This window comes from Cryptomeria japonica, chromosome 9 (assembly GCF_030272615.1).
Source record: "Cryptomeria japonica chromosome 9, Sugi_1.0, whole genome shotgun sequence".
In the NCBI taxonomy this organism is placed as follows: Eukaryota; Viridiplantae; Streptophyta; class Pinopsida; order Cupressales; family Cupressaceae; genus Cryptomeria; species Cryptomeria japonica.
The window spans coordinates 722,650,500-722,938,857 of NC_081413.1; the positions used below are offsets into that span (position 1 = coordinate 722,650,500).

Below are 288,358 nucleotides of genomic sequence, written 5' to 3' on the forward strand. Positions count from 1 at the left end.
AATAATCCCCTCCTACTAATGTTGCACTCCCCACTTGCCACTTTTATTCTAACATAAATTCCAAGAGTGTACCTTTCTACTACCCACCTTTTTTTCCAAATTATGTATCATTATCTTATTACCAATAAAAAATAATATATGTCGTGTTCATAAAAAAAAATGTATTCCTCATTTGGCATCCAAAAGAAAACGAAGTTTAAGGAAAATACAATATGTGCAAGGCTGTCTTCTGTGTCATTGAGAGGACATTTTGTCAAACAAGTAGCCGACACTGAACACATTCCCCCAAAAAAGGAAAATCTTGATGGTCGCCTGTTCGAATCCCAGGTAGGCCCATCGATCCAAACTTGGTGTTACAACGATGAAAACAAACTTTCCAGATCGAAAAATACAAGACAATGACAAAGAAAAAGCGAAGATTCAGATAGTACCTGTATCAGCTACTGAAACCATCTAAATCTAAATTCCAAACTTATATTCTAAGTCAGCCTCAATTTTTCATCTCGAAACAATAATCTCCGTCTTACACATCAAATCTTTAGCTTTGGCATATAAGATTTCATTTAATATCAAAACATCTGTCTGTAACTTCTGAGATTAGCGTTTTCAGTTCTCCTGGAAATATGCATACTCTGCTTGTCCTGTTTCTAGGCATTCTATATTTTGCAGAGAGTTTAGGTTTTAGCAGGAGATCAGAGACTGTGAATGTAGGTGCTCTGTTTGCAGTGAATTCTGCATTTGGAAAGATGGCAAAGAAAGCAGTGGAGTTAGCAGTGGAGGATGTGAATGGAAACTTCAGTGTGCTTAATGGAACAAAGCTTGTGATGACCTTCATGGATTCAAACTGCTCTACCTTTCTAGGCACATTTGCAGGTACACATTATTCCTCTTTTGTAGCCTCAAATTGGAACTTTTTGGTTTGTTTTCTCAGTTTGAATGAAAATTTCCATTATTGAAAGCTTTGTTGCTGCAATTCCTTCATGATGTAGTTTAATTTTCCTTCCTTCTTGCTTTCCTGCACTCCTCATTATGTGTTCTTCTGCTGTGTCCTGCTTATATGATCTCTCATTGAGTTTTGGCAAGAGATTTCCATCTTCTGTAAGGAAATCGTCCCTAATTTTCTGTAATCACATTGCACGGAAAATAGATTTTATGGTTTAAATGGAGATGATAAATTATTCAATGCAATTAGATTCTAAATTAGTACAAATTGAGGTTGATTAATGAATGTAGGTAGAGTAATGAGTAATATGAGATGAAAATAATTGGAAGATTAAGGTAGGTTAAGGTTTGTTAGAAAATTAGTATCTTGTTGGTTTTGATTGTTGAGATGTTGTGGTAGATGAAAATTGAATTTGGGTTCTGAAACTTGTGGTGTTGGGAACTGGATCACATCCACAATTGAGTGTATATGTTATGAGTACATATAAATTATGCAATTCTATCCAAAGTCCAGATTATTTGAGAAAGGGTAGTGCTAAGAAGTACTATTGTGAGCGTTTTATGTACAAATGGAAGATCAATCTATTTTCTTGGTGGTTGTGGGACATCTAGAATTTGATTTAACAATATCAAAACAAATAGTCACACACACACACACACACACACACACACATATATATATTCTACTATTTTAATATCATATCTTATGAACCCTCTGTAATTTGTTAGGTCTACTTATTCTTTATATAAAGTTGAATAATGTTATGTAGACCTTTGTTTTTACCTATTTTTTAGGGACCTTCCCCAAATAAACCACACATCTTAACATTTTAGGCATTGTTCAAATGTGTTTTGTTTATGTAATTGACACAATTTATTTGTAAGGGGATAAGAAATTTTTTTATAAAAAAATATTAGGTTATTTAAATAAATATAAATAATAAGATGTAATTGATATATATTTGATTAATGTAGTTGGGAATAATGATAAAAAGTTAATGCTATTTCACACATATTTCAATCATTAAATACAAAAACATTGTGTTCATAATTGATTAATGTTTTGTGTACCTTATAGTTTGACTACCTTGGGATCAAATTTAAGCATCATAAGAATGACATGTTGGATAAGAATAATCTAGACCCTCAAGAACGAATTGATAAATAGTTGGTGTAGTGATCCCTTTGCTTTCACTTTCTTGGTGTCTATTTGTCAAGGTAGTGTTTATAAACACCTTAGAGGAAATTGTTGAATCACTAAGCTCAAGTTCTCCTAATTCAATTCCCTATCAAAATAGATTTATAAAATTGAAAAAATGACTAAGTACATCATGTATGGACTTGTAGATGGCCATTTATGATTTTGATGTAGACCAAGATGCTTTGTCCCTAAAATGTCAACGATAAGAGTATTGGTGACAACATATATGGCCCTCCAATTTGTTGCATCACCATATGCAAGGAACTTAGCAAAGGAAAAGTAATGCACATGATAAAGTAATCAAACAATCAAATCATGGAAACATGTACATCATTAAAAATGTAGTAATTTGGTCATGATACATATCATGCAAAAATTAAATAAATGCATGGAAATATATGCAGATGAATATAAAAATGATAAAGAAAGATAGTGGGTTATGAACCAACATAAACACAAGAGTGTCCCACTTGTCAATTTGAAATTGTATTAAGACATTTCATCAAATAGGTTAAACAATTAAAGAGGATTGTCACGTGTATAAAAGTTTCACCATCACATTTTTGCCCCCATTTAAGGTGTATATGAATCTAACGTGAGAATCATTCCAAGGTATATGAATATTCTCATAAATGCATGAAAAGTAAATATTTGAACTTTTCAAAATGATATTTAGTCTATGTAATGCAATTCGACATTCTCATTTAATTCCTCTCTTTAACACGCGTGATCAATAGGAACTTGTAATATGTATGTATGTATGTGTGCATATATTTGTATATATAAATATACATGTACACATACATATATATGTGTCTATGTATGTGTGTGTGTACATATACATATATACACATACATATGCATATACATATACATATACATATGCACACACACACACACACACACACACACACACACACACACACACACACACACACACACACACACACACACACACACACACACATTAAAAAGTAGAGAGGGACATGTTCAAAAGGTTTTTTATATAAAAAAAATGAAAAATACTCCACTTGATTGTAGCAATGTGATATGACACGTTCAATAAACCATGTGACTCACTCAATTGTGGAAAAAATGATCTGCTTAGTTCTAGTACAATGATGAAATTTCACTCAATTGGGGGCATGTAAAGTAATTGGTACCTATCCAAAGGTATGTTAATGAGTCACCATGTAGCATAAGTCATAACCTAAAATATCAATACTAGAATTGTTTGCAATAATACATCCTTCAATTTGTTGCATTCATTTGAGAAATGGTGATATAACCATATTACAACTAGAAATTCACCATTAATAGAATCATAAGAAAAGAGATAGAAAGAGATAAAAGATCATATTAATTGTTCTTCATTATTCACCAACTACTATGCTTCTACAATGACAGAAAAACACTACTTTAACTACAATCTGAAAATTACATTTTTTGGCAGATTTTCACAAAAATCATTTTTTGTCAATTTTGGTAATTTCTATATCTATCCGGATGACTATGAAAATTTCCAGTTATTGAGAGTTAACTTGAGTGACACTACTCGTCAACTCGCTAAGAGATTGCATGCATAAATTGAAACATACTTCAAAAACAAAAACAAAAACTAGAAAATCTCGAAAAAAAAAAACACTAAAATCCAAAAGGCCTTATATGAAGGAATTAGGCCCTAAAAGATGCATCGATATGAGGTCCAACCAAACTAGGTTAGGTTGTCAATCCAAAAAAATCCTGACGATACACCTCCACGTCAAATTTTAGCCCAAATAGACAACCAAGTCAAAAGTTATGACCGTCAGAAGTCCCTACATCATGATTTAGAGGAGAGGGAAAATGATGCATGATTAAATTATCCAACCATAGAAAAGAATGTAAAATATGTAACAATGATCATGATAAACATTGTAAAACAATTAGATAATCTCAATGTCACAAAATAATTTCATAAGCACCAGATAATGTAATAAATCTCATACATAATATTGTGTGACAAGAAACTAATATTTCTTTTTTCATACGTAAACTGCAACCGAAGTTGCAAAGATCGAAACTTTTAGTGTGGTCTGAGCCCAGGAGAGTTCACAAGGGGGACCTCCTCCCTATTTAGCATAATCAACTAATAAGCCACTTAATCAACTTGTTAGTCACATAAAGTCACAAAGGCGCATAGATGTCACTTTGGGGGATTTGAAAATGGGTCTCCAATATGGGAACCCAATGACCTTTCCATTTGAGCACAACCCCATTAGAAAGTATCAAATATTTAATGATAGTAATATTTTTTTATTAAATACTAAATATGTTTTATAGGGCTCCTAACACCTTGTAGTGTTAAGAACATTGGATGACAATGATAATCAAGGTGAAGCTGCTCCTAGCATATGTTGGAATCAATGAACACTTAGAGGGGGGTGAATCAGTGTTATGCAATTTTTAACATTCTTAATTTGTCCTTTAAACCACTTAATGCAGATGAATGAAAGCAAAGTGCAGAAACACAAAGTAAACAACCACAACACCATAACACCAAGATTTTTACATGGAAACCCGGTTAAGGGAAAAACCACAGTGGGATTCAAACCCACAATATTAATATACTTTGTTAGAAGTATAAAAATATTACATGAGGGGAATGCACATGCATTCAAGCACACTACCTAGAGCTCAATGCTCAATGTATACAATAAGGGCTACAACCCAGAAGTCTCGTTGTCTTACGAAGGTAACATACATGAAGATGAACTATGAAATAACATTTGCAAATGCCTGGAATAGTTCTATTTAAGCACAAATTACTATATCTTACTCAACTATGCAATATTGCTCTATTATTTTGATATTCTGCAACATACCGGAGTAGAAATTCTTCACCTTATGCATGTGAAACTGCACACAATCGTTCATACATGCACCACACACAACCATTGATCACCAATATGATCAAATAATCATGTCTTATATATCTGCATAACCAATTTAGGTCAATTCCATGTGGGCCCAAAAATCGCATGACACGCAACATGAAACGTCTTACCCAAGTTGGCTCAAACTAATCCAAAACAACTAAGCGGACCAAAACAAACTATCCACATGCTTCCCACATGTCATCTTATCGACCTCAAACACACAAACAACTGCAAAAATCACTTTGCATGATCCACACATAGAATCTTCACACGCTACTACTAATGAACATTGTTCTACCATAAGATTGTCTACCAGATCTTCCAACATACTCAAAACTTAACACCGGTGGCCACAAACCTAGAATAAGGTAAATTGCATATCCGCAATACATCTCCCAAATCCTCTAAGCAAAATACTCAACCAAAATAATCTGCTGACCACCAAACTGTACACTCTGTCGGATACACTGTTCTCACCGAACCACGCAGATACTTAATCAACTTTGAATCAATCTTCCAGAATGATGAAAACATGAACTATGGATGCCAAATCTGATATGAGTTGCCATCAATGACAACATATCAATATGCATGTAGTGTCTCTTTCCAACAATCTCCCCCTTTTGCATTTATGGCAACATAGTGAAAAATGACTGTGTCAAATCAAAACCAAAATACCGTACACTCTGCAACCAAAAATCTGACTTCCGAATTCCAAAAGAAACATGACTCCCCCTGAGATCAACATTTTTCACTACTCTACTCTCCCCCTTTGACATCAATGGAAAAGGTAGGCATTTGCATGTCAAAATTTCCACAAATCTCTATATACAAAGGTACAACTTACAAAAATTTGAAGATATCAGCAAAAATAGTCTTCAATGACTACAAGTAGTCATCCCATCCCTTCTTCAAAATCTCCAAAATAGATATGAGGGCGCTGAATAGATATGCTTGCATCTTTGTTGTCCTAAGATCTACAGGTGTACTCTTATTTAATGCCTTTTGGGCATCTTGCATATTACTAAGTAGGGTGTCTAATCAGGGAGTAACTAGATTCCTTATCTCTCCCACTCTTCCAATAATTCTATCCTTTTCTTGACGTAGACTCTTGATTCTATCAAGGAGAGATAGCACTTAATTTTCTTGACTGCTTGCAAAAATGGTTTGAGGATCATAAGACTGAGATAAAATGGCTAATTGACCTTTATACTCTTTAATCTTCTTGTAAACCTCAATAGTGAACTTAGGCAACATGAGGCATGATTTGTAGATTTTTCCTCCTTTGGCCTACACTTCTTGAATGCCTTTGACATCGGTTAACAAACTAGCTCTATCTCCTTCAATCATTCTCAAAACTATCTTCAATCTCTTAGCATTAAAATGACTTTGAAATTTTACTTCAACAACTTTCTCCAAGGATTCAAAATGAGAATCAATTGATTCAGGCAAACTCTTTAGCTTTCTGGAAAGAGTGTCGGATGAGTCCTGTTTAAAGGATGGCAAAATTTTCTCAAGGACACTTATTGCCAATGCTATCACCTCACTGTCCTTTGTGTGAGATTTCAACAAATCTTCACTTGCTTTGCCTTGAGCAAGTGTAGCTAGTTTAAGTGTCTGGAAAGGGGATAAAGAGTCAAGATTGATGGGACCTTTGGGTGAAATCTATGTTGCTCATGATTTTCTTCCCCTTCATTGATTTCTCAGTGTCTATTGCCACTGGAATATTTTCAACCTTGCTTTCTATTTTCTCTGCTTCCTTCTCTAATTTAGCAGTCACCACTGAAGGATTTTGAGTTCCCTCACCTACATCGAATTCTTGAAATGGAGGGTTCTCTGTATCAATCAGAGGGTTGTCACTTATGTCGTTACCCTCATCATCTCTTCCTGCATTGTCTCCACCTTTGTCAGTTGGATCTTCAGTTCCAAATCCTTCCTACACAACAATTTGAACATCTAGAACATAAGTGTCATCCCTTTTTTGCTCAGCTTCCGGATTAGGATCACTTGGATGATTGACTTCATACTGACTATCTAAAAAACATTTGTCAAAATCTTTTCAGTTAAACTTCATCAAATTTTCCAAACATAATTTTGTTAACTCTATGTTTACTTCTAAACTCACTCTTCACTAACTGTAGTAATATGTCTATCTCCTCTTTAGAGATAACTGAACATAAGTTGACCAATATATATTCTTTTAAAATTTCATCTTCCTTACTTGTTGTCTGCCTTCTAGCATCCAAAATGTCATACAAGCTCTTGGGTATGACAAACATTAATTCAATTAAAGCCTTACTATATACATTTAAGTATTCTACAATTGCTTCCTCAAGAGTCCTTTTACCATTCTCATCAAAGTTATCATACCACTCAGATAGTGGTTTCAGATTACCATTCTTAGCAACTTCATTAAAAACCTCATTTAAAGACATTGGGGGCTTGACTTCAATTTTACCACTCTTTAGCACCTCATCAAGTTCAAATTTCTTGCCAGATTTGGGTCCACCAGATGGTTTCTCCTTTGAGATCTTGGTGCCTTTTATTCCTTTTGCTTAAACCTTCTCTGCAGCTTCATATGATTTTATTTCCTCTTCATCAACAGGCATGCATTTTATACCTTGTTCTATCTTCCTCTTTCCCTCATTGGATGGTTTGGCCTAAGGCTTAGGGGAGCTTGTAGGTTTCTTAGCACCGGAGGAGAGTGCAGGGCTCTTGGGCTGCATCAACTTAGGGACAGGAGCTTCCGGTTTGGCCTTCTTTGATTTGACCATATCTTATTTCTTCAAGATGTTAGTTTCTCGGGCTCTCTGGACCACTTCTTTGGTGATCCCCATCCTCTCCGCCAGCTGCTCCACCTCCTTCCTGACTTTCTTTGTATCTCAGGTTTCTTGAACTGACTATGTAGGCTCAAGCTCTTTTCCTTGAATGTCCCAAATCTCTCCTCAGTCTTATCCATCGGTTTGCTTAATAAGTGATGAGCATATGCCTCAAGAACATTTCCCACGAATTCATACCCCATGGGCATGATCCATGATGTCCTCGACTCCACAGCTTCCATAAGGCACTAATCATTATCAACCATAAAGTAAATAGTATCTTCATATTTCTCAACTATCTCCTTAGGAATTATTTCTCTATTGTGCATCATACCTTGGAAAGTTTTGAGGTATCCCCATATAATGGATTTCTATGTTCGAGCATCCCCTAGACCTTGAAGTGTTTCCTTTATCTGCACAGCCACCAGCCTGTCATAGGCCCACTGAACTTTTCCTACTCCCAGAATCTCATTCATAAAATAGAAGTAGAGACAGATAATCAATTTGCCAAATTTGAATACATGCTTTTTATCTTGCTTAATTTTCTTTAAATTTCTCATAAGCTCACTCTGGAGCACCTCACATAGATCATACAACTCATTCTCCTTCAAAGTTTGGTAGAAAACATAGATGGTCGTACCATATATTGAATTGTCCCTATTGGACTGATAAATCCTGTATCATGTCATCATCGATGCAAATCTGACATCATATTCAATTATATTGTTGATTGTCATTGATCTCTTATCAAATTGTGAATCGGTTGCTTCCATCATTGTCTGGTTCTTCACATTTATTAGGCTAGGTATCTCATCGGTTGCATTCAAAACTATCATCACCTTGATTGCTATCTTGGTAATCTTATGCGTCTTATCAAGCCACATGAACTCATCATGCACCCTGCTCAAAACATGTCTAACCCATTTGGGTTCGTCAAAATCAGGAAAATTAAAAAACTGCAAGAGACCCTTCTCCTCAAGCGGTTTGAATTCAAGTTTCAATATTCTCATGTTACCAATCATGTGCTCTGAGTAAAGTTTCATCATTTGTGTCTTCCTGAGCTCCTCAATATTGCAATGTATGTATGCCCTAATATCTTCCACATGTAAAACTCCATAAGGGACCGATGAAAATGCCCCTTTCAGATCATCTTCCATCGACTTGTAAGGATGTTTCTTGAATTTTGGCCTTGCCCTCTCACTTACATATACAACTAATGGATTCGCAACACCAGATGATGCCATAATAGAAATTTTAGGATTCAAATTGAAAAAGGGTTTTAACTCGGGGAAATACCTTTTAATATTCACTTGAATGCAAGATCTCTCATTTGCTTTGAAATCTTTGCAAAATATTCTTCTCCACGCTCTTTAGCTCTCTTTCTTCGAATGCAAAATGAAAAATGAGAGTTTAAGTTGCTTTTTATCCACCACATACCTAAATGTTTAGGTATAATAAATGATCTTAACCCTAACTCTTCTAGATACCTTGCATTCATAAAGTTCTCTTCCGCGGACCATCAATTCAGCTCAAGTCTTCCGAAAATGCATCATGAATATCTGCATTATCAAATTGTATCTTCCAACATACTTCCAATCATCTGGCACCAAGATCTGGCAGGGAGAATTGGATTGGCATGAAAAACTTCCCTTAAGCCAGAGGCTATAATATAGTTTCTGAAGGAATTTGCAGTGCCTGAACCTAGTACAAATCCATTTCCTTCATTTGAGTCACTCTTCCTCACCCATGTCTTCTACATTTGATCTCTGATCTCTTCAAATTTTTCTTTTCGCTTCTCATCTGATTTTGCATTCTTGTTCTTGTCTTTTGGATCTCTCTTATTCACATTCTTGCTTCTACAAAACTTAGCAATGTGACCAGATTTGTTGCATGTACAGAATTTCACATTGTTCCTCTGATTAGGCCTGAAATTGCCTTGATTTGTCCTTGATTTGCATTGATTAGCAATATGCCCAAATCTTCCACAAGCATAGCATCTAACATTTCTCCTATTTTGAAAGTTGTTCATCATACTTCTGCATTCATTAGACTTATGACCATACTTCTTGCAATTGAAACATTGATCGAAAAATGATGGAGTATTTTGATTTGCTCTATTTCTGCATTGATTTGCCATATGACCAAATTTATTGCAAACAAAGCAGTTATCATTGAATTTATGAGCATGAGATTATCTTACTGGAGGCCTTTGTTGGTCCTCACAACTGGAATGGCAACTAGGTAATAAAACACAATTCAGAGATTGAATATCCTTGAATAGCTAACTTTTCTGTGGCAAAGGCTCATTTATTTATCAACCAGGGACGTAAACTTGAAATGGGCAAGCACTGTATGTGCACCAAGTTCATATCACAACCATTCTATATTACTGCAGGAAAGGAAATTCTTCTAAAGTAAACACAGAATATTAATGAACTAATACTTAATCTTACAACTGGAAATTACTTTAAACAACTATTGTTAAATGATAAGAAATTACTTTAAACAACTATTGTTAAATGATAAAGTTTTGGCGAGCAGCAGGAACTACTCTGCTGCTATGGCTACATGAACAAACACAAGAACTATTTCCAATGGCTACAGGAACAAACAATTGTAGAAACAACTACTACAGAAGTACGAAAACTAACTGGAACATACAAAGGACTACTCACCAAGTGAGCCCCCTTGAGTGAGTATCTCCAGAACTTCAGATTACAATTGTTTAAGCATTCAAAATTATATCGATCTCTTTATTTCATCTTGATTGTGAAAAATACATAAAATACCAGAAGACTGCGTATTACAAAATATTATGGTCGTTTTCCACTATCCCCGAGAGGAGAGAGATCCCTTTATTTATAGGAAAACTTATAACAAACTTCTAACTGATCGACCACATTCTGAACAGGATTTATTAACAAGAGAAGAAGAAGAAGTTAGTGTAGGAAAACAGAACAACATCTATCCTACAGCTAAGAAAATATAGCATGACTCGCTTCCTAGATCTAAGCTCCACTAAGAACAGTTATAAATGTTTTCATAAATCAGTCCGCTGAAGAACCGGTCAAGTGGTTTTGATCATTACTGCACTTCTCTGATTGGGTCTGCATTGCGGTTATATACTTGATGCTCCTTTAAACTGCCATTTAGTCATTACTTCACCTTTGCTGACCCTGCATCATGATATTAATGTGCACAACAAACATGTGTATATATTAATGCTAACATGATATAATGTAAACTATATTTATAATTGATTTTAGATATTTGCATAGATAGATCATTTAAAACCATTATATGAAATCCTTAGGTATAAGTTAAACCAGTTTTAGAAACACTTGAAAGGTATCAACTTAGGAGAGTATTATAATCCAAATGTCAACTAATCATAAGACCTAGACAGGAGTATCATATCAAAAATCTATCAAAATAGAGCTATTATTTAGGCTCATCATCTCTCCCTGACCTAACTTCTTGCCGATCCTCCAGCAACAAGAAAAATTTAGATTCTGGCATTGATTCAGAAATTGCCTGGAGTAACCTGTCCAGAACCACCTGTAGATAAGCTCCAGTATAATCCTTTCATTTTCTCCAATCTCTTCCACCTAGTACGTTCTGCTGCTTCACTGTATGGTGGGTCAGTGTCCATGCATCCCATTAGTGGCCATAGGAGGATTGGAGGCTGAAAACTGAGAGGCAGCCAATGTCATCCCTTTTTTCTTCCCAAGTGCATATACTTGGGTACTTTTTTTAAGGTTGCATGGTACTTTTGCGCAAAGTGTGGCTCGGATTGCCTTAACTCATCTGTTAGGTTATTCCAATGCTGGACTATATGTCCTATTGCTACTTGTCCTTCCCTTGGAGCCATTTGTTCGTATTCTTTATACACTTCTTCCCTTAAGGGTAGGATATCCTTTGCATAATCTGGCTCATACACAATCTTTTGTCAATCAAAATAAAGTCGCCTAGGTTCCCTTGATTCAGCCCTTAAGGGCAGTGAAAGCTCAAGTTCTTCCTTGTGATGCAACTGAAACTGTTCTCCCCTTGATATTTCATTTTGCATCCATGACATAAGAGCTCCCAATTGGATATCTCTAATATAGAGGAGAGGGTTCCAATCGACATCATTAGGAACAACATAGTTATGTACATAAAGTTCACAAAGTAGATTTTTAATTGTTGTAGGAGATCTCTGATAAGCACTGTAGAATTCTTCTGGTGTTTGCAATGAGGGACTTAAATCCCTGACAATTCTCATCATCTAGAAACTAATGTGTTTCTCTCTTAAATACAGAGAGTAAACATGAGGAGGAGCTAGATATTGCATTAGTTGTGGTACCATGGTGGCTACTGTTTCCACCTTAGCTTTAAGTTGAGCTATTTCCTCATCCTTTCGTTCAATAATTTTCTTCTGCCAGTTGATTATCATCTACATTTTTACCTTTTCCAATTCCCAGTCCTCATAGAGAGCAAGTCCCACCACATGACTAGTAAGGGAAGTAGGTGGCCTATGAATAGGTGCCCTAGGTTTCTTTTTTTCAACTTTGCTCCTTGCTTCAATAACCTGTTTTACAATAGATGCTAAGTTGTCCATTCTTTCAAAACCTACTTCTTTTTTAGGCTACTCAATATTTTGGAGTTCCCCTCCTTCCCGAAGTTGCAGTTCCTGTTCTTCCATATTTTGCAGTTCTTCCTCTTTTTCTTGTTCCCTTTGGGGTTCATTAGGTGGAGAAGGAGGGATATCATTATGAAGTGGACTATGTTGTTCTTGTTCTGGGGAGTCAATCAGGATGGTAATATTTGGGTCTGTTGATTGGTCTTGGTTTTTAAGCTTTTTACGGAGCCTACCACTACTTCTCTGAGATTTTCCTTTTTCGGCTACAAAACTACTTCTTTTAGCCAACTCTTCAACCACTTCAATGGTTACTGGAGAAACTAGTTTTACAACTTTTCTTTTCTTGGCCGCAAGAGGGGGTAAATTCTCACTTTTACTTTTCTCTTCCTTATGTTCCATGTCAACCTGTTTTTCTTTGCCCTTTTCTTTTCATGTGGCAACCCTAGTTTTTCTTAGACTTTGAGAAGGAACCCCTGTTGTAGCTTCTTCTTGTAAGGGTTCCTCTGCTGCAAGAATATTTTGTTCTAATGATATCATGGAGGATGAGGGTTCAAGAGGGGAACCAGGTTTTTCAAGGTTTTCCAAATTTTCTTGTTCCTAAGATGGAAGTGGCTCCTCTATAACCATGTTCTCTACCCTAAACATTCTAATTTCAACAAATTCATTCCAAAGCATTGGAGTGACATCTCTCAAAGATATTTCAACTAATAGCTTAATTAGGCAATGATGTGAAACAGAGTGAGGCCTACCTTTCTGGATCTTTGTTGCAATTATGGAAAGAAGGTTGTACAATAGGCTCGGAATATTCATCCTTCTTCTGTGGCATAGATGACTTAGGAGCTTGAAGTGATGGAAATGCAGACATGAGAACCTTTCTTCATAGGTTAAATACTTTAAAACAGACAATGCTACTGCTTTCCATTCAGGCGGAAGAGATTCTTGCCTAGTTCCTTGTCTATCTACTACTAATGGGGGGTCTCTCGGACGTGTAAATTTTGCTCTTGCACTACGCGCGTCCTTGGATTCTGAGTACTTCTCCCCGTCTGTTGGTAACCCAGTTACCTCTATTATATGTTCTTTTGTAACCACAACTCTCAAACCTTTTATCTGAGCTTCTCCATTTGAAAGTGTGCAGGTAAATTCCCTCACAATTTATTCATTAAACTCTGTCAGCTTCAAAAAATAATCCAGCCATCCACAGTTACGAAATATTGGTTCAAAAACCTAGTCCTGAAGAATAACTTCATGGACTGTCAGCTCATGACGAACAGGTGGACCACCCATTGCAGTGATAACACTTTCAACTCTATAATGGCGTAAATCAGCCCAATTTCTGCACTAAGTTCTACACTACAATATACTCAATGTGCCTTTACTTGGTCGGAACCTAGTTGCAATCTAAAAATAGCTCTGAACAAACAAAAAAGCAGAATACAAGATATCACCTCAAACTAGAAATTTGAAAAATAAAACGCAATCCAAGAGGACATCAAAATTATTCTAGAGTCATTGTCAGTGTACTTTCCCCCCAACCTAAGGTTTGGTAGGTGTCCACACATGTGGAGGAGGACCGAAAAAGGATAGTATGCAAAATATCATAATTATAGTTAATATGGTTTAATTATATACATGCAACAAAAATAAATACACACGAGCATACCTGACATCACGCGAGAATGACTGCAGCTTGAAGACATTGAGCTCTCATGCATGGAAAATGAGGTGGAAATGGATGGAGTGAAAGGAAAGAAATGAGTGAATACGGAATGAAATATTTATTACGCAGAAAAGTACTCCCTCCAGATGTGGAAGTATTTATTATGATCATGCGGCAAAGATTTTAAGATGGAGTGGTGATGGCAAAGGCATCGACAATTGCTACAGGAATCTCGGCATGCTTGGCAGTGGAAAACTTTTGTAGAAAGTCATCTTTTCTCAGAGGTTTATGGTATAAGCGCAGCCGATGACCATTGACTAACAATTTAAACTTAACAAGATCTATTGTAGATAATCTAACAACACCATTAGAGAATGTTTCAACTATCTCATAAGGTCCTAACCACTGTGTCTATAATTTTCCCAAATTATCTTTATACCTGGAATCATAGACAAGAGCTCAATCACCTGGCTTGAATGATTTATCTTTGATATAGCGATCATGCCACTTCGTGCGCTGGTTTTGAACAGATTCAGTATGTTGCAGGGCAGACTTTCTTATCTCATCTAAGGTATTAAGTTGCAGGAGCCTTTCTTCTTGTGCTACAGAAAGAGTCATATCTAAGGAAATAGTTGTTCTCAAGGTTTTATGTTCAAACTCTACAGGCATCATTGCTTTTGTCCCATATACCATTTTAAATAATGTAAACCCTGTTGTAGTTTTCCAAGTGGTTCTATAAGCCCATACAGCTTCAAATAATCTGCTAGACCAATCTTTTCTATTGAGTGCTAGTGTTTTGGTCAATATTGATTCAAGCTCCCTATTAGTGATCTCTGCTTGTCCATTAGCCTAAGATGATAAGGAGTGGATTTCTTATGCCTAACATTGTATTCATTAACCAGGGTTGTGATCAGAGTGGAAGTGAATTGTGCCCCTTGATTTGTGACTATTTCTCTAGGAACTCCATATCGAGTGAAAATTTCTTCATATAAAAATTATGCTACCTTATTATCCCTGGCATGCTTCAAGGCTTTGACCTCTACCCATTTAGTGACATAGTCAATACAAATAAGAATGTAAGATCGACCATTTGATGATGGATCAATTGGCCCAACAAAGTTTAGGCCCCATTTGTCAAATGGTGTAACAACTACCTAAGGGTGTAGAGTCATTTCATCAGACTGAGTTAGTCTTCCCATTCTTTGACATCTGTCACATTTCCTGGTGTATTTAACTACATCCTTGTGCAAGGTTGGCCAATAGTACCCTGTAGTTAATATCTTGACAGTTGTTCTTTTGGTTGCAAAGTGACCTCCATAAGGCTCATCATGACAGGCATCAAGTATATCATATGTCTCATCTTCCCTTACACAACGCCTCATAACTTGATCTGGCCCTGTATAAAATAAGCAATCCGCTATCCAGGAGAAGTTGAAACTCTTTTCTACCAGCAGTCTTTTCTCTTTAGGTGAGAAATGTGGGGGTATCTTGTTAACTGCTAGGTAGTTGGCTATGTCAACATACCATGGACTATTCAAAATGATGGAAAACAAATGCTCATCTCGAAAAGAATCATCAATGACCTCAGCATTGTCTAGTGTTTGAATCCTTGACAGAAAATTTGCCACTACATTTACTTTCCCTGGTTTATCTATGATAGTAATATCAAATTCTTGCTTTAACAACAACCATCTTTCCAATCTACCTATAATAAAGCTTTTGTTCATGAGATACCCGATGGCTGCATGATCAGTATGCACAAAGATTTGATATCCAGTTATATAGTGTCTGAACTTATTGAGGGCATAGATGACAACTAACCTTTCCTTTTCAGTAACAGTATAATTTAGTTCTGGTCCTTGTAAATTTTTATTGATATAATAAATTGTATTTTCCAAAACTCCTTGCTTCTACCCCAAAACTACTCCTATTGCGAAATCAGATGCATCTATATGAATGTGAAAAGGAATTGACCAATCAGGTCCTTTAAGCATAGGGACCTGGGTTAAGGCTTCTTTTAGTTTAGAAAATGCTTTTTCACATGCAACTATCCATTCAAACTCAGCTTCCTTTGTCAATAAAGAATAAAATGGCCCTGCTATTTGACTAAAGTCCTTAATAAATCTCTTATAGTACCCTGCATGGCCTAGAAAACTTCTTACATCCTTTTGTTTGATAGGGGCAGGAAGAGCGAGTATTACTTCAATTTTAGCTGGATCTACTTGAATACCTGATTGAGAAATTTGATGCCCCAACACTATTCCTTCTTGCATCATCATAAAAAAAAATTCACTGTTTAGGGATAAATTGTGATCTTCACACCGCTGCAACACTTTAGTCAGATTTTGTAATGCCTCCTTAAATGTAGTCCCATAAGTACTAAAGTCATCCATGTAAATTTTCATATAATCATGGGATATGTCTGAAAATATACTGAGGATAGCCCTTTGAAAGGTTGCAGGAACATTACACAAACCAAAAGGAAGGACTGAATAGGCATATGTGCCCCAGGGGCAGGTAAAGGTGGTCTTTTCCTGGTCTTCTGAAGCTATTCTGATCTGATTATAACCACTAAACCCATCCAAAAATGAAAAGTATTGCTTACCTCCTAGAAAATCTAACACTTGATCTATGAATGGAAGTGGGAAGTGATCCTTCTTGGTAGCAGTGTTGAGCTCCCTATAGTCCACACAAACTTTCTGTTTCTCTCCTTTCTTTGGAACTATAACCAGAGGAGAAACCCATTGACTGTCTGAAATAGGGTAAATGAATCTTGCATGAAGCAACTTTTGTAGTTCCTCTTTAACTATTTCCCTTAAAGAAGGATTAATCCTTCGTTGAGGCTGTCTAATTGGTTTACAATCCTCTCTGATATAAATCCTATGGGTACACAATGTAGGATTTAATCCTTTCATGTCATGATAATCCCATGCAAAAGCTTGTTGTTGAGATTTGAGTAATTATATTAATGACAGTCTTTGATCTGCGGCTAATTGACTATTGATATTTAGATTTCTTCCTGTAGCAACCTCTATTTGAGTTACTGACTCAACATTAGAAAATTTAGACAGAGAAGAGGTTTGAATCTCCTGTGGTAGCAATGTGTGAAACATGTTTGTGGCTGCAGGAGAATCTAAAGAGCCTACAAATGCATATTACTGGTATACCCAATGATTGTCGAGTTGCTCCATAATGATTTCTTATGATGTTAGAGATTATTGTATCATCCTCTTGAAGTGCTATGAATGGTTCCCTTGCTAACATCATTAGTTTTTTAACAGAATTAATTTCCTCTGCTTCTTCTCCTATGTCTGGCCATACTACTTGCTCTTGATCAAGTTATGATTGTGCTGGAGAATAGAGTGCAAGTGTTTTGGTAGTAATACCATCTAAAATTGTCATATCTCCTAATCTGCAACCTATATATGCATCAGTTGTTTCCAGCCAAGGTCTTCCCAAAATAATTGGATATCCACCTAATGTTGCCTTAAGAGAGAGGATTATAAAATTAGCCAGATATTCACAAGAATCTAATGTGACAACAATATCTTCAACCATCCCTTCAGGCCAAACAGTAGAGCTATCAGCAAGCTGCGAGACCATTGGAGTTGATCTAAGACTAGTAATGTTGAGTTGTTCAATGAAATCCTTAGTCGTCACATTTATGGCTGCTCCTAAGTCTACCAAGGCATTTTTAATTTGAGTTCCATTAATAACTACCTTGACAATAGGGTTGCATGGGTCAGAATATTTAGGGACAACAATTTTTCCTAACATAATATCAACCAATTGTCCTACTACATGCACTGTTTTTGGGTCTTTTTTCTTTCTCCCAGGTTTCTTTAAACATGCCTCTTTAATAGCTTTTTCATATATGGGAATGTCTTTAATAGCTTGAAACAGTGGAATCTTGACACATATATATTTTAGCTGATCAATAAGATCAAAAGCTATATCATCCTATTGTCTAGACACTTCTACCTATAATCTTTGAGGAAATGGGGGAGTTCTTATAGAAGTATGTGAAATTTCAGACTACTGAACCTGCTCAGGATTTCCAAGTTTATTAGGTATAGTTTCCTGAGCATCCTCTTCTGATGGTAACTCTGTTATAACTAGAGGAGATGGAGTAGATAGTGTTGTCCCTGACTGCAAATGAATATCACTTATATTGAGAGAGTATGCATGATAGTTATTAGGATCAGTCAAAAAAACTTACTATTGTTGTTGTGGTTTATTATTTGGATTTGGCACAGGTTGAGTTGACAGTTGGGTTGGCTTGAATGGAGTGGCATTGGGAGCTGGTGGCATTAAATCTGACTATTGGGACTGTTGTTGCGGCTACAAGAAACCTGATGACTGGTTTGCCCATTGCTATCCTCCTCTCCATTGTGGTGACTGTTTCCAGTTACCTTGAGGGGGAGACCAATTCCCTTGTGGCTACTGTCATTGAGATGAGGGACTCTGATAATTAGGCCAAGGGTTTTGAGATTTATTCCAAGACTAAGGAGTATAATTTCCAAAATTTTGGGAATATGTAGGTTGCCACTGATTGTTTTGTGCATTGAAGTTCATATAAGGATTAGAAAATGACAATGGATCTTGTGGCATACCTTGTCTTGGAGGCCAAGGCCTTCGTTATGCAACATAAAAGAGTTGTTCATCATCTCCATAGGCAGGCTTGAAATCTGGGGAACTTTGCTGGCTATCAATTTTAGCTAACAGTTTGCATCTATAGTCCTTCTTTTGTCGACAGTGAGGAAAAAATTCAGTAAGCATAGCCTCTGCCTCCTCATGCTTCTTCTTTGCCTGAAGTGTATCCAATTGGGTAGCCATATTATTAATTATATCCTCTTTAAAATCCTTCAACGGATGAGTTATTTCCATTCTTGAAACTATTGAAGATGACTTTGCAATTGAAGAACTAGGCATGTAGTGTCTTCCCCTTTTGGCGACAGCTCTTGAGTACTTTTGACAAATTTTTCTGATGTCATCCCATTGAACTTGAGTAGTATCTCCGCCTCCCATTAGATCTAAGGAGTCAACACAATCATCATTTATGCCCCTTAGAAAAATCAACTTCATATAATCTTCACTTAGAGTATTATGCTTGAATTTCCTGACACTAAATAAAAACCTTTCCAAATAGTCTTCCAGGCTTTCATCTTCTTTTTGTGTCATCCTGAAGATATCATCACCATGTCAGTCCATTCCCCTGCAATAGTCTTTATATTTATCCAAGAATTTTGTCTTCATCTCCTCCCAAGTAGTGATTACATCTCTTCCTAAACTCATAAACCGTCTCAAGGCATCTTCTTTCAAAGTAGCAGGGAATAACTTAAGTTTATGAGCGTCAGTGGTATAATCATAACTTCTGCAAAGGATATCAAATTCAAACAAAAATGTGTCTAGATCTTCTGTTACCAATACATGAAATTTTGGAAGTGAAGAAGTTGGTATGTTTTTCAAATTTGCATTATCATGTTGGTCAGGAATGGGAAACTCAAATGTTGGGTTTATAGGTGGAGGTGGAGGATTTGTTGCCATTGGTCCCTGATAAATGACTAGAGGTAAAATGTTTTGTTCAGGGGGTTTGTTCAAGAAGTCTAGGTCTCCTTCTGACAAATTAAAGACACCTCTATTTAGCACATAATTTTCTGCAAAAGGGTTTACTTTAGGTGCTTGATCTAATCTTATATCTTGAGTGGAATGCGAGGGAAGAAATCTTCCTAGTGCATCTCTTCTCCTCCTATGCATGCGGATTAATGAAGAAAATTCAAAGAGCTAATTAAGAAAACTTAGAAACTAATGGTTTACAATAGGTTCTTAGCTTGGCACCATCCTCGACAACAGCGCCAAAAATGTTGGTCCTCACAACTGGAATGTCAACTAGGTAATAAAACACAATTCAGAGATTGAATATCCTTGAATAGCTAACTTTCCTGTTGCAAAGGCTCATTTATTTATCAACCAGGGTCGTAAACTTGAAATGGGCCAGCACTGTATGTGCACCAAGTTCATATCGCAACCATTCTATATTACTGCAGGAAAGGAAATTCTTCTAAAGTAAAAACAGAATCTTAATGAACTAATACTTAATCTTACAACTGGAAATTACTTTAAACAACTACTATTAAATGATAAAATTTTGGCGAGCAGCGGGAACTACTATGTTGCTATGGCTGCAGGAACAGACACAAGAACTGTTTGCAATGACTGCATGAACAAACAATTGCAGAAACAACTACTATAGAAGTACGAAAACTAACTGGAACATACAAAGGACTACTCACCAAGTGGACCCCCTTGAGTGAGTATCTCCAGAACTTCAGATTACAATTGTTTAAGCATTTATATCAATCTCTTTATCTCATCTTGACTGTGAAAAATACATAAAATACTAGAAGACTGCATATTACAAAATATTATGGTCGTTTTCCACTATCCTTGAGAGGAGAGAGATCCTTTTATTTATAGGAAAACTTATAACAAACTTCTAACTGACCGACTACATTCCTACGGAATAGGTGAATAGGATTTATCAACAAGAGAAGAAGAAGAAGTCAGCAAAGGGAAAAATAACAACATTTGTCCTACAGCTGAGAAAATATAGCATGACTCGCTTCCTAGATCTAAGCTCCACTAAGAACAGTTATAAATGTTTTTATAAATCAATCTGTTGAAGAACCGGTCAAGTGGCTTTGATCATTATTGCATTTCTCTGACTGGGTCTGCATTGCGGTTATATACTTGATGCTCATTTAAATCAAAATTTAGTCTTTACTTCACCTTTGTTGACCCTGCATCATGATATTAATGTGCACAACAAACATGTGTATATAATAATGCTAACATGATATAATGTAAACCATATATATAATTGATTTTAGATGTTTGCATAGATAGATCATTTAAAACCATTATATGACATCCTTAGGTATAAGTTAAACCAATTTTAGAAACACTTAAAAGGTATCAACTTAGGAGGATATTATAATCCAAATGTCATCTAATCATAAGACCTAGACATGAGTATCATATCACAAATCTATCAAAATAGAGCCATTATTTAGGCTCATCAGCCTTCATGAGTTGTTCTTCTGCAATTGAGTCTTAGAGTTGCTTTGACTAGATCCAGAGCTTTCTCCTTTCTCATATCCGAGACCTTGTGTGTCATTAGGGTTCTTTTGACTGGCAAACATTTCATCAAGCTTGGTTGAATTGATCTGGAACTTCTCCTAGTATTCATTTGCAACATCAAGATCATATCTAATAAGAGTTATCTCCCTTTCGAGATCTTCCTCACGTTGTCTAGCATCTTGTAAGTCAAACTTCAGTTGTCCATTCTCACTCTCAAGTCTACAACATTCTTCAGATTTCTCTTTCAATGATTGAGCAAGTTTTTCTTCATTCTTCTTCCTTTCTTCAATCTCTTTTGTCAATCTCATCACAATGGCTTCCATTTCATTTTTCTGGACTGTATTGGCTCTAGCAAGTCTATCACATTCTTCTATCTTTTCCCTCAAGTCTTCTTGATTGCTTTGACTTTCTTTCTGCTTAAGTTGATCAACAAGTTCCTTTCTCTTTTCCCTTGATTTTTTCAACCGATCTTTCAATGTTTCAATGTATTTTTCAGCATCTTTGAGATTTTCTTTCACTTGCCAGTTCTCATCTTGGGCATGATCAATATCTTCAAGAGCAACAACCAACTGTTGTCTAAGACTATTGGAATTCATTGATTCACTTTCCTGGATCTTCCTCAAGTTGTTAGGCTTCCTCCGAGGAACTAGGCTCTGATACCAATTATTGGAATCAATGAATACTTAGAGGGGGTGAATTAGTGTTTTGGAATTTTTAACAATCTTAATTTGTCCTATAAACCACTCAATGCAAATGAATGAAAGCAAAGTGTAGAAACACAAAGTAAACAACCACAACACCATAACACCAAGATTTTTATTTGGAAACCCAATTAAGGGAAAAACCATGGTGGGATTCAAACCCACAATATTAATATACTCTATTAGAAGTATAAAAATATTACATGAGGGGAATGCACATGCATTCAGGAACACTTCCTAGAGCTCACTACTCAATGTTTACAATAAGGGCTACAACCTGGAAGGCTCACTGCCTTGCAAAGGAGTTACAAAGGTAACATACATGAAGATGAACTATGAAATAACATCTTCAAATGTCTCGAATAGTTTTGGTTAAGCACAAAGTACTGTATCTTACTCAACTCTGCAATAGCTCTGTTCTAATATTCTGCAACATACCGGAGCACAAATATTCACCTTGCGCATGTGAAACTACACACAATAACTCATACATGCACCACACACAACCATTGATCACCAAAATGATCAAATAAACCTGTCTTATATATCGGCACAACCAATTTAGGTCAATTCCATATCGGCCCAAAAACGCATAACACGCAACATGAAACGTGTTACCCAAGTCGGCTCAAACCGATCCAAAACAACTAAGTGGACCAAAAAAAAATGTCCACACACTTCCCACATGTCGGCTCATTGACCTCAAACACACAAACAACCGCAAAAATCACTCTCCACGATCTGCACATAGAATCTTCAAACGCTACTGCTAATGAACATTGTTCTACCAGAAGACTGTCTACTGGATCTTCCAACATACTCAAAACTTAACACTGGAGGCCACAAACTTGGAATAAAGTAAATTGCATATCCGCAATACATCTCCCAGATCCACAAAGCAAAATACTCAACCAAAATAATTCGTTGACCACCAAATTGTACACTGTCATATACACTGTTATCACCGGACCACACATATACTTGATCCACCTTCAATCGATCTTTTGAAATGATGAAAACATGAACTACGGATGCCAAATTTGATATGAGTTGCCACCAATGACAACATCTCAATATTCATGTAGTCTCTCTTGCCAACAACATAGGCAAGTCAAAAAGGAAAAGATGGTCTAGAAGGCTAGATAAGGATAAAAGTGTATCAAGATATAGTAAAATTGAAGGACAAACACGTAAGAACAAATAGGTAAGGTATAGTAATGAAATAACATGTATTTATAATGTCCTGCAAAACATGCAATATGATAAGATAAATCTAGCAACATGACAAAAAGTGTAACCTCCTATGTTGATAATATGCAAAAATGAGATAAGGTTCATAAGTATAGTTTCATAGGCATGAAATAATCATAAGCAGATTTGAATCATAAGTTTGTAGGCATGATAGGCATAAGACAAGCAATCACGTGATATCAAGGCATATGGAAGGTATCAAAAGTATGTAACATTATGAACATGGATCTTGAAAGTATATGAAAAAATGGAATAATTAAAAACCAAAATTGGGAAAATGAAGCATGAGCGAAGGCAAAATACCCGCGGACATGTATGAGAGTAAACATTTGGCTTTGCAGAATCCAAGATTAACTTTCCCAATATAAAACCATTCCATTAAATAATACAAAAGTGTTTCAAAAACTACATAGGAGCCCTTGCAATAAAGGTAAGGATAAGGAGCTAATAGGGTAGGATGGAAAGTTTTACTACCCCTCCAAAGGTGTGATACATGTGGGCACTCTTTGGATAAGTGCGAGGATGTAGATTCCACGTGAGGTGATACCAAAAGATAAAAGTATCAAAGTGAGTTATTGATGTGGTGTGAATATGACCAACTAGGTAGGATAATAACTAGTTAGTTAAAAATACTTTTCACCATAACATACGACAAGAGATTTATTTTTGGAAGATATTTCCATCTTGTGTAAGGAAATCATCGCTAATTTGTTGAAATTATATTGTAAGGAAAATATTTTTTTGGGTTTAATTGGAGATGATGAATTATTCAATACAATTAGATTCTTAGTTTAAATGAGAATTGTCATTATTTAAAAGCTTTGTTGTTGGTTATTCCCTCATGATGTAATTTAATTTTCCTTATTTATTTCTTCCACTCTCATTATGTATTGTTATGTTGTATGTTGTTATATGATCTCATTTAGAGATTTCCATATATTGTAAGGAAAACATCGTTAATTTACTATAGTTACATTGCAGGGATTTATTTTTTGGGTTTAAATGGAGACATACAATATTCAATGCAATTAGATTATGAATTAATACAGATTGAGGTTGATAAATGAATATAAAGTAATGAGTAATATAAGACATAAATAATTGAAAGATTAAGATAGGTTAAGGTTTGTGAAGAAATTATGATGTTGGTTTTGATAGTTGAGATGTTTTGATAGAGAGTTGAAAATTGAATTTGGGATTGGGTGTCAATGATAATGGGTCATAAATTTTTGGTGTTTGGAATTAGATCACATCCATAATTGAATCTATCTGTTATGAGCGCATATAACTTAGCAATTCTATCCAAAGTTTAGATCATTGATATTTGCTTGGACTTGGGCAAGGGTGGTGCTAAGAAGCACTGTTGGCAGTCTTTTATGCACAAATGGAAGAGTCGTCTACTTTCTTGGTGGATGTGGTTCATCTAGAATTGATTTAATGATATCAAACAAATAAATAAATATGTTGTACACTGACATGCTAATTAAAATGCAATTGATGCAAAATAAGATTGAAAGTGTGATTAAATATGTGAATGTAAATTGTTAATAACTAATTTTATTTTATGCTGAAACTAAACTAGGATGGTGTCCTTAAATTCACATTCTTAAGCATGCAACTCAAGACTTTTGAAAACCTATTGTCAATTAGAATAGTCACTTGTAAAATAAATATCTTTAAAAATATATATATATGAAGAAAGCATGCATTCAATGCATTCACACAAAATAACAAAAAATATAAAAAATAAATCAAATATAAATTTTTTCGTTTCTATAAATATATCCCACTATTTGAATATCATGTCTTATGAACCATCTCTAATTTGTTAGGTTTACTTATTATTTATATAATAATATGTAGACCTTTGTCTTTACTAATTTTTTATGGACCTTCCCTAAATAAGCCACCTATTTTAACATTTTAGGCCTTATTCAAGTGTGTTTAGTTTATATAACTGACACAATTTGTTTGTAACTGGATACAATCTTTTTTACAATAAATTAGGTTATTTAAATAAATATAAATAATAAAATGTAATTGATATATTTTAATTAATGTAATTGGGACTTGATAATAAAAATAATAAATGTGATAATTAAATAAAAAGATAAGTACACTTAGTTTTAGGAATAATGATTAAAAATTAATGCTATATCACATAAAATTAAATAATTAAATACAAAAACATTGTGCTCACAATTTAATGGGTCTTTTGTGTACCTTGTAGTCTCAAAAACCTCTCTGTATTGAGTTTGACTCCCTTGGGGTCAGACTTAAACATCATACGAATGACATGTTGGATAGGAATAATCTATGACCCATAGTAATAATTTGACAAAAGGTTGGAGTAGTTATCCCTCTACTTTCACCTTCTTGGTGTCTTATTTTGTCAAGGTAGTGTTTATAAACACCTTAGAAGAGATTTTTGAATCACTAGGTTCAATTTCTTCTAGTTCAACCCCCTATCAAACTAGATTTATAGCATTGAAAAATTAACTCAATACATCATGTATGGAATTATAGATGACCATGTATGATTTTGATGCAGACTAAGATTCTTTGTCCCTTAAAAACAAAATCTAGTCTAGTGCTCTTCTCCTTGTTCAAATATTTAAATTTTTCTTTAATGAAGGTCTTTGAATACCATTATAAATAAAAATTCACAAAATGTGTGTCAAGATAGCTCATAATAGCTAATAAATGGGGGGAGAACACTAGAACCTGAATTTGAAAATTTGAATTTTGGAGTTAGTCCCAAGCCACTCGAGGTTGACCCAAGATAGAGAAGTGTTTGGTTTAAGACAAGGATCAAATGTGTGAACATGCATACAATTGTAATGTAATTTATGATGTGTGAATGGTGAGTGTGTGAATATATGTGTAAATAGGAATGAGATCAAGTCGAGTGCATAGAAATATGTGCAAATGAGTATGACCTAGAGAAAGGTATCAAGTTATGAACCAGACATAGCACAAGAGTTTCACTGGTCAACATGTAATTTTATTCATTCATTCCATTAGAATGGTCCCAAAAATAAGTGGGAATTGGCATGGGGATGCAAATTTCACCATCAAATTGTTGTCCCTACTTTCAGGTGCATACAAATCTAAAAGAACATATATATCAAAGTATGATTCAACCATTGATGAAAAGAATGTTCAAACATTTCAAAAGGATATTTGGTTGATGTAAAATAATGGAGAATTCTTTATTTCTTCTTTTTTTTCCTCCCCTTTGTGTGAGCACCCCATAGAAACCTAGAAAATAAAGAAGATCTATGCAATAAGTACCTTTTTACACACAATGAAAATAGACATAAATAACAAGTAGTTTTAGTTATCTATAAAGAGGGAGAATGGAGAAAGAGGTCATTGTTGAATGGTTCTAATGAGCCCGCCAAATATCAAGTCTTCTCGAGTATGATGCCTTGACATCACAAGGGATGAGGTTGGGATCGTGCCTTTAGAAAATTTGGTGGAATGGATATCCTTCAATCCTTTTCTCTTAGCTAAAGAAGTTTCAACATATAGGTTCAAGCTACTGTATTGGGTAGCTTGAAGTTCTTTGTGGATGATATAAAAAATTTCCATAGTAAAATAAGGAGAAAGAGAGAAGAGTTGACAATGTTTCATGTTGGCAACAATGTAGAAAACTGAGAGGGGGGGGGGGGGGGGGGGGTGAATTAGTTTTCTCAAAAACTTATCTCAACTCAAACACAAATTCAAATCTGATACTTAATAATGAAAACATAAATCAACACCACATCAATGAGACACATAACACCAAGGTTTTTGATGTGAAAAACCCGGTTAAGGGAAAAACCACACTGGGAACCTACCCACAATATGATTATACCCTATTAGGAGTAAATGAAATATTACAATGGGGAATGCACATGCATTCAAGCACACTGCCTAGAGCTCACTGCTCAAAACAAGAAGGGCTAAAACCCTGGGAAGGCTTGTTGCCTTATATGAAGACTCACTGTCTTACAAGAACATTTGGATTACATCCGGAGGATCATGAACTAATAGAATATCATCTCCTCACACCTAAGTACAGTTCCAGTTAAGCACATAATTTGATCTTCTCTACCACACTTCTTCACACTTTCGAAAGATCAAAATATTTGTTCACGCACTTATCCGATCACAAACATTCAGATACACTCATAGATATATCTCTTACATGATTATTACATATATTTATACATGACATCAACCTATCTTTCAAGGTCATCTCAACACATATCACAAATTACAAAGATATAATCATACACACTACAATATTGCATGTGGACCAAAACAATATCGGCTAAGACATGGTATGGACCCAAACAACCACCTCGAACACAAAAAACCTCCAAGAATTATGCCTCGATCATCTACAATACACTACATTAATCATATCGGCCAAGAACATGAAGAACACCGCCGAACTAAGGAAAATCATCCATAATGCGCTCATCAATCAATGCGGACCACCAACAACCATAGAACATGATCTAGAAGCATCCACACGAAACGTGAATCACACCACAACAACTGCACCAACTTGGATTTATAGAATCATCAACATCTCTCTACCAGAGCTCAAGGACATCAATAGAACCGACTGTCAAACTAAAAGATTCACTTGCGGACCTCCAAATCATGAACCACTCGAACTGAGGACACACATTCCACACATCCGCAGATAAGGATATTGCAATTCCAAATCTCTACAGACCAAAATATTGAATACTATCATTATTGAACAACTGAAAAACCAACTCCAATACCGGATCTCATAGCTCAATCAAATCATCATGCGCACCACTGAGACTTTAGCTTAATCAGCCAGAGATGCTTATCTCAAAACCCTTTAATCTGTAACAACTCATCTACAACACACTGGCCAAACCAACTCACTTAATCTAACTGCAATATTGAACCACGCAGAGGAATATGTTGACGTCAATGACAACACATTTTCCCAATCATCCAACAATCTTTCCAAGCATCCAACATTTCATATATAGGAATTGATAGAAAACATGTTCCAATTGTTTGTAGTGATGAGATATGGATCATTCAATACAACCATGCAAATCCACTCAATTAATGAAAATGGATTTAGTTGGTAGTAGTAATGTTGTAAAATTCCACTCACTTGTGGGCATGTAATGCAATCAAGATGCATATAGGTAGAATGATCAATCTTTGTGTAGCATAAGTCACTACCTAAAATGGCAACAATACGAGAACTGGTGACAATATGTTTTCCCCTTCAATGTGTTGCATCCACCATATGAAAGGAATTGTAAGAGAGGAAAATTGATTCATATGATATAGTAATAAAATAATCAAATCTTAGATAAGCATGAAAACATATATATATCATTTAAAAATGCAGTAATTTAGTCTTGATACGCATCATGCAAAAATTAGGTAAATACATGGAAGTAGATGCAAATGAGTGTAAAAATGATAGGGAAAGATAATGGTTTATGAGCCAACATAAGTACAAGAGTGTACCACTTGTCAATATAAAATTGTATTAAGACATTCCATCAAAATGGGTTAAAAAAATAAACAAAATTGACAAGGGTATAAAAATTTCACCATTACATTTGTGCCCCAACTTTCAGGTATATATGAATCTAAAATGAGCATGATTCTAAAGTATATGAATATTCTCATAAATGTATGAAAAGTAAATATTCAAACATTTTGATATGATATTTAGTCCATACAATGTAATTTGGTATTCTTTCATATTTAGTTCCTCTATTTAACATGAGTGATCACTTCCGATACAACTATGTAGCTCACGTAATTGTGGAATATCTAATCTAATTAGTTGTAGTATAGTAATGGAATTTAACTCAGTTGTGGGCACATAATACAATCATGGCCTATCTACAGGTATGGTGATGAGTCTCCATGTAGAATAGTCATTACCTATAATCTCAATACTATAAATTTTTGCAACACTATAGGCTCCCTTAATTTTTGCATTTGTTGGAGAGGAAAAATGATGCATGACTAAGTGGTAAAAAAATAAAACCATAGATAAGATGCAAGCATATATAGAAACAAAAAATATGTAACAATGGTAATGATAAACATTATGCAACAATTAGATAATAAAGGATTTGGAGGAGAGGAAAATAATGCATGATTAAGTTGTAAAAAAATCAAGCCATAGATAAGAATGTAAGCATATATAGCATCAAAAAATATGCAACAATGGTAATGATAAATATTGTGCAACAATCAGACAATTTTAGTGTCACAAAATAATTATGTAAGCACTAGATAGTGTAATAAAATTCATACATGGGTTGGGGGTTTTGCTTGATTGGTGAGAGCTTCTTGTCATAGGCATGAGGCCATGAGGTCCAATCTCTCCCCAACCCATGTTGTATCGGATAACATGTCACACTAGTGTCACCTATTATGTTAAAATGGTTTACTTAGTTCACTGTAGTTTATAGCAGGGCCATTTGATTCAAATAGTCTTAAAAAAAATTAAAAAATGTTATACATAGTGTTGTGTGATAGGAAAGTAAAAACCATTGAATGATAGTAATATTTTTTATTACATACTAAATAGGTTTTATAAGGCAACTAAAACCTTGTATGCTAATAATGTTAGGAACATTGGATGGAAATGATAATCAAGGTGAATTTACCCCTAACATAGGCAAGTCATAAAGGAAATGATGGTCTAGAAGGATAGATAAGCATAAAAGTGTATCAAGATAAATTCAAATTGCAAGATAGACATGCAAGCACAAATAGGTAAGGTGTAGGAATGAAAAAACATGTGTAATTATAATGCACACCAATACATGTAATATTAGAATATAGCTCTAGCAACATGAAAAATAAGTGTAACCTCATGTGATGATAAGATATAACAATGAGATAAGGTTCATAACTATAGTATCATAGACAAGACATAATGATAAGAACATGTTCAATCATAAGTATGTAGGCATGATAGTCATAGGACAAGAAATCAAATAATATGAAGACATATGCAAGGTATCACAAGCATGTAACATCAGGAACATGGATCTTGAAAGCATATGAAAAAATTAAATAATAGAAAATCAAATTTGGGAAAATGAAGCACAAGTAAAGACAAAAGACACATGTGGACATATATGAGACTAAATATATGATTTTAGGGTAGCCAAGATGAACTTTCAAGATAAAACCATTCCAAAAAAGAATAAGCAATTAAAAAAATAGCATACAAAAGTTTTTAAAAAGATACATAGAAGCCCTTGCAATCAAGGTAAGGATAAGGAGGTAAGAAGGTAGGATAGAAATTTTGACTACCCCTCCAAAGATGTGACACACATGGGTACACTTTGGATAGTGTGATGACACATGTAGATTTCACATTAGGTCAGACAAAAATATAAAAGTATCTAAGTGATTTATTGATGTCATGTGAATAAGACCAACTAAGTTGGATAATAATTGTTGGAGTTGATAGTTGTAGTGTTGTAATTTGTATCCTCATACAATCCACACTCATTTGTGGCTCACTTTGGTGGTTTTCCCTTCATGCCCCTAATTATAATTGATTATTCTCAAGCCAGTGCCAAATCTGGAATCTCAACACCTTTTCAAGCTCCATGACCTTGATTTTAGGACAAGAGGTCAAGACTACGACACCTAGTGCCCTATTCCCCCTGGACTATGGTGCCTAGCACCATTGTATAGCAAAAGAGGCCCAAATTTGAACCCTCATTAGTCGGTAAATTGTTGAATGGGAAAGTGCTCCTTGATGCTATCTTTTTTCAAAATTTCAACATGTTTCGTGAGGTTGAGTATACAAGCAAGTTTCACCCCTTCATTTGAAACATCATATCTCATATCATATTCAATTATCATCAACCGAGTTTCAATTGAGCAAGTAATTAGTCATCTTCAAGGCAATGAAGAAGAGATCGAGCATTCAAGTTGGCATCCATGATCAATTTTATGCATTTCCTCCATGAGTGAAGACATGCATGAATCCCAACCTATCAACATCAACCTTTTATGAGGATTCAAGGCAAGAATATCATAGCAAAGGTATAACATTTCAATTCAACATTTCTTTAAGGATTTTAGCCTCATCCTAATAAAAGGCATGCTTTCTTTTTTATCGTCGTTGTTGTGGGGGAGGTTAATTCCTACCAAGGGTTTGACTGAAGAAAGCCCCTATATAATGCAACACTTTTTCTCTTTTTTGTGTTAGGTGAAAAATCCTACAATAGAGAGCTGCAAATCCAGAAAGTGTAAACAAGGATACACAATTTCAAATTCAGAACATGTGAAAACTTGGACGTTGTTTTATTTTTAGAAGTGTTTTGTTGGTTCTTCCAACTGATTACTCAAATCCCTCTAAAGATTTGCCAACTTTTGCAAAAGAAAATTAACTTTTTTTCATTTTGAAATTGTGATTCTATTCTGATTCAAGATATTTGATCAGTTCCTATCTAGGGCTACAAAGTAAAATTTTAAGAGCATACAATATACAAATGACAAGTGGATTTTTATCATAAAGTCCCCACTATTATCAACTTGAAATAGTGCCCTCAATAGGTGATTTCCCTATAGTTATACTTTGAGATCCATAACATTCCACCCAAACCCTTATATTTTACTTAAAGCAATTTTAATCTTTTGCATTAAAAGATGCAAAAAGTAAAACATACACCACGGAGATACACTGATGTGAAAAAAATAAATTTTTTTTTATTAATTTCAAAGGCTTTTGAGTACAATGAAAATGGAGACAACTAAGATAAAACGCTCCAAAATTATGTATTCATGCTAATAAAAACTTTGTCATACAATACATCATATAACAATCAAAATATTTGCATATAACTCCTAAGAAAAGACCTATACAAGACTATGTTTGACTATCTAAGACTCAGACTTCAAACAACCCTTTCAAAATAGCTTGGAATTTACTTTTTATAACAACAAGAGAGCAACAAGCTTAAGGCAATGTACAAAAGTTATTATGGCAGGTAACCACTTGAAGGAACAACATTATATATATAGATAAGCACAATATTGTGTCACACTTTTATAAAGACACTGACCAACAAAATTAAAACTATTTAACTTCGACCACATAAAAGTGACATTTCTAAATTGAATTTTGTAATGATGTAAACTGACCAAATATAGAAATATTAATGAAATTTATGTCTCTTATTTAAAAAAAATAGGAAAAAGATTGATATTTTTTTAATAATTTCAAAGACAGATTTTTCATTGCTGAAAATGTTGAAAATCAGGGGTTCTAGTTGACGCCACACAAGAAAATGAAGATGGACTATTTTTTTTTTTGATTTTTTTTTTCAAGTAGAGAACATATATATGCAGTGTTAAATTATTTTTTTTTAAATTTTGATGTATATTTTTCTCGTTATAATATTTTGAAGTCCAACATAGCTAAATTTGACAGTTTTTGGTCGGCGCCACCTCTTGACTAGTAAATTTATCATCAACCAAAAACCAAAAATACCCTTTTCGAGAAGATTCTCTCATCTAGTGAAATTTTTTTTTAAAAAATTTATTCAATATTTATTTTTTTAATTTTGAATTAGCCTCTTTTTTCACTTTAAAAAGCTATCTGCAACGTTTAATTAATAAAATATTTAAAATTATCAAAAAAGTAAAAAAATTATATGACCGGATTTGTGACTTCGAGATTTGCAAAAGGGTGTATTTTGTTTTTTGAAAAAAAAAAATCAAATTGATGAAAAATTAGCCAGAAGTTGAATCTAACAAAAATGCACAAAAAGTGGCCTTTTTGGTTCCACATGGCAAGCCACATAGGATAGTTTGGCCAAACTACCCTTAGTTTCAACATTTTAAAAAAAATGAATTTTTTATGGTGGGTTTTCAACTAAGGGAGTTCGATCGAACTCAGTTTGGTCGAACTCCTAGTGCCATTTCGGCGCCACATAGTTGAGGAGTAGTTCGGTCGAACTGAGTTTGGCCGAACTCAATTCGGTCGGACTACCCTCCGTTGGCCCAAAGTGTGACAACTCCATGCTTTTTCCCACATATATATATAATGCATAAATGATAAAATGTCATCTTCATTCCTTGCAAGTGGTAGTTGGGACTTATTATTGTTGATGATCCTCTTATTGTGTCTGCACATTGTTCCAAAATAGATTTGATATTACATGATGAAGTAGTAACTCGTTAAATTTGTCTAATGATGTGGCGTGCAACTCTCATTTGAAGTCTGATTGAAATGCAAATCAAGTATTTGCATTAACTTTATTTCATTTCAAAAGATGAGAAGATCGGTGGTTGTATGACATAGAAAATGTGGTCAATTCAAATTTGCATTTTCTCTTTCCTAACTACAACTTGAAAATGTGCTCAGGGGAGTTAACAACATGGCCAAAAAATTACTGACAATAAAAAGAATTAATTGACACTGTACAATACTTTTGATGCCACTAGATGTACAAAATTTCATGAGGTCATTGGTAAGAGAGGATCTATTGAATATTTTCGAAATACTCCTACCACTTTTTATCCAATGTTGTTATGGTTTCTATAATGAATTTATCAGTTCAATTCTCCAAGACAATAACTCTATCCAAGGTGATGCTAAAAGTGTTCAGATCGGCCCTATCCCCTAAATCAACAAATGAAAGAATTACAAGTACCAATAAATAAAATTACGAGCTCCATTCATCATAATTCTTTATTTGTTGTTTAGCATCAAGAATGTTTGGAATTGTCCAGTGATGCAAGGTATGGAAGAAGTCAATTTTTGACTTTAATTGTAGCTTAGACTTCTAAAATTTCTAACTTCATTCACTACAAGGTTTCTCATTCTGTTAGTTGGCCTCAAAGCCTCAAGGGTATCTGCTTAATATGAGTGATTTGGAACATTATTAATAATGTTACCCTCTTATGTGATGCAATCCAGATCGGGAGGTCTTATCAAACTACTTGATCTTGCAGGCTTAATAGCCCATCCAAAACACTATATGAAAATAAAATATGAAAATTATATTTATTTTAACCTTTGTATATATATTCATACAATAAAATTCTCCAAGAACAATAACATCTATGAAGGATTTCAACAAGAGACAATTAAGAAATTTTACAATGATTCTAGGCACAAGTCTTTGACTCTTCATGTCTTCACACCTTCTTGGCTTCACTCCTCTTTTGAAATCTAATTTTTTCCTTCATCTTGTAGTTGGCATGGTTGCCTTGAATACCTACAAATTTTTCTTTCACTTCTTCTATCTTTCTTCTCTTGGCAAGCTAATTGCCTATGATCTTCTTTATGCATTTTTTTGGAGCAACCTGCAAGTTCTTTCTCCAACCTTGCTATTTTTTATTGCTTCCTATTAACACCATTTGAAGGCTGCATTTTTTAGAGATTACAACCCTTTTGAGGCATCACAAGAGGTACCCAAATCTTCCATTTCATTTATCTCCAATTGTCTTTTGAAATTCCTATGCATATGCTTGAAATTTCTCATTAAATGCTTCCAAATATGCCACCAAACTTGCTAAACTGTATTCAACAACTTTTTATTGTAAATTCCTTTGAAAAATAAATTAAAAAAAGAACCAACTCATGCTCCTTTGGAAAATGAATAGTCTTTAATTATTTAATCTCAAAAAACACAATATCTTCCCTCCATTAGGCACATTAAACACCATGGTTGCCTTTGATTTTTGAAATGGAAGCCAAGTCATGATAAAACTAATTTTTTATCCTTAAAAAATCCAAAATATAGTCTTGAAACTCCAACCTACACCAAAAATGAAAATCATGAACATGGAAATATTTTTTTTGGGTGATACAAGATTGCTTGTGAGCCTGGATGCTCCTACATCAGACACACTGGTAATAATTTTGTGAGTATGGGCTCACAAAATGGATTTGGATAGTAGAACTATCCCTTCAATTCGTGAACAACTTGTAGCAAGCTCCATCATTGCATTAGGATCATAAAAATACTTATTTCTTCACCTCTTCCAACATTTAGTTGGAACATTCATCATCCTTCTCCACCATATCTTCTCTTCGCTCTTGTTCTTGAAATAGAACCTACTCCGACATAATCTAACCTCCTTTTCCAGTTCAAATTATTACTCTTATCTTCTCTCATGGGATCCAAACCATAATATTTTGACCACATCCACCAACATGTATCTACATTATTCACCATATATGTTTCTCTCCATATGGATCAACATTAACAAAATGCATCTTCGCATTCACTTTCTTTTTCATATCTTTATTCATTACATCACGGTTCTCAACATACAAATCATCTTAAATAAATTTAAGAAAGTATGGTTTTACCTCTTCCTTTTTTTGTCACTACATTATTCTCTTGCTCAATATTTTCATCTTCTTCTCTTCTTCAACATAAAAAATGAAAAATATTATGCATTATCTTTTTCTCTTTCACTACTACTACATCTTCTTCACTTTTAGATGCACTTTCAAATATCTCCTTGTCATCCAAAGGAATCTCATTAATTGTTGTACTCTCTTCTTTCTTGTCCTCAAGCTGTACAACTTCACATTTGCTCCTTCATGCTATAATTAAGGCACAATGTTGTAATATTTCCTCTTTCATCTTCACCTATATACACAACTTCATTTACAAATGTGTCTTTATTAGAAAAATAATGGGACTCCTTCATACCCATATTATAACGCCCCACTATGAGGCCTAGAGGACAAACAAAATTAACGACAATAAAATGTGAATAATTTCTTTTTGTTATTAAAAGTTAAACCATACAATTATACTGAACAACGTGATAAGGAAAATATGTACAAATACTAACTAGCAAGAGTCCTCAAGGCCCCACAACAATGTTACCCAAGGATAACAATAACCAAACATACACAAACAAATGAAATCTCATAAAATAAGATAGCATAGTCTTACAAAGATCATGATACACATTACATTTCCATGAGAATATACATATGATCATAGGTTACATCACATGGTATCCATAAGGATATAATATCCATGAGTACAACAATGGAGAGAATACATAAATCTGGTACATAATGAAAGTCTCCAATCTTCCCACAAGCGATCACGAACATGTCGCAAGATGAACCAAAACCTAATGGGTGCGAAGAGAACTCCACCCAACCATGTGGTACCATCAAGTCCACCCCCCGTGCTAGGAGGTATCAACCAGACCCAAGAGATAGAAATAAAACAAGCAGTTACAAGTGACTCACATGAGGCTCACAAGACTACAATCACAAGAGACCCACAATACTATGATCATTGGAACTCAAAAGTAAAACAACCAATTTCCAGAGGCCTGAGCAATCCATAGAAGGATAAAAGATAAGCATAAGTTACCACTAGGTATGCAATAGAGAAGAGTGTCATCACTAGGTTGTCATGAGTTACCCTGGTAGGTCTTCACTAGGTCCCAATCCCCATCCTAGGTTACCTTGGTGAACTCTCCTGAGCCCCGACCCCCATGCAAACACTAGTGGAGCACACCAACCTTTCATAAGGACAAGATTGGCGGAAGCCATTCCAGGCCCTTCTCTTCTTACCTGAGCCCTAAACAAACACCTGAATGTAAGAGAGGCAACAAAATTTAATCTTTATTAACGTGAGCTAACTACCCATCCCACTTCATTATATTAAAATTTCACTTCATTACAAAACTCTCATTGAGTTACCCTGGCAACCACTTTGGGTCCCGACCCCCAATGAAAGCCACTCCCCCAAGATTGCACCTAGGAATCCAAGCAACACCAAGGATCAAATCAGACATCACAGGATGGTAAAGAACCAAAATACCATAGCAAGGGTTGACTCTCTTTCTATAATAAGATAACATACGTGAAGTAACCAAAGTAGGCTAAGAAACACCATCCAACTTCAAGAGCATACAAGACTTGAACAGTTGTCAACAAAAGGGAAGCGTGTCTACACAATAAAGAGACCATAAACTCCCTTCCTAAGCCTCTGGAATTCAAACACATAAAACCACACATCTAAGTATCCCCACAATGAAAGACAAGATCCAAAAGAAAAGTGAGGTCTTGTGATGCCAATTACAAGAGAGTTCATTCAAATCTACCAAAGGGACCATAATAATACTTATACATCAAATAGTTCCAAATCAACATTGATTCCATTAATCCATTAGCTCAATTTACTAACATTATATCATTTCAAAAACATTGTAATCCTTTCCTACCATTTTGCTTCATTATATTTGGTCAATTGCATATTAAAAGAAGATTATTCAAGTTCATATGTACACAACTGCATATAAATAAACCTTAAAACATTTACTTTCTTGAGAATACATCTAATTTACAGAAAAGTCTATATTTAACAAATATACATGCATATACATATTTTGCAACTAATCTCTATACTCAATTCTATTAATCTAAAATAACTAATTTAATCCTTAATAACAATCTAGCTATATTTATCCAAAATATAACTATTTTAATCCATTATACTATCTATATTATCCAATTTCTAAAATATATTTATTTATCTATCTACAAACTTTTTTAATAAACTATCATTCTGTTTAAATATATTAAAATGTACGCAAAAGGGCTACCATCGTGGACCCCCACGGTGGTGGTGGAGAACCCACCACCATGGGTAGCCCATGGTGGGTGGGGTTTCCCACCACCGTGGGTGCCCACGGTGGGTGGGGTAACTCCCCACCACAGTGGGTAAGCCACAACACCCTACAAATCACATAAAATAATAACTTCGCAGAAAAATAGAATTTGTAGAACAAGATTAACAATTATCAATATTAAAATGAAACACACACACACACACATATACATGTGTGTGTGTATATATATATTCATATATATATGTATATATATGTATACGTATGTATGTATATATATATATACATATATATATATATACATATATATACATATATATATATATATATATGTATATATATATATATATGTATATATATATATATATATACATGTGCATATGTATACATATAGATACATATATATACATACATGTGTGTGTGTGTGTGTACACACACACACATATGCATACATATATATAGAGAGAGAGAAAGATAGAGATATATATGCATGCATATATCTATATATATATATATACACATACATACATACATACACACACACACACACATGCATATATATATACACAAACATGATTTTCTTAGGAAATTTACAGAGAAAAGAATAACTAAAATCCTCTCAAATTCTTGAATCAGAAACATTATTTTGCTAGAACAAATATAGATTCAAACCCCAAATCTTTTGAAAAACGGATCAAACAAAATTCACAATTAAGATAACTCATTAAATCCCCCCCCCCCCCCAAATTTTAATGATCTAAAAATTTGTAGCCCCAAATAACAAATAAGTGGCAAGCTGATTTCATTCAATTAGGAACAAATTCTATATGCTATAAAATAACAAATCCAGAAATCCTACCTCTAAACGCTGACTGGAAAAACCAAGAGGAAGAAGCAAAATCCTTCCAACAACTCCCGGCTGTGCAAGTTCAACCAGTAGCTTCTAACCAGCAAATCAATTCAATCCTCCATTACCCATTTCTCCATTTCATTCAAATTTATGTGTTCAATTTCAAATTTTTCCCAAATCCCATGGCAATTCCCCCAAAACCCCCAATTTGTTTCATGCACAGAAAACCATTTCTTCATGGCAAGAGCCTTCCATAATTCCCAAAAGCAAATATAACAATTTCCCCAAATTGTAACTCCCCAGTGCATGCGAGGACTTTAATTAATTTTCCTCATTAATTACTTTTATAACTCCTCCTCATGCAAATATAATTAAATAGAAATTACTTTTTGAATAGATTATTTTATGAGCACAAATAAAATACCAAATAAATATTTAACTCCCATTTTACTAAATTATTTTCCAAACAATAGATTAGATTAAAACACTAGACTAAGCTAGTTAACTAAATATATTAATGCATTTTTTTCAAATTATATTAAATATTAATATTCAATTTCTATTAATATTAAATAAATATTAAACTATACATAGGGGTAACAAACTGTGACAAGCCAAACACAAGGGACCAATCTCACAACTACTGACATGATCGAACAAAAAACACAAGACTAACAACAACCACAAGGATACCTGGCAAAGATCGTGTTCCGTAGGAATGATGACACGCCAAAAGGGCATGACTGATAACTCTAAATTTTCACTTTACCATTGGGTAATAGAGCATGCTCAGACCCAAAGATTCGGGTGGAGTCGATTCTCGATACCTGTAGCTGCATCAGAGAGAAAAATGCACATATATACATCTAACATGAATAGGCACACTGGTGGAGGAGAGTCATGACATTATGTGTCCCTTTGAAGTGGATGACAAAAGATCATCCCCTCGCACCCCATACCGACTCGAACCCATACAAGAAAATGAACACAAGATATATACATAAAATTGATAAGTCAGTCCAAGGTTAGTACTCGACCATATAATCTAACATCTAATCATCCATAGAGATAAAAAGCATAACCAACAACATATCCTAGAATCATGATAAAAGTCATTAGATTAGAGAGTATCACCCAGTCACATAAACAACATGAGAAGTCAACCAAAATCAAACTAGGTTAAACAGAGTTTGATCGAGGGAGGGGCATTACACATATTTCCCTCTTCTCTTCTCTTTCACATTGCATCTCTAGTTTACCTCAAGCCCCTCATCATAAACCTATTTTTTTTCAATCTAACCATGTACATTCTCTCTCTCTCTTGAAAAGGATTGAAATTCCTAATGGATTTCCCACAACCAAACCCAAACTCTTCCTCTTTTTCATCCTCACATACAATTTCAACATGCAACGAAAATCGCATTCTATCCTCTACCCAATAAAGATTTTTGGAAGACACGCCTCTCACTTCCTCTACCCACTTTCTCTTAGTGGAGGAACTATGTGCACCTTCTACCCAACTTCAATCCATGTTGGAGGACAACCAACATGCTATCATACACATTTCATCCAACCCAAGGTCTTAGTGTAAAATGCCTCACATTCAGTTATTTATCTACACACTCAAGATCTCTGGCTACAATACCATTTGATGTAGTTGCGATTAGGGGGTCTCATCAAACTACTTAATCATACAGACTTAATATCCCATCCAAAACATTATATAAAAACAAAATTTGAAACTTATATGTATTTCAACCTTCATATATACATTCATACAGTAAAATTCTTCAAGAACAATAACATCTATGAAAGATTTCAACAAGAGACAAAATTCAGAAAATTTACAATGGTTCTAGGAACTTCATGCCTACAAGTCTTTGAATGTTCATGTATTCACACCTTCTTCTTTTGCTTCTTCTATCTTTCTTCTCTTGGAAAGCTAATTGCCTATGATCTTCTTTATCCAATTCTTTGGAGCAACTTGCAATTTCTTTCTCCACCCTTGTAATTGTTGATTGCTTCATATTAGCACCATTGAATACTATTTTTTTTAGAGATTAGAACCCTTGTGAGGGATCACAAAGAGGCACCCAAATCTATCCTTTCATTTCTCTCCAGTTGTCTTTTGAAATGCCTATGCATATGCTTGAAATTCCTCATTAAATGCCTTCAAATATGACACCCAAGCTTTCTAAACTATATCCAAAGAATTTATATTATGAATTCCTTTGAAAAAAGAATAAAAACAAGAACTAAGTCATGCTCCTTTGGAAAATGAAGTCTTTAATTGTTTTCTCATAAATCACTATCTTTTCCCTCCAGTTTAGGTGCATTAAACACCTTGTTTGCCTATGATTTTTGAAATTGAAGCCAAGTCTTGATAAAACTAATATTTTATCCTTAAAAATCCAAAGTATACTCTTGAAGTTCCAACCTACATGAAAAATGAAAAATATGAACATGAAAATAAACTATTCTTTTTTTGGTGATGCGGGATTGCTTGCGAGTCTTGGTGCTTTTGCATCATTATGTGATCACCTGTCAAAAATAGGCTTGACCAAATGAGAATTCTACTTACCCTTGTGCAAGGCTAGACATGTTGCCTTATAATTTTTTATGTGTTCTCAGGTTTATTCATTATCTTTTTTACCTTATAATTGAGAACTTCTTCCAAGATAGCTAGAGTTTGCATTTTGTTCTCCTTTCTAGCCTTATAAAATTCCTCTTCCAAGTCATCAATTATGCTTGTAAACTGATCCTTATATTATATAATATTTATAGATGGAGGAGAAGGGGGTGATGGTGTATATACTACCATGCTAGAAGAACCTATACCTACAGCCTACTTTAACTTTATATTTTCTTGATATTACTTATTATAAGCATCCTGCAAGACGACTAAGTCTTTTTGCATCTTGTTAATCTCCTTTTGTAGGTTTTCAGTTGCATCTTGACTCAACATAGCACTATGAAATCCTATTATTGTTTCCTCGGGAGTAGAGGTATTTGATAATATTTTAACCTTTAAACTCTTTCTCATTTCCTAAGTAATATTTTCTAGTTTTGGCTTTTATGTAGAGGGGCCAATCGACCATATTGCTAGGGTTTTTTTTTAGGGTTGAAGCCTAAGCCTACTATTCCTTTCTTTTCTTCTATCTCTTTAGTAAAAACTTGATCCTTTTGACTTTTGATTGCATCTAAGGCTAATGTATAGGTAAGGTCCCATTCAAGGAGGAGGATACCACTCTCTTCTACCATTTTCCCTTCCTTCTTCAGGGTTCATGTTAGTAGCATAAAAATTAACCTCCTTCATGGTTGAAGTGACTATCTTATCATGCTTTGAAGGGTCAGCTCCTATTTTATTTGTCTTCAACTTCTCAAAACTTTTTCCCCCTTTGTCTTCAACCATAGTCTTTTAAACTTGGGACTTTTCACAAACTCGTTATTAAATATGATCTGAGCATAGGCGAATACTATTATATTGTCATGTTCATCTATCTTGGCCTCTTTGTGCATGTCCATCATATTTTTTTGTGCTTAAGCAACCTTCATTTTCCTCGATGATGAGGGCATAGGCTAATTAACTTCTTCTTGTTGAGGCCTAATACTCTTTGCTACTTCTTTGGTTTCTTCTTTTTCTACAACCATAAAGTATTCAACTAAGTGTGGTTGCTTTGTTCTTTGTCTCTTTATCAACTTTTGTTGTGGTGAACTTAGAGGAGGGCCCTATACAAATTATGTGTCTACCTCAATATCTTCACACCATTTTTCCTTGGTGCTTGCACAATTGGAGTTTACTTATGAATAAGCTTTCTCTCTACCACTAGAGCCTTGCCATATATATTCTCAAAATTATTTATAATCATTTATTCTCTCAAAATGATCGGTAATATTAGAATACATCCCTAGGTAATCAAGATTATTCTCCTTTTATTGCTCCTTCCTTCTCATGATGATTTACCACTTTCTTCTTCTTGTGTATACCTCTTTCAAGGTTTGGTGATTCTGTAAGAATTTGTTGAAAATAGCCAAGATCAAGAGCACATTGAATAGCACAAAAGAGAGAGAAAATATTTGATAAGAATGAACTATATTCTAATCAAGATGCAAAAGAGATCAACTGGATCGTTAAAAAATTACACAATGTAGATGAGCCTTCTTATAAAGGCAAGGCTAAGAAACAAGAGAACACACAATGATGACATGTAGCTCAATGAGATGCAAGGGTAGGTAGGAGAAACAATAAAATGTTCTACATGAGGTGGATCACCCACTGAAGGTGGAATTATCACTCCACAATAAGTGGATATGATAAAGTAATAACAATATCAGACCATAAAAGGTGGAAATTATCCTACATACACACTCCCAATGTATGTGCATCTCCCTGAGTGTCTCATATGCAAACTGCAATGTTATGCATGTACCTAAGTAAACTTAAGTAAAGTGTAATTATATCCAAGATGAATAAATAATTACACCAACACCCCCCTTAAGTGCAACTTAGGGTAATGCACTTAAGTCTACAATGCAACTAAACAATGCAAGATGGGTCCCGATTACAAGGCCATGTTAGGTACCCATGTACAAATGCAAATTCAATCTCCCTTAAAGTGGGGAAAGAGAGAAAAACCACCCCCCTCTCCCCCCAAAAAAGAGAGAGATGAAAACTATACAAATAACTCTCAAAGAAGCATGTGAAGGAGAAAACCCCATGAGGAAAATGTTCCCCCCATATAAGAGAAGAAGAAGAAGAAGAAGAGAGACTAAGTAGCCCCCCCCTCCCCAATGTAGAATCTGCACCAATGGTAGAAGCTCAAAACTTAATGAAGAAATTGCTCCATGAACATCAAACAACGTTCCTCCCCTTGGGAGGAAACAAAACCAAAGATGTATCCATGAAGTCTCCCCAATCATGAAAGGAAGAGATAGGAAAAAAACTCAAGATGAATAGAGTCGCTAAAAACTGCTCAAGTGTCCCATGTCGATGTTGAAAGTTACCCCCTCCAAAGGTGGCATGTTGATCCACGCTGCTGAAAAAGGCACTCCAAGATCTAGTGGAGATGAATTAATAATAAGTTCCAAAGACTCACATGTCTCCTCTAAGGATAAATAGACTTTCTCCAAATGTTATACAAAATTATCCACAATCATGTCAACCTCGAAAGAATGATCATGTAGAGAATAAACAAGAGGGTCAGAGTGTTCCCTCGTAACAATCGAAGAAGGATCATCTTCATCAAAGAGAAGATGAATATAATCAATGATTTATCCCAAATATGCAATGTAGGACTCCATAAACAAACCTGTAATGTCTATCAAGTAGGCATCCCAATAAACTAAAGCTGGAAGACAAGATATATCATATTGCACTGAATCACAAGAAGGAAAAATTGTCACATCATCTGCATCATCAGGTGCAATAGGTGATGTGATATAAATAGGAGGAGATGAAATGCAAGGTGAAAGAACATGGTCACATGTGAGAATCCCCAAGTTCAAGTACCCAAAGTTCTCCTCAAAATCTGAATCATCACAAGAAGTGTGATCATCATATGTAAAATCATCCTCGTCAATAGGAATATAATCGAGATGCATTATCCACCACCCCTCTAGAAATAATAGCTCTAGTCTCCAAGTCTCTAATGATAACTGAATCAAGTGTGAACTCCACAGTTTTCCTTGATGCCCCATGAGTGATTTGATAGATGGAAATAAGATTGTTTGTCAAGTGGGTTACACATAACACATCATTGAAGGAGTTATCCCCAATGTCAATAGATCCTTTCCCAATCACATCCATGTATGTATGATTGCCCATAAAAATTTATGGCATACTACAAGGGTCAAATGAAGAGAGCATAGACTACAAAGATGCCATGTGATGAGAAGCCCCTAAATCTAGAAGCCATCTCCCTCAATCATGACTTGTAGTAGCACAAAGAGCTTGTCCCTTACCTTTTGATTGTGAGGAAGGGGAAGGATATGAATCCTTCTTTTTATAAGTGGATGGTAAATCAATGTTGTTCTTCTTGAGGATGTTGGTCAATTCATCAATTTGCTTAATGTGGCAACGATACTCATTATGACCACTTTTCTTGCAAAAGAACAAAACCTCTCCTTATATGATTTTCCCTTAGCTGAGGAAGTAGAATCCTTTTGTTGTGGAGAGGAATATTGTGCTCCATCTTGTTGTGTCTTAGGCTTGAACTGCTTCTGCTTCTTGTTGGAATTATTTCCTTGATTCTTTTGAGTTGCCACATATGCTTGTGACTTAGAAGTCTTAACAATGCCCATTCTTATCAACTTAGATTTATTCATCATCAATATATCTGTGAAAGCATCAAAAGAAGCCATAGTAAAGGAACTACCCACTATCAAGTGATGGGTTTGGAAGCTACAAACAAATGATGCATACTCTGATGGAAGCTTTCCCAAAAGGTTGTAGACCAATCGTGCATCCTTCTTATCAATGCCACAATCCTTCAGCTGCACTCTTAGAAAATCTTCCTTCGTAACATAATCTTGGATTGTATCAAATTTCTTGGGATCCAACATGGTGAGATCATTATCAAGTTGATAGCCTCTAATCTCATCAATTTTCCCATATAATTTTCCCAAGACATCCCATGCTTCCTTAATTGTTTTACACTTGTCAATGTGAAAGATGAGATCCTTTTTTATGTATTTTGTCAATGTCCCTATTGCCATAATGTTTTTAGTGAGTCATTCCATGTGTGCATTAGGATCAACTTTAGGATCAACTGGTGCAATAATAGTTCCGTCAATATAATGAGTTAATCCTTTTTCCATAATCTTACTCCATACATCAATTTTCCTTGAAACATAGTCATGTGGAGTTAAAAATGGAAATTTAGGAGAACCCATAGCAAAAAAATGAAAGAGCACTAAGAAAAGAGAGACACAAGACACCCCCACCCCACCAAAAAAATGATGATTTGGCACTTTATACTTAGTGTGTGTACAATGGGCCACTTGCAAAAAATGGTAAAGTGGACTTCTGCTTTCAATTTTACAACTATCATAAATAGGCTATAGGAGACTCCAATAAATATTGCAAGTGATCTAAACTGAGATCTAAGCAAAATACAAGTACCAAATAGGCCAAAAATGACTAAATATTGAAAGTACAATTTCTACTCACTATGGTAAAAATCCAACAGAACCACATGAAAGTAGACATAAAATTATGCACTTTCAAAAAAATGACACTTGAAAAGGAGGTCATATGACCCCGAACTAAGCCTCTGAAGTTGCAAAAACAGGAATTACTCAGCTACAATGATGAAGATCTGCATTTTCTGAAAATTTTGTGCATCAAAATGGAAAATCACCCACACCACTATAGAGAGCATGAAATTCTACCCCAAATCAAAAAAAAATTGCACCAAAAGTCGAGCTCATATGAACAAGATATGGAGGTTTGAAAATCACCTATCAAACTAAAAAGGCAAATGGAGAGGGGGGCAACAATTATGATGACTTCAACATCTCATTGGTAGAGAATATTCTCAGGCCTACAACAAAATCCTCATATTCATTTAAAAAAAAAATTGTTTGAAAAGATTTTTTTTTAAACAAAAAAAAAAAAAGATATAAGTGGAGGGGCCCACGTGGTGCCTCCCACCCCACACTCCACCTCCCACACAAGTGGGTACGTAGGGTCTGCACATAAAATAAATTTCAGCATATTTAAGAGATACACAACCTTACACACCTATGAATGAACCGCCGAAAGATGAGGCACCGAAGAACCCAAGGTGAAAGAGTGCAGGTTTGCAAAATCCACAATTCTGGCGATGCACCAAAGCTTGAGAAGAGATAAGAACACTGAAATAAAAAAATGAATGACCAAAGCACTAAGAAGTTGGATAATGTGCCAGCCAAAGAGGATAAAACACCAATGCAAAAGAAGTCAATACATGAATGTATTGACTAGTCATGAGATCCGTGAACCAAGGAGTCGATTTCCAAATATGAAAGCACTCAATGAAATATGGGCCAACGAATCAAGCCTCAGATTTGATCTGTAATGTTGGTCTGTTTGTCAAACAATACGGTGAGGAATAGTTTGCCACTAACAAAGTCACCAAGGCCAGAATAGTGATGCCACAAGCTTGCACAAATAAAATCATGCCAAGATCTATAAAGAGAAGTCGTCGACCATACCAAATGCACCAAACAATAAAAGATGCCCAACTAGATAAATTTTTTCTTAGATCTGATAAAAAGTGCAGAAATAAAATAAAGACAAACAAAATTTCGTAAGTTGCTTTTAGAAATGGGGTCTAATGGCCCTCTAACTAAAAAAATTGCTTTTGAAACAATTTTACCCAAAATATAGGTGTATTTGTAGTCAAAATTCATTGAAATGGCCTCCCAGATGCAACGATGAGGTCAAAATTGCCATAGGGTGCCCCTAGAATTTGCAGCTCTCCAGATCTGAAAATTAAATGCTCCAAAATGTCTCCAAATAGACTACTCAATGAAGCCCCAATGGCTCTGATACCATGTAAGAATTTGTTGAAAATAGCCAAGATCAAGAGCACATTGAATTGCACAGAAAAGAGACAAAATATTTGATGTATTCTAATTGTAGACACCTAAAATTGTCCAGTCTAATTAAATAAATATTTTTATTTATTTAATTATTTAAGCCTAATTCTTCTATTAATTGAATAAATCTTTATTTATTTAATTAATTCATTTATCCTCTTCTAGCCTTATTTCTCATTTAAATAAATACTTTTATTTATTTAAATTATCCTTTTCCTAAATTAAATAAATATCTTATTTATTTAATTGTGATGAATAATAAGAGGGGGGGTGAATTAGTAAACCAATATTTACTATACTTAAACACTTTAACAGTCTAGCAGTAAACCGGTAAAACAGTTTAACAAACAAATCGGTTAACACACATGCAAACCAAATAGCAAATAAGTTATTCACCCACAGAAGCACAATCACCATAACCCAAGAGATTTTGACGTGGAAACCCAAATGGGAAAAACCACGGTGAGATGAAACTCACAAGTTACTATCTGCATAATAGAAACCAGACCGGTTAAGGTCATACAATGTTCTTTATCAGAACAGATCCTGTTAGGAATCTCAGTCTCTGTTAGGAGATAAGTCCAATTAAAGACTACCTTGTGAGAGGATTTAAGATCCACGGATGTGAACCACCTTGTTAGAGGATTTACAAAGGCTTTGTCAAGCCTACCTGGTTAAGGGTCTTCAGACTTGTCGAAGATGTAAGTAATCAACAAGTGAGTGATCTAGATACTAGCACAATATGCTTGGTTAGATCCATGAAAGCTCATTGTTAATGCATTTTGGATTACTTCAGCCTTCAGACACTTCACACTCTGTTACTTCACACAGACTTCCTCTTCTCTCCTATGATCGCTCATACAAAACTTATGCAATATTAAAAACCCTAACAACTACTAAAACCCTAGACATGATGTCCTTATAAAGGAAACTGATTTCATGTCGGTCCAATAAGATTACATTGCAAGTTCCTAGGTTCAGTGTATCTAGACATATTTGGTAAACGACACAAAAGCAACGCCAGAGTGTCAGCACCGCCAAACAATCGGTGGATGGTAATTCATCACAAAGTGTCGGTTGGTAACTCATCACAGAGTATTACCGGTTCATACAAAATACTGGTTTACGCAAAATACCCGTTGTCGGTTTGACAAAAATGAAGACTGGGAAAAATGTGTTCTGCCGCTTTGATCCTTTGTACCGCTTGAGATCCTTGAACCGCTTGATCTCTCTATGCCGCTTGAGATCGGTAAACACTTTCTGCAAAACAACAGTAGTCTAAATACTAACACATGATACCAGTTTGGAACAATTACCGGTTGAGAATAATTCATACATTCAGAAAGTGATCTCACAGCAAGTGTGTGACCATCAATGATAATCACAACATAATCATCAAAAATGCCAAAAATATCCCCCTTTGGCATTGATGGCAACACTTAGGAAAAATTTTGACTTCTAAGTGTTTTACAACAAAATCATGCCATAAGCAAAATTACTCCCCCTAAGCATATACACTATCCCTTTTGCAAACAATACGATGTATACTATTTTCTTACAGAGATAGACATGAAGGTATACATAGCATGCTTCAAAATTTAAATTCAAATATACTACTCCCCCTTTGCCAACAATGACAAAGTACAGTTGAATAACCCCTGTTCCATTAGTATTAAAATAATAAATGTTTATGACAATAATGAGTAAAACTTGTCAAAAACTGATTTAAAGTCCTACAAAAATTGCTTCATGGATAAGGACCATGACTCAAGTAGGGAGGTAGCCACCTCTTTCTCTGTATGCATCTAAGAGACCTATTCTTCCATGGCATCTATCGTGCTCATCTCTTGAGTCACCGTTAAGGCATCCAGATTGAGATAGCATTTCTGAAGTATTTGCAGGCGTGGGAGTAGAACCAGTTGAAGTTCCTGCAAATCTCGTGTCCAGTTGCTAATCTCTAACTCTATTCTTGCAGACTGGATATGAAACTGGTGAACGGTTTGCCCATAAGCGGTAAAGGAATCATATGGCGGCTTGAAGGTGCTTATGTATATCTGCAAGTCAGATTGTAGTTTTTCCTTCTGTACAAGCACATCATCACAGAAGAGATGGGGTTGGCAAATCTTACTAAGTAGTAGATTCCCCTCATCCAAAGCATCCCTTATATCTTTTTGAGCTTTTTACAGATCGGACCGGAGCTCATTTAACTTCTTCACCAAGGTAGTGTTTAGAGCCTTTTGATGCTTCTTTTCTGCACTGGCTTCAGCCACTTCTTCCAAGCTTTGCACCTGGTCCTCTACAACTGTGCATAAGAGTTTCAGTTGTGCTAGAGAGGAATCGGTACTAGGAAGATTGGTACCGGGTATCCAACTAGTGAGTGTTTCTACTGCAGTTTGAATAATATCCTCCTCCTTTTTCCTCCTTAGATTTTCCAGTCGCTCTTGGGCAACCTTGATGCTTTGGAGCAACTCCATTTCACTTGCAGATTGGAGGTCAATGGGACTGGCAATGTCAGCTGGTTTAGCCTGACTACCGGTTGCCATTGGGATCTCTACCTGCATGCTCTTTGCCACTGCTTCCTTGTCCTTGGATTTTTGCTTGTCTTCTTGTGCCTTCTTTTGCTCCTCCTCTTCTTGCTTTCTTTTCTCTTCTTCTCTCTTCCTCTCTTCTTCTTTCCGCTTCTCTTCTTCTTCATCCTTTTTCTTTTTCTCCTCTTCTTTTCTCTTTTCCTCTTCATCTGCCTGTTTCTTCTTTTATGCTTCCTGTTGCTTCTTTTCCTCTTCAGCCTGCTTCTCCTTTCCTGCTTCTTCTGATGGTGTACCTTGAGTAAAATTTTCACCATCTAAGGCATCAACATCAATGGGGTCCATTTGTTTTGTGACCGGTTCTCCTTCACTGTTATACACCTCATCCGGTTTGCCAGTTTCCGGTTCTTGCTCAACTTTCCTGTTGGCTTCAGCCACTTGATGCATCTTTAGAGCTTCTTGAGCATGAGTATGTGTATCTTTTACCACTTCATGAGTAACATTTTCACCATCGAAGGCGTCAACATCAATGGGGTCCATTTGTTCTGTGACCGGTTCTCCTTCACTGTTATACACCTCATCCGGTTTGCCAGTTTCCGGTTCTTGCTCAGCTTTCATGTTGGCTTCAGCCACTTGATGCATCTTTAGAACTTCTTGAGCATGAGTATGTGTATCTTTTACCACTTCATGAACCTTTCCTTCCAGTAACAGGAGTCTTCTTCTTCTCATGAAGAAGAGGCCTTTGTATTTATTCATAACTTCAAAAAGTTCTAAATTCGATACATCAGGAAAATATTGTGCAAATATTTCCTCCCTCATTTCCTGTTCCTTTTCTATGGAAATGTGCCATTTATTATCTAAAGAATTGAATAAAGAATCAGGTGCATCAGATCCAATTTCTGATGGCGACCAGTAATAAGCACATAAATAATTAGTGATTTCCCGCTCAACTTCTTTTTTCTCACTATCGGAAAAATCATCAAAGTATTCTTTCAAATCACTAAGCAATTTTCTTCTAATATTCTTAATAGTTCTTTGACAATGTGTCAAAGGTTTGTAGGAGGAAATATCAATATTTACCAGTGCAAATGTTGCCGGTTCATTGCTTGTTGCCTTTGTCTTCTTCCTTGTTTGCCTAGTCTTCTTAGGCTATTCTTCAGACACAATTTCTTCTGAGTCTAGTGTGGTGTCTTTTGTCTTCCACTTCCTCTCAAATACCTTGGTGGGAGCAGCTTCAAGTTTCTTCTTTGTCAGTGACCGCTTAGTCACTTTGGGACTTGCTGCAGTAACCGGTGCCGATACAGATGGCACTTCCTTTGCCTTCTTTGTTGAAGGTTCTTTAACCGGTTTCACCCTTTCCAAATAGGTGTCGGTTCTCTTTTTCTTCGGATCAAGGGGTGAGGAGATTAGGGTAGAGGCATACCCATCCAGCATATCATACATTACCTCATAGCCCATAGGCTCCACTTCTTCCTGTCTGGGCTCAATGGCCTCCATTATGCATTCATCCACTTTGATGTTAAAGCAGATGTCCTCTTCATATTTCTTGACAATGTCACTGGATATCCTCACCCTTAGGCTCATCTTACTTGTGAACTCATCAAAATACTTGTTCAGGACTTCAGGGTAACTGGTTCCAACTGTTTGCAGGCTTTCTTTGATTTGTTTCGTAACCGGTTGGTCAGCAGACCACTGAATATCTCCAACTCCTGGAAAGTAACCTTGGAAGTAGAAGAACAACCCAACCAATAGTTGTCCAAACTTAAATCTCAATGCATTATCCTATTTGATCAACTTGAGGTTCAACAGAAGTTGTCTTTGCATACAAGTGCACATATCAAATGATGCATCTTCCTTGTGTAAAGTTCCGAAGCCAATAGCTAACAAGATGAGAGGGGGGGGTGAATCATACAAACTTGATCTTCAATAAAATCAATAGATTCAACCTCGATAACTTATACTTCAACAATATAACCAAAAACTGCTAAAGATGCTAACTCATAAACACATAATCATCATAACACATATAACACCATATTTAACATGGAACCCAAATAGGGAAAAACCACTGTGGGATTTTGGACCCACTAAGAAATATACTCTTCTAAAGTATGCTCGGTTAAAAGCAAATCCTGTTAAAGATTACAAACACATTGCTAGATGTGACTCGGCTAAAGGATTTCCCTCATATCTGTTAGGATATTCACTTTGCTAGAAGTGACCTTGTCAAAGGATTTCAAACACTCAATTAGAATGTTACCTTGCTAAAGGATTTACAAATAAGACTGTTAGGTCCACTCGGTTAAGAGATTTTCTGTCACTTTACAAAATAACAGTAATAAAAATATATCTGCAACTTCACATCTAAAATGCTAAAGCAGATTCTTATTTGCTCAACACTATCTAGTCATAGGACTTATCTTGTCCCTCTGTTGGGCTCCCTACTCTGTTATTCAAACAAGTCTTCAAGCTTCTGTGCTCGGTAATCACTATGTAGCATCCCTATGCTTACACTTGCCCGCATGCATTGTTCATCAATAATTTCTTATTTATAAACAATTTGCTAACTGATGAATCTCATTGATCACATTTCCCATAATCAATCATAGCCATCAGATCTTCAATCTTGACTAGGTTTAATGTATCCTTCGATCTGAAAAATGTTTTACTTCGCCTAGGAACTTGCATTCCATTCTGGGAACTTGTGCTAGGTTTAAGCGGTTCAATCTGTGCTGTAGATCTAGCTCCTAAATTTTCAAAGCCGTAGATCCTTAACAAATTTCTTGCACGTCATATCAATCATTTAATCAACTCCAACTAATCAGCTTCCTTCATTAAATAACGCTTTCATTCCTTCAATATTGTTTGTCATAACTCAGTTGCAACTCGGTAAATACTAAACTTCACTCGGTAGACATTTCGCCTTCATTAACCAATATCGATAACCTTAGGGTTTACCGACTAGGTTCCTTAGGGTTTACCGACTAGGTTCTTTGCTCGGTGACATAGTATAGTATTAACCTTACAATCAACAACATATGTAGGATATCAAAACAATCTAAACATCATGATCTCATCATTGTCTAACTCGGTAATAGTTGCCCATTGAATAACTTATTTCTCCCCTTATTCATCACATTATTTCTGTGTCTTTTACCGACATCTTAATTCTCTTCAAATCAATCTTCTTAAGATATGGCAATATTATACTGAATCAAAATATCAATTTCTTGACATCAATGACAAAATAACGTTATAAAGATAGTTATCATCCTTCTTCAGTTATATCAATAATCTCCTTCTATTGAAATGCCAACAATCTCCCCCTTTGGCATTGATGGCAATACCAACTTTTAAATGGTAATACCAACAAGATATTCAAATTGATTCGGATTCAGATTGTTGTGGAGACTTCTCCTGTTATCCTTGAGCTGTTTTCTTCTTCTGAAGTCTTGTAGGCTTACTCCCTCTTTCCCTGATCTTGTATTTAGTCTTCTCCCTTTTTTAGTAATCTTCTCCCCCTATCATTAGTCTTATGTTATCTTCTTCATTTAGGGCTTTACCATTTAGTCTTCTCCCCCTTTGACAACAATGCCAAAAAGTAAAAGAACTAAATCATGAACTCTTCTGTTGTGAAGTGCCTGCTTTTGTTGAGTTACACATACAAATGTAACATTTAAAACTCGATCAAAGCAATCTTTCCTTCAATACTATTTCCTGTATCCTGTTCCCTGTTCACGTTCCTGCACACCTTTAGAAAACTTCCTAAAGTGTGTAAATCAGCATCAATCCACACATAATATTCTGTAGATTCATCAAATTGATGGTTTCACCGAACTCTGTCAGTGAGTAGAAGATAGGGGTAGGACACCTAACTTGCTTCGGAGATACTCAAAAGTGTCTCTTGGTAGTGGCTTTTTGAAGATGTCTGCAATTTGCTCCTTTGTGCTAACATATTCCAGCACAACTTTCTTTTCTTGAACTTCTTCTCTAAGATAATGATACTTGATAGAAATATGTTTGTCTTAGAGTGCATTACCGGATTCTTTGAAATGTTAATGGCACTCATATTATCACATAATATAGTTACTGGCTCGATAACCTTTTCTTTTATACCTTCCAACAGTTGTTTTATCCATGCTATATTAGTGCAATTCAATGCTGCAACAACATATTCAACTTTTGTTGTTGACTGTGAAATACATCCTTGTTTCTTTCTAAGCCAACTCACTAGTCTTTCTCCTAAAAAGAAAGCTCCTCCACTTGTGCTTTTCCTGTCATCAATGTTGCCTGCCCAATCAGCATCAATATAAACTTTTAAATCAAAATCATTTCTCTTTTCATATACTAAGCCATAATCTTCAGTGCCTCTCAGGTATCTGAAAATTCTCTTGATTGCTGTCATATGGGTTTCTTTGGGATCTTCAGCGAATCTTGCAACAATACCTACTACATGTGCTATATCCGGTCTACTATGCAAAGCATATTGTAACTTTCCAATCATGGATCGATAAAGTGTCTCATCAACAGATGCAGATTCATCATTCTTTGATAGTTTACAGTTGGTAGTCATAGGAGTACTTACTAGTTTTGAATCCTCCATTCCAAATCTCTTCAAGATTTCCTTTATGTACTTAGATTGAGTAATGAAAATCTCATCTTTCATTTGTAGTATCTGTAAACCTATAAAATACTTTATCTCACCGATTAGTGACATCTCAAATTTTTTGCACATTTCATTACCAAAGTTTTTGCATAGAGAATCATTTCCACAAAATATAATGTCATCAACAAATATGGTTGAGATCAGTATTTCATTGTCTTCATCATTCTTCATGTACATATTGTTGTTTTCACTTGTTCCTTATAAAACCAATCTTGATTAAGTAAGAGTGCAATCTCTCATACCATGCTCTAGGTGCTTGTTTTAGACCATATAAAGCTTTGTTCAATTTAAATACTTGATCTTTATTCTTGTCTTCAACAAATCCTTCAGGTTGTTCAATATAAACTTCTTCTTCTAGTATACCATTCAAAAATGCAAATTTGACATCCATTTGATATACCTTGAAATTTTTGAAAGCAGCATATGCCAACAATGTTCTTACTCCTTCAAGTCTAGCCACAGGTGCAAAGGTCTCGCCATAATCTATTCCTTCTTCTTGAGCATATCCTTTGCAAACTAGTCTTGCTTTATTTTGAATGACCTCACCTTTTTCATTTAGCTTGTTTCTAAAAATCCACTTTGTACCGATTATATTTTTGTCCTTCGATCTTGGGACCAGTGTCCATGTGTCATTCTTGATTTGATCAATCTCTTCTGTCATAGCATTTACCCAATCTTCACTGTTAAATGCCTCTTTTACTATTCTCGGTTCAAATCCAGATATCAGACATGTGTTTAGTCTCAGTTTGTTCCTTGTCATCACTGGATCATCCTTATCTCCTATAATTTGACTTGATGCATGATTCCTTCTGACATATTTGGCTAATACAGGCTCGGTAGGCTCGGTATGATCTTCTTCATCACTCGGTAACTTGATATTCTCTTCATTTTCTTCAGTAACTCTCTCGGTAGGACTTGTCAGTTGAACATAGACAAATTCTTCATAATCTTCTGGTTCCTTGGAATTTCCTTCATCATTTATTTCTACAAATTCATCAATTTTCACATTTGCACTTTCTACTATTTTGTTAGATGATTTGATCAGACATTTAAATGCTTTGCTTCTAGAAGAATAACCTAGAAATGTTCCTTCTTCACTTTTCTGATCAAACTTTCCATTTCTGTCATCTTTGTGTACATAGCATCTACTTCCAAAGATTTTAAAGTAACTTACATTAGGTTTCTTGTCATACCAGATTTCATATGGTGTCTTCAAAGTTCCTTTCTTCAGTTGTACTCGGTTTAGGGTGTAAACAGTAGTGCTTATTGCTTCTCTCCAAAAATTTTGTGGCACTCTCTTTTCAATCATTAGGGTTCTGGCACAATCCACAATAGATCTGTTTCTTCTCTCAGCTATCCCATTTTGTTGTGGAGTTCTCGGTGCAGAGACTTGTCTTTTTATACCATGATCATTGCAGAATAAGTTAAATTCATTAGAGGTGAACTCTCCTCCTCTATCAGATCTAAGACATTTCAGTTGTCTTCCTATTTCATTTTCAACTCTTGCCTTGTACCATTTAAACATTTGAAAGGCTTCTGATTTTTCTTTTAAAAACATAACTGACATCATCCTTGAATAATCATCCACAAATAATATGAAATATTTATCACCATAATAACTCTGAACTTTTATAGGACCACAAAGATCAGTATGCACAAGATCTAAAATTCCCTTAGAAGTGTAGGACTTACTTGTAAAGCTTGATCTTGTCATCTTACCCATCTGGCATCCTCTGCATATAGCATTCTCAAGTTTATCCAAACTCAGTAGACCTCTTACTCAGTGCTTCTTACTTATTTTGATCAGATTATCAAAATTTACATGACAAAACCTTTTATGCCATAACCAGGTATCATCTATCTTTGCATAAAGACACTTGTTCTGAGTTGAGTCAAGGTGAAATGTGTTACCTTTTGTTTGAGTCCCGGTAGCTGCTAACTTTCCATGCTTGTCATGAACTTTGACAATTCCTTTCTGAAATTCTATTCGGTAACCTGTGTTGTTTAGTTGTGCTACACTCAACAAATTGTATTTCAAACCTTCAACCCAATAAACATCATCACATTTTGCATTGTCAAGAAGTGCGATAGAGCCTTTACCTTTTACTGGACATGGTGCATCATTACCAAATCTTACATAGCCTCCATCATAATCTTCTAATTTAACAAATTTGTGTTTATCACCTGTCATGTGATGTGAGCATCCACTATCTATGATCCAAGAATCATTATTATTTATGTGAGATATTAAGGCTTTTTCTTCATACCTTTCTTCATCGGATCCATCCTTAATAGCCACATAAACAACTTCCTCTATGTCTATTTCATCAGATTTATCATCATTGGATTCCTCATCTACAATTAGGCATGTCTTTCTATCTCTCCTTCTGAAATCTCGGTATCCTCTGTAGTGATTGTCTTTCTGTCTATCATCTCGGTATTCTCTCTTTTCACTAGATTCTTTGTCAGGGCAGTTAGAGGCCATATGTCCTATTTTATCACAATTGAAACATTTCAAAGGTAGCTTTCCTTTATAATTACCTTTGCCTCTTAGTAACCTCCTGGCCAACAATGCTTCAAACTCTTCTTGCTTTCTGATTTCCTCATACAGTTTGTGCATTTCTTCCATGTTCTTACAAAATCTTTCACTTGCTCCACTGTGATTCCCTTCAGAATACTTACTCATTCTATCATTGTAATCATTAGTTTCACCAAGATGAAAAGAATTGAATGTAGATTCAACTTTATTTACCGAAGACCCACTGTTATCAAAATTACTTAACTCAAATGCATGTAGCTTACCGATAGTAGCATCTAAAGAAACTGGCATGTTAGGTACAGACCTCAATTCATTGATTGTAGAGACTCGGATTGCATAAGCAGGTAGAAGGGTTCTCAATAACTTACTTGTGACATCCTTCTCTTCAATAGTTCCTCCCGCTCCTTTGATTTGATTGACAATTTCCTTTAGTCTTGTACTATACTGGGTTATGTTCTCTCCTTCATTCATCCTCATAGATTCAAGTTGTCCTCTTAAACTGTCCACTTTTGCTCTTTGTACATGTTCATCACCACCACAAATAGATATAAGCTTAGACCACATTGCCTTTGTATCAATACAGCCTTCTAGATCATTAAACTCAGAGTTGGTCAATGCTGATGATATTTCAATCATTGCTTGAGTGTGTTCTTGCTTCGCCCTTACCTCTTCCATAGTCATCGGGTAGGTGATCAGTGCAACAGAATCATTCTCTAGATAGTATGTAGCATATTCTCCAATTCCTGATAGGTGCGGCTTCATCCTTTTTTGCCATGTGGAAAAACTTGACTTGTTCAGCTTTGGGGCATCCCTCTTATACATCTTCGGATCTTAACTCAAGCACCTTCAAACTTTTCTTCCGGAGTCCAAACCTCTGATACCAATTGTAAAGTTTTGATGCCAATAACTAACAAGATGAGAGGGGGGGATGAATCATACAAACTTAATCTTCAATAAAATCAACAGATTCAACCTCGGTAACTTATACTTCAACAATATAACCGAAAACTGCTAAACATGCTAACTCATAAACACATAATCATCATAACACATATAACACCAGATTTAACGTGGAAACCCAAATAGGGAAAAACCACTGTGGGATTTCGGACCCACTAAGAAATATACTCTTCTAGAGTATGCTCGGTTAAAAGCAAATCCTATTAAAGATTACAAACACATTGCTAGATGTGACCCGGTTAAAGGATTTCCCTCAGATCTGTTAGGATCTTCACTTTGTTAGAAGTGACCTTGTCAAAGGATTTCAAACTCTCAATTAGAATGTTACCTTGCTAAAGGATTTACAAATAAGGTTGTTACGTCCAATCGGTTAAGAGATTTTTTGTCACTTTACAAAATAACAGTAATAAAAATATATTTGCAACTTCACATCTAAAATGCTAAAGCAGATTCTTATTTGCTCAACACTATCTAGTCATAGGACTTATCTTGTCCCTCTGTTGGGCTCCCTACTCTGTTATTCAAATAGGTCTTCAAGCTTCTGTGCTCGGTAATCACTATGTAGCATACCTGTGCTTACACTTGCTCGCATGCATTGTTCATCAATAATTTCTTATTTATAAACAATTTGCTAACCGTTGAATCTCCTTGATCACATTTCCCATAATCAATCATAGCCATCAGATCTTCAATCTTGACGAGGTTCAATGTATCCTTCGATCTGAAAAATGTTTTACTTCGCCTAGGAACTTGCATGCCATTCTTGGAACTTGTGCTAGGTTTAAGTTGTTCAATCTGTGTTGTAGATCTAGCTCCTGAATTTTCAAAGCCGTAGATCCTTAACAAATTTCTTGCACGTCATATCAATCATTTAATCAACTCTAGCCAATCAGCTTCCTTCATTAAATAACGCTTTCATTCCTTCAATGTTGTCTGTCATAACTCGGTTGCAACTTGGTAAATACTAAACTTCACTCGGTAGACATTCTGCCTTCATTAATCGATATCGATAACCTTAGGGTTTACCGACTAGGTTCATTAGGGTTTACCGTCTAGGTTCTTTGCTCGGTGACATAGCATAGTATTAACCTTACAATCAACAACATATGTAGGATATCAAAACAATCTAAACATCATGATCTCATCATTGTCTAACTCGGTAATAGTTGCCCATTGAATAACTTATTTCTCCCCTTATTCATCACATTCTTTCTGTGTCTTTTACCAACATCTTAATTCTCTTCAAATCAATCTTCTCAAGATATGGCAACATCATACTGAATCAAAATATCAATTTCTTGACATCAATGACAAAATAATGTTATAAAGATAGTTATCATCCTTCTTCAGTTATATCAATAATCTCTTATTGAAATGCCAACACCTTGATCATCCTGTAAGCGCCATTTACCGCTGCAACAGAGACAGAGTTAATTCTGCTAGCAGAGAAAGTACAGTAACCTATCACCATGCAGGCATACTTGACCAGATCGTCCTTGATTGAATTGATAGTCATTCCACGTGAGTCACTCACTGAACCGGTGAGCTTGGTCATTTTGGTCTTGATGATCTTCCTCAGGGCTGGCACTTCACTGACGTTGCAGAAACCAGTGATGGCATGAATAGCTTCCGGTGTGATGTCATGTGTTCTCTCAAGATACATTTTATCACCATGAACTCTGCTCAGAATGATTTGGATGTGATCATCTGTGAAATCTTCAAGGAAATAAACTGCATTGTTAAGCTTCTTCTTTTCCAAGATGCTATACTCCGATTTGATCTTTTTATCCTTCCCATTGAATAGACCTAGCTGAGAATGGATTGTGAGCGATCCCAGGTCTTCAATTTTATAGTCAATGTAATCGGAAATGCCTTCCTCGACAATGACACCAGCGGGTACTAAGGATAGGGCATTATATTTTTCTTTTTGTTGGATGAAATCTACTGAATCAATGGGTGCACTAGAACTAGAGTGTGATGCAGAAGCCATGATAAAATAGAAAACTCAAGAAATACCTTTCAGAAATCGAGAATTAGGCTTGCTAATTCCACTTCTCCATACACTACGTCGGTTGTTGAATCATCACTTTGAGTTCTTCTCTTGACCGTTTGATATTAGCTTCTGAATCTTCTTCAGGGTTTCGAAATTTCTTTGAATTGCAACACAAATCGCCTTTCGTCGCTCTGCACTTAAAAACTTCTTCACTCAAACTGATAAGTGAAAAATGACTTCAAAGTTCCTTTTAAACATATTCCTCACCTACCATAATAAATGCTCCACCATTAGGGCGTAAACCCTATTTTGCCTTTTACCATTTCTGGTCTTCTGCCAATCTGACAGGTATCACATACCGGTTAAGGCCTTTCACCGGTATAGACTAGGGGTTCGAAACATTTCACCATTTGCTCCCCCTGAGCTATTATGATGCTTAGTTTGTCGGTTCAACAACTTCCACACTAGGTGCAGAAACCGGTTCTTCTTGAATTACTTCTTCTAGCTTCTTCTTCCAGGTTTTGTTCATATCCGCTTGAACAGTTTCAAAATCAATCATTCCTTCTGGAGTGACCGGTATGTCATCCGATATGCTCTTTCTACTTCTACAGAATCTTGCTGAATGATCCAGTTTGTTGCAATGATAGCAAACCATTCCAGGTGCTCTCCAAGGTCCATTATTCATGTTTCCATTCTTCCTTCTGCATGTTGTAGTAGTGTGACCGTGACCATGACAAATCCAACAGTTTGCTCTCCATCTGGTTGTCGGTTGATGGCCACCGCTACCTGACTGATGATTATAGGTATTAAACTAGTTTGGGTTCTGGTTCCAAGAGGGTTCAGGAAAAAGTCCTTGATTCCTTTGAGGATACCTTCTGGTATTGTGCATGACAGACCTGCATTCAAATGCTCTATGCCCAAACTTGTTGCATGCATAATAGTTACCATTGAATCTATTAGGTCTAGGCTTATCGTTTAGAAAACAAGGAAAATTATTGTAAGCCTTACTTCTACATACATTAGCAGTGTGTCCTTACTTTAGACAATTAAAGCAAACAGGTTTGAACTTTTGCTTACCTTTATCCTTTGGTGTCGGTTGTTTCTTTGATGCTCTATCTTTTGCTCCAGAGGTCTCAACTTCCTCACAATCAGAGAAACCAAGTCCATTGGTATTCTTTACCGGTTTAGCTGATTCAAGCTTTTGTTCTAGCTTGACAGTGCTCTTATTGAATTTGGCAATTATTTCCTTTGACTCAGTGAGTTCTTTGGAAATAGCAACATTGGATTCCTTCAAGGTTGCATTCTCAGAAATAGCCATGTTTAGTTCACCTTGCACTTCTTCTTTTTCCATTTTGCTTTGTCTTTTACCAGATCTTCAGTTTTCCTCCGGTTCTCAAGCTCTTGACACATTCGGATAGTTAGTCCTTCCAACTCCTTTCTTAGGTTGGTATCGGATTCATTCAACTTTTCTACTTCTTGAATTAGGGCTTCCATGTCCGCTTCATCAAAAGAACTGTTTTCAGTTAGCTCCATCAGTTTTTCAGCATACTCTCTTCTTTTTGCCTGAGAGGCCTTATATTTGACCATAAGTTCATCATAGGCTTGCTCAAACTGAGTGAGCCGATGAGTAAGTTCCCTCACAGTGTATTCCCCCATATCTCTTCCCAAGTGGTTAGACTTATAGAAAGGTTGGCTCTGATACCAATTGATGAATACTAAGAGGGGGGGTGAATTAGTATACCAATATTTACTGTACTTAAACACTTTAACAGTCTAGTAGTAAACTGGTAAAACAGTTTAACAAACAAACCAATTAACGCACATGCAAACCAAATAGCAAATAAGGCATTCACCAATAGAAGCACAATCACCATAACACAAGAGATTTTGACATGGAAACCCAAATGGGAAAAACCACGGTGAGATGAAACTCACAAGTTACTATCTGCAGAATAGAAACCAGACCGGTTAAGGTTAGACCGCTTAAGGTCAAACCGGTTAAGGTCAGACCGGTTAAGGTCATACAATGTTCTTTATCAGAACAGATCCTATTAGGAATCTCAATCTCTGTTAGGAGATAAGTCCGATTAAAGACTACCTTGTGAGAGGATTTAAGATCCACAGATGTGAACCACCTTGTTAGAGGATTTACAAAGGCTTTGCCAAGCCTACCCGGTTAAGGGTCTTCAAACTTGTCGAAGATGTAAGTAATCAACAAGTGAGTGATCTAGATACTAGCACAGTATGCTTGGTTAGATCCATGAAAGCTCATTGTTAATGCATTTTGCATTACTTCGGTCTTCAGACGCTTCACACTCTGTTACTTCACACAGACTTCCTCTTCTCTCCTATGATCGCTCATACAAAACTTATGCAATATTAAAAACCCTAATAACTACTAAAACCCTAGACATGATGTCCTTATAAAGGAAATTGATTTCATGTCGGTCCAATAGGATTACATTGCAAGTTACTAGGTTCAGTGCATCTAGACATATTTGGTAACACGACACAAAAGCACTGCCAGAATGTCGGCACCACCAAATAATCGGTGGATGGTAACTCATCACAGAGTATTACCGGTTCATACAAAATACCAGTTTATGCAAAATACCGGTTACCAGTTTGACAAAAATGAAGACTGGGAAATATGTGTTCTTCCGCTTTGATCCTTCGTACCGCTTGATATCCTCGAACCGCTTGATCTCTCTATGTCGCTTGAGATCGGTAAACACTTTCTGCAAAACAACAGTAGTCTAAAGACTAACACATGATACCGGTTTGGAACAATTACCGATTGAGCATAATTCATACATTCAGAAAGTGATCTCATAGCAAGTGTGTGACCATCAATGACAATCACAACATAATCAGCAAAAATGCCAACAAATTGATCCCACTTCTTCTATTAATTAAATAAATCTTTATTTATTTAATTAATTCATTAACCTTTTCTACCCATGACACATGTCATTCATCTCTTAATTCCTACACTACCTACCCTCTCATTATTTTCTTATTTCCTCTACCTACCCTCTAATCATAGCCGACCATTTATCTTTTACACCTCTCAATCTTATCCCTCCATTTCTTATAGTGTCTTCTATATAAGGAGATGCTTCCTTCATTATCAACCCTGATCAGTTAACTTCCTGACTACTCTACGCTTTCAAACTTTCATATGTGATCAAGCCTACTTTCAACCACATTTTTGTTCTTTGTTGAGCTCTTGTGCATGTATAAAAATCTAAGAGAAAATATATCAAGCAAGATCAATGGAGATAGGAAGAATGGAGATCCAAACCCCATTGGACATGTGATGGTATCCTATAAACATCTAGTCTCCCACATCTTGGTCAATACCTATTTTATGGTTAAAACCCGTTCCCAAAAATCTAGGAGAGAAGCTAAAGAGGCTCAAGAGTCCGCAAACATGAGTGCCTATGAGTATGACAATGATGTCTTTTTCAATTCTGATCATACTACATTACCTGACATGGATGCCTATAGAAACATTCAAAATGTTGAGAACATGGATAACACAAACAACAATGATACACACAATGACAATATGGACAACTTTTCCGTACATTCAGCAGAAGTGAAAGACTCTATCATGGATCCCCATTTTCATAGATTGGTTGAAGAAATAATGAGGAGAGATAGACAATATTTCTTACAAGTGATGGCACAAAGTGGAACCAAGATCCCTCATGATTTTTACATGTCTCAAATAATGGAAAATCAACCTTTGCAACAACCTCACCCCAACATGGATCAAAGGAGGCCTAATAGTGGAGACAATATAGGACCATATCTTGTGCCTGAATCACCATCATCTCTGTTTCAAAAACCTAAGGTCCCATACACACATGGTCAAGCATATGATACTCACCTTCGTAGACCATTATGGAGGTCTTATGCAGAAAAATATACTCAATCACATACCAATGCTAAGGACCAACCACCAAAGCAATTGGATATCCATAGGCATGATGAAAATTTGGACACAAGGAAACTCCGTGTCAAATTTGGGGGCAACACATTAGAACAAACTCATGACATACCTGTAGAGTATGGTATATCTGTTCCTCATCATGACTCTATACCAAGTGGTCCTTATACGCAACATCATTATAGACCTCCTCCATATGAACATGTGTATGATCAATACCATCCATATATGCAACATGCTCCTCCTCCACCCGGTGGTTTAGGCATGGGGTATGGTCCAAGAAGTCAGTCTCCACCTAAGAACAATTTGGAACAACAAATTAAGGATTTACAAAAGAAAATGGAGGACATAAATACACCGAAGCCAACTTACACAATGAGAGACATATGTCCCTATCCATTTGACAAGAGCATTCCAATGCCTCCTTTTCCTACACATTTCGTGACACCTAAGTTTGATAAGTACAGAGGAAAAGGGGATCCTAAAGCACATATCAGGCAGTTTTCATAGCTTGCATTGAAGTGGCAATAGAAGAGACATATTTGATGAGATTATTCCCACAGAGCTTAGGTGATCAAGCTATGGAATGGTTCTCCCAACTCCCACCTGGAATTAAGTCTTGGGGTGATCTAGCAAAAGCATTTATCCAAGATTTCTCATACAACATAGAGACAGATATATCAGTCACTACTTTGTGCAACACCAAACAAAAGGATGGAGAATCTTTTTCATCATTTTTACAAAGATGGAGAAATCTAGCCAGCAGATGCTCTTGTGAAATTCCACAAAAACAAATGGTAGAGATGTTCACCCAAAATGTTAACAAAGACATTGGTTATGATCTAAGAAAAGCTTGTTTGTCCACCTTCAAGGATGCCATTGAAAAAGGCTTAGCAACATAAAAGGTCCTAATTGAGCAAGGCATCGTCAAAATATTCAAAGAAAACAAAGAGGACTTTAAAGGAAAAGACAAGCCAAGATTTTGGAATAAAAACAAGAACACAGTCAATCACGGTGTTGTTGATGCCAATACAGTATGACCCAAAATTATTTTTTCTGGATCAAGCTCTACAAACAATCAAGTGAATACTCAAACAACTTCCAAGTCACGAAGGAAGTACACCCCATTGGGAGAACCACTTGAGTTAGCTTTCAAAAAGCTAGTGGCAAACAAAATAACAACAATTCCAGATCTGCCTCCATATGAGCCAAAGGTCAAACCAAATTGGTGGAATGACGATAAATATTGTGAATATCACAAGAGCAAGGGACATAAAATAGGAAATTGTCATCAGCTGAAGAACATCATACAAGATCTTATTGATAGAGGTGACGTTGAGATTGAAGGACACTCATCCAATCAAGAACATGTAATGTTTAAAGAACCATTCCCAAAACATGACAAGGGAAAAGCCAAAGCCATAGATGAGAAGACCAACTATACCAGAGCATCCTATAACTATGATTCAACTGTCAATCACATTTCGATGGACAATTATGTCTCTACCATTATCATCAAAGACTAAACACCTGAAAATTCTACCCAAAGACCCAAGGTTGTCCTAAAAGGCATTGGATCTTCTTCCGAACCTACCTCTGAATGTAATGTTACAACCCGTCGAGGTAAATTTACTTTGCAAGGTGCTCCAGCTAAAAACATCGCTTCCTCATCAACCAAACCTGAGTACGATCTGGTAGAACAGTTAGGGAAGACACCCACACTTATCTCAATCCTTGAACTCTTACGCATATCCCCTGCACATAAGGTCATTCTTGACAAAAATTTGAGAGACACTTCTGTCCCCACTGATCTGAACATGGACCAGTTTCAAGCTATGGTGGGATACCTTTCCGTTCTACACTCCCTTACATTCACAGAAGCTGACGACGCCTTCGTGAGTCAACCACATAATGCACCTTTACACATTGAAGCCTTCCTACACAAACATCGAATAAAACAAGTCTTGATAGATGAGGAGCTAGTCTCAATATATATATTTTGAACACAATAATACAATTGGGATATTAAGACAAAGTTGTGAATGCTACAAACAAAATTACCATCAAAGCATATGATGATGAAGAGCATTCATCTAAGGGCACAATAACCTTACCTCTTAGAGTGGGGCCAATTACAAAAGATGTGGTTTGTCAAGTCCTAGACCTTGATCTCACATACAACATACTCTTGGGACGCCCATGGATTCATGATATGAGAGCTATTCCTTCTACATATCATTGATGTATCAAGTTTCCACACAATGGATTTGAAGTGACTGTCAAAGCTGATCCAAATCCATTCATATATTGCAACAATTTGTGACCTAGATCAGAAATAACAATTCCAGTTAATAGAGAAGCAATTCCTTCATCAACATATGTGGATCCAAAATCCTTGAAAGCTTCTACATCAAAACAAGCAGAGATCAAAGAAAAGTTCAAGATTAAAGACATGGGATGTGGTGAGTATATCTTTCATGTTGATCAACTCCCACTATCTCCTAAGGTATTCAGTCGACAGGAACAATCTATAAACAATTTGAAATGCCAAGAAATTGGGTGTGAATGACCTAGTGTTGTGGCTACTAAGTCTGAATGCAAATCTCCTCTAGTGGTGCAAGCATCTCTTGATATCAATAGTCCTAAGAGTGGTTTCAGTGAAGAATCTATTGAGTGTATCACCAGCCCTCTTGAGAACTCACATAGCCTTACCATTTCATCCACTCATTCCATTTCCACTTCTCTCCCAGACTTGGATCATCAAGAATCACAAAAGCCCTTACTAATCAGGGATCAAAAATCAAGCTTTGAAAAGAAAAATCTAAAAGTGAAAAATAAAGAAAAGTCCTTTAGTACAAATAAAAATCAAAAGCTACTAGACTCTGCAAAAATCAAGGTCAAGGATAAAAATCCTATGAAAGAAAAAGAGCAAGAGATGATCTCCCCTAATATCAAAATAACTAGGGGCAAAAGCTCTAAAATTTCAAGTGAAAAAGCATACTTGTTGATCCTAACTCTCCATCATGCTATCCTACTTTCACTTCTTTTCACTATCATAAGCGTTCATCACTCATCCACTTGTTCCACACATCCTTTCCCTTCTGACGATACATCATGGACCTTTAAGGGAGCTTCCTCGAGGGACTTTGTTGTCAGGGATGCCCAAACTTTTTTATGTGACACGCATATGGGCCTACGTAGTCCACACATTAGTAATTCTATCTCAGTTCCTTTATCAAGGAAGATAGTTGCTCGAGCTACATACCATTTAGTCAAGGAATGTCACAATTACAATCACAAGGTAAAGCCTCGCACATTTGAGGTGGGTGACTTAGTTCTCAAGGAAAATCCTAAAATTCAACAAGACAGAGAGAAGAAGGGCAAGTTCGAACCAAATTGGCTTGGTCCTTACATCATTACAACAGCCTATGGATCCAGTGCATATCAGCTCTCAACTCCAGATGGCGAACCTTTGGAGGATCCTATCAACAACATGCACCTTTGCAGGTTTTACACATAGCTCTTCAGAGTATCTTAATTCAAAAATGCAAAAAAATCATAAACATAAAAAATCGTTACTTGGTGAAAACCTGGCAAACAGGCGCCTTGTGACACAAAAAATAAAATAAAAAATTGAAAAACAGAAAACAATTCGTCCAATGGTGAAAACCACTTCGGTGGCGCCTTGGGAAAGTACCATGGTGAAAACCGGGTCACTGGCGCCATGTGTAGAGACATTTCTCCTCCCTCCTTCAGGATTCACTTTCATCTTTTCACTTCGCACACACTCACAACCTATCCATCCATAATAAACTTATCCACTCCCATCATGGCTTGTTATTGATCTACCCAAGATTGGTTAGCCATTCATAATAATCCCTCATTTTCACCTTTTTCCATCCATAATAAATCAGCTCCTATATGTGGCTAAGACAAATCCTACGTCTAGTGATGGGTGTGGAACTGAGAGCATCACACGTTTTGAGGAGTACATTTTCTTCCAATTTTCTTCAATCTATCCGCGCACAATCCATAATAAAGCAACATTTGCATCGTCGATCCGCAATAAAGTTCCATCTTCTCCGCAATAAAGTATCAGTTTCATGGATTCACTCAGTTTCAGATGAGACACAGTAGCAACAATGGGCTTCAACAAATCAAATCTTTCAACAGACTCAGACAACATTATGGTTCAGTGCTATCTATCCTTTTTGTGAAATTAAACATTGTGACCACAATCAAATAAGACTTATACAAGTGACAAGAGATACTAAACTTGAGGACTACAATGGATATTGGTGTCGATTCTTGGTTTTCTTTTGATTTTATCTTTCTGGTGACATGTCTTTTAGCTTTTCCAGGATGTCTCTGACTAGAGATTTTATCTCCAGGATGTCTTTGACTAGAAAGGCGAGGATAGGGTATCGTCACCTATTTTTCTTTGTTGTCTATGGATCCTCTCTTAGTAATGCTATGACTTGTCCAAGGATATTAGGACACTGTGAGTCTAGTGTGAACTGGGGCCTTCCTTGTTTGTAATTGTCTGATCTCCATGCAAACGGGTACAATGACTCTCCGGGTCGAACATATGTCTCGATTGTCATAACCTATTTTACCATAATAAAGCTCAATGATGATAACGCACAAGAAGCTCTTTCACTTTCATATCTTCTATCTTTCATCCCCCTTTCTTTATTGACTTCCATCGTCCTTCTTGAGTCCGTGTAGCTTGCTATCACACGACTGAGTATAATGACACACCAAAAATATCTGCATTTCATATAGTTGCACCTACATTACCACATATTAGTGTTTCATACATACATATAGGTATCACAATCGCATCACATCCTGCACACAACACATATTAGCACATTTTACATTTTCATCATGTAAATAGTCATTTGCATTATCATATTCATCTGCATTTCATACATTCACATTTGCATCATGCATAACATATTAAAAACATAAAAGAACAAAAATATTGCATTCCATCATGTATATATTTGCATCCATATCATAAGCATCACATAGGTACACATGCATATAGCTGCCGCAATGATGAATCATCTCATATATATATATCAAAATCATAAGTGTCATGATACAATGATGTCAAAATACATATGGCTACATAGCCAACCCTCGTGTCACCCTATCTGGATAGAGGAACCCACTGATCACTCTTTCCAACACTGTTGGTAGTGCTAATCTTGTCTATGTCATGGTATCCCAAGCCACGTGTCCAACCCTCATCTCCAGTCCTGGATCCTGAAACACTCATCTCAGTGCATCCCTGTCTCCCTCTCGATCGTAAGGAACTAACTCCCCAACGATCAGTATCCTCAGTATCCTATACACATCCTCCAAGGTGATTGTCATCTCACCCATCAACAAATCAAAACTATAAGTCTCTAAGTGCCATCTCTCAGCCAACGCAGTCAGCAACCCCATGTTCGCCCGAAACTCATGCACATACAAAATATGTCGCAGGCCCATAGCCTGAACTGCGGCTCTCTTCTTGACTATCAGCTCTGATTGCAAACTCCGAGTCGATGGGAATCTCTCTTGTGACTCTAGCATAGGTAGGTCCTCCTGCAGTCAAGCAAATCAACTGTGTCAGTCAAAGTGGCATTCCCTGTTCATCACAAAATGTTGCTTTTTTATCCTAGTGCTTATATCTATCATATGACACTCTATCCTAGTGGCACTCCCTGTTCATCACAAAGTGTTGCTTTTTATCCTAGTGGTACTCCCTGTTCATCACAAAGTACTACGTTTTTGCACTCCCTGTTCATCACAAAGTGCTGCCCTTTTTAGTACTCCCTGTTCATCACAAAGTACTGCTTTTTTATCCTAGTAGCATTCCTTGTTCATCACAAAGTGCTGCTTTGATCCTGAAAGGAAATAAAAGAGCAAGGAAAGGAAAATTGATCCAAGAAAGTTTATGATGAAGTAATTGTTACCATGAGAAAAGCAAAGACCTTAGAGCATCACCCAAATGTGAAGAAGGAGGCACAAGAACTTTTGAAAGGGGAAAAGCAAAGAAAAACCCCTTGTGATATTATGAATGAGGCAATGCCTAAAAATGAGAGAGAGAGAGAGAGAGAGAGAGAGAGAGAGAGAGAGAGAGAGAGAGCAAGAAGCTCTTTACAATATTGTCATTAAGAAGAAATGAGAGAGGAGGCATCTCTTAAATACAGATGAGGAGAGGAGTTACAAAGTAACTCCAAATCTATGAATGCCACCATTCATAAAATGTGTGTGCCATGTGTCCACATCCTCTTATGGAGGAAATCTAATATTCCTTAATAAAGGAAAATAAAAGAAATGACTTGTCCTCACACATGTACTAAAGGACAAATTACATGTAGGAATTCCAAAGGAATATCCTAAATTAAATAAAAAATAAACCTAAGCTAAGTAAAGATTAAATATTCTAACACCCCCCCTTAAGCTTTACTTGGGGAGCTTACATCAAACCCTTCAATGGGTTGTAATCCAAGATTTTTACAATGAAATTGGAACTTTTCTTTACAAAGTGGCTTGGTCAAAATATCTGCAACTTGGTCTTCCCCCTTGCAATAGAGGAGTGAAACTTGCTTGTCTTCAATTTGTTCTCTAATAAAGTGGTGTTGGAGAGCAATGTGTTTTGTCCTTGCATGGAAAACTGGATTTTTAGCCAAGGCAATGGCACTTTGGTTGTCACAATACAATGGAGTTGGTTTGTGTTGAGGTAGACCCAAATCTTCAAGTAATCTTCTAAGCCACAAGACTTCTTTGGAAGCATTAGTGCATCCTTTGTACTCAGCTTCAGTGGATCCAAGAGAGGTAGATTGTTGCTTTTTACTATTCCAAGAAATTGCTCCTGAACCAACAAAAAAACAATATCCACAAGTAGATTTCCCATCATTGGGATCTCCACCTAGATCGGAATCAGTAAAACCTTTTAAAGTAAAATCAGAATTTGCATCATAAAACAAACCTACATTAATTGTTCCTTTAATATATCTTAAAATTCTTTTAGCAACTTTAAAGTGTGTTTGTTGAGGTTTAGACATGAATCTTGAAACCAAACCAACACTATAAGCAATATCTGGCCTAGTAAGAGTTAAATAATTTAAACTTCCAACTAATTGTCTATACAAAGTAGGATCAACAAGAGGAGTTTGCATATCAAGCATTAACTTAGTGCCTAATTCAATAGGAATTGAAACATGATGAGCATCATTCATTTTAAACTTATCTATGAGATCTTGAGCATATTTACTTTGAGATAAGAAAATTCCTTTAGAGGTTTGCCAAATTTGCATTCCTAAGAAATAATGTAAAGGACCTAAATCAGTCATTTGAAATTTTTGATTAAGTTGAAACTTAATATCAGAAATCAAAGTATTGGAACTTGAAGTAAGAATCAAATCATCTACATACAAGATAATAATTATAATATCATCTTCACTATGTTTAATATACAAGTTAGGATCATTTTTACTTCTAATAAAGCCTTGAGAAAGAAAGAATTCATTAATCTTTGAATACCACTCCCTAGGAGATTGCTTTAATCCATAAATTGATTTCTTTAATTTACACACTAAGTGTGCATTACCTTCTTTAATAAAACTAGGAGGCTAAGACATATAAATTTCTTCATGTAAATCACCATTAAGAAAAGCACTTTTAACATCCATTTGGTGAATAGGCCAATTCATTCTAGAAGCTAAAGCAAGCACAAGTTTAATTGTAGACATTTTAGCAACAAGAGCAAAAGTTTCATTATAATCTAAGCCTTCAATTTGAGAAAAACCTCTAGCAACTAATCTAGCTTTAAATTTACTAACTTGATTATTAGCATTCAATTTAGTTTTATAAAGCCACTTGCAAGAAACAAGATTTTTACCATGAGGCAAGGGAACTAAATCCCAAGTTTGGTTAGAAGTTAAAGTATCATATTCTTCCTGCATTGCTTTTTGCCAATGTGGTTGATTTTTAGCTTGATCAAATGTTTTAGGATCATTAGAATTCATAATAGTAGTCATTAAAGCATAATTACAATAATTAACTCTTCTAGCTTGAAGTTTATCCATTCTAGCTAAGTATTCATCACTATCTTGAATTAAAGATTTAAACCATTTAGGTCTTCTTTTAGAAGTAATGGATTCATCACTAGAAGAAGAGTCATGAGGAGTAGAGTTATTATTATCATCATCACTATCACTAGAAGGAATAGAAAGAGATGCATTAGGAGTAGGGTTAAGAGAAGGAGGTTGGTCCTCCACAAGCACAACTTTGGTTTGACCAAGGTCATCATCCTTCACTTTAGAACAATCATGAATGCCTTTTTCTGCAATACAAACATCTCTTGCAACTTTTACCTTGTTAGTAATAGGATTGTAAACTCTATAACCTTTAGTATTTTCATCATAACCAACAAAAATAAAAGGAGAAGATTTAGCATCTAATTTTTTTCTTTTCTCCTTAGGTTTGTGAACATAAGCTATGGAACCAAAAATTCTTAAATTCTGCAAATTAGGCTTTCTACCAGACCAAGCTTCTTCAGGAGTTTTATCCTTTAAGGCTTTGGTAGGTGTTCTATTAATTAAATATGTTGCACAAGCCATAGCTTCAACCCAAAACTTGTAATCCATATTTTTAGCATGCAATAAACATCTAGCCATTTCAACAATTGTCCTATGCTTCCGTTCTGCCACACCATTTTGTTGTGGTGTATAAGGAACGGTAAGCTCATGTTTAATTCCAAAAGATTTTAAATAAGCATTAAATGCATTATTGACATATTCTCTTCCATTGTCAGTACGAAGAATCTTAATTTTAGAACCAGATTGCCTTTCTACAAACATATGAAATTCAGTAAACACATCAAGCACTTGATCCTTACTATGAAGGAAATATATCCATGTTCTCCTTGAAAAATCATCAACAAAGGTAAGTGCATACCTTGAACCTTGGATGGAGGGATTCTCCATGGGACCCAAGAGATCACTATGAACGAGGTGCAATTTAGTGTATGCCCTCCAAGATTGACCATGAGAAAAGGGTTCCCTATGCATCTTACCACTCATGCAACCATTGCAAACAATTTGAGAAGGAACAATACTAGGCAATCCATCAACCATATTTGCTTTTTGCATCAATGAAATATAATCAAAATTGAGATGGCCAAGTCTTTCATGCCATATAGTAAAATCAACAGTAGTAAGCAAAGAATACTTTGGAGGAGCAAATTCATAGAACTTGAATAAGTTATCACTATCCATTTTAGCAGTAGCAATAACATGATTAGTGTTTGGATCAATGATATAACATATGCCCCTATAAAAGTCAATCTTATAATCTTGACAAAGTTTAGGAACTGAAATCAAATTTGATTTTAATTCAGGAACATAAAGAACATCATGTAATTTCCCATTAGGAACATTCACATCACCAATAGCTTCAACTTTACAACTATGATTATTAGCTAATTGAACAGGAATATTAGAAGTATCGGGATGCAAAGATTCAAAACATTCTTTATGAGAAGTAACATGTTGAGATGCACCAGAATCAATAATCCACTCAAGTGGTTGAGAAACATTATAAGTACATGTAAATGCATGACGAGATGAATTACCATTATTATTATTACCCTTCTTATAATGAGGTTTATGTTGATTATTTTGATTATTTTGATTCATGGGCTTTTTACCATTTTGTTTCTTAAAACAATTATTAGTAATATGTCCATCTTTCCCACAATATGTGCAATGGGGTCTTGTTTGAGAATTATTCCTTTGATTATTGTGATTATTATTATGAGAATTATTATGATAGGATTTAGAATGAGATTGATAATTAGAAGATTTGTGATTGTTATGATGATTATTATTATGATTATGATTATGTTTATTATTATTGGATCTAAAAGTATTATTATGATTTTGATTTTTAGACATAAAAGCATGTTCACTACTTTTAAGAGTACCAAATTGAATTAATTTAGCTTCCTCTTGACGCAATAAATTACGAAAAATATCATATGTTAATTGAGTAGCTAAGCTAGGAATAGCAAGTTGAGCATGAATATTCGTAATAAATTGTTGAAATTGACGAGGAAGACATTTTTTAAGAATAAGATGAATTAAACGTAAATCAGCAAGAGTAACTCCTAAACCAGTTAATTGACTATTAACAGAATCAAACTTTAATAAGAATTCATCCATAGTTTTAAAATCCGTATACCTTAGATCTTCAAGTTGATCTTGAAGTTGAATTTTTCGGGATTCATTTGAGCTATCATAAGTAGTTTTTAAAATTTCCCAAGCTTCATGAGCTTTTGTACAATTTCCAATTAAAACATACAAATCAGGAACCATTGAAATACCAATTAAACCAAGTGCTTCCTCATTTTGAGCCTTCCATCTATCTAGGTCGGCTTGAGGAGCAGATGTAGCGGGTTCAAATGTTTTATCAGTCGCAACATCCAAAAGGTGTTTGAAACGAAAAATAAACGAGATATGTGTTTTCCAAGAATGATAATTGGAACTATTTAATTTAATTTCTGGAATTAATATAGACATGATAGCAAAATAATAGTTTGTAAAAAAAAATTACCTTTTTGATTAAAAAAAATAAAAATTAACCTCCTTGATTTAAAACCAAATTTGAGTAAGAATTATAACAAAATTTATGTAAAAAAAATGTTATATTTAAATCTTAAATAACAAATTTTTTTAAAAAATATTTACCAAAAAAAAATTATATTCAAACTTTAATAACAAATTGAAATTGATTTTTTTAAAATTTTATTTAAACAGATTGTAAATCTTAATAACTATTTTATATTAAAAAAAATTTTATTAGAAAAACTTTATTCAAAGACTTTTATTTGAAATTTTAAAAAAACTTTATAACTAAAATTTTTAACGTTATTAACTATTTAAACTTTGTTTTATATCAACTGGCGTTACTATATACAAAAATAAACTAAAATTTTTTTATATCAACTGGCGTATGTGTCAAATTCCCAAGGGTTAATAAACTATCTAAAATTTTTGTATATATCAACTGCCGTTACTATGCAGAGGTGCAGAGACGTTAAAACAGAAAAAACAAAGTTGCAGGGAATAAGCAACGTTACAATCATGCAGCACACAGTATCAATGAAAACAGCCTGGCAATGAAAACAGCCTCAGAATTAAGAACACCTACTTTGGATTCAGCGGTGGGTGCCCTAAAAATTGGGTGGTAAATATGACAGGGAGCTCGAGATTGCAAGGAGAGAAGATTTTCAAGACCAAACTGAGCGAGGAGGTATGCAGCATGGAGGTGTATGCAGCGCACAGTGTCAATGAAAACAGCTTGACAGCCAGCTCATGTTTATTGAACTCAACAAAAATACAGTAACAAAATCATGTCTTCAGACAGAATACTCCAATAACTGAATAAAGTAAGAACCTAAAGAAAAAAAAAATCAAAGGGAATGCAACAAGCATAAAATAATGAATTAGTTTCAACACTGCATAAACCAGCTAAGTGTTTTTCTCCAACTTTCCAAAAATATGTGATTTCTTGAATAATTTGACCATTTATGTTTCAATATGCTATATTATTAGATATTGCCTTGGTAACATAACATACTGTTGGATCCAACTAATCTAGTTTGGTCATCAATGGAAAGCAATGTAATTGATTTCTTCCACTCTTTTTTACTTGTTTGATAGCCACAGAAACTTAAGGAGAAAATACATTAACAGAAAGCAAACGGTAATATCAAATATAGCAATATTGGTATTATGCTGTGAGTTTCAGCTCATTCGCAGAAAACAGAAAGAAAATGGTTACCTCATATAGTAATCTAGAAACCGCAGATTTATAAAATTATTTAGGACGGTTTATCATATGGACTAAGGACGGTGATTTCAGCTGTATAACTATAAACTAATGCTACGGTGTTGTTTCCAAAGTAAACCTTCCTCAGATTTTAAATACAGACTAAGGGATGGGTAACAAGAATGAATACAGAATATCTAATGCTTGATAGTTCAGGTGCAACGATAACTGAAATCAGGTAAACGAGTGCTTGGAACTGGTATCTATTAAGAACAGTTGGGCTGCTATGAAAGGAAAAGATTAGAGAGTCTGATCAAAAAAAAATATATTTTTACAGAAGACTCTGTTTTATGTGCTTGTAACACCAATAGAACTGATGCTACAACATTTAACGAATTACCAGAAGCTCGAATAAATATATTTTCTTTTGTAATCTTCTTCTTCTTGTTTTAAAAGTATTGCAGATGACAAATAAATAATCCTGTGGTTTGATATTGCAGAAGACCGATGGGAGAATGGACAAGACTTCCTTTAAAGTGGTTTTTAATCTTCTTTATTGTTTGAAGAATTTGAGACTAAGAAACCCAACTGACTTAGATATATAGATATTAAATTTGAAGGAACTATGAAAAACAAAACAGATACTAACATTTATTTTGGCGGCAAGCCGACCAAATAAATTAAGAAGACTAAGTTTGGCGGTAAACCTTCCAAACTAAATGAATATGAAATCTAAAGTATGCAGGAAAAGAAGTTAGCACCAGAGTTTTGGCGGCAAGCCTTCCAAAACTTTAAAAATAATTAAATTTAAACTAGAGAGAAGGAACTTTGGCGGCAAGCCTTCCAAAGCCCCTTTTTTTAATAAAAACTAACTAGAATAGGAGATTAAACCTGCAGGCAAACTTGTTAACAAGTTTGAAAAAAAGTTAAAAATCTGAAACCAAAACCTGCACAATAGAAAATATTAGTAAAAGAACTTCTTCTCCTCTCAAGAATGCCTCCAACAAGGTGAACTCCACAGAATGGTAACCTTCATCAATGTTAACTTAAAACAAGGATTAGAAACCTGCTCTGATACCATGAAAGGAAAATAAAAGAGCAAGGAAAGGAAAATTAATCCAAGAAAGTTTATGATGAAGTAATTGTTACCATGAGAAAAGCAAAGACTTTAGAGCATCACCCAAATGTGAAGAAGGAGGCACAAGAACTTTTGAAAGGGGAAAAGCAAAGAAAAACCCCTTGTGATATTATGAATGAGGCAATGCCTAAAAATGAGAGAGAGAGAGAGAGAGAGAGAGAGAGAGAGAGAGAGAGAGAGCAAGAAGCTCTTTACAATATTGTCATTAAGAAGAAATGAGAGAGGAGGCATCTCTTAAATAGAGATGAGGAGAGGAGTTACAAAGTAACTCCAAATCTATGAATGCCACCATTCATAAAATGTGTGTGCCATGTGTCCACATCCTCTTATGGAGGAAATCTAATATTCCTTAATAAAGGAAAATAAAAGAAATGACTTGTCCTCACACATGTACTAAAGGACAAATTACATGTAGGAATTCCAAAGGAATATCCTAAATTAAATAAAAAATAAACCTAAGCTAAGTAAAGATTAAATATTCTAACAGATCCTATCCTAGGGCCTCTGCTTGAGTGTATCCTCTTGAGTAGTTTCCCGATTGGCAACGTATGTTCTATCATAGAATTGTCAATCCTAGCCCTATCTGCTATTCTGGTCTTCCCTAGAGGACCTGCTTGAGTGTATCCTCTCAGTAGCTTATCCAATCGACAACATATGTTTATCACATAACTGTCGATTCGGCCTTGAAGACATAAATGCGCATTCATGACACAAACGCACCTAGCCAACCCAAATGCGCCTGACACCAACACAGACGCGCCTTAATGTTTTTCCTCTCGCTTGACATTTTTCTAGACCTATCTAATATGCATTTATTGCAATACCTAGCATGCATTTATGACAACATTTATTGCGACAAAGTACAAGGAGGTTTGGTGGTACTTACCAGCTCTCCTGCATCTGCTGGCCTCTGCAATCGGCGAACATGATCGAATCTATGCACTAATGCCATCGCTGTTGACTATTGCTGCTCTATTCTCTCTCTGAACTTTGATCTCTTGGATGTGTGGATGATAATGAGGATGTATTCCCCTCATGGTCTATTTTATAGACTACCCTAGCCCTACCCTAGCCCTAGTCTCCTGAGTCAGTCTTCTTTATCCCGTGACTCTGTCACTCTATCTTATCCGGTCAGTCCATTCTAGCCTTTCTTTCTTATCGAGAGATTGTTTGCGATCTTTCTAGCCATTTTCATCCAATCTCTCGAGGGGGCATATCATTCCCTTCTTGGGGCAACTTTGTATCAGTTCATATTATCTTCTTTGAAACAACGTGACAAGCTACATTGTCTCAAAGAGGGGCAAAATGTAGACACCTAAAATTGTCCAGTCTAATTAAATAAATATCTTTATTTATTTAATTATTTAAGCCTAATTCTTCTATTAATTGAATAAATCTTTATTTATTAATTAATTCATTTATCCTCTTCTAGCCTTATTTCTCATTTAAATAAATACTTTTATTTATTTAAATTATCCTTTTCCTAAATTAAATAAATATCTTACTTATTTAATTGATCCCACTTCTTCTATTAATTAAATAAATCTTTATTTATTTAACTAATTCATTAACCTTTCTACCCATGACACATGTCATTCATCTCTTAATTCCTACACTACCTACCCTCTCATTATTTTCTTATTTCCTCTACCTACCCTCTAATCATAGCCGACCATTTATCTTTTACACCTCTCAATCTTATCCCTCCATTTCTTATAGTGTCTTCTATATAAGGAGATGCTTCGTTCATTATCAACCCTGATCAGTTGACTTCCCGACTACTCTACGCTTTCGAACTTTCATATGCGATCAAGCCTACTTGCAACCACATTTCCGTTCTTTGTTGAGCTCTTGTGCACATATAAAAATCTGGGAGCAAATATATCAAGCAAGATCAATGGAGATAGGAATAATGGAGATCCAAACCCTATTGGACATGTGATGGTATAATCTTTGTGATTTCATTTGATTTGCATTGTCTTAGGTAATCTTCATATGTTATGGTGGATCTTTGTTGTTGTTAGGCTAGGGTTTTGTGGTTGAATCTATTTAGTCTTTCAATATTGTTGTTTCCATTTTCACCATAAAAAAATCAAGATGGAAAATAGATCAACTGGATCATTCAAAAATTACATACAATGTAGATGAGCTTGCTTATAAAGGCAAGGCTAAGAAACAAGAGAGAACACAATGATGACATGTGCCTCAATGAGATGCAAGGGTAGGTAGGAGAAACAATAAAATATTCCACATGAGGTGGATCACCCACCAAAGGTGGAATTATCACTCCACAATAAGTTGATATGATAAAGTAATAACAATATCACACCATAAAAGGTGGAAATTCTCCTACATACACACTCCAATGTATGCACATCTCCTTAAGTGTCGCATATGCAAACTACAATGTTATGCATGTACTTAAGTAAACTTAAGTAAAGTGTATTTGTATCCAAGATGAATAAATAATTACACCAACACTAATCACATCTTCATTGTATTGCACTTGATGCTTGAGGCTTCTCTTTTGATTTGCATTCTAGATTAGTGGGTAAACCCTTCAGGATCAAAATTTATAATTGTTCCTATTTTTGGATTGTGTTCCTTCAAGCTTGATTATATTGTTCAGCATACCAGAATACTGAGAGGGGGGGGGGTGTGTTGAATCATTAAAAATTGAACTTCTGAAACTTAGCTTATTATCAATTAACCTTAGCTCAAAAGAAATGCATGAAACATAATTGAAATGCAAGCGATACACAACCATAAGAGAGACACCAAATTTTTATACGTGGAAAACCCAAATGGGAAAAACCACAGAGAGGGTTAAATCTCAAGATAATATAACTAGTTATATGAGATTACAAGGCTCATTGTCAGAGGGCTCATTCCCTAAAAATAGAGACACAAATGAACTAAGAAAATTGCATCTATATATGCATAGGCTCATTTCCTGATAAGCTCAAATATCTAACCAATTGCTTGCAACAGATCTGGCTAAGAATCTCTACAACTCTAACACAATCTGCCTACTCTAATCCACTATCACACCAAATCTGCCTTTCTCCTTCAACACACAAATACTATCACTCACATTTGCACTTTCATACATTCATACTTCCACATCATATCGATCAAATCATAACAATAACATTCAAGGTCGACTGGACCTGAAATGATCATATCCTTGAACACAAGCATGCTTCCAAAGCACAAAAAAATGATCCAACTTGACATAAAGAAATTAAGGTTATGAACAATGTATTTCCAAAAGATCATCATCAGAAACCAAAAAGTGGAGCAATCGAGAGCACTGCAAACATTGTCGAACACCATCATCACTAAATAGATTTCTAGAGCACAACTTCTGAAGCACTGAATCAATTACCACAATCAAATTAAAAACTTGATCAATAGGAAACATATCCACATATAGAAAATAGACATTTCCAGAGCAATACCCTTTTGAAAAATACATCTGCAACAACTGCAACATATCTGCAATAATTGTAACATATCAACAAGGTTCTTCATCTTCATACATACATAACTATCTTCCACTATTATGCACCACCTTCATACATGTATATCACTTCTCTACAACATAAATACATATCTTACACAAACTCACTATATCTGGACCAATCCACATCACTAGGTTTGACATCAATTACAACCAAACCTATATTTTAAACATATATGGTTTCTAATCCTTCCTTAGTTGTAGTGAAATATTCAAAGACCATGCAATTATAAAAATGTGTTCCCTTTTTCTTCCCTTTTAGGTGTATTATTTGTACCTCATTCATTTTCCACATATTCTCTAAGTATGTTATTCTCTTGGGCACAAATTTGAGCAAAATGTGAGGAGGAACAAGGCACCCATACAACCTAGAAACCATGTGGTCTATATGCAGATACCAATCACCCCAATTGTGATTGATCTTCAAATATAGTTTTATTTTCTTTGACCTCAATATCATAAAAATTTGGGGAGACAACCTATTTATGTTTGCTCCAATGAAACCCATGATTCTTATAACAAAATAATTACAAAATGCAAAATAATCAGCATTACTGCAATGCCCATCCTGATAAATGTCCAACATTGGACATGCATTTTATTTTTTTCTCTCATATGTCATTGTCACTTTTAAAGCCTTGTCCCATTACCCCTTCCCTCACACAACAAAAAAAATACATTGTAGAGAATAGAACTTGAAGTTGATAGTTTTGTCATTCACCTTTATCTTCATTTAACCCATATGTATCTTATCGAGAAAATACATGGCAAAATCAAATTCCAAATTACACTTTTGAATTATCATCGTTGATTCTAATAAATTTGAAAATAGTCAGGTGAGTCCGAAAGGGCAATGGCTACGCAGCGGACAAAACGGCCCGCCCATGCCATGCCTTCTCATCCCCATCCCCCATGCCATCACCGTCCACTCAAATGGTCCCATCAAAATGTTTTGAATTTTGTTTTCTCGGGAACGGAGATCTCCATTGTTGTGCGGACTACTCCATGCCTTGAAAAGGAAGGAGGTTTTTTTTATGTTTGTTTTATTTGTTCGTTTTTATATGAAGTTTATTACATGTTTATATTATTATTTTATTTGTTTTTTTATACGAATTTTTAAATGTGTATATAATATTTTTTATTGTTATAATATTATTTATTTAATAGATTTATTAAATTATAATGTTTAAATTTTAAGCAAATCTATAAAATAAATAATTTTAAAATTTACTTAAACTTAAAATATAATTACAAAAATTTACTTAAACTTAAAATGCTTAAATTTTAAGTAAATTTTTCTAGTAATTTTTTTTTTCATAATTGTTTATTTTTAAAACATATTTTAAATTTAATAAACAATTATGAAAAAAAATATTACTATATACAATAGATAAAGTCAACTATGGTTATATTTTAAAGTAAGAGTTCAATTAGGGTTTAATTATGATTCAAGTTGGGATTACCATTATTTGATATATCTTAGAGTTAGGGTCAATTTTAGGGTTCAAATAGAATTAGAGTTACCATAAAAATTATAATGTTTAAGTTTTAAGTAAATCTATAAAAATATAACTCAACTTTAATCTTAAATTTTTATGGTAACTCTAATCCTATTTGAACCATAAAATTGACATAACTTGAATCATAAGTAAACCCTAATTGAACTCTAATTTTAATTAAAATATCTATTGTATATAGTAATATTTTTTATAGTAAATTTTAAAATTATTTCTTTAAAAAGTTTCCTTAAAAATTTAAACATTATAATTTAATAAATCTATTTATTTAAAAATTATGCATATTTATTTACACAATAAGAAAATAACATGTGAAAAATATTCTATATCATATTTATCAAAAAAATATAACAATAAAAAATATTATATACACATTTAAAAATTCATATAAAAAAAACAAATAAAACAATAATATAAACATATAAATTTTTTCATTTTTTTCTTCAATTTTTAATTGTAGTGTGGTGTGAAACTTATCTTTAATGATTGGTTGGAAGAATATAAATACCAAAATGGATGCTAGATAGCTAATAATCCAAATAGCTTTTATGGTTTTAATCAATAATTTCACCAAAACTTTTAGTATGGAAAATAAAATTAAGTAATTTTAGCATAAGAAATAAATAAATATTTAGAAAAACTAAACTTTTATTTACTTATATAAGTATTTAAAAAAAATTATATATATTATTAAAATAAATAAAAAATTATAAAATTAAAATTTAAACATATAAATTATTATAAAAAATTAAATATATAATTCATTATTTATAATATTTATTTTTTTACTCATTATAACTTTAAAAAAATAAAAACATAATAAATGAAAAAAACAAAGGTAAAAGCCAGAGTGAGCAGACCGGATGTGACAGATTATAATGTTTAAATTACTTAACAATAAAAAATATTATATACATATTTAAAAATTCATATAAAAAAACAAATAAAATAATAATATAAACATATAAAAAACTTCAAATAAAAATGAACAAATAAAACTAGCATAAAAAAAACCTCCTTTCTTTTCAATGCATGGAGTAGTCCGCACAACAAGCGAGACATCTCCATTCCCGAGAAAACAAAATTAAAAACATTTTGATCGGACCGTTTGAGTGGACGGTGATGGCATGGGGGATGGGGATGGGAAGGCATGGCATGGGCGGGCCGTTTTGTCCGCTGCGTAGCCATTGCCGTCCGAAAGAGCCATATTGACTTTGACTTTCCACACAAGCATCCAAATGCTTAGGTTTAAGGTTGCCCGCAAGCCTGTGGCAGTTGACCATCTTGACTTGCTTTAGCCCATGGGGAGGGAGACATTAGCGATTAGGTCATAGCCCTTTCCTATAGGCTTAAAACAATTAACTAGTATTACCTACTATAGTCCGTAGTTATGTGGGGAGCATAAAATTCTCATAGTAGTTACCTTGATGATTACACTATATCCTTTGCCTATAGGACCACAATAATTCATAGAACAATTAACTAATTCTTTCGGGGCCACGAGGAACACTAACAATGATAGGTAAGGGCTAAGCTTGTAGTTAGATAGAGGGCTCCCCACCAACTTGTAGGGCTTAATGTATAAAGCCTTAGAACCCTATGGGGGCACGAGAGACCTAAATAAAAGGCAAAATAACTTAACAGTAAGACTAAAAGGGGCTTCCTGCTTGCTCACCTACGCGGGCCAGAATGCACGAGGTAAGTTGCATGCAAGGATGCAAGGAGCTAACAACTTAAGTTAATTTAATATGCATTTGCAAAATTCATGAATTAAAACATGAAGCGCTAGACCTACACATGAACTTAAAATGCTTCATCAGTTCTTAGGTAGTTTCCTAGACAAAGGGGTCAGATCAAACATGATAAAAAAAGGCTCAATATACAACTAAAGAACCAATTACTTGCAAATGACAATAAATGATGAAATATGAAGTCTTATCAAACTGAAAGGTAAACGAAGTTAGGGTTTATAAATATTAGGATAATTTTCATTCTAATGGACATGAAAACTCAAAAAAAATTAGGAGGTTAACATGCCCAACATTTTTTTGCTGAAATTTTGGGAGGATGATCTATAAAGTATTCTAATTTGAATTCTGCACACCCGAGTTGATGAAAACACCCCTTGGATAATGACACCTATCCATAGTTTTTGGTACTTTCAAGCTCAAATTATATACGCAAGTTCCTCTCTATATCATGTTTTTAGATATGATATTCTCTCCTGATTTAGAGTTTTGTATTTTCTTGTTTATGTTGTTTCATGTCAAAATCCCTAATTCTTGCATCATTTCTCATTCTATCTTATCCAATTATATCAAAATCACAAAAGAGTATAATCAACCCCAAGTGCCCAACTATGATACCAACAATAATGTCCATGACGAATGATAATGCAATATATTTTAGCTATTTATTTTTTTGGCTTAAATATTAGTTATAACCTTAGAAAAGCCTATATTAAATTAATTCTTGCACAATCGAACTTTACTAACCTAGTTTTATACATTAGACTTCCTTATTCAACCCTAAAATGATAAGAGATGATTGATTCCTACTTAACTTTTGCAAACCCCAGAAAATCATCTTAGATTTATACATAAAAAGAAAAACCCTAATATATGTGGCAACTTGAAATATATCATGTAGGAATTAGTCAAACCAAATTTAATCATGATTTTTCATTCACAAAAATACCCAAATTTATAAATTGGATTCACAAACAAGACAAAACCACAAAAAAAATATTTACATAAAATGAGATTGAAACCCTTTTACAAAATGTGGCTATAGAAACAACCACGATAGAAAGTACAATAGTAAGCCCAAATAAGAAAAAAAATGACTACACAGTCATGATGCAATAGGAAATACAATGGCTCACTCGCAAGGTATCCTACAAATCAAAGTAGGTTAATTCCATTGAAGATCCACCTCTATCAAAGATTGAATATGACCTCTCAATTTTATTTTTTCCTTCAAGTGAAGGTTATTCATCCTCCAATGTGAGATATATGGGGGTTAAATCCTTTGATCTCTATAGACCTATGGATTTTCATCCTTAGATATAAACATCTAAACAATAATTGCTCAATGAAATATTTTGTTATCATTTATTTGTGAGAGTTTTCATGATGCTCTCTCAATCCTGTCTTTACAATCTTAAGACACCTAGAAAGCAAATCAAAATTTGTACAATGGTCTATGCCATGGGCTTGGTGTGTAGAAATGATTTCCAATTGTTGTAGAGGAGAGGGCATGCTGAGAAGAAGTGCCATGTAGCTTTAGTGAATTACATAGGCTTAGAAAATATGATGTGCTTCTATACTTAGAAAATTCAATGGTTATAGATGGGCACATGGAAGATAGAGTTGAAGAATATACATACAAGGCAAAATTGGGAGCAGTGATGGAGTTAGAAATGGTTATTTAGGTCTAACCCATGAATAGATAAATAAATGGACATGATAATATATTTTAGGAACGATGCCACATATGACTAACACTATGGAAAACCTTGCAAGCAGGGTATAATTATTTTAAGTCAATCTTTGGAATCGAATAGTTAACTCCTTAAGCTAAGACTTAAGTTGTGTAGGGTGAAAAAGGAAAAAAGTTTTTAGAAAGAACATAACACAAACAAAGGCTCATATAAAAAAATACATTCACATAATTAGGTTATATATTTAGAACTTGTGATGTAATAATTAATAAGAGGATAATGCAAAAGGCACATAATGGTTGTATCAACACATTAACAATAGTGAAAATTGTAAACAAGAAATCAAAGGATGTAAAAATGATAAGGATGATAAGATGTAAACTTGATAAGAACCATAAAATTGTTAGTCGTGTGAGATTTGATACCATGTTGAAGTCATAAAAAATAGTCATAAGAGAAATACCCTTTTGCAACACCAAAAAACAACCTTCCACACAAGAGAAAAACAATTAAAACACTGTAATGCTAATACTACTACAATAGTATACAATGCAACATAAACAAATGGGTACATAGAAGACCCTTGTATATATAGGCAAGTATGAGACATAGGACATGTGATTATGACAACTATCATGCTCACATTACTTGAGACAAACAAAGTAAATTCCCTAAGTAAACTTAACTAACTAGGCATGAAAAGGACACAAAAGGGAAACTAGTTAGGAAATAGATAAGTTCACACCAATATGTAAGATAAAATCATGATAACCAATGGAACATTTATGTATCCTAGCATAAGGTGTATCGCAATAAAGGTAAAAATAATAAGCATAATGATAAAAAAAAAATAGAGATAACTCAAGAAATAAATGCCATAAAGCTATAAATATGAGACATGAGAACATCATAAATCTAGTAGCATATAAATAGTAAGAAAAAAGTAAAAATATAAGTGGTAAATATGACACATATAGGAGTCGAACAAGTTATGTTTGAAAGAAAGAAAATATAATAAGGAAATACAAGAAAGCATAGAACTAAAACATGACACATAAAGAATTGTAGGAGCTAACATAGAATAATATAAAATGGAAGAGTCTCTCAATTGGGGAGACAAATAATAAAGAATAACTTATAAGATGAAATGAGAGTAGAAGATATACAATAGACATGACATAAAAAAATCCAAAGTGTAAGAACATATAAAAAATAAATCCAAAATATAAGGATATGACAAATAAAGCATAATAATGTTCAATATCTCAAGATATCAAGGATCATAATAAGGATTACCCTAAAATAGGTCATCATCATCCCAAAAGATAGCACCAAGTTCCCTATTCCTCACTTGCATGGATTTCCTTTTCAATTGCATGACTTTCTTCTTAATGAGAATTCATATTGTTGACATAAACTCCATCAATAGGTGAAACTAGAAAAATATATTCTCTATGCAATTTTCTTGTTACTTGAAGGTGGTTCTATAGAGATAATTTGCATTCATTAAGCCACAATATTTTTCTTTGGTATGCCTTGAGAATAGGTGTTCTTAGCATGAATTATAGGTCGAATCAACACACTCTTATCCCTTGTGGGTAAAGGAGGAGGGAAAATATGCTTAGCATGATCATGTACCATCTTAGCTTTGTCTTTTTATTTCAATTGTTCCTCTAATATCCTTGATACACATTACAAATATCATCTCCACTTTCATATGGTTGTTACTTAAAGTTGTGTATGTAGTTATCCAAGGTACATTTAATCAAATCTATATTATTCTTATATGGATCTTGTGTAACCTTTACAATTATTACCTCATGAACATATTTATTACATTTATGTAAAATAGAAGGAACAAACCTCAAATTCTCAAGCCATGGTTTTCCAAGTAAAATAGTTATTTTTGAAGAAGGGATAACATGGAAAATTAAATTTACCTCTTTAGGACCTACTTCAAGAGGTGAAATAAGACAAATCAAAGTTATAACCACTATACCATTAGTAATTTATAACTTAGCTACACCTAAATTTGCAGACACTTTTAGTTTGAAGTGAGTAGCATCTAGGAATTTTTCAATACATGAATTGAATTGATTTGCAGGATTTATGGGAATACCACAATAAAATTTTCATGTATTTTACCTTTGACATATAATGAATCATAATAGTTGTTGTGTGGGATATCATGGTAAACTAAAGTATAATTAATCGAGTGATATGAGAGGAATAAAATGAGTTTGTATAATGTATCGTGCTAACAAAGGTATTCTTATGCAAATGCACATGAGATCCAACATAACTATCATCTAGAGTAGTTCTATCAATGTGTAGGATAAATAGTAAAATAACCCTATTCATGAGATACAATTATGTTATTAGCATCATGAGAAAAGGATTAATATAAATCTTTAAATTTTTATTAGGAGAAGCCATTGAATTATTACCCTCATCAATGACTCCCTTTATATATCATGTTACTATTAATTAGATCTTGGTCCTTGTGTTTTAAAAACATGTAACCTTGAGTACAATTTAAGTATTTACTCCATGAAAGTTAAAAAAAATCATTAGCATTGTAACTTTTAGGTAGCCCTCTAGTTGGATCTATTGGATATATAGGGGGAAGAATAATCAGATAAGAGTTCAATTAAATTTGAAGCACATTGTCCAAGTTTCTTGTTACTTAAATTATGAGGCTTAAAAGATGACACTGTTAAAATCTAAAAAGATGAATAACCCAAAATAAGTAGTGCAAATGAATAGAAATAAAATTGTCAATGTAAATGATACAAGATCAAAATTAAAAAAACAAACTTGGTCTCCAAGAGAGAAATGCAAATGTTGCAAAAGAAAAATAGCATTAGGAGAATGCAAGAGCAAAACGATGCTGAATGCAATTACAATGCAATAGAATAGAATACAAAGACTAGCTAGGAGTGAGCATATATAGGAAATGAGAGAGGGGAGGGGTGACAAATACCACCAATGGGAATAGACCACCACAATAGCATAAAAAGACAAGTGTAATTGCCATGGAAGAAGCCAACACTTTTCACACACAAACTAATACTCAATTAATCCTATGAAAGCTTAATTAAAAGTGTAGGAACAACCTAGGAATAGGAAAATAAATAAACAACTAGGAAATAAAAACCTACACTAACAGACACTGTAGACACTAAAAAATGGTCAACACATGTGTCTCCTACCTAATTCTCCAAATTGAGGTTTATGGATGTTGGTTTGACTAATTTAGCCTGTTAGGTTTAATTAATTAATTAAACCCCCTTTTACTAGTAGTTCTTCTATGTCCTAAATAAATAAATTAAATAATTTGTTTATTTGTCTCCTTTGATTATTAATTCATTTTATTTAATTAACAAATTCATAAATATGAGCAATAAATTAATAAATTATTTTTATTAATTTATCATATTTATCTTCCTCCAAAATAAAAATAATTAATAAATTTTATTTATTAATTCATCTTTATCTGCTTTTTGTGAGGAGATAATTAATAAATCTTGTTTATTAATTATCTCTATATATCCTCTCATGTGCGGATATTTCTTTCTTTTTTTCTAATTTTTTATTCTTCTACTTTATCCTCTTATATGAAGATATTTAATAATTTTTAATTATTAAATCTTCTCATAAAATCCTCCTATTTTTTTTGAATTTGGATACTAATATCCTTTCTTGATTTTCAAAAATCAATCTTTCTGAAAATTAATTTTAAATTCCAAACTGAGATATGCATCTTCAAAAATCTACTTTTCTGTGAGAGGATATTTTAGTTATTTTTAATTCTTCTATTTTATCTTTTTGAATGAAGATATTTAATAATTTTTAATTATTAAAATCTTTCTAATATTTTCAACTTGCTAATTTGGTATTTATGAGAATATAATTAAAGATTTTATTATTTATTCTCATAATATCTTCCAATTTGCTTTCTTTCATCTTCATCCTTTCCTGAATGTCAACTTTGTTGTGTACTCAATTAGGCCCATCCATCTAACAAAAGATCTTTTCAATCTTAGCCATCCAATGAATCCCAATTTTTTTTATAAATTGAGCTCTTTTCTCATTGTTTTTCAACCACATTTCGAGTATCCTTATGTTGTCAATTTCAATTCATCTTGCTTGCAACACACTTTCTTTTTAGGTAAGATCTACAACAATTTGAAGGAGAAAGAAGAACAATGGAATACCATGGAAGAAACACTCTTGTTTGGTTTGCATTTAATTTCAGTGCTTTGTTTCTATGCTTTCATTGAATGCGTTAGGACTTAATTTCATAGCATTTAGCTTTATGGTTGGCTTTTATGTGTTATGACAACTTATGCCTATTTCCTACATCACAAACACTATTAGCATAGATCGACTACCACTACACCAAAAGCTTGAACTATTAGTGAGAACAACAACAAAGAGGTTAGGGTGTCGAGAAGGGTTGAGGGTCCCATGCGACAACAATTTAGCCCCCCAAGACAAGAGGTTTGTACTAGGCACAGTCAACAACGAAGCAAGTGAGACATCATGGGTGGGAGCCGAACCCTCCCCAACAAAGTTGCTAGTTTTTTTAATTCAGATTGACTACCACTACACCAAAAGTTTGAATTGTTAGTGAGAACATCATTGAAGAGGTTAGGGTGTCGAGAAGGGTTGAGGGTCCCATGCAACAACAAACACATTAGAAGTATTACATACTTGACACACATTATTTTTGGCCTCTTTATAATTGTTAGCTTTTGGAAAGTACTAGATTCTTAGAATTTTGAAAGAGAAGAAGGTATTGTTAATGATGATGTAAGCATACATAGAATGCAATAATATTTAATTCAATATTATTTAAATGAGTACATATGTCCATGAAGGAAGGTAAAATACTCTTAAGTTTACATTATTTTAGATGGTAGGAAGGAGAGCCTCAAGAAATATTCATCATAATCAAATTGGTGCTTTATTCTATCACATAAAGATTGGAAGTAAATAATATAATTATTGATAGGCTCATTACTTCTTTGAACATATTTATTAAAATTAGTTACTTATTTTTTAAATCCACATTGATATAGAAATGTCACAACAAAGCCATGGAAAAATCATCAAAAGAGTGGATCCAACCAATAGGTAAAGAGTAGAACCATCAAATAACACAATCCATTAAGATTCTTGAAAATAATCTAGCTAATTTGTTTTTCTCAAATAAAAAAATATAGATTTAAATCATTAAAATCTTGCAAATATACGTGAGAATCTCCTTTACCATGATATAACTCAAATCTAGGTGACACAAATTCCATATGTAATGGACATATGACTACTTTAGATGCAAGTGGCATGTGTGTGTGGAGGATCATATGTAATATAATAGGCATTCCTTCCACTCTCTTTTTAAGTTGATTAAAGTCTTTGAGCAATGTATCTATGGTAGAGTTAGGGATGGTAATAGTGTTAATAACATAAGAAACAACAAATAAAGATATAGAGAATGATAAGGTAAAAACATGTCAATTGTAGGAGGAATAAACTATAGTATGGAATAGGGCATGAATGGTATGGAATGAGATGATCAATAAAATTAGGTATGACCATGTTGGGATAGGGACAAAACTAAAATGATGAGGAGAAGAGGCAATATTAGTAATTGAGGTATAAATGGTTGAAGAAACACTAGGACCATGTGTAGTCATCATGCTAGTAGAAATAAAATGTAAGGTGGGTGAAGTGGTAGTAGGATGTGAAGAAGAGGGATGAATGCATAAAAAACCATATTAGAATTAGTTAAGTTAAACCCGAAAAAAATTGGAAGATGTGTCATACTTAGGGACAATGTAATGGAAAACTAGCAAGAGTATACATCATTCAAAGAGTTATGGGTAACTTTAACATCAATGCCTTGAAATGCTTTCTACCCAAATTATTTATTATATAATAAATCATGAAAATAATTATAAAGGAATTGAGGAGATCACAATTCCTTCATATTGTGTGATGGTGTGGTGAAAAATGCAATAAACAACAGGATGGGTGGTGAGGGTTTGGAAGGTAGTTGTCTTTGCAATTTTGTATACGGGCTGTAATTATGGAGAATTAGCGGTGATGTTGATATGTTAAACTAGGGTTTGGCTATGGAATGAATTGAAGAACAATATTTATGTTTTTTATTTTATATGAATAAAAATATTGTTATTATTAATCAATACCAAAAAATATGAAAATCTTGAATTAAATTTTCAATATTATTTGTCTTAGCTAAATTAGAAAAAAAAATGATTGAAGTCTTTGATTAGTGTATCTATGGTTGAGGTAGGGATGGTAATAGTGTCAATAACATGGGACACAACAAATAAAGTATATAGAAAATAATGGGAAAGATATTGATAAGGTAAAAAAATGTCAATCATAAGAGAAATAGACTATGGTATGGAATGAGATGATCAATAAAATTAGGTGTGACCATGTTGGGCATATGGACTGAACTAAAATGATGAGAAGAAGAGGCAATATTAGTAACCAATGTAGAAATGGTTGAAGAAACACTAGGACCATATGTAGTCATCATGCTAGTAGAAATAAAATGGAAGGTGGGTTAAGTGGTATTAGGATGTGAACAAGAGGGATGAATGCAAAAAACTCCACATAAGAATTAGTTATAGTTGAAGTAAAAAAATGAAAGATATGTCATACTTAGGTACAAAGTAATGGAAAACTAGCAAGAGTATACACCATTCAAAGAGCTAGGGGTAACTTTAACATCAATGCCTTGAAAAACTTTCATCCCAAATTATTTAATATGTAATAAATCATGTAAACCTTGAACTAAATTTTCAATACTATTTTTCTTATCTAAACTAGAAAACTCATAAGAAAATAATTGTTTGTTCTGAATATGCATCATGATCATAATCTTTAGCCTAATTTTCAACAATAAAAGTGATAATAATGTTTACACAAACATCATTAGGAACACTGTTCTTATTAGATTGAGCCATGTAAGGATTCAAATAAGGAATCCTCCTCAATAGAATGTGAGGATGAGAATGAGATCTTAGCATGCAAAGAACACATAAAACCCTATTCAAGGCTAAAATAGAGGTTAGGCTTGATTTAGAATAATAAAGATAGCAAGAACTCAAATTTAAAAATTTATTAGTAAATAAAACCCTAGAGACATCACAAAATGAAGTACAAAATCATAAAGGAAGAGATACGTAAGAAGCAAACATGAAATGGAGTCCAAATGAGGTTTGAAATTAGACAATGTATTTATAAAAATTCGATCTAATGGCCCTAAAGGAAGTGGACAAAACCCTTGAGGTCAAACTCAAGCAAAGATGTAAGAGCGATGGGTTCACCAAAAATGTATAAGGACTAAAGGGATTCATAAATTATTTAAGCTAATTAAATAAATGCAATTAACTGGCAAACAATTAACCCAGATAAATGAGATGAGACTTGTAACAATAAAACATTGAATTAAATATTGAAATTAAAATAAATTAAATATGATACAAATTAGCTCACAATCTAGATAAATATGTGACATGAGAGAGGTTAGATGATGATTCACCAAGGTTCTAGAATTTTAGGGATAATTTAGATGAATATTTTGAACTCTATAAATTGAGTGTTTTTTTGTTAAAAGTGCAAACTTGAATTTCACATGCTAATTGGAATTGTAAGTCATGGGTCTAAACTAACAAATTGAGGTTATCTTATTCATTTTGCCTCAATTTTTATATTTAAATTTATGTAAGGACAATGTTTAGAAACACCTTTGAGGAATTTGTCAAATCATGATGGTCAAATTGACCTCAATTAGGCTCTTATTGGACTAACTTTATGGATTTAAGCAAAAGATCAAAGACAACAAGCACGCATGAAATGGACCTAGGATGATGCCAAAAGTTAAAAAAAATGCAAAATATGTTTTCCTTTTAATGTCTTTGATCTAGATGTTCTTTTCACATTCCAACATGATTTCAAATGAGTTAATGCTCGTGTCTTTAAACATAATGATAAATTACACAAATGAATAAACACGTGCACTAAGTTAGCTCACAACGATTAGTGAAGTGTTCAACAATGTGTAAATTCAAATTTTGAATTTTAAAGTCAAAGTCCAAATTTGCAAGTGTAAAAATGTCTTGTCAACTTTGTAATTGTAAATTTAATCTAGAATGAAGAATATGAGACCTAAGAAGCAATATCAATCTCTTGGGATGAGTAATAATGAAATCGAGAGATAATGATATTAGAAGTTGAATTCAAACAAGAATATGCTACCTCTAGACTAATCATTTACTTGGGACATTCTAATCAAAGTAGGCCAAAAACATTAATGAAAAGGGCATATGAATATAAAAATTTCACTAGTACAAATAATACCTTATAAACTTATGGAAAATAAGCAGAAAATCATAGAAATACCAAAATTACTAATTTTTTATATATATTTAAAATAATGCTTTATCAAATTTTTGACTCAATCTTTATCAACCAATATTTCATAAACTTATGATAACACATAATTCACTCATATGTAAAGCACATATAAGTAAATAAAACATGCTCTCTTATTTAAAAAAAAAATCCTTTGAACCTTTTGACTATAATATTAAGAAAGTGTGAATTTGTTTTAAGGTATTTTTGAATTTTAGATGTGAATGATAATTTGTAAAGATGTTGTTATAACTATTCATTTTACAGAGATCCATTTAGCAAGGTTGCCCCTTAGCTCCATATCTCTATGCCTTCATGACTGATGATTTGGGATACATGTTGCAATATGCCAATAATTTGAAGCTGATTTCAAGAATTTCCATTTCTATTGATGTTGTTGTAATCAACTTTCACTATGCTGATAACGGTTTGTTATTTTTTAAAAAATACTAAAAAAAACATCTCTAATACAATGGAGATTTTGGAACTATATTGCGTTGTCTTCGGATCTAAACTTGCACATGATAAAATTGAATTTTTGATGATTCAATCTGGCCTACTCCCTAATGGATACCTTGAGAATGAAAACTAATCAAACATGGGGAAATCATGAGTTATCTTGGTATTCTGTTTGGTATTGGGGTTCCTCTTTCTAATATGTGGGCTTGGTATTCAAATAGAGTAGGAAATAAACTCTTTAACTAGGGAAATAAATTTCTTTCCTTGGTTGGTAAAATACAAGTTGCCAATAAAATATTTCTTGCAACTCATGCTTATTATTCTTCGTATTGGATACCTAAAAAGGGGCATGCTGATATAATTAAAATCATTCGTCAATTTCTTTCGGCAAAATGGGATGGTAATAGGGGCTTTATATCCACTTCATGGAACCATTGTATTCAACCCAAAAGTAAAGGTGGCCTTGGGTTAATAGACCCAAGAACACAAGGAATTTTTTTGGCAACTAAGTGGATCATTAGAGCTACACATGGTGATGAATTGTGGAAGATTCTTATACAAAATTGCATTAATTTTTCCTCTCTCAAAAGTAAATGGCAACAAGTTGGCTGGCTAGATAAAATTCTTCATGCTCCTTTTTTTTTTTTTTTCAATCAAGGCATCCTTTCCTCTTCAGTCAATATGGAAGGCTTGACAACATATTTGTCATCTTCTTAGTTGGAGAGAAAATTCACTTCAACATGGATTTAGTTTCTCCGCTTCTTCTATATGGTGGAATAGGCATATTCTTTATCACAACCAACTCCTTGCCTTAGTGTTTCCCACTCATTCTTTCCACCTGTTCAGAAGAGGGGTTTGTAAAGTTGGGGATCTCTAGGACTTCTCTTTAATGAACTAGTTACCTTGGCATATTGTTAAAGCTCAATACAACATAAGTAACAAATATAAAGTGTTTTTGACTTTTGTCCAATCTTTAGTGCCTTTGGATCTATCTATGAAATTATGTACTCCTATCCAATGCAGTTTCTTCAAGGACTGGTTATGGATGTCTTCATATCCATTTCTATTTTTCCTCTTTAAAAGGTCTACTTATAGTTGCTTCCTCATATGCCCTTGAAGACTTGATTGAACTCCAAATGGAAATGTATATTCAGTGAGAAATTTTGGTCAAAACTCTTTGCTTAGATTTGGAAATCAAAAGTTGGTTTAGATGCTCAATTAACCGCTTGGAAGATTCTACATTGCAAATTTCCTATTGGTGTCAGGCTGAAATGTATGATGGTCTAAACATTAAATTGCCCTTTTTGTCACATGCAAGAAAATATAAGACATATTTTTTGGGGGTGTCAGTTTGTTAAAAAACAGTGGAATATTGTTTTCAATGATTTGCATGATATTTTTGAACAAAAATAAGCTGGAAAGAGGCTCTTCTCGAAGTTGGCCTTCATGCTAATATTATTGCCGATGGTGTTAGACATGTTATTTTCTTGCATATTTGGAAATAAAGGTCTAAGGCTATCTTTAATAACCATAATAATCACCAAGAATTTGTATATTTGAGGCTTTACTCTGATATCTTCTACTGCCTTGCCTGTCTCTTTTCACAATTACAAGTTGAAGTTGAAAAGAATTTAAAGGTTGACTTCCAAATATAAAGAATCAAATCTCAAGCCACACAACTGCTTATAACACTGAAAGTTGGCATTGGGCAAAGGTTAAAGTATCTATTGCAGGACTGATTGATGGTTTGATTTATGATGTTGTCATGTTGCTGGTCTTCTTTAGGTTGTTGAAGTAGCATGTACATTGTTGTGTTTTGTTTGTTTGGGCTGTTGTAGCAACATATACACTGTAATGCCTCTTTGTCATGTTGTTGGCTGCTATAGCAGCGTATATGCTGTATATCTCTTCTTGCTGGTCATGTCTTGATTGATTAGGTGTTTTCAGTTTTTGTTCTTATTCTTACAATTTTTAACAATAATTTTTACTATATTTTTACATTCTTTCGGAAAAAAACAGAAAGATGATAATAAGATGCTGAAAAAATACATTGTTTCCAAATCTAACCTGATGTGTAAACACATCTACTTTTATAAAGAGGGAAAAGAACGGATTGAGGATAGCTCTTATTCTTCCTATTTTAACTTTATTTAATATAAAAAAATAAAAATAACCCCACATGTTGACAATGTGAGGCAAATAAGAGTTTTCTAAAGAGAAAGATAACCCAAAGCCAATTTGAGCTACACCGGTGCTGATTGGCCCGCCATTCTTTGAATTTTCTACGAACAGCTAGATCTCCATTACCAACAATTTCTACCGGCACATTTAGAAAATCGAATTCCTGGAATCTCGAGATTGAGAAACGTTTTTTCACTCATGAAAGATTATTGTCATGATTATTGCACAGGGTCCCACAGTTTTGCTAACCCCTTTTTGAGAAAACTATAAAGCAAACTATGGGGCAGATCATCTAAACTGTCCCGTACAATTAATGAGGAACAGTTCCTAGAAACCATTTTTCTCATTATAAATACCATTAATCTATGCTCAGAACTGTACATAAAACAGCCTTGAATCGCTCCGCTCCAACAACTCCACTTTGGAAATTACCCTTCAACATTTTCCTAGGTACAAGGACTAAAGAGAACAAGCAGGCTTACAGGGCATGGATTATATTTAGGCTTGGCTAATGGAGAAGAAAATCTTTGCTTTGATTTATTAGAAGTTCTTAATTACAACTGGGTATGGCTGCCTACTTACCTTGCTCTTACATGACCTCGAGAACTCTCTCAATCTGCATTGCTTCTTTGCCCCTGAACATACTAAGTTAACTTTACTTACTGCATTTGACATTTGATTCTGAATAATCCAAACTTGAGCCCTTTTGGCTCCTTGTACATCCCAATACCTAATTTGTGTGTAAGGAAGTTTCAAGATAGGCTTGTCTAGCTCTTCTGCATATGCACCTCATGGTGGGTCTTTTCTTGGTGATGATTTTATGCTTATTGTTTCCCCAAGATGTAAAACCCGAAATTATAAATATAGGGGCCCTGCTTGCATACAATACTACCATTGGAGATGTTGCAAGGAGAGCCATTGAGCTCGCTGTGGAAGATGTTAATAAGAATTCTAGTGTACTTAATGGAAATCGGCTTGTGCTCAGTATGGTGGATTCAAATTGCTCTGCATGGATAGGCACTGCTGCAGGTACACGACATTTTGCTGTTCCCCTCCAGCTACAAATTTGCTTTCAAATGCATCTCAGTTTAGATAATCAAATTTATGGTCTTTGTCTTTAATCTTTTCCCTGATGATGGCACATGGGGAAACCCATAGAGAGAGCTGAAACATTGAACCGACACAATCTATCAAATATAACCTAAAAAGAATCTTCCAAATTCTGTGATTCCAAAGATTTTCTGGAACCAAATACTTCATTTAGTAACATTTTCTCATACTAAAGAAGCTTATCCAGTGTAAGTTTTCCACTTTTTTCTGCTCTGTTGGAGTTTGTTTAGTCTCATCATAAATACCAACGAAAATAGCAGACACAAGCAACTTGGTCCTAGACAACGAAATGGGTTGTATCTGCAGAGCCCTCTTCATGCAACAACAATTTTCCTTGAACATCACCATTTTGTTATTTTGTGCAATGGCAAGGTTTTTAGATGAATTCTAGAGAACACAGAGACTGTGATGCGGCCAAAAAATGTCTAGATTCCTCTTAAATCTCTGTCTTGGCCAAACTAAAATACATATCAAAGATAAATTCCTCATGATCCAGCTTCCTCTTTAATCCCCTTTTTCCTGCTTGTAATTTTCAATACGAAGCTTTATGATCTCCTCTAGTTGGTCGGCCACCGAATCCAATGACTAAAGAGAAAAAAAACAAGCATCCCAAGCTGTAATTACATCTCTGTGTAGGTCAAGCATGAGATTCAGAGTCACTGAAAGACAAGGATGATCGTTGGAATAGTATTGCTTACGATAGAAAAGTACGGCATAAAAAAACAGAAATGGTCACGGGCACTTTACGCGAAACATTAAACGATTAGGGGAAAGGACCCAGTAGTCGTGCACCCTAACTTCACGCTTCTCAAAATCCTACTTGGAAATTTCGAATCACTCCGATTTTTTTACAGCAGCTTACTTGGCAAGTCCCCTGCTTATAACTAAGGTTTCAGGGCCACATCATCAAATATGATGCCACATCAGCATGCTTTTTGCCAAGGTGTCCAAAACAGCCCCCAAAAAAAGTGAGACCAATAGGCGTGCAAAAGAGACCCCAATAGTTGTGCAGCCGATTTGGCATCACCTGATTGGTTACTTTTTACAATATTAGTACATTTCTTAACAACTATTGGTACATTTCCTAACAACTGTTGGTACATTTCCTAACAAAAATTGATATTTTTTGTTTCAAACAATAGATTTTATTTGTTCAATTTTTGGAACAAAAGGTATCAACAACCCTCACAACAATTGGAACATGCTTAACTACTGGGTCCTTTCCCCTACTACACGCAATGAACTAAGTTTGTTAAGCTGTTCTTTTTGTTGTCCTTTTCTATAAAAAGAATAGTAATTCAGAGGTTAAAAATAGTACTATTCAGGATAGAATTTAAAATAGATAAATCTTACAAAATGAATATAGGAGTTGTGCACCCTAATTTCGTGTTTTTCAAAATCTTATGTGGAAATTTCAAATCAGTCCCAATTTTTTATAGCAGGTTACTTGGCAACTCCCTTGCTTATAACTAAGGTTTCAGAGCAACATTAGCAAATATGATGCCACATCAGCATGTTTTTTGCAAAGGTGTCTTAAACAACCTCAAAAAGGTGAGACGAATAGTCGTGTAAAGGGGGCCCCCATACTTGTGCAGCTGATGTGGCATCACATGATTGGTTGCTTTTTACAACTAAGAGTACATTTCATTCAATTATGGGTAGTCATCATCAGCAATGACAACTTTAAAGTCAAAACTATTGGTGCAATGTTGTTAAAAATATTGGACATTAAATCAACAAATATGGATATTAAATCAATAACTATTATCAGTCCTCTCCCCTAACTAATAAAAATAATGAAATCAAAGCATGACTTAAATTTGATGGCTTTGTAGTTATGTTTAGATATTTTTATTATAAAATATAATTAAAATATGAAGACAAAATGTGATTTATTAAAAAAGAGATTTTTAAATTAGATCATTACAATTTACATGGGATTCCTTTTATATATATTTAATTTATATATGATTTTATTTATAAATAAATATGTTTTAATATTTGAAAGACAATTTTAAATAGATAACTGTCATAAATAACTTTTTTACAAGAAGAATAGAGTGTCAAAACATCTCTTTGATTCACATTGAGGATAAAGATAAAGACAAGGACACTAATGAGGGCTGGAATTTTCTTATCATCACTTCAAACTTCGCTGATGTATGGGGCAAGTTGGGGACCTCATGCCTCCTTCGATTGATATAGCTCTTGCCATTTAGTGGCTTTGTTTATTGTTTCTATGCTTTTTTTGGTCTTAGCCTTGTTTGACTCTTTAGGTGTGATCTTGTATCCACCCTTTTTTTGGTGAATATATGTACTTTTATTTTCTTATTAATAGAATTTTGACACTTATTCATAAAAAAAATTTGTTTTGAACGGAAGAGAGATCCTTCAACAAAGAGGTTTTAGTTTACTTAGTTTGTGTCAAGGTCCTGAACAAAAGGTAAGTAATCCCTTAAATAACATAAAAATATTAATATAATATTTAAAAAAAACAAGTCTAGATTTGTTTGTTAAAATTAGGTTTATAAATATGACAATGAAATAATTTAATTTAGAGTTGTGTTAGATTAATGTAATTAATCTTAGAAATTTATAAATAACTAGAAAAGAAGATGCTCTGTTGATGTAGATGATTGATATATAATTGTGTATTGTTTTGATCATAATTTTTGAATTGTAATTACAAATTACAATTTCTTATGTGTTCAAAGCATAACGATTAAATTTGACTTGGGTTACTCACATAATTTGACATATTGATTCCAAGCATTGTAGATTTGATTTGTCGTGCAAATCTAACTTGCACCATGTGAGAATGATCTATCAAAATGGGACTTGAAAACCTATTTGCCTTTATCTTCTAGGTTTTTGATAGGGATGCCATTTAGGAGATTGTTGACTTGATAGGTGATTGCATTATCTTAGGTCTACTCCTTGGATATTTTGGTTTAACAATAATTAGTATATCGAATACATACACAGACATGTAGATGTCCTATATTCAAGTGATGTTGATTTGATTGCTTTTCCCCTTGATAAATCAAAGCGTGTTCTTATAATGTTCTAGTATTTGTTTTATGAAATTGTGTACATTGCATATCTTCAAATACCTTGACATAGCAACATGTCACACAAACTTGTGTTAAGTTGGCACATGACAACTAGTAGAAGAGGGCAGAAAGTTTAAATTTTGAATTTAATGATTTGAACCACAATTATGAGATTGACTCATATCAATCTCGATTCAGTAATGAATCATGGTGCTAAAATGGTGATCTCAAGGAATGGGGAAAATGTACAAATTGCAAACAAAGATAGATAAATGTTGAATGGATAATGAATGCACGTAGATAAATGAAAATATAGATATAGTGGATACAAATTGCAGTTTCATCGTTAGCCAAACCTAACACAAAAATATGCCACTTATTAATATATTATTACATTTAAAACATTCTATTAAAATGAACACAAAACTAAATGACAAAATGATTTAGATATATAAATTTCACCATTATATATGTTTAATAATATTCCTTGACTAAAACATCTTTGAACACAATTCTTGAAGGAACAAGATACTCCCCTTAGGATCTCTCCTAAAATTCGAATTTAGAAAAATTCAAAGATAAAAAGAAAATTGTTGAAGGCGCTTGCCCTTGTAATATGAAATGTGTGTAGAGGGAACTAGATGGCTTGTAGCAACAAAGAGTAGATGACCCTCATGCTTAATGTGAGAAGACAAAATTAAGGTCTAGTAGCATAGCATGAAGAGGTGGGGGGTTCATCATCTCAATAACCCATCCCTATTTATGTGTGAAGCTTTAATATTACGAATAGTTAACTATCTTGTTGTTATTTGTCTTATACAAGTCTCGATATCCGAGAGTAACGATTTATTCAAGGTAGAGGGGCAAGAATCTTTGGTTGATAAGTAGAGAATGTTGTAAGGGAACCTTTGAAGTCCCTCAAAAAAAGGTATTTTAGAGTGCCCTTAGATATTATGTGGACAAGGCACCTATCCCTTCTTAGAGAGAATCAAGATTGACATTTTTTATAGCCTTGTGGAATATGGTGGGTGGTCTCAACTTGTAAACTGAATGTAAACCCTTAACCAACCAAAGAAAATCCACAAGCTATGTGATTGATGGTGTTGGAGATTGTCAGGATGGATAATGTTGTCATCAACAATTTGTGAGGAAAGCTCAAAATGGAAAGTCATCTTGGTTTTAGATCTTGCGAGGTAGAGAGATCCCAATGACTTTAGTAATTGCCAACATATGTCCTCTCTAGAATTAATTCAATCATATACAACAAATGTTGCCACAAAGACTTGTGATCAGAATTGTTTTAATCTGAAAACTGTTTACATGGAAATTCTACAAGACGATGTGTGCAAGCTGAAACGTAAACCAACAAAGTTGAATAATATTGTAGAACAAATTAGTTGTGAATAATTAGTGAAGAAAATAAAATAGAAAAACAAAATAACAGACAAGACACAAATTTACGTGGTAAAACCTTGACAATATGCCAAGGAAACATCCATAGGGAAAGGTATCAGTATTCTTATTGCTTAGAAAAAATAATTGCAATCTTCATATAGCTACTACTATTACAATTCACTTTGCCTTCAAGGCAACAAAGATATATAGAATATCTTCAAGATAGCAACCACCATTAAATTTAGAAATAACTAGTTTTTTTCCTTTAAAGAAATTAGGAATTATCTCTTATGGAAAATATAGTTTTCCCCTAAGATAAGATTTGTTTTATTCTTTAATTGTTGTCACTGTTAATGCATTAGTAGCTTCTGCAAGATAAGACTCTCCTAACTCATTAATCTCCTCTATTCTGTTATTAGTTTACTCATTCATGCTTTATGTTTATCAGACTATAACATTGGTCATAATTATGATATTGATATTGGATAATGATAGATTAGATTGACGACCTGCTTAACTATGTTAAGCGTCAATCTAAATGCTATCGGGCTATTAACCCGAATAGCCCGATAGCATATAATGCTAACAGCTATTGTTATTGTTTACGTTATATTAATCCATTATTATATGCTTTGATACCGATTCATTATCGGGTATGTTTTATATCTGTAACAATTAACAAATGATACCGATTCATGATCGGATATGTTTATAAGCACTGTTACCATTAACAATGATACCGATTCATTATCGGGCATGTTTATAAGCACTGTTATCATTAAATGATACCGATTCATTATCGGGTATGTTTATAGCACCGATTAGTTATGGATCGGTTGATGTTAGTAAGGGTCACGACCAAGTGACATCTTGGTCGGACATGTCTAAAAGACATGTCTGATCAAGGTGCCACTTGATCGTGGCCATCCTACTATTTATACATCATTCCAATCAAAGGAGATGACATTGAAATCGATACATGTTCATCCTCCTTACCTGCAGTAAAAGAAAGATAGCAATATTAGTGTCATAGGCATAATATCAAAATTAAAATACACCATCCTGCATATAACTTGTCCATTAAATTGGAAATTACAATACATTTACAGTCACTATCCAAAAATCTCCACTTGGATGACAATTTACCCGGTACCCGCTAAAGCCCATTCATTACCTTTTTTGTAAGCCTAGAGATTCCAAACTCCACCTCAACTTCTCTATCAATATTGGTTTCGTAAACATGTCTGCACAATTCTAGTGTAAGAACTTTCTCAAGAGTAAATCCACCTCCATCAATAACTTGCCTTTCAAAATGGTATTTAATTGCAACATGCTTGGTCCTACTATAATAAGCTGGTTTTTTAGCCAAATGAATAGCACTTTGACTATCACAAATTACAGTTTTTTTGTCCTACACTTTTCCAAACTCACCCAATAGACCCATTAACCAAATTGCCTCTTTAAATGCATGTGAGACAACCATATACTCTACTTTGATAGTGGTAAAGCAACTGTTTCTTGAAGTTTTGACATCCAATAAATAGGTCCTCGTACAAGAGTAAACACAACTTTAAGTAGATCTCCTTTTGTTCAAATCACGTTCAAAATTTGAATCAACATAATCACAAACTGAATCAATGCAAGTATGGAAGGTGATGCAATGATCATTTGTGCCTCTAAAGTACCAAATCACCCATTTCATTGCTGCCCAATGTTCTTTACTTGGATTTGCCACTTACATATTGAGAAAACCAACTGCATGTGAAAATATCTGGTATTGTACATGCCATCACATATAGTAAACTTCCTACTGCATTAGCATGCTATACACGAGACATATCATCATTTTCTTCTTTATTAATAGGACATAAATTTGAAGAAGCTTAAAATGGGAAGCTAAAGGGATTTACTAGTTTCACATTCTGCATACTAAATCTTTTGAGGATCTTATCCACATATTTCTTTTGTGATAACCAAAGTTTACCATGTTCCCTGTCTTTTTGTCTTTCTATGCCCAAAATTTGTTTTGCTGCTCCTAGATCCTTCATGTCAAACATCCTAGCCAATTGAGCCTTTAACTTGACAATTTCAGCCATGTTTTTTGTTTTCTACAAGCATATGGTCAACATATAATACCAAGATAATGAATAAACTGTTTTTCAAACTTTTAAGGTAAACACCATGGTCATACTAACTTCTTGTAAAGTTCTGGCTCAACATAAAGGAATCAAACTTCTTGTACCACTGCCTGGGTGATTGCTTCAAGCCAATCAATGACTTCCTTAGTTTCACAAACAAATTTTATGTTGCGATCTTGAAAAAACTCTTATGGTTGTTCCATCTATATCTCTTCATCCAAATCTCCATGTAAAAATGTTGTTTTAACATTTCACTGCTCTAACTCAATATCAAGTAATGCAACTAGTGCTAATACTACTCGAATTGAAACAAGCTTAAAAACTGGTGAAAAAATTTCATGAAAATCAATAGCTTTCTTTTGAGAATACCTTTTTGTTACTAGTCTTACTTTGTACCTTTCAACTTTATTGTCAACACCCTTCTGTAGTTTGTAGATCCATTTTCAATCAACAACTTTCTTACCCTTTGAAAGTTCTACTAAGTCCCACGTTTTATTTTTCTCCAAGGCATCCATTTCTTCTTTCATTGCTATTTTCCATTTAGCATTTTTGATACCATCCATTTCTCCTTGCTAGTAATTAGGTTGCCCATCATTAGAAATCAAAGCAACATATGAAACAAAATGACCATCCCTTTTAGGAGTGTTTCTAACTCGTGTGGATCTTTCTTAGAGATAGTTGTGGTATTTCGACATTTTCCTACATATTTTCTATGTCCACTTCTTCACCTTGAAAAGCTTCTCCTTGCTCTATATTTTTTGTAGATGGATGAGTTTCCAACTGAACTTGTTTATATTATTGTACTTGTTCTTGTTTCATATCAACTTCTACAATGTCCGATTTTGTGAGAGAACATTCATCACATACATCTTTGTTAATGATGATTTTGTGGGTAGTAGGACCCCATTGTCTATATCCCTTAACTCCATCAACATAGCCAACAAAAAATTAATTTTTGGATTTGGAGTCCAATTTAGAATACCGATCTTTAGAAACAAGAGCATATGCATCACAACCAAAAATTCTCAAATTTGCATGATCAAAAGAATGATCTATCCATACCTCTTTAGGAATTGTACTTGTACAAACTATTGCAATTGATGGTGACTAATTTACTTGATAATGTTGTATTGATTGCTTTTGCCCACAAATCTTGCTCCAACTTGGCATTATGGAGCATGCTCCTTGCTCTCTCTAGAAGAGTCCCTTATGCATTTGGCAACACCATTTTGCCGAGAAGTGTGAATTGTGGTTTTATGCCTTTCGATCCTAGCTTCCTTACAATAATTTTCAAATTTCAAAGATGCGAACTCACCTCCATTATTTGTTTTTAAACACTTGATTGAACTGTGAGTTCTCTTTTCAACCAAAACTCTAAACTGTTTGAATACACTAAACACATCAGCTTTACTTTTAAGAATATAGACCTGCACCTTTCAAGAGTAATCATCTATAAATGCCACAAAATATGATGATCCTCCAAAAGAAAATGTAGGGGATGGCCCCCAAACATTTGAATGAATATAGTCTAAAACCCCATTGACAAATAAGTGTATTGAAAACATTTAAATGATCAACAATTTTTGTACCTTCATTCACAAACTATACAACTGTCTCTTCAAGTAGATTTGGTTTGTCAAAGATTTTGTCATGTAAAGACTTTGCCTTTTGTACCTGCCTTTTTTGAGCGTTGTCTATTCAGATGCACTAGCAACCTATTAAGACAAAATTAGAGAGTTGAGAGTTACAAAATTTAAAAATTTAAATATAATAAAACTAAAAAGATAAAAGGTTATTTTTTTTAACTAAAACTTGCAATAAAATTCTGATAGTAAGAGGTTGTAGGTGTGTGTATGTTTCGCCATGGAAGTACCGCCAACTATGAGCATTGATCATATACTTGTCCCAAAGAGTGTCGAGACCACAACCATTGGAGCATTGTGAGAACACCTTGTAATTTCTTGAAATTGTTTGCCAAACGTGTCACAACAAGAAACAAGCAACTAAACACCAATATTTTTCATTGTCATAAATTTCATATAGGTTTCCAATATGAAATCAATGCCTTCCATTTATTTCTTGGAAAGAGTGCATAATAATGATATTGCATTGAGAAATGTTCATAAAAACAAGTCATAAATACCTTATACTAAGGTGTGGTGGAAGCATAAAGTCTCAAAGGTTTGAAACTCCAAATGACAAAGGCTACAAGCAATAATAGGGTTAATCAGCATGCATTCAACACCACAGAACACCTCCAGAAGTTGCAAATGCTGCTCCACCAAACAAGGATACCTTCCCACTTGCCAAACTCAACTCAAACCACCAGCAACCACCTATAAATGCACCAAATGAGGTCTTGAAAATTAGTTGCTGTTGGAACTGAATAGATAGGTTTGAAAGCATAGAATGATCACACAACGAGCCCTCCGACTTGAGAATAGCTGCTGTTACAGGTCATTAATTTAAGACAGAAGTGAAAAATTTCAAGAACCTTCAGTCCAACCAGCATGGACTACCATTCAGCTATGGCTATAGGCAGAAAGATCTCTAATTTCACCAATTATAATCACTTGAGTGGAGAGGCGATCAACTGTGGGTCTGATAATTGTTTCTAAGCACTTGTTAGGTCTGTCTATGAACTATTACAGTCATAACAGAAGAAAGGAACTCTGCAGATTCATCCTTTAAGCATGAATAATCGCCATTTTATTGCTGCCTGTTGTGACCTAATCACACATCACCCCATTCAAGATGGGGACCCCCTACTTTTTAAGCCTTCTCTGTCTTTTGGTTTTCGTTTTTGGGTCTTTTGCAGCAGTCTCTACGGTCTCTCTGAGTTTGTAAGTGAGTGGGGTCAATTTGATCAAGTCTACTTTTCGTTTGAGCTAATTTGGTTGAGTCTAGGGCTCGTTTTGTCAATTTTAGGGTTTCTGTCTTCAGTTCTAGATTTTAGGGGTTTCTATTTATGGTTTTCGAAAATTGAATGTTGCATTGGAGCCAAGACCCTCTAAGGATCCGGCATGCAAAATTTGAGCGAATTCTGAGCAATTTTCTATTTTTTAGAAAGTTCCTATTTTTTAGGGATTTCACTGCCGCTTGGAATGTCTTCATTTCTCCGAAAATTAAACTTATAATTTTTAGTAATTTCTATTTTTAGTAAGTGTCTCTACGTTTCATCTTGACCTGACTCTGAAATTTTGAAAAGTTTCTAGTTCTGGAAAGTCTATATCAGAGAATATGGAGAAAAACAAAGAAGCCAAATAGTTTTATGCACGCTATAATAATGCTACATCTCTTCATTCAATAAGCTATTAAATATATATAGGAGTGTTATCTCCTAAATTATAGGAGAACAAGTATAACCTCCTCTAACCATTTCTTTCTATAGACAACTTGAATATTACAATCCCATACAATATTTCTTCACACATAATTACGTGAGTTGTTATTACAACTCACTTTACCTTACACACCACATTATTATTTTATGCAACCTATGTGAACACTAATTTCCAACATTCCCCCCTTAGTGTGAACATGGTAAGAACTCACACCCTACATCTGTAGTATGCACACCCCTGTGGCATGTCCAATTGACTCATGACCTTTATCCAAAGAAAGGCTCTCTCCTCCCATGGTTTTAAACAGGCTTACCACAAACCTTGGCGTGAACAGAAACCTCCACCATCTATCCACCTCGTGTGGTTTTCTGGATCCTCCTACAAACCCTTTCAAGATCCATGAACGAACTTACATTGGTGCTTATATTTCTCCAACATCAGGGGAAAATATAAGAAATGCAACTTACACAAAACAAAACAAGGAATGAATTCACATTACATCTATGAGAACTAAATGTTCTCAATTGCAGTCACTGCTGTCAACCGCTGCCACCTGATCTCGAACAACATAGGAAACTGCGATTGCCACTGGAAATTGCCCTTGACTTTAGCCGATTTAGCTTGAAATGGAAATGGAACATTGATTTTATGTCCCCCCACAATGTGAAATTCCATTTATTCACACAAACAGGAATACTGAAAAGAGAATTATACCATATTGCATACTACTGTCTGGATCTTGCTATTTGGATCTTGTTGCACATGGCCATTATTGCCAGTGAACGTATTCACCAGTTGACCATCTTCCAACGAAGTACGACACTCAAAGGATCTCCACAGCCAGAGGATCTTTGCACTCATATGCTCTCTAATATAATCGTTTTTTTTCAGTATCCACACCCCACACTAAAAATTTGAAAAAACTAAAAAACACACCAAAAAATTGAAAACACACTGCACATTGGTCACCAAATCAGTTGCACGGCCCCGTCGTTGGTGACTGACAAGAGGTCGCTAGTTGTCCTCTAGCCTCCGATGCCTCCATCCTCCAGTGAGTTTGCTACTTAGCAAATTTGTCTTTGAGGCTCATTCTATCAATTATGAGGAAAGAATATATCCCCCTGATGTAACATTTCACAAAGAGTGTCGGATAGCACCGATAATGCACTCCAAATATAATTATAACTTTTTGACACTTTTACAAATTTACACACAGACTTTGAAATGCTCCAAATTGGTGGCAATAACTCATAGTGACCATTGCGCCACGTTGCCAATAAATAGCAAAACCTCCAACGACTGTAGGATCTGTTTGCGAATTAGGGCAAACCAAAGAGAACCAGGTTGTCAGAACATGGATTCACTTGGGAGCGAAAACGGTCTTCTGCTTGGTAGGCAATGCTCGGTCAGGGAACTTGAACTTCAACTTTGCCAATACACAAACCTCAGACAAGGCACTACCAAGAACAAATGCGCTTTGCAACATGGAGTAGCATGTGGGGGATCACGACTCCTTTGCCAAGACTTATAGAGACTATCAGTCGCTTCTTTGCCAATATTTGGTGTACAACTCCTTTGGCAGCAATTTCAAGGGAATAATTAAAGTGACAGATGATATTTTGAGTGTGACTCTCATTCAATCTGACCGATAATAAGCAAGAGAAGCAACATTGTAACCGAGCGATGACAGACCTTAACACATTAACCAAACTGATGACGAAGACGATAGGAGCAGCACCCCTTTGAATGTAGAGCACTACGATTCGTTAGCGGGAGATGATGAAGGCTTCTAGAGATTTTACATCGACTTCATAGACAATGTCGACCTGGCAGTGTCACGTGTGGGCTTCCTTAATGTTGAGTTAGATCAATAAGAACCGTTCAATAGCGGAGTTCTCTGGCGGTCATGCAACCAGTGTCATAACCAATAACTCAAACTTTCACCAAAAAATCAATAAGATGAACAAAGATGCCACCACAACCGCTGCCTATACCATGATCAGGCAACCACGAAAGTGCCCAATCCCGAACACGTTTGTCAAAGAAAATTGAGCTCATTGATTTGAATACTGCACCTTCCCACTCGTTTCAATCAATGCCAATAATCTCCTCACATTGCTAAATAGTAGGCACGAGATCTACATAGCTCTGATACCATATAAGAGAATATGGAGAAAAACAAAGAAGCCAAATAGTTTTATGCACGCTATAATAATGCTACATCTCTTCATTCAATAAGCTATTACATATATAGGAGTGTTCTATCCTAAATTATAGGAGAACTAGTGTAACCTCCTCTAACCATTTCTTTCTATAGACAAGTTGTTCTAACAACTTGAATATTGCAATCTCGTACAATATTTCTTCACACATAATTACATGAGTTGTTATTACAACTCACTTTACCTTACACACCACATTATTATTTTATGCAACCTATGTGAACACTAATTTTGTGGCAGGTCCTTGCAGGTAGACATTGAAGACCAGATATGCACGATCACTTCTAAATCTGGAGAACTGGAAAAGCAGACTAAAGCGATCAAAATTTGGCTAAGTATGGACATCTATTCTAAAAGTGGAAAGCAACATGAAAATCTTCAGTCTGGGAAATCACTTCAATTCCCCACCCACCCCCCCTCCCCCAAATGGCATCCTGGCTGCGAACGTTGGAAATCGATCAAGTCTAAAAAAGAAATAAGGCAAGTTCCTTCATGCAGTGGTTTTGGCGCCTAAGGAACAAAATGGGCGCTAGATTGAAGTCCTCATGGAAAGATAAAAAAATGGAAAATTCCCTCATCTCTTGGAAATGGCACCCAAGTCCTCAGGTGGGCGCCAAAATGGTGTCTTATGGAAAATTGTTTGAAGTTGAAAATCCATCACCAAGTGTTTTTAGCACCCTAGGATGGAAGTAGAGCACTCAAGCAAGGTGGTCTTCGAAAATGTGAAAGAAGTCAAATTCCTTGGTCAAGTGGAAACAGTGCCCATATCTTGGGAAGGGCACTAAATGATGGTTGCAAAGGGAAAGTTAGAGATGTCAAAAAAAATTCCATCACAAAGGTAAAATGGTGCCCATGGAGGAAGAAAGGCGCCAAAATGTGGAATGGAGAATTAGGGTTTCAAATGTTGGTGAAGCGAGAACTTACTATTTTTAGTAAGTTAGGGTTGGCTGTTTGGATGATGCTGTATTACTGAGCTTTCCATGCTCTGTCCCTAGGTGCGAAGATCATGCTTTTCGGAGGACTAATTCATGACTTACTATTTTTAGTAAGTGGCAGTATGGAGCATTTCTATTTTTGGCAGTGGACAAGGTCCTGATCCTGCAACAGTTCTATGGTCTTCTTTACTCCGCTTCATCTTGGTTTTGTTGATGATCAGTATGGGCGTCATAAGTGATTTAATCAAATATTATTTCCTTGTTCTAAGGTTTAATATTTAATATTTGTATTTACTGATTAAATGTATTGAGGATGACTTAGGGAAAAATAATTATCTGATATCAATGTGTTATTTTCCTAAGTCAATGGCATAATATTTGGTGGCAATTTGGAATGATAAAACATCTCATGTTTTATATTTTTTATGTTGCAAAAAATGTCACCAAAGGTAAAGTTCGAACTTTGCCTAGGAAGGGAAGTGGGCGCCATGTTGGGTGGAGACTTGAAATGAAATGAAAGGAGTTTGAGTGAGTTTGGGCGCCATTTGCATTCGCATTTGGGGGAGCATGAAGTTATAAATATGAGCCTTGGGCTCTCATTTTGGCATCTGGAAAAATTGCATCGTTATGCTGTCGGATTGGCATATGAACTTTGAAGCTTCGGAGTGCGGCTCCCTAGTATTACCAATTTCGTACTTGAGATATAGTACCTAGCTGAGTGGTGTATTCTCGTGACATTTTTAGTGCATATTTCAGTATTTTCGAAGTGGTGTGTTTTCTAGAGTTGCTGGTTTTCCTGTTGAAGCAAGTTTTTGATCATACCTCCTTGCCTGAGCGACTGATCATTCTAGGTACTGACTCAAACCTTCTTTATGCTACTGGCGATATATCTTGTTAGTTTGCAGCACCATATTTTGAGTTTTAGATTTTATATTGCAAATCGAAATTATCTAGCTAGGTGTGGGTTTTAGTGAGTGCATTTGGATGCATGTAGGGTGTTTGGTAGCTCTTCTTTGGTTTGTTCTTAGTTGCTTCTTGTCTAGTGTTAGTTTGGGAGTGATTTGGGGTGAATTGAAGGAGATTTGAGTGAGATATGAGCAATTTAGTGAGTTTATGGGTTGCTGGTTATGCATTTCCAGCCTGCTGTTTTTGGTATTGAGTTAGTTTGTTCAGCAATATACTTCTACTCTCTCTTTCCTCTCTATTGTAAGGTTAAGTAGTAGTACTACTAACCATTCTGTATCGTATTCTTCATATCCCATTGAAAAGTGGAAGAGGCTGGCTTGCTGCCTATATCTGATATTTTGTAATTCAGTCCTCCCGCTGCATAAGCGGTTGAGTGATATTGGTTTTAATGATCCTCCCACTGCATAAGCGGTCGAGTTGAGTTGTTTTGTAATTCAGTCCTCCTGCTGAAATATTGCGATAGAGTGATTTGTGTTTGAAGTATTGTTCTCTTGGCTGGTTTACCGCCAAGTTCCTTGCTTTCCCGCTGGATAAGCGGAAGGGGCTGGCTTGCCGCTGGTTATTGTATTTCAGCAGTTCAACAGTTTATCTCTAACGATCCCTTGCTACTGTATGCTCTTACCCTCCCAGTCTGGGCTCTCGGTGATTTGAAAGTGTAGGGTTCCTTCCAGTTGTTTGGATTTCATTATTCTAACCCTAACGGGTGATTGGTGTGATTGTGATATTGCTCTTAAAAAACAAAAAAAAATCTTTGGGAATATTACAGTGGTATCAGAACTGGTTTTCCTACCAACTTGTGAGTTTCAGAGTGGAGTGACAGATACGTCCGTTACTACAACAGAGAACAAAAGAGATAGCAGTTCCAGATTCCTTTAGTGCCGGAAGAAGATACCTTTTTAGAGGCAGTGAGAAATAGTGGGAAATAAGTGGATTCTGTAGATTCAGTGGATTCGATGGCAGATAAGGCTACAAAACAGAATGAGGCACCTAATAAGAAGGCTGAGAGACAATTCAATGCCATGATGGATATGATGTCTCAATTGCTCGTCAAACTTAACCAGAATGTTGTTGGGACCCCTAATCAACCCAACAATGGACCGGAAGCCACTACTTGTAATGCTCCTGTAGGAAATGGAAATGGGAGTAACAATGGGAGCAACAGTGGAGGTTCAGCCCCAAGACCTCTGCAACCTGTCTTCCTACCAAGAGAAGTACAACAAGCTGAAATTGAGATACCTACAACTGATGAAATAAGGAGCAACTATATGGAGTATGCTTCTCTCCTTGGAGAGTGATGGTATGATGAAAGAATAAGGATCCAGTCAACTATTGAGAGGGGGGGGGGGGATGAATCAGTAGATAGAAAAACTGATAAACTTTCACCTAACTCTGAAACTACCTCTTACAGTAAACTTTAAACTGACAAGTTAAACCATTGAACTATAAATGCAATATCATTGTCAGAATAAACTGTCAAGTTAAACCGGTTAACTGTTACAACAGATAACAGTAAACAACTTGAAACTTACAAACATCCAAATACATTTACATGACATAAGTAAAACCTTATTTCTGATTGTTGCCGGTTAACATAACTTATCAAAGTGGATTAAGTAGTTAAGCAATTCAACCATAGAAAACATAACCACAAAAACATTCAGCACTTGACACAATATTTTTGATGTGGAAACCTAAATGGGAAAAACCATGGTGAGATGAGACTCACAAGATAATTATCTGAACTCTTCTGAAGTTCACCCTGTTAGGAGCCAAGCCTGTTAAAGCTTTTAAAAAAAGTCCTGTTAAGAACAAATCCTATTAGGGACCACCCAGTTAAGGGATTGTCTATAATGCCTTGTTAGAAGCAATATCGTGTGAGGAGTAACCTCGGTAGAGGATTTGAAATCTAAGCTAATGGACCACCTGGTTAGAGGATTTGAATAACACAAAGCTTGTTAGAGCTTACCCGGTTAGGGGATTTTACTACTGTAATTGTTAGAAAACAACAGGAGTTTGCTGATCTGTTTGAATAGCACTACACTTGCTTGTTCAGATGCTTTTCATGCTCTTATCTACTTTTACACAAACTGCAGATACATCATCTGGTTCGGCAACCACACACTCAATTACAACTTTGCCAACACACTAAACAAAACAACTCATCGACCTTATCAACAAATCAATTAGGTCGGTAACACAACAAAAACCTAATTCTCTTATAGAGATTACAAACAAGTTGGTTCAGGTATGACCGTTGGATTACTTAGCAATCTCTACACATCATTCAAGAAAGCCTCGACCGCTCCTTGATCACCGCTTCATCAAACTCAGTAACTCATCATGCACTTTGCATTACATGCAATATACTTGCTCATTCCCAAGATAAAAACCATTATCTCAATGTGCCAAAAACACTTTGAAACTCTCCTCATACAATATGCATACTTGTCATAATCATCAGATCATAAACTAATATAACCAATTCACCAAACTTAATCGGTTAGGGTTTATCAAATCAACAGGTAGGGTTTACCGGTTCAACTCTCCAATACTTAGCAATACCGGTTCACTCCACAAACTTACCTACCGGTTACAGTTCCCTTCACTAGCTCTTCCTACCAGTTACAAAACAACATTATAACAATATTATTACCGGTTAATTGACATCAATGACAACATAACATTTCATTAATGTAATCTTCATGCAAATGCCAACAGATTGATCCAAGATATCCTCACCCTGGATCAGTTCATGAATCAGAAAATGAAGCAAGGAAGGAGGAATGACAACAGATTTTCTGCCCCAAGAGATTATCAACAAGCTCTTCGAAGGGTGACTCTAGCACATTTTGATGGGAGCACTAAGAGCACAGCGAGAGCATGGGTGCAGAAGTTGGACAATTATTTGTCCTTGAGGTCTATGCCTGAAGAAGACGCCATCAAGTTCGCTACTTTGCACTTAGATGGAGTGGCCCATGAATGGTGGTACCATGGGTTGGTCACCCTTGGTCATAACTTGATCACCACATATGCTGATTTCACTAACAAGCTCATTGAAAGGTTTGATACCAAGGACCCGGAGGTGAAATTTAGAGAACTTGCTCAACTCAAACAGCAAGGTTCTTTGGACACTTTCATAATTGAGTTTCAGATTCTTTCAGTTATGGTTAGCAGCATCTCAGAGAAGAGGTTGGTGGTCCTATTTACTGAGGGACTTGAAGAACCATTGAAAGGTTGGGTAAAAGCCTTTTCCACCTTTGCTGATGCAATCAAGAAGGCTCGAAGCATGGAGTTGGCTGCCCCAAAGAACAAATTTCAGTCCAAGCCTTTTCCTTTCCGAAAGGATAAGAAGAAGTTTACAAATCAGACCAAAAAGTTTCCTTGGCGAATGGATGATGAGCTCCGTCAAGAGCTTCGAAGGAAGAATCTTTGCTATTCTTGCAGAGAACCTTGGGCCCAGGGCATAAGTGTCATGGGAAGGGCAATTTGCATCAAACGGAGTGCTATTCTGCGGATGGATCAGATTCTGAAATGTCAGAACAACAGACTGAAATTGAAGACAATGAGTATGAAGAGGCTCCTGAAGGGCTTGAAACTGAATCAGAAGACAGGAGTGGTTGCTCAACTCTCAAGCATTCACAAAAATGAATCCTTTAGAGTTCGGGGTGTGATAGGAGAGCATCGTGTCATTGCTCTCATTGACACAGGAGCAACTCATAATTTCATTGATGAGAGGATTGTTGCAAAGAGGGGGCTAGTGGCAGAGGAAGTTGGAGGCTTCAAAGTCATGGTAGCTGATAGCTCCACTATATCTTGCAACCGGATGATTTCCAACATGTCTCTGAAGTTGGAAAATCATGAAATTAGAGATGACTTTTTTGTGGTTAGCATTGGTGGGACTGATGATGCAGCCCTCGGGATTCAATGGTTGAGATCACATTAAATTTGCAAACCATGGAGCTGAAATTCATGTCTGATGGGAAGAAGCTGGTATTGAGAGGAATGTCAAATGGGGGTCTTGTTGTGCGTTATGCACACCTCGCCCCTTTGCTTTACAGGGGACCCCCCCCAATTTTGTCTTCAGTCTGCCTCCGTGAGGGGAAGATATTCAATCAAAGGTCGCCCATTCTCATTGAAAGCACTCGAGTTTTGGTTTATGGAGGAGGGTGTCTGAAATCGTCTATGGTAAGCTCGTGTACATTCCTCTTTAGGTCACCAAGCAAAGCCCCGCCTAAACACAAAATCACACAAGTTTGCCGAATTCCCGTAAGGGCTGAAAATGAAATAAAGATTTACAGAGTCGTGCATTTTTCTTTGCCTTCTGAACCGAAACACCTAAGTTCGTGCCATAAGGCCGAAAAATGAGCAACAAGTTAAAAATCGGCTAGTGAGCTCGAAATGAGAGAAGTTCACAAATCGGCCTCCTAGGCCGAAATGCAGGGATAAGTTCAAAATTCGGGCCATAAGGTTGGAGAAGAAAGAAACATACTAAACTCGCGAAATTGCCCAGTGAGCCGAAAAGGTTAAGACATCAATGAAATTGCAAAATGGCTTCGTAGCCTGAAAATGCAATAAAAGCTAAAATCGCGTCAAAGTTTGCACAAGGGCCCTCTAGCCCGAAAATGGCATAACTCGCAAAAAGGCTTTCTGAGCTGAACCCCCCCCCCAATCTCGCAAAATCGGCATGTAGGCCGAAAAACAAAGAAACTCGCAAAACAATGGCGTAGGCCGAAAAACTCAGAAACCTCCTAAATTGCGTTATCTCACTCCAAATGCCGAAAAGAACTCCAAAGTTCTACATCGCACCTAAAGCCCAAGTAAGCCGAAATTTCAAGGCTCTCAAAATTGGCTCCTAGGCTGAATTAAGATATAAAGTTTGCAAAAGGGCTGGGCCGAAAATCAATTGGAGTTTGCAAATTCGGCCAGTAAGCCGAAAAACTTAGGAGAAAGCAAATACACCCTTTGCCCGAAAAATCAGAAGCAAGAAAAATCATAGAAAAGAAAGACAATTGTGCAAAAAAGTTGTAATGGCCTGAAAAGCTTAAGAGAAGTCGTTTTAACTCCAAAGGGCTTCCATCGAGCGTTATACTTTAATGAACCGAAAAAGCGAAAATGTTTGAAGTCTTACAAATTGGCTCTAGAAGCCGAAAATTAGTTAAGGCTCATTTGGCCAAAGAACACCAAGGAGTTCAAATCTCGCGAAGTCTAATTTGCCGAAAATGACAAAGGGAAGAGCTCACAAAACTGGCTTCCAGGCCAAAATTTCGTCTAAATTCCGAGTCGCACATTTAAGATAAAGTAGTCGGGTTTCTTAGTTCACAAATATCTTTAAAATGCCGAATTTCATCTAGGGCGACCAAGGGGGGCCGAAAATCTCACATTTCGGCCTAAAGGCCCGAAGTTTGCATAAAGACGTTCAACTTAAAACAAAGTTCTCTCATATCACTTCATGGTCAAGATGATAAACTCACAAAAGGCTTCAAAGGGCAGAAATTCGCCAAATCAATCCTTGGAAGCCAAAATCTCACATTTTAGGTGAAGCGTTCAAAATTGGACATGTTTCTTAAACAGGCTTGAACTTAGAAACATCCTGCAGTTCACCTCCCAGGCCTGAATTTCGTCTAAATTCCGAGAGCAAATCAAGACGAAGGCCCGAATTTCATGAGAAGCATATAAAGGATACATCTCACAAAGAGCTTCTCAGGCCCGAACCCCACAGGACGAAGCCAAACGTTAAAATTTAATGTTTGTTAAATTAATTTAATTAATTTTTTTAAAATGATTTATTAAAGTGAGATTGATTGTTCACAGGTCGAAGGCATCATCCCGAAAAACCAGGAGAAGGCCTGAAACATCAAGGAGCCAGGCACTGAAAGCTGGAGAAGAAGATGCAGAGCGTGAGATCGAAACCGAGCATTGGGAAGTGTGCCGCTGAACAAGAAGCTAAGGTCCACCACCGGGACCAAAGACCAAAGAACACTCCGAAAGCTGCACATCTATGCATTCTCGAGAAATACACAGCTGGATTTAATTCTAGAAGTTCAATTTTTGAAAACTGAAATTGTTTTATTGTAAAATTGCCTGCGGGCCCCACTCAAGATATTTTAAAACAGAGGGGACACAGCTTAGATATGTCCAACTACCGGATAGACTCAAATTGAATCCAGACAGTTGCAGGCAGTTGAGATAGTGGTTGAATAGATAACTAATAGTTTAATAGGCATGGGTTAAAGCTGCCAACTTCTACATGGCAGATTGCTGTCCTTGGATGCAGTCAATCCTGGCCACCAGTTCAGAATTGTAAAATCTATAAAAGACAGGATGCCTCTCATTGTAAAGGGTTAGAATTTTGTTGTTAGAGTTTTGTAGTTAGATTTTAGAGTTAGAATAGGTTAGATCTTAGGCATAGCATAGAGATGCTGCAGAAATTGTTGTAATGGCAGTTGAAGCAAATATATGAACATTGAAATATGGTGTTTGTTGTCTTTGTTTTAGTCTATTTGCATGGTTTCTTTCAGCTGGTTAATTTTAGAGTGCAGGGATTTTAATGGTGAAGTGTGGAGGGGTATTTGATGCATTTCTGGTTCATACCATTGGGGGTCTGTTGATTGTAGGTCATCGTGCATGGTTAGTCTGAACCCAAACTGTGCTTAGTTCAACTGCAAGTGTTCGTCTTAGGCTGCGCTAGAATTGGGTGCCTAAAACGGGTGTATCCGGTCTGAAAATCCTTCATCCCTTGGAGCTTGCACTGTTCTTGTCTAGTTGTGAGGGTGTCTCTGGCAAAACAAGAACTGGTTTATCAAAATCATCTTATCCGCTGCATCAACTATTATTATCCTTGTCCTTAGGTCTCCTAAACCCTTCTCTTTCGCTTTTATTTCGCAGTCCGAAATCGCAGCAGACTAGCTTGTTGCAAAACGTAAGTCCCCTTGTGTTCCCAGCAAAACACATCGACCGTTGAGCTATCCTGCAGTCAAGACTTGACAATTGAAACCTTAAGGTCGTCCCTATTGATCAATTAAAAAACAGCATTAGGGATTTCCTTGTCTCAAGAGAGGATAGGATACTCAACGAGTACATTCTATTCTGCGTTGGCGGGATGGAGTTGTAATTCCGCGATTTTAGCCACGTCAACAGGTCTTAGAGTTGTTTCATTGAAGAGGATGGAGAGGCTGATCCACCATAACCAAGTGGAGTGGGCAGTAGAGTGTTTGATAATGTTGTCAAATCCATTGGAAGACAAGGGCAGTTACTGAGCAGACATTCAAGCATTGATCACAGACAAAAGTAAGATCCTTGGGAAGCCATATCTTGGTAGACCTCCTGAGATTATGGTCATGCCTTCCAAATCACTAGAGGAGAATCAGAGCTATCTCGGATATTCAGACTTTGATAACTAAGAGAAGTAAAGTGTTTGAGAATCTACCTCCTGGTAGACCTCCTGAAAGAGGTGCAAAACACATCATTGAGCTTGAAGAGGGAGCTAAGCCGGTTATGACTACTCCATATGGGTACCCCAAGAAGCAGAAGGATGAGATCAAGAAAGCAATCCAGGAGTTGCTTGACATGGGTTACATACAGCCAACCAAAAGCCCATTTGCTTCGGCTGTTGTTGGCGGCATATTATATGTCGGGGGAAAAATGTAATTAAGTGTTTGTTAGTGATGTAACCGAGGGTAGACAGTTACGGGTGTGACGGTTATTCCTCGCACCCCCTCGGTACCTTTATATACGTTGTGAAAGTATGGTCGAAGCATAGATATATTGGAAGTACTTGCATTTGGTATGAATAAATAAAGGCATGTGAGTTCTTCTGTTAATTGACATTGTTGTATACTGTCATATTTCCTACATTTTCGTATTGTTATGCACTGTTGAAACATACACTCCTCGGGGGAAAACATTTGGTGCCATTGCCGAAATTAATCTGGAGCACGAGAATATACTACATGGTACGTGGATAAATGGGACAACCATTGCTTGAAGTCGAAGGGACGAGCAGTAACCTTGACGAAGAGCCTGAAGAACTGTTCGAGGGAGAACTAGCACTTACGAAAGATTTCTCCTGCATCCTCCAGGCGGCGATCGAAACACACGTACGAAGAGAAGCCACCACCGAGGATGTTCCAGAGGATGCTGTGTGGAGTTCGCTTGGTATAAGCCCGACGGTAAATCGTTTGTTGAGCAACTTGCCCAACCTCCTGGCACAGGCATTTTTGGCTCTTCGAAACTGCAGGGAAGACACCTATTGGGAGAACCGACGACAACAAATCCTACGAGAGTTTTACGAGTGCCAAGAAGAGGAGCGCGATGAAACCGAGCAAGGGGTAAATAATCCCTGAACTGTGTACGAGCGAAGGAGAATAAACAAGAACACCCCCATTGTAATGAATATGTCAGTGACATACATTATATATGAGGGATGAATTAATAAAAGTGTTCTTTTTAATATGATGTCTTCTATTTCATAAGGAGAATTTAGAATTAATGCCCAATCTGCTAAATAAGGACAAAAACAAAAAGGAATACCTAGGGGACTCTGAAGCCGCCCAACGAGCATTAATTGTCGAGCAACAAGCAAAACGAAGAAGATTCAAGAGGATTGTCGAAGAAGGAAGCGGCGGAAATGGTAGCAATGGCTCTGGCGAGGACCAAGATTCGGTGTTAATTGAAACCACCAGGAAACGGTTGGGGGATTTGTCCCTCACGTTGGAGGAGATCGGTGACGGGAGTGCGGTCGCCCCGTACACACCATTTAGGGGAAACAAGACGAGAAGGGAGAAGGGGACCGAAACCGAGAATAGAGAGGTCGGGGATACCGGTGCGGTCGAAGGTGTCAGAGGGACACAGGGGCATGGTATGAGAAGCAATCTGTTTGGCTCGGCGGCATCCAATCCTAAAAGTCAGAGTCACGTAGTAGGAACCAACGCGCTAGTTTCTGGAGGACTAGTTTCCGGAGGACTAGTTTTTGGAGGACCAACCTCTGGAGGGTTGGGTTCGGGAGGCGCAGGCATCGCGCAACGAAGAAGGATGATGGCAAATAGACAAAAATTCCCAAAGTTCACGGGGGACGGAAAGGAAGACCTCGTACGACATTGCCGTACATGTGAGACCATTTGGTCCGCCAATGGGGTGGTGGACTAGGCGAAGTGGGTGCTGCAATTTTCAGCCACACTGAGGGGAGTAGCCATTGATTGGTACTCCGACATAGATAAACAAAAGGTGACTACATGGGCTAACTTACAAAAAGAATTTCAAGCAGAGTTTCGGCTAGTATGAGACGATAATGAAATTGTGGCCGAAATCTACAGTACAAAACAAGGTAAAAAGGAGACGGTCCGCGCGTACGGCCGTGTTGTGACCATTTCACACATCGCCCCATCGCAAATGGGGACCCCCTCTTTTTGCTTGTTTTTCGCTCGTTTTCGCTTTCGTTTTTAGGGTTTTGTTAGTTAGTTGGTCGTCTGGATTTAGGGTCAAGCCTTAGGGTTTTAAATTTTGTCTTTTCAGGCCAAAATCCAGTCGTTTTTGAGAGCTTTTGAGCTTCCTTTTGAGGATGCAAATTTTGAATGCAATGAATTCGCCAAAATGGTCTAATTTTCAATTGGAATGTTAATGCAGAGCTTAAATTTGTCTAAGTGTTGACAGTGAGATGTGAATTTTTGTCTGATTGAATATTTTGACCAAATTTTGACTTTTTTTTGATTTTGATCCTGGGCATTGGAATTGATTTGTTTCCACCTCGTGAAGTGTTAAAATGTGAAAAATCATGTTATTTTGGCCTGTAGGAGCAAAATCGCTCCTGTCCCTTAGTGAAGGACCGGAGCTACAATTCAAATTTCGCCTTGTCCTTGCAAGATTTCGAAAACTTAATGATTTGAGGACGTCCAAGGGAAGATGCTTTGCCAAATGAATATAATTTGATATGCAAAAACGAAGGAGAATGACCTATATTGACCAAATCGCTCCTGTCCCTCTCCAAGGGACCAGGGCGAGGTACCTTGTAGCTCTCGTCCCTCTCCCAGGGACCAGAGCGATTTCCTTCATTATGCAAAATCCAGACAAAGGTCAAGGCAAGTTTACGTTCAAAAACAAGGGAAAACATGAGATAAATGCGTTGAATATAAATTGAAGATTTTTGGGACGTCCATAACAGTGTTAAATGCCTAGTTCGCTCCTGTCCCTCAGGAAGGGACCAGAGCGATTTTTTGATATAATTGCTTTTCTTGCAAAGTTACAGATGATGTCAAGGCATGGACGAATAGAGTGAAGAGGGACGAGTCTGTTGAATATAAACTTGGAACCTGGCAAAGTGAGATAGTGGCCACAAGGGAAGGATCGCTCCTGTCCCTCTCCAAGGGACCAGGGCGATACAATGGTGATGATACTTCCTACGCAAGTTCAAGGTCGTTCCTCCAAAGTTCAAGGTCGACACAAGTCAAGACAAGGTGGCGAGGGACATTTCAAGGCGTCTTCATCATGCGCAAACACTCAAAGGACGTTAAAATGAAGAGATTGACACCCTATAACATAGATCGCTCCTGTCCCTCAGGAAGGGACCAGGGCGATGTTAGATGCATTGGCCATTTCATGCAAAATTTACGTAAGGACAAGATGTTGCAATGTTCTAGGGGGTCCATGGTATGATAAAAGGATGATATACAAGGGTTTTGGACGTAAAATGATCATCATTTTGAGCATGGAGACTATATCGCTCCTGTCCCTCTCCAAGGGACCAGGGCGATTTGCTTTGGATTCCTCGTTTTGCTTCAAGTTCAAGCTAAGTCAAGACGTCATAAGATAGCATATGGTCCAAGGCATCGTTTGAAGATAATTCGCAAGAGTGTTGAACGTCCAAACATTGCCAATCAAGGTAAAAGCTCACATCGCTCCTGTCCTTTGGACAAGGACCAGGGCGATATCATCAAAAGCACGCATATTCCTTCAAGATCAAAGCCAAGCAAGGATAAGCAAGGCAAGGGACATCGTTTGGAAGACATCACAACGAAGATTGAAGTTTAAACTTGCCAAGGTTAAGGAGAAAACGTGGATCGCTCTTGTCCCTTTCCAAGGGACAAGGGCGATGATCCCTTTAATGCGTCCAAACACATAATGAAGACAAATGGAATAAGCGCAAAAGACATGAGCATAGATGTTATTCGCCGATAATAAAGATCGAAGTTAAAAGATGCAAGATGGACGTAGAAATTTGGAGATCGCTTCTGTCCCTCTCCAAGGGACAAGGGCGATGGACATTCAAGAGGCCTTTAAGTACGCATGCAAGATGATCAAATTCAAAGGGCTCATCATGATGATCGATTTTCAACGCGAAGATGAAGGAGTTGGACGTAAGAAATGCAAAATCAAGACCAAAATCATGGATCGCTCCTGTCCCTCTCCAAGGGACCAGAGCGATGAGGTACGTCCCTTTGTTTTCCAGTTTTGGCGCCAAATTAAACAATTCAAATTTTCCTTAAATGCTAAATCGATTAAAAAATTGAAAATCCATTTTTATTTAGCATTTAATATGGCGTTATCTTTTATTAATTATTTTTTCGCCTTTATTAAAAATCGAAATTCACATTTAAAAAACGCAAGGCATTAATAATTAATTATTTAATTAATATAAAATCGATTTGAAACGCCCAATTAAGCAAGTCGGCCTTGTTATTTTATTGCAAATCATTTAAAAAATGGTTTTATTTGTCAAGTCGGCCTAAGGGGTGAAAGGATGAGCGCGCTATTTATAAGGGGAGTGAAATGTTCATTTTCACATCATTATTTTTATCCTTCACATGCGATCTTGAGGAGAAGCGAAGGTGATGCGAAGTATATCATTAAGTGTGGAGTGCGAATTGTGTTGAAGACCAAAGGTAGTGCGAATTTCATTCATCCAAGGGTGGCGCTTAGTTATCAAAAGGTGGTACGAATTTGAAGACCACACCAAATGCGAACTTGAGGATACATTAAGGCGAATTTGCTAAAGACTTGGAGGATTTGTTTGGGCGATTTGTCCAAGGCGAATTTGAAGATCATTTAAGACCATGTCTAAGGCGATACTTGAAGATCACGTTCTCTCCAGAGGTGGCGAAGTCAATTTTGAGGAGATCATATTGAAGATTATTTTATACCTCAATTTTTGCCTAGGCGAATTTTGTTTTTGCATTCTAGAGTTAGCTCTCTATCGAGGTATGGCGATTTAATTGTTATTGCTTTATTCATTCATCGTCATATTTCAAATTTTGAAATTTTGAAATTTTGAATCTCTTGGCTCAATCGTTGTTTTTTTTTTTTTTTTTAGGAAATGATAACTCTAGAGACTTATCATGATGTTTCCTAAAAAATTTATCTCTCTTATTTACGTTATTTATTGCAAAATCTATTTCTTATAATGAAATGTTGTGTAGGTATGGCGACCCCGAAGGCGGGAGCATCCACCAGTCGCTCGGCTCTCATGAAAGAAGATTAGAAGACCGAAGAAGTGGAGACCAAGATCGTGTCGAAGTGGAGCAACATTGGAGATACCAACTTGGGGAACTTTAGCACGAAGAAGTTTCGAGAGGTCCTTTACATTGGCAAGCCATCACCTGTCGCCCGGAGAATAATAGAGAGTGGCATCATCAAGGCGGCCGGTTTTCCTCCAGCTATTCAGTGCCACGAGTTGATGATCGAGTGTGCCCGTCACTACAATCCACAGTCCAGGACAATTGTGTCCAATGAGGGAAACACTTTGGCGTACCTTTCAGAGGAAGCCATAAGTGAGGCTTTCCATCTTCCAGAGCACAGGGACATGATATACAAGAGCATTGAAGGAGCCAGATCAGTGTACGATGATGATCCAGATGCTTGCCTAAGCATAATCAACAAGAACTGGCTACTCAAGAGTCGTCCCCGTCTGAGCAAGGTACCGAACACACCGCATCGGATTGATTTCCAGGAGGAGTACAGAGATTTGATTACCATGCTCAACAGAGTTATAGGAGCACCTCATGCCTTCTATTTTGAGAAGTGGATGTTTTACTTCATCCAGGTGATTGTTCAAGGAAAGGGTACAATACATTGGGCTAGAATAATTAGTCATTGCTTAGACGTACAGTTGAGAAGACTCAGGGCTACTAAGTCCTTCCACATGAGTTCATACGTCATCTATGCCTTAATCAGGAGCGTTGAGTACGCAGGACTACCTCACAGAGGAGTGATTGGAAGAGGACCCGGCGAGGTCAGAGCTTGTGAATCCTATACCTACTTGCATCATCCGCCAGGAAAGAACTACAAGTTAATCAATGATACTTTCACGATGAACATCACAAGGACGTTGCAAGGAGGGATTCACAACAGATTATCTCAGGATGCCCAGGAGTTCATCAAGAGGTACGGTGCTTGGTTCATTCAGTTTCCCAAGTTCACTTACATTAGAGTGCATGGATGTCCTTTACCTCCATACATGTTGCCGAGATATCCGACAGACAGAATTGTGTTACTTGAAGTAACAAGGCAGTTGGCAGCATATGTAAAGGCATTCAGACACAGACATCAGAATGGAGTTCAGGTACCTATTATTTTGGGTAATTCAGTTGAGGTATGTCCTAATGTCTTAGCCATGGATGACGCAGAGAAGGAGTTAGCCTTGTATTCTTTTTCATCTTTTGCTTGGAGGAATAGTTTTGATCCCCATGGACATTTAGAGGAGACGGTCGGTAGAAGATTTAGACATGAGCACCAAATTGAAGATTTTATGATGAATCTCCTAGATGATCTCGAAGTGAAACGAAAGATACATTCTAGATTGCCTTTGGATTTCATCAGGAAATGTAAGATTTACAGAGTGGCCGACCAAGCTCAGGACAACGGCAGGCACATCCAATCTTCATATGATAGAGAAAGCAAAACAATAAGTTTGAATTGGAATGAGCCCGAGGCCGTGGATTTAGATGATTTGATGGCACCAGTCTTGTCTTGTACTCGCAGATGGGTAGACGTTCAGCATTAGAAGTTGAGAGAACAAGGCATAGCTATGTCTTTTACTTTGGAAGAGAAACCAGCCGAAGGTGGAGCCAGTGTTAGCGAAGGCAATCCTAATCCTAGGAATTCAGGTGAAGGTAACCTTCGATGTGCCAGTGAGGGCAATCTCCATTCGAGAGGTTCAAAGAGAAAGGAAAGATCAGAAAAGAAAGAGCCTTCCAAGAAAAAGTTAGGTGCCAACAAAGATCAAACACCAGGTACTTCTTCCAGACCAGAAGATAGAACAGTTCGAGTGGAAAAGTCCATGGAGTCGATGGTACAGAATGACAGACAGGAGGAAAGACAGGCACAACATGTTTCGTCAGATGGATCTCTCCAAGACTATGATTTAGATAATGATAATGAAGTAACATCTCCTCCCAGACAAGAAGAAATAGTACATAAAGAAATTCAAGTTCAAGAGACAAGATCGAATATCCCAGATTGGTTGAAGGAAAGATTGACTAAGGTGATCATAATTGAGGACGAGGACAGTGCAATTGATTTAGAGAGCCTTGTGGGACGTTCACATATGACAACAGAGAAGAAGAAGGCTACAAAGATGTCCAAGATGATTCGAGATGAGACTGGATCTAGAAAATTGCAGATAGCTACACCGGCAGCAGACAAATATGAGGGTGAGATCCTAGCAGAGGATTATGATATACAGATTTTTGAGTTAGGACCATCCACAGCAGAGCAGACTTTAGATGATGCCACCGACACATTTGAGGCATTGAAGGACAAGCTTAGAGAAGAAGTAGAAAAGAATAGAAAGCTTGAGAGAGAAGTCGGTGCATGGAGGACATATTTCAGTCACATCAATGAACCTTTGGGACGTCAGGATCCAGTTAGATCACCAGTGCAGGCATTGCCCCTTCAATCGATCAATGAAGCAGAAAGATTCAGGAACCTGGTCCAGCGTACATGTAGTTGGATGGATAGATCTCATACAACGGCCATAGAGTTTGTTACAAGGATGTCGAAGATCATTCATCAGGCTATCCAAGTTCTTGAGATAATCCACAGATTGATGGCAACAGTAGCTGCATTTGCCCATACCAAGGACGCTGTCATCCCTGTCTTGAAAGTAATAAGACACACATCCAGAAGAATTTTAACGCAGGAGAGGATCTTAGAAGGTGATTCTCACAGTTTGTTTCAGTGGTCAACCTTACTCTATATAAAGAGTGTTCTCTTCGAGGACATCAGTGTTAGATGTGGTCAAGTTGAGGAGGTGATCAATCCGATACAGGACAGAGTATTTGAGGTACTTCGTACCATTCTTGGCAGAAGGATCGAGGTCGAGACAGATGTGGATATACAAGAATTTGAGGATAGAATCAAGATCATCTTTCGCAAGGACGCAGATGTTACAGATGAGCAGTATGATCAGATGTATGCTACCATGCTCCTGATTGATAGAACAAAGGAACTTGAACCTACTTGGGACGCAGCTCTTCTAGATGCATTTGATCAGGTTATCCACTTAGAAGAGAGTATCAAGAATCTTCCCGAGATTCCAAACACAGAAATCGAAGGAATCGTGACAAAATTCATTGCATATGCTAAGAAAGAGAATTGGAAAGGGAATAAGATTCTAGATGAAAGGTTGTTACAGATGACATGACATCTTATTTCTCATTGGTTGATACTTCCTAGATTTTTGTGCCAAATTTAATATTTGGCTATGTATTTAATATTGTTCAGTAAAAAGGAGGTCATTTGTAACAAACCCTAATTAGGGTTTAGGTGTCATAATCTTGTCCATTGATTTACTTTCAATCTGGACCTTTCATTGTAACTGGGGATGCTATTTATACCCCCATTTTTCATTTCATTGGAATATAGTGAATAGATAATAGTCGAATAGTCAGATAAGAGTGAAATAGAGAGATCAGAGTTAGAAGCAATTTTTATTTTGTAGCAAGATTGAGTCTTGAAGAGAGAAATTCAAGCAATTGTTGTATATGATGACTTGGAAATCAATAAAATATTGAAGTTATGGTGTTTTGTTGCAAATTCCTTAAGTTATCTTCATGGTTGTTGGATGTACTTGAATCACGCTCAATCAAAGTAGTTTGTTAATTTGAAAGACTAAGTGTGAGATTTGATATTTGGTAGGATTCGCAATCCAAACCACTAGCTTCTTGCTGATTGTAGGAACGCCTTGCGTGGTCGACTGGAAAACATTTTGAGTCCTTAACCTTCAAGCATTTTCGTATCTAGGATATGTACCTTCGTAGTAGTGTCCTTGGTCTTTGATGCATTGAACACCATTATTACCTTAGAAGATCGCACTAATTTCAATTGAGTTGTTATCTTATGGCAAAATTGAAGTTGGTTGAGTCTTGCCAAATCTCATTCATGCTAAGTCGCTCATAGGGTTAGGCTAGATTAGACTTCCTTAAACCCTATCCTTTTGCTATTTTTTGAAAGTTCCTTTTAGATTAGTAAAATCTTCGAGCCTTTGGAATCCGTAAGACGCCTTGGAGGAAACAGCAAATCACATCATACCATTAAAAAGCTTGTCCACAGGTGGAGACCCCACTAAAAGAACCTTGGAGTCCATCTAACTGATCCTTTTTGCAGATCTTCAGGAGTTAGAGACTATTTTCTCAAGAGAGGATAAGATACCTATCGGTATTTTATTCTGTGTATGATTGTGTATAAAATACACGTCAACAGGCCGGAGGTTGAAAGAGTTGTTGGGGAAGATGGATAGCCAGCCAACAGACAGGCTGAAGAAGAGATGGTTTGTGGAAGGATTGAGGCCTTCCCTTCGGAAAAAAATGAAGATTGTACCGCCCACATCGTATGACCATGCGTACAATAGGGCGATGGACCTGAAGAGTGAGCATAAAACATCTAAAAAGAAGGACAAATCCTCATCTGATGAAGACGACTCCTCGGAAGAAAGCAGCAGCGGCGGGGAATCCAGCAAGAAGGTCTAGGCGCTCCAAAAAGACATGGAGCAAATGATGAAAGAGTTTAAAACAATGAAGGGGAGCACGAGCAAAACCGAGGAAGGCGATTTACGGTGTACTAAATGCAGAATTGACGGGCACATGAAAGGTTCCTGCCCGAAGAAGGCCTGCTGTGACATTTGCCAAATAATGCGACATTCGACGAAGGAATGCCCTTATAATATGAAGACGAGGAATCAACAGATCCTCTTTACATAAGAGCAGCTGTTAGCGTCCGCAGTAGCGGGCACGTCCCAGCCCACCAATAACAATGCATCATCTGGCGGGTACCGGAACAAGCAACGGGGAGGAAAAAGCAATAACAATAATAACAATAACAATTGGAGCTGGATCCAAAACGACGCAAAAGGGCAACCAATGATCCAGTGTAGGGCCTGCAACCAGTGGGGGCACTTCGCCAGAGACTGCACAATGGAAGAAACCCCGCAAAAGTTGTGTAAGGGGTGCGGACCAGGAGATCATGGCGACGAAAACTGCCCAAAATCTGGGGTCAACCTACTAAACATTGAGGGAACGGGGACGAAGGAGCCGGTGTTGGCTCTCACAATGTCGAAGACGAAGAAAGCCACCTGCCTTGACCCACGTGCCGAGAAACAACGAACACTGGAGGCGAAAGCCCAAGTGGAGAAAGAGATGATGGCACAATAGAGGGACACCTACGAGGCGGCAAGTAGCTCCCGCTCAGAGGCAAAGGAAAATATTTTGAAGCAAATGTTGCAGATAGAAGTACCCGTAAAAGTGAAGGACCTTCTGGAAACAATGCCTCAATTACGTACGACACTCTTGCGTTTAGTACAAATAACCGCACAGAGTCGAATAACCTAGGGTACAGATGCCTCTGGCGGGTCGGCAACAGACCCCTTGATCCTGACATTGAACAACGGTTGGCATCCAACAGTTGTGGAAATGGGCATACTCGAGACCATCCTAACGAACACCATTGTAGATGGCGGGTCTAGGGTAAATGTCCTTCCTAAAGAAACCTGGAAGAAGCTTGGCAAACCGACACTATGGCCACCAACTTTTAACTTGCTTGGCGCTGACCAACATGCGATAAAACCCTTGGGAACGCTTATGGCACAACAAGTGACGATCGAAACACAACAATTTGTCTTGGATTTTGTGGTGATCCCACTTAAGAAGAAGGGCTACGATGCCATCTTAGGGAGAGGGTGGCTGGTCAAAGCAAAGGTGAATCACAATTGGAAGAAGAACACCCTATCCATGGAGAAAGATGGACGAAACTATGTCATTGACCTCATGAACCAGGCCGTCATCGAGGAGCTTGCATCAGACTCTGATTTGGAAGACTCAAACAGATGGGAGTGGGATTACTACGAAGGCAGAGACAACATGGAACCAAATAACGAAGGAGTGTTTGAACTGGACGGTTGCTTAGAGGACGACATATGCTCATTGAATGGACTCTTCCATTGGCAGATGGAGGATTATGAGTTGTTCCAGTGTAACATGCTCCAGATAGAGGAGCCAGAGGAGAACAGGTTCTTGCCAGCGTATAGAGAGTACACGGAAGGGGACGCACCCGTAAATGAAGCACCTACACACGAGTTCGACATGGTGAAATCCATTTGGTACGAGGAGCCTTCCGTAAAAGCCACGAACCTCGGTGAAGAAGTTGCGCCTACGAATATTCTGGTAGGTGATGATTGGAACCCTGTATTAAAAGATGGCGCATTTAAAATTTTCATGGAATATAAGAACGTGTTTGCATGGAGCTATAAAGACTTGAAGGGCGTACCACCAGAACTATGTGTACACCGGATTCCTTTGGTACCAGGAGTCATACCTGTACGAAAAAGGCCGTATAGGATGAATAAGAATTATGCAGCAAGGGTAAATGACGAGATTGAGCGTATGCTCGAAGCGGGGATCATTTTTAAGGTGCAAACCAACGAATGGGTATCCTCGATAGTGATATCCTTGAAGAAAGAGGCCAATCTGATCAGAATTTGTGTCGACTTCAGGTGCCTCAATGCAGTCACTATCAAGGACTCGTTCCCTATACCATTCACCGACACCATTCTGGAGGAAGTGGCCGAGCACGAAATATACTCGTTTATGGACGGATTTTTTGGTTATAACTAGATACCCATCGCAGAGGAGGATAAGTTGAAGACAACCTTCGTGGTGGAAGATGGTGTCTATGCATATAACAGAATGCCCTTCGGCCTATGCAATGCGCCAACAACCTTTCAAAGAATAATCCTCCACATATTTGACAAAATGTTGGTGGTCAGCTTCAAGGCTTTCTTAGACGACTGGTCAATTTACAACACATAGTATGCACATTTAGCGGCTCTTAGGGAATGCGTGGAAAGATGCAGGAGGGCGCGACTGGCACTAAATCCCAAAATGTGCAGATTCATGGTCCCCCAAGGGAAGTTACTAGGACACATCGTATGCAAGGCTGGACTGAAAACCGACCCGGACAAGGTTCGGGTGATTGTGGAAATGGAGGCACCAGCGAACGTCACTGGAGTGAAGTCCTTTCTCGGACACATTGGGTACTATACAGTGAACCACGGGGACGCGTCCCCCCCCTTTTTGGGTGCGTCCCCCCGTCAGAGACGTCTCGAGGACGGGGGGACGGGGACGCGACGTCCCCCGCTGTCCCGCCACCGCCACCCAAACGCCGCCGGGACGTGGAGACGTCCCCGCGTCTCCGCGTCTCCCAGGGAGACGTGGAGACGTCTGGGCGTCTCCTGGGAGACGTCTGGGCGTCTCCATGGGAGACGCCTGGGCCTCTCCCCGTCCCTCAAGAGACGTCCAGGCGTCTCTCGAGGGACGGGGAGACGCCCAGGCGTCTCCCGCGTTCCCACGCGAACTAAAGACAGTTTTTTATTGTTTTTAAGTTTTTTTATAACATGTGCTTTTTGGGGGGGGTTAAGGGGTAACCCTAATTGGACGTGGGCCCCACCCTACCCCCCAAAACAACACAAAAGCATGTTTATTTTGGATTTCACTCTCATTTTGGAAAACTGATTTTTTTTCCAGCAACTTGAAGAAGAGGAAATACTTGAAGAAGATTGATGAAGGGGTGAGAAAAGTGAATGCAAGCGTGATAGGAGCTAGAAGAAGCAAGAAGAAGAGGAAGAAGAAGATTCTTCTACATTTTGGAGAGATTTTTCAAGCACAAGGTAGGGTTTTTCAACTTCTTCTTTTTTTTTTTTGTTTTACTTTCTGATTTTCATTGTTCTATGTCATTTTTGGTTTTTTTTTCCCTATTCATCTCAAGACTCAAAATGAGATTTGATGTTGAATCTTGAGGGCAAAATGATTCATCATTTTGCCCTCAAGATTCAACATCAAATCTCATTTTGAGATGAATAGGAAAAAAATTTAAAAATATATTGTTAAACAAGGCTGATTTTATTTTTATTTTGTGAAATGCAGTGTTAATTTGAAAATTTCACAATGAGCTCCCAAGGCACGAGTGAAGATAACATGGAAATCCATTCTCATAGTGAGAATGATTCAGAATATGAACCTGAAAATGAGGGGGGTGACCATGGGGCTGATCCTGGAGCCCAATCTAGTTCTATGGCAAGTGCACCAGCTAGTACAGGTTGCCCTTCAGAGTTGTTGGCACCATATGCTAGGGGTCATTTTGATCCTAAGTCTCCTCTAAAACAGTTTGCTTCACAAATATCAGTACAAGGCACTGCATCACATTCAAGTGGGGGAACAAGGAAGTGGAAGTGCAATATTTGTGACAGAGAATGGTTCGGTAGCATTAGCAGGGTGAATGCACACTTTTTGTTTTGGAGAGGAAAAGGCGTGAAACATTGTAAGTTTTTGGAGGAACCCAAAAATATACAGTACAGAATTGAGTTTAACAGGCTTTGGGGGGTTCCAGATGACACAAATATTTCAATGCCTACTACTTTGTCTGCTAGGGCATCACTTCACGACAGCTAGAATGTGCCAGTACCACATACTTCTCATGCTTCACAGGCGGGAGGAATGATGTTTGGATCTCCATCTACTTCCACTTCTACTGCTGCCAGGGCTGGGAAACGTAAGTTGCATACACCATAGAGCAACCCCATTGCTGATATGTTTAATGTGCAGCTGAGAGATGAGATAGATGAATCCATTGGCAATTTCTTCTTTGCCAATGGCATTCCATTTCATGTTACACGGTCTCCTTATTATAAGAAGATGATGGATATGGTGGCCAAGAGAGGACCATCTTATGTGCCACCAGGGGAGACGAAAATGAGGACCTCGATCTTGGATAAAAGCTATTCCAAGATCAATATTTTGATGGAGAAGATGAAGGCATGTTGGGCGGCATCGGGGTGCAGCATAGTTATGGATGGGTGGACGAACATTAGCCATCGTCCACTCATCAACGTCATGGTCACATGTGCAGAGGGCCCATACTTCCTTAGAGTAGTTGATTGTACAGGGCATCGTAAAGATGCTGATTTTCAGTTTCAGGTCCTCAGGGAGGCTATTGAGGAGGTTGGGCCACAAAATGTGGTCCAAGTAGTGACAGATGCAGCCTATGTGTGTAGAGCAGCAGGGAGACTCGTTGAGGCAGCCTATAGACACATTTGGTGGACCCCATGTTGTGTGCATGCCATGAACAATGCACTCAAGGACATGGGGAAGATTGACTGGATTAGAGGAGTGGTCACCGATGCGAGAGATGTGCAGATGTTTATCTGCAACCACCACACTTCACATGCACTCTTCAGGACCTTCGCGAAGAAGGAGTTCTTGAAACCAGTTGAGACTAGATATGCATCCTATTTCATTCTCTTGGAGAGAATGATTGAGTTGCAAGAGGCATTGCAACTCATGGTTATGACTAATGAGTGGAATAGGTGGGCTGAGGCCAAGACAGAGCAGGGGAGAAGGGTGAAGGAGATAGTGAAGAGTGATGTGTTTTGGACTGATGCGAAATACATTGTCTCCATCATTTCTCCAGTATTCCAGGTGATCAGATATGGGGATGGGGATGCACCTAACCTTGGAGAGGTGTATGAGTGCATTGACTCTATGCTTGACCAGATGAGGGCTGCTGTGCGAGTGAAGGACCCCTCTCTAGCATTCTACAATGAGCAAATCCGGCCTATCATTCAGAGTAGATGGGACAAGTTGAACACTCCTTTGCATATGGCTGCCTTTGCCTTGAATCCTAAGTGGTACAAGGCTAGACCGGGTAGAATGACACCGATTGAGGATGATGAGGTGAAGGCAGGTTTCTTTAGGTGCATAGAGAAGATGTTTGATTCCAGAGATGCCGACACAATGCGCACTGAGTGGGGAAGATTTGCCACTCTTAGAGGTTATTCAGATGCGGCAAAGATGGATATAGACACTATGGCACAGGAGGACCCACTTTTGTGGTGGACTTGTCATGGCCCGAAATCTTTGACCACCACTCTAGCCATCCGTCTGCTATCCCAGTTTTCCAGTTCTTCAGCTGCTGAGAGGAACTGGTCTACATATAGCTTCATGCACTCTCTTAAGAGGAACAAACTTACCTCTAAGAGAGCAGAGAAGCTTGTGGCTGTACACAGTGCTTTGCGTCTCATTGACCGCAAGACACTTATGTACAAGGAGAGTCCAGCAGCACGATGGGATGTAGAGCCAGAGGAGCCTTCACAGATTGATGAGGATGATCCTACCACTTCAGATGCAGGGCTAGTTGGTGTGAGCTTGAAGGACCTTGATCCTCAAGAGTGCAGCAATTCCAGTGAGGAGGAGTTCACAGATGATTAGAGGCCTCCATTAGCTACAGTTTGAGTTTTCACTTTTCAGTTTTGTCATTTTGTATTTGACTCGTCTCTTTTGTAATGCTATTGCTACACGTATTTGTATTTGGCTACTCATTGTAATGATGAATCATGTAATCATCTTTATTATTATAGACTTTGCAATGGCATCAGATATTCATATTTTTGGTTTTCCTTTTTCGATATTCATATGATAGAAATGAGAAATCTCCAATTTGACAATTTCATTTGTCAAATTTTATTTACTTTTACTTTTAGCAATTAGTTACGTATCACTAATCTAAGTAATCTTGGTATTTCCTATAGTTTAATTTGAAATCTAATTCTTATACTGTTATATTGTTATACATCTTTTCAAAACTAGTTTTTCAAGTACTATATGTATATAAATGAGCACCACCACCCCGCCACCCCCCCCGCCGCAATCCCCCCACCGTGCCTGGTTGAGCCACTATCAGCTCACACCCGTGGCACCTGTAGGCGAGGCTACTCTATCTCCACGCAAGGAGATGCATTCTCTGGATGTTATTGATCTCAAGGGAGGGAGTTCTCCAAGTAGTAGTGAGCTTCAGAGGGCTGATTCGCCCCCCATGGATGTAGTGATGAGGGGGTGACAATTGGAGTGCAACAAGAATTGGGAGAGTTTGAGCAGTTCATTGTCGATATGACTTTAGGAGCTCAGAGGCTTGTGATCTCTGCGAGACTCCAGGAGGATGCCGCGGTGGTAGAACAAATGGAGAGATTGTTGACTTTTGTCAACACTAGATGTAGAGAAGAGTTTGTGAGGTGTTTTGAGTCTGGCGGGTGGCCTGAGACGGAGAACTTGGGGATGCTGGAGGCTTGGCGCCTCATTGAGGGAGTTGGAGAGACCCGGATGCAGTCCTTATTGAGACAGGTGGATGCAGTCCTTATTGAGACAGGTGGATGCAGTCCTTATTGAGACAGGCGAATGCAATCCATATTTAGATAGGTGGATGCAGTCCACATTTGAGCCTGTGCCAATGCAGCCTCAACCTCCTAAAAGCTAGCAACCAGCTCCTGCTGAGTTGTCATTGCTGCTACGCGCAAGGCCTCAGCGGTGGATGCCATATGCTGTGTCCTGAGCTCAAAGTAGCCTTCTCAGAAGGCCTGCTCCACCTGTCTCAATAAGGACTGCATCCAGGTGTCTCCAACTCCCTCAGTGAGGCGCCAAGCCTCCAGCATCCCCAGGTTCTCCGTCTCAGGCCACCCGCTAGACTCAAAACACCTCACAAACTCTTCTCTGCATCCAGTGTTGACAAAAGTCAACAATCTCTCCATCCGTTCAACCATCGCGACATCCTCCTGGAGTCTCGCAGAGGTCACAAGCCGTTGAGCTCCTAGAGTCATATCGGCAATGAACCGCTCAAACTCTCCCAAATCCTGCTGTACTCCAACTGTCACCCCCTTATCTTTGTGAGGATTCATCACTACATCCGTGGGGGGCGAATCAACCCTTTGAAGCTCCCTACTACTTTGAGAACTCCCTCCCTCGAGATCAATAACATCCAAAGAATGCATCTCCTTGCGTGGAGATAGAGCAGCCTCACCCATAGGTGCCACGGGTGTGAGCTGATAGCGGCTCAACCAGGCACCGATGTCATCCTAGAAAGCGCGTGTCTACCATTTCCTCCTCTATATGACTCGACACATCTTGCTGAATGGAGGCCTCCGCACCCTCCAAGATACTCGGCTGCTCTACGGAGTCCACCACAGGGACTACAATAGTAATAGAATCGGTCATTGGTGTGGTCTCAGCCCTCGATGGTGTCATAGCGATCGTCACTCGAGATTGCCCAAAACCAGGTACTGGCACGGTGGTGACTGTACTGACTGTCCCTAATGAATGTGGCACTGCCAACTGGCAAGTCAGTGGTAGGCGTGCTGGTGCAAACTCGACCATTAGCCAGACTCGATGCTGGAGCAGTGCTTACTGGTGAGGATCCTTCGACGCCAGTGGATTCCATTACCTCCTCATCCGGCAACTGGTCACCCCCTCTACCTGCCAATCGGAAACTCTCTCTGCTCACCTGGGAGGTGTCGGTGGATTCCTCCTTGCCACTATCAACATCCTCCTCATTTGCGTTAGACTCCTTCGTCTCCGACTCCGTTTCTGACACGACATGCTTCTTCCATTTCTTGCCCAAACGTGCTTCAGCGCCGTGTGTCAAGACATCCAAATGCGACCAGTAAAATATAGGTGGCTGGTCAGGTCCAACAAGACCCTGTGGCTCCAATGGTTGGGAGCCTGGGGTAATTTGCGTGCAAATTGCATCAAGAAATAGCCTGATGGTGTGATGTGGCATGTAGAATTTCTTATACTGGAGGGTCATGAATTCCTCCATCCTATCGGCCAGCAATGATGCCCAATTGTATTCCACTCCATTGTTTAGCCCATTCATTATGACAATTTGTGCAATAGCTATATCAGACGCACGACTGGCACCTGTAAGGCGACTCTTCACCACAGACAACAAGCATCTCCATACTCCCTTCGTCAAAAATGATTTCTTGACCTCCCTTCCCTTACCAGCACTTTTGAGGCTATCCTTTTCTGCTTGTGTGAGGTTATCTCGCAACATCAACTGTAGCAAGGTGGCACGGACGTCTGGAGTGATTTTCTGCGAAGTATCAATTTATTTTCCCTTCACTCCAGGTATCCCAAAAACCCTTGTGAACTCGTCTGCCGTGAAGGAAACATTTATCCGCTGATGCTGGTATTCAAATACGGACTGACGGTGGTGTCTATCATAGGTGCCAATCATGGCACAAAAAACTACCTCAAAATCTTGTATACAAAAAACTGGCATTTGTACAGTCCAATGTACCTGTGCCTGGCGGAGATGTTCCTTTATTGGGTTGTCATGAGATGTCTTCATCCACCAATTCCTGCAATCTAGTCGATTGTCCACTGTTACCTCTTCCTTCTCCTTTGCCGACTGAGTCTTCGGACGGTGTTTCTTGCCTTTCAGAGTGCTGCTCATCCCCAGGCTACCTGCAACACGCACACCTGATGGCAAAACTCTCTTGCCTGTGTCCTTACTTGATTCAGTGATTCTTCTCCCTGCCTGTAACTTTTCTTCTAACAGTTGCAACCGTTTTCTCCAATCCACCTTATTCCTCTTTGTGTCCATTGAACCGAGATTAATCACTTTAATCTGGTTTTATTACTCTTTAATCTCCTTGCACGTGCCGCTGGTACGGTCCGGTCGTTTCCAACTCCTCACCATACTATCCCCACACACCGTACGAACCTGTGCTTGTTGGCCGTACGTTTATGTTTTGGCAATATAGATTTCCCGCTCCAATTGTACGGTCTCTATAATGTCCCCTTCTCAATGATGTGCATTCAGTGGTCCATTGGCCTATTCCGGAGACCTGTAGGCTATTTGGAAAGGAGAATTAAGGTTTCCAACTTTTTTGGAGTTCTGCACGAGCATTTTAGGGTTTGTCAGGAGGGAATTTTTCAGTTCTGCTTATGGTTTCCTTCTGGATTTTCCATGAACTCCAGGGTGGCATAACATGCAATTGATTCTTTGGTGAAGTCAGAACTTACTATTTTTAGTAAGTTAGCGTTTGGCTGTTTGGTCGATGCAGTTCTACTGAGCTTTCCAAGCTCTTTCTCTGGGTGCGAAGTGTAAATGTTATTGCAATTTCCAATTTAATGAACAAGTTATATGCAAGATGGTGTATTTAAGATTTAGGTATTATGACTATGACAATAATATTGTTGTCTTTCTTTTGCTGCAGGTATGGAGGATGAACATGTATCGATTTCAATGTCATCCCCTTTCTTTTGAATGATGCATATATAGTAAGGTAGTCAGGATCAAGTGGCACCAAGATGTCACTTGATCGTGACTCTTCCAAATGTCAACCGATCCATTCGGTGTCTATGATAACTAATCGGTGCCATTGTAAATGATAACAGATCGATATAAACACACCCGATAATGAATCGGTATCAAAGCAAACAAGCCCGATAACTAATTCGGGTCAAATCTAATATAACCCGATTATATATCAATGATGTTTTGGACATGTATTAATTGCAATTCGATAATGAAGAGGTTCGATATATAAATCATTCATATGAAATATATATCTGCATTACCATCTTTCTTCATTTGATGTAAATAGATAGGTATACGGTTTTATCTAATCGATGCTACTTGAATCAACACTCCCTCTTAGCTAGGGAAGATAAAGTTACCATATCTATCATCTCAGTTCTTATGATGGTCGGGATTGCTTATAAGGTTACATAATCTTACTCTACATAGGATTATACCATTCAATTATGAAGTATCACCTAAACACGTGATACAAGGGGTTAGTCAATTTGTAATGACATGATATCACCTAAGCACGTGATATTAGTATTGCCTACACACGCAATACTAAGGATAATCATATGAAAATAATTAAATTTTCAACATATCCAAGTTGTGATAAGTGCACTAGCATTCTATTTCAAATGTAATATCACAACACAATCATGGCACATCCATGACATACCAGAGATCCTATCACGATAACTAGTTTGAACATCATAAGATCGTCACCTTATGATGTTCCCATACAAGTGTACAATATTTGAGAAGTCGTCACTTCTTGAATATGAACAGAGGGGGTTACACCCATAGAAGTCCTAACTCGACAAAGAAGTTTACACATTAAACATCTTATTGATATGCAAGTATAGGTTACAAAACAAATTACCTTTCTATCATACCCAAACCTTTTCTGAAGTGATCAACCTTCACTCTGGAAAGGGGTTTGGTCAGAATATTTGTAGTCTGGTCTCCTCTATTCACATACTCCAATTGGATCACATTTTTGTCTACCATATCTCGCACGTAATGGTATGGAATCTCAATATGCTTGGATCTATCATGGAACACTGGATTCACTGAAAGTTTTATGCAGCTTTGATTGTCGCAATGGATAAAAGTAGGCTTCATAGGATCACCAAACAATCCCACAAGTAGCTTTCTAAGCCACACTGCTTCTCGAGCAGCCATGGAGGCCGCAATGTATTCAGCCTTGGTCGAACTTTGCGCTACAGAAGACTGCTTTCTGCTGATCCAGGATATCATGGCTGATCCCAAACTGAAGCAGCACCCAAAGGTGCTTTTCCTATCAGTCACACTTCCAGCCCAATCTGAATCTGTGAATCCGTGTAGATTAAGATCAACTTTCTCATACTTGAGACCAAGATTTAAGGTGCCTTGTAAATATCTCATAATGTGTTTTATTGCAACCAGGTGTATCTCTTTTGGCTCACACATAAACTGACTCAAAGCATTCACTGCATAGCAGATATCTGGCCTTGTATTTACTAGGTACATAAGAAACCCAATCATCTGCCTGTATAGAGTGGGGTCAGTAGAAGGTGATTTTGCTGCTGCTTCTTTAAGTTTATGAAGATTGGTTTCCATTGGAGCGGTCATGGGTCTGCAGTTTAGCATTCCAAATCTCTTCAGGATGTCCAAGGTATACTTGCCTTGGTTTAGGATAATGTTATCAGAATTCTGCCATACTTCTAACCCTAGGAAATAATGAAGGAATCCCAAGTCCTTCATATCAAATTCTTTGGATAGATCTTTCTTGCATTGATCTATAAGGTGATCTTCTCCTGTGATTAATAAGTCATCAACATATAAAATCAATATTAGCATATTACCTTTGTTCTGTTTGTAGTAGAGATTAGGATCTGCATCATTTTTAGAGAAGCCTAGTTTTGATAGATATGTGTCAATTCTTTCATACTAGGCCCTGGGAGCTTGTTTAAGCCCATATAGAGCTTTCTTGAGTCTACACACATGAGACTCTGCATGATGAATCTCAAACCCTTCAGGTTGCTCTAGTTATACTTCTTCAGAGATCTCTCCATTAAGAAAAACTGTCTTTACATCCATTTGGTGTACCTTCCATCCCTTTGCTGCTGCAATGGCTAGCACAATCCTTACTGAGGTATATTTGGCTACGGGAGCAAATGTCTCTTCATAGTCTATTCCTTCCTTTTGAGAGAACCCTCTGGCTACAAATCTTGCCTTATGTTTTTCAATACTGCAATCTGCTGTATGTTTAATCTTAAAAAAAAGCCATTTAGAAGAAACAACAGATTTCTTAGTTGGCCCAGGAACAATCTCCCATACATCATTTTTCATTATGGATTGATATTCTTTAGACATAGCATCCTTCCATACTTGATGTTTAAGGGCATCAGTTACATTGTCAGGTTCATTTTTAGATAGATCATTCATAAGAGCAACATAGCTAGTAAATTTATTAGGCTTTTTGCTTTCTCTAAAGGTTCCTGAAGGAGCAACAAACCTCTGAGCTTCTTCTACTGTTTTGGTGGCCCATAGTGGTCTTTTCTTGAGATTTCTAGGTGAGTGTTCATTTTCATTTTCAGTTTCATCTAGATTCTCCCTCTGAAACTCAGGAGCAGGATCTTCATCTAAGTTAGAAATAGGGACATAGATTTCAGGTTCTATGGAGCTTTGAGCTCTTTTGAAGGCTAAGTCCTCCTCAAAGATTACATCCCTACTTAGTTCAATATTTCTTTGACCAGGTACATAGATTCTGTAGGCTTTGGAGGTTTCATTATATCCTACAAGCATTCCTCTTTTTCCAAAAGGGTCTAGTTTTAGTCTGTTTTCTTTAGGTACATGGATATAGACAGGACACCCAAATATCCTAAGGTGGCTGATATCTGGCTTAATTTTAGTGAATACTTCCTCAGGAGTTTTATCTTCAAGATGGGAGTGTGGGCATCTGTACTGTATATATACAGCGGTGCTGGATGCTTCTGCCCAGAGATTTGTGTTAAGGTTTTGATCTAGAATCATGGTCTTGGCAGCTTCGACTATAGTCCTATTTTTCCTTTCAGCTGCCCCATTTTGTTGGGGGTTATAAGGTATAGTAAGCTCCCTCTTAATCCCATTATCTCTACAAAATTCTGTAAACGAATCTGATGTGTATTCTCCCCCATTGTCAGTTCTTAGGGTTTTAACTTTGTTTCCTGAGTAGTTTTCAGTTAGTGATTTAAATTCTTTAAACCTATAGAGGATCTCTTCTGATTCTTTATATTTCAGAAAGTAGATCCAAGTCTTCCTAGAGTAGTCATCAACAAATATTACATAATACAAGAATCCCCCTAGAGAGGGTACGGACATAGGTCCGCATACATCAGAATGAACTAACTCTAGAACTTTACTAGTTTTCCTAGTACTATTTTGGAATGTACCCTTGGTATTTTTACCTAGGGCACATCCTTTGCATGCCCCTGAATGATCTTGTTTTAACTTAGGTAAACCTATGACAATGTTTCCCATTGAAGATAAAGCCCTAAAATTCAGATGGCCTAATCTTCTATGCCAAACTTCATTTGCATTAGTGGCTTCATGGATTAGGGCTAGGTTGGGTTCTGTGCACAGCTCATACAAATAGCCCTGTCTCTGTCCAATGGTCTTTGCCTTCTTGATGGAAGAGTTCTTTGGCCAAGCCAATACTCTGTTCTCCATGAATGTCACTCTGTATCCGTTATCTTCCAGTGCTGATATAGAGACTAGATTCCTTTTGATGCCGAGGACATATAGTACTCCTTCGAGCCGTAAGGATATGTTTGTCTTCAATTTGATGGTGCAGGTTCCCATTCCTCTGACTGGATGTGTGGAGTCATCTCCGATGGTTACTTCCTCATTACTCTCCTCTGTCATGGAGTCAAGTACTTCTCTAAATCCTGTGATGTGCTTGGATGAACCACTGTCAATCACCCATGAGTTGATCTTGTTAGAAGCTTGGCTTGTGAGTGCTGAGTAGAATACATACTTTCCGGAGTCATCTTCCCCTTTAGTCTTTCCTGCTTTGGCAAATGTAGCATGTTGCTTGGTTCTTTCTGGGCACTTTGCAACAGTGTCCGAACTGATCACATCTGTAGCATTGGATGTGAGATAAGTCCTTCTTTGAAGTGTTCTTGCCTTGACGACCTTTTCTCTTTCTAAACTGCCTTTTCTTGTTTTGCTTGGTGGAGTTAGTGTTTAGGACTTGTAGGTCTTCATCTATATTCTTATGTTTTATTCCTTTCTTATTCAGTCTAGATTCCTCTTGGAGACAGTCATCTTTTAGTCTTTCAAACTTAGGATATTTGTCCTTTGCACTGATGCCCTAGACAAATGTTTCCCATGCACTAGGCAACCCATCTAGAGCAATGAGTGTTAACTCTTTGCTCTGGATCTCATATCCTAGAGTTGCTAGTTCATCTCTTAGAGTTGAGATCCTCATGAAGTAGGCGTTTACTGTCTCTCCTTTGTTCATGGTTATATGATTGATTTCTCGCTTCAAGGCCAGAGTTCGACTTGCATTTGATATCTCAAATGTGTTCACAAGTGCTTTGAACATTTCAAAAGCCGTTTCATGTTTCTTTATAATGGGCATTATGTTATTTCTCACCCCATCAACAATAATCTTGATTGCTTTTTCATTTCCTTCTAACCATGATGTTTTGTCAGGTTCGGTCTCTGGTTCCGTAGATTCAGTCTTGATAAAAGTTTAGACTTTGCTCTCCCTTAGAATCATCTTGATTCTAAACTTCCATGCGGAGAAATCATCACCCACACCAAGTCTATCTTCGAATCTCATAGCATTGGCCATTAGAGAAATAGAATGCTTGATATAAACTAGTTCTTAAATTTTCCACAAAATTGAATAGCCTCAGGTTCGATAACTTGGCTCTGATACCATGTAAATGTTATTGCAATTTCCAATTTAATGACCAAGTTATATTTCAGATGGTGTATTTAAGATTTAGGTATTATGACTATGACAATAATATTGTTGTCTTTCTTTTGCTGCAGGTATGGAGGATGAACATGTATCGATTTCAATGTCATCCCCTTTCTTTTGAATGATGCATATATAGTAAGGTAGTCATGATCAAGTGGCACCTTGATTGGACATGTCTTTTAGACATGTCCGACCAAGATGTCACTTGATCGTGACTCTTCCAAATGTCAACCGATCCATTCGGTGTCTATGATAACTAATCGGTGCCATTGTAAATGATAACATATCGATATAAACACACCCGATAATGAATCGGTATCAAAGCAAACAAGCCCGATAACTAATTCGGGTCAAATCTAATATAACCCGATTATATATCAATGATGTTTTGGACATGTATTAAAATTGCAATTTGATAATGAAGAGGTTCGATATATAAATCATTCATATGAAATATATATCTGCATTACCGTCTTTCTTCATTTGATGTAAATAGATAGGTATACGGGTTTATCTAATCGATGCTACTTGAATCAACACGAAGATTATGTTTTTCGGAGTAGTATTTCTTGACTTACTATTTTTAGTAAGTGGTTGTGTTGAGCATTTCTATTTTTAGCAGTCTTGGACAGGGTCTTGACTCAACACAGTTTAGTGGTCTTCATCGCACGGTTTCATCCTTGATTTTGGTATTAATCAGTATTGGAGTTATAAGCTATTTAATTAAATATTAATTACTTATCCTAAGGTTTGATATTTAATTATTTTTATTACTGATTAATTGTGTTATGGGGCAACTTAGGAAAAATATCTATCTGCCAGCAATATTGTTATTTTCCTAAGTCAGTGGCATTAAAAAGGTGGCGTTGAGAAAGATGAAATATTTCATGTTTATATAATTTTATATCGCAAAGTTGTCACCTAGGAAAAAGTTTGAACTTTGGCTAGGAAGTTTGGAAAAATTAATGCCATGTCTAGGGGAGGTTGACATGAAATGAAATTGAATTTCAATGGTTTTGGGCGCCATTTGCATTTGAATTTCAGAGGGAAAAATCTATAAATACAGGTGCTTGGTTTCTCATTTGGGATCAAATGAATTTGCATCGTTATGCTGCCAAATTGGCGATTGAAAATCTGAGCTTTGAAGTGTGGCTTCCTAGCTAAGTCTCAGTTTCGTACTTGCAAGATAGTACGTAGCTGTGTCCATGTATTCCCAGTGCTGTTGGTGAGTGAGTTGCAGATTGTGGAGTGTTTTGTTTGAGATTGGAGTGTTTTCTGTTTGCTGGTCGCGGGGCTGCTGAAAGTGTGTTTTGCTCATACCTCTTGGCCAGGCGATTCCATCATTCTGGGTACTGGCTCATCCATCCTTCCTACCACTGGCGATGCATCTTGTAAGTTTTTAGCATCTTATTTTGATTGTGGATTTTTATATTGTAAATCGAACTTCCTAGGTTAGGCGTTGGGTTTAGTGAATGCATTGGGAAGCGTGCAAAATAAATATGGGGGTTTCAATGGCTTTCTTGGGGTTTGTTTTCATTGTAGCTGATATAGCAATTGTTTAGAACAAATTTTGGGTGAATTGGGTGAGTAATGAGAGAGTTATGGGCGTTTTGGTGAATCCATAGGTTGCTGGTTTTGTAATTCCAGCGTATAGATTTTGATGTTAGCAGAAATTTCATGTTTCTTATTTGGATGTTCAGCATTACTCTCTTCTTACATTATCTTGATTATTGTAAGGTTTAGTAGTACTACTAACCAATTCTAGCTTGTAACTCTCACCCCGCTGAAAAGTGGAAGAGGCTGGCTTGCCGCCTATTTTCAAGTAAACTGTAATTCGGTCCTCCCACTGCATAAGTGGGGTCAAGTGATGTCTAATTGTAATGGTCCTCCTGCTGCATAAGCGGTTGAGTTGAGATTGTTTTATAATTTCAGTCCTCTCGTTGAAATATCGCGGTTGAGTGATTTGTGCCTTTGTATGTTTCTCTTGGCTGGTTCACCGCCAAGTTTCTTGCATTCCCGCTGGATAAGCGAAAGGGGCTGGCTTGTCGTCCAGTATTGTAATCCACTTCATTTTTCAGCAGAATTGAGATCTAACGATCCCCTATTCACCGTATGTTCTCACCTTTCCACATTGGGCACTTGGTGATCATAAAGTGGAAGGGTTGCATTTTCCAGCAAGTTTTCAGTTTATGCTTTCTAACCTTAACGAGTTATCTATTTGTGGATGATTATTATTGGCTTAAAAACAAAAAAAATAACTGGGATATTGCAGTTTCTTTTGGTCTTGGTGAAAAAGAAGGATGGGACCATGCGCATGTGGGTGGACTACCAGGCCCTTAATCAAAAAACTATAAAGAATCAGTATCCTATTCTGAGAATTGATGAGCTCATTGATGAGCTACATGGTGCAATGTTCTTCTCTAAGATTGATCTTAGGTCGGGGTATCATTAGATTAGGATGAGAGCTTCAGATGTGGAGAAGACTGCTTTCAGATGCCACTTTGGGCATTTTGAGTTCCTAGTCATGCCCATTGGCTTGACTAATGCCCCTGCCATATTCCAGTCATGCATAAACAAAATCTTCCAGAAATAGTTGAGGAAGTTCGTGCTCGTATTCTTTGATGACATACTCATCCTCAACAAATCTTGGAAGGAGCACTTACAACACTTGGATGAAGTGTTTAGCATACTGGAATTCGAGTCCTTGTTTGCAAAGGAGTCCAAATGTGAATTTGGAATGGACGAATTGCTCTACCTTGGTAACATTATCAGTGCAGGAGGTGTGAAGGTAGACCCTGAAAAGATTAGAGCCATCATTGATTGGCGTCCTCCTAAGAATATAACACACTTAAAGGGATTCTTGGGTCTTTGTGGTTTCTATCGTAGGTTTGTGAAGGGATACTCTCAGTTGGCTGCCCCTCTCATAGATCTTACAAGGAAAGGAGCTTTTGAATGGTCAGAAAAGGCACATACAGTATTTGATCAATTTAAGGGGATCATGAGCTCCTGCTCTGTTTTGTCTCTACCTGATTTCACCAAGCCTTTTGAACTGCAGTGTGATGCATCTGGAGAAGGTGTTGGTGCAGTCCTCATGCAAGACAAGCATCCTATAGTCTTTGAAAGATGGAAGTTTAGAGGGCCTGAAAGGCTATATTGATATATGACAAGGAGATGCTTGCCATAATGCATGCCCTTGCAAAGTTCAAGCAGTATCTTGTGGGGAGTAAGTTCGTTGTTAAGACTGATAAGACTGATCATAACAGTCTTAAACACTTCATGCATCAGAAAGATTTGAATGAAAGGAAGCAGAAGTGGGTGAGTAAGCTATAGGCTTACGACTTTGATATCGAGTATGTCAAAGGAAAGAATAACATAGTGGCTGATGCCTTGTCCAGAAGGCCCCATTTGAGCTTACTGTGCAAGCTTACTGCTGATTGGAGGGATTTGTTGCTTGCTGATTATGCCAAAAATCAGTTTGCAACCAGTATCATAGAGGGTACTTTTCATCTAAGTCACCGCATTCGCCGAATTTCATACATGAAATTCGAAATTCGGTGAATTTCAATAAAACATTAAAAATTCGTTTAAATTCGGCCCAAAATTCGTACGGAGCAGAACTAGGGTTTTTTAAATTGAAATATATTCTATCGTCACGAATCCAAAAATGGTTAAATGTATTCTCCTTACGCTATGCTAGAGCAAGGGTTTTTTGCCCACAGACATAAAAGGCGTCGCGCAGGATCACACTGGGACTGAGACAGGCTCGACTTTCTTAATCCAAGCTGACAAGTGTAGGAGACTCTTCGGATCGAATTGCTTTTTTGTAGATTAGATGAAGGATGGGGGGAGACTAAGACTCGTGCCGACTCGATTCTTCCATGCTTGATTAGTTGCAAGGAATCGTGGAAAGGAGATTACTCTTCAGTGGCGGGAGGAATGGGTGAAAACCATCGATTTGATGAAATATTGCTCTGGCCGTCCCATTGCGAAAAATCGCTTTCAAAGAGGAGTTTATCGTATTCGTTAAACATATTTATTAATATATAAAGATAATGATTAAAGGCTCGATATACTATAGTTGTGGTGAGCCCCCCCACCCCGAAGATAATGTATTAAAATTATGATAGATGTATTTTTAATTTAGTAATGTATAAAGATAATGTGTTATAAATTCATAATATATTTTTATTTCCAATAATTTTAATTTATATTGTAAAATATTTATATTAATTTTAAATTTAATATTATATTATAGATATATTAAATATATTTATTAAAAATTTAAAAAAATTACATATGGCGAATTTAATTCGAATTTTATACATTTCGAATTTTTTCCTCATCAAACTTCATTCGAATTTCAAAGTTGTCAAACTTCGAATTCGAATTCGAACCTGGTGACTTAGCTTTTCATGATGAGAAGTACAAATTGGTTGATGGATTGATTCTATACAAAGGAAGGATCTTCATTGTGGCTGAATCTAAGCTGAAGGAGAAGATTTTGAAGACTTTCCATGACATTCCCCTTGCTGGTCACCAAGGTTACTTCAAGACATACAGGCAGATCCGAGAGAGGTTTTCTTGGAAGGGACTAAAAAATGATGTTTTGAGGTACATCAAGGAGTGTCATACATGCTACAGACACAAAGATGAGCACACTCTGCTAGCTGGTTTGTTACAACCCTTGCCCATTCCTAATCAAAAATGGGAAAGTATATCCATGGACTTCATCACTGGGTTGCCATGGGCTTAGAGGAAGCATAGTGTTTATGTGGTGGTGGGTAGACTAACTAAGTTTGCTCACTTTTTCGCCATCACCAACTCATTTACAGCAGCTCAGGTTGCTGAAGTGTTCTTTTGGGAGGTGTTCAGGTTACATGGGTTATCGAAGAACATTGTGAGTGATAGGGACAACAAGTTCCTAAGTGCTTTTTGGCAAGAGATTTTCAGATTATTTGCAATTGTGTTCACTCCAAGCACAAGTTATCACCCACAAACTGATGGGCAGACCGAGATAGTGAATAAGTGGTTGGAAGGATACCTTAGAAACTATGTCTTGGAGCAACAAAATACATGGGTGAGATGGCTTCACCTAGGAGAGTATTGCTACAACTCCTATCACATGTCCATCTGGATGTCACCATTCATGGCACTATATGGTTATGAAGCTCCTAGCTTCGCTGACTTGGTATTTGGTGATAGTGAAACCCCTCAAGCGAAGGATATGATGCAACAGAGTCAAGATATTTTCAGGATTCGAAGGGACACTCTCCAGTATGCGCAAAATCAGTAGAAGTTGTATGCTGATCAGCAGTGGATTGAGCGCACCTTTGAGGCGGGCGACATGGTTTATTTGAGGCTCCAACCCTACAGACAGTCTACTCTCAAGAAGAGTGGAGTTGAGAAATTGAAACCATGATTCTATGGGCCTTTCAGAGTCAACAAGAGGATCGAAGAAGTGGCATATGAGTTGGAACTATTGGCGAGCAACAGTATTCATAATGTATTTCATGTGTCTCGCCTTAAGAAGGCTCTTGGACATAATGTTGTTGCTTCGGCAGAGTTACCTCCGCTTGATGAGGAGGGAGAGTTAGTTTTGATTCTTGAAGCTATCCTTGATTTCAGGGAGCGTTCTTTGAGGAGAAGGGTGGTCAAGGAATACTTGATCAAGTGGAAAGATTTGCCAGCAGAGGATGCTACGTGGGAAAATGAAGAGATTTTACTGCATCCAGCCTTACAGTTGCTTGAGGACAACCAATTTTGGAGAGGGCGGACTGTAATGTCCCCTTCTCAATGATGTGCTTTTAGTGGTCCATTGGCCTATTCCGGAGACCCGTAGGCTATGTGGAATGGAGAATTAGAGTGGTAAACGTTGGTGAAGCGAGAACTTACTATTTTTAGTAAGTTAGGGTTTGGCTGTTTGGATGATGCTGTCTTACTGAGCTTTCCATGCTCTATCCCTGGGTGCGAAGATCATGCTTTTCGGAGGAGTAATTCATGACTTACAATTTTTAGTAAGTGGTAGTATGGAGCATTTCTATTTTTGGTAGTGAACAGGGTCCTAATCCTGGAGTAGTTCTATGGTCTTCTTTACTTCGCTTCATCCTGGTTTTGTTGATGATCAGTATGGGAGTCATAAGTGATTTAATTAAATTTATTTCCTTGTTCTAAGGTTTAATATTTAATATTTGTATTACATGATTAAATGTATTGAGGATGACTTAGGAAAAATAATTATCTGATATCAATGTGTTATTTTCCTAAGTCAATGGCGTAATATTTGGTGGCAATTTGGAATGATAAAACATCTCATGTTTTATATTTTTTATGTTGCAAAAAATGTCACCAAAAGTAAAGTTCGAACTTTGCCTAGGAAGAAGGGAAGTGGGCGCCATGTTGGGTGGAGACTTGAAATGAAATGAAAGGAGTTTGAGTGAGTTTGGGTGCCATTTGCATTCGCATTTGGGGGAGCATGAAGTTATAAATATGAGCCTTGGGCTCTCATTTTGGCATTTGGAAAAATTGCATCGTTATGCTACCGGATTGGCGTATGAACTTTGAAGCTTCCGAGTGCAGCTCCCTAGTATTTACTAGTTTTGTACTTGAGATATAGTACCTAGTTGAGTGGTGTATTCTTGTGACATTTTCAGTGCATATTTCAGTATTTTCGAAGTGTGGTGTGTTCTTTGGAGTTGCTGGTTTTTCTGTGGTTGAAGCAAGTTTTTAATCATACCTCCCTGCCTGACCGACTGGTCATTTTGGGTATTGGCTCAAACCTTCTTTATGCTATTGGCGATATATCTTGTAAGTTTGCAACACCATATTTTGAGTTTTAGATTTTATATTGCAAATCAAAATTATCTAGCTATGCGTGGGTTTTGGTGAGTGCAATGGGATGCATGTAGGGTGTTTTGGGGTGTTTGGTAGCTCTTCTTTGGTTTGTTCTTAGTTGCTACTTGTCTAGTGTTAGTTTGGGAGTGATTTGGGGTGAATTGAAGGAGATTTGAGTGAGATATGAGCGATTTAGTGAGTTTATGGGTTGCTGTTTATGCATTTCCAGCTTGCTGTTTTTGGTATTGAGTTAGTTTGATGATCATTATCTCATGTGTTCCTCTATTGTAAGGTTAAGTAGTAGTACTACTAACCGTTTTGGATTGTATTCTTCATATCCCGCTGAAAAGTTGAAGAGGCTGGCTTGCTGCCTATATCTGATATTTTGTAATTCAGTTCTCTCGCTGCATAAGCGGTTGAGTGATATTGGTTGTAATGATCCTCCCGTTGCATAAGAAAACGAGTTGAGTTGTTTTGTAATTCAGTCCTCCCGCTGAAATGTTGCAGTAGAGTGATTTGTGTTTGAAGTATTGTTCTCTTGGCTGGTTTACCGCCAAGTTCCTTGCTTTCCCATTGGATAAGTGGAAGGGGCTGGCTTGCCGCCCATTATTGTATTTCAGCAGTTCAACAGTTTATCTGTAACGATCCCCTGCTACCGTATGCTCTCACCCTCCCAATTTGGGCTCTCGATGATCAGAAAGTGTAGTGTTCCTTCCAGTTGTTTTGATTTCATTATTCTAACTCTAATGGGTGATTGGTGTGATTGTGATATTGCTCTGAAAAAACAAAAAACAAAATCTTTGGGAATATTACACAAAACTTCTCTATTCACTCTAGCATAATCTAAATGAGAGTCCCAATCCTCCTTTAGTGGGCTCCTTTAGGAAAAAGTATTTTGATTTTTTACTTTTCTTTTGAAAAAGAGTTTTTACTTTTTTGAAAAACACTTTTTTCTTTTTTCTTTTTTGCTACTTTTTCAAAATAGCACTTTTGCTTTTCACTATTTTTTTGGAAAAGCACTTTTCTACCTTTTTTTTTGATAGATAATGTGCCGAAGATGATAAGATGTACATACCCTACCCCGTTTGGGATTTGAACTTGTGACCTCTCTTTCAAGAGCACAAGTTCTCCGCCACTAGGGCAACTCAGGTTGTACCACTTTTTTGCCTTTTTATTGTTTTTTTGAAATAGCAAATTTTCCACTTAAAAAAACCTCTTTGAAATATTAATAACATTTCATATGCAAAGGCCCACCCATCTCTCCTAGGCATCCACTCGAGGGGATACAAAATAACTTTATTAAATGAAAACACTAAAATTAAATAGTATAACATTAACTTAATACTTTAGTGCAATAATTTAAATGATCCAAACCACTTTGCGGAAAGCACACTGAAAACTGAAACTGATCACACCAATAAGGCATTGATGCTTAAGAATGATGTTAGGTGCGAAAATGGGTGCTTACTAAAAATAGCAGTGCCCTCCAAGAATCGTGGAGAATAACCCAAAAGGCCCAAAACACTACAAAGAGTGTCATGACAATCCTGGTAACTTACGAAAAACCTTGAAAACTGGCCAACATTCATAGAACAATATGACATAAAAATGGAGAGATTACAAGCATGTGAAACCCATGAACTCAACCCTTACATCATCTTACATGTCATGATCATTGAAGTGCTTGTGAATTGCTACCTTGTACCCTTGAGCAACTTCAAGTTCTCTATATGGGGGAACTCGTGACAACAAAAAGGAGTTGAGAAACTATAATATTTGAGACTTGGTGCAAAGGCAAGAAGATGCAACAAAGTGGTCATTTTGTCCCATCTATATATAATGATTTTTTATAGTTATTTTAAGAAATTTTCTTTAGGATCTTGCTCTTTTGCATTTATGATGCCTCTTCATATTCTCAATCACTAAGTTGATACCATTGTATACCTCACCCAAACAAGGTCTATCCATGTTGGTATAATGGATCATGCTCAATATGGGCTTAGTGAAACTAAAGAGATACTCAACACGATCCCGCCAAATGTCATCTAGGATCATTTGCTTAACCTTTCCTGCCCTTGTAGTGCTAGATTGCCTCCATATGGACTAATTTGGGCTAATTACCATGTTAGAAAGTGCTTTATGAATCTTCACAAGTCGTCTCAACTTCAATTGTGTTGAAGAAAAAATGAATCTTAGCAACTTGTTTGAAAATCAAAATAAAAAATTTTAAATTTGCAAAACTTAAAATTAAAATAAAATTAAAAAGTTTACAAAAGCGAAACATATTTATTATTTAACTACCTTCAATGTCTTCAATCTTGAGAATGTTCTAAATATGTCTTGTGACATATAGTGGTTAGTGATGCACATTTGGATCTCTTCGGCATCAACATACACCTATTTGATCCAATCAATTTTGGTGCCAATTTTTTGTAGCATTAGGTAGAGGGAGTGGACAGCACAAAGTGTCCAAAAAATGTGTGAATAACTCTTCTCAATCAATAACTTAACAACCCTACAGCTTATGGTATTATCTGCTATAACTTGCACAACATTTTGAGGGCCCACTTCCTCAATGGGTTGACAAAGAATGTTAGCAATAAATACACCATCCTTTACCTCTCCTTTACAATCCACTGCTCTCAAAAACATTGGCCCTTTAGGGGACACTGCAATGCCAATAACATTGATCAAGAGCTGATTTTTTGCATTTATGGGCTTCAAGGGGTTGTCTACAAATTAACCTCTTTATCCAATAAGATGCTATACACTTTTTCAAAACCTTGGCTCTTGTACCCTTTTGGAGCCTCATTAATTGATCTCACCATTTTTTGCCAACAGTGAGCAAACAACCTTGAACGCCAATCCATTCTAGACTCATCTCACTATGTTTTGATTGACAATCTCTTTAGACTCGTTTTGAAATGCCTTTTCCAACAATCCTTTTGATCTCTTATGTGTTGAGGTCACAGGTTGTTCTTCAGGTATAGACAAAAATGGATGGCTCTTTATAGGTTCAAAATAAGGTGTTGAAAGGGGCTTCATCCCTCGAGATCCTTTCTTTAGCAAAGGATGATTTGATTTACTCCCTAATGTTGCTTGGTTTGCTTTTTCTTGTTCTTCAATATATGCTGAGATTGGTTCATTTGGAAGGCCTTTATCGTTTGCATTTGGATGAAATTTAATGCCTTGTCCAAGGACCTTGCACAAATGGCTTTTCACTTGGCTGTATGAGATCGAATATCTAACTTTACAATGGCTACAAACCCAAACATAACCTCCACCACTTCGAAGTTGTACCATTTTAACATATTTCCAAAGGGGAGAGCATGGGTTTGTTTTGAAGTGGGTTTGGTTCATGGAGCTATAAGTGGTTGCCATTGTAATACTTAAAACAAGAAGTTCAATAAACAACACATTCAAAGAATTGAAGTAAATGAATTTTGAAAACAAAAATATATAACAAATGCCAAATAGTTAATTCATTTAAAAACATTTTTAGATACCTAGAAGAATGAAAACAAGCCAAAAACTTCAAAACAAAACAAGAGAGTTCATTTGTAAAAAAAATCAAAAAATTCAAAAAACCTACCTCTTTTGAAGAGACCTTCCTCTACGATCTCGTTGACAACGATCAAACTCTTGCAAATGTGTAGGAATAGCACAACCACCAGCTTGGGTTGTTCAATGATAAATATTCAACTCTATTTCTACAATGGCAAGCAAGAAAATAAGTTCAACAATGGACAAAATATTTTTGCTTTTCATTCACAATATGAAAATAAGTTTGTTTTTTCCTTTTAGATTTTTTGTATGTCATATTTTAGGGTTAGGAGGGCAAATAGACATTTTTGGAATTGAAAAACAAGTCGAAAAAAGTAAGAAAAAATAAAAATGGTGAATTCGCAGGATAGCACGTTTGAGGGCAAAATATGTCTTTGGTTTGCTTGGGTTTGTCCGAGCCTTACCCACAGTCCATGGGTGGAACCCTATCTGGAGACATAGCAGGACGTGAACCATGAACTGGGTTCAAACCGCATTGGGACCCAAATACTCAGACTTTTGGACTGGTAACATAGCTTTTTAACAATATTGAAAAGAATATCATTTGCCAAAGACAACTGAATTGTGCTAGGAGTTCTTGCATCTAGATCTTCCCAGTTCTCGTCAATCATATTGCAAGTTTCTTTAACTTTCCTACCAATGCCTTTTGCAAACCTTGTTGTGCTAACAAATCATGTATCTTAAGCTTCCATAGCTCAAAGTTAATTCTTCTCATTGAATTTCTCCACCTCTTAACTTGCATTTGAGAGCTTCGCCATTCGACGCTGCAAAAAATTCAACACCAAATCCTAACACAGTCGTTGCAAAGAATAATTGGTCTGATACTGCTTGTGCAAGTGGAAACATAAATCCATAGAGTTGAATAATATTGCAGCACAGATTAGTTGTGAATAAATGATAAAGAAACTAAATAGAAAAACAAAATAATAGACAAGACACAGATTCATGTGGTAAAACCTTGACAATATGCCAAGAAACATCCACGGGGCAAGGTATTGGTGTTCTTATTGCTCAGAAAAAATAATTACAATCTTATTGCAGCTACTGCTATTAAAATTTACTTCATAGAATATCTTCAACATAACAACCACCTTCAAATTTAGAAAAAACTAGTTTTTTTTTTTAAAGAAATCAGGAATTATCTTTTAAGGAAAAAACAGTTATTCCATAAGAAAGATAAGATTTGTTTAATTCTTTAATTGTTGTCATTATCCAACTGAAGAGATGTAAAATTGGAATTGTTTTCTTCCCACGATTGTTTGATAAGAGTGTACAAATAATACTTGAAGGAATGTAGGATAGAAAATGAAAAGTCTACAAAGAGCCACTGTATCTTTTTCTTGAAAGGGAAGTTGGGGGAAATAGAAGTTGCTTTTGTTGTTATGGTTTTGTGCTAATAAAAGTGGTGTGCAGAAATTCTCTGGTTAAGCTATCGCATGGGTCATATAGAGTTTCTGAACTAAGTTGTGTTTGATGCTGCAGGAATTTGTGTTTGGCTAATCAAGGTATTGATAGCGACTTGATTTCTGTGTGTCATGTTAAATATTTGATACCATAAATGACTTGTACTTTCTAAGGTTTTTGCTAACTAGACATGTACACAAATGCCATCAATAGAAATACATAATAGTATAGAAAGAATAGTGACTTATTTATGAAATCTGATAATATGTAGGATGAACATTACGAACCTGCATGATTGTAGAAGACCACTATATGAAGTGTGAAGAGATATTTTTTATTTATTTATTCTCCTCAATGAAGCACTTCACTGATTTGATGACATTCTTCTGCTCAACAACTCTTGTGCAATTCGTTGTCACAGTTTCTTAGTTACACGTGTTGCAAGGAAATTCATCTCCCAAGTGGGATATTATATTTTGGCTAAAGATTTTCCTTGCTTAAAAAAAATTGCAGCACTCTGTTTGATACATCATCTTTTTCCTCATCACTGAGCACTATATGCATAAGTACATATTTAGTTAGACAATCTAACAAATTTCATGGATTCCAACCATCTCCTAGATTAGTCGTCTTTTTTGTACAATTATTTTATCTTTATTCTAGTTGATTGCCATGATGCCCTATGCATGGTACCACTTTTACATGTAGCGAACTCTTTATCATGGATGTCTGTTGTTGTCTTAGGTCTGAAAGAATAAAGCAGCACTGAACAAAAATGATGATCTGCAGATCATCAACACAATGCAAGTAATGTGTAAGGATCAAAACTTGTGTATTATTTGAGAGAGAAGAATAATATTTTTAAGACAGAGACTAGTGAATGCAAACTCAGTTGTTATCTAACTACCAACTTATCAAAAAACAGTAACTACCAACTTATTAAAAAACAGTCTGTTAATAATAATTACAAAAATGAAAATGTTCATTATTCTTTCATTCTCCACCATAATGAACATTAGAAAGGATTTGAAGAAAATCGCAGAAAGTATTTGAAACCGATCAAGAGCAAGGGGTTCCATGAATATATCAGCTGTATGATTCTTTATAGGGTAGTATACAATCTCAGCTATTCCTTGTTGAACCAGCTCTTTGATATAAGGATTCTAAATTTTAATATGCTTGTTCTTCGTTATGAGACACTTGATTCTTACAATCTATACTGTCAACAGCTAATGCATTTTCCAATCCATCCCAATATGGGTTGTTCACCATATTACATGTAGCTGCCATCCTTGCTTCTGTTGGTGTTGGAAATAAGCCACACCCGGACCGACGATGGATTGGTCCAAGAGGGGCCAGTATCTCAGTGGTAGAGCACTCCAGCAGCGTATGGAAGGTCCTAGGTTCGAGTCCTAGCTGGTCCATGTCTCAAAATGGTATCAGAGCCAGGTCCAGGCTAGGAACCCCAAGCACACGAGAGGTGTGGCTTAAGGGGGGTGTTGGTGTTTGAAATAAGCCACACCCAGACCGACGATGGATTGGTCCAAGAGGGGCCAGTAGCTTAGTGGTAGAGCACTCAAGCAGCGTATGGAAGGTCCTAGGTTAGAGTCCTAGCTGGTCCATGTCTCAACATGGTATCAGAGCCAAGTCCAAGCCAGGAGCCTCAAGCACAGGAGAGGTGTGGCTTAAGGGGGGCTGTTGGTGTTGGCAATAAGTCACACCCGGACCGATGATGGATTGGTCCAAGAGGGGCCAGTAGCTCAGTGGTAGAGCACTCTAGCAGCGTATGGAAGGTCGTAGGTTCGAGTCCTAGCTGGTCCATGTCTTAACAGCTTCATAGTGTTTCTTTTGATTCCAAGCAATACCTTCGAGTGAAGGTTGTGTGCCTAGAATATTACAAAGAATGGAGAAATTGGGTGGGGGATTTAAATGGAGGAATGCCAAATATGTGGGCAAAAAAGAGAATCTTACATGATTTAGGTGTGGCAGTGGAATTCACTGCTGATGGCCTGAAGGTTGTGTGCCCAAAATATTATAACGAAAGGAGAAATTGGGTGGGGAATTTAAATGGCTAGAACTCTCCTCAATGAAGGAATGCCAAATATGTGGGCAAAAAAGAGAATCTTACATGATTTAGGTGTGGCAGTGGAATTCATTGGTGATGGCCTAATGCAATTGCTTCCATGTCCTCTTGCTTTCAATTTTCTTTTCCCCATAATTGCAAAGTAGGGCATGCATTTCTCTCTTCTTCCTGCACTTGGCTTCTCAACTGGACAACCCAACCAACAAGATGGTATTTCAATTGATTGATATCTCCTCACATTGAACCCATGATAATTGCAGGTGATTGTGTCCTTGGCTGCATTTGGTATGACACGCTTTTGTGCAAGGTCCTTTCTATCGGTGCCTTACATTGCACACTAGATTCTGAAAAGTGAAAAAAAAATGTCAGTAGCCTAACAATAGTGTTTTCATTTATATGAATTTTAGATTTTAATAAAAGAAAGAAAAAGAGTACAAGGGTAATACAAAACAAATACAATAGCAATGGAAATAATATAAAATTTCAACAGCGAAACAAAAAGGTTTTCGTTGTTAAGGATTTGAAATTTTGAAAAAAAGAATGAAAGTAAAGAATTGAAAAACAAAAGAAACACATCCAGATGGATTCCAGTTATTGATAAGTCCTTCAAATCACACTCTTAATAATCAGTCAACAATCAATTTGATGTACTAAGATTGCAAACATTGAAGACAAATGTGATGAAAAAATAAGACAATGAATTTTAATGCTTGTTTAGTGCTTTTGTTTTTGCAGCTTTTGGATTTCTTCCAAAATTGATTAATTATAAGTGATTTACTTAGCAAGTCTTCCTGATAAACTCACAAGTTTCTCTACACAACTCAATGTACTAGTCTCCAATGAGTTACTCACCTTGTAGAAAAACTTGTGAGTTCTCATGAGTTCAGTGAGAATTTGCTAAGTTTCAAAACTATGGCAAATATGTTAAAGCAAGACAGGAAAAACAAAGAAAGGAATACATAGGGGTTAACCTAAGAAGCCTATATGGTTAACTTCGAAACAAGAAAAGTATGAATAGATTTGCAATGATTGCATATGACCTCTTAGGTTAGGAACAAAAATCATTAGATGTTTGTATTTTGGGATGGTTGAAGGAGTCAATCATTGAAGGATACCAATGTAGAATCTAAGAATGCTCATCAAACAAAGTCCAAGGCTAAGGGAATTGACATAGAGAATCCTAGGATGCTATTGATCCACTTAGAACCTCCCCTAACATTTAAAATTGAAGGACTGTTGGTGGTAGAATAGAAACAAGTAATGTGAAATTACCCTTGAGATCCATGCCATGAAAGATGGGTGTTAAGGAGTCCTTGACGTTGAGAACAAATGAATCAAAAACTATTAGAATGAGAGCTATGGTGCCAATAGTCTTAGAAATGGCAAACCTCGAGGATGATCAATGCCTCTCAAATCTATCCCCATTTTATGTGAATCAATACTATCTAGAGGGGTTGCTTAATGCCTGCAACATATTTCATGGGATGAAGATGCAATTAGTTAATCAAGTAGATCTTTAACCTCCACAAAGAAATCTATGCCTAGTAATGAGATGATGTCATGAAAAAAGGGCCAAGCAGCTCTAATTGGGGTAGTGGAAGAAAGTGGATAAAGAACCATAATCTTTGTATGAACATTTGTACTCTTATACTCGATTTTATTACCAGGAAATCATGGATCAACCAATTTGATGATTCTTTTCATGGATTAATCATTACTTTTCAAATAAAATCATAGCTCAGTTTTTTCAGTAAGAAATTCCATTTAAATTGCTAAATAATCATAGTTTAGGGTTTGTTGGTTGAAAATTTTGTACACTTGGGGGATGTGCAAAATTGTGGTTTCAGCCACAGTGTGTGAGTATGATACTCTCCTAATTTAGGGAAGGCTCCCCCTATCTAGGCACTAAACAAATCTAATATGGGTGGGACAACAGTCTTTCTTCTTCTTTCAAGAAAAACTATACTCTTTTCTCTTCATAGAAATGTAATAGCAATTGGAAATAAATAACAACAAATACAGAAATGAGACTTTTTTGTAGAATTTTTGGAACACAAAGGGAAGAAAAGTTTCCATGAAAGCACAAAGACCTCCGTCACTTCCCCGGGATGGGAAAACAGAAAGAAAGATCAAAGTCTTCAACTATCTATTCTCCTATCAACCTTTTTAGATGATTTTCTGCTAACCAAGCACAATATCTGGCAGCTCAGAGTCTAACTACATGATGCACTTCACCTTACATGCACAAGTCTTAAAAATAGAAACAGCACAAAGTCTACAAGCTATCTTCCCTCTTGAGCTTTCCACACTAGTTTCAGATATGATAAGCAACTCAAAGTCTGCAAGACCAAATCTGAAAACCAAACATATAACTCTAAATACAATTAGCAGCTCAAAGTCTGCAAGATTGAATTTAAATCCCTCTTTCACAATACAACAAAACTCACAAACAACTCTAGAAAATGTCATCACATAACAACTTGAATTGGCACAAAGTCTCAACACAACTTGCCTCTTTTATTGAAAGCAGTCTGATCTACATCTAAGCTCAAAGTCTTAGAGTGCACATACAAACTGGCAGAATTTTGTTGCATTGCCAAAAGATAAAAATTACAATAGATCCCCTCAAGTATTTATAGGAGAGGAGCCTTGAGAAAAAGGTGGGAGGATCCTAACTATCTTGAGAAATTCTCTCAACCACCAAGACTTATTCAACAACTGACTATGACTTATTCCAACTACAGTCCTAATTGAACTCAACTTGTAGTTGCTTTACATGTAATTACAAAAGTGCAAGTGATGAATTAACTTGCAATTACAAAGTTTTTACATGTAACTTGTCAAAACAAAATTACAAATTCATAACTAAAACTATTCCATGTGTCTAAAGACATGACTCTAACTGCATCATCCTTTGTTTGTGATGATCTTCATATCACTTCAGGATGCTAGAACTTGAAGTATTCTGGATCAGTGAAGACATCTTGAACCGAAACGAGAATTTGCATCCTTAATGATCTTTATGTCCTTGGCCAACGAACTTCAACCTTATCTTCTTGCTGGGGTAGTACTGGATTTTCAGTAGGGAAAGGGTTGCCTTCCTCTTTTCATGTTATGACCATCTTTGTCTTGAAAGCATTCTATGTTCTCAACCATGAATTGTTGTTGTATCTCTTCTTTGTATCATCCTCCAATCTTGAAATCTTGATCAATCAAAATGCCCTCCAAGAAGAAAGAAGCAATCCTTGAAAGAGAAGACAATGAACCTCTTAAATAGATACAAGAAGGAGATTCAAACCCTAGCCATGTTTTTCCAAAACGCCTTATGCAGCAAAAACGGCTATCAAAATGGCGTGAGAATTGGTCAAATCTTCATCCAAACCCCACGCCTAAGAAAGACAAGCAAAAACGATGCGGAAGAAGTAAGATTCGTGGCACTTAGATGAGGAAAATCGTGGCATTTTTCAAACACGTTTTTTCTGTTAAAACACCATAAAACCAGCGATAATGTCTTCCAAATAGCGTGAAGAGAGTTGGAAAATGCATGAAAATAGAAAGGAATCCAAAACGCCTTCCTCCTCCTAAGATTTCTCCACAAAAATCGGTGGAAATTGTCAACAAAATCCTTCAACAATGCTGGTCGGGTTCTTGGGAAAGAACAAGAAGTTTAAAAATGCATGCAATAAGGAAAATCGAGTTTCTTAAAACCTTTTACATGTTTAAAATGTTCACTTTTCCTCTCATATTGCAAAATCGGGTTTGTGAGAGCAAACAATAAGTTTAAAAATACTTGTAATAGGGAAATAAAACTCCCTTTACAAGTGTTTAAACAAAAGACTAGTAAAGAGAAAATAAAATTCCTTTTACAAGTCATAAAAACAACTTGTAATAAGGAAATAAAATTCCTATTACAACTAAAAGTGACTTTATAAAACTTGTAATGGAGGAGAAAAACCCCAACCATAACTTAAAATCACTAATGTGGAACTTTTTAAATGAATTAGAAGTTTTATTTAAACTTTGTAATTTAAAGTTCACTTGTAATATGTCTAAAAAGTTCCTACAATGACTTAAAAAGCCAAAAAGAAACAAGGGGGAAATATAAAGTAAGTTACAAGTTCTATTTTTCATAAAGTGCACTTGTAATTAACTAAAAATTTCCCTACAACACTAAAACAAAGGGAAAACATAAAACTTGCAGCTTAAAGAAAATTTCCCTCCTGCAGTCAGGGAGAAAAAACCCGAAATTGAAGGAAAAACATAGCAAACGAACCCAAAATGCGATAAAATTTGAAACGTGGTTTGAGGATGGACTGAGGATTAAGACGGTCCAAGGGCGAAGCAAAATTTTGCCTCGAGAAGCATGTGTGAGTAAAATTTTCCTTTTTTGACAAAAAATTCTATGTTATGGTCCATCATTTTTGAAAACAAAAATGAGGACAACAGGGTTTAGCTGTGATTTCATCTTCTTTTTTAACTTTTTTGTTATGGAAACAATTGGATTAAATAGGTATTGACCTGTGTTACCCTGAGTTTCCGGGACGACAAATTTTTTTGCCAATTTTGGGGATGGCGGGGGGGACGGCAAAGGGGACGGCTATATAAAATATAGGGAAAATATAAAATATATAGGGAAATTCTAAATGTTCATATGAAAACATGGATAAAGCATGTATATATACATTATATTCATATGAAAACATGGACAAAGCAGCTATATGTACGTTATAGAACCTTAAAATACCACGTTTGTGTTCAAAGTTCATTGCCAATACTCAATAGTCAATATACATTCATAATTCAAAATTCATTGTCAATATTCAATATGCATTCATAATTGAAAATTCATTGTCAATATGCCAGCACTTGTTTGATTTGTTGAAAATTTGACTGCTTTGCTTAAACAATTATCGCTGGAAATAATTGTTTTTATCACCTGTATTGCATATCCTTCCCTTTTAAATATATGAATATCATATGGTAAGAGATGAAATATTTGTATCGTTCCCTTTTAAAGTTTTAAATATATCATATAGTCAAACATGAAATATGGCAACGATATTATGAATTATCATCGTTGCCTTATAAATTTTTAATATTGTTGTTATATGGAGCTTAATCATACTCTAAGGTTAAATTTTCCCCACTTTTATCAGTACAGTTTCCCCCCAAATTATTCAACATATTTTTTGCATGCAATTCCTAACAAATAATTGGAACGTTTTCGAGCAAATAATTTGGGGCCCACATTAGGAAATATGACATTTTTTATTTTTTTAATAGTTTTTACTACCCCTTGCTATGGGGGATGTCCGGCCGTCCCTGGGATGGATTGGTGACGCCCCAGCCGTTCCCGTCCGTCCTCGGGATGTACGGACGTCCCCCACAGCTGGGGCAAACGTCCCCCCATTTTGGGGACGTCCCCTCCAAATTCCAGCAATTTGGGGACGGGGGGAAACGTCCACTGGCCATCCCCAAGTCCCCGAAACATCCTTAGGACTAGGACGGGGGTTTTCAGGCCGGGGACGCATCCCCGGGTTTCCTTGGTATTGACATCTCTGCCTTCATATAGTAGATTATAACATTTCAAAGGAGCATACATGTAAATAAAAATTTGCCCTTTGGCTAAGCTGCCATGAGTAGGGGGATCTAGTTGGTCAAAGTCAGCCAATGGTTGAAACTAACCCAATAATATTTCTAGGGACTTTGACCTTAGTGGATGGTGTAATCAAGGAACATATTATCAATTATCAACCTCTTAACTTTCTGGTGATTTTTCTCTTTTTTTGAAAGCCCTAACCTTAAAACTATCTTTTCTATATTTACGAAAAACCCTAACATTAACCTATTTTTGGCTTGATTGATTATATCACAATTTTTGTAAAAATACTTATCTTTTGGTTTGTCCATTTGTCCATTTATTGCCATGAATAATTTTTTACCTCATGGATTTCGGAGTGGAAAATATTTTCTTGGCTTGTAGAATACATTGATGGCTTCTACAGATGTGCAGGAAATGTTCACAAGGCATACCTGAATAGAAACAAAACTGAAAATGCCTTTAGCAAACTTCTATGGATTTTTCATAAACATTTTCACCGTAAGAAACAAGAGGGAATGCATTATTATAAGCCTGGGGGGTATCTACCAGGAAATAAGTTCCAGGTATCCAAGGTTGAGTTATGATCTTTCTTTAATAGGCATAGAGCCATTTTGAATCTTGATAGCAAATTTAAGTTATTGTTGATGGTGATTTTGGTGTTTTGTTTTATTCTTGGTGTTTTGAGAGGTCATGAAGTCTGAAGCTTTCTAAATATATGGTATGATGTACATTAGTGGTTAATCTTCAGAAAGCACCATATGGTTATGATTGATGTTTATGGTTTGATTTGTATTCTACTGACAGCATTGGAGTTATTGCAAAAGGACGTGGTCGCAATAGTAGGTCCACAGTCATCACCGCTTGCTCATATTGTATCACAATTGGCAAGTGAACTCCAAGTACCACTTCTGTCTTTTGCTGCAACGGATCCAACTCTTTCCTCATATCAGTACCCATATTTCCTTCGAATAACGCACAGCGATTCTTCTCAGATGGAAGCTATTGCAGATGTGATTGGTTACTATGGCTGGAGGAAAGTGGTGGTTGTTTATATAGATGATGATTATGGAAGAAATGGGATATTAGTATTGGGCGATGCGCTTAGAAAGGTGAGAGCAAAGATTGTTTATAAAGCAGCATTGCCGCCTGATGCTAGCAGAAGTGGCATTGGCAGTGTGCTAATGCAACTGGCTTTGATGGAATCACGAGTTCTTGTTGTACATACAAATCCAAATATGGGTCTGAATATATTTGCTGAAGCAAGTTTACAAGGAATGCTGAACAGTGGCTATGTTTGGATGGCTACAGACTGGCTATCCTCTACGTTAGATTCTAGGATACTTGATTCAGATACTATGAATTCACTCCAAGGGGTCATTGGCTTACGTAAGCATACTCCAATTTCAGAAGACCAGCGTTCTTTTACAGCAAGGTGGAACAATCTGCTTAAATCTAGGAATGTTGACACACATTTGAATATATTTGGACTGCATGCTTATGACACAGTGTGGGTAATTGCTCGAGCCATTTCTACATTCTTGAGTGAAGGTGGAAATACTTCTTTTGTGAGTCATCCTGAGCTCTCAACAGTAAATGGCAAAAAGTCAGAGCTAGCACAACTCAAGATTTTCCAAGGAGGATTACAACTACTAAAGATACTACGAAAAACTAAACTTACAGGTTTAGCTGGTCCAATTCAACTGGATAAACATGGAGACCTGCTTGGTCCTACATTTGAGATCATTAATATTGCTGGAACAGATTTTAGAACTGTGGGTTATTGGTCAAGTCAGTTTGGCTTATATGTTAATCCTCTAGAATCTAACCGATCTAGGTCAAAACAGCAATTATATGATATTATATGGCCTGGTGGTAGAAAAGTAGTGCCATGTGGATGGCTAATCCCAAACAATGAGAAAAAGTTTTTAATTGGTGTACCCAAGAAAGCAGGTTTTGAAGAGTTTGTGACAACTGTAGAAGGCAACAACACGATGAAGGGGTTCTGCATTGAAGTCTTTGTTGCTGCTGTGAATTTACTACCTTATGCTTTTCCATACACATTTGTATCTTTCATACAAAACAACTCAACTCCCAGTTACAATGACCTTGTGGAGCAAGTTGTTTTAAAGGTTTGTTTATGCAAGATATTTATTATGTTTAGTAGCAAGTCTCTTTCCGAGTTTTTAATGTGCTTATGATTCTTGCATTATTATTAATTTCTGGATTAAAATAGGTGGGCATTATGCGCAATTCTCAATACAGTTATTTATAAGCTGAACTACTGCAGAAACTTGATGCGGTTGTGGGGGACATTTCAATTTTGAAAAATAGATCAGAGATCGTGGAGTTTACACTGCCTTACATAGATTCAGGCTTGGTTGTGGTGACCCCTGTCAGAGATATCCATTCAAATAATCCCTGGGCTTTCTTGAAGCCATTTACACCAGGGATGTGGTGTGCAATTGGTGGATCTTTTTTTATGATTGGAGCTGTTGTTTGGTTTCTGGAACACAAGGCAAATCCAGATTTTCGAGGACAACCAAAGAAGCAATTTGCCACCATCTTCTGGTATGCATAATATGATGTGTCACTGCAAAATAAACATTTAAATGGAATAATAGACTATAAAAGTCCCAGAGTTCATTCTTTCCTTTTGATAAATTCTCTGACATTGTGACAGCCCTGAACTATATTCTTTTTATCAAGTAGATAACATTCATTCTGCATTCAGCAGTGTTGCTAGACTTAAAAATTTGTCTCTACATGATAAGAGTTTAACAACTTTATATTTTGTGGGTAAACATTGAAGCAGACATTCTAATATTTGAGAGTGTTGACGTCTAATGACACAACTTCTCTCACAAGCACTTTTTTGGTGCAAACATAAACTCACCTTTAGTACAAACTGTTAATAATTTAATGACAGCCAAGGAAGAGGTAGAACTTCTTGAATATTGAAGCCATGGAAGCCACTTTCAATGTTAAAGAACTCTATACTTTCTGTTGAAATTGTTACCTTATAAATACCTGATGCAGGTTTGCAGGAACATTTAGCCTTTCATGAATGCAGAAACAATCACACAACATTCATGACCATAAATTCAATTTGTTAACAAAAATGAAATGTATTTATGTGAAAGAAATAGCCATCTGAAGTACTTGCTGCTTTTTCACAGGCGTTTCTCCTTCCACTTGAGTGCTTATCCATATGGTCCATGATCTTTTGAAATGTAGCCTTATCAATTCCATGCATATTCTTTAAAATACCTCCATTCCAGATTTAAAATTGCACTAAATAACTTGAAACTGAAAGCTAGCATAAGTCATAGAAAGAACAAATTAATGAATTGCCTTGTGGTACATGATTTGCTCAATATATTCTTGAAAGTTTGACATGTTATTACTTGGTTGTCTGTTTTTCAGTCATCCGCAAAAATTAGCATGATGCCATTCTTCTTTCTGTCTGAACTAAAATGATTTTTATTCTGATAATCCTCTCAATTCATAAATAATATGTATTGACTTGTTTGTTTTTTACTACAAATTGATTATAGTTGTCCTTTTAGGTGTTGGCCTTTGCACCTTACCATCTTTCTCTAGGATTTCTTTAGATTACTGTTGAGAAGCAACATTGTGAAGTGACTGATTATTCATGTATCCTTCATCTAGAAACTGAGTTTAAGCCAACCTGACAATAACACCACTACTACATTTTGACAATTACAGTCAGTCGACTTCATTGGAGAAGTAGAACACAACTTAGAAGACACATGAAGTAGGGTGTAATCATTAGAAGTTGGAATTTTGAAGAAAACTGAAGGTTTTGACAACTTTGAATTCACCATGTTAGTTTCATAATTGCTGGGGAAATTTTATAATTCCTAGGGCAGTTTTATATAGAAGTAGCTGTTTTGTCATAGTATGAAATGGCAATTTTGGCACATGTTCTGAAATGACCAGTAACATACAAGCTTCAAATTCCTCTTCTAAGATGATTTCTGATAATTTCTGGGGTCCTTAACATGATTGTACAAGTCAATTAAACCAATGTTCCACAGGGATGCATCCCCTCAAAAACACTATTTTTCCAAGATAGGGATGTTTTTGAGTCGTAGGGACTTGGGGGAATTGTTCCCTGGACGCATTTGTGATATCCCCATTCTTTTGGTCAGAAGTCCAATTTTGTGAAGTCTCAAAGAGACAAAATTGCACAACTTGTATGATTTGTATTCAACAATTAAGAAGGTATCGGTAGAAGGTCTGAGACATAATTTAATAGAGTTTCCATCGTACGATCAAGGCGTATATGTTACCCAGGGAAAGATCCGATCACATTAATCCTTGCTGATAAATGGATTTGGTAAACACTAATCATAATGTTGGTTATAATAGTAAATGAATTTCTTAATGAACTAGAGGATACATATGGAAAGGTGCAATCTTGATAAAGATCGTATTAGTAACGAAGCAAATATTGTTACAAACAAACAATCTTTATCAAACGTTTTTGCAAGGAAGAAGATGCACGTTGAGTGAAGAGTTCTCACGCCTTTTCAAAGAGGCATGGAGATGTATAAAATATGTCTAAATTCCATTTGCAAGGGGATAAAAAGAGAATAATCTGAAATGCTTCTAAAATCGATACTGAAGAAAAAGGAAATTATAAACCAGACTTCGGTTGCCAGCCTATAGGACCCAAACACAGTCCATACCTAAGGAGAGCAGAAAACCAGAATCATATTCCAGATACAGCAACATCGTGAGGGCAGATCAAGATCACATTGTGCTTACAGTCATCCTGAACTGAGCATATTACATGTAACTAAGTATATACTTCAGAGATAGCAATATATTGGAGGATAGATCAGAGACATCATATATACATAAACTCATTTTTGCATACAATATATATTTAGTCAGACTTTATATGTCTGTGGTGTATCAGTTTTCATAATTGGGTTATTCTGGAACCATTTTCTTCAATTTATCATTTCATTAATCTGCCAAGGAAGCCTTTACAGGGGACATCACAGCATCGCTGCCACCTCCGCTACCTCTGAGATGCTGCCGGGATGGCAGGGACTTTGAGATGTCCTTGAGACGTTTGGGACTCCTAGGAATCTCCCAAAAGTGTCGGGGACGCCCAGGAGTCTCTTGCGGCCAAACAACCAAAAAGGCAATATTTTTTAAAAAACAAAAAAAAATTAATCCCTGTGCCCAAGGCCAAACCCTAATGGCCTATGGAGTAACAACACCCCATAATTTTATTTTTGAAATTTTGTCAATCAAAAGGTCAACATGACAATGCAACTAGTGTGCTTCCCGCTGATATGACTTTCAGTTTGAATCTTTCAATGTTCATTTCAATATGCTTTTGCAATGTACATGGAGGTTCTAGTTGGCAAGGAGTAAAATAAATATGTTATAGTTGGCTATGTAATAAATACTTATGTTTTGTATTTATGCATTTCAGTCCCTGCTCAGTTGTTAATTGTTGTTTAGTAGTTACCAATGGTTGGTACTTGTTGATGCGTGTTTTATGCACATAACATTTCAGAATAAATTACCAAGGTAATTTACCCTCTCTTGAACAAAATCACCTCAGATGCTAAGGATAAGATCAACTAAACTGATTCCAAGGTTTCTACATGTCAAGTCTTCATGAGTGGGTAATGTAAATTGTTGTGTTCACTTGGGGACTTATACAAATGTTAGGATTATCTTCTTCGATCATGAAGATGCGAAATAGGTGCGCTGACAACATAGGATTTAACAAAGAAGCTCCAGATTTAATTCTTACTAAAAAATGGGCAAAAGGAATAGGGTTTAGGAAATCTATTCTAGGCCTAAGAGTGTGGGAAATGATGAACAAATCTAGTGGAATCAAACTAGGCAAGGTCTCACAAACAGGTATTGACACAAACTTAGTGCAATCGTCTAAGGTATACTTAAGGATTTTTAGGCTATTACCATCACACATTGACACAATCCAAGTTGATGCTTGTCAAAGGTTGCATAATAATTGAAGTTAAGCTTACTCAAATCTCCAGTTGACCACACAAGGCACACTTACCAGCGGCAAGATGCTAGTGGTATGGATTAAGGATTCCACACAAATATAGTCAACAAATCTTTCACTCAATCTAACATACATGAAAATAAATTCTAATATAAATTTTTAATCTAACTTGGAGGGATTGAGAACCATGAATGCAAAGACAACAGTTGAAGAGCAAAATCACCAACAATTGAACAATGATTATGCTTCAAATAGCTGTAGCATATACCAACAATTCTACAAAAACTCTCTCTTACAAATGAGAGACAAGGAGGTATATATAGAGTCTCTTACAAAATGGATGGCCAAGATTGATCCAAGATCAATGGCCAAGATCATGCCAACAAAACCCTAGAATTACCCTAATTAGGGTTTACATAAAAAATGGCACCACCAACATATGGTCCAATAAAAAGATACCTAGTCATCAAATAGGGAATCTTCTAGAAGATTCCTCCCTGTATCTCTCTCTCTCTCATAGCATACTCCAAGAATCTAACTCCTCCATGGAAATGCTAGGAAAGGTATACTGTTGCAAATCAATCACGTCCAGCGAATCTGAGCAAGCGTCCAAAGTGTTCTCCCAATTTGGCATGAGCTTCTGCGAACTATGAACATGAATCAACAAAGAGACCAGGTCATCTATCTGACTCTTCTTCAAAGAGTCCAATTGGCAAAATAACATAAATTTCATCTTGTCTCTTAATTCGGCTAAGTGTAAACCACTAGCATCACTAACATCAACACCCAATAATTCCTCAATTGAGACAAGGATCTTCATCTGAATGTCTTGAATCAATCCCTCCATCTCCATATAGCTTGACTGGGCGTTCTCATAAGTTGATCTCTTCACGGCCAATGAACAATACCAGCCATGGAAATTGTATCTGTCTCCACTGTGCACAATGTTCTCGCTAACCAAGGTGGAATTAGGAATCCTCAAAGCCTTGAGGCGTGGAATAGTCTTCTCCTGAATAGGTCGGAATTCTTCCCAAACTCCCTCCAAATACTGGATTCTAAACACGAGCCCTGTTGTCGTGTCATATGCCTGGACAAATTGAGTAAGGAAATCATCTACCTGTTTTCTTGCGCTCTCAATCCACTTTTCCACCTCTAAGAGTGTATCTCTCGCTGCCTCATAGTGTGAATGTAGTCCATGATCAACTGCAATAGGGGAAATAAGGGTGGGATTCTCACGCCTTATCCCTGCAATATACTCTCTAAGTCTGATATTCTCTTCTCTGTACTTCTCCTTCTCTTCAATTTCTCTATCTAACCTTGCGCTAATCGCCAACCTCCTGAAACTCTTGCTCTCTTGATGTACGGCCAAGGGCAACTGAAGTAATCTGGAAATCCATAGGAGTAGCAATGTCCGCCGTCACGCCTACAATAGGAACAACAACCTACGCAATCTGCATTCTTGTCTCATCTCTAGCTATGTGCGACAAAATGTCAGCTCTCTTGGGTTCTTTCTCCTTAGCATTCCTAGCTAGGTAGTCATCAATGTTATCAAAAGGCTGTACCTCTATCGTTTTCTTACTTTTTTCCATACTTCTCATCAGCCAATCAGGAATAGCAGCCATCTCCATGCCATCATCGAGACACATCTCTCGATCAAGCCCTCTCAATGCCGAGATAACATCATCATCATCATCATCAGGATTATTCCTGGTCAAATCGTATACCTCATTTCCCAAACTAACTTCCAAAAGGACAGTAGGGGATCCTGGTTGATCATCATTCTCATTTGGTGGTGTAGATGTCGTTGTGGCGTGTAACTCCTGAATATTCCTTGGTAGTATCACTATGTTGGAACATTGTTGGGTTTCCTTATTCTGCTTTGTTATTTCAATCACCTTAATTGATGAGACACTGAGAGGTGGTGAAAGAATGATAGGTGGGGGAATGATAGTCTTTTGTTTCTTCTTCTTCTTCACCTCCTCAATCTTCTTCCCTCTGGCCTTGACTCCTCTTGGCGTGTTTTTCCTTCTCTTGGGAGCTTGATTCTCTTCGTCTGCATGAATCTTGACATCGCTGATAGTTCTCTGATCATCTTCGGAAGGTAGACTCATCCGGTTTCATCTTTTCATAAGTGAAAGAAACACCCATAGCAACTAACTTATTCATCTGAATATCTACCCATGTACAGGAGAAACTCAAGCCCTCTCTCATCAATACATTCAAATCAATCTCTTTTGATTCTGACCAATTAGGCAATAAGATTGCCTTCTTCATTTCATTCTCATACTTTGGATGTGTATGATCCCTGTCATCTAACACTTGATCAGGAATGAGGAAAAGTCCACACTTCCTCATGAAATCCACTGACATTCTGGACCACATTCGTCTCTTCACTGCTTGCTAATCCATTAGGTTGTCCCAATAATCTTCTATGTATACTTTTTGGATGAACTTCTCTCCTCTGATCCTTCCAACTTTTTTATCTGGATCAAATCTTTCTCTTTTCTTGAAGGTTGCAAATCGATAGAATGCAAGCTCCTCACTCACAGTGCTGGCGGCTAAGGTATACTGGCAAACCTTCGATGTCTTCCCAACTGAAATGGGGAATGTCATGCATGCCCTATGCTTCTCTCTTTGAATGGAATCAAACTCTAGAAGCTATCTCACCACTTCCAACAAGATCATTCTGTTGGATGGATACTGTTGTCATTTTATGACACCCTTGGTCCATCAGTGAGAACCGATCAGAGATTTGTTCCATGGACCAGCGTTGCCCCAGTTGATCAAGGAGAAACGAAATGGAATTATGAAGTGTGAAGTGTTGTCTTCTCAAAAGGAAGTTCCTAGTTCTTTAATCCCGGAATCCCCAGGTTCCCAAGTTCCTTAGTCTTCTTCCTCGGAACCCCGAAACCCGAGGTTCTTTCCCTTTGCCTTCTCCTGTTCTCCTTCTCCGTAACTCCGGAACCCCGAGGTTCCAAAGTTCTTTCTCTTTGCCTTCTCTCGCTTTTATTTCTCCGGAACTCCGGAACCCCGAGGTTTCAAAGTTCCTTCCCTTTGCTGCCTCTCCTTTCTTTTCCCGGAACTCCAGAACCCTGAAGTTCCGAAGTTCCTCTCCTTCTTTCCCTTTCTCTTCTTCTCTCCGGAACTCTAGAACCCCGAGGTTCCGAAGGTCCTTTCTTTTCTTCTTCCCTTCCCCGGAACTCCGGAACTCTGAGGTTCCGAAGTTCCTTTGTGCAGTTCCACCCTTTCCTTTTCTTCCCTTCGAAGTTCCTCGGAACTCCAGAACCCCGAGGTTTCGAAGTTCCTTCCCCTTGCCTTCTTTGGAACTTCAGAACCCCGAGGTTCCCTCCTAGCCTTTCTTCCTTCTTTACTTCGGAACTCTGGAACCTCGAAGTTCTCTTCCTTTGCTTCCCCTTCTTCTCTCCGGGACTCCAGAACCCCGAGGTTTCGAAGTTCCTTCCCTCCTTGCCTTTTCTCTCTAGTTTCCCCGGAACTCCAAAACCCCGAGGTTCCGAAGTTCCTTTCCTTCTCTTCCTCTCTCTATCCTGGATCTGAAACCTCGAGGTTCCAAAGTTCTTTCCTTAGCCTTCTTCTAGTTCTCCTGAACTCCGGAACCTCGAGGTTCTGAAGTTCCCTGCTGCGTCTCTTTTCTCTTCCCCGGAACTCCAAAACCTCGAGGTTCCGAAGTTCTTTCCTTGTCTTCCCCACTTCGGGAACTTGAGCTTCCGAAGTCCCTAGACTTCTTTCCGACTGGCGACACTTCTAAATGGCGTGATCAACACTCAAGGCTTTAAATGCTCCAACAGTTTTGGTGACTTGTGCACTTTCTTTTGTGGAGCCACAGGGGTGCATTTAATGTCTTTGGCAGAATTTCCATCAAGGGAGGTACGGGGCCATGCTTGGTGACTTGTGTCATGACTGCATACTCTGTCTTCGGAAGGTCAGTCAATCCACCTCTCAGGATTTCCTTTTGTGGTATGGCTAGGTTGCTTGCATGTACAAGTCAAGTGCATGCACTTCCCTGCACATCGTGATTGACATACAGGGGTCATGATCACTCTTGTAACCATTTTTCTATATAAAGGCTGTTAAGCCTCATTGTAAAGGGTTCTCTCCCCATTGCCTTGAGCTTTCCTATTCTCTTTCTCTTCTCTTGAAGATTTGTAATTATGTTTTGCATTTCTACAACTGTAAGTTTGGCCTTTGGCCTTTGAATGAATTGAAATTGCATTCTTGCCTTCCTTCAACTTATGCATGCTGTGTATGTTTCCTTACCTTCATCATAAGTGTATATTTTGTGGCTCTTCTCTCCATATATGTTGTGTTATTGTTTATCTGAGTGTGACTTGTGGGAATCCTTCTCCCCTCTTGACACTTAGCAAATTCTAACCTCCATACATGCGTTTGGGTTACTCATGCAACTGAAGTTTGTGCATCTCTTGGGTATTCCAATTGATTCCTTGTGCCATTTCGGTAGGGAGAGGAACAATCTTTTCTTGGTGCATCATCTTTCATTTTGAAGCATTTCTCTCTTCCCTTTACCTCTACAAGTTGTTAGGGTAGGCTTAGGAGTAAGTTTTGAAGTGTTGAGTTGGTTCAACACCTGCACTTGGATTGAGAAGGAAGTCGGCCTTCTCCGGAGATTCAACCCCCTTGCGCAAGGTCCCATACTTCAGGGTTGTTTCCATCAACAAGGGTGCAAGCTTTTGTGATAACAAATACCTAGGAAGCCTGTAGGGTTCGGATTGAAACCCATGAATGCCAAGGTACGTGAAAGTGGGAAACTGAATATACCACGATCCATATTTCTCTATTAGTTCTGTTGCCTCCTTGGACAATCTTTTGTGGATTCCGCCTTGCGACATCCACATGATGTACATTGTGAATACATCATTCACTCTCTTATAGTCTTCGATTCTATATATGTTCAGTTGGGGGTAGCCCTCATGACTCCTGAATTGTCCTTGTCCATTGCCGACTTCACCTTTGCATATCAATCCTTTGTATGAAACAAACCATGCAAGCAAGTATACCAAGTAGGAAGTCATGGCGAATGACTTGGACTGTTCTGCATTCCTCAGCTGAAAATCCAGATTGTCACTTATGATTCTAGACCAATTTACCAATGTCCCTCTAAGACAATCTTGGATGAAATAGAACATCCATCCATCGAATATTGCACCCTGCGGCATTCCCATCACTCTGTTGAGCAGGAAAACTAAGTCACTAAATTCCTCTTTGAAGTCTGTGCCCATCGAATATTGCACCCTGCGGCATTCCCATCACTCTGTTGAGCAGGAAAACTAAGTCACTAAATTCCTCTTTGAAGTCTGTGCACATGAGTGTCTTGGGAGCCTTGGAATGATGAAGCCTAGGCTCAATCATCCACTCTTTGTTTATCATACTCTTACACGCATCCATCTTCTTCGTGTACCACTCTTTATATTCATCCTTCATATCTGCTCTATGTGGAATTCCAAACACCTCAGCAATCGCATCCTCAGCAAGGTAGGCAATAACAACGCCCTTAGGAATTTTGATCATTCGCGAGTGAGGATCATAACATCGTGCACACTCCGGGATAAACTCACTGCATTGTATGGATTGTGGAAATCCAGCAGCATGAAAAATACCACTCTTCATAATGTTTACATATGCTGGGGAAGGAATCTGATTTCCGACTCCAAACATCTGTTGTCGCATCAGGTTCAGGTTTAAGAAATGCATGTTTGTATCCGTAATCTCCTTCCATCTGGATGATATCTTGGGCTCTGGATAGAATCCAGTCTCTAGTATCTTCTGTTGTTTTTTTTCTTTGCTTAAATCTGGACTTCAACATCGCACCTGTACGAAGCTTGAAGTTAGAACTTAGGAAAATAAAATAATATTCTTAATAGAATTCCTGACTTCCTAAATATTTTAAATTAATTAGAGCTTGAAGTCAGGAAAATAGTCCACACTTTAGGTAGATCTTAACAGTTAGATTCGAAATGTGACAACGTTAAGGTATGAAACCATAATGAAATTCATTGACACCTCCTTATACTTAGAAATTGTGTAAACTAAAGTGCAAAGGAGTATACCGGATCAACGGTGACTAAGGAAAGGTGTGAAAGGTTGTGTTTTCACACAGTATGTCTGAGGACACCTTCCGCAGTCAACAATGGAGATCAACAAAATCTGAAGACAACCTGAAAATTAAACTTTTAAAACACATTGCAATCACCTAGATATGCACAAATTTGATGAGAATCAACCTTCCAAGGCAAACATAAGAAAATCTGAGCATGTATGTAGGGCTGGAAATGAAAACTTAGTCTGAAGACAAATCTGAAAATGAAGTTTTCAGATTTACCAGCATCCTTAGGAATGATAAAATACTCAGAAACAAATCCGGAATGAAGCAAGAATGCTTCCCAAGTGAAATCGCAAGGTAGGTAGGTGGCTGGAAAAATTTGTTTTTTGAGGACAGCCCCCTACAATAGAGTTTCAGACCTGCAACAATGGAAGATAACTCTGAAAATTGATTGAGAATGCCTCCAATCAGCCCTTAGGATAAAATCGCCTAAGGCACAAATTAGCTAGGAACAAGATATAAGTCTGAAAATTGATTTTCCAGCCAGCTATGGAGGTCGAACCAGCTGCAACAATGGAGGATAAACCCAGGTCTGCAATACATCAGCAAGTAGGGAGTGATGGAGGAGACCAAATATGCATGGAATCCACCCAAACAATGGCACAAAACACTTGCTAAGCTAAGATCGTATTTTCCAGCTATGGTGCCAACTTTGGAAAATCTGAAAAATGTCTTCAATCTAACTCCAATCTGCATACAATCTGCAACTAAGGTGTGGGAACAGCAAGCAATGATGGAGGTGTCAAGGCAAAATTATCGAAGTTCTTCAATCACCAAAAATCGCCATCCTCACAAAAATCTCCAAACTCACAAGTCTGAAAAAAAAATCGTGGCATGAAGTCATTAATGGCAGAAACCCCAAGTTGCCAAGCTGGAAAAAATTGAGAAAAGAGTCTTCAATCCAACACTTCACCAAAACACTGTCAAAATTCACCAATAAGAGGGAAAAATCACCTTGCATGGAGACACTTGGCAAATTTAACAATAAAATAATGTTGGAGGCTCCTCTCTTATACTTGCTTTTGTCCCTCACTTTTACCACACAAGCAATGTGGGATAAAAAACTTACTTTTATACTTGCCTGGCAAAACTAACATGCTTCTAGAAGGGTAAAAACATTAAATGCTTATTGCAAATTATTAATTTTGTTTTTAAATTTTAAATAATCGTCAATCATCATTTAAAAACAATTAAAATGGGGCTCATTTATTAAAATATTTCAATTCAAGTCAAAAATTGACCATAAGGGAAAATCGATTTAAGTAGGGATTAAAAAATCCCATTAAAATCATTTAAAATGTCAAAATTTTCCCCACAAGGGAAAATCGATTTCAGAATGGACAAAAATCCTCATCAAAATTCACATAAAATGGGCCAGGGGAAAATCGACTAGGGTATGGATAAAGAATCCAGACTCAAAGTTCACTTCATTCACAAAAATACTCCCTGGTGGAAATTCGACCTCAGTCTGGATGAAAATCCAGACTCAAAATTATGAAATGTACTCTCAGTGGAAAATCGCTATGAGTCTGGAAAAACATCCACACAAAAATCCTCAAAAACTTGTCAAAAATTCTTGGTGGAAAATTGACCCAGGTGTGGAATGAATGTAAACATCATCAGCAACTTATCCATAGCTCCCTGGTGGAAAAACGTGGGTAGTCAGGATAAATCCTGACACTTTGTCAAAATTTAAAGGCTTCCAGGGGAAAAACGACCTCAGTATGGATTATCAGTGGTGGAAAAATGAGGCAAGTATGGATTTCAAGGGAAATCCATGTCCAGTCTGGATTTTGAGTGGGAAAAACCATGGGTAGTCTGGAATATGAGGGGAAAAGCGCCTCTAGCATGGAATTTTGACCTTTAAACCCTTGGAATATGGATTTTACTCCGGAAAATGATGATTTTTCCACTCAAAATCACTTAGAAACTCTGAAAGTTAATAAAACTCAACTGGACTTAGGCAAATTCATAAAAAATTGGAGCATAACACAAGGAAAACTATCGGGATAAAGTGCGAAATCAACTTGAATAATTCCTTAGGAGCGAGAAAACAACTCCAAAAGGTCCGAAAACACCTTAGCACTTAAAATCACTGACGAGGACATTTTAAAAAAAAACATGATAACGCTCCAAAAGGGTCTACACTTAGACAAAACTAGGATCCTTTAGAAATCTCAATTTTACGTGCTTGATCCTCTAACCCCAAAAAACCTAAATGACACTAGGCATGATCGAAACTCCGAGACTCGGGCACGAGAAACACAAAATTGCTCGCTAAGCAGCCAAAACCCTAACCTAACAATGCAGAAAGCCGGAAAGGAGGGGGGTTCCCGTTAGCAATGGGGTGATGTGTGAAAAGGTCACAACATCTGGCGACTCCACAGAGGAAATGTTATAGAACATTTCAAGAACAAAGCTCAACTTGACTCTTAGAATCTTCAATTAATCCTTGTACAGCATAGCGAACGGTCAGGAAACATATTTGAAAAGATAGAAGCTAAAAATTGTATCAAGTTACTTAGTCATTGATTATCTACGTGTGTGCAATTGCATTCATTTCCTTCACGAGAATATTGTAAAGTCAAAGGATCGAGTGAGACTAGCTATGTAAGATGTCCATACTTCGTAAGTAGCCAGTTGCAACCTCACGAATATTGCTCCACTGCCGGCCAGGCGTCTATAGCCCCGGTGGAGTTACTCACATATTCCCATTAGCCAATTTAGATATTTCATTTCTTTGCATTTCTTTCTTTTCTTTCTTTCTTTCTTTCTTTGATATTTTCTTTCATGTACTTTCAATTCCTTTGGCTCGTAAGTAATGAACTTACTAGGGTTCGAGAATTACAATGGCACTGAAGCAGGATATAAGATTTTTCACTAGTCACAACTTCACCTGAGAATCTATAATAACTCGGACAAAATTAATGTGTAAAATATAATAATCAAATGATGTCAGCGTCAAAATACAATAAAAGTTTTCCAATCTTGTCAAATACGAATTCAACCTATGATACATTATACAAAAACAATCTCTAATTTGAAGAACTTCATGAGGTATCGCTCAAGTAATGGACTGAACAAAGCTTGGTGCAGAGTGTGTCTTGACAACAACTCCCACATCACAAGCAGATATCCCTCAGAACTAACACCTAAGCAAAGCCGACCTAAAACCTAAAGCAGAATCGGAAGCGGACCTAAACTAAGGCAAACTAAAGCAGACCTATTCTAACTATGATTAAAGGGGTAGGCTTCAGAAGAAGCCTAAGGTTGGAAGTAATGCTTGAGGAATTGTCCATTGACGAGCAACGAAACATCCTCACCAGTTAAGGTTCTCAGCTTGAACGCATTCTCTCCTAGTATCTCAGCAATCTGATAGGGGCCTTTCCATAGTTTGTCGAATTTGTCGTGATCTTCCCTTCTTTCATGGGATTTATCCCAATATAGCACTAGGTCAGAAATCCTAAAGGCTTTCACTCGTGCTTATCTGCCAAACCATCTCTTAACTACGCCTTGATGTTTGGAAAAATTCGCTAATGCTTTATCTCTCTTTTCTTCTAAGTTCATCAACCGTGTTAGTCTTGTTTGCACTCTATCTTTGCCTTCCATGTAATTTTGTATGACTCTCAGTGTAGGAATTCTCAGTTATACGAGGAAGATAGGCTCTTGGCCATATACCAGAAAATATGGGGATGTCCCCAATGAATTCTTCACTCTCGTTCTATCTGCCCAAAGGGCGAATCTCAATTGCGTGTGCCAATCTTTCAGATTTTTCTCTAACAATTTCTTAATCACACTTAGCAAATTCTTATTCGTTGATTTTGCTAACCCATTACCCTGAGGATAATAATTCGATGAAAACTTAAGGGTTATACCATATTCAAAAGCCCAATTCGAAAATTTTAATGATGTAAAGGCAGAACCATTATCACAAATCATAGCATGTGGATGACCAAACCTGGTAATGATGTTCTCGAAAAATTTAATCACAAGGTCAGTTGTACATAACTTCAAATCTTGAGCTTCTGACCACCAAGTATAGTAATCAATCGCGGTTAGAATGTACCTGTGTTGCGTAGAGGAAGGCGGATTGATCATACCAATGAAGTCGATACCCCACATAGCGAAAGGTTTGGACTCGATCATGGGCTGCAGCGGCATAGCTGGATTCTTCTCTCGAACAACAACAACCTGGCATGTGTGACACATCTTCACACGTTCATGAGTATCTCGGATTAAGGTAGACTAGTAATAGCCTACTCTTAGAATTTGGTGTGTAGTAGCCAAGATTGCACCATGACCTGTCCCAAATCTGTTGTGAAAATGTTCCCCAATCTGTTTAGCTTCATCCTTTCCAACATATCTCAAATATATTCCTTCATGATTTTTTCGGTATAAAATCGAGCCTTGTAACATAAAATGTTGACACTTCAATCTTAATGCTCTCTTCTGAGCAAGGCTCATATGCGCGGGGCATTTATGGTTTAATAAATAGCAAACTATGTCTCTATAGCATTCATCTGGAATGACATCCTCAATTGCATAGACTTGTTGGACTAATCCGGGTCCATCAACTGCTAAAGTCTGCGCTAAGGCTTGACCTCGAACAAGTCTCATTGGTTGGATCTCAATGTCGTACTCTTGGATAGTGGCAACCCACTTTCCTCTCCTTTCTCCTAATTCATTTTGCATAAGGAGTGTCTTAACTGCTACATCTGGGACAATGGCATGAACTTTTGCCCTCAAAATGTAATGTCTGAATTTCTTTATTGGTTTCACCAAAGCATAAGCTTGTTTCTCTACGTTCAGATATCTCAGCTCCGCATCTTTCAACAGTGCGCTCATAAATGCTATGGGATGTTCATCTTTATCTTCGTTCTTTTGTGTAAGGACTGCAACACAAGTATGTTCTGAGGCGAATGAATACACATAAAAAGGTCGCGCATAATTAGGACTGACCAAAACGAGAGCCTCAACGATGGTGGACTTGATTTCTTCAAATGCTTTCTTTGCTTCTATCGTCCATCCCATCTTAGCATCTTTCTTCAACATTTCATTCAGTGGTCGTATAATCTCAGCAAATCCAGAGATAAATTTCCTCACAAAATTGATTTTACCAAAGGACTTAAGTTCTTTCTTACTGCTCGGGAGGTTTATCTTGGATATAGCTTCAACTCTTTCTGGATCAATGGAGATGATCTCTGAGATAATATGTCCTAACAATTTACCTTCTGTAACCCCGAATATACATTTCTTGGGATTAAGAGATATCCCATACTTTTTGCATCTTTGAAACACCTTTCTCAAATCTTCAATGTGATCTTCTCTTTTCCTTGAGAAAATTGTAATGTCATCCATGTAAATAATGATGCATTTTCCAATCAAATCTTGAAATGCAATGTCCATAGCTCTCTGGAACATGGCTCCAACATTGATTAAGCCAAATGGCATCCTTCTATATGCAAACATACCCCACTTTGTGGTGAAGGTTGTCTTTAATCTATCTTCATATTCTACCATCACCTGATTGTATCCTGAATATCTGTCCAAAAAGGACATCATCTGCGATCCATTCACAATCTGTAAAACCTCATCCAATGATGGATGTGGGTAGTTATTTTTCTTTGATACTCTATTCAAATTTTTGAAATCAACACAAAGCCTTATCTCTCCACTCTTTTTTCTAATTGGGACCAGATTGGCGACCCACTTTGAGTGTCGCACAGGAAAGATAATCCTTGCTGATAACAATTTCTTCACTTCTTGATATATGAGAGGCTCCAGCAAAGGGTTCACTGGCCTCTATCTCTACCTAAATGGCTTATTGTCTGGTTTCAAGGGAATAGTATGTGTAATGATTGATGTATCATATGTCTTCAAATCATCATATCCCCATGCAATCACATTGGGAAAAACTCTCATGTTCTTCAATATGACTTCCCTTTCACTGGGCGTACATGCTTTCCCTATGAATACATTCTTAACTTCTTTGTCATTTCCCAAATTCACCGTTTTATAGGCACTTCCACTTGAGTCATGCAATCTTTCTACCTTTATTTTATCTCAATCAAATATTCTTTCTAGCTCTATCATTCCCTTAGGAATGAAGTTTGTCTTCAGATCTAGGATACCATCTGAATCATATTCTGCTTCTTCGGCTTCCTCTTCATCAATAACCTGACTCAGGAAAATATCTGTATTTCTCAGAAAATCCAATATATGCTTATCGTCTTCAAAAACTTGGAAATTGGTGACATTATCTGGTATGGATAGAACTGATGCGAGTTCCTCTGTAAACTTCTTTAATCCTTCCATGGCGATGGGTGCCAAGGAACTGGCAGCCTGCGCAAGTGCATTTGCCACTTGGTTTTGTGATCTGTATATTGACTTGATATTGAAGGCATCAAAGCTTTTGATGAGATCCCATATCCTATTGCAGTATTTTGTCAATCTTTTGTCGTGGTAGACATATTGCTTCCGCACTTGTCTCACTACAATCTCTGAATCTCCAAACACATGTAAAATCCTCACTTTCTTCTGAATGGTTAACAACAACCCATGAACTAAGGATTCATACTCAGCAACATTGTTCGTACATGGAAACTGTATTCTATGGGAGGCCAAATAAATTTCCCCTGAGGGACTGATTAATTCAAATCCGGCCCCTGATCCTTTCTTTGACTCTGAATCATCAAATCTTAATGTCCAAACTTGATCTTCGTCATATATTTCTTCTTCAGTTTTATGTGTAATTTCTTCATCTGTGCTAGGAGAGGCCTCTTTAATTTCTTGAAGTGTCAAAATTTCAGGAATTCTCATGTATTTGATTCAAAGCTACCTTGCACATTGCGCAAGAGAATTTGGAATGGGCAACATTGTGAATTCGGCAACAATAAATCTTGAATGCGAGCACGATTGCCTAACTCAACTCCTTGCTGAATATTTTTGAATACAAATCCTCTGAAACTTTCAAACATATCAATTTCCTCATCTATATCATGATCACTTTCTATTACAACTTGTGTGGAATTCACAATCAGATTTTCTTCTATCTTTTCAACTGGGCTTTGAAGCATCAAAACCTCTACAGCTTTTGGTTTGTAATTCCCTAGATCTGCTTCTAGGAAAAGAATTTCATTATTTTCCCCGTATTCTGTTATCATCAATCTTAATCTTGGGGTACTATCTATCTTGATCTGGTTTGGTACACCTCTCCATGGTAGCCTCATATGAGAGAAATCGGTCGAAAAGTAACCATTCAGTCTTCGTGACCAATCTCGACTCAGGAGCATGACATATCCATCTGGAATGTCTACAACTGATATATCTATGAAGTGATGGACTCTAGGGTCCGCAACCAACTGCATATGAATATTGTTTAACTCTCCAATCATAGGTACCTCTATCTTATCTAATTGCGTAACTCTTTTACTAGTCTGTATGGGAATGAGACCAATTTTTCGCATATAGCCTTTGGCATTACATTACTTGAAGGTCCGGAATCTACCAGACAATTATGCAAAAGCTTGCCGAATATCCTTACCGAAAGCAAGAATGGGGCTGGCTCATCTTGATACTTCATTGCTGGCTTATCCCTATGGACTTGCAAGTTCTCTTCTTTTTTCACACTTTCTTTGGAAACTTCATCATTTTTAACCGCGCTTTCGACAGAAGCAATCTCACTCTTAGGAAGGATTTCACCCTTGGTAGGATTTTTAGTCATAACTAGTGAATCCTTAACTCTCTTTACATTATCTCTTGTGAGAAAAGCTTTGCCTTCTAACATATCCTCTTTCTTTGGCACATTTGCCGTCTTTACTAATTCTTCTTTGTTGGGCATATTAGATGAATCTTGAGCTGCACATGCCTCTTCTGATGATTGTTGAATATTTGGTTCATCCTGAACCACATTTATGCTTGCTTGAGGAACATTTGAACCTCTCTGAATGTTGGAACTAGTTTGAGCTGTAGTTCTCCCGACGGTATTCTCATTTAGTCCATTCATTAATGTATCTCTGATATCAGGTACCTTCATTAGTTCGAACAATGGTAGGCTTACCTTGACTTTCTTGAATTCTTCTAACACACACAGACTCAGCCGCTTCAACTCCTCTCTTGGAGGGGGAATGTTCTTCTATCTATACTCAGGTGAATCTTGTGGATAGCTTGGTGTATTGCTAGCACTTGGATTTGGTGGCATAGCAAAATTATTCGGAGGAACGGAAGTAGTTAAAGGCTCTTGATTCCTCTGATAAACTCTAGGTCCAGTGTTTCCTAATGACTGATGAAACACTTCTTTAATTCCTTCAACCAAAACACTGTTATTCATTGGTGGAAAATAGTAGTCTGGATCTTCAATAGGCCCATTGGCTGAAGCAGGTGGGAACTGAGAATTAGGCGGAACCATAGGTCCATTCGCCAATTCTGGAGGAAATCTCCCACTTTGTTAGCATACTAAACTTTCTTCATAAACTAGAGGAAACTTGAAATCCTCAATGATTAATGCTTGGTCATATCTCGGAGTGGGTACAATTTCATATCCCATTGTTGGAGTTCTTTCTGATGCTTCATTATTTCGCACTTCCTGCTGGAAAATATCAGCAGCAACCTTGAATTCGGGACAATGCAATTCTGAATGCTAACTAGTGTTGTGTAATTTGCACCAATTTGATAAGGCGGCCTCCGCGAGGAAGACTCTGTCAGTAGGTCGATTTTCCGAAGTTGGCGGATTGTCAAGAGGTGACGACACATTTCCATTATTGGGTGCAATGTTCCACGTTCTCTTCTGATAGTTCTGATTATTGCCACTATATCCTTGGTTATTTTGATTGTTGTTCTAATAATTCTGATTGTTACTTTGGTAACCTGGATTGTTACTTTGGTTACCACCTTGATAATTTCTATGCATACTGTAGAGCTGATTGTTCTGATTCCTCAAATGAGTAACCTCTGTAGATAACTTCTTTACTTGGTCTAATAACTCTTTCATTTCTTCCTTCTCCCGTTTCCTCGTGGATGTCACGACATTTTGCAGGTACACTGGATGCATCTGCGGAGCTTGAGAAATGGGTGCTCCAGGATGGAGTACCAACTGATTTGATGGCTGAGCAACTGGATACATCGGTTGTGGAACTTGATTTATTATTGGCGTATGATGCACCAAAGCTTGACTTAAATTCTGAATTTGATTTGTGGCCATGGGCGACCCAAAATTGAGCAAAAGTCCACTAAGATTCTGACACAATATTTTACTAACTTCTATCGCCTTTGCATATGCTTCGTTCAAATTTGTTGGAGAGGGATGAGTTCGCACAAACATAGCTGTAAGTGGATCTAGAGCATGATAGTATATCTCTCGAGCATCTGGAATAAGATAAGGAGTTTGCAGCCTTGTATAAGCTTTCTGGAATCGGTTATTGAATGAATTGATAGGTTCATTCTCTTGTCTTTTACACTCAACAAATTGTCTATGCAACTCCGATGGGGAAATTTGGATTCCAAACTTTCCAATGAATGCTTCCTTTAATTCCTCCCATGAGGTGATGGATCCTGCAGGTATGTGGATGAACCAATGATACACTTATTCTCCCAAGGAATAGGAAAAAAGTCTGCAAGCCACATCTCTATACTCAATTGGTCTATTTCTCAAATGGTCTTCAAACATCTTGATATGGTCTTCCGTCGTCCGGCTCGAGTCACTAGCATTGTACTTCTAACAGAAATTCTCCGGATTTTTCGGCATCTCATGAATGTCATTGAAAGCGAGCGGTGACGGGTTGGTAACCAACCGGGTAGCACCGTTTGGAGGTGGTCCTTGATTCTGGGCCATCACTTGGTCTTCTTGTTGAAACTGTTGAGCTTCCTCTTGATTTGGATCTTGATCCTTAAACGTAGGATCCTGAAAAATATTATCTTTTCTCAGCACGTCTGTTCGATTGAATAATCTATCTTTGTCTGCTATATTTGAACTTGATGAAGCATCTCGCCTTCCTAGTTTGGATTTGCGAGGACTTCTCAACTCACAACGTCTTCGTTCTCCAGTAGTTGATCTTAGAATTCTCTGAAGTCTCTCGGGTGAAAAGGAATTGATGCACTCCAACGTGATCTATCTAGGATCAATCCGGACTTGTTGTAATCTTTGAGCAAGTAAATCTCTTTCAATTTGCTCCTCAATTTGTTTGTCAATTCATTCAGCTATCTCTTCTTCTTCGTCTAGGACAAAAGAAACTCTGATGTATTGTGGTGCACTTGTTTTCACTTCCCAGGCAAGGTTGTTCAAACTGGATATGATCTTTCTTTCGTCTCCCAGGTTCGGTTTCTTGAACTCAAGTTCGTCCAATTAAAGTTCGTTCGTTCTATCAGGATCAGGCAGCACCCATGTGTCTCATATCAACTTGAAATCTTCAACTGGTTCAATTTCTTCTAGGCTGATTGGTAGATTGGTTCTCACGGTCGATTGCTCCAAGAACAATGATGATCGAAGGCAAGTTTCCCAACTGTTCTTCTTTATCTATCACTGCTCTCACTTGTCTGAATTCAGCGTGACTACTTTGGTTTCTCCAAGCAAGAGTGTTGAATTGTGAAATGATATCTCTTTGTTCACCTTGGATAAGTTCGTCCTCAGGGAACACCATTCCGGAACATAATCTTCGAAGATGATCGCAAATTAGGCCCTCCTAGCGCCAAAAGAATGTTGATGCGTGAAGGAGGGACAAAAGTCCTGGATAACTCCTTGCGAATATGAATTGATATGATCTGCAGTTCAGCTATTCACGGCATGATAATGCTCAACATTCTTCTAGCGCCAAAAGAATGTTGATGCGTGTTTTATGCACATGACAGCAACCCCATAACACCAAGATTTTTAGGTGGAAATCCGGCTAAGGGAAAAACCACGGTGGGATTGAGACCCACAATATTATAATACTGTGATCAAGAGTATAATAATATTACAGAGGGGAATGCACATGCATTCAGGCACACTGCCTAGAGCTCACTGCTCAATTACAAAGAAAGGGCTACAACCCCAGAGGACTCATTGTCTTGCAAAAAATTACAAATGATAACTGATTGAATGAATTGATGGATAGCATCTACAAATGCCAAAACGCAGTTTCGGTTAAGCACAAATAGTCTTCTGCCTCTTCTCTAACACACTGCTCTGTTCTGCTCTACTCTGTCACATACCAGAGCACAAATCTCTCAACTGCGCAAGTGAAATTGCATGCTTCCTACATCATCACTCACTTCCCAAATGATCAGATCAATCGGGCTAATATATCTGCATCATCAAATTAAGTCAATTCCATGTTGGCCTAAAAACAACATAACACGCAACATGAAACGTGTTACCCAAGTCGGCTCAATCTGATCCAAAAACAACTAAGTGGACCAAAACAAGATGTCCACACGCTTCCCATATGTCGGCTCATCAACCTCGAACACACAAACAACCATCAAAATTGCTCTGCATGATCTGCATAATCAATCTTCACACGCTACTACACCAAAACACTATTATACTAGAAAAATGTCTACGGGATCTCCTAACCAACACCAAACTTAACATCGGAGGCCATAAACTTGGAATAAGGTAAATTGCATATGCACAATACATCTCCCAGATCCGCAAGGCAAAATACTCAACCAAAACAATCCGCTGACCACTAAACTGCACATTCTGCCGGATACATTGTTCTTCTTACCGGACCTCACTGGACTTCAATCAATCTTCCAGAATGAAGTAATCACGAGTTGCAGATTGGATATTTGATTCACCAGTTGCCAATTGCCAATTGCCATCAATGACAACATTTGATCATCAATGTAGTGTCTCATGCCAACAATCTCCCCCTTTGGCATTGATGGCAACACTTAGTGAAAAATGACGAAGTGTCGGATGAAAACCAAAATCAAATTGCGGAACTAAAAGAATCAAAGAATCAAGAATCTCCCTTTAAGATCAACATTTTTCACTCATCTATTCTCCCACTTTGACATCAATGACAAAGGTAGAGTTCCGAAAATAAAAAATGCTATTTACACACATGCACACATAGTCCTTATATATTCACAAAACTTTGAAGATATCAGCATAAGAATTCTTCAATGAGTTGAAGTGGTTGTCCCAACCTTTCTGCAGGTTCTCCAATACAGTTATGAACCCACTAAGCAAATAAGCTTGTGCCTCAGCTGTCTTTACATAATTCGGATCACCACTGGCCAGCACATCTTGAGTATCTTTGAAAGTTTTCTGCATAATGTCCAGGTTAGGAGTAATAAGACTCCTAACTTCACTAACTCTCCCAATTATTTTCTACCGGTCATGGTTCAGGCTTCAGATTTTCTCAAGTAGAGATGTTACTTGATTCTCATTACTACTCAATGATGCTGTCAGGGAATCGACTGACTGAGATATGCGTTCAAGCTCATTCTCATGTACCTTAGACTTCTACTCTATATCTGCAGTGAACTTGTTTAGAGATAGACATGATTTGTACAAGTTTCCACCTGCGGACAATGCATCTTGCATACTCTTAACACATTCTCCTAATGTGGCTTTATCTTTGACAATCATTCTTTTCAAGTTTCGAAGCCTTAAAAATTAAATTCATTTACGACTTTTTCTTTGTTGACCTTTCAAAAGACTCAAAATGTTTGTCTACAAAATCAAACAAATTCTTTAATTGCTCGGATGGAGTATTTGAAATGTCCTTTTGAAACGAGGGCACCAATTTCTCAAAAACACTGGTTGCCAAGTTTAGCAACACATTATCCTCAGCATGGAACTTCAAAAGATCTTCGTTGGCTTTGGCTTGTGCGTATGACACAAGTTGAAGCTTTTGAATTGGAGACAAACAATCCAGGTTGATAGGACCTTGAATGAATTCCAGATCATCAATGATTGTCTTTCCCTTTACTTCCTCTGCAGTATCTTTTGCTTCAGTCTTGACTTCAGCCTTGACCTACACCTTTTCTTATTCTACATTGTTCTCAGTGACCGGAGGGTCAACTACAACAGCCAAAGGATTATCAACCTTGTCCTTTCCTTCCTTTGCTTTCCCTGTGTCCTCTAGTCCAACTTCCTCTTGCACATTGATTTCTACATGCTCAGGTGTCATCTACTGTCTGCTCGGCTTCCGGATTGACTTGTGAAGTTATGTTTTGTTCTTATGGATGAAGTTCTTCCTGCCCTGTAGCCTTATTTACTTCATACGGATTGTCTAGCAAGACTTTTGTCAAAATCTTTTCAGTCTCATTGACAACTTCATCAATCTTCCCTAACACGATTTTGTTTACCCTGTGTTTGCTCTTGAATTCGTTCTTTTTTAGTTTCAGCAATCTATCTATCTCCTATGTAGTGATGACTGAACATAAGTTAACGATTCAAACCATAGATGACACACTTGCCGAAAACTCGGCGAGTGACAAAAACTCGCCGAGTTTTTGGACCCGACGAGTAGTAATGACTTCTACTCGCTAGGAAAACTCGCAGAGTTTTTGGCGAGTTTTTGCCAAAAACTTGCCCGCGTTAGCATAACAGCCAAAAACGGCAAAAAATACATGCATTTTTTATTTTTCGATATGGTTTTGGGCTGAGAAGGGGGAAACTCACTTGGAAGGGCCACGTCGAGAGCCCACTATGCCCTCAAGTAATCGCCGAGTTTTTTGGTCTGTCCGTCAGGATTCATATATGGAATATAACATTTAAGTATAAGTTATATTCCATATATACTGTCAGGATGTTTGAGAGTGGTTTCGGACCTCCAAGAGCTATAATGCAAAATCTAGTTTTTGGAGGATTCTTCAATTTTCCAAACTTAGTCAAATTTCAGGATCCTTCGGCGATGCCCCTTGACCCCAACTTGGGGGTGCTGTCCCCAAACCCTCGTCGAAAAATATAGGGGGAAACTGTGCTGATGGAAGTAGGGAAAATTTAACCTCCGAGTCTGATTAGGCTCCCTATAACAACATAATTAGCATTGAAGAAATCCTGGTATTATACATTTTAGAATTGAAAGTTTGAAACCATGAGTATGAATGATGAAATTTCAAATATGATGAAAGTTTGAAACTAGTTTTAGCTAGAGCTGGGAAGAGGAAGTTGTATTTACTTTTGGTTTTACAAAAACTATTAACTATTTTGCTTCCAGCCATCAACATTTCTCACGAGGATGCGATTTTGTAGACACTTTGCATTTAAATATATCTACAGTTGCCTCTTCTAGAGTCCTCTTACTGCCACTCAGATAGTGGTTTCAAATTACCGTTCTTAACAACTTCATTTACAATCTTCTCTAATGTCATAGGAGGAACACTAGTAAATTTTCCTTGTTTCTAAGCTTCATCAAATTTAGATGCCTCGGATTTCTTACTAGATTTTGTTCTATCAATAGGCTTCTCTTTTGAGATCTTGGAAACTTTAGGAGTTTGGGCCTTCACTTCCTTCACGGCTTCATCAGATTCTGTCACTTCTTCATCCACAATCACAAATCTGATTGTCTTCCTCTTCTTCTCACCACCGGATGGCTTGATTGAAGATTTAGGTTGGCTTGCTGACTTTGCAGGACCAGAGGAGGGAGTTGTGCTTTTGACTTGCCTTGGCTTAGGCTTAGATACTTACGGTTTTGCTTCCTTCTTCACAGACTGCTCCTTAGAGAGAATATTTTCTACTCTAGCTTTCCGGACAACTTCCTTAGTTATTCCGATACTCTCTGCAAAAGCCTCTACCTCTTTTCGAACCTTCTTCTGAATTACTGGTTTCTTAAATTGTTGATGAAGTTTTAAACTTTTCTCCTTGTATGTTCCAAATCTTTCCTCATTAGGGTCCAGCGGTTTGTTCCACATATGTTGTGCATACAATTCCAAAATTTGTTCTTCGACCTTATAGCCCATAGGCATGATCCATATGGTCCAAGGCTCTGCAGCTTCCACCGAACATTGATCAGTATCTACCATGAAGCAGATGGTATCTTGATATTTTTCTACAATAGACTTAGGTATCCTTTCCCTATCATGCATTTCCTTCTGGAAGTTCTTGAAATAACCCCATAGATTCTTGCTTCGGACCTTGGAGTCACCAGAATTGTATAGGTGTGCTCGGATCTGAACTCCTACAGATCTATCAAATGCCCATTCCACTAGACCAACACCCGGAACGTCTTTCATAAAGTAGAAAAACAGACATAGAAGCAGTGTTCCAAATTTGAAAGGATGTTTCTTATTTTCTTTGATCTTAATATTCTTGATAAACTCACTCTGGAGCAATTCACAAAGATCATATTTCTTGTTCTCTCTCATTATCTCATATGTAGTATAAATGGCAATACCAGAAACAAATTTTCTCTGCTAGAAAAGTAGATTTTGTACCCAATGACCATAGATGCAAACTTGATATCGTGTTCCAGAATGTCGTTGATTGTCATCGCCCGTTTGTCAAATTTTGATGTTGTTGCGTTGATCACAATTTTATTCTTCACAACTTTCAGGGATGGCAGTTCTCTAGTTGCACATAATCTAGTTATGACCCGAATGACTGACTTGGTGATTTTGTGGGGCTTATCCAACCAGACAAATTCATCATGAACTCGACTCAAGATGAATGGGATCCATTCCTGTTCATAAAACATCGGAATCTGACGAACTACGCAAAACCCTTGTTCTCCAAATCTTGAAATTCCAGTTTCAGTACCGAACTCTTGTCTGCTAGTTGATTTTTGTAAAGATTTAGCATTTGTGTGCTACCCAATTCCTCAATGGGGCAGTGCGTATATACCCTAATATCTTCAATATGCAACACTCTGTAGGGCACAAATGAAAATGCGCTCTTAGGATCATCTTTCATCGAAATGAATGGATGATTCTTGAAGTTCGGATGCACACGCTCAGTGATTTCAACGACCAAAGGAGTTGTAATACCAGACGAAGCCATCTTATCGAATTAAAACTTCAAACTTCAATTGGAAAAGGGGTTTCATTGTTAAATACCTTTCAACCGGACTCAAGATTGCACACCAAATTTGGATATCGCTTCGGAATCTCTGCAAATTCTCCTTTACTGTGCTCTTCCGCTTTTCCGCTTCAGATGCAAGGTGAGAAATGAATGATTAACTCGCCTTTTATCCTTCGTATACCTAACTTCTCACTGCAATAAATGCATTTAACCCTAATACTTTTAGATACCCTTTATTTCACAAAGATCATCTGCAAACCTTCAGATTTTTCCAGAAATTCATCATAGATATCTGCAATCATCATATATACTGTTGCCATTTTATGACACCCTTGGTCCATCAGTGAGAACCGATTAGAGATATGTTCCATGGACCAGTGCGGCCCCAGTTGATCAAGGAGAGAAGAATAATGAAGTGTCAAGTGTTGCCTTGTCCGGAGGAAGTTCCTCCCTTGGCCTTTTCTTCTTCCTCGGAACTCTGGAACCCCGAGGTTTCGAAGTTCTTTGCTCTTTGCCTTTGTCTTTTTCCTTCTTCCTTTTCCGGAACTCCGGAACCACAAGGTTCCAAAATTCTTTGCCTTAGCCGCTTTCTTTCCCTCTTCGGAATTTCGGAACCCGGTTCCGAAGTTCCCTTCCTTCCCTAGGCTTTTCTCCAGTTTCTTCGAAACTTCGGAACCCCGAGGTTCCGAAGTTCCTTGCCCCTTTTCTCCTTCCCTCTTCGGAACTCCGGAACCTCGAGGTTTCGAAGTTCCTAGCCTTCCTTTCCTTCGCCTCTTCTCTTAAGCTTCTCCTTTGCCCGGAACTCCGAGGTTCCGAAGTTCTTCCCTTGTCCTCTCACTTCGGGAGTCCGAGCTTCCAAAGTCTTCGGGCTTCCTTCCGACTGGCGACACTTCCGGATGGCGTGATCGACCCTCAAGGATTTTAATGCTCTGACAGTTTTGGTGGCTTGTGCACTTTCTTTTGTGGAGCCACAGGGGTGCATTAAATGTTTTTGGCAGGATTTCCATCAGGGAGGTACGGGCCATGCTTGGTGACTTGTGTCATGACTGTATACTCTGACTTTGGAAGGTCAGTCAATCCACCTTCCTCAGAATTGCCTTTGGAGGTATGGCTAGGTTGCTTGCATGTACAAGTCAAGTGCCTGCACTTCCCTGCACTTCCAAAGAGACATGTAGGGGTCATGATCACTATTGTAACCCTTTTTCTATATAAGGCTATTATGCCTCATTGTAAAGGGTTCTCTCCCTGCTGCCTTGAGCTTTCCTATGCTCTTTCTCTTCTCTTGAAAGATTGTAACTATTTTTGCACTTCCGGAACTGTAAGATTGGCTTTTGGCCTTATGATTAATTGAAAATCACCATTCTTGCCTCCTAACCTATATATGTTGTGTATGCTTTCTTACCTTCATTGTAGGTGTGTGTCTTGTGGCTTTTCTCTCCATATATGTTGTGTTAACTTGTTTTCTGAGTGTGACTTGTGGGAATCCTTCTCCCCTCTTGACACTTAGCAAACCCTAACCTCCATACATGCGTTTGGGTCACTTATGCAATTGAAGTTGTGCGTCTCTTTGGTTTTTTCAATTGGTTCCTTGTGCCATTTTGGTAGGGAGAGAAACAATCCCTTATCTTGGTGCATCACCTCTTTTATTTCAAGCATTCTCTTTTCCTTTTACCTCTGCAAATTGTTAGGATAGGCTTAGGAGTAAGTTTTGAAGTGTTGAGTTGGTTCAACACCTGCATCGGATTGAGAAGGAAGATGGCCTTCTTTGGAGATTCAACCCCCTTGCGCAAGATCCCACACTTCGGGGTTGTTTCCATGTTTCACAAGGTTGTTGAGTTGATAGCTCAGCAAGGGTGCAAGCTTTTGTGATAACAGTTTTTGGCACGCCCGATGGGACTTCATTCATTCACATGCTAAGGATTCAGTGTTGTTCTTGGCATCTCAGCCTCTAAAGGCAATCATTTTCAAGCACTTGGCGACTTTGATCACAAGACCGGTCTATTGCATGCAATTATTCCTCATTCTGGAACCCCGGAACCCCCATGTTTCGAAGTTAGTGAAGCTTTCTTATTCTGGAACCCCGAAAACCCCAAGTTCCGAGGTGCTTAGACCCGGACACCCGGAACTACCAAGTTCCGAAATCCCGAACTTCCTCACTCCAGAACTCTGAGCTTCCGAGGTGCCGAAGTGGCCATACTCCGCAACTCCGGACCTCCGAACTTCCGAGGTCGATTATGGATTTCATGCCCAGAATTCATACAAGGGCATCTTCTAGAGGCAAGTTTCAATTCGTAGAGCTTCCATCTGCGGATCTGTTGTGGCCATTTCACACATCGCCCCATTTAAAATGGGGACCCCCTCTTTTTGCTCGTTTTTGCTCGCCTTTCGCTTTGCTTTTTAGGGTTTTGGTAGTTTGTCAGTTGTCTGGATTTAGGGTCAAGCCTTAGGGTTTCCGTTACTGTCTTTTCAGGCCAGAGTCCAGTCAGTCTTGAGAGCTTTTTTGAGCTTCCTTTTGTAGGATGCAATTTTGAATGGAATGAATTCGCCAGAATGGTCTATTTTCAATTGGAATTTTGAGTGCAGAGTCTTAATTTGTCTAAGTGTTGATGATGAAAATGTGAATTTTATTCAATTGAGTAATTTTGACCAAATTTTGAGTTTTTTGATATTTGATCCCGGGCATTGGAAATGATTTGTTTTTGCCTTGTGAAGTGATTAAACGTGTGAAATCACGATATTTTGGCCTGTAGGAGCAAAATCGCTCCTATCCCTCAATGAAGGACCGGAGCTCGTTTTCAAAAATCTTCCTGTCCCTGCAGGGTCAAGATGAATTTCGAATTGGAAGTAGTAAGGGAAGGCGTGATCTTTCCGTTGAATATAAATTGAAGAATTTCACGTACACGGAAATGCCTCAGGAGTCAAAATTGCTCCTGTCCCTTAGTGAAGGACCGGAGCTCAAAATCAAATATTGCTTTGTCCTTGCAGGATTTTAACAACTTGACGATTTAAAAGGGTCCAAGGAGATGTGTTTTATCAAATGAATATAACTTGAAGTGCCGTCATGAAGAAAAATGAACCAAAAGGGAAAAATCGCTCCTGTCCCTCAGTCAGGGACCAGGGCGAAATCCATTGTAGCTCCCGTCCCTCTCCCAGGGACCAGAGCGAAATCCTTCATAGGGCATGTTCTGGGCGAAGATCAAGCAAGTTTTAGGATTGAGGGCAAGAAAGGAGGTGAATTGAACCCGTTGAAGATAAATTGAAGATTACAAAACGTCAACAAGGGGCCCAAATGCCCAAGTTCGCTCCTGTCCCTGAGTCAGGGACCAGAGCGATTTTTGTCTTAGACAAATTTCTTGCCAAGTTACAATGAATTCCAAGGCATGGATGAGTGAAAGAGAGTGCAACAAGACTGTTGAAGATAATTTTTGAGGATAGCAAAGTGAGATGAAGCCTACAAGACCAAGTTCGCTCCTGTCCCTCAGTCAGGGACCAGGGCGAAATGATGATTATTTTGCTTTCTACCTAAGTTCAGGACACTCCAAGAACGAAGTACAAGGTGGCGAGGATGTTTTAAAGCGTCTCAATCAAGAACGAAGTTACAAAGACCACTAAAATGAAGGATTTGCACCAAGACACTCAAGTTCGCTCCTGTCCCTCAGAGAGGGACCAGAGCGAAATCTTCATGAGGCTCTAAATTTTGAAGGATTACCAAGCATCAAGTATCCAAGGAGATCAAAGGGACTTTATTTTGCACGATGAAAGTAATTGCAAGTCAATAGAAGCAAAGACAAGCTCAAAGCCTTGAAGTTCGCTCCTGTCCCTCAGGCAGGGACCAGAGCGATATTGACTATATTGGCCAAATCTCTCAAAAATCACGTTGAGTCAAGGTTATGCGAGATGATAAAAGGTCCAAGGTGTCTTTTGAAGGTGATATACAAAGGTTTTAAATGTCAAATGAATACCAATTTGAACAAGGAAGCTATATCGCTCCTGTCCTTTGGACAAGGACCAAAGCGATTTTTATTAAAACATTCATTTTTCCTCAAAATCAAGACAAGGCAGGATCGCACAAGATTAAGGACGTCGTTTGGAAGGCAATGAACGAAGAACAAAGGTTGGAAGATGGCGAGTTTTGACTAGAACATGAGGATCGCTCCTGTCCCTTACCAAGGGACCAGGGCGATAATCCTCCCAACATCAAATACGCCTTGTAGAAGTCAAGTGAGACAAGCATGGAATGAAGAAATAACATTATTGTTCGCCTTATAAAGGGGATTGGTGATTTAAAAAGCAAGATCAAAGGGAAACACCAGGATTGCTCCTGTCCCTCTCCAAGGGACCAGGGCGATATTTGCTAAAACACTTGTTATCCTTCGAAGGTCATGACAAAACAAAGTTGCAAAGGGTTTGAAACGTTGCTTGAAAGGTAATGAACGTGGAGTTGATATCAAGAACGGAGAATTTCAAGTAAAAGAATAGGGATCGCTCCTGTCCCTCTCCAAGGGACCAGGGCGATATCACATTTAGAGGCACTCATTCACGCAGGCAAGTCACTTAAGTTTGAAATTCCTAGCAAAAACGCCAACTTCAACGTAAGGATGAAGATTTTGAACGTCAAAATTGCAAGAATCAAGACCAAGTTGATGGATCGCTCCTGTCCCTCAGTCAGGGACCAGGGCGATGAGGTTTGCACTTATCCACTCTCCAATTTTGGCGCTCAATCAAATATTTTTGAATTTATTTTAAATGCTAAATTCGATAAGCTTTGAAAATTCAATTAAATAGCATTTAAAATTTGTGCTAGAACATTAATTAATTATTGCCTTGAAAAGAAAATTGAATTTATTAATTAATAAAGGCATTTAATAATTAATTATTAATTATTAATTTAAAATCAAATAGAGCGCTTGGTTTATGGAGGTCGGCCTTTATATTTTATTTAAAATTTGTTTTTAATTACCAAGTCGGCCTAGTGGTAATTGAGGTGTGAGCGCTTATAAAGGGGAGATGAAGATTGTTATTTTCACATTCTCATTTTACCATTTCAAGTGCGATTTGAGGAAGACAAAGGAAAGTGCGAATTGTGTGTTAGAGGTGCGAATTTTAGCTCAAGCAAGGGAGGCGCAAGTATCATCAAAAGGAAGTGCGAACCTAAAGTTTCATATTATGCGAACTTGTCAAGGACATTGGAAGATCACGTTAAAGACTTGAAGGGTGGCGAAGTTGCTAACTTGAAGAGGAGATCACGTTGAAGCCATCTAATATCGATTTTGCCTAGGCGATTTTATTCATTTTGCATTCTTGTTTTAGCTCTCAAGGGAGGTATGGCGATATTGGTTTTATCGTTTTAATTTTGGATCGTTGATCGTCATAGCTTAAATTTTGAATTTTGAATTTTGAATTCCCCTAGCTCAATCGTTTTTTAGGAAATGATAACTCAAAGACTTATCATGAAGTTTCCTAAAATTAATCTAATCTATGTTATGCATTGCAATATCCAGTTACTTATTGTGAAATGTTGTGTAGGTATGGCGACCCCGAAGGCGGGAGCATCCACCAGTCGTCCAGCTCTCATGAAGGAAGATCAAAAGACCGAAGAAGTGGAGACCAAGATCGTATCAAAGTGGAGCAACATTGGAGATACTAACTTGGGCAACTTTAGCACGAAGAAGTTTCGAGATGTCCCTTACATTGGCAAGCCATCACCTGTCGCCTGGAGGATAATTGAAAGTGGCATCATTAAGGCGGCCGGCTTCCCTCCAGCAGTACAGTGTCATGAGTTGATGATCGAGTGTGCTCGTCATTATGATCCTCAGTCCAGAACGATCGTGTCCAAGGAAGGAAACACGTTGGCGTACCTTTCAGAGGAAGCTATAAGTGAGGCTTTCCATCTTCCAGAGCACAGAGATATGATTTACAAGAGCATAGAAGGAGCCAGGTCAATGTACGAAGATGATCCAGATGCTTGCCTAAGCATCATTAACAAAAACTGGTTACTCAAGAGTCGTCCTCGCCTGAGCAAGGTACCGAACACACCACACAGGATTGATTTCCAGGAGGAGTACAGAGATTTGATTACAATGCTCAACCGAGTCACAGGTGCACCTCAAGCTTTTTACTTTGAAAAGTGGATGTTCTATTTCATCCAGGTGATAGTTCAGGGTAAAGGAACAATTCATTGGGCTAGAATGATTAGCCATTGCTTGGACGTACAGTTGAGGAGACTCAAAGCTACCAAGTCCTTCCACATGAGTTCATACGTCATCTATGCCTTGATCAGAAGCTTCGAGTACGCAGGACTACCTCACAGAGGAGTAATTGGAAGAGGACCCGGCGAGGTCAGGGTTTGTGATTCCTATGTCCACTTGCATCATCCGCCAGGAAGCAACTACAAGTTAGTTAATGATACCTTCACGATGAACATCACAAGGACGTTGCAAGGTGGGATTCACAACAGATTATCTCAGGATGCACAGGAACTAGTAAAGAGGTACGGTGCTTGGTTTATCCAATTTCCGAAGTTTACTTATATCAGAGTTCATGGATGTCCTTCACCTCCATACATGTTGCCGAGATATCCGACAGACAGAATTGTGTTACTTGAGGTAACAAGACAGTTGGCAGCTTATGTGAAGGCATTTAGACATAGACACGGAAATGGAGTCTCGGTACCTATCATATTGGGCAATTCAGTTGAGGTATGTCCTAATGCCTTAGCCATGGATGACGCAGAGAAGGAGTTAGCTTTGTATTCTTTTTCATTCTTTGCTTTGAGGGAAAGCTTTGATCCACATGGATATATAGAGGAGACAATCGGTAGGAAGTTTAAGCATGAGTTTTAGATTGAAGATTTTATGATGAATCTCTTAGACGATCTTGAAGTGAAAAGAAAGATGCATTCTAGATTGCCTTTGGATTTCATCAGGAAATGCAAGATTTACAGAGTGGCCGACCAAGCACAGGACAGTGGCCGACATCTCCAGTCATCCTATGATCGAGAAAGCAAATCAGTAAGGTTAGATTAGAATGAGCCCGAGGTCGTGGATCTAGATGCTTTGATGGCTCCAGTCTTGTCTTGTACTCGCAGATGGGTTGATGTGCAGCATCAGAAGTTGAGAGAACAAGGCATAGCTATGACTTTCACTTTGGAAGAGAAGCCAGCCGAAGGTGGAGCTAGTGTAAGCGAAGGTAATCCTAATCCGAGAAATACAAATGAGGGCAACCTTCGAAGTGCAAGTAAAGGTGATCTCCATCCAAGAGGCTCGAAGAGGAAAGAGAGACCTGGAAAGAGAGAATCTTCCAAGAAGAAACAAGAGGCCAGCCGAGATCGTTCATCCGGTACATCTTCTCGACAGGAGAAAAGGACACTTGAAGTGGAAGAGTCCATGGAGTCGATGGTTCAGAATGATAAAGAAGGACAGGTACCTCAAGGGTCGCCAAGTGGATCTCTCCAAGATTATGAGTTACATGAAGACAAGAACAATGACGAGGTAACATCTCCGCACAGAGAAGAAGAAATATTGCATAAGGAGATACAAGTTAGAGAGACAAGATCAGCCATCCCAGATTGGTTGAAGGAAAGATTAACAAAGGTGATTGTGATCGAGGACGAAGACAATGTGATTGATTTAGAGAGCCTTGTTGGACGTTCCCAGGAAGTGACAGAAAAGAGAAAGGCTACCAAGATGTCCAAGATGATTAGAGATGAGACTGGGTCCAGAAAATTGCAGATAGCTACACCGGCAGTAGACAAGTATGAAGGTGAGATCTTAGCAGAGGAATATGACATAGAGACATTTGAGCTAGGTCCATCCACAGCCGAGCAGACACTAGATGATGCCACAGATTCATTTGAGGCATTGAAGGACAAGCTTAGGGAAGAAATGGAGAAGAGTAGAAAGCTTGAGAGGGAGGTCGGTGCATGGAGAACATATTTCAGTCATCTCAATCAGCCTTTAGGACGTCAGGATCCAGCAAGATCACCTATACAAGCACTTCCCCTTCAATCAATTGGTGAGGCAGAGAGATTCAGGAGTATGGTCCAGCGTATGAGTACTTGGATGGACAAATCTCATACAGTTGCCGTAGAATTTGCAACAAGGATGATGAAGACTATTCACCGAGCTATTCAGGTTCTTGAGATCATCCACAATTTGATGATAACGGTAGCCGCTTTTGCTCATACCAAGGACGTTATCATTCCTGTCTTGAAGGTAATTAGACAAACATCGAGGAAGGTCCTAGCGCAGGAAAAGATTATGGATGGAGGACCTCACAGTTTACTTCAATGGTCAACCTTACTCCAGATGAAGGAAGTTCTCTTTGAGGACATCAGTACTAGGTGCAGTCATGTTGAGGAGGTGATCAACCCGATTCAGGACAGAGTATTTGAGGTACTACGTACCATTCTTGGCAGGAGGATCGAAGTTGAGACAGATGTGGATTTGTAGGAATTGGAGGATAGGATCAAGGTCATCTTTTGCAAGGACGTCAATATCACAGATGAGCAACAGGACCAGATGTTTGCTACCATGCTCCTGATCGAAAAGACTAAGTAACTTGAACTTACATGGGACGCAGCTCTTCTAGATGCATTTGATCAGGTCATCCACTTGGAAGAAAGAATGAAGAATCTTCCCGAGATTCCAATTGCTGAGATCGAGGGAATCGTATCAAGATTCATTGCATATGCTAAAAAGGAGCATTGGAAAGGGAATAAGATTCTAGATGAGAGGTTGTTATAGATGACATGGCACCTTAATTGTCATTGGTCTATGTCTCCTAGATTTTCGTGCCAAATTTATAATTGGCTATGCATTTAATGTTGTGCAATAAAAGGGGAACTTTTGTAACAAACCCTAATTAGGGTTTAGGTGTCATGATCTTGACCGTTGATCTGCTTTCAATCTGGACCATTCATTGTAATTGAGGATGCTATTTATACCCTCATTTTCATTTCATTTGTATGAGAGAATAGAGATAGTTAAGAGATTAGAGAGAGAGTTTGATGTATTAGAGAGATTAGAAGCAATTTTTACTTTGTAGCAAGATTGAGTTTGAGGAAAGGAATTCAAACAATTGTTGTATATGATGACTTTGAAATCAATGAAATATTGAAGTTATGGTGTTTTGTTGCAACTTTCTTGGTTATCTTCATGGTTGTTCAATTCATTTGAATCATGCTCAATCAAAGTAGTGTGTTAATTCGAAGGACATAGTGTGAGACTTGATCTTTGGTAGGATTCGCTTTCCATACCACTAGCTTCTCACTGATTGTAAGAACGCCTTGCGTGGTCAACTGGAGATATTTGAATCACTTAACCTTCAATCATTATTGTATCTTGGATATGTACCTTCGTGGTAGTGTCTCTGATCTTTGATGCATTGAAAATCATTTGTTACCTTAGAAGATCGCATCAATTTCAATTGAGTTGTTATTTTATGGCGAAATTGAAGTTGGTAGAATCTTGCCAAGTCTTGTCCACATGAAGTCATTCTTAGGGTTAGATTAGATTAGACCTCTTGCAAACCCTATCCTTTTGTCATTTTTTGAAAGCTTCTTTAGTTTAGTAAGACTTTCGGAGTGTAAGGCCCCTTGAGGACACAACAAATCACATCATACCGCTGGTGCTTATCCACACGTAGAGACCCTACTAACCAGAACATTGGAGTCATCCTAACTGATCCTTCATGCGAATCTTCAGCAGTTAGAGACTTTATTCAAGAGAGGATAAGATGCCTTTAGGTATTTTATTCTGTGTATGATGGTGTACAAAGTACACGTCAACAGGGTCCTAGAAGGCGGAGAGGTAGATCTTCATTGTCACCAGTCAGGCGTGTCGAGGTTGTAAACACTCCATCTCCCAGGTCCCACTCTACTCCTCCATTTGCAAGGTCGTTGTTGTCAAGGGCTCCTATCACCCATATTAACAGACCATTGTTTCACATGGCAAGAAATCAAGTCTTTGTTACCTTCAATGGGGGGAGTCCCCTTATTTTGACTCAATGGAATGATATACCAGTGGCTGCGTTGAAGAGTATACCATACTTTACTGGTGAAACAACTACTACACCCATTGAGCACATTCAAGACATTGCAAACATCTTCTTCGTCCATAACATCACTCAGGACGATCTGACCACATCTTTGAAAGGCAAAGCCTTGCAGTGGTATAGAGGGTTGCCATCTAGCTCCATTCACAATTGGGATGAATTGGGGGAGAGATTGTGCAATCATTTCGAAGACACAAGTGATCACCTATCACTTGTGGAGCTGTTGACTACAATCAAGAGGGCACCCCACGAGTTCATGGGAGATTTCAATTTCAAATTCCATAAGACATGGAATAGAGCTCTCAACAGCGATATAGCTGTCATGATCCAATCAATGGGTGGAGCCTCTCTACCAGGTGCGTACGACATAGCTATAAGAGTAGAAAATTGTTTGATTCAGGCTGGGAAGATAGCTCCAAGGCCTCCAATGCCTCTCTTTCCAGAGGCTCCTACTCAACAACCCACCTTGGCTCCTATCCCCATGGCTCCCACAAGACAATCATCAACTCCCTCTACATCCTCCAATGAACTCCATGAGGTCAAGACTTTACTGCAAAGCTTTGGCATTGAATTGGTGGCACTAAAGAGGCAGGAAACTCAGTATAGCAGACCTTACCAAGCACAAAATCAAAATTATCAGCAAAACAGGCCACCCTTTTAAGGGCAAAACCAATGGAGCAATGCCAGGCCCTTGAATAGTGTGAACCCCACAACCGCAAGCAGCTTAAAGGCGATAGTTCCAATGCAAAATAACCTCGCCCAAGAGCAAGATTGGTGTCAACCATGCAATCAGCCACACAACCAAGGTATATGCCAAAGTGGAGGGTTTGTCCAAACTTTAGTAGTGCAAGATGAGCCGACCACTTCTGGCCAGCAATATGACCCAAATCAGCCTAGTGTTGGCACTCAGGCTCACTTACAAGTGGATTCCACCTTTGTCAATTGGCAGGAGGCAGAATTTTGCGGTTTGAACCAAACAAATGGTGAGTCCATGCTGCAGTATGCGAGGTCAAAGAAGAGAGCCATGGAGGCTACCTCACCTTCAACATCAGCCCAAGCTCCAACACCCAACCAAGGTAATCGTCCATGATACAAGCCAAAGTACCATGCAAGGGAACAAGAGGCAGGAGGAGGCCCAAGTTGTCCAAAGAGCAAAGGCAGATCTTGTAGCCTCAAAGGGGCCTTTAAAGTCAGCTGGTGTTCCTTTCAACATAGTTGATCAAATGAAGAAGGCCAACCTCAACATCACTAGGTGGGAGGCCCTTTCAATCCCATCTCAAAGGGATTTTCTTGAGGCATTAAAGGATGTCAATCAATCAGATGGTGAGGCAACAGTCAGCGAAAGGGCAGTTTCCACCAGTTTGGTGCAACCCAAGGAGGAGGAAGATTCAAGCAAGATCAGCAAGCCTTCCCCCTTTCTATCTCTCCTTAATCATAGGAGATAACTTGGTTCACAATTGCATGATAGATTCAGGAGCTAGTAGCTCAGCCATGCCTAAGAAGGTAGCTGATCTTGTTGGCATAGAATACGAGCTTGTGACCAAAGGGGTGGTCTAGTTAGATGGCACTTCTATTAAGACAGTAGGGGTGGTAAAAAATTTGAAGTTAACCTTGCATGCATGCCCTGGTTGCACTGTCTTGCAAGACGTATCGATCATCGACCTCCCTACCTTCTTTTCCATCTGACTGTCTAGAGACTTCACAGCCAAGATAGGTGGGTACCTGTCTTCTGATTGGTCCCATATGCTATTTCGAACAAGGTATGGTGCTAAGGTCACCATAAGGGCAGAGCCCATTGCCCAAAACCACATAGAGCCCTACACCCCCAGCCCTATAAACATGAATTGCACTTTGCATGAAGAAGGGGAGGAGTGTATTGTCCATGAGCCTGCCACTCTCTTGCAAGAGGTTCCCGATTGCTTGCTGGACGAATGGGCCAATACTTTTCAGTTTGATCCATTAGCTGAGACTGAAGAGACTGGGCTTGGCACCTATTGTATCCATGAAGAGGATGCTCCTATACCTAACCTCATCAAGACACAAGGAGACTCAGCGGGGTTATGGAACATGTTATTTGATGGTTCAAGAAACAAGAATGGTGCAGGTGCCGGTGTGATGCTTGTTTCTCTTGAGCAGGAGAAATATTTCTTCTCTTTTAGGCTTCAATTTGGTTGCACCAGCAATGCCGTTGAGTATGAAGCCTTGATCCAAGGCCTCCAACTTGCACAAAGCAGAAAGATCAGATCTTTGCAAGTATTTGGAGATAGTGAGTTGGTTGTTAAACCCATCCGAGCCCAAAGTGTAGCAAAAAACAACCTACTCAAATCATACAAACACAAGGTTTGTGTAATGTCCCTACTAGTTAGAAATCACTTTCCTGAAAAACAGACTATTAGAGTACAACAAAATATATATTACTAATCTAATTTGCAATTAAACTCCAATTACTTAATTAAAACTAATCTCAATTCTTAGGTAATAAAAAGAATACGAATGAAGTATTGGGATATGTCCTTAGGTGGTTGTAATGCCCGCCTTCTTGGAACCCATCATGGTTCCAAGCCTCACCAGGGAAATCGACGAATAAGTCGATTCCCGTCTTGGATGTAACATCTTACATCCAAGTCTACCAAGGAAGATCGCCATATATGATTAATTCCTTTCCTTGGATGATACATCTTATCATCCAAGTCTACCAGAGAGGACTAGCAAGATCCGTCTCTTCTTGGGTGAGCTTCCGACACCCAAGCCTTTAACATATATGCATATCAGTATTCAGTAGATACTGCCTAACAGGGATTATCATAATCCCGAATTAGGCTAAGAGGATCTTCTCCCAATATCCTCCATCACAGCCAAATTATTGTTACTCATATAACAACTTATATTTCATTATCATTTTTAATTTATAATTCCTGCTTGCCTCTACATATTCTTTAATTACTATTTTTGATCCTACATACATACATACATATATATATATATGTGTGTGTGTGTGTGTGTGTGGATACACACACGTACATATATTTGTATATATACATGAGACACTATTACGATAAAACTCTGTCAAAGAGATTGGTATATTATCACATACGACATAACCATCATAAATACATGTGTGTGTGTGGCACACACGTCCACACACATATATATCCCTGTGGCGTGTAAATCAACCGCTTACTTGTTCTGCAGTCTGCAACTTCTCTTCCTCCTTCGTCCTCCCCCTTTGCTCTGTGGTTATCTTACTTTATACCCCGTGGAGGGGAAGGGTTGCATCCCACCATGGGGTCCCTTCCGCGGGAAGGGGTGTGACAGTGGTCGCAGCCCAGGCTGTGACTCCCTTCCCACCACTTCCTGCGGGGGGTAACCGTGGCGTTAACTCTTTCCTTTTTATATCACAATTCCATTTAATAATTAACATTATTTAATTATTTAATAATCCATTTCTACATCATTTAATATATTAAATATATATTAACATTATTTAATCATTTATTTCTTATATTAACCTTATTTAATATATTAACATTATTTAATAACTTAACATTATTTTTATAATTGATTTCTTCATTTTATATATTTTTACTAGACTCAATAATATATGCTATTATCATTACTGGTGTATTTTATAAGATTTACATCGGGTGATACAGTAGAGGGTTATCACAGTCCCTCCGTCTCAACTTTGCTTGTCCTCAAGCATTTTTAGATCTTCCTCTCTTTCCCAAGTAGCATCCTCATTTGGCAGATTCCTCCATTTTATCAGGGATTCGGTAATGGTTCGGTTCCTAAGCTCCCTTTTTCACGTATCCAGAATGAGCTCAGGGTACAACGTGAGTTTCCCTTCATCATCTAGGGGAGGTAATTCACTGCATGGAGCCAAGTGTTGTCCGAGAACCTTCTTAAGTCGGGAGACATGGAGCACATTATGTATTTTATTGTCTTTGGGTAGTTCTACTTCATAAGCTACTTCCCCAATCTTTCGAATTACCTTGTAGGGTCCATAGAACCGGGGTTTCAATTTTTTAGGCCCATTCTTCTTAATGGAAGATTGTTTATATGGTTGTAACCTTAAAAACACCAGATCTCCGGCCTCGAACGTCCTTTCCGTACGCTTCCTGTCTACATAGATCTTCTGTTGATTTTGGGCTTGTTGTAAATTCTCTTTCAAGGTCTTAATGATGTCCCTACTCTGTTGAACAAAATCTTGTGCCCTTGGTACTTTACTTTCTTGGCTTATTAATTCCCCAAAGGTTGTGGCCTCATAGCCGTACAAGGCTTGGAAGGGACTCATCCCTATTGACATGTGGTGTGTCGTGTTGTAACAATGTTCTCCTAGGTGTAGCCACTTAACCCAAGCAGTTTGTTGCCTTGTAACATAATTCCTTAGGCAGCCCTCTATCCATTTGTTCACTATTTCCGTTTGCCCATCAGTTTGAGGATGGTAACTGGTACTAGGGGTCAAGGCTGTTCCTGCCATTCTGAAGAGTTCTTGCCAGAATTGGCTAATAAGCTTGCTATCTTTGTCATTGACAATATTCTGAGGGAGTCCGTGGAGTCTGAAAATTTCCCTGAAGAATAGATTGGCTATTTGGTAGGCTTTGTATTCTGTGGAGACTGCAAGGAAATGGGCATACTTCGTGAGTCTGTCTACCACCACAAAAATGCTATCTTTTCCTTGTGCCCTTAGCAACCCTGTTATGAAATCCATAGAAATGCTCTCCCATTTTTGATTGGGAATAGGTAATGGTTGAAGCAACCCAGTTGGGTGGATGAGTTCGGTTTTATTGCGTTGATAGGTTAGGCACTCGTGTACATATTTTTGGACATTGTTTTTGGTCTTTCCATGCATACTTCTCCCTAATGTGTTTATATGTTTTATAGCATCCTCGATGTCCTGCCAGGGGGTTATCATGGAATTCTTTTAGGATTTTGCTTTTGAATTTGGTCCGAGGGGTCAAGTATACCCTTCCCTTGTATAAGATGAGATCTCCCCTAACTTTAAAATCTTCATTGGGAGGGTTTCCCTTCAAAATTTCCTTTGCTTGTGGATCTTGGTCATATTCATTAAGGATTTCTTCCTTCCAGTCCTTTAAGATGCTGGTAAGGGTATTGAGGTGGGCTCTTCGGGATAATGCATCTGCTGCCCCGTTATTCACCCCTTTTACATATTCTATATCAAAGTCGTAGGTTTGTATTTTGCTCACCTATTTTGTTGCCTATCATTAAGATCCTTTTGGCTCAAGAAGAAGCGTAGGCTGTTATGATCGGTTTTCACACTAAAGTTCCCACAGACAAGGTATTGGCAAAATTTGGCCAAGGTGTGCATTATGGCTAGCATTTCTTTGTCATAAATAGAGTAGTGTCTTTCTGCTTCGGTAAGTTTACGGCTCTCAAAGGCTAGGGGGTGTTTCTTTTGCATGAGGACTGCCCCAATTCCCTCCCCGGACGCATCACATTGTAGTTCAAAAGGTATAGAGAACTCGGGAATGGCCAATACTGGACATGAGCTCATGGTTATTTTAAGTTGTTCAAAAGCCTGTTGGGCTTTGTCATTCCATGTGAAAGCCCCTTTCTTAGTTAGATCAGTAAGGGGTGCTGCAATCTTGGAGAACCCTTTTACAAAACGTCTATAGTAGCTGCATAGCCCCACAAATCCCCCTTAATTGTGTTAAGGTTCTAGGGGTGGGCCATTCCTTGATGGCTTTGATCTTTTCTTCATCAACACTCACTCCGACCTCACTAATTTTGTGTCCTAGGTAGATGATTTCTTCCATCCCAAATTCGCACTTGGAGACTTTGGCATATAATGATTCAGACTCAAGAATATTTAATACCTCCTCAATGTGTTGGAGATGTTCTTCCCATGTCTTGCTATAAATAAGTATATCATCAAAGAATATTAGAAGAAATTTCCTCAATTGTTGCCTGAACGTATGATTCATGCATGACTGGAAGGTGGCCGGGTCATTAGTGAGACCAAAGGGTAGGATCAAAAACTCGAAATGCCCATAATGACATCTGAATGCTGTTTTGGGGATATCCTCTTCCCTCATTCTAATCTGATGGTATCCTGACCTTAGATCAATTTTAGAGAAATATCTTGCTTCATGTAGTTCATCCATTAATTCGTCAATTCTCGGAATAGGGTATCTGTTTTTTATAGTCTTTTTATTTAGGGCCCTGTAATCTTATGCACATTCTCATCGTCCCGTCTTTCTTCTTGACCAATACCACTAATGAAGCAAAGGGGCTGCTGCTTGGTTGGATATTTCCCATTTCTAATAACTCTTTTATGGTTTTTTCAATCTCCTCTTTGAATTTGTTGGGGTGGCGGTAAGGAGTTGTAATGACGGGTTTTGCTCCTTCTTCTAACTCAATGGAGTGTTCAAATCCCCTTTTTGGGGGTAAGCTTGGGGGAATGTCTTCGAAGACTTTTTTGTGTCTCTTAAGGATGGGTTGTATATCACTATGAACGGCTTGACCTTCGGTCACAGATTTATCCAAGACCATACATTGGGCTACCCACTCTCCTTGATCATGCCTAAGGGTTTTTTCCATTTTATTACATGATACTATCTTTGGAGAGCCATTGGGGATTCCTTTTAAGGTTATTTCTCTCCCTTCATGTTGGAAGCATATCTCCCGATTTGGATTGTCCATGGTGAACCGGCCCAACGAGTTTATCCATGGCATCCCCAAAATGATGTCGTTCTCTAAGTTTGCCACAAAGAAGTTCCTCTTAATTGTATGCCCCCCCAAGGTGACTTCCAATTGAGGTATAATTTTAGTGCACTTGTCTATGACTCCGTTGGCCATGATCACTTCAAACCCTCCAAACTCTTGAGTTTTTAACCTTCTCTTTGCTGCTAAGTGTTTGCTAATGAAATCATGTGAGGCTCCTGTGTCTACCAAGGCGATTACTTTTTGTCCTTTGATTATCCCTTTGAGTTTGAAGCATCTATTCTCACTTCCTTGAGTGATGACTGCCAAGGTACCTAGCTCGTTGCCTTCAAACCTGACCCTTTTATAGGGTCTTTCCTCATCCCATATTTCTTCTGTGTTATTTAACTGTCCTCTTTTACATTCGTGGCCCTTCGCCCATGGGGCCTTGCATTTGAAACATAACCCCTTCTCCATGAGTTCCTCTCTCTCCTTACATCGGTGATTCATACTCCAAGGTTTTTTGCAAAAGCGGCAGGGCCTCTCCCAGTGGTCCCTCTGGGGTCCCTCATTCCTATGTGGTGTTTTGGCTGGGAAGTTCTTAGGGGTATTATATTCGACCATCCTAGTTTCCTTAATGGCCTCTACTAAATTCTGTGGTTCCAAGGGTTTTACAAAAAATTTAATAGTCTTTCAAGCCTTCTAAAAACATGTAAGCCTGCCTTCTCTGGGATAGGTTGGGGACCGTTACTGATAGGTTTTGGAATTGGTCGATATAGTCTTCAATGGTTCCTGATTGCTTAAGGTGGGTTAACTCTTGGAATTTCCATTCTGAGTCCTTCTGATCAAACCGACTGATGAGTTTTTGAGTAAACTCACTATAGGTGGAGATATTTTTGTGGCCTAGGGTAATGAGACCATTATGCCACCAATTATGGGCTGCTCCGGTTAAATGGAGTATGGCAAACTTTATAGCATCTCCTTCGGTCATGGGGCTATATGAAAGGTATGTATCTAGTTTTTGGACCCGATATCCTTCCCTGACCCATCAAAGCATGGTAGGGACATTTTGTTAACTTTAGCTTTGAGGTCTTTACCCATATGCTTCCTCCTTCTACCTTCATTAGTCTTGGACTCACAGAAGTCCCTGAAGGAAACCACCCTCTGAACTTCCGGCTCTAATCTAGCATAAATTTGGGTGATTTCTTCCACCCCAAGTGTGGCTTGCTCCTCTTCGTCTCCCATATGTTCTTCTCTTGGAAGAAACTTGGGAATTGTTTGTCTAGAACTTTGAGGAGATCGTTCGTTATCGGCGTGATTAGAGTGCGTCTCTCTTCTAGGGTTTGGAATATCTCTATTGATGCTGTTTGTACTTTGGAGGATTAATTGGCTCATTCTTTCGAATTTCTCATTGGTTTGCTCTATGAAAGTCTGAAGTTGTTTGGCTAATTGATCGACCATTGCTTTCGTGCCTTTCTTCCTCTAATATGTGATCATAAACTAAGACTCCCTTCCACAGGTTGGCAGGATTATGCTCTAATACCACTGTAATGTCCCTACTAGTTAGAGATCACTTTCTTGCAAAACAGACTGTTAGAATGCAACAAAATATATATTACTAATCTAATTTGCAATTAAACTCCAATTACTTAATTAAAACTAATCTCAATTCTTAGGTAATAAAAAGGATACGAATGAAGTATTGGTATATGTCCTTAGGCGGTTGTACTGCCCGCCTTCTTGGAACCCATCATGGTTCCAAGCCTTACCAAGGAAATCGACGGATAAGTCGATTCTCGTCTTGGATGAAACATCTTACATCCAAGCCTACCAAGAAAGATCGTCATATATGATCAATTCCTTACCTTAGTCTACCAGAGAGGACCGGCAAGATCTGTCTCTTCTTGGGTGAGATTCCAACACCCAAGCCTTTAACATATATGCATATGAGTACTTAGTATATATTGCCTACTAGGGATTATCATAATCTTGAATTAGGCTAAGGGGATCTTCTCCCAATAGCCTCCATCACATAGCCAAATTATTGTTATTCATATAACAGTTTATATTTCATTATCATTTTTAATTTATAATTCCTGCCTGCCTCTACATATTCTTTAATTACTATTTTTGATCCTACATACATACATATATATATGTGTGTGTGGATACACACACGTACATATATTTGTATATATACATGAGACACTATTACGAAAAAACTCTGTCAAAGTGATTGGTATACTATCACATACGACAGAACCATCATAAATATATATGTGTGTGTGTGGCACACACGTCCACACACATATATATCCCTGTGGCGTGTGTATCAACCGCTTACCTGTTCCGTAGTCTGCAGCCTCTCTTCCTCCCGTTTGCTCTTCCTCCGTCCTCCCCCTTTGCTCTGCGGTTATCTTACTTTATACCTCGTGGAGGGGAAGGGTTGTGTCCCACCACGGGGTCCCTTCCGCGGGAAGGGGTGTGACGGTGGTCGCAGCCCAGGCTACGACTCCTGTCCCACCACTTCCCGAGGGGGGTAACCGTGGCGTTAACTCTTCCCTTTTTATATCACAATTCCATTTAATATAATTAACATTATACAATAAACTTAACTTATATAATATCTCAATTCCATTTAATAATTAACATTATTTAATTATTTAATAATCCATTTCTACACCATTTAATATATTAAATATATATTAACATTATTTAATCATTTATTTCTTATATTAACCTTATTTAATATATTAACATTATTTAATAATTTAACATTATTTTAATAATTGATTTCTTCATTTTATATATTTCTACTGGACTCAGTAATATATGCTATTATCATTACTGGTGTATTTTATAAGATTTACATCAGGTGATATCGTAGAGGGTTATCACAGTTTGCGATTTGATTGAAGGATTTGAGGCCTTCAATATCCAGAGCATTCCTAGAAGTCAGAACAAGCTTGCTGATAGGCTTGCAGCAGTTGGTGCTCAATTCGACATACCAACGCATGTTGCAAGTGAGAAGGAGCAACACATCAGGCTTGTTGTGAGGCCTGCTGTCCCAGACAATCAAGTGAATTGGCAAGTGTTTGAAAGCGATCAGTAGATCGTCAACTTCTTGCAAAATGAAGCAGAGTTTTTTGCTAAAAATCAGCCTATGTTGCAAGATCAGTATGGAGATCAAATCATGCAGCTCAACTCCAACAAGTTGCCTAAAGGTCTAGTTACCTTGGAAGGCATTTTCAACTCGAATGATTAGTTGAAGAAGAAGATGAACTTGGCTGCAAAGAGGGCCGATTACAAGCCAGTTGCTATCGTTGAAGGTAGGTCCTTAAACTTGGGCAAGGTGTGCTCCTAAACCGAGCAAGAGGCCTTTGTTGAGCTTTGCCAAGAGTATGATGACATGGTTGCTTGGACCTATGAAGACTTGAAGGGCTTTGACCCTAGCTTATCCCAGCATACCATAGAGCTAAACCTAGATGCAAAGCCAATTAGGCAAAAGCAAAGGCCAATAAATCCCAAAATTGAGCCACTAATGAGGAAGGAGTTGACCAAGCTCATAGAAGCCAATATCATCTTCCCTATCAAGCACTCCTCTTGGGTGGCCAACCTTGTCCTTGTAAGGAAGAAGAATGGAGAGATTAGACTATGTGTAGACTTTAGGGATCTCAATAGAGCCTCCCTTAAAGATCACTATCCCCTTCCCTCTATGGAGCAGATTCTCCAAAAGGTCAGTGGCTCAGAAAGATTTTCATTCTTGGATGGGTATTTAGGCTACAATCAGATCTTGGTCCAAGAATCAGACCAATACAAGACTGCGTTTACTACTAAGTGGGGTACCTATGCCTATTGTAAAATGCCCTTTGGGCTAACCAATGCAGGTGCCACATTCCAAAGAGCGATGGACATGGATTTCAAGGGTGTATTAACAAAGTTTGTGCTTGTATACCTTGATGACATAACTGTTTATTTGAAGCATGCAGTTGACCATCTTGGTCATCTTGAGCAGGTGTTCATGAAATGCAGGGAGTATGGTGTGTCTTTGAACCCTAGCAAGTGCATATTTGCTACTAATCAAGGAAGATTGCTAGGACACATCGTATCCAAGGAGGGTTTGACCATTGATCCAGAGCAAGTGGAGGCTATTCTTTCTCTTCCACTCCTTAGTCACAAGAAAGGATTGCAAAGTTTCCTTGGTAGGATCAACTTTGTGAGGAGGTTCATTCCCAACCTTGCCACCATGGTAAAACCCCTCACTTCCATGTTGAAGAAAAGCTTGGCTTTCTGTTGGACCAAAGAGGGAAGGGTCGGTTTTGAAGAGATCAAACAGGCAATTGCTCAGGCCCCTACCCTTGTCAATCCTAATTACGAAAGGGATTTTATCCTCTATACCTTCGGAGGAGAATCCAGTATCTCAGCTGTCCTAACATAGCTGAACGACGACAGGTTGGAGCAACCTATTGCTTTCTTTAGTGAGGGGCTAAAGGACTATGAGCTTAGATATAGCTATGTAGAGAAGCAGGTCCTCACTGTTGTGAGGGCATTAAAAAAGTTCAGACACATGTTGTCCAACAACAGGATCCAGCTCTTAGTTCCACATGCAAGTGTCAAGGATTTCCTTCTAAACAAGGATATCAGTGAGAAAAGGGCTGGGTGGATAACCAAGGTCATGGAGTATGACATCAACCTCAAAATCACCAAGCTTGTAAGAGGCAGGGACCTATGTGAACAGCTTGTCTCATCTTCTGAGACTACTTCAAAGGTCGCCCTTGTGTTACAAGAAGATCAACCAACTAACAACAACACTCAATTAAGTTGGGTAAGTAACATGACCACCTTCTTAATGGGAGGTAGATACCCCCAAGGTCTGGACTGGACCAAAAGAAGACACTTCAGGTTGCAGTCCATTCCCTATACCCTAGTGAATGGCACTCTTTTCTGAAAAGACTCCAATGGAGTCTTACTAAGATGCATTGAGCAAAACCAAGTCAGCAGACTGTTAGAAGAATTTCATGATGGCTCTTTAGGGGACCACTTCTCTGCAAGGACTATGGCTATCAAAATAATGAGGGCTGGTTATTACTAGCCATCCTTATTCAGTGACTCACATAGATGGGTGAAGGACTGCAAGAAATGTGCTCTCTTCTCTGGGAAGCAAAGATTAGCTGCCCTACCTCTTCATCCCATCCAAGCAGATCAATCGTTCGCCCAATGGGGTTTAGACTTCATTGGCATGATAAACCCACTTTCTAGTGCTGGTTATAAGTGGATCTTCGTCGCAACAGATTACTTCACTAGGTGGACAGAGGCAGTTGCATTGAGGGATGCCACTGAGGCCTCAGTGTTGGAATTCCTTGAGGGAATTGTGACAAGATTCGGTGTCCCCTCCACCATCATATCAGACAACGCCAGGGCATTTGTTGGAACCCAAATCAGTTCTTGGGCAATTAAGCATGGTGTATACTTGAAGACATCATCCAACTATTACCCTCAGGGTAACGGCTTGGCTGAATCTTCCAACAAGAACCTCATCAGGATAGTTAAAAGGACAATCAAAGACAATCAGAGGGCATGGCATATTAAGTTGAAGACAACCTTATGGGCTGACAGGATCACACTTAAGAGGGCGATTGGTAACTCCCCTTTCATGCTAGTATATGGGAAGGAAGCAAGACTCCCAACTTCCATAGAGTTACCCTCTCTTGAACTAGCACATCAGCTGGAATTGATAGAAAATGATGCCATGACAATAAGGCTAGCAAAGCTGATGGAGCACGAGGAGGTTAGAAGTCAGGCTATGCATACACTTGAGACTCATCAAGGGCAGGTAAAGAAAGTTTTTGACAAAAAGGCAACTAATAGGGTCTTCAAAGAGGGAGATCTAGTTCTCAAGTGGGACGCAGATAGAGCCAAAGCTGGGCGACACTCCAAATTTGATGCTATTTGAAGTGGCCCATATGTCATCACTAGTTGCAAGGAGGCCAATGCATTTCATCTCTCTAGGCTTGATGGCGAAGTTCTTCCAATCCTAGTTAATGGGATTCATCTCAAGTCCTGCTTCTCAAGGGGGTGTTGATGACGATGTAAATATTAGACTAGAAGTTGTGTTGCTTTCATAAGTGCTTATGCACATGCCACATTCTCCTTAAGAGGGTGTGTGCTCTAGTTTCCATTTTTCCTCCAAGTGATGGCACACACATGTTTTGGTCTTTCAACGACTCAGCGCCCAATGGATGCTTAAGGTTTCTGGACTTCATGCTTAGCAAGGAAGCATCCGATAGAAATCGCCAAAAATGTTGTCATTTTATGACACCCTTGGTCCATCAGTGAGAATTGATCAGAGATATGTTCCATGGACCAGCGCGGCCCCAGTTGATCAAGGAGAGAAGAATCATGAAGTGTGAAGTGTTGCCTTGTCCGGAGGAAGTTCCTCCCTTGGCCTTTTCTTCTTCCCCGGAACTTCGGAATGCCGAAGTTCTTTGCTCTTTGCCCTTGTCTCTTTCCTTCTTCCTTTTCCAGAACTCCGGAACCTCGAGGTTTCGAAATTCTTTGCCTTAGCCGCTTTCTTTCCCTCTTCGGAACCCTGAGGTTCTGAAGTTTCCTTCCTTCCCTTGGCTTTTCTCCAGTTTGTTCGGAACTTCGTCCCTTTTCTCTTTTCCCCCTTTGAAACTCCGGAACCCCGAGGTTTCGAAGTTCCTAGCTTTCCTTTCCTTCGCCTCTTCTCTTAAGTTTTTCCTTTGCTCAGAACTTCGGAACCCCGAGGTTCCGAAGTTCCCCTTCTCTCTTTAGTGCTTTCCCTCTATCCCGGAACTCCAGAACCCCGAGGTTTCGAACTTCCTTTGCGCAATTCCCCAAAACTTCGGAACCCCAAGGTTCTGAAGTTCCCTTCCATTGCATTTCCCGAAACTCCGAGGTTCCGAAGTTCTTCCCTTGTCCTCTCACTTCGGGAGTCCGAGCTTCCTAAGTCTTCGGGATTCCTTCCGACTGGCGACACTTCCGGATGGTATGATCAACACTCAAGGCTTTTAATGCTCCGACAGTTTTTGTGGCTTGTGCACTTTCTTTTATGGCACCACAAGGGTGCATTAAATGTTTTTGGCAGGATTTTCATCAGGGAGGTACGGAGCCATGCTTGGTGACTTGTGTCATGACTGTATACTCTGACTTTGGAATGTCAGTCAATCCACCTTCCTCAGAATTGCCTTTGGAGGTATGGCTAGGTTGCTTGCATGTACAAGTCAAGTGCATGCACTTCCCTGCACTTCCAGACTGACATGCAAGGGTCATGATCACCATTTTAACCATTTTTCTATATAAGGCTGTTGTGCCTCATTGTAAAGGGTTCTCTCCCTGCTGCCTTGAGCTTTCCTATGCTCTTTCTCTTCTCTTGAAGGATTGTAACTGTTACCTATTTTTCGCTTCGAGCTGGAAAATAGGTTAAGTTATGTGTGATGTCCCCTTCTAGCTAGTGACATCATGCTAGCCAATGATTAGCCTATTATTGGACCCTCGTAGGCTAATGTGGATGGTTAGAGGGTCTTTTGAGGATTGATTCTTCTCCAACATTCAAGGAATTGGCCTTTGTTCGATATCATTTGGACTCCATTTGCCATACTTACTATGTATAGTAAGTCAGGGGTAATAGAGATGGACCCTTTCTATTTTTAGAAAGTGTGTTTGGTCACATGGGGAATTATGAGGAGAGATTCCTATTTCAAACGGCATAGCAATTTGACAAGTATTTCAAGAGATATTAAAGTTTAAGTGACTTAAGTGATTTATTTAAATATTTTAATGTTATTATAAAATTATAAAGTAACTTATAATAATAAAGTCACTTTAATATTATAAGGTGCAAATATAAGAATATCTTTTATCCCACATTGGGAAGAAAAGTAAGTGAGCTCCTACAAGGAAAGAATAAATTAACATGAGAGGTTCTTTCTTATCATCGGATTATTGTCAATTGCATTTGATATGAAATTGGGAGAAGAAGCCAAGGGTTTCTGATTTCAGTTAGCCATTGGAGAGCGTCAATTCTTCAGTGTTGCAACCATTTGAGGTGGTGAAATATCCACTGAATTTGACGTTTCAGGAGAGCTTCACTCTGGAGTTCTATTTGTGCTTAAAGTAAAGGAATAACAGAAAGGGTTTGAAGAATATTGAGGACTATCGAGTGTAGACCTGAAAATTCATTGGGAGCCATTAGTAATCGTTCTTTTTAAAGTTTGTTCTTGCTGCTACAGTATGCGTGAATAGTGCGCATGAACAGTACCCGTGAACAGTGCGCATGAACAGTGCGCGTGAACAGTGCCGCGCTATAGTATTTGTGCTTGATTCCGATTGCAACTTTCATCTCCATCATTGAGCATCACTATTATTAGGTTCCTCTTGCAACTATTAGAAGTTAGTATTGAAATCTTAGGCATATAATTTTGCTGTTGTAAGTGATAACTTAGAATCAGATTTGGCATTGCTGTAGTCTTTTTGTAAGCCAATTAGTCTTGGCAAATCCATAGCAGCATTGTACTTAGGAATGAATTCAATAAAGAAGATATATGTTGCATACCATTTGTTTGACGAAATGTCCTTTTAATAGCATATATGATCAGCATAATAGTTGCATGCCAGTTGTTTGTCGAAAAATCAGTTGGCTGTAGGTATGCATTCCATATCTAGTTTTCATGTATATGCATTGAAAATACCAAAAAGAACTGCACTCGCATACTAGTTCATTGTAAGAGGTATTGTCAATATCATTTGTGAACATCCTAAATTTCTTGGCAACTTTCAAAGTATATCAAACAATCTGAAATACAAAAATCAGAATAGAGAAAGACAGCATACAAAGTGTTTGACAATATTCCTTGAGCCAAAATCAGTCAGTTTGGGCAAGGGATAATTACATTATGCTTGTTTTTACAAAATGGAACAAGTACATATTACTTCTTCTATATTGCATTCCAACTGCACTAAGGAAGAATCAATTAAAGATTACATTTCAATACTTCTACTTCGTAGCAGCAAAAGAGAGAGACATCTCATCCAAAAAAGGAAGTATTTTTATTATAATCAAACACATGCGTCTCACACAAAGAGCCGTGAGACTAGCTATACACAACTGGTGCAAGAAAGAAATACATAGGCATGTATGCATGAGTATAAAAGAAAAGAGAGAATGTTGAGAGTGGAACGAGTCATTGCCTGAATGACTGGTACGGTTGGAGTAGCCTCGATGATTGCCTTTGTATTGTTGCTTCGTCCTTGTCTGTGTCTATCTTCTGGTATCTGCAAAAGAGTTAAATATACAATGAGTTAGAACATTTTGTTCTAAGCAATCGCTGATTACATTCCTAACATGTATACTAACACATGCATGTATATGTAGTCCCTACATGCATCAGATGCATATAATTATAATTAGCATCGCAGAGGAGTCTCAAAAGGGGAAACATCAGATCAGAAGAAATCAAGAAAATCATCATACATAGGCATATTTTTATCTAATATGTTTATTTCGTGCGCAGCTACAAATCTGATCATGTTCATTTTCAGCATGTGGGGTGAAATGTTCTCCCACAAGGGTTGAGCCCAGCATGCTACAGGTTAGCAAATGAACTATAAGGGGACAAGCGAATCAGGCTGGTATAAATTTCAAAATAATGGAATCACAATGAAATAATGCTTTCATTCCCAATATGCATACTGGGCAAAGACAGTCATCTTAGCAACAAGGGGGTGACATTGAAGTTTAAATCATGCTACAGTAAGGTGATTGCATTTAACAGTACCATTTGATATCAAAGGACAATCGCATTCACCTTTATGATTGAGATCACCTTGAAAACAGAGAAGCAACATAAGAAATATGACAAACTTTTTTTAGTCAAGGGATCAAGGCCATGACTTCATAACAATGTTGTAAGAGTATACAACAAATGCAGTATCAACACTAATCAGTAGCCTTACTCAAGAAAACTCCAAGATCCATGAAGTGCAGTGAAGGCAAAGGGACAAAGTCTGTGTATAAGGAATCAATGCTAGTAAAGACAGTAGTGTACCCTATTTGAGGGCAAAGGATAGCCTAGGGATTGTTTGCACAGTCCATAACCTGATCAGATGCAGCAGTTCAAGATTCAAAGCAGAATTGTCAAACCCTATTGTAGTGTTTGAGGGTGAAAGAGTAGTTAATAATTCGATCTTTAGACATTATCACAGACTCTAAATTATCAAGTGAACAAAGGACGGAATGAAATTCCAAACAATGGCAAATTCGTCAGCTCTTTGCTCATCAGACATCATAGCACAATGACAGAAGAGTACAGTCTAGGGTAAGGATGAGTTAAGAGCCAAATCACGATGAAGAAAGACCCGAGATTAAAGGACAGTCTCAGTGGCAACATTGGATAGTGATTTTTATCAGTCTGATGTGTTGTTATCTGGTCATCAATAACAACAAAATGAAGATAGCAACTTCATGAGTAGTTGTGATAGTTCCGAGGTCACCAAAGATTAGTTCAAATGGTGAAATTTTCTCCAAAAACGCAGTGATAATTATGGCAGTATTGGAGCAACTTGAGGACTGATCATAATATTATAGTTATGATGGAGGCTATTCTCAGTGACAGTCTGTATCATGAAAAGCAGAGACATGCAGATGAAATAATTACAAAAGTAGTCCCAGCCATTAAGGGGGCTGGTTTTATATCTAATGGAGCAGATTCGCAGCCCAAGTAATGGCAATTTGTGGCCGCCAAAAGAGCACAAGAACGCACAGAAACAAAAATCACATGCAATGATATGTATGGCACTGGTTTTCAAGCACATTTTCCAGTTCGAATGATCACAGATATGCAAGGAGAAAAAAAACTACAGCAATGCCATATCATTACTTTTTTTTCCCTTTTCTTTCCAAGTAAGGTACAAAAAATCGATTGTTTGTGCAAAGAGTTTTGTGCACCTGAAGCGGCTGATAGCGGAATGACAGGCCTGCAAATTTTTCCAGGAAAACTCAGTTTTGACTCTCGGGGTTTGAGCCCTCATGACAGAATCCTTTCATTTTTCGTTTATTTCAAAACCCCTTCTGGATGCTTTTCAGATTTTCCAGAATGGCGGTGCTTCAAATCAGAAAGAGAAAACACGCAGAAAATATGCATCAAAATTAGTCAAGGTCATGGCCTCAGAGGCCTGAAATCACATTCAATTGAGAAGGATGGAGGTCGAAATATGGGTTTAGAAAATAAATCATCTTACCACACATTTTGTACAGAAAAATCCATATGATAGTACTCAGAATCATGCCTAGCACACAGCAAATTGCCCAAAATTCCTTCTTTTCGTGCCCAGTTCAAACCCTAGCATGGCGTGGAGTTTCCAGCGACAAAAGATGAAAGTATCGAATGCCAAAGAGATGAAGATTATAATGAGCCTTTTAGGGTTTATTTTCCCTATATTGTCATTGATTCATAGGAGCATTTTTTGTTTGCCTTGTTCTTTTTATTTTTCCTCAAACTTCATCCCCCGTGAAAAGTAGGGGTGGCTATGCAATGCTTTGCATCTCTAACAAAAAAATATCTATTAAGTGATCTATCATTTATCACTTGATAATATTTTCTTAATAATTAATACTTATTAAGTGATAAATGATAGATCACTTAATAGATATTATTTTTTAAGAAAATATAACATATGCATTTTTTTTTTTTTTAATAAATTACTTGTTAAAGTGGAGTTTTAAATTGTCACTTTAATAAATAACTTTATTATTTTTATATTTATTAAATGCTTTAGCTTGAAATGTAATAGATGTAAGTAATAAAAATATTTAATAAAGTGATTTATAAATTATCACTTTATTAAATATCTTTCTTATTTATATAAAAAGTTGACTTAAAATATAAAAATGATTAAAAAAGGTATTTATTAAAGTGGTGTTTTATAAATCACTTTATTAAATTTTTTTTTCTTTCATTTATTGATAGAGTCAAAGAGAGATTTTTTGCATTAATGAAGGCTTGCAGGCATGTTAGGAGATATTTTGGGATCATTTATGATGCATTTAGGAGCTTTTATGGTAGCAGCATGAGCTGGCTTGACTTTTGCTCAAGTATGTTCCCTTTCAGACCTGTTTTAGGGCCTGAAAAGTGGGCTTTATGTTTATGCTTGTCCAAGAGGAGGTGGATTATTTTATTCATTATCTGCCTTTTGTAAAAGCATATATACTGCAGGACTTCATTATTTCAAGGGTTCTTACCTTTTGCTTCTTGCAAACTGTAATTTTTTGAGTTCTCTCTGCAGAAAGGAAGGAGTTTGTAACCAGTTTTCAGAAGAGTTTTGATAAGCTTTTAACACCTTTTGACAGTAATACATATTTTGCTTTCTCAAATTTCTTGTTTTTGTGTGCTTAGTACTAATGCAGTTTCAAGTGATGTCTTTTATCCTTGTGATTGTGTTGCTGTTAGCACCTTTATGCAGGAGTTTTTCTAATCAGTTGCAGGTCATAGGTTGTGCAAGTTGTAAGAGTAACCTCAGTTTGTGAGAAAACATCTTTTCTCTTGCTGAGATTATAATTTTTACAGCCTTCTTATGAAGTGTTGATGCAGAGGTTATGAACTTTCTGATTTATGCTAGGTTTCCTTTTATTACTGGTTACTTTGTGTGTTAATCAGTTTGTCCAGGTTTTCTGGTATTCATTTTGGTGTATCACCTGATAGATAGTAGTTTCATTGTTATGTTCTCCTTCTCTTTTCTCAGCAAAATTGTTAGGTTTAGGTGAATGCCAGTTAGAAAGAACCAGCTTGCTCTGGAGGTCCACTTCAGTTTTAGGTTACCCACAACCTAAAGTGTTCCCATGTTTCAATAGGTAGCTGAAGTTCACAGCTTTAGCAAGGGTGTAGGCTTCATTGATAACAGTAACTATTTTTGCACTTCCGCAACTGTAAGATTGGCTTTTGGCCTTATGATTAATTGAAAATCACCATTCTTGCCCCCTAACCTATATATGTTGTGTATGCTTTCTTACCTTCATTTGAGGTGTGTGCCTTGTGGCGTTTCTCTCCATATATGCTGTGTTACCTTGTTTTCTGAGTGACTTGTGGGAATCCTTCTCCCCTCTTGACACTTAGCAAACCCTAACCTCCATACATGCGTTTGGGTCACTTATGCAATTGAAGTTGTGCATCTCTTGGGTTTTTCAGTTGGTTCCTTGTGCCATTTCGGTAGGGAGAGAAACAATCTCTTATCTTGGTGCATCACCTCTTTTATTTCAAGCATTCTCTCTTCCTTTTACCTCTGCAAATTGTTAGGATAGGCTTAGGAGTAAGTTTTGAAGTGTTGAGTTGGTTCAACACCTGCATCGGATTGAGAAGGAAGCCGGCCTTCTCCGGAGATTCAACCCCCTTGCGCAAGGTCCCACACTTCGGGGTTGTTTCCATGTTTCACAAGGTTGTTGAGTTGATAGCTCAGCAAGGGTGCTAGCTTTTGTGATAACATATACCTTTGTAACCTGCCGGAATCAGGCACAGATCTCAAACAGGGGGTTTGAAAGATTTTCATGAAAGCTTCCCCTAAGGCTAGATGCCTTAGCTTAGTTGTCGGATGAGGTTCTAGAACCGGAATCAGGTACAGACCCATTTCTTGTCTCAGAATCACTCTTCTTGACCCATTTCTTCTTGTACTGCTCTTTGATTTCTTCAACCTTTTCTTTGCCCTTATCATCAAATTTGTTCTTGTTTGTCGGAGCATTCTTCACATTCTTGCTTCTACAGTATTTTGCAATGTGACCGGGTTTATTGAAAGCATAGAAAATAATGTTGTTTCTTTGATTAGGCCTAAAATTATTTAGATTCCCTTTGATTTGCATTGGTTAGCAATATGTCCAAATTTTCCATAAGCATAGCATCTTACATTTCTCCTATTTACCATATTTCTGCATTCAACTGACTTATGACCATATTTATTGTAATTGAAACATTGATCAGTGAATGATGAATTATGTTGATTTGCTCTATTTCTGCATTGACTTGCGATATGACCAAATTTATTGCAAACAAAGCATTTACCATTGAATTTATAAGCATTAGGTTGTCTTACCGAAGATCTCTTGTTCTTCTGCTGATTGCTTTGACCAGATCTGGAGTTTTCTCCTTTCTCAAATCCAAGTCCTCCCATATCACCTTTATTCTTCTGACTTTGTAGCATTTCATCCAACTTAGCTGAGCTAGCATTGAATTTTTTTTTGTATTCATTAGCAGTGGTAAGTTCATCTCTCAGAATTATGATCTGTGTTTCAGCTCTTGCTCATTATTTTTGGATTGCATCAATTCAAGCTTCAACAGGTCATTTTCATGATTTAGTTTGCAACATTCATCAGATCTATCCTTTAGTGACTGAGTCAAGCTTTCCTCATTCTTCTTCCGATCTTCAATCTGCTTTGTCAGTTTCATCACAATGGTTTCCATCTCATTCTTCTGAAGTGCATTAACTCTTGCAAGTCTGTCACATTCTTCTGTTTTTTCTTTCAAGGCTTCTTCATCAAAAAGCTGATCAACAAGCTCTTTTCTCTTTTCCTTGGATTTATTCAGTTGCTCCTTCAATGTCTGAATGAAGTTTTCAGCATCTTTGAGTTTTGTTTTCAATTCCTGGACTTTGGCTTTGGACTGATCAAGATAATCAAGTGCAACGAGCAGCTATTGTCTAAGACCACTGGAATCCATTAAGACACCTTCCCAGATCTCCCTCAAGCTGTTAGGCTCCTTCCGAGGAACTAGGCTCTGATACCAATTGTTGGAATCAAGGTAACACTAAGAGGGGGGTGAATCAGTGTTAAGAAAATTTAACTCTAATTAATAATCTGATCTATCAACCACTTTATGCAAATGAAGAAAAGTAAGTGCATAAATACAAAGACAAGAACAACAACACCATAACCCCAAGATTTTTACGTGGAAACCCGGTTAAGGGAAAAAACGGTGATGGGATTGAGACCCACAATATTATAACTTTGATTAGGAGTATAATAATATTACAGAGGGGAATGCACATGCATTCAGGCACACTGCCTAGAGCTCACTGCTCAATTACAAAGAAAGGGCTACAACCCTGGAGGACTCACTGTCCTACAAAAGATTACAAATAATAACCGATTGAATGAACTGATGGATAGCATCTACAAATGCCAAAATGCAGTTCCGGTTAAGCACAAATAGTCCTCTGCCTTTGTTCTAACACATTGCTTTGTTGTGCTCTTCTCTGCCACATACCAGAGCACAAATCTCTCAACCACGCAAGTGAAATTGCGCACAATCGCTCATACATGCTTCCTACATCATCACTCACTTCCCAAATGATCATATCAATCTGACTAATATATCCGCATCATCAAATTAAGTCAATTCCATGTCGGCCTAAAAACCGCATAACATGCAACATGAAACGTGTTACCCAAGTCGCGGCTCAATCCGATCCAAAAACAACTAAGTGGACCAAAACAAGATGTCCACATGCTTCCCATATGTCGGCTCATCAACCTCGAACACACAAACAACCATCAAAATTACTCCACACAATCCGCACTACCAATCTTCACACGCTACTGCACCAAAATGCTGTTATACCAAAAAAAGGTCTACCGGATTTCCTAACCAACACCAAACTTAACACCGGAGGCCATAAACCTAGAATAATGTAAATTGCATATGCACAATACATCTCCCAAATCTGCAAGGCAAAATACTCAACCGAAATAATCTGCTAACCACTAAACTGCACATTTTGTCGGATACACTGTTCTTCTTATCGGACCTCACTGGACCTCAATCAATCTTCCGGAATGAAGTAATCATGAGCTGCGGATTGGATATCTGACTCACCAGTCGCTAGTTGCTAGTTGCCATCAATGACAACATCTGATCATCAATGTAGTGTCTCATGCCAACAAAAGTTCCATGTACCTAACCTTAATTTCTATTGGTGCACATTAAAGGATGGACATGTGTCCAATTCAATGTAATTATCTTATTGGCCAAGAAGTAGTTTGTTGTACAAACCCGTAATTAGGGTTTCATTGTTAAATGTCGGCCATTGATCTTGAATTGATATGGGTTGTTGAATTGTATTGGGGTATCTATAAAAGGCCTAGCCTTTTCATTTGTAAGGGTTAATAGTTGTTAGATAGCAATTAGCAATGGAGTAGGAGGAGGAAGCTTGAAATTGTTGCCAAGTTATGTTGAAATCAATTCAATGCTTTCATTGAAGTTATGGTGGATTTATGTGTCATGTGTCTAGACTTTCCATGGTTCCTCGTTACGTCTCAAGATTAATTAAAGTTCATGGATTATGGTGGATGCTTATGAAGATATTGTGATGAATTCCTTGGTTCATACTTTTTGTGGTTTGTTGATTGTAAGCTGCAATGTAAAGTTAGCCTAAGCCTAATCATTGTGCTAAGTTCAATTGTGGATACTTGTTCAAGTTGCGCCACATTGGGTATTTGAGTGATGTATTTGTAGTATGAAAATATTCCATTTCCATCGAAGATTGCATCAAGTTTTTGTAGTTGTTGTCATCATGACAAAGCAAGGTTTGATTTGAGGGAACATGTCTATCTAAGTATCATCCATTGTCATCATTGTTCTTAGGATTAGATTAGACCTCTAAACCCTTATCTCTTTTATCTTTATTTTTTCAAGTAGTTAGTAAGATCCCACATTCGAGCAGGAGTTCTTAAGCGTAAGTTCCCTTGTGATTCCAGCAATATCACATGAATCTCACCGAGTCTATCTCAAGCATTAAGTCGCATTGTAAAGCTTGGAGTCATCTTATTTGGTCACATTGTATAGCATATGAGGTTTCTTTTTTCAAGAGATGATAGAATACTTAATATTTTATTCTATGTTCGAAGTGTCCTTAAAACACATCAACAAGACCTAATTAATAAATAATTAGATAATTGTCCCAATTACTCCAACATGTTTTGTCTTTTAATTAGTGCACAATGTCTAATTCAAGCTTATATTTTTCTTATCGTGTTCCCTATCTTCTATGCCCATTAGCTCATCAAGAGTGTCCATTTATGAAATTGTTATTTGACCATGAAGATAGCCACCAAAGATCAAGAGTAAGGTCCCGTGAAGGGGGGCTTCCTAAATAAATTCAGTAGGTACTCTTGAGACTTTTTTGGAATATTTTAGAACTGGTGGTCCCATGAATTTGTTGTGCCGTTCAGGTTAAAAGTTTAAGCTCCAAAATTCAGGGGAGTTGGTGGTCTTGTGAAGAATTCTGTGAGTACAAAATTAATAAATAAACATCATTCTATTTCTATTTCTTTTCTAACAAGAATCTAAAATATTAGCTAGTTGACAAGTGGTAGAAAAAATTACTAAGTTGGTGAGGCAATTTCTAGCCTTAACCCAATTTCACCAGCCAAAATATGCAGTCCTAAAAAGTAGGGGCTTCTATATTTCAAAAAAAGTTTCCAAATAAAATCCTGGAGCATAATTTTCCTGTTTCATGGTACCTTCTGCTCCATAAAAATGGATCCCAAATTCCTCCTATAGGACCTTAACTTGAGAGAGCTAAAAGCAAGCACAAAAAGAAGATCAATATAAAAGAATAATGTTATTCTATTCAAAGATGCAATATGCAAAAGAGAACAATAATTTGTATACAATACATGTTAGCTGAGTATATATAGTCTAGGTGAGAGGATGTGACAAATCCAACAAATAGAAAGGTAGCTCCAAAATAAGAAAGAGTAAATCTTATGAAAGATGTTGACACTTCATGCCACCCACATTATTACCCATTTTATCAACCTAAGAAAACAAAATAAAAAATATAGAGAAAATCTTTGAAAACAAAATAAAAACCTATACCAACAAAAATGTTATCCTTAAAATAATCAAAGATGTAGCAATAATTTTCTTTTTCCATTAATAAACCTACCCTTCTTTGTTCTATGAAATTTCTGGGACAAAAAGGCAAAGAAAGAAAACGAATAATCCTCGTACATATATCTAAACATTGAGTTTAGAAATTCTCTATAATTATCTCTAAGTTTGAACATGGTGAAATGAATGTGGCCAAGTTGTTTGGATTTTAAGGGATTAAGAGAGTATGGAGAGCAGTTGACATAATTAAGGGAGGTTAATTCTCACATTGTTAAGGGAAGGACATTTTTGAATGGAAGGCATTCATATTCAATTTTATGTGTCACATCTTTCACACGAAGGTGTTTTTGCTTTTAGTTTAACGGCCGGCTTCACCATGGAGGTTGTGAACATTATTCCTTATTTTAGAAAAAAATCATATTGTTTCTAAGCTGGCAACATTCTGTTGTCCTCATTTTTGTTTTCAAAAATGAAGGACCATTACATGAAATTTTTGTGAAAAAATGAAAAAATTTACTCTATGGCACGCTTCCCGAGGCAGAATTTCGACTAATCCTTGGACTGGCTTAATCCTCAGTCCATCCTCGAACTACGTTTCGAATTTCGTCAAATTCTGGGTTCGTTTGCTATGTCTTTCCTTCAATCGGGTTTTAAAACCCCAACTGCAGGTGGAAAATTTTCTTCAAACTGCAAGTTTTAATGATATTCATTGTTTTGGTCTTTGTAGGGGAATTTTTGACCAATTACATGTGCACTTTTATTTCAAATATGTTACTTGTAATTTATTTTAAATTTCCCCTTTGTTGTTTTTATCTTTTTATTGTTTTTTGGTCATTTTTAGTTAAAATAGGGATTTTTTTGGCTCAATTGCAAGTAAACTTGCAGTTTGGTCAAAAAACCCCTACTTTAATGGTTTTCACATGTAATAGGGATTTTAAATCCCCATTACATATGTGCAAGTAAACTTGCAGTTTGGTGAAAAAACCCCTACTTTAATGGTTTTTGCATGTAATAGGGATTTCAAATCCCCATTACATATGTGCAAGCAAGTATAACTTGTTGTAGGGATTTTATTTCCCATTTACAAGTATTTAAAACTTGCAGTTTGCTCCAAAAAAACCCGATTTTGCCTTGTAAGTGAAAAAGTGACAATTTAAAACTTGCACTTTGGTCCAAAAAACCCGATTTTGCTCATAAAGTGCATTTTTGACATTTTAAACTTGCTATTTGGCCAAAAAATCCCGATTTGGCCTAACATGTTGAAAAAGTGAAATTTTAAACTTGTCATATCCTCCAAAAAACCCGATTTTCATTGTTTCATACATTTTAAACTTGCTATTTGTTCCAAAAAACCCGAATTGCAAGGAAAAACATGTTTTTTGAAGATTTTTAGCAAATTTTTGTGGAGATTTTTTGGGAGATAGAAGGCGTTTTGGATTCCTCCCTATTTTTATGCATTTTTAAACACCTTTCATGCCACATGGAGGTTAAGATTGCTGGTTTTTAGCTTTATAACAGCAAACATGTTTTTGCTAAAAAACCACGTTTTTCTTCATTAAAAATGCCACGAATCAGCAATGTTATGAATCGTTTTGGCTTGGTATGCTAAGGTATTGAGGTTAGAAAGAGTCTTGGCCATTTTCCATGCCATTTCTCATGCATTTGCTGCCACGTTTTTCAGTTTTGGGCATTTTTTCAAAAACGTGGCTAGGGTTTTGGAATACGGTTAGTTTCTTTTTAAGAGATATTCTTCTTTATTTCAAAGATTGATCATCTTTTGGAGAGGCATTTTTAGATTGGAACAAGGTAAGATTTATTTTCTTCTTGTTTCTTTTTTCTTGTTTTCTTGTTTTTTTCTTTCTAGTTGTAAATTTGTAAATGGTTGGTTCTTCCCCAAAAATCAGATTTTGTGAGAGAGATTTTCCCTTTTGTAAAGCAATTTTAGAATTGCATTGTTCTTCCCCATTTTCCCTCTTTACTTGTATTCGGGATTTTAAATTCCGATTACAAGTTGGATGAAAATCATTGTTCTTCCCTTACGGATAAAAGATTTAACCATCTTTTTTTTTTGAAATCTGGGTTGCAAGTTGAAAGTTCTTCCCATTTTTGCATTGGCAAAGTTCCAAGTGATCTTCTTGAAATTCATTTTTACCTATCCGCTTCCAATTCCCTCATCCGTACATACCAATTCATCCACTCATTTCACACCTTCATTCATTTTCCCCATTTAAAGTCTACTTGCAGTCAGCCATCCAGAACCCGAAATTGGTCCAAAATGTACTCAAAAAACACTTGAAAATGAGTTTTAAAGGTCCAATTACAAGTGCAAACTTGTAGTTACCCATTACAAATATGAAGTTGCATGTTTGTTCCCACATTTGCAAGTTAATGCTCTTGTTTTCCCCACACATGTAATGCAACTTCCAAAACCCGAAATTCACTGGTGAGCCCGTTTTTGCATCAATTTCTCTCTTCCCTTGTCAGTCCGGTTTGCACACACGATCTACCAAATCAATGGATTAAGGCATGGGCCTTATTTTGCAAGCAAATTTCAAGAATGAAGGATGATACAAAGAAGAAATACAACAACAATTCATGGTTGAGAGCATAAAATGCTTTCAAGACAAAGATGGTCATGACATGAAAAGAGGAAGGCAGCCCGTTCCCTCTTGAAAAGCTAGTACTACCCCAAGCAAGAAGACAAGGATGCAAGTTCCCGTTCCGGTTCAAGATGTCTTTACCAATCTAGAATACTTCAAGTTCTAGCATCCTGAAGCGACATGAAGATCATCACAGACAAAGAATGATGCAATTAGAGTCGTGTCTTAAGACACATGGAATAATTTTAGTTATGCATTTGTAATTTTGTTTTGACAAGTTACATGTAAAAATATTTTTTGTAAAATGCAAGTTACACATTACTTGCACTTTTGTAATTACATGTAAGACAACTACAAGTTGTGTCCGATTAGGACTGTAGTTGGAATAAGTCTTAGTTAGTTGGAGTAACTCTTAGTTAGTTAATGAAGTCTCAGTTAGTTATTGAATGAGTCTTGGTGGTTGAGAGAATCTCTCAAGTTAGTTAGGATCCTCCCACCTTTTTCTCAAGGCTCCTCTTCTATAAATACTGGAGGAGTTTATTGTAATTTTTATCTTTTTGAAAGCAAGCAAAAACTCTGCCAAATTTACAGCAAGAAGTCTTTGAGCTTATGTATGTGAATTGAAGGTTTTGAAGAATAAGAAAGAAGGATTATTCAAGTTTTGAGTCTTTGAACTACATGTTTGAGTTTGAATCTTTTTATTTCTTCTATGCAAAGTGTTTCTAAAGGAGCTTAGTCCAATCTGATTTGAAGTCTTTGAGCTGCAAGTAGAGAAGATTAATTAAAATAGGAAAATCTCTAGAAGGAGCAGCAAGTCTTTGAGCTTGCGTCTATTCTTGAGGAAAATTACTGTTTGATAAGAAATAGCAGCAAGTCTTTGAGCTTGTATTAGTTCTTGTCTTTGTGTTAAAAGAATAAATTATTCCAGTCTTTGAGCTGTTATCTTTTATCCATTGTAAAAATTTAGTCTAGCAAAGGGTAGATAGGACTTCCAATAGTCAAGTCTTTGAGCTTGATATTGCTGTCTCGTCCCGAAGGAAGTGACGGAAGTCTTTGCGCTTTTAGGAAACTTCATTTTCTTTCTCTCATTTCACTTGAAAGTAGTTACTGCCGTTCATTTTCAATCGCTATCCTTTTCTGTGAAGAGAAAAGGATATTGTCTTTCTTGAAAAAAGAAGGAAGACTGCTGTCCCATCCTGTTTTTATTTCAGTTTTAGTTAGATAGGGGGAGCCTTCCCTTAATTAGGAGAGTTTTTACTCGTGTGCTGTGGTTGAAACCACAATTTTGTATATTTCCCCCAAGTGTACAAAATTTTCAACCAACACATTCGAAGAACATAAGGATTTCTTCCTCCCCTCCCCCTGATGATGACAGAAGCAAAGCCGTGGGGAGGAAGGAAAGTTTTGGGATGTGCAAGGGGAAAGCTACGGAGATGGGTGACCCTTCCTGTGGGGCGGGTAAGAATAATGCTGCTTTATCTCCTGCTTCGAGTGGCTCTCTTTCTCCTCACCCTGCCTCTCATGGTCAAGAAAGATCCTCATTCTCTTTGGAATTGAATGGTGATTCCCATCACTTGAAACCTGATCAAGAGCAGTTATCCGATGTTATGGGTATGGTGAAAGATAATGCTATTGATTTCTTCAGTCTTTTCAAATGGGTCTTCCACGAGATTAAGGAATTACAGTTTAAAGTTAAACTGATGACAACTAGAAGTAAATTAGAGGCGATGGGGGCATCTAGCACTAGTAATAGTAGGGACTCTTCTGTTAAAGTAATTTGGACCGAAGAAGAGAAAAATTCGATGACAGACTGTTTGAAAAAGGCTATTGAGGCCATTGAGAATTTGAAGAAGGATTACAAAAGGAAAGTCTCTGGTTTTGAGGAAAAACTGAATAACATTAAGGGTTCCCTCCACACCATCATGAATCTGAGCCACAAAGTTGTAAAAGTCACTGCTGAAAGCATGAGTACTAGGGTACTCAACTTGGAGAATATGAATCAAGGTAATCAGTTTGTGGATCTGGATGTGGAAAAAGATAAAGGTCAAGAAGAATCGTCCGGGCCTAGCAAGAGAACGAGAGAAAATTTAAAGAGAAAGGCTGAAAGGCCTCCATAAGACCTTCAGGACCTTAAGAAGGTGGCACTGAATATGATTCAGCTTGAGGTGGAGGTTGCAGACACCCTGAAGAATCTGGTTTAGTCTCTTCTGCTGTCTTTTGTGTTTTTTGTTGTCTTCTGGTTTTTTGCTGTCTTTTGGTTGCCGGTTTTATGGTCATATTTTGGGCAGCTTTTCTGATTTGTGTTTGTACTGTTCAATGTTAATCATGGTTTAAGACCAATTGTTAAAGGGTTTTGGGTCCCTTCAAAACCTATTTTTACCGTAATAAAAAAAAGAAAAAAATATTCGAAGATAATTTTGATCACTCACACTAGGGTTTATATAATCTTTTTCATCTTCCACAAACAAGTTTGTTGTCTCTCTAGGTTTTTTCTTTCAACTTCATAGGAATGTAAGATTTGATATTTTGTATATTATTGATCAGATTGTCATCATTGTTGGTTTCTGCCTTAATACAAAAGACATGTTATTATGTCTGTGCTACCAGCTCTGCACCATATATTCAACAAGAGAGTTATTGGGGTGGTTGAAAATCTGTGTTTCAGATTTCAGAAAATGAAATTTCTTATCATGTTAGCTTTGTGTTTGTGCAGGTTCAGCTTTTCAACATTGTTCTTCTCTCATAGTAAGTATATTAACCCCTGATGTCATACATAGTTAACTTGCTTATAGAATGTCTTCACTGCTGAAAGTGTAAACTAAGCTTTGTTTTTCTTTTCAGGTTTCAATAAAGTTTAACTGCTTAAAACCATTTGAGCATTTAGAAGCATTTTTTTTGTAATTGATTGTGCTGAATTTTGAACTTAATGTAGATATAATAATATATTCAATTTTAATAAGAATATCCTGTTAGATGAGACAATGTTTTTGTCTTGTGGGAAAACCTGATGCACAAAATTGGGGTTTAATACAGGAGAGAACATTTTGACCGCCCTTGGGCGCGCAGTGCTCATCATATGGCTATTTGTGGTTTTGATCATCACTTCCAGCTATACAGCCAATCTGAGCTCAATCTTTACTGCAAGACAACTATCATCTACAATTGATGGAATTGATAGTTTAAAAAAAAGTGGCAGTCCTGTAGGATATCAGACAGGATCCTTCGCAAGAAACTATTTAATTCATGAGCTTGGTATAGACCCCTCCAGACTAATACCCCTTGATTCTCCGGAAAAATATGCTAAAGCTTTATCGGATGGACCAAAGAGAGGAGGTGTGGCTGCAATTGTAGATGAGCTTCCTTACGCCCAAGTATTTCTGTCAATTCGGTGTGGTTATACACTTGTTGGCCAGCAAATCAGCAGAAATGGCTGGGGTTTTGTAAGTTTGTTCTCTTCATTGAATACATCTTTCGTTGTCTCACATCTTATAATTTTTTGAGTCTGTTTCTTATGTTCTATGTTTTGAACTCTCTGTACATGTTCAAGTTCTATTGTTTTAAGATGCTTCATTTTCTTTTCTGTCAGCAGGCTTTCCAAAAGGATTCTGAGCTGGCGATTGATATTTCCACAGCCATTCTGACTCTGTCAGAGAATGGCGAGCTACAGAGAATCCATGATAAATGGCTTAGTCAAACTTCTTGCAACTCACGGAAAAATCAAGTGGAATCTGATCAACTGAGCCTGAAAAGCTTCTGGGGTCTTTTCTTGATCATTGGACTTGCATGTTTTGTTTCCCTATTTGTATTTTTCTATCGTATGATACTCCAATACATACGCCATTCTAGGAACCTAGATAATCAAGATGGTTCCGCTTCTCATTCAGGTTCCCTGACTTATAGGAGTGCAAAAATCATACGATCATTTGCTAGTTTCGTTGATGAGAAGAAGACAGAAAGTTCCAAGAGGAAAAGAAGTGACCAACAAGGCAGTGGTTCGAATCCGAGCCATGATTCGAGCCACTTAAATTCAAATAATCAAGCCTTCACTAGTGATCCACAAACTGCACCTGCACAAACAGCTGAATAGAGTTTATCTGATGCTCAACGTGTTCGCCCAAGAGGCTCAAGAAGATTTTGACAAATCAACAGGGTAATTAATTTGAGCAGGATAGATTATGGCATAAACATAAGGTAGCAATGTTTTTGCATTAAAGACTAACCCTATATGGACAAGTTTTTACCAGTCCTCAGAAAAGTATTACTTCCCTGGCAGAGCGTTGCAGCCGAGGCATAGAGAGAAGGCAGAAACAAAGGAATGCTTCTTGTAATTCTGTCGTCTTTATCTTGAGAGCTTGTGTTTGGAATTGGAATCCAGTTTTGAAAATTGAAATGTTCAATAAGTGCAGTCTCTTTCAATTTTGAATTACCATGAATTACCATGCCCACCTGAGAACAATTGAAGTGAATAGTAATGACACGGATATGTCTCCATCAGTCATTTTTTAGCACAATCCATGTAACACAATTTCATTGCCAATATGCGGCAGTAGTTGCTCTGGTCCTCAGGAAATACCAAGTCAGATACTTCAAACGGGCACCAGTATTTATACATAATTATCTAAATAATCCATGAAATCTCGTGTCAGTTCTTCAACAATTGGTGATGCCTCATAGTCTATGCAATTTCATCATTGTTTATGAATTCAGGCTACAACACAGATTATTTAATATATAGACCTCTGGATTTTGTTGGCATCCATCCATTTACGATCCTTTAAAATTTGCTTAGTTTTCTTAAATCAAAACTTAATGAACAAAGTTTGAGATTTGTAGTCTGGTTGGCCCGATAATCTGCTTCATTTTGGTCAAATCCGGGACTATGAAGGTGTCAAAATAGGTTCTAAATTTGTTCAAATATATTTGTTAGGTATTCAAAATTTCTTTGAGCTTTAAGTGTACACTGTAATTTGTAGTTGGAAATATCATTGTAGGCTGATGTCCAAGGGAATAATAGCATCTCAACGCAGTGCTAAAGCATTTAATGAGAACATACGATGAGGCGAAGACAAGGCCCTATAGAATTTATAACTCTGGTGTGCATCTCTTTTTCTCTTTTTAAAATATTAGTGTCGAGTTAGGAATGGAAAAGCAGAACATAATGGTAATGTTTATTGTATTGGAATGAAGATTTACGAGTTTATCTATAGGGTAGTGAGGAAGTTAGTTGTCACAAATAAAACAAATTATCAAAATTTAAAAAAAATAAAAAATTGAATTTGTTAACTCATAGGATTAACTTGTAAAGATTAATATTTATATCCTCTCTAATTTGAAGTGGTGACAACTAAATCAAACGTGGTTTTGAATTTCTCAAATTTTTCTCTTCCAAGCACTTTGATGTGTTGGTTGGTCTACAATTAGACAATACTTATAGTTGTGTATTGCCATCTTTCATATGATGTTGAATCACACAAAATTTTCGTGTTGATATTTTTGGTTCAATCATGAAATATTAGATTTTTGACCATTTTACTTGCAGATTTATTGTCAAATAGAAGAGGTGTTGATGGAATATTAGGTTCCTGCAAATCTTCAAGAGTCCTTTTGAACCATAATATATCTTTATTTGCCTCTTGAAATTTACTATAGATTTTGTGTTTGTAGAGGATAGAGCTAGCATTGTTTATTAAAATTTAAAGAAATAGTAGCTGATCTCAAATGCATTAGGAAACATGTTGTAGAATTTCTCTATTCCAAGTTACTTGCATAATAAGAATTTGAATATGTGACAAATGTGAAATTTGTTGCCTTGAAATATTTGAGTCGATAATTCTAAGTTCTTTAAGATATTGAAGAACAATATTTGCTAATCAATTATTTTCTCTAGGTGGTTGCATGAACTTAGGTTGGACTCCAACAACAAAAGCAACGTTAGGTCACATTGTTGTGCTATTGGTATTTAGATGCACCAACAAATGCTACAACATCATTTGGTGTCAGTTTCAAACTTTAACAAGAGGTTTGTAGTTAGACATTTTAAATTTGCTCAAAATTTCACCAATTTATCTTTGTTGGGTGATTAATTCATACTTGGATTTATGAATCATCTCATACCCAAATAATAGTGAATATATCCTAAGTCAGTCATTTTAAACCTTTGTGTTGACACAAAATTATATGTCCAATGTTTGGATTGTTTATGCAATAAATTAACCCTAGGTTGATGCAATAAGAAGGAACCTTGAATAGTAAGGTAGATGTCATAATAATAGAAAGTAAAATAAAAATATATTTATTTATCATTCATACACATCTCTAACATATATATGTTCTCATTATATCTTCTTTATATACAATTTGTATTCATATCTTTCCCTTAGTTTTACATACTTCTTTAGCCATTTTCTTCTCCTCTCTCATTTTCTCTTCCTTATGTAGCCTATTTATGCCTATGTGTGGTGCCTTTTCCTTATTTCATATTTATCTTTCTTATAGTTTATTTAGAGATGTCAAGGGTTCTATGACCCATATATGGGTCTAAATGGTATATGCAAAGATTATGTGGTACCAAACAATCTCTTTTATCTTGCTTTTCTAAGTGTTGATTGCTTAGAAGTGGTACCACAAGGTGTCTAGTTTAGTGTGTAGTACATTTTGTTTCTTGCATTGCCTTACTCTCTTTGTACAATATTGCAAACCCTTTGTGAAATAGGGTAGTCATATAATGTAGTATTTATGTTATATGTAGTATCACTATTTCTTACCAACATCCTCACTAGGCCTAAAATATTGTTTTGTCTTTGAGGCAACCTTATAAAATTCCTTGTCATTGCCTCCTTTTTTATTTTTGTTAGTTTCACACCCTTGATATGCACCTCTTGGTTCCTAGGACCTTAATCTTTCTAATGTAGATTTTTTCCATCCTTTTTTCGTCAAAACATGTTTTTGGAAATTGCACTCTTTTTTTTTTCTTTTTCTATTCACTACATCCTTTCCTTTATACTTTCTACCTTCTACAAGTCTTCTTCATTTGCAATGCTCTTTTTTACCTTCATATTTTCCACCATAGGCACCTTTGTGATATCTTCCACTACTTTTTAAACTCTTCCTTATATTCAATACCCTCTTTTTTATGCAATGCCTTGTTTTTATCTTCAATATGTTCTCCCACTATATGATGCTTTTTGTCACCCTTCTAGGCATTTTCTTCATATTTAGGAATTTCATCATCCTTTCCCTCTAACCCCCCTAACTCCAAAATTTCTATTGCATCATTAGTTTTAGTTGATGACTTGTCACTTTCTATAATTTGTTCTCCTTCTAATGTGGGTTTCCATCCAATTCATTTCTTTGAATTCTACTAATTGTGTATGATCCTCTATCTTTCTCGTCTTCTCCCTCATCTTCAATATGTATTTATTCTATGCACACTCCTTTCATCCCTTTGTAGAATCACATATGTATCTTACCATTGTCTTATGTTATTAATGCTCTTTCCTCGGCATAAATTTACCATTGTTATCCACAAACCATTTCATATCTAAATAACAAATGAGTCAGGGGCTTCATTAATTTCAGTAACTTCAATATCTATGTTATTTTAGTCTCCATAAAATTCACTTTTACATCTAGCCTTATACATAGAAGGGAAATTACTATTGTAGTTTGTAGAAAGGGTCCTCATTTTGCATCTAGGTTACTGCATGGTTTATATTATTGTTTTGTCTTTCATTTTTTGCTCAATGGGTTGTTGGTAGTTAAGTGTTGTATAATAGTTTAAGACACTTGCAACCAATCATTGATCTTTGACCATGCCTCTTTCATTAAAGCATTCTTTCTTATTCATTCTTCTAACCAATGGTTCATATCCTTCTTCAAGTAACATGAAGTCATTATTTGTTTGATGCTTATCCCATTCTTAGCATATATTACAATAGAAACTTATTATTCTTTTAGGGCCCTTTTTAAATTCTACCTTCAATGTAGTGGCTTAATTTATACCTTTATCATTGGACATCCATGTTTATTGTGTCCTCTACTAGAATGTGCACACTATATGTTGGGCCTTTTGGCTAAGTCAGTCTCACTCTTCTCACCTTTTACAAAAAATTCTTGTTTTAATTTTTTTTTTTCTAACTCCAATTTTAATTTCTCTATTTCCTTACTTCCACAAGATTCCTTTTTCCAATATTAGGATTTCATTCTAGTTTTTAACTCTGCTATTTCATTATATGTGGTGAACACTTTGCCATTTGCCAAAACTTTAATTGTAAAGTGGAAAACTGGATCCTAGTGACTCCCCACCTAGGAGAGAGAAAGGAAGCCACTAGGATGATTTTCACTTGGAAATGAACTTTACATTCAAAAGAGGGGCTTGAATTCACTAGAGCCAAATCCAAGGGAAACAAAGATGTGAATTCCAAGTGGATTGCAAGCAGTTGAAGTGTGATTTACCCTCTTTTGTAAATGAGAAAGTTGACTTGTCGACTATGCGGAAAAGAGAGAGGAAATGAGTGAAATGAGGAGCTACCAGTTCGGGTCGCGCTGTAAATTCGGATTTGAGCTAATTAGATTGATGCGGATCTGCCATACAAATTTGGAGAAAAGTCGTTGGGACCGTGGCGGGAATGTACATGGTCCGCCACAAAATCCGCAAAATGAAAAGGGTTCTTCTGTCTCTGCAAATGAAGCCCAAACCTGCAATTACAGCTGCGCACCTGCAATCTACACACAGAAAAGAGAGGAAAGATGGTTGTGGATAAGGGTTTGCCTCAGTCAAACCCCAGTTGAGGAATCAACCTTGAAAGAAAGTAATTGCAAATGCTTGAATGTAAACAATGGAAATGTATACCTTGTAGATCTTCAACTTGTTGATGATGATTTCTTTGCTTCTTGAATGTAACCACAAATATTGTATGGAATGGAATGGAATGTAACATGACAAAACCCTAACACACACACATGCTTGCAAATGAATGTTGTAATGTTGCTCCAATGGGTGAATGAAGAAGACTTGAATGCTTGATGATGACCTTGAAATCTTGTATCTTCTCCTTATGTTCTTTATTTGTCTTTTTGTTGTCCCTCCGTCCATGAATGAGGGTATTGAATTCCTTTTTATACATGCCTCAAGGATTAATTTTCAACCACCGAAGGCCGACAAAGAGGAGTTGAAAACCCCGAAGACAAATAATGCATAGGAGACCGGGCAAACCGGACATAGGGCCACCCTAAGAGGTGGGGATAGGGGCGCCGCACCCCTATCCTGCCCTATTTTGGGGCCCAGATAGGGTCTACAACAAACACAAGACATGAAGGAGGAAGGGTGAAGGGGTGAAAATGTAGAAATAGGTCTCGGTTAAGGAAGAAGATGTCGTCGCCAAGGTGAGGACCTCAAATGGTGTTAAAATTGTAGGAGGCACAATTTTATGACACTACGCTAATTTATGATTTTAGCTTGGATACAAACCATTTGATCCTTTTTTTTTTTTGTTAGCAATTCCTCCAACTTCCACTCTTTTTAAATGTTGGTTATATTCTTTCATAGATTCATTTTTTCTTTGTGTCATTCATCTCATTTTGCTAACATTTTTAGTTGGGGGATTAAGTGAATAAAAGTTTTTCAACTTAACTCACTTATTTCTTCCCAATTCTTGTCATGATTTGGCTAAACTTCGATGTACCATTTCAAGTTCATCTTTGGCTATTTCTATGATTTCCTCCAACCGAGTCTAGTCATCATAGATGCCAACTCTATTTTGGTAGGATTCCAAGATAAAGAGATTCTCATTTGCATCCTTAGTATCTTTGCTAAACAATTGGAGCCTAATCTTTTTGGTGACTATTTTTACATGAGTTAATGTTATATTTGATTTTTCTTTTTGTAATTTTTGGCTTGTCCTTCCTCCTAACTTATCATATTCTCTTGATTCTCTCTTCCTTTCTTCTACAATTTTGTATTTCCTATTTCTTTTTTCTTATTTCACCAATATTTCTCTTCTACCTTTATCTCTTGATAAATAACTCTAAAAAAAAAACATTGCCCAATATCTTCTCAAAATTCTTCATAAAATAGATTCTTGCTCTTGTTGTCTCTAGCCTAAGTAATGATTCAATTCTTATCTCTTCTTTAAATACTCTTATTAAATTATTTGGCATGGGAGTGACTCCTAATCTAAGGGATTTGCCTCTTCAAGGAGTCATTTCATCTTACTTAAGAGATGGGACTTTTTGGCAATTTATCATTAGTTCGTGACATTTTTTAAAATATTGTAAGACCTTCCCACCCTTATTCAATTGTTTTATTTATACCAATAACTTGTTGCATATTTCCCTTATATGATTGTTCTCCACATTCCTTTATTTTTTCAAGAATTTTAAATTTTTCATCTTTTCTTTTTATAGCCATACACTTTTACTCACTATGTTATCTAATTATTCTTCACTCAAATTCAAAAGTTTTAGTTTTGAAATTGAGATTAATAAGTCAAACTTCTTCATTAATTATGACCTTTACTTTTGCTAGTCTAGTTCAAAAATGTTTCACAACTTAAAAATTTAAATAGCAAAGCACATCTTATATACCTAACACAATGTATTTCAAGGCCTTTCTCCAACAACTCCATAAATTCACCATATGTTTTTTTAATTAATTTTCTAATCTAGTCATTTTTATTTGCTATTTTAATATGGATAGTTATTTTCTTAAATATTTTGATGTTATTGTGTGGCATAGAAATTATATTTCCCTCTACTCCTAACATGCTCAATTGGCACTTCCTTCTACAGTACCTTTCTTAGATTCTTTTGACCTTCTTTTTTCTTCAATGTGCATCTCATTACTATCTCAATTTCTTTAAAAAAATATCTTAATCTCTTGTATCCTTTTTCTATGGGTTTTTTTAATTTGGAACTATATTAATCATTTTTTTCATCCTTAAATAGATCCACCAAACCTGCTATGATGTGTTGATATGAATTTGGTATTTTACCTAACCAATTCACCATCCAGGTCCTATTCACTCTAGTTTACTTAGGGCATCTTTATGTTATTTACTTTTTGTGTCTCATTTTATATGATTAAGAAACATGTCACAATCCTATATTGCCCTATCATCTCACCTGACTTATATAAGAAAGGTCTCACATGCACTTTTTGCATCCTTTATCTATTTTATTATAATATAGTTTTGTGTTATAATCAGGTAATTCATCCTCTCACCTTTCTGTTATGGAAAGTTAACCTTTGATTTTGTAAGTGATCTTGTGAGTTTAAGTTGATCAGCCACTCTTACATGGCATCAAACATTTAGATCTGGAAGTCCCTTCTCAAATTTTGGAGTGATTTAATATAAGATATCAAGAGTGCATTTATGGAAAAATGTAATTTCACTATAAGTCCAAAAGGCACAAAAAATCATATTTTCATATAAGACATTCTATATTCCAGAGTAAAAAAATTGGCCACTTTTTATAGGGTCTTACAAAAATTATCTAAATTTTATGATCCATAGGGAATCCATACAAAATTCATATTGAACATGATGTCAATTTTAAGTCAAGGAAATATTGCTTAGGGTGCAGTCATCAACCTATGCTATAGTTGAGAGGCTTATTTAGTTATTATGCTAGCATTGTACAACATCTTCCTTGTGTCACATCATCAATGTAGGTACACATTTTTTAAATTAGCAATTATTTTATTTTTGTATTTTTAGGGCTTTAGGTTATATTGAGCGCCTTTTAGTGGGTTCTTTCTTAACCCAAGAGGCTTAAGCCCTAGTTATGTGGCCATTGCTACCCCACATCATCACCCAAGAAACCAATCTTTGTGGTGCAGGAGCACCCAAAGACACAAATGAAAACACAAATGAAGTCTAAAAGAGCCTAGTATCACCCATGAGGTGAAAATGATCATCTGTAATAGGTTGATAGTTTTGTGAGTCAATAAGACCCATTTTATGTAAGGCATTGTCATGGTTGCATTTTATAAGACAACATGGATAAATGACCATGTGGGTCAGTAGGATGATAGACTTATAAAGCACTGAGAGGGGGGGGGGGTGAATCAGTGATAGCAAAAAAAATACCACTTCAAATACAGACTGGTTAAAACAGTTAACCAGTTTATTTAAAATTATGCATGCAATCCAAAGTGATATTAAAGCATCCACAACAAGTAAAACATCCACCATAACACAAGTGTTTATACATGGAAAACCCAACTGGGAAAAACCACGATGAAATGGGACTCACAAGTTAACTATCTGCAGTAATAGGTAACTGATCGGTTAAGGTCTACAAAAGTGCTTTGCTAGGAGCGAATCTTGTAAAAGATCCCAATGCCCTGTTAGGAGCTATACCCTGTTAGGAGTAACCTCGATAGAGGATTTCAAAACCCAAACTAATGGATCACCTGGTTAGAGGATTTGTACAATAAAGCTTGTTAGAGCTTACCCGGTTAGGGGATTTGACTGTTATAGTGATTAAAAAACAATAGGTGGAAATGATCAAATAATAGCACATCTTGCCGGTATAGATCCTCTTCTTCTCACTCAATACTGCATCACTGACATACTCTGCAATTTGCATCAACTCGAACTTACAAAATCACTTGTATCTCGCATCATAAAAATAGTTCATCACAATGTCATTTTATAGACATTAGATTTCATGTCGGCTCAGGAACTCTATCACAATTTCCTAGGTGCAGTGTATCTGGACAATCTTTCATAACACATCACAGATTACTGCCAAATCTGTCGGTTAGGGATAACTCATCACACAATCAATGAAACCAGTTGGAACACCGATACCGATTGAGAGTTAACCTCTTCAAGCTCATAGATCAATTGTCCTCCATTCGCTTCCTCATTGATCTCCACAATATCTTCAAAACTGGTGTCAGTGAAAATGATCAAAACCAATGTCATTCCTTCATATGTCGGTTGTCTACACATACTGGTTAGACACCTTCAAGCTGGTTGGACTTCTCTATACAAATGATATCGGTTTGCAATACTAAGACTTAGGAGTAGTACTGGTTTGTCTTGACTAAGATGATCATTATAATGTGAACATATGTGTGTATATGTGCCATCAATGGCAACACATAAAGTCATCCTTTACAAAAATCATCATCAAGCCAACAATCTCCCCCTTTGGCATTGACGACAACACTTAGAAAATTTTACAACTTTACAATCGAGTGTGCTTACAAAAATTGTGCATACAAATTTCTACTCCCCCTTAACAATAAAGTTCTACTCCCCCAATAAATACACAATTTTCACAACACGTACATATTTATACTCCCCTTTGACAACAATGCCAAATTGAAAAGTAAAATACATATATATTATATCAAAATTTGCATAAAAAACTACATATACATAAATATAAGAGTTTTTTTCCAAGGAGTGTTCACTGCAATTTTTTAGGAAAATGTCACTGAAAGTAATCTTCATCTGAGTAAAATCATTATCCCATGTTTCCAATAATGTCTCAGTGATATCAATGGTTGTCATAACTTATGCAGCGAATTCTTCCATTACATCCATTGTGCTCATTTCTGGGGTCGACAAACCCACTTCTGCATCCTTGTATGCCCATTGTAAGATGTCCACTTTAGGTCTCAATTGGTTCTTTAGTTATTTCAAGGATCTCAGGCGCTTAACCTGTTCACAATCATAAACATCTAACTGATGTTGCAAAACATCAACTGATTTACCAAAGTCCAAGGTTGAATCCTGTAATGGTACATAGTCATTACATATCTTCTCCAATTCCTTTTCTGTCTCTTCTCGCCTCTTCTTCAAATCAGAACAAAAAAATGAAACATTAGATGTATAGGCCAAAGTCCTTCCTCCAATTTCAACAACACTTCTCAAAAGATCTTTATTAACAGGTAAAGCAATCTTCCCTTTATCAATATCTATCATAAGTTGTTCTCCCCTCTTCTTTTTTGTAACTCTTCTCAGCTAAGGTTTGGGCTTCATCTTCAAGTGTTATGAGTTGGTCAGTTGTAGCAACAACCAACTTTCCAAGCTTTCCGATAGGGGTAGTCACATTGTTAGTGTCAGTCTCTAGTAGGAGACTCGACAAAATGTCAACAACTGTTTGTATCGTTTCTGCTTCTTTCCTTTGCTCTTTTAGCCTTTTATTTTGAGCCTGAGATTGCATGACAAAATCAATCTCCATGAGTTCAGATGCACTCATATTATCTACATTTATAGGTCCTTTAATACTTATAGAGTCATCCTCATCATCAGTTTGCTGCTTTGCCTTTGATTTTGCCTTTTCAACTGTTTTCTCTGCTTTTTTCTCTATTCTCTTCTCTTTGTCTTCAACCTTTTTCTTTTCAGTTTCCTTTACTTCAACCTCTTTCTCTTTATCTTTTTCATCCTCTGTAGGTTTCTCTTGTGTACTTGTAATAACTGGTGGTAGTTGATTTTCAACTTGTTGTCTTTTCTCAGGTGGCGGTTGAATAGCCACACTAGGTTCATTAACTGATGATTCAGCTGATTTTTGTGTATCAGTAATGACTGGTTGCTGTATTGGTTCAATGATATTACCAGTTGTATCAATAGTATCCTGGATGTCATCAGTATCATCTACAAAGAAAATAACCGGTGGCAAAGTTGTGTCATCCTTATTCTTAATAGGATAGACAACATTTGGTGCAATAATTTATTCTTCATCTAGCTCTGGTAGAGCTCTAGTCTTTGTTTGGGACTTCAATTTCTCATGCATCCTTTGAATATCTTTAGCTATCCAGTGGGTATCATCTTCAACATATTAAACTTTTCCAGCCAATAAATTCAATCTTCTTGCCTTAGAATGAAATTGTCCTTTGAAATTATCAAGCAATGCTAACAATTCATCTCTAGATAACTCAGAAAAGTATTGAATGAAAATTATGTCAATAATTTCTTGATCTTGTTCTACAACCACTTTCCATTTATTTACAAGAATAGAATGCAAATAATAAAAAATATCCTTTTCAATATCCTAAGGCAACCGATTGTATTGACACAGATGGTTGATTACCTCTTGAACAATTTGTTGTTTCTGTCCATCATCAAATGAATCAAAATAATCTTTCACATTATCAAACCTTTTTCTCCCTAGTGTTTTTAGAGTCCTCTCAAAATCAATCATAGGCTTGTATGATATAACATTAATAGGAGTACTTTTCTTTGATAAATCTCCTACTGGTTTGGTTTTCTTACCAGTTAATTTCATCTTCTTAGGTTCCTCTTCAGTGTCGGTATCCTCATATTCTGCTTGAAGAATGAGTTGACTACCTCTCTTCTTCATTGTAGTCTGCTTCTTTTCATATACTTTGGGTGCTGGTTCCTTTTTGACTTGAATACTTCTTGTCACTCTTGTACCGGTGGACACTGAAGGTGCGTTCTCAACTTTCTTCTTTTTCTCTTTAGTACTATTGGGTTGAGCAGGTTCAATTCGCTCCTGGTAAGTTCCCAGTCTTTTCTTCTTCTTATCCAATGGAGATGCCAAAAGGTTGTTGGCATAACCGATTAACAAGTCATAGTTGACTTCATAACTCATTTCTTCCATCTCTTCTTCTTTGGGTTCAATGGCTTCCATGAGACAAAAGTTAGTAGTAACTGTGAAATAGATGTCTTTTTCAAAGTGTTTCACCACTTCATCTGATAGCCTCAACCTCATGCTCATCTTCTTTTGGAACTCATTAAAATATCTGTTCATGGCAACAGGGAATGTGTTCTTCACAACCTTAATGATGTTCTTGATTTGAGCTGTAACTGGTGTGTCTTTCGACCATTGAAAGCCACCAATTCCCGGTAATAAATTATGAAAGTAAAAGAATAGACCAATCAGTAGTTGACCATATTTGGACTTTTGAGTATTGTCATTCTTGATTGATTTTAGGTTCAACATCAATTAGCTTCTCATTGCTTCGCATAGGTCATAATCTTCATTCTCTTCTATCATTCGGTATGTTGCATGCACATCAACAGATGGCACACTGTTCATCCTGCTAGAGTGGAATATCCGGTAGCCAACCACCATAGTTGCATATTTGACAGCCGAATCTTTAATGTTGTTGACCAAAATTGCACAACCGTCAACGGTGGTCTAAGTTAGTGCAATCACAACATCTTTAGAAATTGTTCTCAATCTGGGTACTTCACCGATTTGCCAGAAACTAGTCACTACATGAATTGCTTCCTTTGTGATTGTGTGTGACCTGTCAAGATACATATTCTCTCGATGCACACGACTAAGGATTATCGTAACATGCTCTTCCTAAAAATCTTCAAGAGAATATGTTGCATTATGAAAACCTTTTTCATAAACCCTAATGTAATCGGGTTTGATTTTCCCGCTCTTATCACACAAAGATTTGAGTTGGGAATAGATAGACAGTGATCCTAGATCCTCAATCTTACTATCAATATAGATAGATAAATCACCTTTGATCATAACACCATCAGGAACTCGAGACAATGCATTATATGATTCTATCTTGTCTGATTCCATAGACTCGATATCTTCAACAGTAATCATAAGTCTCTCTACTGGTGCGGACGATGATGCCATTCTAGATAATCTTGATTTGAGAGAGACTAACAAAAGAATACCTTATTCCCTTCATGCTGGTAGGGTTCCCGATTGATCTCTCAAATGCACACCCGTTTCGCCTTCTCTAATCTTTGAATCCAATTCGGCTTTTGCTCCGCAACACAAATTTGTTCGCAATCAGCTAACAATTCTCAGTTTCACTCTCCAGGTGCTCAAAAATTCTTCTTCGAATGTAATTAGGGTAAAAATAACTTGGTAAAACTTACTTTTATAAACTTACCCACTACATTAATTGCACAACCGATAGGGTAACAAACCCTAATATATCGCTTAACATAATCACTTATACCGATAGGTATATAACCGGTTGGTAATCCTTTAGAAAACTGGTAGACAATGATATCAAGAATTCTCATAAAACAACTCAAAATGCAAAACTCTCTTATCATACACTCTTCAAGGGGTCCGGAAGTAGATTTGCCACTATGCTCTCCTTAGGCTTGTTCAAAAGCTTAGTTTACTGGTGCAGGATTCTCCACACTAGGTGAAGGGTTAGGTTCTTCTGCAGGCTTGTCCTCACTCTTCTTCTTCCAAATTTTGTTCATCTCCGCTTTGGTTTCCTCAACATTGACCTTCTTCTTACCTTTATGATCTTCAAAGTGGTTAACCGGTTTGTTCTTCTCGGTTCTACAGAACTTTTCCATGTGTCCCAATTTGTGGCAATGATAGAAAGCCATCCCAGATTCTCTCCAAGGTCCCGCATTACCTCTTCCAGTTCTCCTTCTACAGTTCATAGCCACATGTCCATAATTATTGCAAATGGTGCAAATCACATTTGTTACCTTTTCCATTTCATATGGACTGAAGTGGTTGACATAGGGTTTCTGCCAGTTCATGTTTCTCTGGTTGTCATAGGTACTTCTCTAGTCACCGTAAGGTCTTGGATTCATGTGAGGTCCTAGATTGTTTGCTCCATATTTGCATTAACTGATCTATTTCCATACGTGTTGCATGTGTAACAATGACCTTCAAATCTTCTAGACACATATCTAGCATTAGTATTATAGCCTATGTTCTCATTAGGTCTTCTTCTACACACATTAGCAGTATGTCTAGGTTTGAGACAGATAAAACAAATAGGTTTGAAAACCTTCTTACCGGTAGGCTTTTTAGCCCTAGGAGCAGTTTTACCTTCATGCATGTTGCTCTTGGTACCAGAAGATTCTCCTTTCTCAGATGTATTGAAAACTAGTCCAGATGTGTCACCTTTCATCCTTTGAGATTTGATCTGCTCATCCAGCATAGAAGAACTCTTATTGAAATTTTCAAGCTTTCCATTCACTTCAATAAGCTCTTTGGTAAGATCTTCATTGTGCTTAGTTAGAGTCTCTCTTAAAGACATTGCCATTTCAAGATCTATTTGTAAGGCTTCCTTCTCTTCTTTCTCCTCATGCCAATGTTCATGTAAGGCTGCAGTCTCCTGCTTGATCTAAGAAATCTCATGATCTCTCTCTTTGATTAGGTCTTCAACTGCCCTCCTTGCTTCTAGTTCTTGACTCGTATGGATTGTTAGGGCTTCAAGTTCTCTTCTCAGATTTAGCTTTTCACCATTCAGTTTTTCCACTTCTTCAGCTAATGCATCAATGTTGGCCTCATCTGAACAACTATTGTCAGAGATCTCCAATAGTTTCTCAGTCATCTCTCTTCTTTTAACTTGTGAAAATTTAAATCTAACCCTCAGGGTTTCAAGCTCTTCCTTGGTTGCATCAAGCACTCTAGCCATCTCTCTATAGCTCATATCCTCCATGGTGGCTTTAGGGTTTCCTTCCAAGCGATTATGCCTTAAGGAAGTTAGGCTCTGATACCAATTGATAGACTTATAAAGAACTAAGAGCGGGGGGGGGGGGGGTGAATCAGTGATACCAAAAATAATACCACTTCAAATACAGACCGATAAAAACAGTTAACTAGTTTACTTAAAACTATGCATGCAATCCAAAGTGATATTAAAGAATCCACAAGAAGTAAAACATCCACCATAATGCAAGTGTTTATACATGGAAAACCCAACTGGGAAAAACCACAGTGAGATGGGACTCACAAGTTAACTATCTACAGTAATAGGTAACTAACCGGTTAAGGTCTACAAAAGTGCTCTGCTAGGAGTGAATCCTGTTAAAGATCCCAATGCCTTGTTAGGAGCTATACCCTATTAAAGGTAGTGCTTTTTTAGGAGTAACCTCGATAGAGGATTTCAAAACCCAAACTAATGGATCACCTGGTTAGAGGATTTGTACAATAAAGCTTGTTAGAGCTTACCTGGTTAGGGGATTTGACTGTTGTAGTGGTTAGAAAACAATAGGTGGAAATGATCTAATAATAGCACATCTTGCGGGTATAGATCCTCTTCTGCTCACTCAATACTGCATCACCGACATACTCTACAATTCGCATCAACGCAAACTTACAACATCACTTGTATCTCGCATCATTAAAATAGTTCATCACAATATCATTTTATAGACATTAGATTTCATCTCGGCTCAGGAATTCTATGACAATTTCCTAGGTGCAGTGTATCTAAACAATCTTTCATAACACATCACAGATTACCGCCAAATCTGTCGGTTAGGGATAACTCATCACGATCGGTGATAACTAATCACACAATTAGTGAAACCGGTTGGAACACCGATACTGGTTAAGATTTAACCTCTTCAAGATCATAGACCGATTGTCCTCCATTCGCATCGTTGTTGATCTTCGTAGTATCTTCAAAACTGGTGTCAGTGAAAATGATCAAAACCAATTTCATTGCTGCATATACCGGTTATCTACACATACTGGTTAGACACCTTCAAACTGGTTGGAATTCTCTATACAAATGATACAGGTTTCCAATACTAAGACTTAGGAATAGTACCGGTTTGTCTTGACTAAGATGACCAATACAATGTGAACATATGTGTGTGTATATGTGCCATCAATGACAACACATAAAGTCATCCTTTAAAAAAATCATCATCAAGCCAACATAGGAGTCTAGGCATGAGTCAAGAAAATAAATATTGGTCCTAGAAACATCAGACCAATCCTTGGAATAGGTCGAATACACCTTGGAGTCGCCAAAGTTGAAAAGTGCAAGTTGACAACTTTTGTTGTCATTGCAAAATGTTGTAAAAAGGGATAACTAATCCTCCAATGGTTCCAAAATTTGAAAAGTAGTTGGAAACCATTAGGGAGGCTATATTATGCCCACTTGGATTGATTCCAGGTTTTTGTTAGCGCAGTTGTTGAAGTTGATGAAATTTGATGATGTTTTGGAGTTTGGAGCAATACAATATACTTGGAGTTTTATGAAATTATGTGTTTTTGTTGTTCATTTTTGACCAGTATGGATTGGTGGATGTCTAAAACCAATTGGATGAGTTAAGGAAGTCTCTTAACTTTCATTTGAATCAATTTTGAGGTTGTGTAACAACCGGGTTGTAGGGATCCATCCAAATCTAACCAGACTAGTCACAAACCCTGCCGACACTGAGGGTTTCACTGTAAAGATGCCCTTAATCTGACATTTTCATCGGAGGACCAAAAAATGTACGGGGAAAATGTTAGAAGGGACATTTTATCATAATATTTTATTGTTGGTTTGCAGAGAGACTCCAAGCACGAAGAGATTGAATTGACCCTAGGCGGGCATCTCTATGTGACCGCCTGAACTGTAGAAGTGGAAATCACTTGCAGAAGATAAAGAAGATGGGATCAAGTCTTGAAACCTTGGATTTGGTGGTTTTACACCTTACTCTACCTTTTAGAAGTGTTGGTTTATTTGGGGGACTAATGCAAGGGGTACTTTCTTTGCAAATTAGGCCTAATTGGTTTAATTAGGTCTGGAAGGAGAGTAAGGGTACAAACCTTTCTACTTGTGGTTGGAGTCTAAGCCTTTGGGGAATTGTGTAACTAGATAAAGGGTATCCGAATCTACCTTTATTTTTTCTTGTCCTTTGGAATTTTGTTAAGTTGTGTTTGGAAAACTTAACCAGTAGGGCTACTAGACAATTGGACAGTTGTGAGACAAGTATTCCTTAACGCATCTGATAGCCAGATCTTATGGGTGTTTTGTGTTGGTTGGACCACCAATAGACAAAATCCAATAGGTTTCCATCCCACCGGTACCGGAAGGTACTAAACCGGTTCACTAAAGGGTAGAGTGTTTTCATCATACCAGTACCGGAAGATACTAAACTGGTATGGATCCGGTCACACAATTTTTTGTGTGAGTTGAGAATTTGGTAGGTGTGTTTTTCACACCTTTAACAAACAAAAGAACTTGTTTTGGACATAATAGTTGTGGGTGAGAGAAGGGTTTCACCTAGTTTGTTGCCTTGTTCTACATCATAATGGTATCAGAGCATGAGTTGGATCGCTTGGGGAAAGTGATTTGTGGTGTATGTCCGCGGAAGGAAGTGAGGGAGAGGCTAGCAACATGCCTCCTATGAGTATGTCTCAAGATGCCATCAAGAAGTTGTTTGAAGAGATGTTTGAAAACAGAGTGAGGGAGTTAGAGAAGGCCAAAGGCAAAAGAAAGGAGGGTGAATGTGACTCTAATGAAGAAGAAGAACAAGGGGGAGAAGAAGAGACCCCAAGGAAGGAAGTTGAGTTACCTACAGATCAAAGAGAATTTGTTGAGGTCCTAAAGTCCATTGGCAGAGAATCCTCATCAGGTAAAGATGACATCCCTATGTTTAGTGGGAAAATGAATGCAGAAGAAGTGATGGATTGGATTGAGGCATTGGACAACCATTTTGAATGCAAAGAGACCCCTGAGAATAAGAAGGTTATCTTTTCTAAGTCCAAGATAAAAGGAGCAACGCTCACTTGGTGGAATTACCTCCAAGGCGAGAGGGTGAAGGAAGGTAGAGGTATGATAACCTCATGGGATAGAATGTTGGCGGAAGTGAAGGCACAATTCATCCCGGTAGACTACGAAGTCCAAGTCTACAAGAAATTGCAAGGTTTGAGGCAAAAATACCTTGATGTGAGTACATATACCGAGGAGTTCCATAGGTTGAGTCTAAGGACCAAACACCATGAGGAGGAATCAGAGAAAGTGGCAAGATATCTTAGTGGATTAAAATATAGTATCCAAGATGAGATCAACATACTAGCACTAGAGACAGTGAACAAGTGCTTTCAACTAGCACTAAGAGCAGAGGGGAATCTAAAGAGAAAGAATGATCAGAATAACAGAGGTAGAGGGGGAAAAAACTTCAAAGCCAGAGGCCCTATGAATGGTATAGGACAAATTCCTAGGCCAAAAGCAGAGGCTAATCAAGAAAGTCAACATGGAGATGGTAACACAAGAGGGGATTTCAAAGGAAGAAGACCCAACCATAGAGGTAGATTTTGTGGAAGAAGCTCAGAACCTTTCAGATGCTACAACTGCAATCAAGTAGGTCATACCGTAGCTAAGTGCCCTGAGAAGACTAGATAAAGCTCCCAAGGAGAGAGGAGAACACATTTGGTTCAAGACACTGATTGTCAGAGTGTCAATTCACCTAATTCCTATGGACTTCCAGAGAGAGGAGAAGCCTTGATAATGAGGAGAACATTGTTGAAGGTACCAAGCAATACTGAAACTCCACAAAGGAAGACACTCTTCTAGACCATATGCAAAGTAGGAGGAAAGGTATGTAAGGTTATAAACTGAAAATTTAGTATCCTTAGAAATGGTAGATAAACTAAAATTGAGAGTAATTCCTCATCCGTTTCCATATAAAGTTCTTGGCTTACTAAAGGAAAATAGACCTTGGTAGAAGAGAAATCATGGGTTGAATTTCAGATAGGAGCATAAAAAGACAAAATTCTATTTGATATTGTTGAGATGGATGCCTTTCATATTCTTTTTGGGAGACCATGACAATATGACCTCAAGGCCCATCATGATGGACACAAGAACACCTACTCCATCACCAAAGATGAAAAGGTGAATGAATTGATACCCCTACCTGATAACATTGAGGATCAGAAGGAGGAGGCCAAGATAATGATCATGGAAGTAAAAGAGTTCCTCAAGGCAATCAAGGAAGAGGGAACACCTTGTTTTGCAGTGATATCAATACCAAGGCAAGAAGAAGAGACCATTTCAAATGGCAAAGTAGAAAAGAAAAGGGTGACAGTCCCTGAGGAGGTCGAGGAAATATTGAGAAAATACAAGGACATAGTTGCAGAAGAGTTTGCAAGAAACCTACCACAAATAAGGGAGATAAGCCATTGCATTGATTTCATTCCCGGTGCCACCTTACCAAACAAGTTGGCCTACAAAATGACTCCCCAATAAAATGAGGAAGTTGCAAGGAAGATCCAAGAGTTGCTTGATAAAGGTTTGATAGGGAAGAGCTTGAGCTCTTGTGCAGTCCTAGTTGTCTTAGCACTAAAGAAGGAGGGAACATGGAGATTGTGCACTGATTCCCGGGCCATTAACAAGATAACCATCAGTGATAGATTCCCTATGCCTAGAATAGAAGACTTGCTTGATTGTTTAGGAGGTGCAAGGTATTTTTCCAAGATTTATTTAAAAAGTGGTTATTACCAAATAAGGATTAGAGTCGGTGATGAATGGAAAACTGCTTTTAAAACAAACGAAGGATTGTATGAATAGAGGGTGATGCCATTTGGGTTTTCAAATGCCCCTAGCACTTTCATGAGACTAATGAATGAGGTGTCAAAGGAGTTCATTGGTAAGTTTTTCATAGTGTATCTAGATGACATCCTAGTGTTTAGAAAGATAAAGGAGGAGCACCTAGAACATCTGGATATGGTCTTGAGAAGGTTGAATGAAGAGAAACTAATGGTAAACATGGAAAAGTGTGTGTTTTTGCAGGAAGAACTGACTTACCTTGGGTTTGTGATTTCTAGAAGAAATCTAAAAATGGATGCTGATAAAGTGAATGCCATTCTCACATGGCCAACTCCTAGAACAATTGGTGATGTAAGGAGTTTTCATGGCCTAGCTACCTTTTATAGGAATTTTATTATGAATTTTAGCCAGATTTATACTCCCATGTTAGAGACCATCAGGCGTGGACAGAAGTGCAAATTTTCATAGATCAAGGAGGCAGAGGAAGCATTTGAAATGTTGAAGAAAAAGGTATCACAACAACCGGTTCTTACCTTACCATATTTTGACAAAATATTTCAGATTGAATGTGATGCAAGTCATTTGGCAATAGATGCAGTACTTAGTCAGGAAGGTAGGCCAATTGCATTTTTTAGTGAAAAAGTGAATGATGCTAAAATAAAATATTCTTCCTATGATTTGGAGATGTATGCATTAGTTTAGGCACTAAAGGAGTGGAGGCATTATTTTCTTCCCAAAGAGTTTGTTGTGTATACAGATAATCAGGCACTAAGTTTCCTAAATAGTCAAGAGAAATTGAGCCATAGGCATATGAAGTGGGTTGAGTCCATTCAGGCCTACACCTTTACAATCAAACACAAGAAAGGTATCTCAAACAAAGTTGCAGATGCTCTTAGCATGAGGGCACTGACAGTTTCAGAAATCTAGTTGGAGAGTGTAGGAGTTGATTCCCTCAAGGGTATTATGTTGTAGATGAAGATTTTAAAGATATTTACAAGGTATGCACTGAGTTTGGTAGCTAGTATCATTTAGAGTATTCAAATTATTTGATTCAAGATGGTCTTGTTTTCAAAGGATGCCATTTATACATTCCTAAATGTTCAATGAGGAATAACATAATTAAGGAGAAGCATAGTGGTTGTATGGGGGGACACTTTGGATTAGACAAAACTCTTGAGTTGGTGAGAAGATTTTATCACTGGCCTAAATTGCAGATAGATGTCCAAAAATTTGTGGATTCATGTGTGGTGTGTCAAAAGGCCAAAGGGACAACAACAAATGCAGGACTATACTAGCCATTTCCCATTCCTTCAAGACCTTGGGAAAGTGTGAGCATGGATTTTGTGATGGGTTTGCCAAGAACTCAAAAAGGTTTTGACAATGTTTTTGTAGTTGCTGATAGTTTTAGCAAAATGGCACATTTTTGTCATGCAAGAGCACAAGTGATGCTACATATATTGCAAACCTTTTCTTTAATGAAGTTGTGAGAATACATAGTTTACCCTTGAACATTGTGTCAGATAGAGATGTGAAATTTGTAGGACATTTTGGAGGACTTTATGGAGGAAGTTAGGCACAAACTTGTCTTTTAGTTCAACTTATCATCCCCAAACAGATGAACAAACATAAGTGGTCAATAGGTCACTCGGAAATTTGTTAAGGTGCCTCACCAATCAACATGGTGAAAAGTGGGATTTCGTCATCTCCTAAGTAGAATATGCCTATAATGATTCTGTCAATAGGAGTACCGAAAGGAGCCCTTTCCAAATTGTCTATAGACTGCATCCAAGAGGTGTGCTAGAATTGAGAAATCTACCCTCAACTGAACATATCAGTGCTTGTGGAAAATACTTTTTTGAAGGGATAAAGGAGATTCATGACAAAGTTTGGATGTAATTGTAGAGAAGTATAGAGAAGTACAAGGAGAAAGCTGACAAAAGAAAGAGAGATGTGTAGTTCCAAGTTGGAGACATGGTATGGGCCAATCTGAAAAAAGAGAGATTGCCAAAAGGGAAACACACAAAGCTCATGATGAGAAAGGTTGGACCTTGTCCAATACTCAAGAAGTTTGGTAACAATGCATATGAAATCCAATTACCTTCAGATATAGGTATATATCCCCAATCTTTAATGTTGCAGATCTAACGCCATTGAAATGTATAATGCCGGAAGATGGTATATTTCCGATGGAGGATGATACAAACACACTAAAAGACTTTCCAAGTCAAGGGCCATGTAAAATTGAAAGGATATTGGACACCAAGATTATGAAGAAAACTAGGAATAAGGTCTACAAACAATACCTTGTCAAGTGGCAAGGACTCCCTAAGGAAGATATAGTATGGATGGATGAAGACTAGATGAAGAAATACGGGACTACATTGTCAGAACTCATCTCAAGTGGACTTGAGATTCAATCACCTGAGGAGTATGGTGCAGGAGCACCCAAAGACACAAGTGAAGTCTAAAAGAGCCTAATATCACCCATGAGGTGAAAATGATCATCTGTAATAGGTTGATAGTTTTGTGAGTCAATAAGACCCAACTGATGTAAGGCATTGTCATGGTTGCATTTTATAAGCCACCATGGATAAATGACCATGTGGGTGAGTAGGAGCCTAGGAATGAGTCAGGAAAATAAATATTGGTCCTAGAAACATCAAACCAATCCTTGGAATAGGTCGAATACACTTTGGAGTCGCCAAAGTTGAAAAGTGCAAGTTGACAACTTTTGTGGTCATTGCAAAATGTTGTAAAAAGGGATAACTAATCCTCCAACAGTTCCAAAATTTGAAAAGTAGTTGGAAACCATTAGGGAGGCTATATTATTCCCACTTGGATCGATTCCAGGTTGTTGTTGGCAGAGTTGTTGAAGTTGATGATGTTTTAGAGTTTGGAGCAATACAATATACTTGGAGTTTTTTGAAATTTTGTGTTTTTGTTGTTTATTTTTTACCAGTACAGATTGGTGGATGTCTGAAACCAATTGGATGAGTTAATTAAGTCTCTTACCTTTCATTTGAATCAATTTTGAGGTTGTGTAACAACCGGGTTGTAGGGATCCATCCAAATCTAACCAGACTAGTCACAAACCGTGCCGACACCGAGGGTTTCATTGTAAAGATGCCCTTAATTTGACATTTTTATCGGAGGACCAAAAAATGTATGGGGAAAATGTTAGAAGGGACATTGTATCATAATATTTTGTTGTTGGTTTTCAGGGAGACTCCAAGCCCGAAGAGATTGAATTGACCCTAGGCGGGCATCTCTATGTGACCGCCTGAACTATAGAAGTGGAAATCACTTGCAGAAGATAAAGAAGATGGGATCAAGTCTTGAAACCTTGGATTTGGTGGTTTGAAACCTTACCCTACCTTGCAGAAGTGTTGGTTCATTCGGGGGACTAATGCAAGGGGTACTTGCTTTGCAAATTAGGCCTAATTGGCTTAATTAGGTCTGGAAGGAGACTAAGGGTACAGACCTTTCAACTTGTGGTTGGATTCTAAGCCTTTGGGGAATTGTGTAACTAGATAAAGGGTATCTGAATCTACCTTGAACAAACAAAAGAACTTGCTTTGGACATAGTATTTGTGGGTGAGAGAAGGGTTTCACCTAGTTTGTTGTTTGGCTCTGCATTACTCTACCTTCGTCAATCCTTATTTAGTGCTCTACTAAACTCTACCACTTGGATGCCACTTGAGATGTGCTTTGCTCCACCTAGGTAATGCAACCATTCTCATCTCCTAGATCGACCATTGATTAATGAGATAATGCCACCCAAATCACTACCATAATAGTGCTAAGGCTCATCTTTTGTACCTAAACTTGTTTTAGAACCATAAATTTTCACTTAGGAAATAATTTATTTTATTTTTAAGAGTCATTGAAAAGTTGGTTTTGAGCACTTTGAAGTGGTGTAGATTATTTTTTAAGCTATTGTTGTAATTTTTATAATATTGTTGATTGAAGTCTAGATTATTTTTTGGCATATGAGTTCATAACATTTACTCATTCTCTATTTTTTTTAAATGAATAGATATTTTACGAGTTATTTTTGTTTTGGATGATTACTTGGACTTTTAGCACTTGAAAAAGTTCTACTTTTATAAAATGACTTCATTTTAGTAGATTGATATGTATGGAGATTGTCCGTCTTTGATTTATCATTTTAGGAGGTATCATAGGTTTTTAGATTCATTCTTATGTGGTAATCCTCAATAAAGATAATTGTAATTCTTCGCAAAATGACATCCTAACACATTGCAAGTGGTTTAATCTTGTTCTCGGTCTATTTTCAATCAGATTTGTGATTGAACCAAGTGGATTCACCCTCTCCTTAAATGTAAAAACCATTTGGGAAATAGGTCTAGATCCTAGTTTGCATGCCTAAGCTTGTGAACCCTATTTCCCACATATTACAAATTCCTATCTATTAAGCATCCCATCCTTGTTTATGGAGTCTCAATTTTTTATTGAAAGGATTCATTGGATGAAATACATTATCCCATTGATGAAAGTTATGAAGCAATTATTATCAAGACATCTTATCTTTAGAGCTTGTTCTACATTAGTCCTGAAAGGATTTTGGATTGAATTCACCTAAATTTGACATGAAAATATTTGAGCAATTTTTAGAGACACCTAACATGAGAATTATTCCCTCTTCTCTCTTATTGGAGTTGAAGTTTCTTCAATACATACTTTAGAGTTTTTTTTCCCAAGGGGAGTAATGTTGTTTGTAGGCAATGGGTTATTTTATGTCTTCAATCATTCACCATTGACACATGAACTAATTCTTTATATATATATTATCTCACTCTTTCTTTCCTATGGGGAGATTATTTATTGTATAGATATGTTCTATGTATTCCTTGGAGGATTATCCTACTTCCATCATGTAATGTCCTTTTTAAAATAATTAAATGACATTGAATGATTTCTTTCAATCTTAAAATCAAATTTGCATAAACTTGAAAACAGACAAATCGGGTATATTGAAATGACCAATAAAAACCAAACAAAAAGGAAACCCAAATTAATAAAACTAATGTAGATTGTTTTATAATAGACTTGAACATGATATTACATCCACTGTTCTATTCAAAACATCAGATAATAGCAATATACATCTTCTACAAATTACAATGAACAAACTCCCACTCTTGGATATCCAAATACACAAGAAACAAATATAATATCAACTGAAACATCTCCAAAATTCCTTAAATTTATCACAACATCAAAAAACCTGAAATAATAGTCTAGAAATATCCAAGATATTAATATTTTTTTATAAATGAAAATACAAATCTAAAACCACACCTCTAAACTCTGCACTCAAATCCTTTACAAACCACTTGCAAACTACTAGAGAAAACATTGCAAACTAAAAGCAATAAGCATAAATATGACCTCTAGATGAGATTTCCCTTGGAGACCCTTGGGACAACTTCCTTTGAACCTTAATATCCTTGGTTTATCAACCTCAAAGGTCCTTCTTCATCAGTTTATCATTCTATGAATAAATACAACATGTGCTAGTTAGAATGAGAAAAATAAAATGCACAAAATGTGAAATCACTTCCAAATAAACAGAAGAGAAACACCTCATTACCCCCTCTTGGAAAATAAATTAAATATCATTAATTTACATCCAAAAGAGGCTCTCATTATGACCATTGAGTTGTTCCAAAAACCCTTTCCATTTGTAACTATCATTTCTTTTTTGAGACTTCTTGCTACATGAATCTAAAGGACACACATCGCAACATCCCAAAAGGACAAATTTAATATTAATTAATGATATTTTGAAATATTCCCTCTCCACACAAGCCTTATAAATAATTTCCATAATCATCTTTTGATTCTTGGCTAAAAACAAACTGTAATTTACACTATGACAATCTATCATAAAATATGCCATTAATACCACCCGAGTTGGATCCATTAAAATAAATTTAATATTTATTTTCCCAAATGATGTAAATTGTGTTAGTACATTATAAATATTAAATAATTAATCTTTCCCAATGTATATTGTCACAATCAACTTACTATTTTTGGCCAATGGGGACTTACCTTTTTTAGCAAGAGTGACTTTTACAAAAAGTGACATGGCAAGTCCTCCCTTCCCAAAGTTGCTTGTCCTCAAGAAATTGCAACAATTATTCTCTAATATTTTGATGTCAGTTAGAGTAATTGGGTCTTTACTTGATTAATTAAACAATATTTGTTTAATTCTTTAAGTTCCTAATTATCTTTTTACACTTAAGCTAACATTAGGTGTATATAATTAATTATTTTAATTAATTATTATGTGCAAGCCTAGGGTTTTCCCTTTTTAGGGTTTATTGACCTATTAAAGGTTATTTTTGCTTTTCATTGTATTATCTTTTCACAATACTTTTTTAGTGAATTGGAGCTCTCATCTTTTGAGAATAGTTTTCTTGTGTTTTGTGTGTTCTTCAGATTATTGCTTCATTGCTTCTCCTTGTAACAGGTTATTCGACTTGCAAAAGATCTTCAAGCTACTGTGGGGTTGTATTTCTCAACTCCTATATGGTATCAGAGCTCAGATCTACAGCTACCTGTTCCCGTTTTTTGAGAATTTTGCATTTGAAGCAGATATGGGGTTTCAGGCATTTCTAGTGTGCTTAGGGTTAAGGTTTTTTTTTCTGAGCACTTTGAGCCTAAACGGACCTCACCATCATGCTCAGAAGGCCCAAAAACCCCTATAGTTATATAAAATTTGTCCTTTTTTGACTCTTGAGCATCTAGGTGATTTTTTTTGTCCCCACCAAGTCGTACGACCCTGGTACGCAAATCGAAAAAAATAAATTAAAAAAATTGCCTTTTTACGGCATGCAGAATGAATTTTTGATTTTTAAAAAAAATTCGCATCAAAAAAAAAAAAAAACCAGCAGAAAGGAGGGCGAAAAAAAGTTTGGGTTTCATTTTTTGGGCATCGGACCTGACTGTCCGGCGCCGTATGGCGCCTGCAGGCCAGTCAGGCTGGCCCCATCGGCCCCGCCGACCCTCCAATCACCTTGACCTTGCCGGCTGCAGCTTCTGGCCCCCGCCTCCGGCTCCAGCAGCCCCCGCCGCTGGCTACAAACTCCAACGCCCTCACCCACCAGCTCCGGCAGCCCCCTCCGCTTAGCCCAACGCTGCCGCCTCTTCACTCCGCTGCCCCCTCCGCCCAGCCAGCGCTCCGCTCAGCCTGGGCCGCACCACCTCCGCCAGGCCCGAACCACACCTCCGCTCGGATCACCACCAACTCTCCTTCTCTAGTCTTTTTGAGAGGGAGTTGGTTTTTTGGGCCTAGATTGCGCATCCAGAGTTGGATTTTGGCGAACGAATAGGCGTCAGAAATGTGATTCCGAGACAGACCTTGTGGTGGTGGATTTTTTTCCTGAATCTGTTGATTGACTGTATTTTTTACCAGTCAAAGTCGGGCTTCCTTTTTTGCACATTCAAAGCCGTAGAATGGGCAAACAGACTCCGTTTTTCAAAAATGAATAGGCGTTGGAAAGATCTCAGCATGCTCTATTCAGATCTGTGATCTTTTTTCTCAGATTTTTCATCAGGTACATGAGATATCAGTTTGAAGTTTTGTTTCTTATGCACTACTTCCTTCTCATTACTATGTACTAGGGTTTGGGTTTCTCTATTGTGGGGGGGTGTTTTTTTCTCACATTCTGTCATCTATATCAGAAATCAAGAACACCTAAACTCTAAAAAACAAACAAACCCTTCTGCATCTTCTGTCTATTCTAAAAGATCACATAATAAAAACAACCAACAAGCAGGTGCAGGTGCAGAGTTTTGTTCTCATGGCAGATCCTTCAGTTGAGTTGTTGACTTCACAGAACTATCACACCTAGAAGCCTCACATCGCGAGGCTTCTCAGGGCACGAGGGTTGTGGGCTTCTTTGGATGAGGTTCAGCCAGTACTGCAGCATCCTTATGAGATTCTTATGCACCGGAACAAGCTGGATGAGGCCATGGGTTTGATCTCTTTGCATGTCTCTTACAGTCTTCTGTTTCACCTTGATGAGTTTCTTACTCCTTGGGATATGTGGTTGAAGTTTGATTCTCTCTTCGAGAGGGTCAATGAGATTCGGGCATTACAGATTGAGGCAGAGTTGATTTCTTTGTCCCCTGATTCCTTTCCCACTATTGAGGATTTTTTGAACAAATTCAAGACTACTAGATATGTTCTTCAGGGATGTGGAAAGAATAAGACTGATACAGAGTGCATTCATTTGATCCTTTCGAAGCTACAGGGTCACTTTTAGTTTTTTTCCTCTGCTTTCTACTCCACCATGGATGGCTTGGGTGCTCGTTTCAACATGCCTACCTTTGATGTCTTTTGTGAGCGATTGTCTCATGAGCAGTCTCATCTTTCTCAGCTAGATAAGCTCTCAGGCTCCAAGAACAAAGCATTGGTTGCTCAGTCCTCCAAGGAGAAGGAGAAACAAAAGCAGAAACCGAAGCCCAAGAAGGATTCTGTAGGTAGTGAGTCTTCCTCCAAGCCACCTCCTAAGTCTGATTCTAAACCTCCATCTACTCCCCAGCAAGGGAAATCTTCACAGTCTGGTGAGTCTTCCTCCAAGACTAAGAAGAAATCAGGCGACACTTGCAGTTTTTGTGGTAAGGAAGGACATCCAGTTTCCAGGTGTTGGAAACAATTAGAGGCTTTAGAGGAAGCCATGCAGCAGCATCATATTTCCTCACCTCAGGCATCTTCTCCTTCCACAGGGAAAGGTCATGCTCTCACTACTAGAGCTTCGACCTATGGGTCTAGATGGATTCTAGATTCTAGTGCTTCTCACCATATGACACACACTCAGTAGTTGGTTACTTCTCTTTCCTCTTGTGGTATTTCACAGATTGTAGTGGGTGACTTAGTTCAGCTTTCCGTCTTGGGTTCAGGTTCTGTCTCTTTGGACGGGGGTACTCTATAGGATGTTCTGGTTGTCCCTGACATCTCGATGAACCTCCTGTCCATTTATCAGATTTGCCACTCTGGCTCTGGTAAGACAGTTGAGTTCTCACCACATGATGTGGTTATTCGGGACCTCCATGACCCTGTTTTGGTTGTGGCTACTGGTAGTGTGGATTCTGCATCTTGTCTCTATAGATTTGATGAATTTGAGCCCTCTTTGGGTACAGGTTCATCTCTCATAGCACATGCAGATTTAGTGAGTAAGCTTTGGCATGAGCGATTGGGCCATGTCAATTACAAATATCTTCAGCAGATGAGTACACAGACACTTGTTCTTGGGCTTCCATAGATTTCTTGCACTGATGGTGTTTGTCATGGTTATGTGCTTGGCAAGCATCACAGAGATCCCTTTCTGAAGGGAAGAGCCTCTCGTGGTTTGGCACCCTTGGAGTTGATTCACAGTGACCTCATGTCATTTCCCACTCCTTTTTCAGGAGCCAAATATGTACTCACGTTTATTGATGACTTCTCCAGACGCACATGGGTGTACTTTCTTAAGTATAAGTCTGATGTCTTTGATTCATTTTGAATCTACAAGACATATGTAGAGAAGCAGTCTGGCTATTCTATTCAGCGGATACGTACAGATAATGGGGGGGAGTATGTGAATCAGGGTTTCAGATATTTTTGCACTGAGCATGGTTTGCAGCATCAGTTTACTATTCCCTACACCCCTTAGCAAAATGGTGTCACTGAACGCAAGAACAGAACTTGACGGGAGATGGCGAATTGTATGATTCAGTCCAGGTCTATGGATTCATCTTTTTGGGCTGAGGCAGTCAATTGTGCCAACTATATTCAAAATCGGATGCCTCACAAGGCTATTCGACATATGATTCCTGAGGAGGCTTGGTCTCATGACAATCCTGATGTTTCTTTTTTTGAGTGTTTGGCAGTGAGGCATGGGCCTTTATTCCAGATGCTTAGAGGAAATCCATGGAGTGGAAGAGTCGACCACTCATTTTTGTTGGCTACTATGAGGATGTTAAGGAGTATAGGTTGTTTGATCCTGATTCCAGAGAGGTCCTATTTGGATGGGATGTTCAGTTTGATGAGCGTCTTCCCACAGTGGATACCCCGACTCCAGTGTTTACTCCTCTGCCTCCTCCGGCCTCTGCACCCCTTCAGGATCTTTTTGAGGATGATTCTGATGATGGTGCTGATGATACACCATCCCCACCTCCACCATCCCCACCTCCCCCTACTCCACCTCAGATGCCCAAGTGGGCTCGCCTTACTGTTGAGGCGGTCGATCCTATGGCTGGCGATCCTTCCGATACTCATCGCACCCATTCTCATATAGTGGGTTCCAGTCTTTTGAGTCATGCTATTTTAGATGATCCTCAAAAATTTTTAGAGGCGACAGGTCACCCTGAGTGGGATTGTGCTATGGAGGAGGAGTATTCTTCTTTGATGAGGAATCATATTTGGGATCTTTGTCCTCTTCCTAAGGGCAGAAAGATGGTTAGGTGTTGCTGGTTGTATCGCACTAAATATACTGCTGATGGTTCCATTGATAAGTACAAAGTATGTCTTGTTGCGAAGGGGTTTTTATAGGTTGAGAGTATTGATTACTCCGAGACATTTGCCCCTGTTGCCAAGATGAATTCCATTCGCTTTGTACTATCTCTTGCAGCTTCTCGGTGTTGGCCTATTTTTTAGATGGATGTGAAGAGTGCCTTCTTGCATGGGGATCTATAGGAGGAAATATACATGGAACAGCCTCAGGTATTTGTGCAGGATAGTTCTTTGGTTTGCAGACTTTGGCGTTTATTGTATGGTCTCAAATAGGCCCCTCGGGCTTGGTATGAGAAGATGGACTCTTTCTTGCTCTCCATTGGGTTCTCCCGTAGTCATTCTGATCACACAATGTACATTCAGCTTCTTGAGGGTGACATACTGATTCTTATGCTATATGTTGATGATCTTCTCATCACGGGTAGCTCATCCTCTATTATTCAGCATATTCAGCGTGCCTTGATGGATCAGTTTGAGATGACAGATCTCGGTCTTTTGCACTATTTCCTTGGTCTTTAGGTGATTCAGTCTTCTGATGGGATCTCTCTCTACCAGCAGAAGTATGCTCTTGACATTCTTCAGCACTTCGACATGCTTGATTGCAAGCCTGCTTCCACTCCATTTCAGTCAGGGGTTGTTTTGACTACAGCTTGTCCCACTCCTTCAGTTGATTCTACACTTTACAAGTAGTTGGTTGGTAGTTTGTTGTACCTGACTCACACCCGTCTTAATATTTCCTTTGCAGTTGGTCTTGTCTCTCGATTCTCCCATGATCCTCATGAGAGTCATTGGCAAGTTGCCAAACGTATTTTGAGGTACATTTAGGGCACTAGTTCTCGTGGCATTCACTACACATCAGGGGACCCTCACATTGTTGGCTACACTGACTTAGATTGGGTTGGTGATGTCACTGATCAAAAGTCTACTTCTGGCTTTGTTTTCTATCTTGGCTTTGGTCCTATCACATGGTCTTGCAAGAAGCAAACTGCTCATGCATTATCATCTACAGAGGCTGAGTACCGAGTTGTTGTGCTCGCTAGTCAGGAGATCTTATGGTTTCGACAGTTGATGACTGAGTTTGGTTTTCCTCCTGATAGTCCCACTGTTCTTTGGTGTGACAATCAGAGTGCTATTCATATTTCTCACAACCCGATAGAGCATCAGCGGATGAAGCACATTGAGCTTCACATGCATTTCATCCGTCAGTTGATTTAGGATGGTGTTCTCATTCTGGAGTACATTCCCACTTTCGAGTAGGTTGCAGACATCTTCACGAAACCTTTTGCATCGCCGCGCTATCTTCAGTTGCACTCTATGCTTGGGGTGAAGGAAGTTGTCCTTGGAGGGTCTTTATGAGGCCTTCCTTCTTCTTCTTTCAGCATGTTCTTTTATCTCTTTTTGGAGAGGAGTTTTTTCCCACTAGGTTTTCTCCTTTGTCTCCGTTTCATAGATATTTCATTGTATTTGGGTACCTGATCAGGCCTTGTTGCTGGGACCCATCTTTCATGCTTTCAATAGTTGTTCTAGATTTTATCTTCTCCCTAAGTCTAGCTTAAGGGGGGGTGTTAGAGTAATTGGGTGTTTACTTGATTAATTAAACAATATTTGTTTAATTCCTTAAGTTCCCAATTATCTTTTTACACTTAAGCTAACATTAGGTGCATATAATTAATTATTTTAATTAATTATTATGTGCAAGCCTAGGGTTTTCCCTTTTTAGGGTTTATTGACCTATTAAAGGTTATTTTTGCTTTTCATTGTATTATGTTTTCACAATACTTTTTTGGTGAATTGGAGCTCTCATCTTTTGAGAATAGTTTTCCTGTGTTTTGTGTGTTCTTCATATTATTGCTTCATTGCTTCTCCTTGTAATAGGTTATTCAGCTTGTAGAAGATCTTCAGGCTACTGTGGGGTTGTGTTTCTCAACTCCTATAAATATAATCATTCATATTCAACTACATATCAAATCATTACCTTGTGTATGTGTGATGTTGCATCTTCCTCCTATGCATCTTGAAAGTTCCTTGAAAAGTTTAGATTCCCACACTGTATAGCTACACTAACATTGGGGAACTCATACTAGGAACTCTCGTAACTTCTCCCAGTGGTATGAATATCATTTTTTCAATGTATAGGACTGTTACTATTTTTAATGCAGCCTCCATAGCAAAAAGTTTACAATAGGCGAACAATTACCTCTTTTACTTTAGAAATATAGAGATACTCCCTATAGGAAACAATTCTAATTGCTCCAAACTTTGCCTCTTCTTGAAGGTTGTTATATGCAATTTTAGCATCTGATCTAGAATAGAAATGGTACAATTGAGGAAAAAAAATTAGCATCTATATATTGACTCTTCAAATAACAAATTGGATTTTAATGGATGTTTATGCATTTTGAACCCTTCCGCTAGCACATACTGATCTTGAAATGAATTTTTCAACATGATCATAGAAAATAATTGAATGTCTTGTTCTACCACGTTAAGAAACTTATTTATATGCTTGATAATTACCTCCTTTAAACGCCTCTAAGTTGATCTCTTTTTGCAAGTTACATAGAGTCTTGGATTTCTAGCTTGAATTATATTGTCATTGGACAAATTGTATTTAAGTCTTCTATTACATTTGTTGATTTTATGGTTTTAATTTTTGCTACTATTAGGATTATTATAATAGCCTTTGTAATCAATGCCACAACCAAAATATCTTTTGGAAAAATATCTTTCATTCACCACTTCAATTTTGAGATGCATGTCATGGAAATTTACAACAATAGACCCATACATTACCACAACCTGAAAGCAATCTTTCAAATGTCTTTATGTATTGATATATAGAACCCAAAATGTATTAGTAGAATGATCATTACCTAGAAACATACATCCATGGCACTTTGGGCTCCACAAGGGAAAGAACTAACTTATTTTGTAGGAAGATGATGAAATCTCAAGAATCATCCTTTGACATACACTTGAAATCCTTCTCTATTCCATATAGATAGTTAGTGACAAAAGAATCAACAACATATTCTAGCATGATTGTAATGCCCACCAAAATACCCTAGAGAAATAAAGCAACTAACATATTAAAGGAGAGACCTTTTTTTTAGAATAACATCTAATGCAACATATAGAATCATCTATAAATTACATCCATTATCATTTAATCATTATGAGCATGAATCATAACTCATAAAACTAATTACGCAAGAAGAATAAAATAATATCACTATCATCTCCCTAGGGTATCTCAATGTCATTACCTACTACCAACATAAGCAATAACAATCTACTCATTTCCATTACAACACTTAAGATTTTCATTAACAATGCAATACACTTAATTCTTGTCTTTCATGATATGCAACTTACTATCTTTTATTCCAACATGATAAGCTATACTTTCAATGCAACCCAATCCATATTCCTTAAGTTCATTTTATTAACCAATTCCAAAGTTCCTAATTCCCTTAACCATTTCTTACTATCATGAAAACATTCCCTTTACTATGAACATAAATATAAATGCCATCTACAAAATCATAATAACCATAATTCCTACATTATGACAACTTCATCTACGTGAATTCCTTTTAACATTAAGTACTACAACTTATCCATTAACCATAGTTTCCTTTCTAACCATTTCATTAATCCATAATAAAAATTCCATTACAAACATCCAATAACATGAATCTACTTCATTTCAAGATAAATCCATCATAACCATCTAATGACATGTTTCCATTTCTTCACAAGAATAAATGCATAATACATCTCAATATTTATCTCTACAATCATATACATGTCCTAAGGAAACATCCACTATAACAAATACATGAACTATACATCAAGAGCATAACTCTTGTAATACATGATCTCATCTATATCTTTTACAAGATAATTACATTACATTTGCTATGATATCAATACATCCTTCTGCTACAATGATCATCCATAAGCTTTAATAAAGAAGAGTCCACATCCACGCACAAAGAAGCCAATGAAGACATCCCAATGGAAGAAGGCATCAACCACCCGACCATGTGGAACCAAATGAACCAACCCCAATGCTAGGAGATGACATAAGGTCCCAACATACACTCTAGACCTAAGCTGAAACCTAACAACCAAAGAGACTCAATAAATCAAACACTACAATAATATATAAACATACGCGAATCATCAGGAAATCACAAATATAAACTCCCAGAGGCATACCAACCAATCAAGATATAAGCGTAAATCAAGCAAAGGACACATGTAGGAGTGGAGTGTCATCACATGCTATGCTTGAAAACATAAAAACACTTTCCTAAAAGGCATAATCCTAATAGACATGTGGAGCCATCTCAACCTATGAGAGAACCAAGGGAGATTGACTTACCACCGCAATGGCCTTCCCAAGCTTGTCCTAAAACATCCTCCCTAGGAACAAGTCTTGGGGCTCACAACTATTAATTATCTTGATTAGATGAATCCTAATTACCCAACCCATCTAATTAATTATAAATATTATCACTTGTTTACAATAAGGAAAACTTCCAATGTGCCCTGGCGGTCTAGACTCTAAGCATCCTTACAAGGAACCTCTTAGTAGCCTATCTCTCATGACCCTAGTCATCACTTGAAATTCTGCTCCCCCTAACATGTTCCCAAAACAACAATAACAACATGGAGGCTCAAACAAAATCCAAAGGAATCCATAACAACACATAAGAAGGCATAGCCATCAATATCAATCAAGAGACTCAATGCAAAGTAACGAATCAAAATCCATCTCATGGGCAATCAAAATCTGTCATAAACATGAAGTAATCCTCAAAAACAAGGCTTATCAACTCGTTGGAGAAAAATCAATAAAATAAACCTCACAACATGGATTATCAACATGTTGGAGAAGCATAAAACCTCTACAACAAGGCATATCAACTCGTCGGAGCATAAATCCATAACAAATAACCAAATCAGATAAAATACAATGCTGGAAAACATCAGAAAACTTCAACATTAGCCTCTGGTACAAGAATAGGATGGAGAATTTCCAACACAAAATCCCAAAACTGAGAAAATACAAAAATAACATAAATTAGCGTATTTAATATGCAGAGTAGCACATTTGCATTATTTTGCAGTGCATATGAAATATCTGACAATGCATATGAAAGATGAAATAACGCATATAACAAATGATTCAGTGCATATGATCAACAAAATAACACATACGATCGACATAAAAGCGCATATGAAATTTAAAGTGGCACATATGATAAATACTTTAGCGCATTTGCGAAAATCAACACTCAAACTCATAAAATTATGACACAAAAATAAAATCCAACAAACTATGAAAATGCCCGAATAAGGGCTCAAAAGAAGTTCCCAGACACAAGGAAGCAAAAGAGATAAACATATTCACAATTCATAAACCACAAGAAGGGTATTTACCAAAATACCACTCATTTCTCCTGACATGACAAGCACAGACAAAGCCCAAGAAAATAATATAAGACTCAAATAAACTCTGTACAAGAATACAATAATCACAATAGACCCTAGGATATAATCTCCCCAAATCAAAATAGCCTCAAGAGACTCAAATCAAATACAAGAATATTCACATTCCAGCCATGTACGGATGATAAGAAATCACAGAGAACCATTATGATTCCTGCAGCACCAAAGGCAGCAAAATCTTTCGAAGATAGAATACTAAAGCTTGAAAAACTCACACCCAAATCTCATACAAGAACAAGAATCCAAAATGCACATCAAAGCTATCTACTCATGAAAACAACCATCTTAGAATATTAATAATATTTCCCCCAAAACTATATTACAACTATATCATATAAATTTTCCATGAAATATTTCAATCTCCAACTATATAAAAACTATACAAATATTATTTTCGCAATCCTGGAAGACAACATTTTTTGCAGACACAGATAAGACAAGAAATAAAATAAAATTCAAGGTAAGATCCTCCAACCTAGAAAATTTAAGTGATGGAATGAAAATCTAATGAAGCACCCAACAATCCAAGCAACAAGCAAAAATCCTCAAGCTCCAAATCAAAATGTAGAAGAAATCTTCTAATTGGTAACCCGACACAATGCACAGGTTGTCGAATAAAAAGAATTACATTCAAAACCAAGCCTAAAAAACTGGCAAATGAAAATAATCCAAAAACCAATAAATCTTACCTACCCATCCTCATATAATATTTTGTTTTCCCAATACATATTTAATCAATAACGATTAACGATAGGTAGGAAATATAATAAAACTTATTTATCTAGTAATAAGAGAATATTAATAAAATAATATAAAGTTTTATTCACCACATGAATAAATAATAACCATGCCCAATTAAATAACCAAGGGCTATTACTTAAAATAAAGCCAATTAAATAAATAAATACAAATAACCAAAGTATAAATAAATAAATAAAAGCTATTAATAAAATATTAATCAACACTAAAATATAAATGCAACACTAAATAATAAATAAATGAATAAATAATATTTAAACAATAAATACCAAATAAACAATAAACCAATAATTGATAAATAAACACTAAATCCCAAATAAATAAATAATCAAATCAAAGTATAATAATCCATCAATTAATTAAATAAATAAATAAACAACTACATACTCACAAACCAACAAGAACCACACCTCAATGACTGACATGACGAATCATGCCAAGACAACTGACAACCCAAGGTAGACATCTTAAGCCTAGAGTATATGAAGGGAACTCATGCCATCTTCGACAACTGCCATTGGTATTTAAAGACACGCTTAGACCTGTGAAGCCAGATGGAGTCGATGTCTAGTACCTGCAAATCTTGCATCCACAAAGCCACAATGCAACATATACAAATATATCATAGACAAGCAACTGATAGAGAATCACAATCCCACATCATTCTCACCATGAATGATGTGACATTGTCCCTATCACAAAAATAGTCATAGATTGCACATACACATCGTAATGTCAATCGTCACATATAATCATGAAATAGGGTTAGTATGACCAAAATGCCATCAAATTCATAATCAATATAATTCATTCAACATAGCAAAACATATAGGATCCATCAACATATGTCCATCATATAACATGATCATAAATAACAAATATCATCAACCACATAGATCAACAAGTAGCATATGTCCATATAGTGTCTAGCATCATCATTAACATTTGAAATATAAAATAGAGTCATAGTCCTAATCCAAAACATCATAAATGAATCTAGTAAAGTCTATCAAGTATGAAACAAAAGACAAGTCGAGGAGGGATACTACATCCTCCCCCCCTTTGCCTAGGCTTACTCCTGGAAGCCTGAGAACAAATAGGGGTAAAGCTCTCTCATCCGCACTACATCCTCCCAAGTAGCTAAAGAATCATCATTCGGATCCCACTAGACCCTTACCTGCTCTATGCTGTTACCTTTGAGGGATATCTCTCGACGCTGAAGAATGTGCATGGGCTCCAAAGAAAGTTGCTCGTCCTCTACATGTAATGCATTCCAATCCAAAACATGCGACACATCAGGATGATATAGCCTTAAAACATAAACATAAAACACATGATAGATGTGGGACAAGCTAGGTGGCAAGGCAAGGTGATAAGCCACAAGACCAATCCTCTCCAAAATCTCAAAAGGTCCAACAAAACGAGGTGTCAGCTTAGATATTTTCCATAATGGATCACACTCTTTCGCAAACAAACTCTAAAGAACACCTTGTCACGTACAAAACAATGCTTGTCCACTCGATGAGCATCTGCATACTTCTTCTGTCTATCTTGTGCGACTACCAAATTCTATCTAATGCGAACCACTTGCTACTCCATATCCTATAACATCTTTGAACCAATATGCACTCTATCCTCCAAATGATCCCAACTCAAGGGTGTACGACACAGTCTTCCATAGAAATCCTGAAAAAGGGGACATACCAATAGAGTTGTGATAACCATTATTGTATGCAAACTCCACCAAATAGAGATAATCCTCCCAACGACACTATTGATCCATGACATACATTCTCAACATGTCCTCCAAAACTTGATTAACCCTCTCTATCTAACCATCTGTCTCAGAATGATATGTTGAACTAAAGTTTAGTTGTGTCCCTAAACCATGCTGAAGGGCAATCCAAAAAGATGATGTGAACACTGGATCACAATCTGATATAATCCGCCAAGGTATACCATGCAACCTCACCACTCCCTTGATGAAAATCCGAGCTACTGTCGCTTCTATATATGAAGATCTGATCGGAGAAAAGTGTGCCACCTTATTTAGCCTATCAATGGTGACCATAATAGCATCATGATGATGAGAAGACATGGGCAATCCAACTATAAAATCCATAGATATGATATCCTATTTCCATCCTAGAACCAAGTTCGATGACAACAAACCTGCTGGATGTTGATGTTCTTCCTTCACTCGCTGACACTCCAAGCAACATGACACAAAATCTATGAAATCTCTCCTCATATCAGTCCAATGGTACAATTTCCTCAAATCCACGTGCATCTTCTTGACACCTGGATGTGCCGAGTAAGGTGCACAATGTGCCTCTAACATGATCAAATCTTGAAGATCATCTGAAGGTAGAACATAAATACATCCCAAATGCTTGAGAAGACCATCTGACTCAATGGAATGAACTGCATATATGCCCTTAAGAGATCTACCTGAAGTAACCTCTACACTAACCTCCTAGTACCATGCATCTAAAGGAAGGAAACTAAGAATACAACTCCTCAAATCCACACTAAGAGATAGTGTTGAAATCTCATACCTCTTGTGGCTCAATGCATCTGCTACCACATTCTCCTTACCTTGAATGAATCTCACCTCAAAATCATACTCACACAATAACTCCATCCGTCACCTTTGCCTAGCATTCAAATTTGGTTGCGTGAAGATGTATTGCAATTTGTGGTGATCACTATGCAACTCGAATCGATGCCCAAGAAGAAAATGCCTCCATCTAACCAAAGCATGAACCACTGCCACTAACTCTAGATCATGGGTGGGGTAAATCAACTCATGATCTTTGATTTTACGTGACTCATATGCAATCACATGACCATCCTACATCAACACTGCTCCAAGACCCTCCAAAGAAGCATTTGTACACACCACAAAATCACCCAAAGGATTTGGCACTACTAGAATAGGTGCACTAGTCAAATGCTCCTTAAGGATCCTAAATGTTGTCTCACATGGCTCTGTCCAGACAAACTTCTTCCCTTTCATTTGAAAAGTGATAGGATGGGCTATCCTGGAGAAATCCTAAACAAACCTGTGATAATATCCTGTAAGACCCATGAAGCTGCGAACCTCACCCACATTAGTGGGTACTGGCCAGCCAAGAATCACCTGAATCTTAGAGGGATCAACTGCAATACCCTATCTGAAATCACATGGCCAAGATATTGAATCTCTAACTTGAAGAACTCACACTTGCCATATTGGCGTACAACTGATTCTCTCGAAGGCACTACAAAACCTGTCTCACATGCTACTCATTCTCCTCAATTAATCTCGAATATACCAAAATATCATCCAGAAATACAAGCACAAATCTGTCCAAATAGGTCCTGAAAACACCATTCATCAAACTCATGAAAATCGATGATGCATTTGTGAGACCAAAAGGTACCACTGTAAACTCATAATGTCCATATCTAGTACAAAATATTGTGCGATGAATATATGCCTCATGAATCCTCAACTGGTGATACTCAGACTTAAGATCTATCTTAGAGAAGGCCTTTGCATCCTTAATCTGATCAAATAAATCATCTATCCATGAAAAAGGATATCGGTTCTTCACTATCACCTTATTAAGCTACCTATAGTCAATGCACAAGTGAAGAGATCTGTCCTTCTTCTGCCTTGAATGCTCTAAAAGGAATCGAGCATGTAACCACTCAAGGAAGAACTCCCAAGATATTGTTGCTATGTCCAAATGTAGCTTCTGCTCCTCTGTATGCCACCATGTTGTCGCAAAATCACGAAGATGCATAATCACACACCTCGCATTGGTGTTACTTCTACACAAGTGCATAGAAAAACACCTACCCAAGTCCAATAGCCAAGTCTCCACCTCCATGCCACTACCAAAGCCATCAAAAGTAGGAAGGAGAGACCTCATTAGATCTCTCATGTGACTAGCTACAAGCACCTCCTGATCCACCTCTACTCTCCTCCTAGGAGAGTGTGAACTCTCTCTCTCCTAACACTCTAAATGACAAGACTCCTCTTTCTGGTCTTCCTCCTATCTCGGTCCTAAGCGACCAAGAAGATTCTAAAGCACGTTCACCAGCTGCGGAATCACATCACCTCGAAGCTGATTTTGTTGTTGTTGTTGCTTCTCCTCATGGTGTGACTCTTCAAAAACCTTAGGATGAGGATTCTGATGAGTAACCATGCGACCAACATGACCTTGACCTCTACCCCTAGTAGGCATCTTATCTAAGAAAGATGCAAAGAAAACTATAAGCTAGCAAACTAGGGCAACTAGAACAAAAAAAACACAGGGATAAAATTGCAAGGCTACCCCAAGCTAAATTCTAACATGCACAATGAGCTCAAATGAAACCAGAGTACCTAGTGTATGAACATGGGCTCTGATACCAGATGAAATTATTTCTAAAATACCCTAGAGAAATAAAGCAACTAACATACTAAAGGAGATAACTTTTTTTTAGAATAACATCTAATGCAACATATAACATCATCTATAAATTACATCCATTATCATTTAATCATTATGAGCATGAGTCATAACTCATAAAACTAATTATGCAAGCGGAATAACATAACATCACTATCATCTCCCTAGCGTATCTCAACGTCATTACCTATACTATCAAAATAAGAAATAACAATCTACTCATTTCCATTGCAACACTTAAGATTTTCATTAACATTGCAATACACTTAATTCCTGTCTTTCATGATATGCAACTTACTATCTTTTATTCCAACATGATAATCTATACTTTCAATGCAACCCAATCCATATTCCTTAAGTTCATTTTATTAACCAATTCCAAAGTTCCTAATTCCCTTAACCATTTCTTACTATCATGAACACATTCCCTTAACAATGAACATAAATATAAATGCCATCTACAAAATCACAATAACCATAATTCCTACATTATGACATTTTCATCTACATGAATTCATTTTAACATTAAGTACTACAACTCATGCATTAACCATAGATTCCTTTCTAACCATTTCATTAATCTATAATAAAAATTCCATTACAAACATCCAATAATATGAACCTACTTCATTTCAAGATAAATCCATCATAACCATCTAATGACATGTTTCCATTTCTTCACAAGAATAAATGCATAATACATCTCAATATTTATCTCTACAATCATAAGTGCTTGAGAATTGTTTAGGGGTTGTCATTGATGGCAACTTAGATCAAAAGCATCATCTGATATATGCAAATTCATTCTACCAGAAGTTTTTCTAAAGTCTCGAAGGTGGAACACAGTATTTGGCAGAGTATTAGTACATTGAGTAGAACTCAATTTTGGGTCCACAATTTTTGTTTGTGGTGGAAGAGGTAGTCGATTTGTTGGTTGGAATTGCTTAGTTCGCAATCCTAGCCTTCGGTATTGATTCTTGTGCAAGTTTGATGACCCGGTATCTGGTATTTCAAGAAGGACAAGGTTACTATTGTGTAGCATGTTATGCAGAATCTTCGGGATGATTTTGTTGATTGGTACCATGTTTGAAGTTATTGTACCTACTTGTTTGAAGCATATTATCAACTTGTTTTGGCCTGCATGTGTATTGGTAATCGGATTGAGCCGACTTCTTGTTACACATTTCATATTTTAAATAAGTTTTTGGAGCTGACATGTTGGAGACCTAATCAAGTGATGTGGATATATAAGATCGATCTATGTGAACATTTTGTGATTCAATAGTTATGTGCGAGGATTGTATGAGCGTCTGTGCACAGTTTCACATGCACTATCCTTGGATTTATGCTCTGGTATATGATAGAGCATAGAAGAATTGAGAAGTACATTAGAATGGTGGAAGAAGACTCTGTGTGATTAACCAGAACTGCATTTTGGTATTTGTAGATGCTACCCATCAGTTCATTTAATCAATTATCATTTGTAATAATTTGTGGAACAATGAGTCCTCCGGGGGTTGTAGCCCTCTCTTTTGTAATAGAGCAGTGAACTCTAGGCAGTGTGCCTGAATGCATTTGCATTCTCCTTGTAATATTATTATACTCCTAATCACAATATTATAATATTGTGGGTCTCAATTCCACCGTGGTTTTTCTCTTTCTGGGTTTCCACATAAAAGTTTTGGTGTTATGGTTTTCTTATTGTGTATGTTGAGTTTTTGCACCTTCCTTTTATTCATTTTTGTTTGGTGGTTTAAGAATCAGTTAAAGAAAGATATAAATTACAAAACACTGATTCACCCCCACCTCTCAGTGTTCATTGATTCCAATAGAAAGGTCTATCAAAAGATCTTTCAACACCAAAATATTGCATCTCCTAGATATATGATATAGAAGTCTTTACCAAGACCTTGCTTAATGAAACTAAAGTTGGTCACCTCCTTTTGGTTATATCCAAGAATTTTGCCTTAAAAAAAGATACCTAGAGCCCATTAGTGTTCCATGAATTGTGCAAATTGATCCTTCAAAAAGTGATTAGTATGCATTAATGAATCCGTGTTATACTAAATGCATTTGATAGTAGTTTTAATGCTATCAATGATGTATCTTCTTAAGTTGATCTTCAAAACAACACTTGGATCCCATATATAGGAAAAATTTGAGACTTGAAACAAGGATCGAATCATTCTCACTATGTGTCTTATTTTGTCATCCTTTATAGTATGTGTTTCATAAGAATTTTATAGTGACAAAGAAGAAAACAAATCAGAAAAAAATTCATACCTTGGGATGCAAATAAATGCTGATCCTCGTTTGGAAAAAAAGAATTTTTTGAGTTATTGTTATCACCATGATTTTTGTAACTTAAATCAATGTTCTCCTTGTCTTCATCAACATGCTCCTCTATTGAAGCCTCTTAAAAAATAGTATGAAATTCTTTGTGCTCCACTTTCTTCTTTTTATTGCCTAAAAGCTCAATGGTTGTTCCTTTAACCTCTAGTTCTATGCTCTTCTTTTATGACTCTTCCAGTTCATCTTTATTATCTAAATTCTTCATCACCTTGTCCTCTTTAATATTCTCTTTCTTGATGATTCCTTGTGATTCCACCTTTAACACATCTTATTACTTCCTTGTTTCTATGTCCTTATTCAATTGTTCTCTTCTCTTTGGATCCTCTTCATGAATATCCATGAATTTCTCAAATGGAATGACTACTTTAAAAGATTTAGATTTTTTCACATAGTCTTGAAACCATCTAGCACCTACCTCAATTGAGGAACTTTCTATTGAGTTGGTAGGGTTATCTGCCACTTATTCATTATTAGGTAGGAAAATATCCTTGGTTATCTTTGAATTGAAGACCAATCTCTTCCCTTCAGAGGTACTTCTTGTCATGAAGCAATCGTGAATAAATTCATAAGAGCCTCTCATACTTTGCAACTCTAAACCCTAAAGTTTGGCAATATTTTAGCTTTGATACCACTTGTAATGCCCCATTTTCAAATATATAAATCAGATTGAATGATTGATTTTAATCTTAAAAATCATATTTTCATAAACTTGAAAATAGACAAATTAGGTATTACCGAAATGACCTCCCAAAACTAAACAAAATAAAACCCAACTTAATGAAATTAATGTAGATTGTTTTATAGCATATTTGAAAATAATATTACATCCACTTTTCTTCAAAAGATCAGATAACAACAACAAAAATCTGCTACAAATTACAATGAACAAACTCTCACTCTTGGGTATCCAAACACATAAGAAACAACTACAATTTCAAATCAAACTTTTCCAAACTTCCCACACTTTCTCACAATATCAATAAAATAAAGTAACAATACAAAAATATCAAATAAGAGAAATATATGATGTTATTAATATCAATGCAAATCTAAAACCACAACTCTAAACTATACACTCAAATCCTTTGCAAAACACTTACAAACTACTAGAGAAAACACTGCAAATTGGAAGCATTAAGCACCAATACAACCTCTGGATGAGATTTTCTTTGGAGAACCTTAGGACCACTATATTTGAGCCTCAATATCCTTGGTTTATCAACCTCAAAGATCTCTCTTCATTAGTTTTTCAGCCTCTGTAAAAATACAACATATGCTAGCTAGAATGAGCAAGATAAAATACCCAAAACATGAAATCAACCATGACCCCATCTTGGAAATTAAATTAAATATCACAAATTTCCCTTCAAAATAGGCTCCCATTATGACCATTTATTTTCCATCTATTCAGTTGTTAGAAAAGCCCCTTTCATTTGTAATTGTCATTTTTTTTTTACTTCTTTCTACAAGAATCCTAAGGACATATATCCCAAGATTCTAAATTTAATGTTAATCAAAGATAATTTGAAATATTACCTCTCCAAATAGGCCTCATAAATAATTCCCATAACCATCTTTGGATTCTTGGCTAAAACAAACTCTAATTTGTTAGAAATACATGATTGGTTGTTATTGATATCAATTATAGTGATCTGGATTGGTCTGAATATTGCAGTATATAGTATTTGCAATGTATGTTAAAGTATATTGAACATTGGTAGTGTAGAACAATGGAAGATAGGTACGTATGTATGAAAGGAAGTCAACAGTGGTTGTAAGTAAGTTGCTAGTATACTCTTTTAGTAGATTATTGCTCCGGAATTGTGTAGTGTTAGTTCATGGATAGTGTCTAAGTTTTGGTGTTGGTTGTGGCAATCAATTTCATGCTTCGGATGTATATGCTTTAATGATAATATAGTCTAGCAGTATTCAATTATCAATTCTTAAGATTGTAGTGCTCTACATTCATGCCTTGTTGCAGATATGATAGCATATTTTTGGTATGTTGGTTGTCATTTCTCAAGATTGTTGTATTCAAGTTTTGATGCTCTAGAAAAAGTCATGCTCTAAATGTTATGCTCCAAAGATATATTCGATTGTGTAGTGTTTGATAGTTCTATGAGCTCTCGTTTTGCTCTAGTTTCTAATTTCTAATGATTCATGTCTTTAACTTTCTTTACGCTGAGTTGGATCATGTTCTTCATGCTTTGGAAGCATGTTCTTGTGCAAGTTCAAGGATATCTTCATTCCAGGTCAGACCGACCTTGAATTTTTTTATCATTGTTTTGCTTCGATGATTGTAGCGTGTTATCTAACCATTGGAATATCTTTTGGGAAAGTGTATTTGAGGCCAACTTGATGTATGTTGTTATCGGTACACACACACACACATAGATATATATATATATATATGTGTGTGTGTGTGTGTGTGTGTGTGTGTGTGTGCATACATACTATGTGTGGAGATATGAGAAGTACAAGTGACAAGAAGCTAATGAGTGATAGAGTGAGAGAGTTGTGGGAGAAGAAGAAAAGCAGAATTAATGTAATAGTATTTTAAGTGTAATTGGATCAAACAGATATCAGATGAGTTGTAGAGTTTCTTAGCTGGATCTACTGCATGTTGTTGATGTGTTTTATAAGCTTGCTAGGAACTGATCCCATGCATATGTAGATGTAATTTTCTCAGTTCATTCTTATCTTTTCCTGGTAGTGAGCCTTCCATTAGTAAGTCGTTGTAATTTGGATAGTGAGCCCTTTGACAATGAGCTTTTTTGTAATCCCATATAACTAGTTATATTATCTTGAGAATTAATTCTCTTTGTGGTTTTTCCCATTTAGGTTTTCCACATATAAAAATCTGGTGTCTCTTATGGTTGTGTATGTTTTGGATTTCATTTCAATTGCTCATATCATTTTATGCTAAGGTTAATTAAGATCAAATTGAGTTTCATATTTTTAGTGTATTATGTTTGGGGAATACTGATTCACCCACCCTCTCAATATTCTGGTTTGTTCAACAATTGGTATCAGAGCTTGGTTCCTTGTTGCTAGCTTAACCGCTTGAGGGAGATCTTGATTTGAACATACGGCTCCTTTGGATATGACAAGAGAATACTATTTAGATGAAGAATTGAAGATTTGGAGAGTGTGGAATCTGAGAATGAAGATTTGAAAGAAAATGTTGAGGCAACAAATGAATGTGTCAAGAAGCTAAGAGATTAGATCCAAAAGTTCAAAGCAAGCCATTGAGAAGTTATTAATACAATCAAATGAAACTATTGTGAGTCTAAAGCAGTAGATTGAAGAAAGCAAGAAGGTGGAAGAGTATTTGAAGGATACAATTAATCAAAGGTCAGAAGCATGTGGAAAGCTGGAATAAGGACTATTAGAGCTTAAGTTGGAAGAAAATGTTAGTGAAAGTAGTGCATAATTGGATAAACTATTAACCATAAATAAATCTCATAAGGAAAAGGAAGGATTAGGCTTTTCGAGTGAATTCTCAAATCCATATGACAGAGGAAAAGGCAAGGAGAAGGTGGAAGCTGAGAAGAAACTTGAAGATTCAACTAAGGTCCAAAATCTAGGACCTGTTGCAAATAGACCTCCGATTTGGCAACCTAATGCTCAAAGGTACCCATCATTCAATGGTTATTGTTTTCAATGCAATTGTTTTGGACATAAAGTTGTAGATTGCAAACATAAAGTAAATCAGAATACTCAATGCTTTATCTGTAAAAGTTTTGGACATATTGAATAGAAGCTATAGACCATTTGTGAATGGAGTAAATGGATCACATATGAATAAGACCTTTCAAGGTTATTGTCACATATGCTATAAATTTGGTCACAAAGATAATTAGTGTAGATCTAGAACAAACTTGGTGAATTCGGGACAAAGGAATATCAAGTGTTACAATTGCAACAGGTATGGATATTTTTCTAACCAATGTAGGAATGTGAATACTTTGGTAAATCAAATAAACCTGAGAAGTAAAATTCTATGGTATGGAGAAAGAAAGATGTGACTGAGGCTATCGCACCTGAGTCCAGTGCGGGTACTTCTTCCTTTGAAAAATAGTCTGGTAGCTTTGATTTAGGGGGAACTTCAAAGAAAGATCTATTTGTACTCCCTCTCGCAAAGGAAATGCATGTGGTGTCTTGCTCATGTTGGTGTTATTGTGTGTTGCATGCTCCGGTAGATTGCGTATGAGTACAAAATACAGTTGACATCACTAGAGAAGACAAGTTTTGGCGGTAGAACCCTAAGTATAGTGAACAAGTTGAATATATAATTTTTCCAAGATCATTTTGCATTATGAATTGAAGAGTTTGAAGAAAAGAGCTATTGAAGAGAAAAATAAAATTCAGAGCAGAGTTAGCGCAAAAGGTATTTTCCATATCTTTTCTCTATGGATCCTAAGATGTCAATTTCAGAAGAATATATTGTTGGCATTCTATACTTATATGAGAATATTTGATGTTGTCATTGATGGCAACCAAATGGCACCAACTGGCAATAGGTTTCTACCAGCACCGACAGGCACTTAGACTGGCATTTAGATTACATTGGCAACAAAGCATACCGGCACTCAAGCCGACATGAGATGAACTTTTTCTTATGTTAATTGTATTGTAAATGTAATTAATTATTTGTAAGCCGACTTGGTATATTGTAAAAGACTCATATATGTGTGAGATCTTATGGATCATTTTGAGAGGTTATGATATGTTATGTATGGTAGAAGATAATTGTTTAGTGGCAGTGAAGGTTTTTTGGTTAAGGTATCTATTTGAGCTTAAACTGGTACTGAACCAGGCATTAGAGATGCTATTTTGAGTAGTTTATTGTATTGGATTTAATTATCTATTTTGTAGTCAGTGAGACTCTTCATTGAGTAGTAAGCTCTAGGCTGTTGGCCTCCTTGCATGTGCAGGCCCCTATTGTAAGTAGTATTTATTCATCGACCAGTGAGTAAATATTGTGGGTCACAAATCCCACCGAGGTTTTTCCCACACCGGGTTTCCTCGTTAAAATATCTTGTGTTATGGTGTGTTTCTATGTTGTCTATGCTATTTGTGTTTACTGCATTAATTCTTGTTTATCGGTACGCTATTTTTGGTGGCAAAGTTATAAATAAGTTTAAATATTCAATCCACCAGTTAGACATTGATTCACCCCCCCTTTTAGTGTCTTTGGGACTGTCATTGATTCTAACAATTGGTATCCGAGCTTGGTCCTCTATTTGCAAAATCCTAACAGCTTGAGGAAGATTCTAAAACCAGTACAGATGGAGAATTTGAGAAAATAGTTAGAAGGAGCTCTTGAAGATTTTGATGCAGAAAAATTGAAGAATATCAAAACTGAAGATGATATGAGGACTGCTAAGGAATTCATTAAAGGAATTCAAGAGAACCTGGTCATAGCACAAAATAAGAGAAAGGAACTTCATGAACAAATGCAGAAACATGATGATGAAAAAGAAGCTCTTAGTAATATTGCAGATAAGTTGAGACAAGAAAACACTAATATGAGGAATGAAATGCAAGATATGACTATGAGGTTATGTAAGGATATTGAAGATAGGAAGAAGAATGAAGAAGACTTGACTAGGAGACTTAATGATGGAGCAAATCAGCTCAGATTTATAAATAATCAGAATAACTCACCCACCAATCAATGTTCCAAATGCAACAAAGTTGGTCATAATTCAGAAAATTGCAGAATGAATGTGAAATGCTATGTTTGTGGTAGATTTGGGCATTTATCTTATCAATGCAGAACACAAACCGATCAAGGATATGGAAAGGCTATTCAGAGGAATAATGTAATATGTATGTAACAAGATTGGACATATTGCAAAATTTTGTAGAAACAAGACTACACTGGCAAACAATAAAGGATCTAGTATGAAGGGAAAAGAAAAGGTAGATGAAGAAAAGCAAGAATTTTCAAAACAATGGATTTAGAAGAGTGATCAGAGAACTCATGAAACTATCTCTGTACCGGTAGAACAGAGTAATCCTCCACCGGTAGGAGATTCTTCATCTGATTAAGGAATAATCCTTAGGGGGTATTGTAGCAAATTGAAAATCATGCATTCTACCCTCGGTTGATGGTGAGAAGATACATTTCTTCTTTACCGGAAGATGCGTTAAGGTTTCACTTAACCAATGAGCATTTAATGCGGTTGTTGGAAGATATTTCATTATATAACATCGGAAATCCCTCATTTTCGACTCATTGAGCATTCAAACATCAGAGAGCATGAAACTGAGCAAGGGCATTCTAAGGTGAAGCTGCAAAGTGACTTCCAGGCATTCAAAGAATTTCAGCTAAGAGGTATTTATCAAATGGAAACCTCATCTTCTGTTCATGAGTTTATTGCAAACCATACCATTGTTGAAAACATCAAATGCCCTAGACTCGTGTTTAAGATTATCCCTGAGATTGCAAAGTAGGATGATTCTATCAGAGCTTTTTTGAAAATTCCGAAGGGTGTAGCATTTGTTGAAGACCCTAGAATCTACATACATTGCAACATAGAAGACCTAGGGACTGAGGATTTGAAGAAAATGTTTAATGAGGTTATTACCGATTAACAAGGTGTAATTAAACCTGAACATAAGATTGTGGAAGACTTAGGTTTTGTAGAAATTTTGAACATTCCTGTATTTCCAAAGGAAGTCGTATGAATTGTATTGAGCAGAGTCCATAGAGAATTCGTATGGTTAGAGTCAGTTTGCAAGATATCCAAGGAAGCAATTAAGGCAGTTACTGGTTTACCTTCAACCGGTAGTAGGCCTGATAAAACCAAGAAAATACCTAACAAGGGAGTTATGGAGTTAACCGGAGCCACATCTGATAGCAGATCACTTAGAGTCAATGATGTTAAGGATATAAATGTGAGATATGTGAGTATGATACTTGGATATAAAGCAACACATGCAAATAGACTAAATTCGGTTTCTAGCCTTTGTATTCACGGTGCATATGAGATGGTGAACAATAAAGCTAAGATTGATGTTTGTGAATGGACTAAAGATGAACTAATTGACAACTTGAAGAAGATTAAGGGAGATAAGAAAGGTACTTTCCATTTTGGGAACCTACTAGTATGCTTAATGCTATACTTTACCAAAGAGATACCTGACATAGGTCACAAAGATTTTGGTTATGACATCTCGGTAGGCAAATAAATTTAGGAAACTTTCACCAGTATGGGCACTAATTGTGATAAGAACATTCTAGATTACTTCAAATATTTCAAACTAAGATGAGAGCAAGAGAGAGATTACCGCAGAGCATAGTTGATAAGTATGACAAACAAATCTGTTTTGTCATTAAGCGAGATGAAACTTGGATGGAAGCAGTAAGCCCTAGAACTATTTGGGTTACTGAGATGGGTTATGAGGTAGACCTACCTGTTCTGGAGACATATGCAAAAGCTCTACTTGAAGCACCAAGGGAGCCATCTGAAGAAATATTTGGTAATGCTAAAACTATTGCAATTAATGTATCTATGCAGAAACAAAGGAAGAAAAGAGACAAGTTTATCAGAGATGCATCCAAGAAGGTTAGTGAAATCAAGGAAAATGTTATTAATCTCAGTGGTATATCAGCTAGTGAGCTTGAAGGACTGCAACCAGAAGCACATGCTTCACCAGTTGTAACATCTTCTGATACTGATAGTGGCAAGGATGCTGAGTTTAAAAGAGTTGAGAGAAGGAAGAGAAAACCCTCACCAATACCCTCTCCTTCACCCAAAAAGACTAGGACACTAAGGAAAAAGAAGTAGGCAGTTAGGGAACCGTAGAAGAAACTTACACCAAAGAAGAAACAGACACCGGCTACCCCTAAACTAGGTGACCCGCTGAATGAGATTACACAGGAAGGCAATCTGGTAAATGTAAACAAATTATATAATTCTTTTAAGGATTCTGGCAAACAAACTATTGAAGAAAAAATCATTTTACATATGGATGTTTACAAGAAAGTCTTGATAGAAGTAATTGATGATTTACCCAATGATTTATACATGAGATTAGAAGCTAAAAGGTTATCTGTGATGGAACTGGATAAGAAGCTGAAAGTTGAAGCACTTTTGGCTGTACATCCAATAAACTCTAAGGAAGAGATAGATGAGCTTATATCTCAAGCAAACCGGTCAGTATTTATCAATGGACACTGGCAAGTAAGCCTGATGGTTGGAAGGGTTGAGGAAATTGCAGATGAGACTACAGATAAATGGGACATATTTTATGTTGAGAAGGAAAAGCAAGAGGAAAGAAACAAACCAAAAGTGGAAAAGACATTCAAGGTATATCAAAAAGATAAGGGAAAAGGTAAAGTAGGTGGTGTACCTGTTATAAAAGTAACAGATAACATCCCTCCATCGGCTCAGGACACCCCTCCATTAACTTCAGCATCACCGGTACATATATCTAATCCACTGGATATGGCTACTGAAGGTATAACTCACAATGATACTGTATATGGTGAAAATGGATAACAATAATAACGATATTGAAAGGCTAAATGAATCCAACCATAAAACCCTAGCCTAACAACAACAAAGATCCACCATAACATATGAAGATTACCTAAGACAATGCAAATCAAATGAAATCACAAAGATCATACCATCACATGTCCAATAGGGTTTGGATCTCCATTCTTCCTATCTCCATTGATCTTGCTTGATATATTTGCTCTCAGAATTTATGTGCACAAGAGCTCAACAAAGAATGGAATGTGGTTGCAAGTAGGATCGTAGTGTAGTCAAGTGCATAAAAGATGATTAGGGTAATTGATTAGGGTTTGATAATGAAGGAAGCATCTTCTTATATAGAAGACACAATAAGAAATGGAGGGATAAGATTGAGAGGTATAAAAGGAGGTCGACTATGATTAGAGGGTAGGTAAAAGAAATAATAAAATAATGAAAGGGGTAGGTAGTGTATGAATTAAGAGATGAATGACATGTGTCATGGGTAGAAAAGGCTAATGAATTAATTAAATAAATAAAGATTTATTTAATTAATAGAAGAAGTGGGATCAATTAAATAAATAAAATATTTATTTAATTTAGGAAAAGGATAATTTAAATAAATAAATGTATTTATTTAAATGAGAAATAAGGCTAGAAGAGGATGAATGAATGAATTAAATAAATAAAGATTTATTTATTTAATAGAAGAATTAAGCTTAGATAATTAAATAAATAAAATATTTATTTAATTAGACATGACAATTTTAGGTGTCTGCATTTTTCCCCTATTTGAGACAATGCGGCTTGTCACATTGTTTCAAAGAAGATAAGATAAACTGATACAATGTTGCCCCAAGATGGGAATGATATGCCCCCTCGAGAGATTGGATGAAAATGTCTGAAAAGATTGCAGACAATCTTTCGATAAGAAAGAGAGGCTAGAATGGACTGACCGGATAAAGTGATAGAGTCACGGGATAATGAAGACTGACTTGGGAAATGAGGGCTAGGGCAGTCTATAAGATAGACCACGAGGGAAATACATGCTCATTGTCATCGACACATCCAAGAGATTAGAGTGCAGAGCGAAAAGAGAGCAGTAGCAGTTAGCAGTGATGGCCTTCGTTCACAGATTCGACCGCGTTCGTTGATTTCAGAGGCCAACAGAGGCAGGAGAGCCGGTAAGTACCATGAAACCTCCTTGTACTTTGATGCATTTATTGTTGTCATTAATGCATACTAGGTAATGTAATAAATGCGCGTTATGTCAGGAAAACGCGTTTGTATCCAAAAATGTGAATTTGTGTCTTCTAGGTCAAATCAGTAGTTCTATGATGAACATACACTATCGATTGGATAAGCTGCTGAGAGGATACACTCAAGCAGGTCCTCTAGGGAAAACTAGGATAGCAAATAGGGCTAGGATTGACAATTCTGTGATAGAACATACGTTGCCAATCAGGAAACTTTTCAAGAGGATTCACTCAAGAAGAGGCCCTAGGATAGGATAGATCAAGGCACTTTGTGATGAATAGTGAGTACCAAGATATAGTACTTTGTGATGAACAGGGAGTACTAAAATATGAGTAGCACTTTGTGATGAACAGTGAGTGCAAATGTGAGCAGCACTTTGTGATGAACAGGGAGTGCTAAACACGTAGTACTTTGTGATGAATAGGGAGTACCACTAGGATAGAAGCAACACTTTGTGATGAACAGTGAGTGTCACTAGGATTGAGATGATTGATTTGTGTGACTACAGGAGTGTTTTCCTATGCTGGAGTCACGGGAGAGATTCCCATCGACTCAAAGGTTGTGACCTGAGTTGACAGCCGAGGACCGAGCTGCGATTGAGGCTATGGGATTGAGACATATTCTGTATGTGCCTGAGTTTCGGGAAAACATGGGATTGCTGACTGCACTGGCGGAGAGGTGCCACTCTGTGACTTGCACTTTTCATTTGCCGATGGGGGAGATGACAGTCAACCTGGAGGATTATACAAGATTCTACGGATACCGATCGATGGGGAGCTGATTCTGTATGATCGAGACGGAGACAGGGATGCCCTTAGACGAGTTTTCTAGGATCGAGGACTGGAGATGAGGGTGGGACACGTGGCATGGGATACCATGACATGGACAGGATTAGCACTACCAACAGTGTTGGCAGGAGTTATCAGTGGGTTCCTTTGTCCGGATAGGGCGACACAAGGGGTGGTTGTAGCCATATAAGTTTGACATCATTGTATCATGACACTTATGATTATATATATGAGATGATTCATCTTTGCGGTAGCTATATGCATGCGTACCTATGTGATGAGATGTTTCATGATGTATGTTTCTAGGTGATGCTTATGACATGGATGCAAATATGTATATGATGCAATGTAATATTTTTGTTCTTTTATGTTTTATATGTGTATGCATGATGCAAATGTGAATGTATGTAATGCAGATGAATATGATAATGCAGATGTAAATTGTGCTAACAGGTGTTGTGTGCAGGATGTGATGCAGTTGTGATATCTATATGTATGTATGAAATGCTTATATGTGGTAATGCAGGTGCAACTACATGAAATGCAAATGTTTTTGGTGTGTCATTATACTCAGTCATGTGATAGCAGGCTACGGGGACTCAAGAAGGACAATGGAAGTCAATCAAGAAAGGGGGATGGAAGATAGAAGATATGAAAGTGAAAGAGCTTCTTGTGTGTTATCATCATTGAGCTTTATTATGGCAAGTAGGTTATGACAATTGAGGCATATGTTCGACCCAGAAAGTCATTGTACCTGTTTGCATGGAGATACGATAATCACAAAAAAGGAATGCCCCAGTTCATACTAGACTCACAGTGTCCTCATATCCTTGGACAAGTCATAGCATTACTAAGAGACAATCCACAGACAACAAATACAAATAGGTGACGATACCCCATCCTCGCCTTTCTAGTCAAAGACATCCTGGAGATAGAATCTCTAGTCAGAGACATCCTGGAAAAGCTAAAAGACATGTCACCAAAAAAGATGAAATCAAAAGAAAACCAAGACTCGACACCAACATCCACTGTAGTCCTCAAGTTTAGTGTCTCTTGTCACTTGTATAAGTCTTATTTCATTGTGGTCACAATGTTCACTTTCACAAAAAGGATAGATAGCACTGAACCATATGTTGTCTGAGTCTGTTGAAAGATTTGATTTGTTGAAGCCTATTGTTGCTGCTGTGTCTCATTTGAAACTGACTGAATCCATGAAACTGATACTTTATTGCTGAGAAGATGGAACTTTATTGCAGATCTGTGATGCAGATGTTGCTTTATTGCGAATTGTGCGCGAATAGACTGAAGGAAGCTGGAAGAAACTGTACTCCTCAAAACATGTGATGTTCTCAGTTCCACACCCATCACTTAGATGTAGGATTTGCCTTAGCCACAGATAGGATCTGATTTATTATGGATGGAAAGGGAGGTGAAAAGAGAGGTTTATTATGAATGGCTAACCAATCTTGGGTAGATCAATAACAAGCCATGATGGGAATGGGTAAGTTTATTATGAACGAATAGGTTGTTAGTGTGTGCAAAGTGAAAGGATGAAAGTGAATCCTGAAGGAGGGAGGAGCAATGTCTCTACACATGGTGCTGGTGACCCAGTTTTCACCATGGTACTTGCCCAGGGCGCCACCGAAGTGGTTTTCACCATTGGATGAAATTATTTCTCTTTACTTTTTTTTTTTTTTTCAATGTTTTTTGTGTCACAAGGCGCCTGTTTGCCAGGTTTTCACCAAGTAACGATTTTTTTTGTTTTATAATTTTTTTTTTGTATTTTTGAATTAGGATATTCAAAGAGCTATGTGTAGAACCTGCGAAGGTGCATGCTGTTGATAGGATCCTCCAAAGGTTCACCTTCTGTAGTTGAGAGCTGATATGCCCCAGATCCATAGGCTGCTGTAATGATGTAAGGACCAAGCCAATTTGGTTTGAACTTTCCCTTCTTCTCTCTGTCTTGCTGATTTTTGGGGTTTTCTCTGAGGACCAAGTCACCTACCTCAAATGTGCGAGGCTTGACCTTGTGATTATAGCTGCGACTCATTCATTATTGGTAAGCCTTGATATGATTAAAAGCAGTTTGTCTTCGTTCATCCAGTAGTTCCAGTTCTTATAAGCGAGAGACCCTATAGTCTTCATCACTGATGATGTTTTGCAAAGAGACCCGTAAAGAGGGTAGCTCGACCTCAATAGGCAAGATGGCTTCAGCACCGTAGACAAGTGAATAGGGTGTAGCTCCTGTAGGTGTGCGGACACTTGTGCGGTAGGCCCAAAGTGCAGGATTAAGTTGGATATGCCAATTACGGCCAGCGTCGTCAACTGTCTTTTTGAGGATTTTAAGGATTGTTTTGTTAGACGCCTCAGCTTGACCATTACCTTGGGGATAATATGGTGTGGAGAAATGATGGGAAATATGGAAGCAGTCACAGAGTTCGTGAACATCCTGATTTTTGAAAGGACGCCCGTTATCAGTGATAATGGAAACAAGAATACCGTATCGGCAAATGATATAGTTGAGGATGAATGTAGCAATCTGTTTTCCCGTGACTTGTGTGAGAGGCACAGCTTCAATCCATTTTGTAAAATGCTCTGTGGCAGTGATAATGAATTTATGACCATTGGAAGAAGGAGGGTGAATCTTGCCTATGAGATCGAGTCCCCACTGACAAAAGGGCCAAGGAGACGCAATTGGTTGAAGTTCTTGTGCTGGCGCATGTATAAGGTCTCCATGAATTTGACATTGCTTACATTTCTTGACAAACTGATATGAGTCTTTTTCCATATTGGGCCAATAATATCCAGTCCTGATGAGTTTCTTGGCCAAGGTAGGACCACTAGCATGTGGACCACATATCCCTTCATGCACTTCCCGTAACACAATCTTAGCTTCGTCACTTTCTAAACATCTAAGAAGAGTGCCATCTAGACCTCGCCGGTATAGGATATCAGCTAAAATGACATATCGAG

The 288,358-nt window shown here is 37.2% G+C and overlaps 1 protein-coding gene across 4 annotated transcripts; it reads left to right on the top strand.

Moving 5' to 3' along the window:
- The first annotated feature begins 96,629 nt into the window (after nucleotides 1-96,629).
- On the top strand, nucleotides 96,630-232,802 carry LOC131067435 (glutamate receptor 3.4). 4 transcript variants are annotated; one of them, XM_059211042.1, is made up of 7 exons: nucleotides 96,630-97,545; nucleotides 163,535-164,859; nucleotides 165,018-165,298; nucleotides 230,761-230,792; nucleotides 231,081-231,487; nucleotides 231,634-231,805; nucleotides 231,932-232,802. In XM_059211042.1, the coding sequence occupies exons 1-7, from the start codon at nucleotides 97,299-97,301 to the stop codon at nucleotides 232,132-232,134; spliced, it is 2,667 nt and encodes an 888-aa protein (XP_059067025.1). In that variant the 5' UTR covers nucleotides 96,630-97,298; the 3' UTR covers nucleotides 232,135-232,802. The 4 variants fall into 4 exon arrangements, with proteins under 4 accessions (XP_059067025.1, XP_057858429.2, XP_057858430.2 ...); XM_058002446.2 differs by having other exon boundaries at nucleotides 96,633-97,545; nucleotides 231,634-232,802; XM_058002447.2 differs by having other exon boundaries at nucleotides 96,802-97,545; nucleotides 231,637-232,802.
- Nucleotides 232,803-288,358: the final 55,556 nt, after the last annotated feature.

Coding starts and splice junctions, on each gene's coding strand:
- LOC131067435 (XM_058002446.2), top strand. CDS start 97,299: ATGCACCTCATGGTGGGTCTTTTCTTGGTGATGATTTTATGCTTATTG. Junction 164,860..165,017: donor TGGAGCAAGTTGTTTTAAAG/GTTTGTTTATGC, acceptor GAACTACTGCAG/AAACTTGATGCGGTTGTGGG. Junction 231,488..231,633: donor GCAGAAATGGCTGGGGTTTT/GTAAGTTTGTTC, acceptor CTTTTCTGTCAG/CAGGCTTTCCAAAAGGATTC.